At 41.7% G+C, this 267,625-nt stretch overlaps 3 protein-coding genes and 4 long non-coding RNA genes across 15 annotated transcripts; 2 read left to right on the top strand and 5 right to left on the bottom strand.

Moving 5' to 3' along the window:
• Positions 1-36,973: 36,973 nt before the first annotated feature.
• batf3 (basic leucine zipper transcription factor, ATF-like 3) lies at positions 36,974-61,469 on the bottom strand. Of its 2 annotated transcripts, XM_069931333.1 has the most exons (4): positions 60,646-61,469; positions 60,443-60,550; positions 48,586-48,684; positions 36,974-38,774 (listed from the first exon to the last, which is right to left on the bottom strand). In XM_069931333.1, the coding sequence occupies exons 1-4, from the start codon at positions 60,718-60,720 to the stop codon at positions 38,562-38,564; spliced, it is 495 nt and encodes a 164-aa protein (XP_069787434.1). In that variant the 5' UTR covers positions 60,721-61,469; the 3' UTR covers positions 36,974-38,561. The 2 variants fall into 2 exon arrangements, with proteins under 2 accessions (XP_069787434.1, XP_069787436.1); XM_069931335.1 differs by lacking the exon at positions 48,586-48,684.
• Positions 61,470-75,746: 14,277 nt separating this feature from the next.
• nsl1 (NSL1 component of MIS12 kinetochore complex) lies at positions 75,747-85,008 on the bottom strand. The gene is made up of 6 exons (XM_069931332.1): positions 84,584-85,008; positions 83,862-83,946; positions 81,213-81,343; positions 79,414-79,471; positions 77,651-77,718; positions 75,747-76,362 (listed from the first exon to the last, which is right to left on the bottom strand). The coding sequence occupies exons 1-6, from the start codon at positions 84,722-84,724 to the stop codon at positions 76,084-76,086; spliced, it is 762 nt and encodes a 253-aa protein (XP_069787433.1). The 5' UTR covers positions 84,725-85,008; the 3' UTR covers positions 75,747-76,083.
• LOC138760576 (putative deoxyribonuclease TATDN3) lies at positions 84,583-151,628 on the top strand. Of its 5 annotated transcripts, none has more exons than XM_069931329.1 (11): positions 84,583-85,018; positions 104,161-104,193; positions 104,417-104,490; positions 111,945-112,029; positions 125,963-126,025; positions 127,679-127,762; positions 134,243-134,352; positions 147,318-147,373; positions 147,831-147,943; positions 149,940-150,014; positions 151,367-151,628. In XM_069931329.1, the coding sequence occupies exons 1-11, from the start codon at positions 84,965-84,967 to the stop codon at positions 151,508-151,510; spliced, it is 891 nt and encodes a 296-aa protein (XP_069787430.1). In that variant the 5' UTR covers positions 84,583-84,964; the 3' UTR covers positions 151,511-151,628. The 5 variants fall into 5 exon arrangements, with proteins under 5 accessions (XP_069787430.1, XP_069787429.1, XP_069787428.1 ...); XM_069931328.1 differs by having other exon boundaries at positions 84,585-85,018; positions 149,937-150,014; XM_069931327.1 differs by having other exon boundaries at positions 84,586-85,018; positions 149,934-150,014.
• On the bottom strand, positions 107,564-198,420 carry LOC138760579 (uncharacterized). Of its 4 annotated transcripts, none has more exons than XR_011355718.1 (4): positions 197,910-198,420; positions 147,272-147,360; positions 109,969-110,133; positions 107,564-109,573 (listed from the first exon to the last, which is right to left on the bottom strand). It is a non-coding gene; the product is annotated as an uncharacterized lncRNA (long non-coding RNA). The 4 variants fall into 4 exon arrangements; XR_011355715.1 differs by lacking the exon at positions 197,910-198,420 and adding an exon at positions 195,712-196,176; XR_011355716.1 differs by lacking the exon at positions 197,910-198,420 and adding an exon at positions 189,122-189,276.
• On the bottom strand, positions 192,384-195,704 carry LOC138760578 (uncharacterized). Its single transcript, XR_011355714.1, has 2 exons — positions 195,616-195,704; positions 192,384-192,843 (listed from the first exon to the last, which is right to left on the bottom strand). It is a non-coding gene; the product is annotated as an uncharacterized lncRNA (long non-coding RNA).
• On the top strand, positions 195,987-210,892 carry LOC138760581 (uncharacterized). The gene is made up of 3 exons (XR_011355719.1): positions 195,987-196,110; positions 197,353-205,387; positions 210,188-210,892. It is a non-coding gene; the product is annotated as an uncharacterized lncRNA (long non-coding RNA).
• Positions 202,365-211,976, bottom strand: LOC138760582 (uncharacterized). Its single transcript, XR_011355720.1, has 4 exons — positions 211,790-211,976; positions 204,873-204,980; positions 203,466-203,661; positions 202,365-202,515 (listed from the first exon to the last, which is right to left on the bottom strand). It is a non-coding gene; the product is annotated as an uncharacterized lncRNA (long non-coding RNA).
• Between the last annotated feature and the right edge of the window lie 55,649 nt (positions 211,977-267,625).

The following is a 267,625-nucleotide window of genomic DNA, read 5'->3' as shown; positions in this document are numbered from 1 at the left end:
AAGTATCTCTTTCATTCTTTTTATTGATCATATTATAGGTAAATAATACATCACCTACGGCTCCTAGAACGCTTCCACCAGCGTTGTCTCCGCTCCATCCTCAACATTCATTGGAGCGCTTTCATCCCTAACGTCGAAGTACTCGAGATGGCAGAGTTCGACAGCATCGAGTCCACGCTGCTGAAGATCCAGCTGCGCTGGGTGGGTCACGTCTCCAGAATGGAGGACCATCGCCTTCCCAAGATCGTGTTATATGGCGAGCTCTCCACTGGCCACCGTGACAGAGGTGCACCAAAGAAAAGGTACAAGGACTGCCTAAAGAAATCTCTTGGTGCCTGCCACATTGACCACCGCCAGTGGGCTGATATCGCCTCAAACCGTGCATCTTGGTGCCTCACAGTTTGGCGGGCAGCAATCTCCTTTGAAGAAGGCCGCAGAGCCCACCTCACTGACAAAAGGCAAAGGAGGAAAAACCCAACACCCAACCCCAACCAACCAATTTTCCCCTGCAACCGCTGCAATCGTGTCTGCCTGTCCCGCATCGGACTTGTCAGCCACAAACGAGCCTGCAGCTGACGTGGACAGTTACCCCCTCCATAAATCTTCGTCCGCGAAGCCAAGCCAAAGAGAAGAGAATACATGAGAAAAGGAGTACATAAACAAAAAGGGGAAAAATTACAATATGACATCATATGACATAATGTATTACACCATGGTTAATGAATATGTTATCTCCTCAAACTGAAATCTTCAAAAAAAAAGGAAAGAATTTTATTATATAAAACCCCATCTAATCTCAAAAAAGAAAAAGACTGGGCAGTCTATCCTGAAAACTAATCAATCATCTGGTCTTCACCAACAAAGAGAAATAAAATATAGTCCAGAAAAGAAAATAATTATACTAATGCAAATAATTTATAAAAGGTTGCCAAGTTTCTTCAAATTTAACAGAAGTATCAAATATACGACTCCTAATTCTCTCTAAACTTAAACATGACATAATTTGAGACACCCACTGGGTCAAAGTAGGTGGATTAGAATCTTTCCATTTAAATAAAATAGCTCTTCTAGCCAACAATGTAGAAAAGGCTACAACCCGATATGTGGAAGTGGGAACTTGTCCCACTTCTGGAACTATAATTCAAAGAAGAGCTGTCAATGGGTTAGGTTGCAAACTGATGTCCAGTCGAGCTGACAACGTCTTAAAAATATCCATCCAATACCTCTCCAATATAGGACATGACCAAAACATATAAGTTAGAGAAGCGATTTCTAATTTACATCAATCACAAATAGGGCTAGCATTAGAAACATGAGCCTGATGTACCACTTTAAACTGAATCAAAGAATGATGAGCACATATGGATTTAAATTTAAATATCACAAAGTAACTCCTCATGATCTTACCAGAGTTTTTTTTTTCCTTTTTTTTTTACAATCAAAAAAAAGTCGGCCATTTTCATATTATCCAGGACAATGTTTAGATCTCCTTTTAAATTTTACTTTCAGATTTGGTTCACTGATAAACCAAGTGATTATAGTAACTTTAGAAATGATTTGGAGGATCCCATATTAAAGATTAAATCTCTGAAAAAATTGATTGGCTTCTTCGGAAATTGGTAGACATGGGGTGGTTTCATAAAAGGAATACAAAGTTGTTGAAGGTTGACTATATTCCAACAATAACAAATTGCACCCACATGCTTAAATACACAATGGTAGGAATAGATTAGGGATTCTTACTTTCCCAGAGGAGTAAACTAGTTGATGGCAAATGTTGAGTGTGGTGATTCTGCATGGTATTACTAAACAAGAGCTGGACAGACCTTAGCTGAACTAAAGATCAATGGATTAACGTTTATCCTTTGTTGTTTTTAATAAATGTTGCTGTTAATCTTAGAAATCAAATTTTGTCAATACATTGTGAGCTATTATGTTGTACATTCAGTTTTAATAACTAAGGACTAATTTAATTTAATTTTAATTTAGAAATACAGCATGGTAATAGACTCTTTCAACCCATGAGCCTGTGTCACCTAATTAACCTATAACCCCTCCCCTCATATATTTTTGAAGGGTGGGAGGAAGCCAGAGCACCTGGAGGAAACCCACACAGACACGGGGAGAATGTACAAACTCCTTACAGCCAGCGATTGATTTGAACCACTGTAATAATGTTGTGCTATGCTAAGTGTGCTGCCCAGAATTTCTACCCACAATCTTCTTACATGAAGTACCAGGTAATAAAGGAACAGTTTGAGTGAAACTCCTTGGCAATGGTATTCTTTTGCCCACAAAATTTTGTGTGATAGGAAAGATTCTTACCACCAAACTTCACCCAAGAACGTTTTCTCCACAAAATCCACATTTGGGGAGAATGGAGAATGTGGGTCAAATAATTGAGCATGTGAAGGGATTGGGGGAGATGGTCAAGAGAAAGGGTCAGCAGAGAAAAAAAAATCATGGTAGAGACAAACAGGTCTGTCCTGGGTAAACTTGTACCTCTCACTTTGTTCATTTTAGATTGGTCACAGTGTTTGAGCTACCGAAAGAAAACAGACACACACACCGAGAGCACTTCAGTTTATACAAGTCTTTATTCCTAAATCTAAAGCTGAATTCAAACTACAATATGCAAGCCCTTCCCAATTATACATCAACACCTGGACTGGTCCCAACTGCCAAAGCGAGGCAACGACTGCACACTTGTAGTAGGTTGTCTGGGCGTCGGTAGCAGCTTCTCCACCTCCCCCGACCGGGACGTTGGTTGGAATCTAGAAGTTCTTCTTCTTGCTGAGAGATGTTGCCACCTCTCGGAGAGTCTCAAACTTCAGCAGTGGAACCATGGCTTATATTACCCAAAAACTGCTTACCCAAGCACCTATTCCCAGCACAGCAAGAAAGATAAGCGAGCAAGCTAGGCAAGCTAGGCTTCTTTCGAACAATGTAATTTTCAGCTTATCACTTTGAATACAATGGTTCATTTTGCATCAAGGCTCGGCCTCTGACAGTCTGTGACCAAAACAGGCAAGAAGATTAAATGCTCTTGGTACACAGATGTCCTTTCTTCAGATAACAGCATCTCTGGCCCCGCGGTGGAATTTAGCTTATGTCTGCTGATTCTAAAAAACAAGCAGGTTCTCAGCCTTGTAGAAGCAAAGGCTGCAAAAGTAAAAAAAAACACGGTTAGAATCTTCCATTACAAGGTCTGAGCAGGTTGCTTGGTGTCATTCAAATTGTCATGGGACCTGGAATGGAACTGGGTTAGTATTGGAAGGGTGATTGGTTGATGGGAACCATTGATCTTTAGTGTCACTCAATCTGACCTCATTCTTCCAACTAAAATTGTGTTGCTGGCAAAGCCTTACCTGGGAGGTTGGAGACAGCTTCAGAGATATTTTGAGTCCCCAGTAACTTGAAGCTCATTGGGCCAACTATATCAGAGATTGATAGCTATCAGAATAGTCAGGATATCAAAGGTTATGGGATGAAAGCAGGAGAGTGGGGCTAATTTGGGGAATGGATCAGCTCATGATGGAATGGCAGAGTGGACTCAACAGGCCAAATGGTTTCCTGCTCCTATATCTTATGGTTTTATGATCTAATACCGTCATTGCTGCATATCCTGCATCATGTCTCCTCCTGACAGTTGTGATACCTTTCCATCAGCTGCAAGGCTGTAATGAGGCTTTATGGTAGAATGATACCATCCACGAGGAGGCAGCCCATTTGATTAGTGTTCTATTAACCACCCTAGAGTATACTGTATGTATCATGTACAAAATGCACTGCACTTACTCTCTATGCAAAAAAAAACTTGATGACCTCTCTCCTTTAAATTTTCATCTCTGCCATCTTAAATGCACATCCTCTAATATTTGACAGTTTTACCCTGGGAAAAGGACTCACTTTATCTATACTTCTCACAATTTTGTAAACTTCAGCCTCTGATGCTCCAGGGAAAACAACCCAAGTTTGTCCAACTTCTTCCCACAGCTCATAACCTCTAATCCAGGCAGCATCCTGCTAAATCTGTTATGAACCCTTTTTCAAAGCTTCCACATCCTTCATGCAGACAAAACTTCTCCCTCTGTGAAGAAATCAAGCTACTCACATTGCTTGGGTTAACCCATCACTGTTGTGACTTTTGAAATGAATGCTGATATGTGCCTTTTTTTCTGACAGTTAAAGCATTATGTCATTTTAATTAGCATGCATGTGGCAGATGATTGAAGTTAATCCAAGAAAGTCATTCATATTAGTCTCATTACCTGCTTTGGATTCTGCTTTGGAATGTCTTAGAGTCAGTTGGTGATCCTTTGGCCCTTGATCAAATTTAATTTCAAAGTAGATGTGCAGTACGGTAACAGGCCCTTCTGGGCCTCAAACCCCTGCCCCCCCCCCCATCAAATATACCAATAAAACTACAATCCCCATATGTTTTGGGAGAAATGGAGGAAACCCACGTAGACATGGGGAGAACGTACAGACATGTACATGCTTACAGACAGCACCGGATTCAAACCAAGGTGGCTGGCATTGTAATAGTGTTGTACGAACTGCTATGAGAACCATACCACATGTAATCTGTTGGGTGTTATCTTGGTTTGAGCAAATTGACAGAAAAGTGGACATGCATTTATCTGATGTCTTTCACTAACTTGGACATCTCAAAAAACATTAGAGTCAGTGATGTATTGAGAAAATATTCAGTATTGTTCATTTCCCAGTTGCATGTGATATGTAGTCACTGTTGTAAACTTAGAAACACCAACTTTATGCATGTCAAGCCCCCACAATCCACAGTGTGTTGAGGATCAGATGAGTTATGATGAATAAGGGATAAATTAGGAGTAATGCAATTTAATTACACAAATCTTCTTTGAAGCAGTACTATGCCAGGTTTTATGTTTTACTCTGAGTAGGCATTCAGATCTTCAGTTCAAAATCTGATCTGAAAGACAGCACCTCCGACATTGCAGTTCTGCACTGGAGTGTCTGCCTGAATTCTAGTGGCCTAATCTAAGGCGTGCATTTAGAACAAGCATATTATCAATTGGGTTGAATCAGTGCAAATTAATGCAAAGATTTGGAGTACATGAGAAACATTTTAAAAAATCTTCAGTTGCTTTAAACGACCATTCACTCACAGTTCAGACTTGAACATTTTTACTCAATATTATTCAAGGCCAAATTCATTGTATCAATTGTAGTTGATCTCATTTCTGCCTGTCATTTCCATTGAATTCAATGCTCATGCATGCATTTAGAATGAGCAACAGAATTTCTACTCTATGCAAATATTTCTTCTGAACTGTATGGTTTTATTTAACATAACATAACAATTACAGCACCGAAACAGGCCATTAGGCCCTTCTAGTCCGCACCGAACCAAACACCCCTCTCTAGTCCCACCTCCCTGCACAATGCCCATAACCCTCCATCTTCTTCTCATCCATATACCTGTCCAACCTTTTCTTAAATAATACAATTGACTCCGCCGCCACTATTTCTCCCGGAAGCTCATTCCACACGGCTACCACTCTCTGAGTAAAGAAGTTCCCCCTCATGTTACCTCTAAACCTCTGCCCCTTAATTCTTAACTCATGTCCTCTTGTTTTAATCTTTCCTCCTCTTAATGGAAATAGTCTATCTAAAAGAAAGCTTCATAGAACTGGTAGAAATGAACAACGTTGAATGTTTTATTGACCTCCTAGAAAGCCTATCACTGGTAAATATTGCTTCTGTTAAAGTGTCAATTATTGTAATCGTTCTGAAGAAAATTCAAAAGATGATTGGCAAAGTTACTATCAAGCTGTTTCTTGCTGGTTTGGGCAGTGAAACACAAATGATCAATATTGCTACTTTTAAAAATTGAGACTGACTGAATTTATCAAAGTCCTTGACTTTGTAATTTATTTTCAGAATAGGAAGTTTCTGTTTTGCTATTTTGGCGACGTTCTTCAAACATTGTGAAATTATTCTTTGATTTAAATAGCTTCAGTCGTCATTTGGTCCCTATTTCGTTAAATAAAGATCATGCTTCTGATTGGCTGGCAAGCCTTCAAAATTACAATATGAGAGCAAATAGGTGTCTTCTGGAGAAGAGTTTTAGGAGAAAATCAAATGTCCTACACAGGGTTGATCATCTTCTGCCTGAAGAAAGCAAAACTGTATGAAAATCTCTGCAGTCCGTGGAATGTTGAGCAGACAAAGAATTGCTAGATGAATTTAGCAGGTCAGACATTATCCATGGATCTGAAAACTAAGATTTAAAAAAAAAGGACAAATTACACATATAATGGGGGGAAAGAAGCTGGGGAGACTATATGAGTTTATTCCATAACCAAATATTTTCGGTGACCATGTAATGCCCTTCAATATGGATAACAGTAGTTGACCTGATCTGTGCAAGCTTTTCCTTTAATCAGTATCTTAAAAGAAAAAGTAACTAATCACTTAAATTAATTACATTTTTAACAATTATTCAGCTATATTTACTGTAATGTCAAATTTGGAGGAATCAAAGAATTTTAGTTAATTGAAGCATTTTGCACTCAACTGCCATATTTTTAAAAACACATTCCAGATGTGCATCAAAGACATTACCAATGCAATAAAACCCATGGAATCCAGAGTTTAAGCAATTGGAAGCCTTAAACAACTGGCAAAAAAAATTAGGAAAATAAATAAAATTGTTAAAATAAATAAATAATAAGATGAGAGGTTAAAAATATGTATATTTAAAATTGTAAATGTAAATGTTCTCTGAAGTAACACAAACTTTTGGTGAAGATGGGAGCAAATATTCAGCCAGAAGAGTGCCTTGGTCGTGTGTTGCTCACAGCAGCTGTTTGAATAAAGTTATGTTTCAATAAAATGGCATCACCCATGATGAAGAGCTGGTTGATGCTGCTCGCTGTTGGGTGATAAGGATAAAGCCTCCTATCTCTGCTTAGTAAGAGTTTCCCCGATCAGAGGTTTTATTTGTAAACTGGGGTGGGGAAGGGGAAACAGTTAATTATCTACAATGTTATGGAGGGGGAGGAACCTGCAGATGCACTGAAGGTTAAATGTTTTCAAAGAATGTGACTGGAAATAAAGTAAAATGCTTTCATGTTTATATATTCATGCAAGTTTGTTCAGTGTAAATACAGTATAGTATTCTTGTCTTTTGAATTTTAAAGTGTTTGTTCTTAATGCAGGTGTATTAATTAGGCATGGTAAGAGTAAGTCTCAAGCAACCGGAAAATACATTTATCTGATATCTACCAATCCCCATAGATGCTGAATACCAGGGGTTTTACTGTATTTATTGATCAAACCTTGTTGCCCTGAGATAGATAGACCATTTCAGAGTGTGGGATGGAGCTGTATATAGTCCAGACCAATTTGGAGCATAGATTTCCTTCGCTAAATGAATTGATGAACAGCCAAGAGTTTATGTCAATCTAACTGCTTTAAGTGTTCAGATAATAAGAAAGAAAGAAAATCTGGCCACCCAACATTGCATTAATTTTGTCATTTTGCTTTGTTTATTCCTTCTTAACCTTATTTACATTGTATTTGTAAAGTCATTTTAGAAATTGCTTTTTTTTAAATCATGTTTTTCTTTAAAATATTTTATTGAGTTTATCATATAAATCTTACATACAAAGTCTTCTAATAAAACAAATAACAGGTCATGTCATATACATATCACAAATTAATATAAAGGTAAATCAAAAACCTATCCATATTTGTTTATTTAACAATATTTCTTATAAATAATTCTGGATAAAAAATAAGTAAACTAAATTAAAGAATCCCTTGATATAAACAAAGGGTAAATTCTGTCTAATTTAATGATATGATCTATGACAACCATAATTAAACTCATATTTAACAAGTTAATCTAAAAAAACATGTTTAAAAGTGCTAAACTGTTTTTAGATATGGTGAAGAAATAGGAATATTTTTACATTCTACTTGGTCATGTTCTAAAATGAGAACCATCTGGGTGGATTTAGGAAAGTTTGTAGAACAGATTACTGGTATTGTATTTCCACAAAATCCAGATTCATTTTCATATTAGAAAAGATAAAATTAAAATAATCATTTTATTGAATGCAATTTATTAAAATAGCAGGTGTGGTGGCAAGGAAGTGTAGTGCAGTGACTTGGAAATCAGATGCACATTTAGGTTTGGAAAGATGGAACACGGAAATTCAAAGTTGTATATTTTTGGGGAAAATTACATATAATTTAAGAAATAAATGCTCTTTTTCTTTTACAAATTTGGAGCCCGTACATTAGGGATAAATATGTAAAAATGTATTTCTGGCTTCTTAAGACCAGTAATAATCTTCTTCCCTAAAGTCACTAAATAAATACTGTAAGATCCCAATGTGTAAACCGATCCTTTGTGCAATCGAGAATAATATTATCTTTTTCTTTTTCTTCTCTTTCCTTTAAATTTTTTCATATAACTATGTATTTTTATTATTATATGTTTTTTTTTTAGTTGGGGAGGATGTATCACTGTATCACTGTAATTTCAAATTTAATCAAATTTTGCTTATATAAAAGTATATAATTGCATGGATGGAAACATTTTAAATAAAAAATTCCATAGAAGTGCTAAACTAATCTAGTTTCTTAATATCACTAAAAGTAGAATTATTACCACTTTTTAAAAGTTTTCAATTTTGAATAACCTTTAAGAGGGTGTTAAAAACTTTATTTTGCCATCTTAGTCACTTGTGATATGTTTTTTAAAGATGTGCTGAGCATAACCCTGACGAATGATACAGTTTGAACTTCTTTATAAACCAGTAAAATAAGCAGATTAATGCAGCATTGGCCTAGGCTGTGGCTCGTTTTATAAAGGAGACCAAAAATGAGTAAATTAAACATATAGCTAGCACAAAATATTGCTGAAAATATGAATGGGTGGTTTTCAACAGCCCTCGCATTTAAAACTCCATCTGGTTTGGTTGTTTCTGTCTGGATTATGCCAAATGTAAACTTGATCTGAAAGAGACAGACAAACCAAATTCCTGTACTTGTGCAATGTTCTAAATTCTGATTTTTACAAGCTGGAGAGAATGATTGAAACCCAAATAGTATCAATGGCAACATTTGTCTAAGAGTTGACTTTTAAATTTAAGAAGTGGGATAGTCAAATTCCAGTAAATTCTGGCAAATTATTCTAATGGAATAAGAAGAAAGGAGTTTCAATCTTGAAATAAAGATGACATTGTGTAACTTTCCAAAAAATCCTGAGATCAATTATTTTCCCTTTTGAGGAATAAAAAAAGTTAAAGGCATATACAAAGAGTTAGTGGGGGAGGTGGGGGAAAGGATATCTCCTGTCTGATATGAATGTTTCCTACTTGCCTGTGCTTGATATTTTAATGAAGTGTAATCCTTCTGTGTTTAGTGTTCATTTACTGTGCATTTTAGTTCACTGAATACTTACCGAGATCTCAACAGAATTAAACACTTGAAGATTTGGTGAGAATTATCTAAGGCACAAAAGTCTCAAGTGAGAAGGTTATAAATGACCCAACAACATTTCAGGGAATAGTTGTAGGACACATAATGAAAGAATGCAATTATTTTGCAATAGTAATAACAAGTATGTTTAACATTTTATGGTACATTGTTCCACAAAATAATTCCCCTTAAATTGCATGAATGATAAAATGTGCTTTGATAAAATTAATTTTTGATGAATTTTTGATTGTTAGAACCCATCTTATGAAGATGATGTGACCATTTACAATTCATGCCAACTTATAGTCATTTTCAGGTAGGATTTGATCCTCTTTACAGGTTCCTGAAATTGGCTCAGACTCTGAAAACATTGCATCAATCACAATCCGCATTGAACCCATACATGTTGCTTCCATTTCAGACTTGGCACCCACTGTGTAGCCTGCTTTTTTTTTTACATTGTTATGGGTCCAAAGGACCCCAAAACCCAGCAGCAATATATATTCATCAAGATCAATTATTACTTAAACAAAAGTTGCTTTTAATAATCTTTAAACATGAAAATAGAAACAAACTTTAACTTATCTATTATTAACTTACTTAACCCCCTTCTAATTCTAAGCGCACGTGTGTGTACTGTGTGTAAGTTCAGAAATGTTCTTTGGTTCACAGTCCAATCTTACTTCTCATTTCTCCAAGTTCACTAGTTGCAGGCAATTCTTATACTGTGCACAGAATTTAACATTTATAAAGTTCACCAGGCTTTGGTGCTTGAAAGGTAAATGGTTACTGCTCAGGAGGGTTCTTGTTGATTTTCATAGAGAGATGTGTTGTTCCAGGACATCCACAACTGAGGTACTTCCCTCAGTCACCTCAGTGTCTTGCTGATTAAACTTGCCCCATCAGGATTCTCCAGATGATAATCTCTTTCCTTCATGTCACCACAGAGTTCCTTTCTGGTCCCTTATTCCAAGTGAATCATTAGACAGCCAGTCCTGTCCTCTTGCATGAACCACAAGGGCTGAGAATAGTAGGCCATCTTCCACACTGGAGTTTCTGTTTTAGTTCCAGTAACTTCTGCTGCTTGACACTGCTGTCTCTCTCTCAAACACACTCTGAGACTGAGACAGCCTGTTTGACTCTCTCTGCTTGCAAAACCACATGACCCTCTTACAACAACATGTCTTCTCTAAACAATAGGGCACCAGCCTGCTCTTTCATTTATTGCTTTTAGGTAAACAAGAACCCATTAGTGATCTCTCTCTGAGCACTATTCAATGCTCCTGCAAAAAGGTGTGAAAAGCCACTATGTCGCCAGTATTTCAAATAAGGTCTGTTTTAAAGTGTTTGCATGTGACCTACTCTAACTAACCTTTCCCAATTTACCTCCCAAAAACATTTCTATATACTCTGTCACAACCTGCTTGATGTGTGCAGTCATTATTATCTGTTTTGTTCAATGGTCTCAACAAGAGTATATTTACAGCGTAGGAACAGAGCCATCAGCCCATGTCGTGCTAACAACAAAAGTCAAAACAGATCATGGATAGATCAGGACCTGGCCAGAGGAAGCCATAGCAGTGCTGTAGGACCTCTTCAGAAACATGGAGCCAAGGAGGCAGCTGTCTATGATCACCACATCAACATCAATGAGTATTCAGGCTCAGTGACTAGCTACATATGCAGGTGCATTGAGTGTGTAACTGAGATCAAATGCTACACAGCCAGGGCAAATCCGAAACTATGGCTACACATGAAGGTTCGCGCAGTGCTCAGAACTCAGGACACTGCCTTCAGGTTGGGTGACAAGATGGTGTTAAGATCAACTGAACTCTCCCATGGTCTAAGGAAGCCAAAGCATGGATATGCACAGATACCTGTGTGACACCAGCAACAAGAGGTGCATGTGGCAGGGTATTCAAACAATAACTACTATGAGTCAACCCTATGAGTCAACAACAATGACACCTCCTATCCTGACAGGTTGAAAACCATCTATGCATGGTTTGATGAGAAAAACAATGCGACATTAAAGAAAACTTCATCTGCCCCAGAAGAACTGGCACCCTACATAGCTGCAGCTGAGGTGAGGAAGATCCTATCCAGGGTGAACCAACACAAAGCAGCAGGTCCAGGTAACATACATGGTCAGGTGTAAAGGACTGTGAAGCCCAGATGATGGAAGCCCTAACAAATATCTTCAACATCTCACTGCAGCAGTCCAGGATTCAAGACAGGCTCCATCATCCCCATGCCCAAAATAGTGGCAGTAACTGACTAAATGACAACCACCCAGTGGCACAGAACTCTACAATCATGAAGAACTTGGAGTAACAGGTAAGGGAAAGCATCAAAATGTACATTCCCATTCCACTTTGCACAGTGGATGCAATAGCTTTGACTCTCCACTCTGTCCTGACCCACTGAGAGAAATATGTCTTATACACCAGGCTGTTGTTCATTGACCAGCTTGGCATTCAGCATGATCATATATCAGAGACTGGTGAAGAAACTGTCTGCACTGGGACTCAGCACCTCCATCTGCAATGGATTCTGGACTTCTTAACCAAAAGAACACAGCTATTACAGGTTGGTAGCAAAATCTCAAGCCCCATCACACTGATCACTGGCTTACCTCAATGCTGTGTGCTTAGCCCATTACTGGTCATGGTGCTGACTCACAACCTCATTGCCAGATTCGGAATCATTAAGTTTATCAATGATATTACAGTAATTGGCCTCATCTATAACAATGATTAGTTGGCTTACAGAGTGGAGGTTGTGAGACTCATAAAATGGTGTGAGAACAACAACCCAAATCTGAAAATGGACAAGACAAAGGAAAAGATGAAGGTAGGTCAGTCTTCATTACACATCAAGGAAAGAGTGGGGAGCGTAACGTTCCTTGTTGTACATATAATGGACGACCTGTCATGGACCCACAACATCTCTTCATTAGTCAGGAAGGTGTAGCCGTACCTACAATTCCTAAGGAGATTGGGGAGGGCAAAGCTACTGGCTCCCATCCAGTGGCCGATTAACCATTAGGCTGAGTAGGCTTAAGACTAGGGGCCTGGAAGGTGGGGGGGGCCGAGAGCAAAAAAAAAATGGTTTGAATGTACATGAGTATTTTGAATGATATTTCAGTACTTTTACATTTGTTTTCATATCTGGAATATTACAAATGTTACAAATACTATTTTGTTTTCTAAATTAGGCTCCAAACATATAAACATTCAGAAGTAATGCTTTTAGAACTTCATACTGCAGCCGTGAGATTGTATTTACCATGACGATATTATTATGTCAAGAATTGGCATATACTGGTTAAAGACAGGGAGTGAAGCCTCTTGGAACATGAATGCCAGTAGTGTGAAATCTAAAAAGTTTGACGGTAAACAGAAACATTACTTTTGTAAGTCCATGTATTACTGCTGCTTTACAAATGGCAAGAAAATCAGGAGATATTACCTGTGCTATTCTCCAAGCACAGGTAAGACATTCTGTTTTAACTTTAAACTATTTTCAAGTGAAGACCATGCTTGATTACATAAGAACATAAGAAATTAAATCTACTCCCCTGAATCTTCAGGCTGTGTCCTCTAATTTTGGTCTCATCTACCAGTGAAAACAATTTTCCTGCCTCTATCTTGTCTATCCCTTTCATAATTTTATATGTTTCGAGTGTGTATAATCCTAGGTGATTTAGTCTCTCCTTGTAGGTCAACCCCCTCACCTCCAGGATCAACCTGGTGAACCTCCTCTGGACTGCCTCCAAGGCCAGTATATTCTTCCTCAATTATCGAGACCAGATTGCACACAGTAGTCCAGGTGTGGCCTCACCAATACCTTGTATAGTTGCAGCATGATCTCCCTGCTCTTGAATTCAAATCCTCTAGCGATGAAGGCCAACATTCCATTTGCCTTCTTCATAACTTGTTTTACCTGCAACCCAACTTTTTGTGATTCAGTCACAACCACTCCCAAGACCTTCTGCACTACAGCATGCTGCAGTCTTTCACCATTTAAATAATTATCTGCTCTTCTATTTTTCCCACCAAAGTGGATGACCTCAGATTTACTTACGTTGTACTCCATCTGCCAGATCTTTGCCCACTCACCTAACTTAACTAAATCCTTCTGCAGCCTCTCCACATCCTCTGTACAATTTGCTTTTCCACTTAATTTAGTATCATCCTCAAACTTGGCTACACTATACTCTGTCCCCTCTTCCAAATCATCAGTGTAAATGGTGAACACCTGCGGGTCCAACACCGACCCCTGTGGCCCCCACTTACCACTGTCTGTCAATCAGAAAAACACCCATTTATCCCAACTCTCTGCCTTCTATCAGTTAACCAATCCTCAATCCATGCCAATATACTTCCCCTGACTCCATTCATTTGTATCATATTGATAAGTCTCTTCTGCGGCACCTTATCAAATGCCTTCTGGAAATCCAAATATACAACATTAACCTGTTCCCCTCTATCTACTGTTCCCCTCTATCTACTGCACCCAATATATCCTCAAAGAACTCCAGAAAGTTTGTCAAACAAGACATTACTTGACTGAACCAGTCAGAACATGATTACATGAAAGCACTTCTGGAAAGGGTTGTTGCTACAATTACATTTCTTGCTTATACATGTAGTACATTATACATAGTACAATGATGTTATTTAACATAACGTCATTTTATTCTATTCAATGAAGAGTGGGGCAGGAGGACAAAGTCAGAGGGAACCTTAATACAGCTCATTCTAGGGGCCTGGGTGGTAGTGAATCTGCCATTGCTCCCAACTTGGCAACACCTTGCAGGAGCACATTTGGGAGTATCCTGTCTGGCTGCTTCATTGCATGGTGCTGCAAAGCATCAGACCGGAAACCAAATCAGAGGATCATCAAAATGAGCAAGAGGTTCACTGGGGTCTCCCTTTCTTCTATTGATGAGATTTATCAAGAGTGTTTCTTAAATAGGGCTCCATCCACCAGTGTCTTTGACCTACCATCAAGATGGAAGTACAGGAATATCAAAATCAAGACTTTCCAGCTTGGAAATAGCTTCTTCCTACAGACTATGAGATTGATATCCTGTAACCATGTAAAGCATCTGAAAATATTTATAAATATTTATTTTAAATTATATCTTTATGTATGTGGTTATTATATACTGTGTATTGAAAGTGCATGTGCGTGCACCAGGGTCTATGGGCAGCAGGGGTAGCCTCGTGGATGGCGCAACCAGATTTCAGTGCCAGCGTCCCAGGTTAGAATCTGGCGCTGTCTGTAGGAACTTTTACATTCTCTCCGTGTCTGCCTGGGTTTCCTCTGGGAGCTCTAGTTTCCACCCACCCTTCAAAAATGTGGAGGGTTGTAGATTAATTATGGGGGTAATTGGGTGGCACAGGTTTAAATGGCCAGAATTGGCTTCTACCATGTTATAAATAGAATTAAATTTAAATGCTGCTTCATTGAGTTATATATATATATATATATATATATATATATACAGTAAAATTATAATAAACATGAACATGAATGTTAAATTAAACTTATCTGATCTTTATCCCCTTGCACGTTCATATATTGTCTAACCACCTCCTAAGCATAAGTAATGCACCTGAAATGTCACAAAACACTTTTTTTCTAATATAAATTACTATTTTCATTTTAGTAGAATTAGGTCTCTGGCATTTTTACCTACAGCTTTGCAATTAGCGGTGACAAAAATTATATTTGCAAATAAATGTTTCTCTCCTCACCCCTATTCACAATCCTTATATATTTGTTATGTTCAACAGTGGCTTCGTCAACTTTGGAATGAGATTTTTCACTTAAGAAAGTAAGACATTGAGAATTATGGAAAATTGAGAAAGTAAAATTGCAAACAAGTTTCATATTTATTCCTGAAGCTGTGACAGATAACGTGATAAAAGTGACAGGGAGCGTAGATGGGGGCATTTGAGGTCAGGGTGGAAGTTGGCAGCATAGTCGATAAAGTCGATGATAGCTGCTCTTTTGACTTGGAGAAAATGGGATGAGCCAAAGGTTATTGAGGGTGTGAACAAGTTCTGCCAGACGAAGGAGGGTGGTGGAGGAGGGGAACTGGTTGGGTCTGTTGCAAAGAAAGAAACAAAGGGCTTTGGGACCTGTAACAATATTAATAAGATTTTTAGAGTAGGTGGCATACATACACACATTTTAAAACAGATCTTATTTGAAAGGCTGAAGAATTCAACATTGCAAGATCTCTGGAGAAATGTAAGCACCTTTCACAAGTAGGTGTAAATTGAACTGAAGTCATAAAATGCTTGACCATTGTCTTGCTGGAGTCAGTACCCTTTCTGCAAAGTGCTCACAGAATGCTCTTTTTGGAGTTTCAGTTGGAGTTGGAGACAAAGAGAGAGAGAGAGAGAGAGGATAAGCTCTCTCAGTCAGTGTGTGTGGGAAGAACAGTTCTCAAGAAGAACTGATGAAAAATGCCAAAAGGAGAGGATGACTGGAAGTGCCATCTGTCTGAAGTTTCTCTTGGAATAAGAAGAACAGAAGGCTCTCTGTTGTAACCTGAAAGAAAGAGGCTACCATCTGAAAAACCCTGATGGGGCAAGTTTCATCAGAGAGACATTGAGGTGACTAATTGAGTTGTGGAAGTCCTGGAGCAACAAATATCTGTCTCTGCAAACCCTACAAGAACCTTTCAAGCACCAAGCCTGGTGAACTTTATACATGTTAAATTCTGTGCACAGTATGGTGATGCCTGCAACCAAAGAACTTGGAAGAAGGAGAAGTGAAATTGAACTGTGAACCAAAAAACTTTTCTTGAATTTGCACATACATTACCTACACGTGCGCTTAGCATTAGAAGGGGGTAATTTGGGTTAGTATAGAGTATAGTATAAGAATAGAGTTAAGTTAAAGTTTGATTCTATTTTCATGTTTGAAGTTGATAAAAAATAACTTTTGTTTTGAAAGCCACTTGTCTTCGTGAATGTCTATTGCTGCTGGGTTTGGGGTCCTTTGGGCTCATAACAGACCTTTGGTGTGGTGGGGGGGGGGGGGGGGTGGAGGTGTATAGTGATTGAATGTCCATGGTAAAGATGAGGCAGTTGAGTTCAGGGAACTGGAAGTTCTTCAAGTGATGGCATGTGAAGTATTGTGGCTGTAAGTGCGGAGGGACTGGACTTGGGGACAGAGTCGAGGTAAGTGGAGACCAGTTTGGTGGGGCAAGAGCACAGGGACACAGTGCGTCTGTTGGAACATTGGGTTTGTGGATCTTAGGTGAAGTGATTAGTTTTGTCCTGCTGCTTACCACACAATATTAATAACATGCCTGTGAGGTATTTCAAAGAAGAGTGAGTCACTGCCATTTATGAATCAGAACTGATGCAACATCCCAGGAGGTTGGAATAATTAAAACCCTTTCAAGTGTTTTCAATTAAGTATAAGAAAAGTTACCACAGATATCTGTGCTTCTATGTCTCCTTATCTGATTGTGTTCAGACCTTTCAGAATGTAAAGTATCAAAAAGAGGTTTCTTGTGCACATTTCCCACAGTAATGTGTGGGAAGAACAACTTGAAAAAGGAAATCATATTGCACCTTATCATGGAATCTGGTTATTTTCTGAGTGTAAGGAAGTGTCTTGGTACTTGCTCCTCTGAAATGGTTAGGGTTGCCAGGTGTCATGCATATGCTGGACATGTCCTGTATTTAATGATTCTGTCCTGTATCCTGTATTGACTTTATCAGAATGCTTTAAATGTCCTGTTTTAAGATTTTTTTTTAAATCAATTGCTAAATTCAGCAGTTTATAGCTGTACAATTTGGAATTTTTAATAGTTTTATTTGTACCACTTGGATTTTACTTCATTTTAAAACGAAAACATTAAATAACTTCACTATCACGTTAAAGGAAGTTACACGAAGTCAGCATTTGCAACAAGTAATGAACTTGTTTGAAACCGCAGCCCATGTTTCACATGTGCATTTAACTGACCGCTGTGGCCAATGGCCGCAGTTATGCATTTACAGTTGTTAGTGATGGATCAGTGAAATAACCAGGCGTGGTGATGCACATGATTGCTTGTTACACGCAGGCAGCAGGGCAGCCGTGGCAAGGATGGCGTTGCGGGACCGTCTCTTCGGGTACAGACCGGAAGGGTACGTATGATGCGAGTGCCGAGGCGTAAGGGGCGGAATGGAGTCAGGCTTAAAGGCTGAGGCGGGAGATTCAAATTAAAACAATTGTGACCACCGATCCCTCAGCCTGTTGCCTCAGTCCTTCACTGTGCTGGCTCACAACATGCTACATTAGTGACCCCGACGAGTCTCCATATCCTGAAGACTTGACACAATGGAACTAGCAGCTGTAGGTGTCATTGCATTGAAGCTGCCAATATTCTGGACGAACGGGCCCCGCACTTGGATTAGCCAAGCGGAGACCCAGTTCCAGATCAAACAGATAACCTCCGATTCAACGAGATACTTCTACATCATCAACTGGCTCGACCAGGAAACCGCCTTGCGAGTCGGTGACCTCATCCAAGCACCGTCAGACAAAAGTAAATACATGGCTCTTAAAAACTTCCTCATCAGCACGTACGGCCTTTCACGGCACAAGAGGGCCGCCAGGCTCCTGCACTTGGATGGCCTAGACAATAGAACCCCCTCTGCCTTCATGGACGAGATGCTCGCATTGGCAATAGGGCACAAAATCTGCCTCATGTTCAAGCAGGTGTTCCTTGAGCAGATGCCTGAAGACAGCAGGCTCCTGCTGGCCAATGTGGATTTCAGTGACCCACGCAAAGTTGCAGTGCAAGCGACGTGCTCTACTGTTCCAAGCGTGAAGCTCCAGACACAGCATTACATGGCTGCCACCGAGGACAATGCCCAAATCTAGCCCACCACGTGAGCAGGCTCCACCCCACCAAAGAACAGATAGGGCCAATCCCAAAAGGTGTTTCTACCACCAACGATGGGACATGTCCGCACGCAGGTGTCGACAGCCATGCTTGTTTCTGAGAAACGATGGGGCCAGCTGCCGTTAGTGGCTGTGGCGGCTGGCTGGTTGAACAGCCTCCTCCACATTTGGGACAGCATCTCAGGCTGCATTCCTCATAGATATGGGGGGAGAGATAAGTGTCATACCTCCCCACCCCCCCCCCCCACTGCGCACGAGATGCACAAGAGACGTCATGGCCCATCCCTGCGTGCAGCCAATAACACTGCCATCAGCACCTTTGACAAAGAGGCAAATTCCTGTACGTTTCGGCGATACCATCTTCAAATAGTCATTCACGTTGGCCTCAGTGGACAAATCTCTGTTGGGCGCGGATTTCCTGTGGTCACACTCCCTACTCGTAGATCTTCAGGGTAGACAGGTAGTCCATGGGGAGACTTTCCACATTGTGCCCATTGGCATTCCCAATGAGCCGTCAACATAACTCGCCTCTCTGATAACTCAACACAGCCAGTACAACCAACTCCTCATGGATTTTCCCTTTGTTCTGCACCCCCAGTTCAAGGCCACCATGCCGAAGCATGTTTTCCAACATCACATCACTACCACTAGCCCACCATTTCAATCACAATGGCTCCAGTCAAACTCAAACTCGCCAAGGAAGAGATTAGGTGCATGGAGGAGTTTGGTATCATCCGCAACTCTGATAGCCCATGGGCCTCACCCCTCCATTTAGTGCCCAAGCCCAACAGCAACTGGAGGCCCTGTGGGGACTACAGGATCCTCAACAAGGCAACAATGCCAGACCGCTACCCAATTCCTCACATCCAGGATTTCACAGCAAACCCCCAAGGAACTAAGCTGTTCTCCAAAGTCTACCTGATCTGGGGGTACCACCAGATCCCAATGCACTTGGATGATGTCCAGAAGATGGCTATCATCACCCCATTCCTTCTTATGCTATTTGGTTTGAAAAACACAGTCCAGACATTCCAGCGCCTCATGGATGCAGTCGGCAGAGACTTGCCTTTCCTTTTCATCTACCTCAATGACATCCTGGTAGCCAGCAACATGCCCGAGGAGCTCATGACACACCTGCGCCAGCTTTTCAACCGCCTCTCACAGTTCGGCCTCACCATTAACCCAAAGAAGTGCCAGTTCAGACTGGCAGAAATTGACTTTATGGGCCATAGAACTACCCAACAAGGTGGATGATTTGCTAGACTAACTACGTTGAAAGGCCTGCAACAGATTCACCCAGCGGTAGCTGAAATTATGTGCCCTCATTTCACCCTGATGTCGGACTCAAAGAAGGACCTTGCATGGACAGACGAAGCACACAGTGCTTTTGAGGAGACCGAAGAGGCCCTGGTGCATGCGACAATGTTAGCCCTCTGCGAATGGACATACCGACGGCCCTCACAGTCGACGTGTCCAACACAGCAGTAGGCGCTGTCCTAGAACAGTTCGTGGATGAGTCATGGTGACCCCTCGCCTTCTTCAGTTGCCACCTGAGCCTGTCTGAACTGAAGTATAGTACATTTGACAGGGAGTTTCTCACCCTCTACCTGGCCATCTGCTATTTCTGCTACTTTCTAGAGGTGCATCTATTCACTGCCTATACCAATCACAAGCTGATCACTTTCACCTTCGCAAAATCCTCTGACCCCTGGACTGCCCAACAACAGAGGCACTTATCCTACGTCTCTGAGTTCACCACCATTATTCGACACCTGTCACGGAAACACAATATTGTCACTGATGCACTCTCGAGGCCAGCTGTCAACGCAATGTTGCAGGGCATCGACTACCATGATCTGACCTGCACACAGCAAAATGACCCCAAGACGCTCAGCTTTAGAATTACAATCATGGGATTGCAGCTCCAAGTCCTCCCACTTGACGCCAAAGGCACTATGCTCCTCTGCGACGTCCCCACAGGTCAACCCAGACTTGTGATCCCTCCCCAATGGAGGAGGATGGTTTTTGAATAGTCCACAGTCTGTCGCACCCCTCAACTTGCATATCAGTGCAATTGGTGTCAGCAAAATTCGCTTGGCATGGTCTGCATAAGCAGGTCACGGAATGGGCAAAGATCTGCGCAGACTGCCAGGCAGCCAAAGTCCAGCGATTCACTGAACACAAACTCCAGAACTTCGATGACCTGAACTGCAGGATCCAGCATGTCCACATTGACATTGTCAGGCCCTTGCCAGTCTTCTGAGGGTCACGCTACCTACTCACAGTGGTGGACAGATTCACCTGTTGGCCAGAGGCTATGCCCATCCTGGAAGCCTCTACCGAGACATGCGCAAGGGTTTTCCTCTCTGCCTGGGTCTCCCGTTTTGGTGTCCCAGCAGATGTTACAACAGACCAAGGGGCACAGTTCACCTCTGCCCTGTGGACCGAACTCCCCAAGCTCCTAGGCACCCAGCTACATCATACCACGGCCTGCCACCCACCAGCAAATGGCCTAGTCGAGAAGTTCCATTGCCACTTCAAGTCAGCGCTGATGGCAAGCCTTGAAAAGCACAACTGGGTGGATGAACTTCCCTGGGTGCTACTAGGAATATGCACAATGCCCAAGGATGACCTCAGTGCCTCCTCTGCTGAATTGCTCTATGGTGAGACCATTGCAGTCCCTGGCCAGTTCCTCCGGTCAGCAACCAAGCAGGACATCGACACCACAGTCCTCCTTGAGAGGTTGCAGGACAAACTGGGCTCCCTTGCACCACTGCCATCGCAACATGGTCAACTGCCTTGCAACTTCCTCTGGACTTGGCCTCTTGTGACTATGTTTTGCTGCGCAGGGGCGTGCACTGGATTCCCCTTCAGCGACCTTATGAGGGACCATACAAAGTGTTGCACAGGAACACATCCACGTTCACTCTTGACATTTGGGGCAAAGAGGAGTTATTCACACTGGACCTTTTGAAACTGGCCCATCTGGGCTTGTCCCAGCCAGTACAGGTCCCCCCACCAGTGCGCAGAGTTTGGTCACCAAAACAGCACATCTCACCCACGATGCATCGCAAGATTATCGGTGCCAGTTCTGAGCGGGGAGAGGGGTGGTTATGTGGCGATGCACCTGATTGCAGCAGTGAACCGATCCTGCTTGTTACGCATGGGCGGTGGGGCAGCTGTAGCAAGGATGGCGTCGTGAGTCTGTCTCTTCTGGTTCAGAGTTGGGCTTGAAGGCAGTGGTGTGAGTTTCAAATTAAAACAGTTGTGACCACTGAGCTCTCAGCCTGTTGCCTCAGACCTTCACTGTGCTCACTCACAACGTGCAACACAAGCTTGATTTTTTAAATTCTTGAGTTGGTAAGATAGCAAAATATTTTTCATTTGTGTTTTATAATTTAACCCCAATATGCCAAAATGAAAGTCTAAATTTCATGTTGAAATTCTCTGAAAGAAGGACATTTATTAAACAAAGTAAAAGTTGTTTTGAAGCTCGTTGTGAAATATGCAGTTGTTCATTCAATATAAAAAATGGAGGGAAGTCAGATATAAAGCAGCATATATAAACAACAAAGCACAAGAGATGTATGCTTTCCTCAACTACAAAAGAAATATAACTAACTGTTGTGAGTGAGAAAACATGCTTGGTAGGTCTCAAAGGCAAGGACATTGAAAACAGTTTTGGTAGGGAAGGATCTTATTTACAGAAGGCAAGTGTGGGAAATGGTAACTGATGCAGCGTGCACACACATACACACACACACATACACACACACACACACACACACACACACACACACATGCACAAAACACACACACGCATGCACAAAACACACACACACATGCACGCGCGGACAGTTCACAGGAGCTGTGGGAAAGAAATAGTGGACAATTAATAATGGTCGTGGGGAAAATAGTGTGGGGACAAAATACCTACAATGAACTGGTATATACAATGATCATGGAAAAATTTACTATGATGTCCCACCACCTTTTGACTCAGTGCAGGCATGGCTCTGGGCTACAATGGGCACTAATTAAAATGTTCTCAACCCTTTTAACAGTGCACATCTTACCAACAGTTTCTCCAGTGCCCTTCCACATTTTAGGCCTGGAGTGAAGCAGGGTGGTCCCAAGCTGGTAAAGAAAGAGAACAAAGAACACATGGCACCTTTATGGTGCTGGAGGGTTCAGCCCAGGTCGTTTACAGGGAAAATTGGCTTGGTAACAGGAGGATTCATCCAAATTACAACAGCCAATGGCCCAAGGCCAAGTACAGGCAAGATGGAGAGTGCAGTCCAGATAATTTACACAGATCCAACAGCAAGGCATGTACTAAATGGGTGGGATGGAACCAAACCTTGATTGGCAGCTGGTGTATCCTCTGACTAGGTAGGGGGCAGTGCTGTCACATGGCAGCCACAACTCTTCCCAATACAATAACAAATTTCTTGATTAAGAGAAATACAGAAGAAGATAAAAAATAATTAAAGGTAGGTAATTTAAATACTTATATTTCAATTGATTAAGAAATGAATATTTTGATAATCGGGTCTCGTCTGTGTAAAATTAATCTGATTAAAGTTTTAATTTAATCCAGATGACTTACCAATTTTTTTAGTACATAAGTTTTCCCCATGTAGTAATATTAATGCGCATATGTTAGAAGCACGACCAAGCGACATTTGAATCACAGGAATGTCGAGGAGCAAGGAGAAGTAACAGACAGGAGAGAGAGAGAGAGGTGAGTCAGAGGATGAGTTTTAAAAAGAGTTAGGATGGTAACTGAAAAGTTAAGCAGAGTGTGGGAATGAGTAATTGAGATAATTGGCAGGGATAAATAAAAGGAAGGGTAGCTAAAGAGGAGTGCCAGTGAGGAGCAGCCTAGTCTCAGTGAAGGCTTTGGCTTGAGAGGCTTCGGAGAGCAGAGGCTAAGGAAGAGCTTGTTCCCAGAGAGGTAAGGCTGGTAAGTTTCTTTAATACATTTAATTAATTTAGGAGTGGGGCAGTCCAGTGCTCCTAAAGTGGGAAGTCAGGGACAGTACGTTTGTACCTGATGACTACACCTGCAAGGGGTGCATCCAGCTGCAGCTCCTGACAAACAGAGTTAGGGACCTGGAGCTGGAGTTGGATGAAGATTGGGCAGAAAAGTGGCTGATGGATTTTAATAAGTGTGAGGTGATGCAATTTGGAAGGACAAATCAGAAGGCTGAATACAGGGTTAATTGTCAGTTACTTAAGAGGGTGGATAAATAGAGGGACCTTGGGGTGTAAATCCATACATCCCTCAAGGTCACCGCACAGGTTGATAGAATAATTAAGAAGGATTATGGGATGCTGGGATTCATTAATGGTGGGGGGGGGGGAAGAATTAATTCAGGAATAGAGAGGTCATGTTGAAACTCTACACACCTTTGGTAAGACCACACTTAGAGTATTGTGTTCAATTCTGGTCAACTCATTATAGGAAGGAGGTAAAAGCTATGGAGAGGGTGTAGAGGAGATTTACCAAGATGTTGTCTGGATTGGGGAAAAACGTCTTATGAGGCAAGGGTAGCAGCGTTGGGTCTTTTCTCTTTGGAGTATAGAAGTATGAGAGTAATAGATAGGGTGGACAGCCAGCACTTGTTTCCCAGGGCAGGATCAGCAAATACCAGCGGATGTATGTACAAAGTTAAGGGAGGGAAGTTTAGGGGAGACATCAGGGGTAAGTTTTTTGTATGCAGAGAATTGTGGTGCTTGGAATGCTTGCTGGGGATGGTGGTGCAGGCTAAAACATTGAGGGCATTTAAGAGAATTAGAGGGTTATGGGGTAGGGAAGGGTTAGAACTTTTTTAGGAAGGAATATATGGGTTGGCACAACATTGAGGGCTGAAATTAGAAATAATTTGAATTTAAAGTTGAACACGGGGTCCTGTATTTCTACTTGGAAAATCTGGTAACCCTAGAAATTCATTTTGAACAATTTATTTTCCTTTTAAAGTATTATCAAAATGTGAGTGATGAAGAGTGGGGTATACAAGAGATTTAAAAAGTGGAAGTAAATTTAGTCCAGAGATTATTATTGGTCATCTAAGCTCTTTTTTTTCTTTGGACATTACCTGTAGATATGAAAAGTTATTTACTCAAATTTAGGTCAGACATTCATCAATGAAAATGGATGTCAATGCATCTGCTTTACACACATTTTGCGAGATTTGCTTGCTACCCTATTAATGTCTGGAATGTGTTACCAAGCTTCACATTTCATTGGGAATGTAGGTGCACAATATGCAATGGAGGTGTCCATCCACTGCACTGTTGGTAGAGGTGGAAAGTGAGAGTGGTGCATGGCTGGCCGAGTGGAAATATTAAGCATTCAGTCAGAAACACATGTTATTTGCTGTAAAACACAGGATTCTGTTGACACCATGGTTAAGTGAAAAAACACACAAATGCTAGAGAAACTCAGCAGGTCAAACAGTGCCTTTATGTAGCAAAGGTAAGGATACATCATGCTCGTTTCGGGTGCTCAAGCCCTGCTGAGTTTCTCCAGCATTTGTGTGTTTTTTCATGTTATTTGCTGTTCTGTGTGGGGAAAATTGAATATTTTCAGAGTCTATTAATCATGTGCAGCTTGGTGTACAGCCTGTAAGGTTGGTATTCATGAATGTCACCGCATTTTCCTCGCTCTCCTCAGCTCACTTAACCTCTGAATATCGCTTAATGTTTTCTAGCACTTGGTGCTACCCCATATGCTGTCCCGATTAACACAAGCGAGATGTTTCTGTATTTCTGCTTATGGGACGGCTCTCTCTGGTCCTCCTTGCTGTTTGATCATAATTTGATTTTTTAAATTTTAAAGAAAGGCGATTCTTTCAGTAACAAGGCCAAATTGTAATCATGCAACAGGTGAAGCCTTTTATTGCTGGTCTAATTTATAGGGCTCTCTTTTGCTTCTCTTTCTCCTACTGTTAGGAGCACCAAGCAATGCTCATGCTGACTCTTTGTTTGTCTTACAGCAGATGAAGGTTAAAGTAGATCATGTATGTGATAGCACAGATTCTATCACCAATGTGTATATGTACATATGTACAGATGGAAGTGTAGGATGACTGTGATTGGCTGAGAGCATAGCCACACCTACTGGCAGGTCTTAAAGGATTGCTCCTAGCCAGACCAGGTCATTCTGAACTGGTCGACCTACTTGTGATATGCTCCATTCTTCTAGTTAATAAAAGCCTTGGTTTGGATCAACAAGTCTTTGGTTCATAAAGAAAGGCGATTCTTTCAGTAACAAGGCCAAATTGTAATCATGCAACAGGTGATCAGAGGCTGAAGCCTTTTATTGCTGGTGTAATTTATAGGGCTCTCTTTTGCTTCACTTTCTCCAACTGTTAGGGGCACCAAGCAATGCTCATGCTGACTCTTTGTTTGTCTTACAGCAGACGAAGGTTAAAGTATATCATGTACATTACATTTTAATATTATGTGACAAATAAAGAAACCTTTGAATACAAGGTTGAAGTTCCACCTCTATTATCAGGCTGGCATGTTCTTCATTCAAGCTCCCCATTCTCTCAATGACTCTTCATCACAAATTTTGGTCCATCTTGATTGTCGATATAGCAGGAAGCATCAGAATACAAGTTCTGTCTATGACTCATTGTCCCAGCAGAAGCAAAAGCAAATGAAGTTACCAAGCCAAAGTGTCCAAGAAGGGGTCTGGGTTTGACATAGCTGAAGCAGAAAAAAATCAGAAAACAGAATGTCTGGATAAATTCTAATCAGAGATGTCTCATGGCTGGTAACAGCTGGTATACAAGATAGTGCCAATAGGTTGGATGGAATGTATACCAAGGTATCTTTGCTTCTATCCTTCTGTCACCTTGGGCGACGCTTGGCAACCTGTGTGAGTGAATTGCTAGTTTTTAAAAATTGTTTGTAGCATGGTCTGCTCATTTTGGTTTTGAGAGGGTGCTGAAGGCTATAAAGGGCTCCTGAAGGGCCTGAGCATTGAAATTAGAGATTTGGACTTGGCAGCTAATGGACTGAACAGGAGTCTTGTGTGCAGCAGAAGCTGCAGGAACACTGGAGGCAAATCCATGGCCACTTGGTGTCTCTGAATGGACTTTTTTGCTTCTCTTTCCCTTATCATTTGAGACACTGGGCAATGCTCATTGCAACTCTTGGTTTGCCTTACGACAAACAAAAGTTGAAGTATATCATGTATATTACATTTTTATATATTATTATTATGTGACAATAAAAGGAACCTTGAGTGTATCTGTAACTTGGTTCATGTATGTATAATCAAATTCCTCCTGTAACTGAATGAAATCATTGGAGAGGAAAATTAAAGTTATTGCTGCTGTCTTACTTGGCTTCTTCCTGGAATCCATTGCATCATGTTTTTAAAAAGCTGAACAGATGTTTCTCAAAGGTTTATCCACTTATCCTTGCTTAACAGAAAGTTGACAGCAATGTCGGCATTTCCTAGTGTATGGATGAATTGACTCCGAGAACTTTCCTGTTATACTTTGACTGAATTTGCTGCAACTGGTTTTTCAATACTGGTGCAAACCACATGAGGAAATTTCATGTTTGAAATGAGTTCCAAATATCTAACCTATTCATTCATCAGGAATTGTTTATTATATTGAATCCCACTAAATTATAAAAGGAATTACTCATCTCTAAAAATGTTGAAGCTAACGCATGAAAATACCAAAGGTGTGACAAATGAATGGGAAATGTTTATTTAGAGGAAATGAATCACAGCATCAATTCCACCAATGCCCTGGGGTAAATAATATTCATACCACATGGATTGTAATTTGGATGCTGCAATAAACTGGACTGTTTCCTGCACTGATCTTCATTTTATGTAAATGTTCAATTGAGATTAATCAGGGGATAATTGTTTTGGTGATTTAATACATTGACACTCCCATATATTGTACATATGACTCGTTACATAATTAGCCCTCAGCCTAGAAATGTGAACTTGTTTTACACCACATGGAACAGCCACTCTTTCCATTGAGGTACCCTTTACTTGTGTCAGATATTAGCAGGTATCTTGATGCTCTTAAAGCCTATGATGGTTCTCACCAGATTATAATGCAGGAACTTATGAGTTAGGACAGGCTTTAGCTTTGTAATGATGCACCTGTCAAGAACATATTTTGGCAAAAGTCCTGGTCAAGGCTCAGAGATGGATAATGGAAGGGAATCTTCTTTTTTTTCTTTGGCTTGGCTTCGCGGACGAAGATTTATGGAGGGGGTAAAAAGTCCACGTCAGCTGCAGGCTCGTTTGTGGCTGACAAGTCCGATGCGGGACAGGCAGACACGATTGCAGCGGTTGCAAGGGAAAATTGGTTGGTTGGGGTTGGGTGTTGGGTTTTTCCTCCTTTGCCTTTTGTCAGTGAGGTGGGCTCTGCGATCTTCTTCAAAGGAGGTTGCTGCCCGCCAAACTGTGAGGCGCCAAGATGCACGGTTTGAGGCGATATCAGCCCACTGGCGGTGGTCAATGTGGCAGGCACCAAGAGATTTCTTTAGGCAGTCCTTGTACCTTTTCTTTGGTGCACCTCTGTCACGGTGGCCAGTGGAGAGCTCGCCATATAACACGATCTTGGGAAGGCGATGGTCCTCCATTCTGGAGACGTGACCCATCCAGCGCAGCTGGATCTTCAGCAGCGTGGACTCGATCCTGTCGACCTCTGCCATCTCGAGTACTTCGACGTTAGGGGTGTAAGCGCTCCAATGGATGTTGAGGATGGAGCGGAGACAACGCTGGTGGAAGCGTTCTAGGAGCCGTAGGTGGTGCTGGTAGAGGACCCATGATTCGGAGCCGAACAGGAGTGTGGGTATGACAACGGCTCTGTATACGCTTATCTTTGTGAGGTTTTTCAGTTGGTTGTTTTTCCAGACTCTTTTGTGTAGTCTTCCAAAAGCGCTATTTGCCTTGGCGAGTCTGTTGTCTATCCTTGCATCTGATGAAATGGTGCAGCCGAGATAGGTAAACTGGTTGACCATTTTGAGTTTTGTGTGCCCGATGGAGATGTGGGGGGGCTGGTGGTCATGGTGGGGAGCTGGCTGATGGAGGACCTCAGTTTTCTTCAGGCTGACTTCCAGGCCAAACATTTTGGCAGTTTCCGCAAAGCAGGACGTCAAGCGCTGAAGAGCTGGCTCTGAATGGGCAACTAAAGCGGCATCATCTGCAAAGAGTAGTTCACGGACAAGTTTCTCTTGTGTCTTGGTGTGAGCTTGCAGGCGCCTCAGATTGAAGAGACTGCCATCCGTGTGGTACCGGATGTAAACAGCGTCTTCATTGTTGGGGTCTTTCATGGCTTGGTTCAGCATCATGCTGAAGAAGATTGAAAAGAGGGTTGGTGCGAGAACACAGCCTTGCTTCACGCCATTGTTAATGGAGAAGGGTTCAGAGAGCTCATTGCTGTATCTGACCCGACCTTGTTGGTTTTCGTGCAGTTGGATAATCATGTTGAGGAACTTTGGGGGACATCCGATGCGCTCTAGTATTTGCCAAAGCCCTTTCCTGCTCACGGTGTCGAAGGCTTTGGTGAGGTCAACAAAGGTGATGTAGAGTCCTTTGTTTTGTTCTCTGCACTTTTCTTGGAGCTGTCTGAGGGCAAAGACCATGTCAGTGGTTCCTCTGTTTGCGCGAAAGCCGCACTGTGATTCTGGGAGAATATTCTCGGCGACACTAGGTATTATTCTATTTAGTAGAATCCTAGCGAAGATTTTGCCTGCAATGGAGAGCAATGAAGGCAACTGAAAAGTGGCAAAGCAGCAGGTATGGATGGAATCCCCCCAGAAGTCTGGAAGGCTGGCGGCAAAACTCTGCATGCCAAACTGCATGAGTTTTTCAAGCTTTGTTGGGACCAAGGTAAACTGCCTCAGGATCTTCGTGATGCCACCATCATCACCCTGTACAAAAACAAAGGCGAGAAATCAGACTGCTCAAACTACAGGGGAATCACGGAAGGGAATAGACAACCAGAAAACCGTTTGTCAGAAGTACAAATTCTCACACATGAGTCTCTTTAAAGTTGGTGACACGACAAGCTTTATTAACAAGTCTGCAGAGTTGGACTCAACTGGCTTCTCGCCAAGTCAAGCCCCGATACATACAGTGCATTGATTTTTATACCTTTTTTGCTTGTCCTTCCCCTCCTCTTTAACACTGTTTTAATTGGTTAGTTTGTGCAAAATCATTCTAAGTACACTTGCATTTGTAATTATCATGTTAGTTACGTACACTACGAACTCTGCACACACTAAATTCTGTTTTTCACTCTTTTATCAATCTTTGGCTCCTACATGTCTCTTTGTGACCATGAAAGATCTCTGTTTGTTATAACATTGTCCAGCTGAACTTTTATGGTAAGCTCCCTGTCTATTCTGGCTTCCCCTTTTATGATTAATCATCACATTTTAACTTAAGCCCTTTTTAACCTAAATTCTCTATCTTCAGAGTGGGTATTTTGGGAAAGTAGAAAAATCAAGTGGGAAGGTAAAGATAATCCACACCTCATTAAAGTGGAACAGTAATTTGGGCAATTAGAAAGGCACTGGAAAGTTACCACATGATGCCAGCAGTTGAACAAGAAATCCTCAGCTACACACATTGAAACCTATGAAAGCTAAGGAAACCAGAACGAAACATCACTGTTAAGGTAGGGTTTAAAGATATTTAAATTAATTTATCATCTGACAATTGGCCAGTGAAATCAACAGACCCAGGGTCAAGCAAGATCAATAAAAAAATTGTTGAACCAGACAGGCTTGCAGGTTGTAGACCTGAGAGACCTGATGTTGAGATTAATAGCCTTTAATCGCTATAAACTTATAGGCATGCTGGTGGCCCAATTCCAAGGCAGGACTGAGGGAGGGGATTGGGCGGTACTGCCTTTATTATGGATCCTGAGGGGGAGGAGTTACAGTATCGAGGTGGGCCAACCAATACAATGCATGTATTACAGTGTTCCATCACACAGGTCATTAAACACCATTTAAACAAACAAGTGATCCTGCCACTAGTACACAAGGCCAGTAAATATATTACCCAGAAGCATCAACGAGGCCTCTATTGTGCTCACAGCAGTAGACTCCAAGGAGTACTGAAACGCAAGGGTCTATGCATCATCCCCCACACATCTCCTGGCCTCCTTTCATCCAATGTACTGGCTGTGGAGAATAAAACTGAGGACGAAAAGGGAGGATTACTGTACCAGAGGGCCATGAAGGATTGCTTTGTTCTCTTTTTCACAGCTGCATTGCTTAGTCCCAATTCTCGGGATTCAGACCTTCATCATATGGACTGGACAGTGTCCTTGGGTAAAGGAAGAGGAGGTGGTATCAGCTTTGAGATGAGCTCTTTATGGTGCTTATTCTGTCCCAGGGCTGTTCTGCTCACCTGGACTATCTGGTGCTGAAGTGCCAACCTTTCTTCCTTCAAAGGAAATTCACCTCTGTTGTCCTGACATCAAGTTCATTATCATCTGACTACATATACAACCAGACAAAATTGTTTTTCTTCAATCCTTGGTGCACATACATAAACATACAATCTTTTCTTTTCTTTGGCTTGGCTTCGCGGACGAAAATTTATGGAGGGGTAATGTCCACGTCAGCTGCAGGCTTGTTTGTGGCTGACAAGTCCGATGCGGGACAGGCAATACACAGCATACAATACACAGCACATAATAATCACATATACATAAAACTATAATTTAAAATAAATATATACAGTATAAATATTTTGGAATAATTTACTTGGTTACAGGATTCTATTCATCAGTCTCACAGCCTTCAGTCCTGATTTTGATCCTCTCGTACATGGTAGTGGGTCAAAAATACTGGTGCTGGATAGAAAAGATTCTAAATAATTCTTTGAGCTCTATTTAAACAAAGTTAATGTCATCAGTAGAAGAAAGGGAGACCCCAGTGATCTTCTCAGCCTTTTTAATGATGCAGGGAGTCAGCCAGTATCTCTTTGCAGGCAGACATGAACCTAGCACTACAGGATTTACACAGTGGGTAGCATATTCTGATGCCTGTTCAGTCATCGCTGAGGACTTCTTCCAGGCAAGTTTAAAGATGGTGCTCCCAAACTGCCTCCAACATTTCTCCGGCTCCACCAGGGATCAAACACTCTCAATCACTGTTATAATACCATCAAGGATACATACTCTACCATCCCTCTGCACTTTGGAAAGTTGGGCCACCTGGCTGTTCTTCTCCTTCCTGCACGCAGGAAGAAACTGAAGAAGAGCAGTCCAATAGGGAAGACCAATCTGGGAGGCAGAAGAATGGCTTCAGAACTGTCTGGAGTCAGTAGACTGGACCATGCTAAAGGATTTGGTAGTGAACATGAATGAATGTACCACAGTGGTCACTGACATCATGAGGAAATGCAGGGATTAATGTGTGACTGCTAAGAACATTTGGGTGTACTTCTCCATGGATTGTCACCTTGTAAAGGTGGAGAAGCTTGTGTTGACCTGAGATCCCAAGAGCGATGCTGTCTGGAGCTATGCTCCTTGTAGGGCCATCCAAGGCGGTAAGGACGAGGGTGAGGTCCCTGACAACAATCCAACTAAGACATCAACAGTAGAACAGGCGGACGAAGTTGCTTCAAACTCAGTGACTGTGAAGACAGATGAAGGCTGCAATAAATAATTCATCAGCTCCAAATGTCGTGGTTTTCATGCCATTAGAATTAGTTGGTTGATTTGTGAAGTATCTTGGTATGCAACATTAAGTACACGTTAAGCAAATATACACACAGCTGTCTTCGCTCGGTTGGCCACTTTATGATTGTACTCATAAGCCAATTGAGAGCCCAAAGGAATGAAGACCATCATCCTCGCCACAACTCTAACCATGAGACCCGCATCTGTTGAAGACCAGAGCCACGCATGCCTCTTTTCAACTCAGTGATGAATATTTTCTACGTTCTGCTGCTTGCAGGTATGGATGTTTCACTTGCATATGGAATTGAACCTTGTGCAATTGTCATTAAATAGCATGTGTCCCCCCATCCTCTCCCCCTCTGAAAGAGGACAATGAAAATGACTGAGTCTAAAATACTACACAAAGGAAAATTTGCAGTCATGTCCTGTGGCTCAGATGACTGACCTTTAACAACCACATTAAACTTCCTCTGTATGAGGTATCTAACCATTGTAATGTTTTGCACTCAGGGGCTACTTCCCCAAGGCTTCTTGATACTTCCCTTGATGAAATGCTATCTTGACATCAAGGGTGGCTCTCTCACCTCACCTCACAATGTGATGTGGTCCAAAGCTGAATGGTTTTGGAGAAACAAAAACTGTGCATCAGGTGGCAGGTTTTTGGTTCAGCGCCATTTGATTGAAATGTGAATGACAGCTTCCATCCTTTTCCTGATGATTGTTGGGTAGAAATCAGCAGGTTTGGATTTGTCCTACTTCTCTGGACAGGAGATAACAGTGTGCAACAATTGTTTTCAAAAGGTTTGCATTGTGAAAAAAAATTGGGAATCATGATCGACAACTTCAAGCTGAATACAAAGATAATTTCAGATTTGCTGTATCATGTAGGAAGTTGGAGAAACAATAAATTAACTTTTATTGAAATTGGCATATTTAAATCACAATCATGTTGACACATTAGTGTCATTGACCTAAAAATGTTTACAGCTTTTTTATGTTTGTACTCAGCATCTGATGCCTCTCATGTCAGTGCCCAAGAATAGTCGACCAGCATTGGCCGATTCCACTTAGTCCTGATACTTCTTATCCATGGTCGCAATGTCCTGGAGAAACCTTTCACCATGCTCAATACTGACTGCACCAAGATCAGTAGGGAAGACGTCCAGGTGCGAACGCAGAAAATGAATTTTCAACGAAATACTGCACTTCATGGGTTTTTTTAAAATGCTTGAAGTAGACTTAAAATATGACAGGAATCACAAAAATAGGTTATATCTTTAAAAAAAAAACAGTACATTATAGGAACACTTTAATATGAATTTTGTGATCAGCAGCCCAACATCTATAAAATACACCCAAAACTGTTCAGGAAGAAAAATCTTCATAGTCCTGTGTAATTGGACAAATTTCACATTAATGCCAATGGCACTAAATGCTAATGTTGGCTCTGTACTGGAACAGCTTAGCTGAATGTGCAGTGTGTTCTAGAGCACAAGCCTCCACTACCACAACTGTATTAGTTCTCATGTGCTTTTTTTCTATAGTGACTCCATTCCATTGTCTCCATTTTTCTCCCTTTGTCTCATCTGCTATAATGATTTCACCATCCATATATGTACTTCTGATACAATTCCCCTTCTCTACCCAACAACTAAATCCATTCCATTTCTTGCATTTTTGTTCTTCCTGCCTCTCCTCTTCAGAACCTGGATAAGATTCCTGTGGTCCTCATCATTCATCACCAAGGTGATGTTTTCACTGCACACATCTCCCCTGCCCCCTGTACTGATAACAACCTTGTGCTCAATGTTAGCAAAACCAAGATGATTGTGGACTTCAGGAGGAAGTCAGGGAAACATGACCCAGTCCTCATCGAGGGCTCAGTAGTGGAAAGGGTCAAGAACTTCAAATTCCTGGGTGTCAACATCTCTGAGCATCTGTCCTGGAGCCTCAATGTTGATGCAATCACAAATATGTTTCGCCAGTAGCTACACTTTGTGAGGTGTCTGAGGAAATTGGTGTGTCTGATGAAATGTATCGTGGAGAGCATCCTGGCTGGTTGCATTACTGTCTGGTATGGAGGCGCCAACTCTCAGGACAAGAATAAACTCCAGAGGGTTGTTAACTTGGCCTGCGGCATCACAGGTGCCAGACTTCGCTCCATTGAGGACATCTACATGAAGCGGTGTCTTAAAAAAGCAGCCTCTATGATCAAAGACCCACACCACCTAGGCCATACCATCTTCACTCTGCTACCATCGGGGAAAAGGTACAGGAGCCTAAAGACAAGAGGTCAACAGCACAAGGACAGCTTCTTCCCAGCTGCCATCAGATTCCTGAATAATCAATGAACCAAAGGCACTGCCTTACTTTTTGTGCACTGCTATTTTCATTTTTTTTTAAATTTTAGTAAGATGGTTTATATGAATGTTTCCACTGTGACGCTACCACAAAACACCAAATTTCATGACTTGTTCATGACAATAAATTCTGATTCAGATTCCTTCAGTATTCAAAAGTGACTGTCTCTTCTGGGATGCTTGGGTCATTTTTTGACATCACATAATCACATGCTACACCTTCTCCAGAAAAATACAGCTGATGGGATTCCAATTTTTTCACATCCCTCTTTTACACTGTCCATTTTTTTTTCAGTTGCTTTCAGAAGAAATTATCACTGGTGATTGCAAATGAAACAGTCCATGCTTAAAAACAGGTGAAGCCCTATTCCTCACCTGCATTAATCCACAATTGTCACCTACAATGTGGTCTGCTCCACTGAATGAGATTAGATGACCATTGGCGGAGCAACTCTGTTCAATCCTCAAGCTTAACTCTGATCTCCAGTCCACAGTTACTTCAATTCCCCATCCCACTCCTCCTCTAACCTTTCTGTCCTTTTACCCTAGACAATTTCAATGAAGGTCAAGGCAAAATACCTCATCTTCCAACTCATTCCAGCCTTCCAAATTTAGAATTGTCCAACAATATCAGCATTTTCACTTAAGTATCCTTCTAGTAATTTCAAGGAATTGTTCCCCTTTTATTTCACTCTCTCAAAGTTTGCAGTGAATCTATAATTCTTAACCTTTCTAACCTAGTCTATTTTGCCTCCCTGCCTTTTTCTATTAATGGGGGTTAGATATGAACCAAAAGAGCCATGAATCTGCAAGTAGCTCCTTTGCCTTATAGTGATTAAGACCATTGCAACTGCCTCCATCTTAAAGTTTAAACGCTGTTCTCAGAATTTTCCAGCCAAGCCAACTAATCTAATCTAATCCAGGAATTGTACAAGCTCTGTACAATAAGAAAAATACAATAGTTCTAGTGAGCTATGCTTCTGTTTGGAATTCCTTGAAAACATGAGAATTATCATCATAATCTGAAGCTGTCAATTTTGGCAGATGTTTTAATTTAATTTTGAGATACTGCATGGTAACAGGTCCTTCCAGCTCATGAACCCACACCACCCTAATACATCCATGTGTACAATTAACCTACTAACCCTGTATGTCTTTGGAATGTGGGAGGAAACTGGAATAGCTGGCAGAAACCCTCGCAGGTCACAGGGAGAATGTACCAACTCCTTACAGATGGTGCTGGAATTGAATCCGAGCACCGTAATATTATTACACTAACCACAACACTAACCTTGCTATCCAATGCAACTTGAAATGCAACTGTTTAAATCCCACAATGAACTGATTATGTATAAATATTTACAGGCATGGGATCATAAATGAGTTTAAAGTCACCCAAACCTCAATAAACAACATTAATGACCTTATGTGATAAATGCAATAATAATTGCATCAGTCTGATACTGTTTAGAGTCGCTTGGCAGGATGGGTCCAGATTCTTGTGAAATTTTAAGAAACAGCTCTGTGAAATAATTCAGCTGCCCCGACAACCAGTTGAACTGCATCAGCTAAAACATATCAGGCACATGCATTAATATATATATTAAATACATAGATTACAGTTTTACATCAAACTGAAAAGATATAAATTAATATACTGTCCTATTTGTAACCAGTAAAGTACACTAGCTTTACATAGGTTTCAAAATGAACATTTACAAGATCTAACAGAATATATTGAAAACTATTGAAGTACTCAAAGAACTCACTCCACGTGATGATTAAAATAAATCTTGTATATTGAAGCTTCATGCCAGAATTAATGAAAATCTATCCATTTATTACAACTCTTACTTACAACTCTTGGATCAGTTTGTGAACACACTGAAGGCATCCTGAAGAAAGCACATTAGCGTCTCTACTTCCTCAGGAGTTTGCAGAGATTTGGTATGACACCAGAAACCCTGGCAAATTTCTACAGTTGTGTGGTGGTAAGTGTGCTGGCCACAAGAGTTGCTTCAAAAGGCTGTGTTCTCTTCAGCAGTCAGCGTGGTTCTCCCTTTGCAAAATCACAATGTCTTTGCAAAGGTATAGAATTCTGGAACAGACCGTGACAAACATTCCCTCAGTTCTTCCAACATATCGAATTATCGCTGAGCTGTGATTTGTTAACTATGACCATTCAGTCCCTCCTGTTTATACTATCCCTTACAGTGATAATCCCATTTTACTAAAATGGGAGCTCATAATACTAGTGAAATTGAACAAATTTCATATGAATGCCAATGGCACTCAATGCCTATGTTGTCTCTGTACTTCATTTTGTCCAGTGTTATTGTCAAACAATGAACTCTAGTTATAGAATATTCCACAAGATGAAACATTTTCTTCACTTCTCCTTCTGTTCTAGAATTCTTAAGCTTCATAGCTGACAGCAATTAAATAGCATAGAATCATGTCTGAAGACAAAGTCATGTTATAAATACATTTTATAGATAAAGTTGAAAAAGACAATAATAACCATTAAAACATATTTTATTGCAGGCATCACCACTCGCGTTGCAATTAGCGACTTTATCTCCAGGCAAAGATATGAAAAATGCTTACTTGCCATATTCAAAGTGAACTTTTACTGTGGATGCACCTACAACCAAAGTCAAAACAAATTGATTCCTTCCCCCAAAATTTCTGACTTTTCAACAAATGTCACAGAAGAAAATATATGCTTGCAAAAAAGCCATCTAATTTAACAATCAACCTTGTTTGGTGAAGCAAATTTCCACTGTGCTTAATTTGAAAGGATTCTGATGTTGTGAGTGGCTGTTTGCTCCTTTGGGAGATGGTAAAAGAGTAAGAATTCAACTTGTCAGTTCACTGCAACCAGTTGCATTTCTGGAAACCACTGAGACATGTTCATCTACTTTTTAATATAAAGAAAGTCAAACAATGTCAATATGCTAAACAAAGACATCAAAAAATCCACAGCAATTGATACAATCCAAAAAGGCCACAATAGAGAGTCATGCATATCAAAGATTTTCAAAAATTAAAATAATTAATTGAAATATAACAGTTTATATTGTTTGGTTCTGCTGATAACTTCAGTTGTAAAATACCATTGTATGAATATAAATTCAGTTGAATTTTCTTTTGTTTCTTTGAAATTGAAAGAATTAACCCATTTATGGTAAATAATAGAGGAAAGTTTTAAATGACTAATGGGTTGATTACAAAGGGTGTTGTGGCAAACGTCATAATTAGACATCTGAATTTATGGAACCCTGGTGGATCATCATGAGAGGTTGCTCAATCCGTGCAACCATGACATCAGGGCCACATATCTGCAGACTTTTGTGTTTTGCTTCCAGTAATGTTGGGTTTCAGCTGTAAAGCAACACTTAAATTAGAAGGGTCCTTCAAAGATAAGGAAACAATTTATTTTGTAGAAAGGTAGCATCACTTTCAGGAGATGTTGAATGCTCTTCCTCATTACCGTCACTGATGAGATATAAGATGAATTATTCTAGGCTATTTAGAGGCAATTCTGAGTCACTACCTCACTTCATTTAGTGCACGATCCTGATGGCTTGTTTCCTTCATGCTTTAGAGGAACTGGAACACCCATACAGCGAAAGGCTCGAAAGCTCATGATCACAAAGTTTATGACAACCATTTTTTGGTCACTTTGGATTACATATGCTTAAAATTAAGATTTCTGAGAGCCTGTGCCACAATGTATTCCATTTCAGATTCATAAGTCGTGAGAAATTTGAAAACATTCTATTTGATTTGTGACAAATATATCACTAAAATGTCAGAAAAAATGTTAAAAAGCTGTTCATTTTCAAAATACTTTCTTCCTGTTCAATAGATTAAGCTAAGCAGAATTTACACACTGGGCAATAAACTTGCAAAATCTGTATCCTTAGACATGCCATACAATGTCCAGACTACAGCAGCATCATATAGGTCACAATATGGCCCAAGCATAATGTTTTCAGGATTCTCTTGGTACCGTACAAGAATCAAAGTCGTTAAAAAATTTATATATCATAACTTTTCTTAAAAAAATACCAATTTTTAAAAAAATCAATGTTTAGACCATCTATGAGACTCCACTTTGTCCTTCACATGACAGACAACTGGCGATTATATTAGGGTGAGATCTGGGCGTTGTGGCAAAGTTCATGGTACAGCGTATCATTGGACATGCTCGTTCATGATCTTTTAAAGCATCTGATAAATGTTTCACTTCTTCACTAAGTTTCCTTATTTCCCTTTTTAGAGCTGTGTTTTCCTGTTCCAGCCCTTCATATTCCTGTGGAAACAAAAACAAGTCTTAAAGAAGAGGAACTCAAAATGGGTACGCTTAAAGAATATTTATCATTAAAATTAGCTTCAAAGTTGCCCGGGAATGCAATCTTACAGAGCCAAAGTTTAAAAAAAAAACAAAAGGAATTTGGGGTCAGAGCCTTCTGTGGGCTTGGATTCTTTCATGCCAATTTCAGAGTTGAGTTTCACAAGCAAATTGCTTGGATGTGTGCAATGGTTATTAGAAATAAAGAATGCACACAAATAGAAATCCCCACCCTCTAAGTAAGTAATAAGTTTTATCTAAGCAATTATAAGAAGCATGGTGAGAAATGATAGTGATCCAGGGGTCATTGACAGAGAAGGAGAATGAACTGCGAAAATGAAAGAGGAAGGGAATTTTCTAAAAAAAATAGAATAAGCAGTTTTCAATGAAGAAATCCGTACCAATTTTTGGATCAGATTTTTGCATAGACAATTAGCTTTTTCTGTGTCCAGCTTCTTTGTTTTGATTTTGGCATGAAACCTGATGTGAGTATATCAACAACTCTGAAAATTCTGGGGTGTGAAGATTCTGGGACCTGAGTCAGAAATGGTTCAACAGAAATTCCCAACTTCCCATGGTGGAATTAGATTAGGTTTGCCAAGCATAGACTTGATGGGACTTGTCAGATCACATGATACAAATACCAGTATGCAAGAATTCAAGAGGACGGTGGGATGTGGGCCATTTTGGGCAAAATAAATCACCTGAGAAGATATGGATTTTTTAAAAACAAGTGCATGGTTGTACGTTTTTCTTTCATGGATAATTTCTAGAAGGATGGGGCAGGCAAGTGCACAGGGATACTCCATGTTATTAAGGTGGCCTCTCAGTAATGCTCACATTCTGGCAGGATCTGCATTGGAGACCATCAGTGGGCATTATCGTGCTCTTAGTGGAAGGGCTGGTGGCATGGATTTTCAACCACTCATTGTCTATCTTTTCGTTTTAGAGATTAGATAATTATCCACTGCACCAAAGAAGGAAGGTAAATTCTTCAGATTGTTCTCTGTTTTTATTTTATATTTCCCCCATCATTTTTTTTTATTTTTCAGGTTTCACTTGTTGACAGAATATTACAGTTTACTCTCAGTTTCAAAAGTCCTGTCTTCCATTCTTCCTTTGGTTAAGAGAATACTTCATTCTCTGTTTACTGCCTGTGCTATTTTGATCAGCTAGGAAGAGATGCAGAAGAAGGATCCTATTTAACATATGCTATAGAAAATGCACATAACACTCTTAACACTGCTATCACTACAGAGATAGTACTAAGCAAACTAGTGCCTCTAAAGGCAGGTAGGTCCACTGGTCCCAATGAAATGCATCTCAGGATACTGAAAGAACTGGCAGAAGATATGGTAGAGCTGTTTGTGGCAATTTACCAAAATTCTCTGGACTCTGGCAGGAAAGCAAAACATTAGAAGACAGCAAATGCTACTGTTTAAAAAGGAAGTAGGCAGAAGGCAGGTAACTCTAGACCAGTTGGCAAATGTCAAGGAAGAAATGGCGAGATACCTGGATAGAACTTGACAAATTTACTGTAGTTAATTGAGGATCTAATGAACACAGTGGATAGAGGGGAACAGGTGGATGTTGTACTTTTGGATCTTCAGAAGCCATTGAAGAGGTGCCACATAAAAGACTTAACCATAAGAAAAGGATGCATAGAGTTGGGGTAATGTATTGGTATAGATAGAGCATTAGTTAACCAATAGAAGGCAGAGAGTTGAGAAAGTTGTGAATACTAGGCTAGTGCGGAATATTGGATCATTTAGGGATTAGTGTGAGCTGACCAATGCATACAAAATTGATGCGATGGTAGCAGAGAGAGGATGGTAGAGGAGGGTTGTATTCAGATTGGAGGCCTGTGACCAGTAGTGTGCCATAGGGGTTTGTGGTGTGTCCACTGCTGTTTGACATCCATATTAAAGACTTGGCTGACAATATAGTTAACATATTTAATAAATTTGTGGATGAGACCAATAGGTTGAATCAGGTCAGGTCTTACACTGTGGTAGGGCCCTGAAGCACATTGTAAAACAGAGAGGCCTAGGGGTACAGGGGCATAGATCCATGATCTAAATAGGAAGAGTGGTGAAGAAAGCATTTGTCATGCTTGTCTTCATCAGCCAAGGCTTTAAATAGAGGAGCTGGACATTGTGTACCAACTGTACAAGATGTTTGTAAGACTGCCCGGATTATTCTGCACAATTTGGTTGTCCAGCTATAGGAAAGAGGGGCATACCTAAGGTAAATAATCATGCTCTATTTCCCAGGAGAGGGAAGCTTAAAGATTTAAGGTGAGAGGGGAAAGATTTAAAAGCAACCTGAGGGGCACCTTTCTCACACAGAGGGTGGTAGATATTTGGAGCTGCCAGAGAAAGTGGTGGAGATGGGTACAGTAGCAGTATTTAAGAGGAGTTTAAACAGGAACATGGGTGGAAAATATTTTGGGGGATATGGGGCAAATGCATGCATTTGGAATTCTCTTAGGTGGACCATAAGATATAGGAGCAGTAGCCCATTTGGCCCTTCTAGTTTGCTCCACCATTCCATCATGAGCTGATCCATTCTCACACTCAGTCCCACTCCCCTGCTTTTTCACAATGACCTTTGATATCCTGATTATTCAGACATCTATTAATCTTTTCCTTAAATACACCCAACAACCTGGCCTCCACAGCTGCCCGTGGTAGAAAATTCCAGAGGTTCACCCCTCTCTGGCTAAAGAAATTTCTTCACATTTCTGTTTGAAATGGGCACCATTCAATCCTGAAGTTTTGCTCTCTTATCCTAGACTCCCCTACCATGGGAAACAACTTTGCCACATCTACTCTGTCCAGGCCTTTTAACATTCAAAATGCTTCTTGGAGATCTCCCCTCATTCTTCTGAACTCCAAGGAGTATAGTCCAAGAGCTGTCATATGCTAATCCCTTCTTTCCAGGAATCATTCTTAAATAAGGAGTCCAAAACTGTACCCCATACTCCAGATGAGGCCTCAACATCACATCCTTGTTCTTATCCTATTCCTCTAGGTATGAACTCCAGCATTGCATTCCCCTTCTTCACCACCGACTCAGCCTGGAGGCTAACCTTTAGGGTATCCTGCATGAAGACTCCCAAGTTCCTTTGAATTTTCTTTCCATCTAAGGAATGTCTACTCTTTTATTCCTTCTTTCAAAGTGCATGACCGTACACTTTCTAACATTGTATTTGTCAACTTAGTAGGCATGGACAAACTGAGCCAGAGAGCATATTCTCATGCTGTACAACTCCATAACATAATGACAAAACAGCACTCACATGTTACCACCATCCACAAAACCTAGGATAATAAAACTCCAAACAGTAGGTTTGTTTAATTCAAAACAAAGATGGGAACCAGATTTGGACACAATAACAGATCAACAAGACTGGCAAGTTATGACAAATACTATTAATGTACGATAAAGATAACTTGATTATAATTTTCACATCAATTGTATATTACTCCTCAGAAATTGAATAGACGGCATCAAGGAAAAAGGACAAACAAATGACATATAATCCAATGGAGATTAATGAGAACTTTAAGCAATTTTATAAACAATTATACCAAACTGAGAACAAGGAGAAAGATGATAAAATAGAGTTTTAGGCTAAAATTGAACTGCTGAAATTGCAAGAAGAGGACCAAAACAAACTGATAAAACCACAAGAAAAGACGAACAGCGGATAATGTCTGTAAACTTATTAATCTAATTCACGCAGTTCAAGGAAACAAGAAGCCAACAGTGGCTGTGGCTTTAGACGCAGAAAAAGCCTTTGACAGAGTAGAATGGAATTATTTATTCTAAGTATTACAGAGGTTCAATCTACCAGAAAAATATATTAATTGGATTAAAGCATTATATAATGGACCATTGACGAAGGTAACAGTAAATGGATATGTATCGAACCAATTTAAATAAAGTAGGTCAACTAGGCAGGGATGTCCACTATCTCCATCACTGTTCGCTTTAGCAATAGAACCATTGGCAGAACTGATAAGAACAGAAAATAAAAGGGATAAAAATAAAGGAGGAGCATAAAATCAGTTTATTTGCAGATGACATCATAGTATACTTAACAGAACCAGAAATATCAATAAAAGAACTACATAAGAAATAGAGGGAATAGGGAGAAATATCGAGGTACAAGATCAACGCAAATAAAAGTGAAGTGATGCCAATGAGTGATGCGGATTATACATAATTTAAAAAAAGAATCACCATTTAAATGGCAAACACAAGCAATCTGATACCTAGGTATTAGATTAGATAATAATTTAAGCCACTTGTACAAATTAAATTATCAACCACTAATAAAGAAATTGCAGGAAGACTTAGAACATTGGAAAGAATTACCGCTAACGTTGTAGGGAGGGTAAATTGCATTAATATGAATGTCTTCCCTAGGATATAATATTTATTTCAATTGTTACCAGTTCCCTTAACAGATAAATTCTTTAATGAACTAAAGAGAATATTAAGGAAATTTTTATGGAAAAGGGAGAAACCGAGGATAGCGTTAGATAAATTAACAGAATGGTACAACCAAGGTGGTTTGCAGTTACCAAACTTTAAAAATTATTATAGAGCAGCACAATTAAGGTATTTATCAGATTTTTATCAGACAAGGGAAAAATCAGATTGTATTAAGATAGAGCTAGATAAAATAGGGGAGAAGGTACTGGAACATATACTTTATAAGTAGGATGAAAAGCTGGTATATATAAAAGCTCACCAGTATTGCATCATTTACTTAATATATGGAAGAAGATTCACTTAGAAAGGAAAAAAACAAATTACCAAATACCAAAATTATTATTGATGCAAAATCAGCAAATCCCTTTTACAATAGATAACCTTTCCTTTAAAGCACACATGTCAAACTCAGGCCCGCGGGCCAAATTTGGTCCGTGATATAATTATATTTGGCCCGCAAGATCATATCAAATATGTATTAGAGCTGACCCGCTGGCCGCCGCGCCAGTATAGCACATGCACAGCTAATACTACAAATCCCAGAATGCTTTGCAAATGCGTTGGCGCCGGCCCGTCAGCCCGCTAATCGCCCCCACCTCCTCTCTTTACTTTCATTAGCATCTGCGACCTGTCGCCCAACTCACATGTAATAAACCCCTTACGAAAAATGGCCAAACGAAAGACAGAAAACAGGACCTTTCAAGACAGGTGGGAGACAAACTCTGACCCCAGAGTTTGATGAACTTGCATCTTAAGAAGAGATGCCAAGTATCTGGTTTAGACCCAGGTGCATCAGAGTAAATCACAGTGTAGCAAGCTAAGCTTGGATTAATATTTTCTTTGGTTAACTTTGGACTGTTCATAGTTGAAAGATTGGATTTTCATTAAAGCAAGTTGTTATTTTTTTTACTTGTTGGCTTGTGGAAAAAAAAATACATTTAAAAGGAGCTTAAAGGCTATAGAGAAATATTATTTATTGAATAATGTGGTGGCTGAAAGTTCATGGAGAGAAAAGAAGGGAAACACTTAAGTGAACAAATGAAGAAAGTAAGATGAAGTGTTGGGCTTGTGGTTTTTTTACGTATGGTGGGACGCTAGTATGGGGAGAAAAAAAATGATTTTGGACTTCGAACATTTGTTAATGCTTCTTCTGGAAAGAGTTTAACCAAAACTATTATTAAACATTTATTTTAATAAGAAAAAGTTTAACATTACATATGTTGAAAGAAGAGAAAACATACAGATGTTGTTGAAAATTTTCAATAAATATTTAGTTTGGCCCACGACTTAGTCCAAGTTTTTAATTTTGGCCCTCTGTGTATTTGAGTTTGACACCCCTGCTTTAGAGAATGGGAGAGAAAAGGAATTAAAAGAATAGAAATTTGTTTTTTTGGGAAATAATTTATTAACATTTGAACAAATGAAATACAAATATGAAATAACTCATGGTACAATGTTTGCATACCATCAACTGAAAGCCTACTTAAAGGATAAATTGGGAAATAGACTGAGATTACCAGAAGGAAGCAACTTTGAATATGTGATTACAGACACTATGGTAATAAAAAGATTTATAATGAACATGTACATCAAGCTGCAAGAGAAGGAAAATGATGAAATAAGCTATAAACCCAAACAAAAGTGGGAAAAAGATTTAAACATAAAGATAAAAAATGAAACATGGGAAAAGGCCCATTTGGCCCACATGCCCAAATGACCTACACCCTCGAACATTCTGCACCGTGGACCAGAGAGCGCTACTTTGTTGGGATGTACTGGTAGAATGGCTTGACTTTAATGAACTTGAACTTTGATAGAAGTGTGACATTTGAGGAAACAAATATGCACTCTGAAAAAAACTTCTAGATCGGGACTTACAGGAAATTTATTTCTTTGGGTCTCTGAAGTTTTATGAACTTTGTAACTGAGGAATCATTGGAAAGATCATTGAAGCTCATGGGAACAAACAATTGGAACAAGCTGTCAAGTTTGACAAAGCATGAAGCCAAGGAAGTAATCTGGGGAATGAGGGACAAGGAAATTGCAGAACATTTAAAAAAACCTCCCATGTAAAATCACTCAGGACTTCTTCAAAGATATTTTCAGCATCAAAATTTGTGCCTGTCGTGAACCCAAGGTATTGTATATACCTACCTTGAAGGCAATGAGACTACTGAACCTGGTCTGATACATGAAGGAAAAATTGAGATCAAAGAGTGCTCCATCATTGTTGATATCACTGGCACCAAGAATCCATTTGGTACAAAATGGATAATAAGGTTACATGTAAATCAACTTGATCCATACTATTACAGAAAATGTTCTTGAAAGACAGGTGAATTAAAATACTAAAAAAGATGGCAAATGAAAGCCTATGCAATTATTACAACGTCAATCTTTTGAAGATGCCAAAGAAACTGCAAAATTCAGGCTAAACATGAACAAAGGCAACAGATGAAAGAGCTTGATGGAATATAGATATGTTTTTGGGAGATAAATTGGGGCAGGGTTTGTTAGTGTAGGTCACATACAAACACTTTAAAACAGATCTTATATATAATATTGGAACTCTGCTAATGCTAATGTCGGGGCCTCAGAGCCTTTGCAAAAGCTTTGGAGAGTCCCCAAGAGACTTCACTAAAAAGGCAACAGATGAAAGAGCTTGTCAGAGCCACATTCTGTCTGGAAGGGAACTTGTTGTTCTAAGAGGATCATGTGGTTTTGCAAGCAGAGAGAGTAAAACAGGCTTTCTCCCTGTGTGAGATAGTGATACAGTCAGCAACAGCAGCTGGGACTGGAACAGGACAAGCTGGCAAGCTTGTGGAAACCCCATTTGGAAGATGGTTGTGAGTTCTAAGTTCACCCTGGTCAAAGCCCTTGTGGTTCATGCAGGAGGGGAGGACTAACTGTTTAATGTTTCACTTGAAATAAGAGAAACAAAAATGAACTCTGTGGTGACTTGAAAGAAAGAGGTTATCATCTGGAGAACTTTGAGGGGGAAAGTTTTGTCAGCAAGTCACTGAAGTGGCTGATGGAAGTAAATCAGTTGTGGATGTCCTGGAACAACAAATCCCTCTCTGAAAACTGACAAGAACCTTCCTGAGCAGTAACCATTTACCTTTCAAGCCAAAGCCTAGTGAACTTTATAAATGTTAAGTTCTGTGCACAGTATAAGAATTGCCTGCAACCAGTGGACTTGGAGGAATGAAAAGTGAGATTGGACTGTGAATCAAAGAACTTTTCTGAACTTACACACACATTACATACACGTGCACTTAGAATTAGAAGGGGGTTAAGTTAGGTTAGTTAAGTCAATAGTGATAAGTTAAAGTGTGATTCTGTTTTCAAGTTTAAAAATAATTAAAAGCAACTTTTGTTTAAGTAACCATTTGTCTTGGTGAATATCTGTTGCTGCTGGGTTTTGGGGTCCTCTGGGCTTGTAACAATTATTTTTGAAAAGCAAGTAACTAAGGGGCGAATCATTATTTCTAAAGCACAAGCATATCGTTATAGAACATAAATAAACAACAGAAGTGGGACCAGACAGGCCAAGATTCTGTGAATCCTCAGATCAATAATCAGTTCTCTTAGTTCACCAGCAAAGGAGGCTACTTGGTCCATCATGCCCGTGCTGGCCTCTACCAAAGCAACTCACTAATTCCACACCCAGCCCTTCCTACATGATCTTGGAAAATTTTTCATCATTATACATTTATCCAATTCTCTATTGAAGGACAGAATTGAACCTGCTTCCTCTATATCTGTAGGCAGGATATTATAGATTCCAATCACATGTGCATAACAAAGTTTGCCCTCTTGTCACTCTAAATTCTCTTCCACCTTATTTTGTATCTGTGAGCATTAGTTCTTAACCACTCCTCCAAATTAAACAACCTTCAACTATATAATCTGTCCAGAGGCTTCAGTTGATATACTTATCAAAGGAACCAGTAAAAGCATACATGCTGGGGGAACTCAGCCTTGTCTCATAGCTTCTATCGCAGGTAAAGATATATTACTGACATTTCTGGCCTAAGCCCTTCTTTAAGGAGTGATTAATTAGAAAGGGGACAAAAAAGATTCACAGGAATGCTACCTGGACTGTAGGGCTTGAATTATAAGGAGGGGCAGAGGGGTGACCTTTTAGAGGTTCTAAACTGTGAGGGCATGGATAAGGTATTTTTTCCCAGGAGAGGGGGTTTAAAAGTGGAAGGCATAGGCTTCAAGTGAAAGGGAAAATATTTAAAGGAGATTGAAGTTTGGTAAATTTATGGAATGAGTTGCCAGAGCAAGTAGCTGAGACAGGTACAATTACATTGTTCAAAAGGCTTTTTGGCAGGTTCGAGCAGTGGTTCTCAACCTTTTTCTTTCCAGTCACATACCACCTTAAGTAATCCCTTACTAACCACAGGGCCATAGGTCATGTCAGTGGAAATAAAAAGGTTGAAACCACTGGTTTGGAGGGATATGGGACAAGTGCAGGCAGGTGGGATTAGCAAAGATGGACATTTAGACAGCATGGACGAGTTGGGTCAAAGAGGCTCTTTCTCTGCTGTATAATGTGATGAATATCCATGAACTTAAACTTAAAAATTGTATTCTACATTCCGAGTCTATATCATTAATAAGGATTAATGCACCAATGGTTCTGACTTTGATCTCAGGGAAATGCTACTATTTAATTCACCTTCCCAGTTCAAAATACAACTAGTCATTACAAAACTTTGTTGTTCATTACTTGGCCAACTTCATTTTTACATTATGTATATTCCTTTGGTGCCATGTGTTTGAACTTTGCATATAACCCTATGATGTGGGACTTAACTATCAGGAAATTCTATCAAATTGTTTAACATGATTTGAGTACGGAGAGTATAGTATGAAAATAGGCCTACGCCCCACTGCCTGCACTGAGCATCAAACACCCACTTGCCCCTAACAAATCTGTGTTGCCTTGTCTTAATTAATCAATTTTCCTCCACTTGCCTATTAACTGTATCCTGTATTATAATTACTAAAAATGTTCCCATCCCCAAGTGTAATCCAATTGACCTCTAGCTGCTGGGCCTTTCCTTACTCTTTTTTTAAACAAAAGGAGCAATATTTGCTACTCTCCAGTACACTGGCACCACCCCTTATATCCAAACGGCACTGGAAGATTCAGATCAGTGTTACTGTGATTTCTTCCCATACTTCCCTAAAATTCTGGGATACATCCCATCCAGTCCTGCTGGATTACTCACTCTAAATACAAATAATTTCCTAATACCTCAGTGCACTCAGTGGTTAACGTAGGTATCTCCACTATTACTTTCGAAGCTTTGCTGTTCCTGGTGAAGACAGATGCAAAACTCGTGCCCTCAGAATCCTTGTGAAAGTTGGCAGATATACAAGGGAAACAGAAATAAGTTATTGGTCACACTTAAATACCAGTATGGAGGTCTGACAGAATATGAAGACTATGCAATTGTACATATAAATAACGTCCTTCCTTCTTCTAAAAAAAAAGGTTAGTGTGATGTCATGCAATTAACTTGCAGTAGATCATTCCAGTCTGCTGTACTTGGAGGATCCACTGTAATAAATAGTTGTGCCGGTTTGCAGCTCCTCGAAATTTATTCAGTATCCTTAACATGAGTCAGGAGTTGAACCCTGTTACCTTGTGCAAGATAACTGGCAGTATAATTAATCAACTTGTGCTTCCTTTTAGAAATTTCCAGTATTTGCATAATTTCTCTGAAAGGCTCCCATTTCCCCTGAGAAGGATGACAATGTCAGTAAAAGATGAATTTACAGTCCGATTCACTCTCTCTGCCTAAGAAGAATCTGGTTCATTGGCAGTACTACTGGAAAACCACAGGCAATAATGAGAATTCATGTGATTTCCTGGTGCAAACAAGCACTCTAAAAATTTCCCCCATGTGTCAAAGCTTATAAATCAGCCCTCCACCTTGAATTGTTTGCTACATCATTAATTCATGGTCTAAATTTTCATAGATTTCTCCTCCAACAACAAAATTCTGTGCTGTTAATTTGCATTGGTGAAAACGGACTTGAACCTGTCAACTCACTTTCTTCAGCAGTTAACATTAACAGCCTTAAAATAATCTTTTTCAATCTGGGTCAGATTTAAACATCGGTTCTGAACTCAATGTTCTTCTATCAGTTATTGCTCACTGATCTTATGCAGAGATTGCCTTTGACATTTGCAGTGTGCAGTGATGATTGCACCAACAGAGACAAATCTTGAACGGTAGCCTGAACCAGGAGGGCACAAAAAATAGCTTAGGTCACCATGCAGTTTTGTTAGTCCTGAACATTCGCTCCCCCAAACAAACTCTAAGCCTGCAAGACCAATTACTCCCTTTCAAACAACCAGATCCAACTTCACCAAGCACAACAAAATCACATGGCACAGCTAGTTAAAAGAGTGGGCAGTAATTCTTCACAATGCCATGATTTTACGATGTGAACCAAGTCACGAAAGCTGATCTAAACAGTAAACTGTTAAAAGTAAAATATGCAATAGCTCAATGTTTTACTGAAAAACACTCAGGTTTTTTTAAAAAAATTACCTCACAGATTATGCACCTGTGAGTTAAACCATATTACTTTGTGGTATACCAAAAGAAACCCACAGGGTCTGGTTAAGCATCTTCAATTAATCAAATTATAAGAGATAAAAGTGAAGGTGTACAGTACGAGAAAGTTGCTAAACAGGAAAGACTGCGGACATTATGATTGTTGTGCAACTCACTCAGCCGGTTACGTAGTGTCTATAGGAAACAAAGGAGAATCAATGTTTCAGGCCTCAGCCCTTTGTCAAAATAAGAGCAAAAAGCAGGCAGGTGCCTGAATAAAAAGGTGGGGTGGGGGGGAGGAGAGGAGATGATGGAAGAAAGGGCAAAGGAAGGAGGAAATTGATCATAAGAGGAAAAGACTTGGAGGGAAAAAAGAAAGCAGCAGGGATGGAGAAGGTGTCGCTCTCTGAATGGAGAGGGAAGGAGGCAGGGAGCTGGGGAAAGGAGACAAAGGGATAGGGAAAGAGAGAGAAAGATGGGGTAGGGGGTCTAACAGAAAATGGAGAAGTTGAGGTTAATGCCATCTGGTTGGAGAGGACTCAGACATAATATTAGGTGTTTTTTCTCCAAATTGCAGGTGGCAATGCATGAAGCCATGGACAGATGTCTCTGTGAGGGAATGGAGAGTGGAATTGAAATGGTCAACCGCTGGAAGTTTCCAATTATTGCGGCGGATAGAGATCAAAGAAATGATCTCCTAGTCTGCGTCCAATCTCCCTGATGTAGATGAGGCCACAATGAGAGCACTGGATGCAGTAGATGATTCCTGTAGATTCACAAGTGAACTGCGCTTCACTTGTTAGGAAAGTTTGGGGCCCTGAATAGTGATGAAAGACGAGGTGTTGGTGAAAGTGTAGCATTTCCTGTGGTCACAGGGGTAGGTAACAAGGGGGTGGTTAATGGGAAGGGATGAGTGAACAAGGGAGTCACAGAGGGATTGGTCCCTGCAGGAAATGGAGAGGGGATGTTATGTCTGGTGGTGGGATCACGTTTCACGTGGCAGAAAAATTGCAGAGGATAATATGTTGGATGTGGAGATACCAGAATTATCTTGACTACACCTATTCACACCCTATCCCTGTAAGGATTCTATTCCTTTCTGTCAAGTCTTCCGCTTCTGTCGTATCTGTTTCCAGGGTGAGGTCTTCCATTCAGAACATCTGAGACATCCTCCTTCTCAAAAGACATGGCTTCCCATATATTACCATCACCTCAGCCCTTATTGGGATCTCCTCTATTTCCCGCACATCTGCCCTCCTCCCCTAGATGCAACAAGATCAGGATTCCCCTTGTCTTCACCTAACAGCTTCCACATCTAACATATGATCCCCACAATTTCTACCACCTACTATGTGATCCCACCACTAGACACATTTTCCCCTCTCCTCCCCTTTCCACTTTCTGCAGGGACTGCTCCTTTTGGGACTCCCTCATTCACTCATCCCTTCCCATCAATCGCCCTCTCATTACCTCCCTCTGTGACTGCAAGAAATTCTACACTTGTGCCACACCACATCCCTCACCAGCATTCAGGGCCCAAAGCAGTTCTTTCAAGAGAATCAAAACTTCACTTGTGAATCTGCCAGTGTCAACTACTGCATCTGGTGCTCCCATTGTGGCCTCCTCTACACTGGAGAGACTGCACGCAGACTGGGAGATTATTTTAGTTAAGCTTCCTCACTCTGTCTGCTGCAATAACGGAGACCTTCCAGTGGCCAACCACTTTAATTCCACACCATATTCCCACACTGACGTGTCTGTTCATGGCTTAATGCACCACCAAACTGAGGCCATCCACAAATTAGAGGAACAACATTTAATATTCCCTCTGGGCACTCCCCCACCAGATGGCATTGACATGGCCTCCAGTTTCTGTTAGGCCTCTCCCTATCCCTGTCTTCCTACCCCTGACTCTTTTGCTCCAGCTCCCTACTCTCTTCCCTCTCCATTCAGAGAACTATCTCCTCCCCCTATCTCTTCCCAGCTGTTTTCTCTTCTGCCCTCCCATCCATATTCATATATGACCTGTTGGCCTGTGCTCCTCCTCCTGTCCTTTCTTTCCTCCTCTCCTCTTCTCCCCTCACCTTTTTATTCAGGTGCCTATCTGCTTTTTTCTTATACTTTGAAGGGTTATCCTATGCTTCATATAGATGCTGCATGACCTGCTGAGTCTCTCCAGTACTTTTGTATATTGCACTACAATAAAGGAAGGGTTGTGGGCTTCTGGTCCAATATACTGTTCCTGCTTATCCTCTCAATCATTTCAGTCTAAGGATATAACCCACAGATTGTGGTCTATGTGGAACTTGGTGGAATGCTGAGAAGAAATTAGTAAAACATTAAACAAATCCATCAACTTGTTCAATCTGGTCATTCAAACAAAGCCTACCTGGTTACAGGGCAATGATTAATGATTTCAGATTTAGGATGTTCAGACATCTTGGGATGTATGTGATATTTTCATGACTCCCACTTCATTGCTGTGGCCAGATCGTCGATGTCAGCCATAGATCATGCCACAATATTGGCAAGAGTTGTTTGATTTTCTTTTCTTAATATACTTTCACATAATCCTTTACACATCAACTGGAAAAACACTTTGATCGAAGTGATACAGCTAAATGGAAATACTGTACAAAAGATGAATACCATGCATTTCACAATTCCTTAATTGAAAGCCAAAGGAATGAAATGTTATAATCATATCATCAATCCTACAATTCTACATTTAGCTTCAATTTCAATTAGTCCAATAAAATTTGATGCATTTTTAAAAATGGGATAGTCATAAACTGCATTCGCTTTACTTCATTATTGAGTAAAAAGACTGTTCTATTATATGTTTTACTGGTACCAAACAGTATAGGTTACAGAAATTAACTGAAGCAGATTCTTATTGATGGATGGGAATTTAGTAGTAGTAACATTCTTGAAGAATTGAACTTCCTAAAAAGCACATGGTCTGCTCTTCCTTCAACTGATATACCGCAACTAACTCAGGAAAGATTGGATAACACGGGGCTTTTCTTCTTGTAAAGAGTAGGCTGAAGCCTACTTTAAAAATTTGAATTGCTTTAATATGGTAGGAGTAGAAAAGATGTTTCATTTGATGGGATGGGTTGGTAAATCCAATAAAGGATTTTGTCAAAACTGCTTTCTCCAGAGAGTGTTGAGAATATGACCACAGGGAGTATAAAAGAAAAATAGATTCGATGCATTTAAGTGAGAACTGAGTAAGCACACAGAGAGGCATGCTTGATGAGATGGGTTGAGGAGAGATGGCTGATTCCTCATACATGGACTAATTGGGATGAATAGCCTTTACTGGTTCTCTAGATTCAACATGACGGTAACGTGAATATTTCCTACTGGATGAATGAACAATGAACCCCAGACACTGCCTTACTTTGACTTTTTATTTTTCTTGCAGCATTTTTATAAGGTGGTTTATTTAAACGTTTGCACTGTGATGCTGCCACAAAACAACAAATTTCGTGCCATGTCCTGATTCTGATTCTAATTCTGATTCTGGATTACCAATTTAATAGTCATTATCATACGATTCAACCTATGAACAACTGGATAACATTGTCATCTGCTTCAAGTCGCACCCATAACTTCAATTTTACACAATCAAGAATTATTTTGCACCTTGATATGTAAAAATAAAATGGGTTGACGTTTCTCATATTTGCTCTTTATGCACAGCCAATCAAAACCTTTGCCATAGTTTCTCACTTCTATTAAACTTTATCTACATTGTTTTTATGAACAGAGAAATGACGAGAATCTACATTCATAATTTTCAATTTTCTTTTACACTTTAAATCTCTTAAAGATTGTTCTATCTGGAGAGGCTAGAATTGGGAGTTGTGTACTCAGGATAAAGAGCGAGATATTGGAGTAGAAATTGTTTTGCCAAGAGGTTGTAAATCTTTAATTTTCTCCATCCTAAAATATGCCTGAGAATATTTAAGAACATGGTCAATAATGTTTTCAGCATTAAAGGAATTAAGGGATTGGTGGTCTCGGGTTTTGATGTTGAACAGCAGAGCAAGGTACACCTACTCCCATTTCTTCTATTCTTATAGATTTAAAATTAAAGTATTAAAGTATTTCGGTCAATGTACATAATTGAGGCTGGTACATCGTTTACAGACATTAGAGCCATAAAAACCAAGGTATGGCTCAAGTTCAAGTTCATTGTTAACTGATTGCACGAGTACAACCCGATGAAACAGTGTTCTCTGGTCCACAGTGAAAACAGTGCAAAAACTCATGCAGACATACAGACAAACAATACAACAGTACATAGAAATATACCGTGTATTAAAATAAATATTATTTAATTAATAGTAGAGTCGCAGAAAGTTGTAGCTGTTCAACAGTCATTCAGCAGTCTCACTCCCTGAGGGAAGAACATGATCCTCAGCCTAAAGTAAAATACCAAAGACTGCAGACAATGTGGTCAAAGTAAAAACACAAAGCTGGAGAAACTCACCAGATCAAACAGTGTCCTGTATATAGCAAAGATAAAGATACATCTCCAATGTTTCGGGCCTGAGCCCTTCATCAAGGCATGGAAAAATGTTGGCAGGTGTCATTCAGTATCTCTTTCCCGAGGAGCTGGAAGATATTGTTTGCGGGTGGTAGGGGCCCTCCCTGATTTTGCAAGATCCCCTTAAACAATGATCCTGGTAAATCACATTGATGGAGAAGAGAGATCCTCCGTGATCCCCTCTTACACTTATATGATCCTGTGGATCGACTTCTTATCTGATGCTCTACAATGTGATGCAGCTGGCCAGGATGGTCATGAAAGAGCTTCTATGGAAAGATGACAGAATGGTAGCCTTGCCTGCATTAACCTTCAGAGGAAGTGTAATCACTGCTGTGCCTTCCTAACAAGTGAGGCAATGTTGTGTGTCTAGGATAGTCACTTCGTAAGTGGACTCCAAGGAACTTAGTGCTCCATTCTCTCCACTGCCAAGCTATTAATATTTAGTGAAGGGCGGTCATCCCTGGTTCTCTTGAAGTCCATGATCATCTCTTGTCCACGTTAAGACTCAGGTTGTTATTCTCACACCATTGCATAATATTTTCCATCTTTTCTCTGTAGTGCAACTCACTGTGGCTGATGAGGCCAACTTCTGTCATGTCATCTGCAAACTTGATAACCCTGTTCAAGGTGGATCTGGCGTTGCAGGCATGGGTCAGTAGCACGACGGTGAGTGGACTGACCACACAATCCTGAAGTGCACCAACCAGTGCTCAGCATGGTGGTGCTCAGCGTTCTGCTGCCATCCCGGACAGACTGGGGTGCCTCTGTAAGGAAGTCTAGAATCCAGTTACAGAGAGGGGTGTTGAGTCTCAGTGAGGACAACTTCTCCTCTAGCCTCTGAGGTATGATAGCATTGAATGCCAAGCTGGTCAATGAACAGCAGCCCAGCATATAAGGCGTTATACTCCAGGTGGGTCAGAATGGAGTGGAGGGACAAGGCTCTAGCATCATCAGTGGAGTGATTCCATCTGTAGGCTTATTGAAATGAGTCCAGTGTCTCTGGGAGGTGCGCTTCGATGTGTTTCAAAATCATTCATAATGATGGAAGTCAGTGCCACTGGGTGGTGGTCATTGAGGCATGTTACTATCACCCTCTTTGGTACTGGGATGATGGTGACTGTCTTGAAACCTATGGGAATGATGGACTGCTGCAATGACATGTTGAAAATCTCTGTAAGAATTTCTGTCAGTTGGTCTGCACAGTCCTTCAATACCTGACCAGGTACGTTGTCTAGTCCTGCTGCCTTGTGTGGGTTCACCCTGGATACGATTCTCCTCACTTCAGCGGGACATAGAGCTCTCTTAGGTGTCAGCCTGTTTTTCTTGTTGAACTGTGTGTAGATGCTCAGTCTGTCCTGAAGGGAGGCCTTGTCATTGACTCACAAGTCATGATCAGTTATTGTTTTGATACCTTGCCTCATGAACCTCATGTTGCCGGTGTCGCACAGCTCCTATGGATTCTCTGTGTGTACCCACATTTTGCCTTTTGCATTGCACTGGAGAGTTCAGCCAAGCTGGTCTTAGTGCCAACTTGTCTACTGTCCAGAAGGCAGCATCACGAGGTCTGAGAAGTGCACAGGCCTCTGCATCCAACCATGGTTTCTGGTTGTGTAGCATTTGATCTCCATGACATCCTCGATGCACTTACTAATGTAGCCAGTCACTGAGCTCATGTACTTACTGATGTTTACGTAGCCACTGTAGATTGCTGGCTCCCTGAAACAGCTCCAGTCCATGGTCTCAAAGCAGTCCTGTAGTGCTGCTGTGGCCCCTCCCTCCAGCCACGTCTGATATTATTGTGAACTGACCATTCGTTTTGCCAATGGTCTGTATACTGAGGTTTTCAGGACGGATAAGTGGTCTGAGTATCCAAGGTGGGGACGATGGGCCCCAGGGTCTGGTGTTCACTCAATCTAGGTTGTTCTCTCCTCTGGTAGCAAAGTTGACATGCTGTTGAAACCGTGATAGAACAGATTTCATGTTGGCATGGTTGAAGCCGCCAGCTACAATCATCCATTCATCAGGGTAGGATGCCTGAGCTTTACAGATGGCACCATAAAGCTCCTTCATTACTTCCTCATTTTCTTCAGGCGGAATGTAAATTGCGACAATCAGCAAGGCTGTTAATTCCTGGGGCAGATAGAACAGTCTGCATTTCGCCATCAGGTACTCTATCTCTGCTGAGTAGAAGGTCTTTACAAACACAGACAATATTTCTTGTCCATGTACTTGTATTAATGTCTTATGAACATTACAATTATCAACGCTTCTATCACTTCCTTTGGTAGCTTGTTCCATATACACTCCATCCTTTGTAAGATGTGGGTGCCCCTCAGGTCTCTTTTATATCTTTCCCCTTTCCCTTTTTATCTGTGCCCTCTAGTTTTAGAGTCCCCTATCCCGGATAAAAAGATTATGGCTATTTACCTTACCTGTTCTATTCATAATTTTATAAACCTCCCCAGCTCCCCCACTCAGCCTCCCACGTTCTAGTGAGAAAACACCCAGCCTCTCCAGCCTCATCTTATATTTCAAGCCTACGGGTCCTGGCAAAATTCTTGGAAATCTTTTCTGCACCCTTTCCGAGTTAATGAATCCTTCCGACAGCTGTGTGACTAAAGCTGTGCACTATGTTCTAAGTGCAGTCTCACCAATGCCATTCCTGCTCATGTACTCAGTGCCCTGACCAATGAGGGCAAATGTTACAGCTGGTTCCTTCACCATGCTGACTAGCTGTGTCTCCACTTTCATAGATCTATGCACCTGTACCACCAAATCTCTTTGTTCTACAAAATTGTCCAGGGCCCTAGCATTCACCTTGTAAGTTCTGCCCTGAGTTGATGTGACAAAGTGCAGCACCTTGCACTTGACCAACTTAAATTTCATCTGCCATTCCTTGGCCAACTTTCCCAGTTCATCTATTGCATCAAAACACCTGTTTTATCTAACACAGGAATTAGTGAATCCTATGTGTAACTTGGGAGTTGTTTAGCAATGTACAAATGAGCAGTTGTCATTTTTAAATATTTGTTTTTCAAGGCAAGGATTTTCAGCACTGGGAGATAGAATATATTTCATTTCAGAACCCCATAATTAGCATTCAGGTCAATGTCAAATTGGAATATACCCTTGTTCCTTCTTCGATGTACTGGACATGTTCCCCAGAACAAGAACTTTAAATGAATCAGTATTAATATAGATTATTACACAATTATATATCAAGATGTACTGTGCAAGGAACCTGGGTGAGTGATCACAATACCTCCACAAAATGTATTTGAAACACTGAATCAATTTATTAGGTGTGAGGACCAGAGAGATGTAATTGCTCAGCACTAAGATGTGAGTGCATTCATTGCTGGGAACCAGCAGGCTTCATGTATTGACAGATGGCCTGTGTGACACTCTCTCTTTGAGTTGGTTATGGTGGAAGCTGCGATCTCCCCCTCACCTTCTTTGCCTGTGCAGCTCTTCCCCCACCCCCACTCTGAAACTTTTTCTCTGTGATAACAAACTCAATGCAGCTTACATCACATCCAGTTAGTGGTGGTGAAAGATAATGGGAAACAGGTGATCTACCAACACATGGAGGTACTGTCACTCCCCAACAATGGCCACACTCACTGTGCCAATCAGCGTGCAGCCCCAAATCTCACCGCTGAGTTACTGCAATTCCTCTCATCCTGCTGCTTGCCATGTCAACTTTTTCACACAGAGGGTAGATAATATTTAGAACAAACTCCCAGGGGAAACTTTAGAAACAGGTACAATTACGATATTAGGGATTTAGGATTATACATCCTAAATCCAGGCAAAAGAGACTAGCTTAGTATACATCAGCATGGAAGAGTTGGGCTAAATGCTGTATGACTCTATGACCTCACAAACAGCCTCTCCACTCTGAGCAGTGGGCAATCCTTTATTGTGGGATGGCCAGTGGGGAGGGTGGAAATACACACCAAATTCCCAGCACAAGAGGGTGCAGACTGAGCACGTACTAGTGTAGCTTTGAACAACAATGCTCCTTTTATTCCAACCTAAAATCTATTGCATGGAGGAGACTATTTGGCCAGTCTGTCTGTGGCTATTTCACCAAATCTTTCCTTCCAGTCCTACAGGTCACAAATTTTCAAGAGCTGGGGCAGTATCGTATAAAAGTGAAAACTGTTTCTGCTACTACTACATTTCTGTTCTACTAAACAGTGCAGAGAAAACAGAGTTACAGTTTCAGGTTAATGACATTCGATTGAACTTAAATAAAAAATTCTGAGTAGATATTTCAAAGTCTAATTTTATGAATGATACATATATAGAGAGAGTGACCTTTCCTGCTCTTAGTTAATGTGAGGAATATTTTTCAGGCAAACAGGTTTAAATATAATCCATAGAGGAAAGTTTCAACTTTGATTAAAAGGCAGATTAAACACATCTTTGCATTGCATTTAACCTAAACTTTTCCATATTTGTAAGTGATTGATAATGACTACGAGATGCAAGCAAGGGGAAAAATTCCATCATAAATGTTACTTTCATACCAGAAAATTCTAAGAAATTGTGAATTGGTTCATCCTAATTAGTCATAAGAAAATGCCAGTGATTTAGATATGATTATACAGTATGTCAAATACAGGGCTTAGCTTTAAAGAGCCTTCAACTTTTTATTACCTATTTCAAGCACAAAAAATTAATCAGGAAATACAAATCCTGAATATAAGGAATGTATAAATGACCTTTATTAAATGAGCAGATACTGTGAACTTCCAATGCATGGTCATCTAATATCTTCAATATTATGAACTTTCAAACCCAAATATGGATTGAACAATAGAATAAAATCACACTCTCGCAACCTTCTTTTGACCTTCTGAGGTGGTGCTTCTCATACTGAGGTTATCTTCCATCCCTTTTCCTAGGTCCTGCAAAATTAGCTTAGTGATGGGAAGGATGACAGATATAACTCAAGAACAGATGATTTTGTTATTGGAAAACTAATTCCTATGGGGTTCCATCAGACTCCCCACTCAACAGCTTGCATTTTTTTGGTCCTATATATCGACGACTTAGACCAAATGCAAAAGGCGTGAGATGAAAGATGACAAAAAGATGTATTATATTTTGAGGAAAATTTTAGACACTTGCAAGATATAGATTAAACACATCTTTACTTTGCATTGCATTTAATCTAAACTTTCTCATAATTGTCAATGGGGAAGTAAAATGGCATATGGAATTTAATTCAGAGAAACCTGATTCAATAAATTTGGAGATGTAAGAAGGCAAAATAAAAAAGAATAAATATTGAGTGATGTGAATGAAAAGTGGGACTTGGAATATATGTCCACAAACCACTGGGGCGGGACAATAAGGTGATCATTGATGGGTCAAAAGTGGGAAAGGGTCCCTGGCCTAAAACATTAACTATTTATTCTTTTTTAGACGTACAGCGCAGTAACAGGCCGATTCGGCCCACGAGTCGGTACTGCCCAATTTACACTCCATTAACTTACACCCTTGGTGCATTTCAAACGGGTGGGAGGAAACCGGAGCCCCCCGGGGAAAGCCCGGGCAGACACGGGGAGCACGTACAACTGCCCAATTTACACCCCATTAACCTCCACCCCCCCGGTCCATTTCAAACGGGTGGGAGGAAACCGGAGCCCCCCGGGGAAAGCCCGGGCAGACACGTACGAACTCTTGACCAGCAGCGCGGGATTCGAACTCCGGTCCCGATCGCAGGCGCTGGAAATACAGTGCAGTCCCAGACAGGTCCGTCAGTATCAATAACCGCGATGAATTTAAATCGCAACTTCATTGGTTCGCGGATACGGGAAGACGTTAGTTTAATTCCTGCTATCTCAAAGGTCGATTTTACTCAAGGTTATGGGCCGCTGCTTTCGTTATTCAGTGTTGTAGTTTAGCTTAAACGCATTTCATTCTCCGCGAATTAAGTTATTATTTGGGCCATCTGTCTCTCAGCGCGATACCTCGTGTAGTTGATCTGCCTTCAGCGTCTGTTTCTTGCGACTTCTTTGCGCAGCAATTCTGTTTTTTTCCCTTCTTCGGAGTTTCTTGTTATCGCCTCCTCCGTAGTCCTAGAGTCCAAACAGCAGATCTTGCTTTACAACATGCAGGGACAAATGGCCGGTGCGGTGCATGACAGACGGCGCGACAGATACTTTCCACTGACCTGAGATGCTCGGTCCGCGCTGCTGCTGCTCGCCGGACTGTGTGCGGGATTCTCCGCAGACTCGAGCCCAGACATGGCATACGAACAACCAACCAGAAGAGACGCGCGGCAGAAAGCGAGTGCCAGAGAAGAGTTCAACGCCGCATGCTTTCAGGAGGCCGGATTTCCCATTGAGCTGGGCTGGAGTCAAGTCCTACTGAGGCAGATGTTTCGCACGCCGTTTGCCATCGATCTCGCAAACCCCCTTTGGATTGTAAAACCAAAAGCAGCCTTGAGGGTTTCACTTGGCCAATTCTTCTTGGAATGCGCTCGCCAAATTTCCGTCACGTGTCTTGGTTTATAATTTCGGGATCTCCAGACAGCCACACTGACTCTGGTCACGCAGGGTCTCCGCTCGGCTCTTCCTAAAAATAACAACCTGACGCTGCCGCACAACGGGGCCAATGGAAGCCTGCGGACAGAATGTATATCGGCGTATTCCGATCCAAACCCTCCTTCAGTCAATCCTTTGGAAGGTCGGGTTTGGCCGTACTTTCTGGGTTCATTGCACAAATAGCAGCTGTCAAGAAAGATTGGACATGCTCGCGTCTACACTGCACCTTGCTCAACAGAATAACTTATCAATGACTCTACTTTCGGGGTGTTGGGGGGGGGGGGGGGGGAGAAGGGGTGAACTGCTTGCGGGTTGTCAGCCGTGCGGCCCACACGCTCACGGTGCGCTGGTGCGACAGCTCAGCCTAGCCTTGCCAGGAGCGGATCCAGAGGCGCAAACCTATCAAACCTCCTGTCACCCCGCAGAACTTGGGGAGTTGCAAACTAACAGTTCGGTACCTGACAGCGGCAGCCTTGTTCGAACAAAACGAGGGGACATGAGGCCCCTCGCCCTCCGCTGTCCGATTTCGTTTGAAGGGGATAGATAATTACTGCAGGCATTTATTTTAGCAGCAGTTCCGCATTTTTGTCAACTTTAGGTGTCAAGACTTATTCTGCTGTTGCAATTGATCAGTACTTATCTAGATTTATAGACTACACTGATCCTATGGCTTATATTCTCTTTGCTGTAGAGTAGTGTACGAGTTAGGAAGGTTTTGCAGAGATTATAAAAGAGAGATTAGAATATATTTAAGTCAACTCATTGATTAAACAATAAGCTTGGGTGGTCTAGAACAGCCATTCTCAACCTTATTTGCTCTTGCTCCACCCTGCTCTAAGTTTATGGAAGAGTTTTGGTTTCTTCTATATTTCTTCTACCCCCTACATAAATATATATATAACTTATGCTATGTGAGGTGAAAATAAAATAAGGCTTTTATTTAAATATGCTGTGGCCCCAAGTGGGGAAGGGGTGTCCTAGGGCCCATGTTGAGAATGGCTGATCTCGAGATGACAATCCTGAAAGCTGAGGTTTTTTCCCCCTTGAGTATAATGGGCTTGAAACAGGCTGCCACGTATTTCAATGAGCATAGTCTTTTCAAGAGAGTGCTAAAGCTGAAGAGATCATATTGAACAAGTCAGAGCTATAGTTAGGGTGAGACTTCTGGACTGGTTTCAGTTCCCCATTGGGATCACAGATGAATTTTCCAGTATTGTATTTCTTCTGGGTTTTTTTTTGTATTCATTTTGATATTTCCCAGGAGATTAAATTGGTCATAGGAAGGGCATGCATATAATATGATAATGCAAAAAACAATACAGTTAAAGATAGTCTGAACAGTTTGAAAAGTCTCGATTACTAAGATTTTGGAATCCCCATAGGGAAAGGATATTAACCATGTATGATTAACCAAGATACTGTTATCTCTCCTCAAGAAAAAGCTTTTCGTCCCTTTCATACCATTGCTCACATCGCCAGAATTATCCCAGCAAAAGGAATGGGAGCAACTACAATGCCAAACCTGTTGAATACAGCTGAGTGGAACACTGGATAAAGAGTTAACAACTCGCTTAAATTACATATGGTGCAAAAGGCAGCGCCTGATCGGTTTGACAATGGAACTCAGCAGTGCAACATCCTTTTGAAATTGTGGAAAATATTCAGAATTTTTTTTAAAGTTCCTGATGAGAATACTTAGCATTTATTTATTGTGCATATCAAAAGAATCAAGCCATGGATCATCACATGAGATGCCATCCCGCATCAGGCACCTGGAGTATTGTCTTTGAGTTTGTTGTCCTTTCCTAAAATAATGATGTACCTATCATAGAGGGAATCAAGACTGGTTTCTGGGATTGTAGTTTGTTTAGAGGAGAACTTGTGTGAATTAGGTCTGAATTTTACAGAGATTTAGTAGTATGAACTAAGACCTCATTGAAATGTACAAAATTCCAACAGGATGGATGTAGAGAGTATACAATCCCAGACCTCACAGTTTCAGAAAAAAGGCTGAGATGAGAAGATATTTATTTCCTTATGTAGACAGTGGTGAATCTGGAACTCCTTACCATAGAGTACTGGAGTTCTCAGTCACTGGTCTTATTCACAACATATTAACCAAATCAAGGAGCAGAGGATCTGCCATGATTTTGACAGGATTTCAACCTCTCATTGTGGCAGTCAGAGGTTCCCACCAGGTTCAAAAGGGCATCAATTATCCTGGTACCCAAGAAGAGTAGCGTGGGCTGCCTCAAGGACCACTGCCCAGTAGCACTAACTCCTACTGTGATATAATGCTTCAAGAGGCTGGGCATGGTAAAAATTAATACATACTTAAGTAAAGATCTGGACCCACTGCAATTCGTCTATCGTCACAATCGCACCACAGCAGATGCAATATCACTGGCTCTTCACTCAGCTCTGGATCACCTCAAAAACAGCAATTCATACATAGAGCTGCTCTTCATTGACTACAGCTGCGCCTTCATTACCATTCTTCCCTCAGTGTTGGTCAAGAAGCTACAAACTCTAGGCTTCTGTACCCCACCTTCAACTGGATCCTTGACTTTCTCATTGGAAGAATGCAGTCAATACAAAATGGAAACAATGTCTCCACCTCACTGATCATCAACACAGGTGCACCCAAGGATGTGTGCTTAGCCCACTGCTATACTCATTATACACCCATAACTGTTGGCCAGGCACAATTCCAATGCTATATACAAGTTTGCTGATGACACCACAGTTGTCAGCAGATTCACAAATGGCATGAGGAACCACACAGGAAGGAGAGAGATCAGCTCATTGAATGATGTAATGACAACAACCCTGCACCCAATGTCAGCAAAACCAAGGAAATGATTGTGGACTTCAGGAGGAAGTCAGAGGAACATGACCCAGTCCTCATTGAGGGCCCAGTGGTGGAGAGGGTCAAGAACTTAAAATTCCTGGGTGTCAACATCTCTGAGGATCTGTCCTGGAGCCTCCACATTGATGAAATCATGAAGAAAGCTTGCCAGTGGAGTACTTTGTGAGGAAATTCAGTATGTCACTGAAGACTCTCATAAACCTCTACAGGTGTACCATGGAGAGCATTCTGGCTGGTTGCATCACTGCCTGGTATGGAGGTGCCAACTTTCAAGACAAGAATAAACTCAAGAGAGTTGTTAACTTGGCTTGTGACATCACAGGCACCAGACTTCACTCCATCAAGGACATCTACTTGAGGCAGTGCCTTAAAAAAGCAGCCTCGATCCTCAAAGACCCCCCCACCACCCAGGCCATGCCCTCTTCACTCTGCTACCATCAGCCTAAAGGTGAGCACTCAGTGGCACAAGGGCAGCTTCTTCCCTGTTGCCATCAGATTCCTGAATAATCAATGAACCAAAGACACGGCCTTAGTTTTCATGCCCTATTATTGTTATTATTTTATTTTTTATAGTAATGTCATAACATGGTTATAATAGAATGTTTGGACCATTCTGATGCTGCCACAAAACGTTGAATTTCATGACTTGTTCATGACAATAAATTCTGATTCTGAAGTGGTAAAGTGCAATCAAGGGGTCAAATAGCTTTCCAAGGATCCTACTTCTTATGCTCTAAATTAATAGTCTGTCCAGTTCAGGGAACAGACGATGAAATAATGTCAGACTAGGGATAGAATTAAGAAAATAGCCAAGCAGGAGATACTTAGTTAGTAAATACTAGCATTCACAAATATTTTGAGAAAACTTGGAATTTTTATATCAATTTTTGATAATTCAACATTGCCATTGAATGTCAGCCATTATGGATCATCCCTAATAACACTTGAGAAGGCCATGATGAGCTCTTGAATTACTGCCATCCTTCAGGGACATGGAGTCATCAAGATTTACAGAATAGAAACAGACCCTTCTGGTCAATCCTTGTACTCCATAGTGCTATTGGGCAGGAAGTTCTAGCAGTTAAATCTAATGACAATGAAAGATCAATGGTGTATTTCCAAGTTTGAATGATGTGGAACTGTGAGAGGAACCTGAGTGTTGATTATATGAACTTGTCATAGGTTTAGGAGGTGCTGGATTGATGGGAAAAGGAATAAATATTTAGGGTTTTTGAGGAGTGCCAATCAGATGGACTACTATGTCCTGAATGATGTCATATCTATGCATTCATTTGAGGAAATAAAGATCAGAATCAGATTTATTGCCATGAACATGTCACAAAATTTGTTGTTTTGTGGCAGATTTACAGTGCAAATATTGCTGTAAACTACATTTAAAAATTGTGCAAAAATAAGAGAAAGTGGGTGGTGTCTGTGGATCTTGTCCTTTCAGAAATCTTTGTTTTTTCCGACTTTTCTGGAGAGGGCTGGAGTTCACTGTTCGGCCACTACTCCATCACGTGACTCCTCTTCTTTCAGAAATCTGATGCGAGAGGAGAAGAAGCTGTCTTTGTGGCACTGGGTGTTCATCTTCAGGCTCTTGTACCTCCCTCCTAATGGTAGCAGTGTGAAGAGGGCATGGCCTGGGTGGTGAGGGTTCTTGAGGATAGAGGCTGCTTTTTTAAGATACCACCTCTTGTAGATGTCCTTGATGGAGCAAAGACTGATGCCCATAATGGCGCTGGATGAGTTCACAACCTCTAGTTTTTCATTGTTCTGTGCATTGGCAACCAGGCAGAATGCTCTCCAGGGTACATCAGCAAAAATTTGCAACAATCTTTGGTGACATATCAAATCTCCTCAAACTCCTCATGAAGTATAGCTACTGGTGAGCCTTCTTTGTGATAGCATTGACATGGAGGCCCTAAGACAGATCTTCAGAAATGTTGACATCCAGGAACATGAAGTTCTTAACCCTTTCCACTGCTGACCCCTCAATGTGGACTGGTTTGTGTTCTCCTGATTTCCTTCTCCTAAAGTCCACAATCATTGTGAACTCCTTGGTTTTGCTGACATTGAGTGCAAGGTTGTTCTTGTGACACCACTCAACTAACTGATCTATCTCTTTCATTTCCAACTGTGGTTCTGCTAATGGCTGGGGTGTTATTGGCAAATTTGCAGACAGCATTTGAATTGAGCCTAGCCACACAGTCATGGATATAGAGCAAGTAGAGCAGTGGACTTAGCACATTTCCTTGAGAGGCATCTGTGTTGTGTTACGAGCCCAAAGGACCCCAAAACCCAGCAGCAATAGATATTCACCACGACAAATGGTTACTTAAACAAAAGTTGTTTTTAATTATCTTTAAACATGAAAACAGCATCACTATTAACTAAGCTAACTTAACCCCCTTCTAATTCTAAGCACACGTGTTTGTAATGTGTGTGTAAATTTAAGAAAGTTATTTGGTTCACAGTCCAATCTCACTTCTCATTCTTCCAAGTTCTCTAGTTGCAGGCAATTCTTATACTGTGCACAGAATTTAACATTTATAAAATTCACCAGGCTCTGGTGCTCGAAAGGTAAATGGTTACTGCTCAGGAAGGTTCTTGTAGGTTTGCAGAGAGAGGTGTGTGGTTCCAGAATTTTCACCACTGAGGTATCACCATTATTCACCTCAATGTCTTGATGATGAAACTTGCCCCATCAGGGTTCTCCAGATGATAAACTCTTTCTTTCAGGCTACACAGAGTTTCTTTCTGTTCCTCATTCCAAGAGAAACATCAGACAGAGAGCACTTCCAGACACTCTATAGCTTCTGTTTCAGTTCCAACAAACGTCTCCTAGCTTGCTACAGCTTTCTGTGTCACACACAGTCAAAGACTCCCTTCTGTCTCTCTCCCTCTCTCTGTCTCTCTCTGTGACTCACACTGCCAGGCAGCATGTCCCACTCTCTCTCACTTGCAAAACCCCTGACCTTCTCCAGCAAACAATAGGAGTTCGTCTTTTAGTTAATCTGTTGTTTTAGGTAAACAATAACCTCTCAAAGACCTCTGAGCAATCTTGTCAATAGCCTTGCAAAAAGGTATCAGTAGGCAGCTTGTCTCTTGCTGTGGCTTTAAAAACAATAGTCCATTTGTTCACTTCAATTAACAGCCACTTGTGAAATCTCCATAGTTTATGTAAAGTCACTGAATATGAATTCTTTTAGTATTTCAAATAAGATCTACTTTAAAGTGTGTCCGTGTATGTCACCTACCCTACTTTTACCAATTTATCTCCCAAAAACATCTCCAAATATTCTGTTACAGTTGATTGTCAGTGAGGAGGAGACATTGTTTCCGATTCGTACTGACCATGGTCGTCTGATGAGAGGAAGTCAAGGATCCAGTTGCAGAGTATTCCATCCCACTCTAAGTTTGAGATTGTGAACAATGGAAAAGCTTTGAATGCCAGGAATTAGGCCACTTGTCCTACTGTGGTAGCCACAGTACTATGTGGCTGATTCAGTTGAGTTTTAGGCCATTTGTGACCTGATATTGATTATGTAAATTTGGCAATGGCAAAATCATTGAGTGGTAAGGATAAATGTTTAGGTTTTCTCTGCACTTTATATGAATTATTAAGTGCAGTTAAAGAGAGAGAATGAGAAAGAGAAACAAAGGGACATGGAGTCATCAAGATTTACACCATGGAAACAGGCCCTTCTGGTCAATCCTTGTCAAATTGTGTACATTTGCATGCCTTTGGTCCATATCTCTCAAAACCTTTCCTCTCTATGCATCTGTCTAAATGTCTTTTTTTTAAAATATTTTTATTGTTCCAATTCTTCTGGCAGCTTGTTCTTCACATCCTGGATCCTCAAAGTGAAAAAGGTTGACCTCAGATAATGTCTTAAATCCTTCTTCCCCCTTTTCAGTTTAATAACATCTTTCTTAAAGCTGGGCGACTAAAACTGCACACAATGCTCCAAGTGTGGTCTCACCAACATAGTGTTTGGTTTTAACAAGAATTTTGTCTTACTGTAATCAATGCCCAGATCAATAAAAGCAAGTGTGTGAAATGCCTTGTTCACCACCTTGCCTAATTGAGATGTCACTTTCATGGAAGTATGTACCTGTGGTTCTAGGCCTCCCTGTTCCAAAACACTCTTCAGAGGCCTACCATTTCAAATATTCAGAGGTCTGAAGTTGAGATTGGTGCTCATGGTGAACATATAATTCTACAAAGTTATTTGTCTGCACTCAAAATATTAGTTATATGGTGGTTATAATGATTGAAATTGTAGTTCATTTATGGTCATTTTAAACTATAAAATATCCCGTTTGAGGGTGTAGATTATGAAAGTATGAATATGTTTATTGTCATATACTTAAGTACAATGTACAAATGCACCAAACTTCTTACTTGCGGCAGCCACATAGATATGTACAATATATCAATAATACTATAAATTGAATTACAGTATGCCATGAGATAGAAAAATAGAAAATAAATATTCAAAGATAGTTAAATAAATTCACATTCTCAGTTCATGCAAAAAGAAGGTGATGTTTCAATAGTGCAGAGTCTAATACTGGTTGGGATAAAAACTATTCTTGAACCCAAATGTGCTGGACTTCTGCCTGAAGGTAGCAGCAAAAGATTGTGACCAGGTTGATGGGAATTCTTTATGAATGAGATTCTTCAGAAGACCTGAATGTGTTGAATAAAAACCTTTTGCATCTATTAGCTTCGGATTCCACTGGCTTAGTCAGTTATAAAAAGGTGTTTAAAGGCAAGATACCATAGTAACAGCTCAGTGAAAGTATGCCCCTCTAAGGATAAGAACCAAACATGGTAAGATTAGGGAGCCTTGGTTTATAAAGTCATTTAAAGTTTGATCAGAAATAAAAAGGCTGCACATGTTAGCTATATGCATTTGATTTTGAATGAGTCCTTTGATGTTTATGTGGCTGTAGAAGAGAACTTAATAAGTAAAAAGGACATGAAATGACTGGGAAGTAGGATAAGATGAAGCTCATTTTTTAAAATATACATTGGAAGCAAGAAGGAAGAGTAGGGACCAAAATGGTAATCTATGTTTGTCGTCAAGGATAGGAGTTGGATCTTAAATGAATACTTCTTGTTGGTATTCACCAGGAAGTGTGTAAGTTAAAGAGTAAGGGCAGGGATGCGTTTCTTTTCTGGAGTATGATTGTGGCAGGAAAGAGGATGCATTAAAGATATTGGCACATGTTAGGGTAGATAAATTCCCCAGGGCTTAACAAGAACCATGTTGTGAAACACAAATGTCTGCAGTCTGTGATTGTAGTGAAAACGTAGAAATGCTAGAGGGACTCAGCAGGTCTTGCAGCGTCCAAGGAGGTTAAAATACAGTATATAACCAATGTCTAAGTGCTTCTTCACGAGTAAAAAGCAGGCAGAAGCCTGAATTAAAAAGCTGGGGAAAAGCCTTTAACTCCTTCCTTCTTCACAAAGGATGCTAATAGGTGCTCTATGGGTAGTAAAGGATTACTTAAGGTGGTATGAGTGGAAAGAAAGAAGTTGAGAACCACTGTACTACAGGATGCGGTAAACGTTAGAAAGACGACAAAATAAATTCACCAGCAGGTTGTCTGGAATGGAGGGCTATAGCTATAAGATTGGAGAGGCTGGGTTTTTCCTCTGGAATGGGACCAAGGGGTCACTGTAATGAGGTTTATAAAATTAGGGTCACAGATGGGGAAGATGGCCTTTTTCTCGGTATGGAGGTGTGTAAGATGAGTGGGCATAGGTCCAAAGTGAAACATTTAAAGATGATCTGCAGGGGCAGGGTGTTCCCTCAGAAGGCAGAAGTTCCAGCACCCTTCATAATGTTTGGGTCAAATAATTTTTTTCCCTTTATTTTCCCCTGTGCTCCACAGTTTTACATTTGTAATCAAACAATTCACATGTAATTAAAGTGCACATTCCAGATTTTATTAAAGGGTATTTGTGTACATTTTGGTTTGACCACGTGGAAATTATAGCTCTTTTTATACATGGTCCTCTCATTTCAGGGCACCATAATATTTGGGACAGAGCAATATTTTAAAGTCCTCATGTTTAGTACATTGCTGTACATCTCTTGCATGCATTGACTGCTTGAAGTCTGTGATTCATAGACAACACCAGGTGCTGAGTAGCTTCTCTGGTGATGTTCTGCCAGGGCTCTGCTGCAGCCATCTTCAGCTCTTGCTTGTTTCAGGGGCTTGTCCCTTTAGGTTTTCTCCAGTATATGGAAGGCATACTGAATTGGATCTAGATCAGGTGGCTGACTTGGCCAAATTTTCCAATTTTTAGTTTTGAAAAACTCCTTTGTTGCTTTAGCAATATGTTTGGGATCATTGTCTTGCTGTAGGATGAAGTGTCATCCAATGAGTTTGGAAGCATTTGCTTGAACTTGAGCAGATAAGATGTTTCTATAAACCTCAGAATTCATATTCATCATCAATGAAGATAAGTGTGCCATACCTGCCCAGGCCATAACACACCCACCACCACACTTCACAGATGAGGCCGATCTTGAGCAGTTCCTTTATGCCTCAATACTTCGCTCTTGCCATCACTCTAATACAGGTTAATCCTGGTCTCATCTGTCCTCAAGATCTTTTTCCAGAATTCTGCAGGCTCTTTTAAATACTGTGCTAGTGAGGTTAGCAATAGGAAGATAATGCAGCTTAACATGTGGCTAAAGACATGGTGCAGGAGGGAAGGCTTCAGGTTTCTAGATCCTTGGGCTCTCTACCAGGGAAGGTGGGTCCTGTTCCAACAGGACAGTAGGCATTTGAGTTAGAGAGGGACTGTTCCAAGAGATTTAAATGAGATTTGCAGGGGGATGGGAACCAGAGTGCCAGAACAGCTCGTGGAGGAGGAAAAAGATGACGTGAAGACTACATGCAAAGTCAGAAATCAAAGGGATGTACACGGTGTAAATAATATTCTCAGGTACAGCTATTTCAATGCAAGGAGCATTGTAGGAAAGGCAGACAAGCTTAGATCATGGTTTGGCACGTAGAATTATGACATTGTGGCCATTAGTGAAAATTGGTTGCAGGAGGGGCAGGACTGGCAGTTCAATATTCTGGGTATCTGTTGTTAACGAGGAATCCAGGGTGGCTGTGGACTGTTGTGAGAGTGCTGTTGGGAGACTTGCTCCAGGCTGTGGATTGCTAGACTGGCTCAAAATTGGCTGAAGAGGTACCAGGCCTTGGGTGCTGAAGGGCTCCTGATGGTGTCAGAGGTTCGGATCTGCCAATGGTTTGTACTGAACTCTGTGGAAGCACAAGAGGCACTTCTATGGATATTCGGTGGTTCTGGGTGGGGGGTGAGAAAACTCTCTTTTGCTTCTTTTTCTCTGATTGTAAGAGGCGCTTCAGGCAATTTCTGTCAATGGCATATTTGTCTGCCTTACAGCAGGCAAAAGCAAATTCATGTAATATGACACTGTTTTATTACAATGACAATAAATGAATCTTGAAAAGAGCAGGAGGGATGAAAATATCACAGCTGTACTCAGGCAGGATAGACCAGAGAGCTAATCTACTGAGGCAATATGGGTGGAGCTGAGGAATGGGATAAGTATGACCAGATTAATGAGGTTGTATTTTAGGACGCCCCCCCAACCACCCCCCCCCCCCCCCCCCAGTAGTGAGAATTGGAGGAGCAAATTTGTAGAGAAATAGCAGGCATTTGCAGGAAACACAAGGTTGTGATAGAGATTTTAACTTCCCACATATTGACTGGGACTCCCATACAGTAAAAGCGCTGGATGGCTTGGAGTTTGTCAAATGTGTTCAGGAAAGATTTCTTAATCAGTAATATAGAGGTATCAACTAGAGCTATCTCCTATTAGGGAACAAAATAGGACAAGTGACAAAAGTACGTATCGGGCAACATTTTGGGTCCAGTGATCAGAATACCATTAGTTTCAAGTCAATTATGGATAAGGATAGATCTGGTCCTCGGATTGAGATTCTAAACTGGAGAAATTTTGAGGAAACGAGAAAGGATCTAGAAAATGTAGATTGAGACAAATTGTTTTCTGGAAGGAATTCAAAAATGAAATTTTAAGAGTTGAGTTTGTATGCTCCTGTCAAGATTAAAGGCAAAGTTAACAGGCATAGGGAACCTTGGTTTTCGAGGGATATTTGGAATCGAGTTAAGAAGAAAAACACATATTGGCAAAAAGGACCAAATAAGATACTTGTGTGGCGGCCCGCAATTCCGGAGGTCGGGCCGGCACATCGCGCGGCAGATGCGGACAGAGATCGCTAAAGTGACTCACGGAACAAATCGGCGGGGGGTAGAAGCTGGGGCAGCATCAGACCAACAGCCCTAAAATGGCATTGGTCAAGCTGCCCAGCTAACTCAGAAACGGCTGGGGAAGAAGGGCATTCATATGCATGGATGTTGCCACCCTCTATTGTTATTCATATGGCTGACTCAGTCAATCAGCAAAAACGGATGGAACATGAACAGTATAAAAGCAGCTTTTCCAGCCCTAATAGTGAGTGAGCTTAACCTGCTACACTGTGTGTTTCTTTGTATCGGTTGGCTACACTTGCAAGAAGAAAAACAAGGAAATCAGGAGGGCTAAAAGACATGAGGTTATTTTGGCAGTCAATATGAAGGGTTTGTACAGGCATATTAAAAACAAATAGGATAGTAAAAATGACCCCCTTGAAGATCAGAGTGGTCAACTATGTATGAAGCAAGAAGAGATGAGAAAGATCTTAAATTTTTTTTGCATCAGTATTTACTCAGCAAACTGGCACAGAGTAGGGAAGTAAGGAAAACAAGCAGTTAGGTCATGGAATCCATACATATGAAAGAGGAGGAGGTGCTTGCTGTCTTAAAGCAAATAAGGGTAGATAAATCACTAGGCCCTGACAAGATATTCCCTCAGGCCTTGAGGCAGGCTAGTGTAGAAATGCAGCGGCCCTGGCAGAAATATTAAAAATGTTCTTGTCAACAGGTGACGTGCTGGAGGATATCTCATGTTGTTCCGCTGAGTTAAATTAAAGCTCTGAAAGACAGGAAATCATAGACTGGTGAGCCTGAAATCAGTAATAGGTACATTTTTGAAAGGTGTCCTAAGAGATTGGATATACCAGTATTTAGGTAGCCAGGTACCGATTAAGGATAATCAAAATGATTTTGTGCTAGATGGTCATGTTTAACCTATCCTTTTCAAGGTTACCAGGAAAGTTGTTGAAGGCTGTGGATGTTGTCTACTTGGATTATTATAAAACCTCTGAAAAGGTTCCACATGGGAGGTTCAGAAGCTCAGTGTTCAGTGATGTAGTAAACTAGATTCAACACTATACGGGAGAAGTCTGAGTGGTAGAGGATGACTTGGAAGCCTGTGACTAGTGGTGTGCCTCAGCAATCAGTGCTGGGGCCATTGGGGTTTGTCATCTGTATCAATGATCTGGATAATAACATGGTAAATTAGATAGGCATATTTGCAGATGACACTAAGATTGGAGATGTTGTGGACAGCAAGAAAGGTTTTCAAAGCTTGCAAAGGGATCTGGACCAACTGGAAAAATGGACTGAAAAGTGTCAGATGGAATGTAATGCAATAATGCAACCAAGTATAGGGTGCTGCATTTTGGAAGGACAAACTGAGGCAGGTCATACTCAGTAAATCGTAGGGCACTGTGGCATGCAGTAGAACAGAGACCTGGGAATACAGATACATAATTCCCTGAAAGTGGTGTTGTAGGTGGATAGTATACCTGGGTAATCACAAACACCTGAGAAACCAAATGTCCCAAACATTATGATGCCCTGATGTGGGGGGGAAATGCTGTAATTTCTACATTGTCAAACCAAATGTATAACCTTTCAAAATCTGGAATGTGCACTTTCAACACATTAATTGTTTGATTACAAATTTAAAACTGTGCAGCACAGGGGCAAATAAAGGAAAAAAATTAGTCTTTGCCTAAACATTATGGAGGGCACTGTATATGGAACAAGTTGCCAGACACTGGTTGAGACACACAGCTTTTAAAAAACATGATAGGTACTTGGATAGGAAAGGTTCAGATTGATTACCTTAATGCAGGCAAATTACAGTAGGTTAGTGTAGATAGGCATCATGGGCAAATGGACCAAAGGACCTGGTTTCTGTGCTTTCTCCATTTAAAATAGCAAGACCATGGACAGGATGTAGAAGTGGGCTGACTGAGATTGGAATGTTGCAAGGCTCAGGGTTGTGCAGGGAAAATCTCAAATTGCATCACATAAGTCAGGATAGTATGTAATAGGGAGGGGAATATGCAGTATTCACTTTTTCTTCTAGCTAGAATTTCTGATGTTGGGAGGTGTTATTTTAGCAACTTTGGCAAGTTGTTGCTATGTATTTGTATACTGTATAGCATTCACAATAAACTCAGAATTAAGATGATAGCTGTGTGCATTGTTTGTTCTGTACACAAATTGTGGGGCACGAGTATCAGTGGAAAAGTAAAGCAAAAGACAAGAATGTGTTGAAAGAGCAGAAGTGTTGAAGCAATAGCAGTTTAATAAATTGCAATGATAAAGTTTTAAAAGATATTTCACATTTATTTAACATAGAGGTGACAATTATGCATTATTAGATTATGAAAGTGAAAATTTATACTTAAAAAGAGCCAATCAATGATCCGTAGTTAACCTGAATTATTTCCAACCATTAATGATGATTTGATTCCCAAAGGAAATACACGTAGGACTGGCTTGAATAGCAGAGGTCAGATCAAAATTAATGAACTGCTTCAGGTTCCATAATATTCAGAATATTAGTATAGGAATAAAATGGAATAATTTTTAAATAGTACAGTAAAATGTTCTTATTATAAAGAATTGTTCTCATTGTGAGTGAAAATGACAATTTAAAGATTTATTATAATCTATTTAAAATTATTTAACTGGGTGCCTGACTTAACAGTTTAAATTAAAATTTAGATATACAGCCTGGTAACAGGCCCTTTTGGCCCATGCTGCTCAATTACATCTGATTGACCTACAACCCCCTCCCCCCAATGTTTTGAAGGGTGGGAGAAAACCTGAGCACCTGGAGAAAATCCACACAAAGGGAGAATGTACAAACTCCTTACAGAAACCATGGGATTCAAACCCAGGGATTCAAACACAGGTCTCTGTAACAGTGCTGCCCTTATTGTCTAGTTATTTTATTCCATATTTCTTTATCTCTTCTTTGGCTTGGCTTCGCGGACGAAGATTTATGGAGGGGGTAAAAAGTCCACGTCAGCTGCAGGCTCGTTTGTGGCTGACAAGTCCGATGCGGGACAGGCAGACACGGTTGCAGCGGTTGCAGGGGAAAATTGGTTGGTTGGGGTTGGGTGTTGGGTTTTTCCTCCTTTGCCTTTTGTCAGTGAGGTGGGCTCTGCGGTCTTCTTCAAAGGAGGTTGCTGCCCGCCAAACTGTGAGGCGCCAAGATGCACGGTTTGAGGCGTTATCAGCCCACTGGCAGTGGTCAATGTGGCAGGCACCAAGAGATTTCTTTAGGCAGTCCTTGTACCTTTTCTTTGGTGCAACTCTGTCACGGTGGCCAGTGGAGAGCTCGCCATATAACACGATCTTGGGAAGGCGATGGTCCTCCATTCTGGAGACGTGACCCATCCAGCGCAGCTGGATCTTCAGCAGCGTGGACTCGATGCTGTCGACCTCTGCCATATTTATACAAGATTATTTAACATTCATTTTCTGAATAAAAATTTGTTTAGAGTAACAAAATATATTACAATTGAACAGAATGTTGGACAGACTTGGTTAAGAATTTAAAGTGCGGGGAAAAGCAAAACTTGAACAAAAACGAAACCATCTTTAACATTTTCAAAATTTTATCCATAGGATGTTGCAGCCTTACAAAAGAAATTAATTGCTCTAAAAGAGAATTCTTAAATACACAAAAACAAAGAGCAATTTAATTAAGATTCAAGACTACCAAATGCTGCCGAAGTAAAGCAAGATGACAAATTTGAGGTTATATGCATTTAGACAGCTCTTCACAGTCCTACCATTCTATTTACTTTCTCCCCCTCTTTCTGTGTTCTGCTCTATTACAATTAATATGAACAAACTGACATTTACCATTGCTGATATTCCTATAATCACTTGCAGTCTTGGGCATTAGTTGTCTAACATCACTCATGTCAGGGTTTATAGTCCAAGATGCAGTCTTCGTTTTGGATATTTGTGATTAACAGGAGAATTTCTTTTTCTATTTCGTGACCTACAATTCCCCAGCAATTTATTTTCATCTATCTCAATGGGAGTGATATCTGTTTTTCCAACTGGAAAAGCTTGTCCATGGTTATTGAACTCTATCTCTGTACACTTTGAGAAGACTGTCTTATTTGTTTGTGATTGTCTCATGACTGGAACAAGACTCAGAGTTTGGAGCAGTCCTTCTGCTTTCTTCTTAAAGGCTGGTAAATCCTTATGGAAAAATAAAAACAAATTATTGGTGCAATCCTTTTCAAATCAGATTTCCATTCAGCACATTAGCAATACCACATTTATTTTGTTTAAGTCAAATTCACAAAAGCCATGTGACTTTTCACATCTTTCTCTCGCAACTTAATTCCGCAAGTCAGGAAATTGCATAGCTTCAGAAAGCAAAGTAATTTAATTCTACTAAAGAACTTGTTTGGTTATCTCTAACATGAGTAAAATCTGGAATGGATGGGTTTCAAGATAATGGAATGAGGCCATTCAAAAAATTCTTGCAGCATATTGTCCCTAAACAAGGTCTTTCAAAGGAACTCTGAAATTAAATTAGTGCCAGCAGGAGATCCCTGTGTATCTCGATATTACCCATAATAGAGCAAGTGACCTGTGGCACACAAGCACAGTACCCATGATATGATACACATATGCCCACTAGTACTATCCCATTAGGATAGTACTCACACAATAAAGTGAGATGTCATCATCAGCAATGTATGTTATACAGTGAGAGATTTATGCCACCAAATATGGTACAGTAGCATCCAGACCAATACATACCCAGAACCAGACATGGGACCCAGAAATTCACACCAGGTACAACAATCCCATGTCCAGATCATCCAAAAATGAAGTTACTATCAGTAGCAAAGAGTTATAACAATCTTACATCGTCGTTTTACTATTCAATTCCAGGCCCTGGGTGGAGCTGTATATAGGTTGCAGTTTTAATTTTGGTCTCTTAATATTACCATCTCGTGGTCAAAACTAGATTATTCTTTGTGCAAATGTAACTGCTGGCTTACAACAATGTAATTGAAGGGACTGATTCTGAATCCAAACAAATTGTGAATCCAAGCTTAGACAACAAATTGCTTATTTTGGTACCTTGAATGGACAGATGCATCCATAACTATAATTATATTGATGTATGTGGACACAATATAAATAATTCCAGTCATCCATTTAAAAAAAACTTTATTTATAAAATTTCAATCATTCATTTTGTTTCTGGGAAATTTTCCACATCTCAATGAATATGGTTTTAATACTGCACCAGTTTAATTAGCCAAGAATATTATTTTGGAGGCAGAACTTGGGGAGAACTGAAAACAACATACAAACTAGGGTCAGGACTGAAAAAAAAAAGTACTATTAAATAATTCCTTAAATTTCTACTTGAAATCTTAAGAGTTTAAGAAAACTTAAGCCTCTGAAACTGCTAATCAAGTTTTTTTCCACATTACTTAAAATATAGAGATTAATAAAGTATTCTTACCTTTATTGCATCATTCATATCTTGAGCAGCACTTGATGTCATTTGCATTATTATTGTCTCCTTGGATGCTAAAGAAAAATATAGTGAATAGAATGAGCTCATGCAAAAGTACCAACAAGAGTTGACGTCAGTGGTTTAAGTCTTGAAGGAAATTGTTAGCAAACCCAAGTGCAAGTCCTTCCGCAGAATGTTTTGCTTGTAAGCTATTCTGAGCACTTCTTAGTTGTTCTGGACCATCATGTCTATAGTTACACAGATTTTTTTTTTAATTTTTAAATATTTATTATTCAGCAAATTATCTTTATGCAAAAATTAAAATAGCTTGAAGTTACAGAAATTAAAATACATTTCAAACCCTCTTCCAAATGTGAAATACTAACTATACAAGTGATAAAATTCAGGGACGATATTGAGTATGTCATGTACATGTCAAGCTAAGTTAAAATAAAAATTAAAACTGTTCTATTTTTCATAAAAAATTTCACACATTAAATGTTTGTCCAATATCTAAACATTGGGAACAATAAAGCCACTGTTTTCATACCTCTGCACAAATTCTGCTCTTTGGCCACCAGCTCTTACCTTATTCCTGGCTAATACCGGAGATTTCATTACACCATTCAGAATCTTGGAACTGTATTTTAGCAGAGATAGTATTCCTTAGAATTATCTCTTTCATCAATGCAATCTTCAACTTTCACTCTTTAATACTGTCTACCTACCATAAATTTACAGATTATTGAAACATTTATTTATTCTTATCTTTAATACAATAGTAGTTGGCTTCATTGACAAGCTTACAGAAAGGAGTTCAGGAGGCTCGTCAAAAGGTGCAAAAACAATAACAAGACTCAACATGGAGAAGATGAAGATGATGATTGTGGACTTCACAAGAACAAAGGTCGACCATTCTCCGTATTGTGTACAGCTCTCGTCACTCAGCTATTGGAAAGATAGAATTAAGCTGCAAAGAATGCAGAAAATATTAAGAATTTCACCAGAACTTGTGGGCTTGAATGGAGATGGCAATACAAGGTGGGAGCTTTCTCCCAAGAGCATAGGAAAGATCTTGGAGATATGTAAAATTGTGAGGGGGTTACAAAAGGTAAATGGTCATAGTCTTTTCCCCAGAGTAGGTGTAATCTAAAATTTAAGGCATAGAGAGATTCAAAAGGGACCAGAGGGGCAACCTTTTCACATAGATGGTGATGGGGACATGAAATGAACTGCTAAAGGAAGTGGCAGAAGCAAGTACACTGTAATGTTTAAAAGACATTTAAATAGGGATATAGATGGAAAAAGTTAAGGGGGGATATAGGCTGAACACAGACTTAGGTAGAGAATTTAATTGGCATGGAGAAGTTGGGCTGAAGGACTTGCTTCCATGCTGACTCTGCCAGTCAACTGATGGCTTGAACTTCAAACTACTTTGTGACTTTGTCCCCATCTCTAAACTCTGGCTCTACCATCCTTCAAGATAGCTTCTCCCCTTCAATGCTGATATCACCAGATACAAGAGTTTCTTCTCTTAACTAATGCAGGCTTAGGCCTTTGCCCAGTACTCTACATACATTTTTCCTTTTTCTTTAAAAAAATGTTCTACAAAATCTCACTTTGTTCAATCACTTGCCCTTATGTTGCCTTGTGGCCTGATGTCAATTGAAGTTTGAAAACATCTCTGAAAACTAGTCTTTTGATGTTTTACCACATTGAATGCATTACTTTTACTTCAGCTTTGTGGCAAAGTTGGTGCTGTTGATTACCTTGTTCTGGATAGGCCTCCATTTTCACTTGAAGATTTACTACTGGCTGATAAAGCTTCTGCACACAGGAAATATGTATTAAGTTTACTGCAGTAATAAAAATATCAGTTAACTCTTAACTATTCAAATAACACTAACTTGTGTTTTTACAGTTTACAGACATCATCAGAGGGAACCAATTCCACCCCCCCTAAAAATGAGCAAATAGACCAAAGTGTGATACTGATTGAAATACAGAGGGCATCACCAGTATTGCTGCACAACATTACCTCCACATCATGCCAGGGAGAAAATTATACAACTTCTAAACATCATTTAAAACCAGCTTGTACCAGAAAGCAGAAGCACATTGTGGCTAGACTGGGTTCTGGGAGTCACAAAGTGTAAACAGTGAAGACTATCAGAATGAGTGAAATCCTGCAGGGATACAGGATGCCCTGTATTGCTGTAGTGGTCAGCAACTCAAGACACATGACCAAGGAGTAGAAAATTAATTAATGCATCTTTCTGGCCAGTATAGCTGGTAAAACTGGGTTCCATCCTGACCTATGACGCTTGAATTTTTTCCACATTTTCTTTGTGACTGCTTGGGATTCTTTCAGATGTTTGGGTTCACTCACATATCCCAAATATATGCAAGTTGGTGGGTTAAAATTCCATTATAAATTGCCTCTAAAGTGGAGAGGTGAGTTGATGGGAATTTGGGGAGAATCTGTAAAAAAACAAAGAATTAATGTTGGATGAGGATAAATTGTGAGTTAGTGTGAGCCTGGTGGGCTAAAAGATCTTTTTGTGTGCCCATAAGATGCTAATTGATATATCTAGGCCAATGGTAGTGGTGTTTGAGGAATCGGATACAAAAAAGATGGGGCAGCATGGTTAGCACAGCTGTTAGTGCAATGCTGTTACAGCGCCAGCAATCAGGACCGTGGTCCCAATCTCATGCTGTCTGTAAGGGGTTTGTACATTTTTTCTGTCTGCATGGGTTTTTTCTGTCTGCATGTCTGATTTCCTCCCAACCTTCAAAATACACTGGGGGGTAGAGGTCAATTAGGTGTAATTGGATGACATGGACTCGTGGGCCAGAAAGGCCTATTACCATGCTGTATGCCCAAATTTAAAAAAATTAAATTAAATTTTTTTTTAAATGAAAGGCGAGATGTTTTATCCAGATGATGGCATTTTTGATATTGTTTCAAATTGTGTAAATACCAATATATTTTACTTATAAATAATGAACAACCAGAGTCAATATTATGCAAAATACTCTATCTTGAAGTAAACAAGGAGCCTGCAGATGCTTGAAAACTGGAGCAACACACAAAATGCTGGAGGAACTTACCATATCAGGCAGCATCTGTAGAAGGCTTTAATTACTCCAAAAGCAGCAAGAAAATATTCAGCTTTTTCCTTGCTGCAGTATGTGCATTGCTGATCAGATTTCCAGACAATGGCTTTGAATTCCTTACCTTTACCACTTGGGTGAATAAATTTCTGTTCTGCACAGCAAATATTATTTTGAGTTCGTGACCCTGAATTTGAGACATCCAAGGGAAGCATCACCTAGCTTGTCAAGAACTTGAAGAAATTTAAATGTTTCAATGAGACCACACCTCAGACTTCTGAACTATTGAGAATGTAGGCCCAGACTACTTAGTTTCTGATCAAAGACAGACTAGTCAAGAATTTCCTTTCATAAGGCCAGGAGTCATATATAAAGTATATAATGTAATATATTTATAACAAGATTATATGAAATGAACTGGAACACAAAAAGATGCACAACAGAAAAAACATACCAGCAATTCCCTTTCCGCTTTCATGGTTTTAGCAAGCTGTCCAACAATCTTTCTGGGAATCTGTTTACGTTTTGAGGCTGTCTCCTTAATACATTCATCCAAATCATCATCTAAATTCTGAATGCCATTTCCTGAAAATGAAACTATTATATTAAAACTAAGAATTTACTTTTTTGTCAGATAACATTAGGTTCAGAGATAAAAATTACGAAGTAACTGTGCTTTCAGAGGCATTAATTTAATTAAAATGTACTATTTCCTCCAAGTATGAAACAGCAAGATGAAAAATAATTAATACGATCCATTTTAATATTTTGACTTGAATATTTCAAATCAATACAGTTACAATCAGGTTAATAATTCAAGGTGAACAGATCCCTATATTTAAAATAAGAACAATGGAGTACAAAAAAAACTTAAGGCATACTTGAATTTGGAATAATGTGCCCAGTCTGTTCCTGGAAATTAAAGATTTACAAGATCTAGTGAGCAGGACAACACCAAGATACTGCATAAAGCCCAGTAAAGAGTAATAAATGGGTTCCCAAGAAGCAGGCCATTTTAAAGCATTGACAAATATCAAAGAATTAAGTGAATTCCTCTTGTTCTTACAATGGAGGATTTTGAACGGACTATTTAGGTTGTTTTATCCGAACTGAGAAACGCTTCCTCAGAAATTTCTGAAAAATTCTCTCTTTTCTAATGGATCATCAGATCAGATTTATCGTCATGAAAACGTGTCACGAAATTTATCACTTTGCGGCAGCACTATTGCGCAGAACAAGGTGCAAAATTACTATAAATTAGAATTCTGTAAAATCAAAATTTAAAAAAAGTTGGTGTCCATAGGATTTCTGATGGCAGAGGGGAAGAAGCTTACTCCTGTACCTCCTTTCTGATGGTAACAGTGAGAAAAGGATAGTGAGGGTTCTTAATGACAGAAGATGCTCTCTTGAGGCACTGCCTCTTAAAGGTCCTTAAATGGAGGGATGACTAATGCCTATGATGGCACTGGCTGAGTTTACAACCCTCTGTAGCCTCTTCCTGTTCATTGGCACCTCTAGACCAGATATTGATGCAACCAGTCAGATTCCTCTCCACTGTACCCCTGTAGAATTTTGAAAGTCTTTTGTGACATACCAAATCTCCTCAAACTCCTGACTGGAGGAAGGGGGTGGGGGGCGGGGGGGAAAGAGGGAAAGAAAAAAAAAATTGCCACTGGCATGCCTTCTTTGTGATTGCATCAACATGATGGCCCCAGGATAGGTCTTCAGAAATGTTGACAACCAGGAATCTGAAGTTTTTTTACCCTCCACTGTTGATACCTTGATGAGGATTGGAAGTCCACAATCAGTTCCTTAGTTTTGCTGACATTGAGGTTGTTGTTGTGACACCACTCAACTAGCTGATCATTTCACTCCTGTGTGTTTCTTCATTACCATCTGTAATTCTGCCGACAACCTTGATGTCATCAGTAAATTTGTAGATGGCATTTGAATTGTGTCTTGCCACACAGTTGAATGTAATGAAAGTAGAGCAGTGGACCAAGCACGCATCCTGAAGGTGAGCCTGCGTTGACTATCCACACCAACTGTGGTCTTTCAATGAGGAAGTCAAGGATCCAGTTGGAAGCATTGTTCAAGAATCAATTTTATATTGATTAGGAGTTCAGTTAAATGTCTTTTAATATTGAAGCAACAGTATAAATATGCTACTTGTACTAAATATATTCATTTGAAGACCAACTCATGTTGTACATGATCCTCCACATGTTTAAATGAGTAAGTGGACCACAATGGTAAGTGTCTCCAAAACAAACTATGCATTGTTACAGTCAATGAGATGATAGACACTCAAAGAATTTAAGAATTCTTTGATCACCTGAAAATTCATAATTTCTGAGATTTAAGAAAAATGCAAGATGAGCTTGACAACTACTAGCAGAATTCAAAGACAGGATCTCCTGTTAATTTATACTTGTATCTTATCACTTTAGTTTCCATCATTTATTTCTTTCTAATAACGATCCAGAGCAGTATTTCTCAACCTGCGGGACACAGATCACTAGTGATCTGTGACTTGGACATACAGCACAGTAACAGGCCATTTTGGTCTATGAGCCTGTGCTGCTCAATAACACCCAATGAACCTACAACATCTGATACATTTTTGAACGTTGGGAGGAATCTGGACCCTCAAACCCAAAAAAAACCCAATGCGGACATGGGGAGAACATACAAACAGCACGGGATTCAAACACCGGTCCTGATCGCTGGTGCTCTAACAGCGTTGCGCTAACCGCTATCCTAACCATGCTGCCCCCTTGCTTGGTTACAGGTAATCTACCACAACACAGTGGAGACAAATATTATAGATATAATAAAGTAATAAGCAAAATAAATTTCTAAATTTAGCAACAAAAATATATTCCCCAAAATTTCCCACCAAAACAAAACTTCACTTATGATCTGGGAACGGGCTTGAGATGGTCGGCAAGCCCCCTTCTCCCCTGGTAGTCTGTGGTTTGCTGGAGGCAGTATGTGACAAGATTTGGAATATTGAAGGATGGTCCATTGTGAAAAATGATTGAGGGCCACTTATCTAAAACAATTTTAAAAATATCTGGATGGAATCCAGGTTACTTCATACCATATTTCAGTTCTTCTTCCTCTGAGACTTCCTGCCATAACATTCCATTGATAAGGACATTATCCTGAACAGCAGCTTCAAATAGCTACAAGAAAATTTAGGGCACATATTTAAAAAACAAACACATTTATGTGGACATGTAATTTGGCAGTTCAAAAATTAGGTCATCTTTTGAGATACCAAGTTTCCCTCCTCTTCTGGTCTCACGTCCCCTGGCTTTATCTCCCCTCTGACCCACCTCTTCCCCCCTTCCCCCCTTCCCCCCTTCCCCCCTCCCCCCTTCCCCTCTTCCCCCTTCCCCTCTTCCCCTCTTCCCCCCTCCCCCTCCTCCTCCCCTCTCTCTTCCTCTCCCCCTCCCTCCCCTCCCCCTCCCCCCCTCCCCTCCCCTCCCCCCCTCCCCTCCCCTCCCCCCCTCCCCTCCCCTCCCCCCCCTCCCCTCCCCTCCTCCCGCCTCACTCCCCTCCCCCCTCCTCCCCCCTCCTCCCTCACTCCCCTCCTCCCCCCTCACTCCCCTCCTCCCCCCCACTCTCCTCCTCCCCCCACTCTCTTCCTCCCCCTCACTCTCTTCCTCCCCCTCACTCCCCCCTCACTCCCCCCCTCACTCTCCTCCTCCCCCTCACTCCCCTCCTCCCCCTCACTCCCCTCCTCACTCTCCTCTTCCCCCTCACTCTCTTCCCCCCCCTCACTCTCTTCCCCCCCCCCTCACTCCCCTCCGCACTCACCCGCCGCGCTTCCTCCAGCCGCTCCCCCTGAAGCCGCTCGCGCAGCGGCTCGAACACGCGCTCGATCGCCGCCCGCACCGCGCGCCGCGAACCGCAGCGCACGCGCCCGCCCTGCGAGGCCATTCTCCCGCCTGCTTCCATCGCCCAGACGGCCCGAGCGGATTTCACCGGCGGATTCCCGGTCACACGACCTCCCGCCCCCCTTGACAAGGCCGGGCCAAAACTAGTTCCGGTGCAAATGCAGGGCCCCAGTAAAACAATGATGGCTGCTCGTCCCTAAAATAAACCCAGTTTTCAATTTGGCCCAGTCCAAAGGTTCGGGCAGAAAGGGCGACAACCCCCGACTGAGCAAGGATCGGGGGCGGTGCTGGTCCGGGCAGCATGAGCGGCTTCGTCGATGTTCACTGTCACTTGGCGGCCCAAGATTTCCAAACAGTAAGAACTCGGCTTCCGGGCCCTTTTCCATTCACAGCCTCCCTGAAATGTTAGTGGTGACCGTGGAATTACTGTATGTCAGAAATAAAACTTCTCACACATGAGTCTCTTTAAAACTGATGACACGACAAGCTTTATTTACAAGTCTGCAGAGTTGGACTCAACTGGCTTCTCACCAGTTAAGCCCCGATACATACAGTGCATTGATTTTTATACCTTTATTATTTGCCCTCTTCCCCTTCTTATTAATACTGTTTTAATTGGTTAGTATTACAAAAACATTCTGAGTATAACTGCATTATTAATTATCACGTTCGTTACGTACGCTGTGAACTCTACATTCACTGAATTCTGTTTCTCACACTTCTTATCAATCCTTTGTCTCCTGCATGTCTCTCACTATGACCATGAAAAGATAGGTTTAAAAAAAACATATTCAGCAGCTCCTTCTGTCCTTGACTGCTAGTAAACTCTCTGTCCATTCTGGCTTCCCTGTTTATGATTAATCATCACATTTTAACTTAAGTCTTTTTAACCTAAATTCTCTATATCACACTGTAGGCCTGTCGACCGAGGGGACATGTCCCGATCTTGAAACAGCCGCGGGGACTGCTTGATAACATGATGTTTTTGTTGATGACATAATTTCGATATTTCTATTACTTGCAGCAATAAGCTCTTTATAATTTTCTTAGGAAGTCCTCGGACCTTCCCTCACATTCTCAGCTTGATCCAAAAGCTGGAAAATAAGCTCTGGTGCGTGAACTTCCACACACACACACGCAAATATACTTCATTCACTATTTGTCATTATTCTCATTCATCATATTAAGGCAACTCAATCCATTCAATTCCAGCGTCAAAATCTCCTCAGGTTTCAAATCCAAATACAATCAGTGGGGTGTGTGGGAAACTGGTGTGGTGATATGTAATTACACCACTAGGTCACCAGGGGGCATGCCGGTGACCTTGTCTATAAAGCAGTCCAGAGCTGCCTTCCAGGTTCGTCTTGCAGAGAGACCAGACCTCTTAGTGGACATATTAGTTTATTAAATTATACTCGCACTGCTGGTGTGGTCATTGCCAGCACAACTGTGACACAGAGTAACGTTAGTTTGCAGTCATTTATGGTGTTTACACACCTGCTGTGTTCACTCTTGACAATGTTCACTCTTACTTTCTGGTGGGGCCGTTTCACACAGGAATTTACATTAAATTCTTGAGTTGCGTTAATTTCGTAGGCTGGACGTTGACCGAGATGTAGACCCTGCCTGCAATGTGCAGTCGTCCTATACATTTAGCCCATTGTTGCGGACCGCCTCCAGTTCAGTTTAGACTGCGGGCAGTCTGCAAAATTGGCGATGGCTGCTGCAGGACAAATTTTGAAGCGGAATGAGGCACTCATTTCCATTCTGAACTTTTTGCACAGCCTGCTTGCAAAAATTCTGTGCAAGGCCAACAGACTTGAGGCATCTTTCATAAAGTAGATGCTCTCTCGCAGCAATCACTGCTTTCTCTAATCTGTTCCTTAGAATGACCCAATCTTTATGGGGCTGCTCAGGATGAATTTCAACAAACAGCAAGCAGCATATTCCTTTCTAGACCATCATCATAGAAAGGTAAATGACAGTTTCATTTGCACTGCAGCTACCCAAGGCCAGCTGTACATGAAGGATCTGATGGGAAAGATCATTCTCACTAGGAGTTAAACAAAGTCTTGGTGCTTGTTTGATATTTCTGGAGAAGAGGCATTCTATTTGACAGGTTCTATCATCAATTCCTCAAGGACATTTTTTTGGATCACTGGCTGATTGATTTATGATTTCCACAGAAACTTCATTGAGGGCCAGGTGGCATGGCATTGGTATGCATATGTATCATTTGATAGTACATGGGTAATGTCTGTGTGAGTGTTCGCAGCGTGTTGCTCCGAGGACCGGAGAATGCAGTTTTGTCTGGTTATACTTGTACAATTTGATGATAAACTTGAACATTGAACTTGATTATCTAGCTAAATGGAACATTCCATGGTAAGGAGGTAAGGTTCACCCTTTTTAATATGTACTGTCTAGGAAGAACCTCAGCATGTGGTGACATTTGTTGAGTCCTTGTGCACAGTTCGATAGAGCCACATACAAAGGTCGTTATAAGATGAGGGTTTTGTTTGCACATCCTTCCCTTGATCTCAAGAAAATTATACATTAAATCCCTAAATGAAATTCAAATTGGCTCAGGTGACCACCACAATGGAGGAACAAGTTTTGGGCCACATGTGTCATGAATCGAAACACTAAGAGCATTGTACACCCAATGGCCAGGTTTTTTCCTGCCATCATGAAGGAATGCATTCCCATCTTTGTTGCATCTTGACTTTTCATTCCAACCAATTCCTGCTGCATGCTCTGAACTACATTTCCAAAGCACTTTCCCATACAACTGGAGATGTAACATGTGGCCATTTATCCCTTCCCTTTACACCATGCTAGCTGAAACAGCAATTTCACTTGCACTTCTTCCAATCTAGTCTACTGCATTCTGTGTACACAACATGACTTTCCCCATATTGGAGAGACTATTGAATGATCAGTTTGTGGAATACCTGTGCTTAGTCCTGAGTTTCAATTTTAAATCACTAACCCTAAACACACCCCTCTGTTTGTGGTCTCCTGCAATGTTAGAATGAGGGCCAATCTGAGCTCAAGGAAAACACCTCAGGACTGATGCAAGGTCTTGACCCAAAATGTTGACAATTCTTTTCCCCCTGTTGAATTCCTTTGTACTTCAGATTCAAACATCTGCAATCGCTTGCATTTCCAACTTGATCTTTCCTCTCTTTGCCTCAGGATAGTGCATTTGTACAGCCTTTCCCTCTTTTTTTTCATTTGTACATTCTGGTCTGATCAACATATCCCAGTTGGCCAGGTTCGATAATATCACTCAGACTTCACAATATGAGGACCTTACCTGTCCATTCAATTTCATTTCACCCTCTTGCAAATATTTCTGCTGTTCCACCTTTTGTTGTCCCCATCTCCGTTAATTAGACTAGTTTGCTTTCTCACTTCTGTTTGTTCACAAGATGCTGCTTGAATGGTTGAGTTCTCCAAGCATTTCTCTTTTTGTTTCTGATGATCAATGCTAGGGTGATTACATTTGATGGTGAAGCAAATAATTGGTGAGACCTGTTGCTAAACAATGCAGCCTCAATTTTGCTCCAATTGACTCTGTAACCCAAGGCCAGTTCAGAACTGGTGGCAGATGGTAATTAATTTGTGGCCCAATAGTGCAACTGTACATTGGCCATGCACTGGAAGACTTTGATTTGACTTTTCTCACTGCCCAGGATTGCATGCCTATGCATACTCTACTCACACAGTCATAAACTATCCAACACTCTTCACTAATTTTCCTCCCCTTTGTCTCCCTCTGTGACTCTCATCTTCAGACCATACCTAGTCCATGATAATTTATACTTCCCTTATAAGTTTTAGATTTTTTACCTCCAAAGAAAATAAGTGAAACATTTTTGTGACTTTTAATTGCTAGTAATTATCTAGTTGTATCACTTAACAAGGTATGAAAGTACAAGATTGTATGCCCTAATTCTGTAGCATTTCAAGTCAAGTTTATTATCACCTCATTGCACAAGTACAACCTGATGAAATAGGTCATGGGAACCTCAGTGCAAAACATGCAGACACACAATCTGACATAACACACATACAGACAAACAATACATAAGCAGGACCAATATTCATATATAGAAATAAATAAATATTGCTTAGTAAATATGAGAGTCTTGGATAGTTAGTGTGAACGGTTCCTTTGGTAATTCAGCATTCTCACTGCCCGTGGGAAGAAGCTGTTCCTCAGTCTCCCATGGGATGCAATTCGACCCTGCCTACAAATTTGGTGTAGGCCTGCTTTTTCCAGCTTCATACCATTGTTGAAATAACACTGTACCTCTCACTTAAGGACCTCAACAGGGTTATTCATGGCCTTATCTTCTCATGTCTGGACTATGCTAACTCTCTATACACTGGGATTAGCTAGTTCTCCCTAATCGATCTCCAATTGGTTCAGAATGCTGCTGCTAGGGATCTGACAGGTGGCAAGAAGAGGGTCCATATCACCCCAATTCTGGCCACCCTTCAATAGCTGTCTTTACAGCTCAGAATTGACTTCAAGCTGCTACTATTTACATATAAGGACCTCAATGACACACCCCCCCCCCCCCCACCCCATATCTCCGATTTGCTTACTCCCTACTCCACTCCCAAGCAGCTCAGGTCAGCTACCGCAGGATGCCTGGCTGTTCCTTGCACTAAGTGCACAAATGGGAGACCAGGCCTTCGCAGTTGAGGCCCCCAAGCTGTGGAGCATCATTCCCCTGACCATTAAACTAGCACCCTCCCTCAACTGCTGCAAATTCAGGTTAAAAACGTACCATTAGCGTTCCTAACCTTGGACAGCACTGCACTATTCACTACAACTGTTGTCTATTTGTAACACCTTAATTGTAACACCTACGGCTCCTAGAACGCTTCCACCAGCGTTGTCTCCGCTCCATCCTTAACATCCATTGGAGCGCTTTCATCCCTAACGTCGAAGTACTCGAGATGGCAGAGGTCGACAGCATCGAGTCCACGCTGCTGAAGATCCAGCTGCGCTGGGTGGGTCACGTCTCCAGAATGGAGGACCATCGCCTTCCCAAGATCGTGTTATATGGCGAGCTCTCCACTGGCCACCGTGACAGAGGTGCACCAAAGAAAAGGTACAAGGACTGCCTAAAGAAATCTCTTGGTGCCTGCCACATTGACCACCCCCAGTGGGCTGATATCGCCTCAAACCGTACATCTTGGCGCCTCACAGTTCGGCAGGCAGCAACCTCCTTTGAAGAAGACCGCAGAACCCACCTCACTGACAAAAAACAAAGGAGGAAAACCCCAACACCCAACCCTAACCCACCAATTTTCCGCTGCAACCGTGTCTGCCTGTCCCGCATCAGACTTGTCAGCCACAAACGAGCCTGCAGCTGACGTGGACTTTTACCCCCTCCATAAATCTTCGTCCGCGAAGCCAAGCCAAAGAATCCGCTCCTCTGTAATTAATTGTACTAGTTTCATTCGTTTGCCTTGGTTTGTACAGCACTTTGGATGCAAGGTGAAAAAAAATAGGGCTATATAAATAAAGAACTTGGTTTCTAGCTCCCCTCTCTCTCTCTCTCTCTCTCTCTCTCTCTCTCTCTCTCTCTCTCTCTCTCTCTCTCTCTTCCCCCCCCCCTCCTGTCCTCTATCTTTGCATTCACAGAGCCAAACCTCCCACAATCAATTCTCAATTCTCACCTTTCCTCTCCCCTGCCTGCCTATCCATTACCAATTAACCCCTTTTATCTGTGGTCTGTAGGCCTTCCCCATGCCTTTTAATTTAGTCTGTCTACCTTTTACTCATACCTTCAAGAGGTACTCAGGCCTGAAATGTTGGTTATAAATCTTTACATCCCTATGGACACTACAAGACCTGCTGAGTTCCTCCAGAGTTTGTGTTTTTACTTCTATTACAGCTTCTGCAGACTTTTGTGTTTTAATGAAATTTATGGAACAAAACGTCCAAGTTCTCTAGTAATGTTCCAAAAGTAATGACATTATCTTGTGAGAAACTTATTTGGGAATTACAGTAAGGATGCAAGGGTAACTCATGTTTGGCCATTCCTGGTTGAATTCCTGCATTGAAATTACCTAGAAATAAATAGTGGAGTGAAATACGATAGGGTGTAGATGCTGTGATTGACGTAAACACACCAAAATGTTGGAGGAACTCAGCTGATCTTTTCAGCATCTGCAGGAGACAAAGATATATTGGAGATGTTTCAGGCCTGAGCCCTTCTTGAAGGAAAAAATCAGAAAAAGCAGAAGCCGGATGTATCAGAAAGTCTCAGAATTCAAACAATTAGGGAGGAATCCAGACCAACAAAAGGTTTAATTGGATATGATAAGGGACTAGGTGAGAATTTATCACGTCTGTGAGAAAGGAGAGATGGTGGGTGGGGGGGGGGGGGTTTAACGAAAGCTAGAGAAGTAGATGTTAATGCCTTTGGTTGGAGGGTGCTCAGTTGGAAGATGAGATGTTGTTCCTCCAATTTACTGGTGGTCTCAGTCTAGCAGTGCATGAGATCCTGGTCAGACATGTTGGCAAGGGAATGGGATGGAGAATTGCAATAGGTGGCCACTGGGAGATCCATGCTATTGGGGCGGACAGAGCAAAGATGCTCAACAAAGCGATCTCCCAGTCTGTGTCTGGTCTCTCTGATATAGAAGAGACCACAGTGGGAGATCTGCAATAGATAGCTTCTGCAAATTCACAAGTGAAATGTTGCTTTACTTGGAAGGACTGTTTGGTGCCCCGAATGGTGCTGAGCGAGGAGGTGTGGGTGCAAGTGAGTTTTTAATTCAAACTTTTATTTTTTCATGATGAGGGCACTAGAGGGCAGTATTGGCATATATTCTTGTGGAGGATCAACATGATTTGAATGACAAAGGGCTGTGAGTATTCATGTGTTCTGCTGATCCCAGTATTTATTTGCTAAAGGAAACTGGTTTGATCAATTTGCCTAGCAACCCATACACTCTGATTATAGAAAAATGTCCAAGTTCCTTGGACTGTACTTGGTGGTCCCTTAACACCATTTTCGTGGCCAAGAAAGCCAAGCGTTGCCTCTACTTCCTGCAAAGGCTGAGGAAAGTTCATCTCCCACCTCCATCCTCACTACATTCTACAGAGGATGTATTGAGAACATCATGTGCAACTGCATCACCACCTGATTTTGAAGCTGTACCTCCTCGGACCACAATACCCTGCAGAGGATAGTGAAATCAGCAGAAAAGATCATTGGGGGCTCTTTTCCTATCATGAAGGACATTTACAATACTCAATGCAGGCGAAAGGCAATAAACATTGTGAAGGACTCCACACATCCCTCACATAAACTGTTCTCCCTCCTACCATCTGGTAGGAGGACCTGTTGCACTCAGGTTGCTATGTCCAGATTGGACAACAGTCTTTTTCCCCCAAGCCATCAGGCTCCTGATGGATTGTATATGTCTTAATATTTTAATATTTCAATGTTTTACTTCTTTTCTAACTTGTATTTATGTAAATATGCTCTGTGGTCCTGAAAAAATGCTCTCATCTTTACCATACGAGCATGGTATGAATGATAAATAAAGGTAACTTGAGTTGATGTGTTGACATTAAGCTACCTCTACTGCTTCTTACTCTACAAACATGCATACCTGAAATAATTATTTCTACTTTATTCACCATGCATTTCTGAACAAGGTTTTACCAATTTTAAATCATTTTGATCATACTACTTTATTTTACCAAATATCGGTTAAAGATATTAAATGTTGCTTTTCTCTGCATGGTGCTCTCTGCTCTTGGGACATATGATGCATATGATTATTTTCAATGTAGACAGTGGATCATCCTTTTCTTTTTTGTTGCTGTCAATACAGGTAAACCCCGACTTACGACTGTAATGGGGACTGAAGAATAGGTTGTATCTCGGAAATGACGCAAGTCGGAATTGTGCCTGCGCACGTGGAGTACCAAAGACTTAAAGCAAACTTTTTAATTAATTTTTTTTTTCAACCTTGGCGAATCTGTTCACATTCTGGTCCATGCTTACCTGGTTAGTCGGTGTTTTGGGGTCCCGGGGTTGGACACGGCAATCTTGATTTCTGTGTGCATACGTGAGTCTTCGGTTTGAGCATGCATAAGCCTTTGGTGGGTTCGTGTATCGGAGTTTGCTTAGCGCAAGCATGAGTCTTTGCTGGGTTTGCGTATTGGAGTTGGGTTGGCACATGCACAAGAGTTAAGCACCCTGTCGATATTGAAATAGCATCCTTAACTCTCACGCATGCGCAACTCCAATTCGCGAACCTACCAAAGACTCATGCATTCTGTCAGGAATCAAGATGATCGCATCTAGCCCCAGAACCCCGACTAACAAGGTAAGTACGCACATTTTGGCTCTTGCATGCCCTGTATCCCTGTTATAGTTTGTGAAATACAACATAAACCATGTAAATTTTATATTTTTTTTTATTTAAAAAAAAAAATCCATCGTATCTGCGGATGGTCTTAAGTCATATAGGTCGTAAGTTGGGGGCTACCTGTATGCATTGATCTTAGTTACAAAAGAGTTCAAGTGTTAACCCTTCAAGGGATTACAGGATTAGACAGGCAATTTATTTTCCTCTGAAACCTGTTAACTATTTCTGTATGATTAATACAAAAGGAAAATATTATGCTTGCTGCAATCTGAAATAAAAATGGAAAATGTGGCAAATGTGAAATGTAGTCAATTTGTAAATGCCAAGTACAGTCACTTGGCTGTTTGAGTATTAGAATAATGCTTCAGTCCCAGAGGAACTCAATGCCTTCTACACTTGATTTGACCAGAGTAACCATGAAGAGCCATCCCTCTGCACCCTCATGTCCCCTGATGATCCCATCTTGTCCTTATCCGATGAGACGTGCATGCTGCCTTCAGGAGAGTGAATCCAAGGAAAGCATCTGGCCCGGATGGAGTACCTGGCTGTGTGTTAAAAATCTGTGCTGACCAACTTACCAATGAATTCATGGATATCTTCAATATCTTACTCTGGCAGGGTGTGGTACCCACCTGTTTCAAACAGGTGTCAATCATACAGGTGCCCAAGAAGAGTGGGGTAACTTGCCTAAATGACTATCGACCAGTAGCATTTACATCAACAGTGATGATGTGTTTTGAAAGGCTGGTGTTGAAGCATATCTGCTCCTGTCTGAGCTGCAACATGGATACATTCCAGTTCACCTATCATAGCAACGGGTCTACAGTGAATGCCATCTTACTGGCTCCACACAAAGCACTGGATCACTTGATCAGAAAAGATACATTTATCTGGGTGGTCTTTATCAACTACAATTCAGCATTTAATACATTCATCCCATCAAATCTGATCAACAAATTTCAAAATCTGGGACTCAACTGTCTAATTGGATCCTGGGTTTCCTCACCTCCAGATTGCAATCAGTGAGGATTGATAAGAACATCTCCACAATCTCCATCAGTACCAGAGTACAGGGGTGCGTTCTTAGTCTCCTGCTCTACTCACTTTACACCTATGACTGTGTGGTTCAGTGCATCAATAACACCATCTCCAAATTTGCCAACAATACCATGGTAGTGGGTTGCATAAGGAAAGGTGATTAGTCAGCATACAGGAGGGAGATTGAAAATTTGGCTTAATGGTGCACCAGCAACAACCTTGCACTCAATGTCACCAAAACTAAGGAGCTGATTGTTGACTTCAGGAAGGGAAAACTAGAGGTATATGATCCAGTGATCATTGGGGGATCAGAGGTGAAGAGGATGAGCAATTTTAAGTTCTTGGGAGTCACTATCTCACATTAATGGCATTGTGAAGAAAGCATGTCAGTGCCTCTACTTCTTCAGGAGTTTGCAGAGGGTTGGTATGACACTAGAAACCCTAACAAATTTCTATAGATGTTTAGTGGAAAGTGTGCTGACCAGCTGCATTGTGGTCTGGTAAGGGAACACCAATACCCCTGACCGTAAAGCCCTGCAAAAGGTAGTGGACACAGCCCAGGACATCACAGGCAAAACCCTCCCCTATATTGAGAACATCTACAGGGGACGGAAGCAGCAATAATCAAGGATCCACACTACCCAGCACATGCTCTGCTTTCACTAATGCCATCAGGAAAGAGGCATAGGTGCCACAAAATTCGCACCCCCAGGTTCAGGAACAGCTGCTACCCCTCCACCATCAAACTCCTCAACAACAAACTCAATCAGGGACTCATTAAAGGATTCTTGGCACTTTATAATAAATTTTTAAAATTATCTCTGCATTGTCTAGTCAAATTGTTTACATTCGTTATCTGCTTATAATTATTTATTTGTTTACATGTGTATGTTTTATACAGTTTTTTTTTGCACTACCAATAAGTGGTAATTTGGCCTGGCCAGCAGGAAAAAGAATCTCAGGGTTATATGTAATGTCGTGTATGTTCTCTGACAATAAATCTGAAATCTGAATTCTCCTTGGTTGCATTTATGTAACTTTTAATATCCAGAAATGTTCTCTTATTGTGTAATTTGTATATTATTAATGGAATATTAATGCATATATATATTTTAGCAATACATCTATAAAATTAAATTGTCATAGTTTGCTCGCATTCTCATTTCTGAATCTGGGGTTTATGAGCTCAAGTATCATGAGGTCACTGAGCATATTATCCTGACTAATAAATAACTGCAGTATTTTGGGAGTAGTATCTTTTTAAAGGCAAAAGCTTCAATCAAGAGGCATAAATAGTTGCATAGAGGAGAAGAACATAATTATTTTTGATATCATAGCATTCATTCAATTAATACTTCATAGTAAGTAGATTTATTGGCACGGAAATTACTGTATGTTAATTAATATAATGCTTTTATGTGCAAAGTGATTGAATATTATAACAAATGCAATTGGCAGAAATGTTGAGGTACCTTGTGTGCCAGAAATATATATCAGATTTCTAAATCAGGCCTTCTGAACATTGGAAGGGCACTTGAATGGAGACTGTAATGTAGTGATGTCAAATGAGATAAAAATGGGTTGAATGTACTTTGTCTAAAGATCCAAATCTCTGCTTCCTGGGAGTCTGAGGTGCCTTAACATTTTCCATTGCCAGTTGTTACCATCAAATTCACTGTGTTCCTCTCCTTGATTGCTCCCCTGCCAAACTCCCTGCTGATATCTACATATCTTTTGTCTTCCAAATTCCCTCATCGGCTACCCAATTTAAACCCCTCCTCCTCCAAAGACCATCAAATCTCTCTGAACCATTTCTCTTCAGACTCTTATCATCTTGATGAATGAATCCCCCAATGCCCAATTATCTCCTAGCCCACATTTCCCTCACTTGTTACTCTAACTAACCATTCCCCAAATCCCTCATTTATATTCCCAGAACATCTCTTTTCTTTTAAAAATTTTTTATTCATGTTTTACAATATTAATGATTGAACAGTTCTGTTATACAATGTGCCACAAGATTCAGAAAAATGAAAAAAATATGCAAATATTCTCGAAAGGAAATCCAGAGCACAATCATGATAATAAGATAAGATTTAACAGCAAAAAAAACCAAAAAAGAAAATAAAGGAAGAAAGAAAAAATTCATTTCAAAACCTCTTCCCCTAAGCAAGGTTGAAAGTTGACATGCATGAATCAAGTGGATAATAGTCCATAGATGGGCCCCATGTCTTTTGGAACTTAACATTTGAATCCTTGATAGCATATCTAATTTTTTCTAGAGTTAAACGAGCCATAATATTTCTTAGCCATTGTGTATGTGTAGATGGAGTATTATCTTTCCATTTAATCAAAATTGCATGTCTGGGTATCAAGATTCAATATATTATCATAGCAATAAAATAGTGTCATATTACATGAAATTTCTTTTTGCCTGCAACAAGGCAGACAGATTTGCCACTAGCAGAAATCGCCTAAGTGCCTCTTACAGTCAGAGAGAAAGAATCAAAAGAGAGGCCCCCCAGAGTCATCGAAGGTCCATAGATTCGCCTCCAGTGCTTCCATAGACCCTGCAGCTATACAGAGTCCAGTTCAAACCATTGGAAACCCAAGCTCCAGATCTGAACCTCTGACGCGGTCAGGAACCCTTCAGCACCCTTGCACCTCCTTCCATCCTGGTTCCGATACCTGATACCCCTCCAGCCAGTTTGAGCCAGTCTTCAACAGCTCACAGCATGGTGCGAGTCTCCCGACAGCAGTTTCCAGGAGTCCACAGCTTCCAGAGGTTCCTTGCCTCAAGTCACCAGCAGCCTGTTGCATGCAGTGGTCCCTCAGCTGCAGAGGTCCCACACTGGTCCGCTGCACTGCTTTTTTTTTAAAATTTTTTTATTTTTCACACCATCAATCACATTAGCCATGATATACACTATTTCTTTTTCACACATATACAGTGACTTTTTCTCCCCCCCCCCCCTTTCCTCCCAAACCACCCCCCACCCCCCCCTCTCATCCATTTTAGGTATACAATCTAGGTTGCATTAAGCCAGTCAGACAATGTTGTCATTCAACAAAATTACACCAGAAATTCTACTGAGTCCATTCTTTTCTTTCCTTCTCCTTCCATCAACTTAGGTAATGTTTGTCCCCGGTAGGTTTTCGCTATTGTATTTAATGTAAGGCTCCTATACTTGTTCGAATATTTCAATATTATTTCTTAACCTATATGTTATTTTTTCTAATGGAATACATTTATTCATTTAAATTTAGTAGTTTCTTCCTTTTAATTTGGTTATGTATTCCATTAATATTTAAAGACATATAGCTCTTCCGCTGCACTGCTTAATGTCCCCGTGGGTCATCTCCTCCACTTCTCTTTCTCAGACGGTGTGTGGTTGTCCCATCCTCTGGTGCCTTATTCCAGTCCTCTGTTTCCCTGGAATCTGCAGCCCCTCGTGGCTGTTTCCAATTAAAAGGTGCCGCAGACCCGTAGTTGCAGGATTTTAACTCAAAAACCACGATCGGCTCCCTCAATGGGCTGTTCAAAGCCAGTGTGGAGCTGACAGCAGTTGACGGGTGGCTGGACCCTACAGGGTGCTGCATCTCCACTCCCTCACTCCCCGCATGTCCACAAATTTGGCTTTGAATTGAAGTCAGTGGTGCATCAACATCTTGAAGTAATCCAAAAAGAGCAATTAAAGGGGAAGGTTCCAATTTTAACTTAAGAATTATATATTTCAAAAATTTTTCTAAGCTAGGGCAAGTCTAGAACATATGAACTAAAGAAGCGTTGCCTATTTTACATTTATCACAGAGGCTTTATGTCTGAATAAAAATGAGACAATTTAACGAAACATATATACTTTTAAACTGCAGCAAACAATGCTGTGCACAAAAGGAAGCAGTGTTAATCAAATTAACATGGAGTCCTCATCGGATAATGAAAAATTCAAATCCTGCTCCCAGGCATTCTTGATTTTAATGGGGGGGAGGGAGAGAATAGTCTTCAATCAGCCAAATTATCATAAACAAGAGATATTAAGCCTTTATGGGAAGATTTTGGATCAAAAAAGGTGTCAACAATAGTTGCCTTAGGGATTCTAGGAAAATCAGGGATCTGAGATTGAACAAAGTGTCTAATTTGTAAATGTCTAAAAAAAATTAGTTTGGATAAATTAAATTTTACTACGAATTGTTTGAAAGATGCAAAATTGTTGCCAATAAAAATTCTTTAAAACATTTAATAGCCAATCTATGCCAGTCATTGAAGGTGGTGTCATGTAAAGAAGGTAGAAAAAGGTGATTGGATATAATAGAGCTGGCAAGAGAAAAATTCTGAAATCCGAAAAACCTTCTAAATTGTACTCATATTCTCAAACTATGTTTAATTATTGGGTTATCAGTTTATATAAAGAAGATAAAGACGACCCTAGTATTGCCAACATGGAGGAATTCTTAACAAAATAAAGTTTCATTTCTACCCATGTGGGGTGGTCAACACAAATAGCAAAAGGATCAAGTAACGTATATTAACCACCCAGTAATAAAATCTAAAATTGGGAAACGCCAAACCACTGTTCTTTTAGCTCTTTGACGATAAATGTTATTTAAGCAGGGGCATTTTCCTTGCCGTATATAAAAAGATATATAAGCAAATCAAATGAATCGAAAAAAGCTTTAGGAATGAAAATTGGTATAGATTGGGAAAAAAATACACCAGAACATCTCCATGTTCTTTCTCAATCACATTCCCAACATTCCAATAATCTCCCTCACAACAACTTTCATCATCCAAAATGAACCATCACCATGATTGCTTCCTCCAAAACTGTTGTTATCTTTCAAACAATGCCCTCCTCCCATGATCAAATGTCTTCCCTTCTACACCAAAACAGGCTCCCAGTATGCCTTCTTCAAAATCTACACTTTCTACAAATGGAGATTGGAGAAGTATTTTTGTGCTTGATTAAGCATGTGTAACCAATTCTTTTGTGCCTTGGACTATAAGGCCATAAGATGTGAGAGCAGAAATAGGTTATTCAGCCCATTGAGACTGCCCTGTCCATTTAATTATGAGCTGAACCATTTTTCCACTTAGTCCCACTGCCCAGCCTTCTCCCCATAACCTTTGATGCCCTGGCTAATCAAGAACCTATCAATTTCTGCCTTAAATACACCCATGACCGAGCCTCCACAACTACCTGTGGCAACAATTTCCATATATTTATCACCCTCAGGCTGAAGAAATTTCTCTCTATCTCTGTTCCAAGTGGACAACCTTCAATACTGAAGTTGTGCTCTCTTGTCCTGGACTCTCCCACCATGGGAAACAATCTTTCTATATTGCACCTGAGGGTGCAATCTAAATGGTCTGGGATGCATCCACCGTTCAACCATTCTGTTTTCTGAGTATCTTCTCTCTTGAAATAATAACTGCACTCACTTCCCTGATACCCTTCAACATCTGGCGCACTGCTAATGTCTTCCACAGTGAAGACTGATGCAAAATGCTCATTTAATTTCTCTGCAATCTACCTGTCTCCCATTAATATTTCTAATGGTCTTATTTCTAATGGTCTTATTTCTACTCTCTTTTACTTTATATACTTGAAGTTTTTTGTATTCTTCTCGATATTATTTGCTAGTCTATTTCATACTTCATCTTTTCCCTCCTTATGAGCTTTTTTAGTTACCTTCTGCAAGTTTTAAAAAAAACTTCCCAATTCTCATTCTTCCCATTAATTTTTGCTTCTTTGTAAGCCCTTTCTTCTGGCTTTATGTAGGCTTTGATTTCCCTTGTCAGCCCTTGTGACATTTTTCCATTTGAATAATTCTTTTTTTTATATGTATTTATCCTGCACCTTCCTCATATCTTGCAGAGATTCCATCTGCAATGCCATCTTCCCTACAGGTGGCCCCTTCCAATCTACTTTGGCCAGTTCTTCTCTCATGTCACTACAATTCTTTTGCTCCACTGAAATACCGGCACATTTGATTCAAAAACACAAAATGCTGGAGAAGCTGAGCAGGTCAAACAGTGTTCTTTATGTAGCAAAGGCAAAGATACATAATTGATGTTTTGGACTTGAGTCCTTCATCAAAATATGATAAGGAGAACTTCTTCAGGGCAGACATCCCTCAAAGAGCTTTCAGAGTTGTTGAAGTAGTCAGAAGTAAATCACAAAATTCTGTAGACACTGTGGATGAACTAAAAACACAAAATGCAGGAGAAGCTGAGCAGGCCAAACAGTGTCTTTTATGTACCAAAGGCAAAGATACATAACTGATGTTTCGGGCTTGAGCCCTTCATTCTATTTGACTTAATTTCTCCTTGTTAAATCACAAATTGAACTCAAACATATCATGATCACTGCCCTGTGATAGTTCCTTTACTCTTAAGCCAGTGGTTCCCAAACATTTTCGGGCTGCTGCCCCCTTGGTCTCTAGGCCACATCTTGAGTGCCCCCCTCCATACAAAGGCGCTGGGAAGGGCGGGTTTAATGGCAGTGCTGAGCAGGCTGGGGGTTTACTGGTAGCGCTGTTGAGTGGGGTGGGGGGGGTTAGTGGCGGCACTAAGTGGGGCAGTAGTGGCGGCGATGAGCAGGGGGTAGTGGCGGCGCTGAGCAGAAGGGGGAGTTAGTGTCAGTGCTGAGCAGGGAAGTGGTGATGGCAGCGACGCTGAGGTGGGGTAGTGACGTCAGTGCAACATGGCAGCCACCGATACCAGCTCTCACGAGAATGCCTCGATGCCATTTATTTTGCTCCCTACTGCAACCCCAAGTATGGTCAAAAAATTACTGCACTGGTTTGTTCATTAAATTTTGCAGCAGACTGAATAAAAACAAGACTGAAAGTTTGGAACACCCCCCTTTTCCTTATTGCCCCCTTGGATTTTTCCACCTACTCTAAGGTCTCTGATCAATACTAGTGCATTACACAACACCCAATCCAGTATAGCCGATCCCCAACTGGGCACATTAACAAGCTGTTCTATAAAGTCATCTCATAGGCATTCTACAAATTCTCTCTTGAGATCCAGTCCCAACCTGGTTTTTTAGATCAACTTAGATATTAAAACCTGCTATGATTACCGTAACATTGCCCTACTGACACACCTTTTCTACTATTTGATGCTACTGTTTGGAGAGAGAGAGATAATACACACACACACACACACACACACACACACACACACACACACACACACACACACACACACACACACACACACACACACACACACACACACACACACACAAGCATATAAGTTGAGTCATGAAACCCTAAAAAATTTCTCAAAGGTGGGGATGGACTTATATGCTGGATATATTTTTGAGACTTTAAATTCACCAAAAAAAACCAGATGACATTGATTCGGCGTACAAGTCGATGCTGGAAGCACCTCCCCACTGCTGGAGCCACTGCTCCTCAACACCTCCCCACCATCTGGCACTGCCATGACCTCTCCGACCTGGGACCCTGAAGTCCCTGTCACCACTGCTGTCTGATAGGCCAAGGTTCCTGTACTCACTGGGAGCACAATGTCACTACTCTAGCTTTGTGGGCCATTGTTGCTGCTGCTTGGTAGGCCGAGGGTTTTTTTTTAAACTTAATTTTCAGCTTTGTTACTTGCATTTGGGGTATTTTAAAACGTTTTGGGTTGTTCCTGGAAGGGCTGGACTTTTACGCTGGTTATAAAATGAAACCACTAAAATGAGGCTAAGAAAGGGAGGTCAACCTATCTGCCAGTTGACTTATATGCTGAAATATACGGTAACTGCAAACAGTGCCTTTTTACCCTTGTCATTTCTTAACTCATGATTCTTAACAACAGAGCCACAACACTTCCTCTGCTTACCTGCCTGTCCTTGGACATTCAGCTTCCAATGACATCCATCCTTTAAACACAACTTGGTGATGGCCACAACATCCTACCTGCCAATGCGTATCTGTACTACAAAGTCATCCACTTTATTTATAATGCTGCGTGCATTTAGATACAAAACATTTAGCCCTTTATTTGTTACTTTATATTCTGTGTCCCTGTTGTATTGCAACTCACCCTACTGGCTGCACTTTTGGTCTATTTGCCTGTCCTTCCAAGTTCCCTAGCAGTAATTAATTGTCAATGTGTTGTCAAGGGAGGCACAGTTAGTGTAGTGGTTAGCACAATGCTGCCACAATGTCAGCCACCTGGATTTGAATCCAGTGTTGTCTGTAATGAGTTTGTATGTTCTCCCTGTGTCTATGTGGTTTTCCTCCGGATGCTCTGGTTTCTCCCACTCTTCAAAAAACAAACAGGGTCTGTACGTCGATTGGGTGTAATTGGATGGCATGAGTTCAGGGGCCGGAAGGACCCGTTACTGTGTTGCATATTTATTTTAAAGTGCTTTGAAGCATTTTGAGCAGTTAAAAATTTTCTTCAAGAGCAAGATTTTTCTTTAGTACGTTACTAGTATACTAAGCCAGCGATTTTTAGAATATTTATTGCAGGATTGTAAACGGCAAGATAAATCACTTGAATGGAAATGACAGTGAAGAATACAATGTATTTCATGTTGAGTGATTTTATTTCAGATAATCTGTTGCCTAACCAGACTGAAATCCTTATGGTTTGGCAAATGACTCAGCAGGTGATGTTTACACTTTCCACTCGGGTGAACCACTTCCTTTTGATAGGATTCCCAGACCACTTGCCTGAACCCTGATTTCTGCTGTTGCCTTAAACTCGTCTGGCTTTTATTGGCTGCTCTCCTTTAAAATGTACCTGGTTCTGTTTCCTGCACTCTCTTGAAACTTTTCAGGTTCACTAAAATGTTATTGATATTGTTATTGAAATAAATTCTGATTCTGTGTAACCTGTTAGATATGTGAATTAGAAGGGTGTGGAATATTAATACAATAAGCCTGAAACATCATTTGGTTGGGCACCACAGATTTCCTAAATATGTCAGATTAATGGGGTTTTACTTACAGGTATTTAGTATTGACCACCGCCAGTGGGCTGATCTCGCCTCCAACCGTGCATCTTGGCGCCTCACAGTTCGGCGGGCAGCAACCTCCTTTGAAGAAGACCGCAGAGCCCACCTCACTGACAAAAGACGAAGGAGGAAAAACCCAACACCCAACCCCAACCCACCAATTTTCCCTTGCAACCGCTGCAACCATGCCTGCCTGACCCGCATGGGACTTGTCAGTCACCAACAAGCCTGCAGCAGACGTGGACATTACCCCTCCATAAATCTTTGTCCGCAAAGCCAAGCCAAAGATTTAGTATTGATTGCTGACATTTCTTTTGCAAAATTTGTTCCTTAATATGGACCTCTTTGAAACTTTAAGTATGCATATAAAGGCCACCTGCAAGACATAACTTTTAAAATTCTAAATCTCTGTTAATTTGTCTAAAAAATCTGCATTCAGTGGAAGTAACATATATTTGGTAATTAACATATAAAAACTGCAATCATATTATTTTGTGTTGGATCAGGAATTTTGTTTAACTCTAGTTATTATTGTGTTGTTTCTGTCACACAGCCTAGTATATATAGGGGCATAATATCTCTTAGCTGATAGCCCTGCAAAAGGTAGTGGACTCAGTCCAGTACATCACAGGCAAAACTCTCCTGACCATTGAGAAAATCTACATGAAACGGTGCTATTGGAGAGCAGCAGCAATTACAAAGGATCCACACCACCCAGGACATGCTCAGTTCTCGCTGCTGCTATCAGGAAAGAGGTCTAGGTGCCACAAGACTTATATCACCAGGTACAGGAACAGTTGCTACCCTCCACCATCAGACTCCTAAATAACAAACTCAATCGATGACTCATTTAAGGATTCTTATCTTGCACATTATTTATTATTGAATATTTATTTTCTGTATTGCACAGTCTGCTTGTTTACATTTCTCTCTTTTGTATACATATCTTTTCTGGCATACAGATAATAGAAATTCTGCCTAGCCCACAGGAAAATGTAATGTCATATATGTACCCTGATAATAAATCTGAACTTTGATGCCTTTACTGATCTTGTTGCTTTCATTTTAGGATATTGATGAAGTGATAGAACAATCTAAGAAGGTAAGTGCTAATGTATTTAATCAATCAATTTTTAGATTAAATAAACTACAAAATAATTGGATGTGTGTAGATGAGTAGGACTGTAATTACGTTTCTCTGGGTATCGCGTGAGTTCCTTTCCTGTTGAATGTGTGTGCTTGAATTAGAAGTGGCCAATACTCTACTGCTTAATTTGACTGTTGCTGAAGCTATTTGTCATTGAGGCACCTTTCATTTCTCACAGGCTGGAATCCTAGCTCTTGTGGCTGTAGCAGAGAATGCTGGGGAATTTGAAAGACTAATAGAGCTTTCGGAAAAGTATGTCTGTCATATCTTTTACACATTTATTTGTAAAATCTCATCTTAAAATTCCTCTAATTTGGGAAGTTAAAGTGCTCTGTGATTTAGCATTGAATAACATAGATTATGTATGTTTTCATCTTTGGTCCGTGCTGGCACAGCTGATACCAACTCTGATTTAGCAGCAATGCAATGTCAGAACATAAGAAACAGAAGTAGATCATTTTGCCCTTGCATAAACTCTTCTGTTCAATAAGGTCAAGGTTGATCTCATTACAGAGGTCTAACCTTTTATCCGGGATCGTCGGGACTGGACACCTGCCATTGTTTGGAATCTTCTGGATTTTGGAATCATTTTAAAATGGCTGTTCTTTAAGCAAATGTGGTTTCAAGATCACGCAAAATCACACAAAACAGCAGGCACGGGTGTTAAATGAATTTAGATAAAGACCATAATATAACTAGTATCTTTTTTTTTATTTTAAGGTAAAACTTAAAAAGAAAACTGGCTCAAATTAGCTTCTGACTGGTAGCATTCACTAGAAGGGTGGGTGGTGATGATGCTCGGCAGGGAGGGGTTCTTATAAAGTAACGATTGCGCTAATCAGCGAGGCTGCCTGATGGAGTTGCTCTTATAAAGTGATAATCGCACTAATTAGTGACAGTGTACGCCATGAAAGGTGATGTAATCACAAATTATCGATGCAGAATGCAACAGGATACCTGGAGTTGAATGAGGGTCATAACGGGTCATCTTTAATGAGCAGATGTCATCTACCGAAAAAAGTACCAGTTTTTGAAGGTTGCCGGTGTTCAGCGTCCCAGATAAAAGGTTAGGCACCTGTACCACTTTCCTGGACAAATATCCATATTCCTCTATAACTATAATATTCCATAATATCCAAAAAATCTTATGATCTTTAATCTTGAGTATACTTAGCAACAGAGACTTAACACCATCATGGAAAGAGAATTCCAAGCCCCTGGGTGGAGAAAGTTCTTGTCCTGAATGGATAGCCTATTATTTTGAACCTGTGACTTCTAGTTGTAGACACCCCAGTCAGGGATATATGAAACCCACTTCTCACCTGACAGCATAGTGAGAATTTCAATTCATTATTTTAAGCTCTCAAGAATACAAGCCCAGGCCCTTCTCAGCATCTCAATTTAATGAACCTGTGTTGCACATCACCTCTCACAAGTTTATCTTTACATCTCTTTCTTCTTCTTTGGCTTGGCTTCACGGACGAAGATTTATGGAGGGGGTAAAAGTCCACGTCAGCTGCAGGCTCGTTTGTGGCTGACAAGTCCGATGCGGGACAGGCAGACACGGTTGCAGCGGCTGCAGGGGAAAATTGGTTGGTTGGGGTTGGGTGTTGGGTTTTTCCTCCTTTACATAGGGAGACTAGATATGTCTAATTCTAGGTGTGGTTTCATCAGGGTTCCATGTACATGCAATTGTTCTAGTATTCAAATCCTCTTGCTTCATATGCTAGCATATTATTTGCCTTCTTAATTGTGTGGTGTACGTCATGCATTTTAACTTCCATTGATTTATGTACAGGGACACTCACATTCTTCTAAAAATCAATACTTTAAAGTTTCTCACCACTTCAAAAAAGATGTTCTATTTTTTTCTGCCAATGTGGATGATCTCAGATTATTTCCACATTATGTTCTATTTGCCATATTTTAGCCTGTTGATATCACCCTGAAGACTGCATGCACCTCTCTATCAAATAGCTTTGCGTCACCAACAAACATGAATAAATTATGCTTGGACCTCTAAGCCAGACACTGTTTTTGACATCATTGTCACTTGACTTGTAAGTAAACAGCTAGAACACTGGACATAAAACCCAAAATGCTGGAAATGTTTAGCAGGTCACATAGTCTCTTTTGAAATAGAAACAGTTTGTTTTCAAATTGAAGATTCTTCATAAAAAAACTGGGAAGAAGAGAAAACAAATTACTTTTTAATTTCGGAGAAATAAACTGGACAGCAGGATGAGTGGGATGGCTCTGGGAAATGGCATACACTCAGATGGATAGGCAGCTGTCTTCTCTGTCATAAGAAAATATGACAGGTTCTTCCTTTGTCTATTCATTCCTCTGCAACCTAAATTAAATTGTTATTTGTCACTTGTACAATGATTTTGTAAAAGTCTTGTTTTGTGTGTTATTTAGGCAAATCACTCATACAGCAGGTAGTCCAATAATAAATAAATAAGGGATAAGGTAAATAGTGCAGGGCATAGTGCAACAAAAAAACAAATTGCAGGGTATAGAGAAGCAGTTCTGGGGCATCATCTTTTACTGGTGAAGGTTTTATTTTAAGAGTCTAATAACAGCAAGATGGAAGGGGAAGAAGAAAGTGTGACTAGAGTGGAATGGTGCTTCAACAATTTGACAAATTTCCCAAGACAGTTAATAGTTATTAAGGCTAATTTCTTTGGCACCAGGTAAAAGTAGACTTCTTAAAGCGGGTGGGAACTTCAGAGTTTAGCAGGGACTGGTGAAAGGTGTCCATGTATACTTCTGTCACCTGGTTCGCTTGGGTTCTCAGGACATATCAGTTTGTGATAGCATACTACCTTGCCACTATATTGTCACTATATTGGAAGATATTTCCTGCATCCAACACACCATTGGCATCATGAAGAAAGCACGTTAGCGCCTCTACTTCCTCAGGTGTTTGTGGAGGTTTGATATGACACCAGAAACCTGGCAAAATTCAACAGAGGTGTGGTGGGAAGTGTGTAGATTGGCTGCATCATGGTCTGGTTTGGGAATTCCAATACCCTTGAGCATAAAGCCCTCCAAAAGGTAGTGGACACAGCCCAGGAAATCACAGGCAAAACTCTCCCCACTATTTGAGTACATTTACAGGGAATGCTGCCATCAGAGAGCAGCAGCAATCATCAAAGACCCACACCACCCAGCATATGCTCTGTTCTCACTGTTACCGTTGTCGTGGTTTGCTGAGGTCCAAAAACAAGTCAGGCAACACGGAGAATTCTTCAGGAAGGTTTAACCTTTATTTGCAAGTAAAGGCTGAGACAACTCAAAGTCTAGACTCTGAAATGCCTGTTGCTATGAGACACTAACCTTTTTTTATATACAGAATTTTAGTTACTTATCAATGTTTGACTTTGATTGATGTTTTGTACCATCCTTGGTTAGTTTCTTGGTAATGGTGCTCTTAACACTTCTCCTTGCGCTACACTTACCTTCTTGTAACTGGTTTGTTTCAGAATAAATCACCTCCACTATAGTTCCCCCTATCTTGTCCTGTCTAACTTCTCCTATCCGATCTCCTGTTACTCCCCCTGATTTCATTCTGTTTTATAGTTTATTTTCCTGGTGCCTGTAACCACTATTATTTTCTTAAATTTAAATGTATGAACTTAGGGTTAATGACATTTTCTCTCTGGACTTGTGTTTTAACGTTAGCAGGCTTTGGAGTCAGCAAATTCTACACATACTATAAGCAGCCAACTTTTTTAATTACATTAATATTTTCCATAAACAGTTTAGTTGAAGAACATAGTAAATTGTTACATAGTAACGAATTAATTAATACATAATGAATAGTACATATATATATATTCCATACCATCAGGAAAGAGGTATAGGTGCTACACGACTCACTCCACCAGGTTCCGGAACAGTAGCTACCCCGCCACCATCATACTCCTTAATGACAAACTCAATCAGAGACTCATTTAAGGACTTTTACTTGTGCACTTAATTGATTTTCTTTTGTTCTCTCTGCATTGCACAATTTGTTTACATTTGTTATCTATTTACATTTCTTTTATTTGTTTACATGTTTATGCTGAGTATAGTTTATTTGTTGCACTATCAATAAATGGTAATTCTGCCGCACCTGCAAGAAAAAGGAATCTCAGGGTTGTATATGATGTCATGTATGTACTCTGACAATAAATCTGAAATCTGAAAAGAGTAGGAGAGAGGATTCTTGGAATTCTTGGTTAGATGCGCTTTTTTTAAAAAAAGATTGTTATCAATTTACTTCGAAAAAATTCTAATAAATTGTAAATCTTAAAACTATTAAAGTCAAGCTAATCGATCACCATAGTGGTTTAATAATAAATAAATCAATAGTAGTACAAGGCAAAAAATAATCTGTTGGTTAAAGAAAAGTTTCATTATCCAGTGGCCTCCCACTAAAATCAGTAAATTATCTAGCTATGAAGTGCCATTGTCTCGAGTGTCACAACGATCTCACTCTGTGTGGTAGTGAAGCAGATATTTAGGAATACGCTAACATAATCTCATCAATATTTATGAAAAGTTATTTAAACTGTCAGTAATTTTCATAATGAATATATTTTTGCCGAATTGTTAGTATCTTTCGTTGATGTTCTCTCCTTACTTTTGCATGCTATTCTTAAGGGTATATCTCCTCCAGTGTTGATAGCTCTTTGCATTAATTGAATGCAAGCACAGGTGTGCCTTGAGTTAATGGTAGCTAAATCACTGAACAATATGTTGGTAAGTGTCCAGATGGATGGTTATTTTTGTTGGGAAGTGTACCAGGGGGATTTTCTTCATTGCTACAAGGATGTCAGGGTTATTGGTGCTCAGCTAAAGATGAAGCAAGTTCCTGAGCATTACAAGTAGATTGTTGTCTAATCTCATAACCATTGCTTTCTGCCATTTCTTGATTTCACGTGCTGAATTGGCTGATTTGGCTTCTTTCCTGGCAGGGATTCAGGGAGAAGTTCATGAACTGCTTGGTTTTTCTGGCTTAAGATGTTTGTAAATGTTTTAGCCTATCTTGTGGCACTGATGAGCTGAGCTCTATTATCACTGGGGATAGGGATGCTCTTGGAAACTCTTTCTCCCATTAGCTGTTAATTATCTGCTGACACAACAAACAGTCGTCGAACACAATGATTGGACAGATAGCACCAGGGATGAGATGCCACCTCCCATAGGCAGCAGGAATAGCAGTTGAATAGGCCAATCACAGCCAGTAGATCGCAAGGGGTTCAATCCAGGCCTGCGCATCTGGGACAACTAATCAGCAGCCGGCCTCGTTCAAGCCACGTCCGATGATGACATGGCCGGGTGCCTATAAAAGACAGAGATGCCGCCCAATAAAGTCAGTGTCGATTACACTCCTTTGGTGTGTGTGTTTTCTTTCTACCTTGAGCTATAACCTGAGCTATAACTATAGCAACCCCACTACACCACCACTATTTAGACTAGTGATCTTTGATCTAATTTGTAGGTACTATAATGTGATCACACAGTATTTCTCTATTCCAGCCATTCTTAACCTTTTTTTAGCTATTCTCCACCCCCCCCCCCACCCCCCCAACCCTAACGCAGGACTCTGCTCAACATTATGGGACCCCTTCCTGTGAAGCAATCTAGTTTTTTTTCCATACTCTCTTACCAGCTACATTAAAAAAAAACTTTAAAAATATTTATGTTACATGTTTGAAAAGAAAACAATGTTTTTACTTAAACGTGCGGTGGCCCCCAGAGTGGCTGCAGCGTCCTGTTGAGAATGGCTGCTCTATTCCAACTTGCTTTTGCTGATTAGCATGTATGTAATCCTTGATTGCAACTTTATAATGATGGCAACTTATTTTCAGGGATGCCTGGTTCTGCACTTAGTCTGTCCTTCTGTAAATAAGATGAGAGTTATTCTCATATACACATGTACAATGTACAGAGGCTCCAAAATTCTTATTTGCAGCCAAACAGGTACATTCAATAGACAACTATATTCGTATAAAAATTACTACAATATGTGAAGAAAAAAATGAGGTAATAAATAGGAAAGGACAGACAAATAAATATTCACAGTTAATACAAAGAAAAAGTGAAATTTCACAGGTAGTGACAGATCATTTGGTGGTCCTGGAGTAGTTTATGGTTAGGCTGAGGATATTATGGGGAAGTTCAAGGGTTGGATAGTTGTTGGGGGAAAAAAAAGTACTTCTTAAACCTAGAGGTGCTGGATATCAGGCTTCTGTACCTTTTGCCTGAAGGTACCAGCAAGAAGTGATGGTGACCTGGGTGATGGGGATCCTTTATGACGTTAGCTGCCTTGAGGTAGTGTCCCACATGGATGAACTTGGCTAGATTTACCACTTTCTTCATCCTTCTTCATTCCTAGGCACTTGGATTTGCCAACCAGGAATGATACAATCAGTTTGTGCACTTTCCACAGTATACCCTTTGAAATTTGATAGTGTTTGTTGGTGTTGTGCCAAATTTCCTTAGAAACTGGAGTCATTTGTGTACCTACTTTATGGTTGCCTCTGTGCATGCCCCAAGAGAGGTCATCTGATATGTGGAATCCTGGGAATGTGTAGGTAACTACCCTCTCCACTGCTGTTCCTTTAATGCAGACAATTATGCAATTGCTCAACTTCCCATTAAAGTTTAATTTCCTATGGATGCTGTGTGACCTGCTGAGTTTCTCCAGCACTTTTGTCTATTGCTCTAATTGTCTCATCTAACATCACAATTGCATTTAAATCTTCTTTGATTATTAATTGGCCTCTTAGCTTCTGCTTTTTAATGTTGAATTTTTAAATTTATATTTAATCAGACAGTCCTCGATGGCGTTACCTCGAATCAAATACTTTAGTTGCAGATTCAAGCTCTCCTCTTTTGATGATGGTCATTTTTAACCAGAGTAAACAGGCTATATAGAGTGTGCCAGAACTTGAGCAAACTTCCCAGGGTAGAAGGGAGAATAATACATTATCATATAATGACTCTTAGTGGAATAATATGTAGACTTAAATATTAGCATAAGTCATAATATTGTAGTACGTTGAAATACATTCCATTTACCCAAGCTGAGTGGGGGATCGTGGCGGCACTGAGCAGAGGGGGATTGGCAATGCTCAGCAAGGGGGGGTAGTGACATCAAAACAACAAGGTTGCCACCAATACCATCTCTTGCGAGAATGCCTTGTCTACATTTATTTTGCTCTCTATTGTCATTCCAAGTCTGGTCAGAAAATTACTGCACTGGCTTCTTCGTTAAACTTTGCATCAGACTGAATAATAGCAAGACTGAAGGTTCGGAACACCCCCTTTTCCCTCACCACCCCCTTGGATCTTTCCACTGCCCACAGCGGGCGGGGGTGGGGGGGCGCGGTGGGTGGCAGCACCCACTTTGGAAATCACTAGTCAAAATGATAATTTCTATATAAAATGGCGAGAAAATTGGCATACAAAGTGAACAAATGGACTCTGAGGAATTTTGTAACCAGTGTTTGAGTATTGAAAAAATATGTTTAAGCAACACAGTTTCAATGGCATCACCAAAATGAATTAAAGTTTTGTCATTGGTCATACTTAATGAGTGAACACACCACTGGATAGGAATATTGGAATCTTTCCATGTCATGTTTTTGATATATTTAAGTACTTTTATACAACTTATTTTATAAATAATTTGCAATAATTACTTTCAGATATTCTGGGTTTGTGCTGCCATGTCTTGGTGTTCATCCAGTACAAGGAAATCCACCACAAGAACAACATGGTGCCAGTCTTGAGGTAACACAAAGCAAAGTTTTGATACTTTCATGATGACATAACAGGATTTTTAATAGTATTTTAACTAAAATAAGTTTGCCATATTTTTTGTATGCTTATGACCAGAAGGAGAAAATTTAGTCTATTGGATTGATGCATTCTCCTCACTAAACAATTTTATTAGTCCCATTGTCTCTTTCTTTGTTTCAAATTCAACTTTATAATCATCTGACTGTAAACATGCAACTCAGCAGAACAGCATTTCTCCAGACCATGATATACACACAAAATACATAGTACTATATATAATTAATTAATCAGATATATCTACATAAAGATATAACTTAAAAAAAAATAAATATACTGAATATTTTGGAATGATTTACTCAGTTAAAAGATATTGTTCATCAATTTCACAGCCTGTGGGAAGAAGCTATTTCCTTGTCTACAGTCCTGATCTTGATGTACCTGTACCTCCTTGATGGTAATGGGTCAAAGATATTGTGTGCTGGATGGAAAGGGTCTTTTATAATTATTTGAGCAATAATAAAGAATCCCACCCACCCTGCCCTGCATCTGTTTGACCTACTACCCTCTGGCAGACGCTACAGGTCAATCAAGACAAGAACAAACAGATTCAGAAACAGCTTTTTCCCCCAGGCTGTCACTACACTGAACACACATATCCACAAATTCCCCCTCTGTCCTCCACATCTATTATACATACAGCCGACACCCCCCCCTCTATTCACATAAAGGACATATACGGCACTGTAAATTATCTTTCTTTTTCAATCTTTTTATTATTATTATAATTTTTAAACACATACAGTTCAAAGAGATATTAAAAAAATACATAGTAAGTAATGAATTAATACAGAGATATTAAACAATAATATTACAGAATAAAAATATATCATAAAAAAAAATTTTTGATCAGTTTAGGGTGTGAACTATCTCTAAAAAAAAGATATAATTAATAACAATATATGAAAAAAGAGAAAAAAAAGCCCCAAAAAAGAAGAAAAAACAAATCTGAATTAAAAAAAAACTTTTAAAAAAACTTTAAAAAAAACCTACAGATATAGCTAAACCACGCCGATCACTCCGATCTCATCTCACAGCCCAATTATCATACATAATCATAGAAAGAAAACAGAGCCAGATCAACTCACCACAAATGAAAATATTGAATAAATGGTCGCCAGGTTAACTCAAACTTAGAAGGGGATTCATAGACAGAGTTTCTAATTTTCTCTAAATTTAAACATAGTATGGTTTGGGTAAACCATTGGAAAACAGTGGGAGGATTTACCTCTTTCCAATTTAATAGTATAGATCTTCAAGCCATTAGTGTAAGAAAAGCAATCATACGATCCGCAGGAAGAGATAAATAAGTCAAATCTATCATAGGTAATCCAAAAATTGCAGTAATGGGATGTGGTTGTAAATCAATATTCAAAACAGTAGATATAATGGAAAAAATTTCCTTCCAATAATTCTGTAAAGAGGGACAGGACCAAAACATATGTGTAAGGGAAGCTATTTCCAATTGACATTTATCACATATAGGATCGATATGAGAATAAAAGCGATGGAGTTTATCTTTAGACATATGAGCTCTATGAACAACTTTAAACTGTATTAGTGAATGTTTTGCACATAGAGAAGAAGAGTTTACCAGTCGCAGAATTTTATTCCAATTTTCATTAGAAATATGAAGGTTGAGTTCTCTTTCCCAATCATTTTTAAACTTTTCAAAAGTCCCAGAATTTATTTTTGTAATTATATTATATAATTTAGATATCACACCTTTTGGAGGGAATTTTGAATATAGTATATCCTCTAAAACAATCGTAGTCTCCCGATTGGGAAAAGAGGGTAAAGTCGAAACTAAGAAACTCCTAATCTGCAAATATCAAAAGAAATGAGATCGAGGTAAATCATATTTCATGGATAATTGTTCAAATGACATGAAAGAGTTATCCAAGAATAAATCCGAAAAGCATGTTATACCTTTAACTTTCCAGAGTAAATAAGCTTGATCAATTAGAGAGGGATGAAAAAGGAAATTTAGTACAATAGGAGTTTCCAAGATAAAATGACTTAGGCCAAAAAATCTCCGGAATTGAAACCATATACGTAGTGTATGTTTAGCCATTGGATTATCAATTTGTTTATATAATTTAGTAAGAGTAAAAGGGAGAGCAGCTCCCAAAATAGAACTAATTGAAAAATTTTGTATCGGTTTAATTTCTAAATTTACCCAATGGGGATTTAGAGATAATTCTGAATAATTCAACCAATACCTTAAGTAACTAATATTAATTGCCCAGTAATAAATTCTAAAGTTGGGTAATGCCAACCCTCCCTCTAGTTTAGATTTCTGTAAATATTTTTTCCCCAATCTAGGATTCTTGTTTTGCCAGATATACGAGGACAATTTAGAATCGACCTTATCAAAAAAAGATTTAGGAACAAAAATAGGTATAGCTTGGAATATATATAAAAATTTAGGTAAGATCATCATCTTAATAGCATTAATTCGGCCTATCATGGATAGGGATAATGGTGACCAATTGGTAGGTAAACTGCCGATCAGGTCCAATACAGGGAAAAAATTAGTCCTAAACAAATCTTTATGTTTTTTAGTAATCTTAATCCCTAAATATATAAAATGGTCTCTAGCTATTTTAAAAGGTAAACTATCATAAATAGGGACCCATCCATTAAAAGGGAATAATTCACTTTTATTTAAATTCAGTTTATATCCCGAAAAATTACTAAATTGGGCTAATAAAGATAAAACTGCAGGAATAGAATTTTCAGGATTGGAAATATATAACAATAAATCATCTGCATATAGTGATACTTTATAAATATCCCTGCAACGAATAATACCAGTAATATTGGGTGCTTCTCTGATAGCACGGCACTGTAAATTAAATTTTTTATTTAACTTCTGTGGTGCTGCCTGTGGTTGCGTCGCTGCATTGGTAACCTTGTCTTTTCTTTGGCTTGGCTTCGCGGACGAAGATTTATGGAGGGGGTAAAAGTCCACGTCAGCTGCAGGCTCGTTTGTGGCTGACAAGTCCGATGCGGGACAGGCAGACACGGTTGCAGCGGCTGCAGGGGAAAATTGGTTGGTTGGGGTTGGGTGTTGGGTTTTTCCTCCTTTGCCTTTTGTCAGTGAGGTGGGCTCTGCGGTCTTCTTCAAAGGAGGTTGCTGCCCGCCAAACTGTGAGGCGCCAGAAGCATGGTTTGAGGTGATATCAGCCCACTGGGGGTGGTCAATGTGGCAGGCACCAAGAGATTTCTTTAGGCAGTCCTTGTACCTTTTCTTTGGTGCACCTCTGTCACGGTGGCCAGTGGAGAGCTCGCCATATAACACGATCTTGGGAAGGCGATGGTCCTCCATTCTGGAGACGTGACCTACCCAGAGCAGCTGGATCTTCAGCAGCGTGGACTCAATGCTGTCGACCTCTGCCATCTCGAGTACTTCGACGTTAGGGATGAAAGCGCTCCAATGGATGTTGAGGATGGAGCGGAGACAACGCTGGTGGAAGCGTTCTAGGAGCGTAGGTGATGCCGGTAGAGGACCCATGATTCGGAGCCGAACAGGAGTGTGGGTATGACAACGGCTCTGTATACGCTTATCTTTGTGAGGTTTTTCAGTTGGTTGTTTTTCCAGACTCTTTTGTGTAGTCTTCCAAAGGCGCTATTTGCCTTGGCGAGTCTGTTGTCTATCTCATTGTCGATCCTTGCATCTGATGAAATGGTGCAGCCGAGATAGGTAAATTGGTTGACCGTTTTGAGTTTTGTGTGCCCGATGGAGATGTGGGGGTGCTGGTAGTCATGGTGGGGAGCTGGCTGATGGAGGACCTCAGTTTTCTTCAGTCTGACTTCCAGGCCAAACATTTTGGCAGTTTCCGCAAAGCAGGATGTCAAGCGCTGAAGAGCTGGCTCTGAATGGGCAACTAAAGCGGCATTGTCTGCAAAGAGTAGTTCACGGACAAGTTTCTCTTGTGTCTTGGTGTGAGCTTGCAGGCGCCTCAGTAACCTTGTACTGCTGTCATAAATCTCGTTGTATAACTTGTACAATGACAATAAAAAGCTATTTGTATTTGTATTTAATCAACACTTATGGTAAATGTCATCAATAGAGAATAGTGAGACCCCAGTAATCTTCATGGACATTTTGATAATCCGCTGTATTGACTTCCAATCTGATGCTTTGCAGTTACCATCCCACATAATGATACAGCCAGAGGAAATTCTCAATTGTGCTCCTCTAAAAGGTTGTCAAGATAGAGACCAGTAACCTTGCCTTCCTCAACCTCCTTAGGAAGTCTAGGTGCTGCTGCACTTTCCTGACTAATAAGAAAGTGTTGTGGGTCCAAGATAGGTCGTCCAGCATGTGCACACAAAGGAACTTTGTGCTCTCCACTCTCTCCAGGTCAGACCATTGATGTATAATAGAGAATGGTTGACCTTCATTTTCCTGAAGTTCCACAATCATCTCCTTTGTCTCATCTTTGTTAATACTCAGATTGTTGTTCTAACACCATTTTGCTCCTAACCTCCCAACTTGGTGATGAGGCTAATTACTCTTGTGTTACTTGCAAACTTGATTCTGTTTGAACTGAGTCTGGCAATGCAATTGAGAGTCAGCAGCACGAACAGTAGCAGGTCGAGTACACAGCCCTGATGTGCAGCAGTGCTCAGGGATGCTACCAACTCGGTCTGTGTCTTTCAGTCAAGAAATTCAGAATCTAGTTGCAGAGGGGTGTTGAATCTGAGCGAGGACAGTTTATCCACCAACCTCTGAGGTATGATTAGGTTGAACAATGAGCTAAAGTCATTGAACAACAACCTGGCATACAAGTCTTCATTCTCCAGGTGGGTCAGGATCGAATAGAGGATCAATTCCATTGACCGGTTTGGACAGAAGGAAAGTAGAATGGATCCAATGTTGCTGGAAGGTGCGATTTGATGTGTTCCATTACCAGTTGCTCAAAGCACTCTATGATCATAGAGGTCAGTCCCAATGGGTGGTAGTTATTTAGTCTGATTACCATCATTATCTTGGGCACCAGGATAATGGTGGCTGCATGGAATCCTGTAGGGAGAGTGGACTGTTGTATTAAGATATTGAAGATGTCCATTAGAACCTCCATCAACTGGGCTGCACAGTCCTTCAGCACCTGACCAGGTATGTTGTCTGATTCTGCTGCTTTACGTGGGTTCACCCTGAATGGGATCCTCCTTACCTCAGCCGCAGGGGTGACGAGACTTTCTTTTATGTCACATTGTTTTTCTCATCAAACCATGCATAGAATGTATTCAACCTGTCAAGAAGGGAGGTGCAGGTTGTAACTTGCAACCAATTCTCTATCACATATGGCCTTCAACTTCCTTTAATTCTTTTTGCAATATGGGGTTATTTACACATACTTTTTCACATACTGAAAACTTCACACAAAATATTTATAAATGAGCATTTAGATTAATTAGTCGAGGCAAAATGACTATCAGAAAGGTTCCTCTCAGAATCCATAAGTTTAAGACATTAACATAGTCCATAAAACACATAGATGTGTGGATTTTACACTATGAAACTGATAGAGAAGTTGTTTATTTTGTTTTCAATGTTTTCATGAGTTACATGAAATATATTCAATTTTACTGCAAAAGGGGCTGAGCAGAGTTTAGCTAAGGACAGGTAGGGGCTTTTTTTTTTCGGACAATACAACCAGGATTCCAGACAGGGCAGAGATATGCTTCTTCTGCAGGATGTGACATATCAGGATGATTTCCAGTGTCCCTGATGACTTTCTTTGGCTAGGCTTCGCGGACGAAGATTTATGGAGGGGTAAATGTCCATGTCAGCTGCAGGCTCGTTTGTGGCTGACAAGTCCGATGCGGGACAGGCAGACACGGTTGCAGCGGTTGCAGGGGAAAATTGGTTGGTTGGGGTTGGGTGTTGGGTTTTTCCTCCTTTGTCTTTTGTCAGTGAGGTGGGCTCTGCGGTCTTCTTCAAAGGAGGTTGCTGCCCGCCGAACTGTGAGGCGCCAAGATGCACGGTTTGAGGCGATATCAGCCCACTGGCGGTGATCAATGTGGCAGGCACCAAGAGATTTCTTTAGGCAGTCCTTGTACCTCTTCTTTGGTGCACCTCTGACACGATGGCCAGTGGAGAGCTCGCCATATAACATGATCTTGGGGAGGCGATGGTCCTCCATTCTGGAGACGTGACCTACCCAGCGCAGTTGGATCTTCAACAGCGTGGATTCGATGCTGTCAGCCTCTGCCATCTCGAGTACTTCGATGTTAGGGATGAAGTCGCTCCAATGAATGTTGAGGATGGAGCGGAGACAACGCTGGTGGAAGCGTTCTAGGAGCCGTAGGTGATGCCGGTAGAGGACTCATGATTCGGAACCGAACAGGAGTGTTGGTATGACAACGGCTCTGTATACGCTTATCTTTGTGAGGTTTTTCAGTTGGTTGTTTTTCCAGACTCTTTTGTGTAGTCTTCCAAAGGCGCTATTTGCCTTGGTGAGTCTGTTGTCTATCTCGTTGTCGATCCTTGCATCCGATGAAATGGTGCAGCCGAGATAGGTAAACTGGTTGACCGTTTTGAGTTTTGTGTGCCCGATGGAGATTTGGGGGGGCTGGTAGTCATGGTGGGGAGCTGGCTGATGGAGGACCTCAGTTTTCTTCAGGCTGACTTCCAGGCCAAACATTTTGGCAGTTTCCACAAAACAGCTGAAGAGCTGGCTCTGAATGGGCAACTAAAGCGGCATTGTCTGCAAAGAGTAGTTCACAGACAAGTTTCTCTTGTGTCTTGGTGTGAGCTTTCAGGCGCCTCAGATTGAAGAGACTGCCATCCGTGTGGTACCGGATGTAAACAGAGTCTTCATTGTTGAGGTCTTTCATGGCTTGGTTCAGCATCATGCTGAAGAAGATTGAAAAAAGGGTTGGTGCAAGAACGCAGCCTTGCTTCACGCCATTGTTAATGGAGAAGGGTTCAGAGAGCTCATTGCTGTATCTGACCCAACCTTGTTGGTTTTCGTGCAGTTGGATAACCATGTTGAGGAACTTTGGGGGGCATCCGAGGCGCTCTATTATTTGCCAAAGCCCTTTCCAGCTCACGGTGTCGAAGGCTTTGGTGAGGTCAACAAAGGTGATGTAGAGTCCTTTGTTTTGTTCTCTGCACTTTTCTTGGAGCTGTCTGAGGGCAAAGACCATGTCAGTAGTTCCTCTGTTTGCGCGAAAGCCACACTGTGATTCTGGGAGAACATTCTCAGCGACACTAGGTATTATTCTATTTAGGAGAATCCTAGCGAAGATTTTGCCTGCAATGGAGAGCAGCGTGATTCCCCTGTAGTTTGAGCAGTCTGATTTCTCGCCTTTGTTTTTGTACAGGGTGATGATGATGGCATCACGAAGGTCCTGAAGCAGTTTTTCTTGGTCCCAGCAAAGCTTGATAAACTCATGCAGTTTGGCATGCAGAGTTTTGCCGCCAGGCTTCCAGACCTCTGGGGGGATTCCATCCATACCTGCTGCTTTGCCACTTTTCAGTTGTTCAATTGCCTTATATGTCTCTTCCCGGGTGAGGACCTCATCCAGCTCTAGCCTTAAGGGCTGTTGAGGGAGCTGGAGCAGGGCGGAATCTTGGACTGAGCGGTTGGCACTGAAAAGAGATTGGATTGACTACATCTATGGGAATTGCATTCAGCTTCAGCTCCACACAGAACACGTCAAGGAATTGGAAATGAAGTTGGTGGATGAACTCAGGATCATTCGTGAGGCTGAGAGGGTCATAGGTGGCAGTTTTAGTGAAGTGGCCACACCTTGGTGCAGGCTGCAGTGAGTTGGGTGGCCACTAAGAAAAGTAAAGGGAGCAGGCAGACATTGCAGAGCCTCCCTATTATCATCCCCCTCATTAACAGAAAAAACATTTTGGATACTGTTGGGGAGATGGATCAGAAGCCTCTTTCAAACTGGTACCTTGTCCTAGTAATTGATGAGCAATCTACCAGTTAAGGGTCCAGTTTGAAAGCTCCTTAGTTGCCAAGCAGGTGTCAAATCACGTCTGGCATCAATTGACATCTGAGTTCCAATTAGCCCACTGTGAAAGGGATATAGACTATCCAGGACAAAGTAATGACACATTAGGTGCTTTTAAACTGCCACACCTGGGTACTCCTGGGACACATGTGCATTAAATGGGTCGATGTGCTCCCAGCACCTTTCAAGCTGGGGCAGGATAGACCAAGTAAATTGCCAACCCAGCGATTTAAGGGGGATCTCGCCATCACGATGATGCATTGAATGATGCGTCACGCAAACTATTGATAATTCTTCCCTGTCTCATCCCACCCCACCAGCTGTCAATCATTCCCCCCCGCCAGCACCCCCACGGCTTCCGACCTCTCTGCCCCTGCGGCATGTGACCCCCTCCGGCCCCGCAGAAGCTGATTGCAGCATTCCCCCCGGCCCGCCAATCGCGGCATCTGCCCCCACCCCAGCCTGCTGATCACCCCTCTGCTGGCAACCCCACTCTCCCCTTCTGCCGGGGATTCCCTGTGATACCAGCGCCATTTTTGCTTTCAAGCCACGGAGAACATGACCTGGGTGAGTATTAACGGATTCTCTGACTACCTCTGAGGTAGGGCAGGGTTGGTTTTGGAGGTCGCTAACCATGTCAGACCCTTTCACGCTGCTTTGTGAGTGGGGCGCTAACCGGCAAATTGCCCTGTTAACCCCATTTTACAAGGGCCTATTGTTGAAAGGGCCTATTGTTGTGAATGAGGAAACAGGTTTGGTAGGTCTCAAAGGCAAGGATTGATACAATGATCAAGGAAAAAAATCACTACGATGCCCCATAGCCCCTTGACTCAGTGAAGGCATAGCTATATGCTACAAGGGACACTAATTAAATATTCCCAACCCTTTTAACAGTGCACATCTTAACCAACAGTTTCTTCAGTGCCCTTCCACATTTATAGGCCTGAAGTGAAGTAGGGTAGTCCCAAGCTGGCATAGAGCAAAACAAAGAACACATGGCACCTTTATAATGCTGGAAGATACGGGCCTGGTTGTTAGCTGGCTCAAAGTCGGGAGGGTTAATCCAATTACAACAGCCAATGGCCCAATGCCAAGTACAGGCAGGCAAGAGAATTCAGCCCAGATAATTTACATGGATCCCAACGGCAAGGTGTGGACTACTGGGTGGGACGTGACCAAACCTTGATTGGCAGCTGGTGTGTCCTCCGACTAAGTGGGTGGTAGTGCTGTCACCTAACAGCCACAACCCTTTCCAATAAAATCCACCCCTTGGAGGACACATCAGTCACCAATCATGAGACAACCAATAACTGTTATAAATAACAGTTATAACTGTTACAAATAAAAACAAAAAGACACTTAAAAAAATACTGATCAAGTGCGTCAATATATACTCTAGTGCCTTCCGAATGCTGGACAAAGCACATAGTCCATTCAATGACCAGCTCTTCCCACCCCCCCCATCCCTGACCAAACAGTTGTTGTGGTACTGATGGGGCAGGGTGCTGTGGGAGCTGCTGCCCGCTATCGGAGAGGAGAGTAGAAAAAGGAATTAGTTTGGTCACCGACTCATATGTCTAGTTTCTCTGGCTTGGCTGGCAAACGTGAGCATCTTTAACACCAACGTCTGCAAGTAGGCAGTTCAAGGTCATCCATCAGGTGCCAAAGCCCTCTCTTGGCTTGCACATTCCGCACCTTGGCCTCATGCTTGGGCGCTCCCTACACACAGAGCCCAGAGGCCTGTCACCATGCTATCCTGTGTGAGGCTGGGGGCAGGCTGGCACCTATGCACCCATGGTGTGCCTGTGGTGCCGGTTTTTCTGGGCTGGCGTTTGACACCAGGATGCTATTCTCTTTCAACGGGTGCTCCAAGTGTCTGTGATAGATCCCTGTAACGATAGCCAGGAGGAGTCAGGACAAAAAATTAGCCAATTTAATGTTTTTAAATAAAGGCTCCCACAGCCCCCACCCCCCAAGGTGTTTTTCTGTTAATGGGAGTTTCTGGGGCGATGCTGTCATTGTGAGGCAAAATATATACAATGTTTCCTACCATGGTCTGATCAATGCCAGTCAAGTACAAACTGTAACTTTGCATCCACAGTCTGTGATTATGTATCTATAAATTGTATGTTCAGTTTCTATGAGTATGTTTAGAGACATTATGCATAGTAAATACAACAGCTAAGGATTCCATTAAAAAATCACTGATAAAGTTTCCAAAGCAACAGCTGTTCTCTTGCTGAAGCTTTTTTTATAATACATGACCTCCAGACTGCCCACAGCTGCTGCAGCTGTATTAGCCTGCAGGCAACTTCAGCCCCCTTACCTTGTGTTGGCTTGAATCTGGGCAGCTGGTACTGCCTCCTGCAGTGTATAAGCGCTGCCTGGAGCTCTTCTAACTCCCTGTCCTTCTGGCTGCATAAATGCTGAATCTGGATAATAATCCTGATCTGGCATCTCAGAAAGGACATAAACAGACAAAATTCACCCCTTTGACTCCCTTTGGCTTTGGGGAACCCCGGCTTCTTAGGAGGGAGACCACATGGTGCCCATATTTCTCACCATGTGGGTCCATCTGCTCAGACCAGTTTACCGTGGTCTGCCAGCATGCTGGCCAAGTGCTCAAATCCCTCCCTCTCGTCTATTCACCTGGGAATCCTATCCTGGCTTTTTTGCCCCTGGCTTTTTTTTGCCCCTACTCCAGAACATTTCCCCATGACTTTGTCCAGCCAAGACCCTTGAGACACTGCTCGCAGCGCCAATTGTGTATGAGGAAACAGGTTTGGTAGGTCTCAAAGGCAAGGATTCTGGACACAGTTTTGGTAAGGAAGGATTTTATTTACGGAAGGCAAGTGTGGGAAATGGTAACAGCACGCACATGCATACACACACACTTTACAGCAGGCATGGGAAAGTAAGTGGACAATGAATAACGAGCATGTAGAAAATAGCATGGGAAATAAATACATACACACACACACAATGAACTGGTACATACAATGATCAAGGAAAAATCACTATGATGCCCCACCACCCCTTGATTGTGCAGGCATGGTTCTATGCTACAAGGGACACTAATTAAGCACTCCCAACCCTTTTAACAGTGCACATCTTACCCACAGTTTCTCCAGCACCCTTCCACATTTCTAGGCCTGAAATGAAGCAGGGTGGTCCCAAGCTGGCAAAGAAGGAGAACAAAGAACACATAGCACCTTTATGGTGCGTTATATGTTTTATACCACTTTCCACGGTCTTTTATAAATGTCTATATAGATCGGCACAACAACAGGGGCTGAAGGGCTCATACTGTGCTGTACATAATGCTTATTATGTACAGCATAATAATTATGTTATAATTAGGTATAATTAATTTTGTTTAAATTCTGGATCATAATCCATTGATCAGGATTTAGGGTGGGACCACTTTCTCTCGATGTGTCACTCTGATGTCACTGGTGAAGGATAGAGTCCCATATCCCCGGGGATGCTTGGTGAAAAGACACAGAGAACCAGTTAACAGTGGTCCAATGCGAAAGGCAAAAATGCCTTCCTTAATCATTCACTGAATGGCCAATCTACTGATTAACCAGTGTGAAAAGGGCTAGAGGGTAGTAGCAGCAGCCAGGTCTGGCTCTGAGGCCAAGCAGGGAAGAGTGAAGTCAGTTAGAGTGGTAGTGTTAGGAGAACCCCTGTTCATGGGCACAGATAGACAGCTGATTCAGGATGGTATGTTGTTTTCTTGATGCAAGGCTCAAGGTGTTTCTGGGTGGATATAGGACATTCTAAGAGGGAAGGGTGAGCAGCCAGAGGTTGTGGTTCTGTGTTGGTACAATGATATAGGTAGGAAAGAAGATGTGGTCCTGTGGAATAATTTCCATAAAAACAGAACTTCAGTATTATTACTACTGTGCTAGAGAAACAAGAAATAGGTAGATAGTGGAGTTCAACATGTGGCTAAGGAGCTGATGCAGGAGGGAAGGCTTCAGATATCTGGATCATAGGGCTCTCTTCCACAACTGGGGAGACCAGTGCAAGAGGGATGGATTACACTGAAACTAGAGGAGAATCAATATCCTTGGAGGGAATGTCACTAGTTTTATTTAGGAAGTTTTCAACTAGAGGAGCAAAGGGATGGGAATCAAAGTAGTACGACAGCAAGTGGAAGGAATGCCATATGTTATAGCAAGTGAGTATGAAAGGTAGGGCAGATGGGACAGGTTAGTGAACAAAGGGAGACTGATGAGTTGGTGTTTGTTTATTTTAATGCAAGAAGCATTATCAGTAAGGAAGATGGATCAGTACTTGGAATTATGATATCGTGGCCATATAGAAAATTTGGCTGCAAGAGGAATAGGTCTGGCATCTCCCTATTCCTTTGTTTTGATGTTTTAGATGAGAGTGGAGGTAAGAGGTGGAGGGGTTGCATTACTAATCAGGAAGAGTGTCATAGCTGACTCAGAGAACATAATGGAGAGCTTGTCATGAGGCAATATGGATTGAGATCAAAAATAAGTAAGTTAAAATCACTCTGATGGGCCTCCCAATAGTCACTGAGGGATAGAGGAACAGATATGTTGGCAGATCTATTTGTTTTGTTCAGAAAATAAATAAGCATAAATATGAAGTCTTGTTCCTATAGCTTGTAAATTGTTCTAGGAGTATTTAGTGATAATTTTTTTTGAAAATTTTATTTTTTATTTGCATCAATACATACATATAATTCTTCATCAAATATCAATACAATGTAATAAAAACGATCCAAAATGATATATAATTTTTTCTTTTTATCCTCTCTCCCCCAAAATAAAAAGAAAAGAGAGAAAAAAGAAAAAAACACCTGATTTTATTTATCATTCACTATTTGTATATTCCTAACATATTATTCTATCCTGCACATATTAATTGGGAGGAGTGGGTGTTATGGACAAGGTGGATGGACTCTTACTGATGAAATCCATATATGGTTTCCAAATCATATAAAAATTCTCATGTTGATTCCTTAAATTATAAGTAATATTTTTCAATGATATACAATTCTGAATTTCCATATGCCATCTATATAACCTTATAAAATTTTCTGACTTCCATGTTACTACTGTACATTTCCATGCCACAGCTATTGCTACACTCAGAATTTTTGTTGATATTTGTCTAACTTCAATTTAGTATCAGTGTTATATAAATCATCAAGTAAATCACCAAGCAAAAATATTCTGGGATCTTTTGGTATCTGTCTCTTCATAGTTTGTCTCAATAATATATTCAAGTCTTCCCAAAATTTTCCCACTTTTTCACAAGACCAAACTGCATGTAATAAGGTTCCTGCTTCTTTGTTACATCTGAAACACTTATCAGAACAATTTGAATTAAGTTCATGTAATTTATACGGAATGTAGTATAATTAGTGTAAAACATTATATTGTACCATTAATTGTATTAGTTACATTCTCCTGGCACCATCTTGACCAGGCCTCATCATGAATTTGTATATTAATGACAAATTTAATTTGTTTTTGTATATCTCTTTTCTTGAGGCAATTTCCTTTATTTTAAATTAAATGTGAAATTAATGCATTTTTAATTTTACCTCTCTAGATTTTTGAATTCAGTATCTCATTTGTTAAAAAGGTACATTTTTGTTGCATATTAACCAGATCCAATTGTTCTCCAGTCTTAGTAATGCCATTATCAGTTTGTATTATCAGCACAGATTTTGGGCAATAAACGTTTAAAACTGCCTTTCAGGAGAATTTGCAAGATGCACTGCCTCACCAAAATTAACCCATTGTGTTTTTATCAATAGACATCTCATTGAACAAGATAGGTTGAGGTCCTTTCTTTATTTTGATTTTTTTTTAATTAAAGATGATTTTCTTTCTTCCAGGATTTGCAGGATGCACTTCCATTAATACAAAAATATAAAGAACGCTTATTGGGAATTGGAGAGGTAATGTAAAGTTCACCATTTCAAATATTCTATATACTCCCAGAATATAAATTTTGGTTATAAGGAAATCCCACAATCACATTGCATTGATTTGAAGTAAATTTACCAAACCAGATCTGGCAATATGATTAATGAACCCCATTTTGTTGCCATCTTCACAGTGATGTGCAGTTTTGCTTACAAAAGATAAATATGCACAGAGGATTATCTAAATCATCAAAATTTGATCTTTACATAACAACTTGAATTTACCGGTATGTTATGTATTTAAAGTTGTTATCTGAAATCAGCTTTTATATCACTATAAATCTAGTGTTTGGTTTCCTTCAGAAAATTACACTTGGAAGCAGAATATAAATGCAGCATGAGGCAGGATCTATGGAAAGTGTTGCATAATTGGACACAATATTGTTCTTCAGTATCTCCAGTTTTTTCATGTCATTCCCAGTTTGTTGTAAACCAATTAATCACTGTGACAGTTCCATTATCATTGAATGATGTGATTCTCCGAATTGTAGAAAGTTAATAAGATGGGCTTTTATTGTCCAGCTATTGTTGTGTTCCATTGACAGCTGGTCAATAGTAGAGTAACTGGTTGTTTCACTGTTTCTAATTGGTGAAAATTTATGTTTGTATATTTAACTTGCCTAAATTTGAATTTAATTCAACCTTTTACTGTATCCACCTTTTGTTTTGTTTCTGTCATTTCATTGGTTAAGGAGAAAGCCATTGGAAAAATTGTTAGTGGGGTTCCCTGTTCAACACTGGCATTGCAATGCAGGTAACAATAGTCTAAAATACTGCAATGCCAATCAATGAGGAACATGAAAGTTTGTTTTAACAGCATTTGATAGTAAACTAGCCATTGCTTCACCCATTAAATATCATTGTTAGCTCACCATCACCTTCTCAAGGACAGTCATTGAGGGGCATTTAAATGCTGGCTCAGTCAGTGAAACCATATTCCTTCAACAATTAAAAAATATCTAAGATAAGAAGCACATTTTCTGGCATAAGTTACACTGTATAAATCCTTAAATTGTCCCATGTTAGATTTTATGGAAATAATTAAATACAAAGAATGATCTGAAAATAATGCACATGCAAAAGTATGTATGGCACACCAATTCCCCAATATTCATATTGCAGGAATTACTGGATTACTTTTGCAAAAAACATTCAAAGGATCATACAGAATAGAAAAAGACTAGCTTTTGAAATGGCTTCTCAATTAATCTAATTTTCCCAATCTTTTCCATAATCTTGTGAACTTGTTCATGTATGAAAAATAATTTTGAGAGTATTTGTTTACTGTCCAGACAGTGCTTTCCATATCTCACCAACTATATTGTTCCCTCCTTCCACCATTTTTCCCATCCACCCAGCCCAAACTGCCCACCCAGCTCTGACAATTATCTATAAACTGTTTCCCGTGGTTAACATCCTCATTACAGTGGAGATCGATTTTCCTCCCATAAATTCAAAAAGAACCATTTTACTAGCTGATCATGCCTGGTATATTTTTTCATTATAACCTCATCATTCTGTTCAAATACTTGAACAAGTCACTGAAATAGCTGCAATACTAAAACAGCATCATAAACTAATTTATGAAGGTTTATTAGAACTTATTTGTATTTCTCTCCATACTAGTTTGTGAAAAAACTTGACCTGGTTGCCCTGTGCCTTTTAAACACATTTAGGAGTTTATCCTGCCATCTTCAAAGATTTATGCATGTGAGCACCTTTAAAATTGATTCTTTCAAATGCATCCTGTTGTTTTACTCAGGAGCAGAAAATAATATCCAATAATAAATGCTTATATGGTTATATAATGTTAATGTGTTCTAAAGCAATAAATTTAATTGTCCTTTTTCCATTAGTGCATTGAAATGATGTCATCATTGAACACAAAATACTTTATGTAACTGGCAATCAAAGCAAAGTCTTGTTGAATAAAGGTCATCAAAGTCTTCTGATACAGGTACTCCCTGACCTACGACCTATGCAACTTGCATCTATCCGCACATATGACCAAGAAAAAAAAGTAGATGCAAACGAGCAAGAAGGAAAACTCATCCCTTGCTGATAGATCCAGAGAGAAGCTGAGGAAGACACACGATTGGAAATGAATATGAAAGTAATCAACCAATAGGAAGAAGGAAAAAAGTTAATGTCCCATTTTAAGGTCTCCACAATTTTAAGATAGAAAGAAAAAATACGGGAGGCAGTGAAAGATTCCTCAAGTATGAAAAGCATGAGAGTAACAAAGCAACGGCAAGGACCCATCCACAAAATGGAAAAGTTGTTGATGCTGTAGGTTGAAGATCAAATTCAAAAACACATGCCACTGAAGTTACAGACAATTCAGTCGAAGGCTAGAAATCGTTTTGAGGCTTTGAAGGAGCGAGTGGGAGAGGATTACATGGAGAATTTCCAAGCAAGTAATGGTTGATTCGCTCGATTTAAAAGAAGGTATAGCTTTCACAACATTCAAGTCACAGGTGATCCTATGACTCCAAATGAATTTAGGCATGTTCTTCAAATGTCTCCCCATAATCCCTTGCCCCTCAACCCACAAAAATGAAGATGGTGATGACCCACAGCCAAGTACCAAGTGCACCTATGGGATCAAGTTCAGGTGATGAAAATTTTGATTAGAGAGCTTAATTTATGACCTATATTTCTCGCTGACAAAATTCGAGATACAATCGCTGGGTCAGAATGGAACCCAATCATAAGTTAAGGAGTACGTGCATTTAAATATCAGAGTTATTTGTCAACAATAAAAATCTATTAAATTTTGGATGTTTTCAAAAGTGTCGTGATGTATGTGAAGCATATCAGCTGCTATCTGAGTGGGAACATGGACTTTTTCTAATTTGCCTACCGCAGCAATAGGCTCTTCTAAAAAGGAACATCTATGTATGCAAAGATGCATACATCAGGATGCTCTTTATCCACTACACTTCAGCATTCAATGCCATCATCCCCTTAAAACTAATCAGCAAACTAGGCCTCAATACTTCACTGTGCAATTGGATCCTGGATTTGCTCACCCCCAGATCCCAGGTAAGTGTGGGTTGGCAAGAACATCTCCTCCACAATCTCTATCAGCAGCGGAGCACCACAGGGATGCAAAGTTAACCCCCTGCTCTACTAATTTTACACGAATGGCTTGGTTTGACAATACCATATGCAAGTTTGCTGATTGTACCACTATAGTGGGCTGTGTAGAAGAGGGCGACGAGTCAGCATACAGGAGGGGATTGAAAACTTGGCTGAGTGGTGTACTAAAAACAACCTCTCACTCATCGTCACCAAGGAGCTCATGGTAGAATTTAAGAAATGAAAACCAGAGGTGTGCAATCAGAGCTGGAGAGGGTGAACAACTTTAAATTCTTAAGGATCACTATCTCAGAGGACTTTTTCCAGGACCCCTCATGTTAAAGTCATTGTGAAGAAAGCATGTCAGCACTTCTACTTCCACGGAAGTTTGCGGAGGTTTGTTATGTTATCAGAAACCTTGGAAAACTTCTAGATGTAGTATGTATATCTACTTGCTGCTTCCTGTAATGAACCCTCATCTGAAAGCCTGGTCTCATTGAGTGCAGTGATGTCAATGCGATAATGGTGAAGTTAAGCCACTATGAGTGCTGTTCATCTTTCAGGCCTTGCCACTTTGTCTCTATTCAGTAAGATGCGGTCATTCCAGGCTCCAAAAATGTTTTTTTTAATTTATTTTTCTTGTATGTCGACCGCTAAAGAGATGGTTCACCAGCCACAGTTAGCCAGCCAGATGTTGTGTGGATCAGGCAATGTTTGAGGTACCTTTTGTAATCCTCTCCCTCATGCAAGGGTGGGCAGTGCTGACCTAAAAAGGACTGCCCAGTCATCCTGGATGCTACCGGACATCTCTTCTGCCCCGGGTACAGAGACGACTGGTCCAAAGGCTGCCAAAGTGCATGTTCGTGGCTACAACTGCCACCTGTTGCTTCGCCACTCCCCCATCACCACAGGTGTTGGATTTGGACTGAGATGAATTGCACAACAGAAACCTGTGCTTGATGGAGTTTTAAGTGGAACAGCCGTTGCACAGGCAGAGAATTTTCCCATTCTCTCGGCAGAAGAGATCTTGATCCAGTGGCATGAGCAACTGTTACGGCTGGAGACTTTTCCTGCTGCAGTGGATGACGAGGACGTCTAAGTGTCTTGTCATGCTCTTAGTGCTCCACAACCCCTGCTGGGCCTGCCTTCTTGACAGTTGTACCATTAATTGGTCTCTTCTGCTCAATCTACCAGGATCAGATGCCGGGATAGATAGATCTCCTACCTCACCGAGGGTCAAAGACCCGCCAGCTACCCTCACCTGACTTAGCCTGTCTGCCGAGATGGTTTGCTGGGGTGTGGCTGCTGGGCATGCTACAGCTACTTTGAGGCACAGGTGAGAGCTGAGGCTAGGTGGGGACCAAAGGTGGACTAGCTGCCCGAAATGGCATGGCAGGCCACCAGCATCCCCCCCCTCCCTCACACCAGAGGTTCCACCCCTCTCTAGACGCCCTATGCACTGTAAACAGGGAGGCTCTCTGGATCATCCTGAGATGTTATGGATGCCCAAGGAAATTTGTAAAGATGATTCAGCTGCTCCACGATGGAATGATAGGACAGATGGATTTGCCATTTCTAATGGGATGAAGCCAGGCCTGTGTACTAGCCTCAGTCTTGTTCAATTTGTTCTTCACTTGTATATTGTCACTTGCTGTCCAAGGTTTGGAGGAGGGAGTGTACATCAGGTACCAACTGGACAACTCTCTCTTTGACCTTTGCTGCTCGAACACATGGATGAAGTGCCTCTACACAGTTATTCAAGAAATCCTTTTTGGTGATGACTGTGTGCACTTGGCGCACAAAGACAGTGATCAACAGTTAATGCTGAACAAATTCTCAGACACTGCTCTGCCCTTTGGCCTGATCAATAACGTGAACAAGACTGAAGAACTCCATCAGTCTGTACCAAACACCAACACCATAGAACCAAAAATCCCTGTTGACGACACCCAGTTGACAAATGTAAATAGCTTCAAATGCTTGGGGAGCATCATCTCGAGAGATGGGTCTTTGGACAAAGAAATTTGCTCCACAAACAGCGAGGCCAGTCAGGCTCTGAGGAGGCTGTGTATCAGATTGCTCAACCAACACAATGTTCGCATCTCCACAAAGCTGAAAGTCTACAGAGTTGTGGTCATCCTTTCTCTCCTACATAGATTTTGAACCTGGACTCTGTACCAACGTTACATCAAACAACTGGAGAAATTTCATATGCGTGCCCTCCATTCCACCCTTGGCATCCATTGGGAAGATCATGTCTCCAACCTGGAGGTCTTGAGTCGCACTAAGTCCACCAGTATTGAGTCCCTGACCATCAGAGCCCAGATGTAGTGGGTGAAACAAGTCATCAGAATGGACGACAACTTTATGTCTCACCAGCTGCTCTATGATGAACTGAAGACTGGAAGAAACCTTAAGGTCGTCCACGCAAGCACTATAAAGACACTGTGAAGGAAACCCTACTCTACTGTGACGTCCAGCCAAGAGAGCTAGAAGCTGCGGTTGCTGACAACCCTCGGCAAGCCTTGTGCTATGAAGGCTACACCTTTTTTGAAGACAGGTGGTGCCAAAAACTGATAGAAAACTGTCAACAGCTTCACAAAATAGCAATCAACTTCCAGTGCCCCCATTTGTGTAAGACTCTGTGCTTCCAGATTGGGACTGCAGAGTCACCTTCATGTCCACAGATGAACTGCACACTAAATTTTCTTTGAACTGAAGGACTACCAATAATAATTCTAGGTTGCCAAGTTGTTTCTTAGCAACCATAAAAACTGATGAATCATTCTGAGCTATTAAAATAAACTGATTACATTCAGAAACAATTATCAGTGGTACTGAGAGTCATAAATGAAGCTGAGAGAGGGGACAAGCTGGGAGTGGGGTCAGGCATTCTGGCTAATCATTGCAGTATATCAGTCTTAGAGATTCAAAGAGGTTTTGAAAGTGCAGAGCAGCAAATTCCTTAACTGCAGTGGAATATCACAGTTTTTATTATAATAATGTGCTAAGAGTGAATGGAGCCAATTTAAATTATGTTAGATCAAGCATGTTTGGATGTAAATATTGTATATAAGTACCATTGTCAACATTTAGATAGCACTTATTTTGTCTATGCCTATTGCAGAATTGTTGGACCATGAATCCTCTCCAAATCAAAGTTGTACAAAATATCCATTTAATTAGAAAAACGGAGTGAGCTAAAAATATTGTGATAAAATTTTTGCTGTTATCATAATAAAATGATTCAAAGGAAATTTTCACCGTCAAACTTAAATCTCAATTACTTCATGTGTAACTGCCTTGCGGATTAAAAAAAGGGGCCAAATAAATTCAACTTGTTGGGTTTACATTGTTGATGCTATTATGTAGATAAACATGGGTAATGGTTGCTTAAAGAAAAAGATTTGTTGAAATGTATCATTTCAAAAAGACGGAGGGGAGTTTGAAATTATTGTCAAAAATGTCTTATTGGAACATTAATAATGTCTTCATAGAACATTATCATACAAAGCAAACCTTTTTATCCAAGAAAATAAATAGATCATCTATTTTGATTTCCCTATGTATGTTCTAAAATAATTTACAGATCAGAGCTACATAACTTTTTAAAAAATATTTTAGAATCTTTTTCTGTTGTCATAGCAATATTCATTAGATCAAATTGTGTTAATACATTCACAGATAATGCTGATCATGAGATAGACAATTTTAAATTTAAAACTAAAAAAAAAGAACTGCAATTAAAATATATATTAGTTGTGTTGTGCATGTATCAAAATACAATAGCTGGCAGTTTGGCTTCTATGATCAACAGCACTCAAACTTAAATACTTATCCATTGAATTGTCCACTTTTCACAGTAAATAAATCCCTTTGTTCTAATTTCACCATCAGACAATTAAATAATTCAGTGTGAGCACACAGGAAATTGTTTCTACATTACTACTTTAAAAACAGGATAAAAAGCCCTAATAAATCATATGTGCAATAATGTACTCTATTTTATTCCATGCTTTCAAAAGTAGGGATATGAATAATGCCATTTGATTTTTTTTCAGATATAATTTCAGAAAGAATATTCAACTGCAAAAAACTTTATAAAGAAGTTTCATTACAATACTAAAATACATTTGTAGAGTGACTTTAATGCAAGGAAACAATTGAACAAATTTGTATATTTGGGGTGGCACGTTTGCATAATGTTTAGTGCAACACTGTTACAGCGCCAGCGATCAGGACCAGGGTTTGAATCCCGTGCTATCTGTAAGGAGTTTGTATGTTCTCCCCGTGTCTGCGTGGGTTTCCTCCCACCATTCGAAATGTACCAGGGTTTGAAGGTTAATTGAGTGTAATTGAGCGGCATGAAATGGCCTGCTACCTTGCTGTGTGTCTAAATTAAAATAAAAATTTTTACATGTTCCACTTTTGATGCAGAGTCAAATCCAAAATAGTGGTGTATAAAACATATTCCCAGATTGTGTCATGTTACCTGCATAAAGAGCTAATGTATAAGTTTGCAATTTCCATTGTAAAATAGAAGTCTTGAATTGATATTGTTCTTTTCATATCTCAGAACAACACTTGACAGGAATATAATTTTGAAGTTTAGTTGGGATTAAAAAGCAGCAACTGATCTGTATTCACCAGTTTCCTTGAACAAATAATGTGAGAGTAAATAGTACACTAACTTTTTTTAAGATGTTGATATGAAGGTTGGTGTTATTGATGTAGATTGAGGTTAATCACTGTATTTCTTTGAAATGGTTCCTTTATGTCCATGGGAAAGACCAAATTATTCAATGTAAAAGAAATAAAACTTCAGATACTTGAATCTAAAACTAAACAAGATAATGGTGAAGAACTTAACCTAGTTCTCTTCAGGGAACTGAGGAAAACTGGATTTGCTGAAACAGTGCTTCAATCCACAGCTTCTAACTCAGAGGCAAGAGAATCATAAACTGACTAACAGTTGACACTTTGAGGACTTATTATTAGTAATGAACTAAAAATAATAATTTCATCATTTTGTATTCAAATTTTAGGTTGAGATATCACAAAATATTGCATCTCAAAAATCCTCTCATATTGGCTTTTACTGTATTACAGGTTGGCTTGGATTTCACCCCACGATTTGCCAGCACTGAGATACAGAAGAATGAACAAAAAAATGTCTTCATAAAACAAATTGAAATTGCAAAGCAGTTGGATTTACCTTTGTAAGCAAAATCTCTTCTTTGTAAAATGAGAATTTAAGGAAAATCTAAACCAAAAATGGAAAATGAGCAGCATGGTTAATGCAGCAGTTAGTGCAGTACTATTACAACACCAGCAACTTAGGTTTGAATCTGCCACTTTCTGTAAGGAGATCCCCCCAAGATTGTGTGTGTTTTTTCCGGGTGCTCTGGTTTACTGGCTTGTTCCAAAAAAACTTTGAGATTTGAAGGTTAATTGGTTAAAAATGTAATTGACTGGCACGTGCTCATAGGCCAGAAGGGCCTGTTACCCTACTATATCTCTGAATTAAAATAATCGTATATATTTATGTAATCATCAAGACCTTGTATTAGTCGATCTCCCTTTTTGGCTGAAAAATGGAGTGTTTTTATATGACCCATGAAAAGTCAATCCCCTATTTTTGGTCCCAGCCTTTGGAAAGCCCTGACAGCAGACCCTTGTTGTTAAAATGATCCTCTATAATGACTTTTGGACAATGCTACCATACCATACAATGATGAAGCCAGACAGGACATATTCAATTATGCTCCTGTAACATTTTGTCAAAATAAGGACTGGTAGCATTGCCCTCCTTAAGTGTTTTAATGGTTGCACAAACAAGGAATGCAATTCTGTAAGAATCAGAATTAGGTTTTATTATCATGACATGCCACAAAATTTGTATTGTGCATTTCAGGTGCCAAATTGCTATAAAATGCAATTCCATAACTACAAGATTTTTAAAAATGAATAATTAAAAAAGAGAAAAGATGAGTTAGTATCCATAGGTTTATTGTCCGTTCAGAAATCTGATGGTGGAGTGAAAGATGATGCTTTTGTAATGTTGAGTGTGTCTCTTCAGCCTCCTGTATCTCCTTCCTGATGGTAGCAGTGAGAAAAGGGCATGACCTGGGTGGTGAGTGTCCTTTATGGGTTTTTTTTATATTTTTAATTTTTTTTTCAATTTTATTTTTCACACTATCAACCATATTAACCAAAATATACACAAACATTCCCCTCTTGAATATACACAATGTCATTTTCTCCCCCTTTCCCCCCCTTCCTTCCCTCCCTCCTTCCCACCCCCCTTCAAACCCATTAAATGTTCAACATATACAATACAATAAAGCCATTAAACAATGTCATCACACAATGAAAATAAACAAGAAAATTGTGTCATCTACTTTTACACACTGGGTCAGTTCATTTCGTCTTCTTCTCATTCTATCATTTTAGGGGATGGAGGTCCATGGTAAGTCCTCTCTGTTGTGTTCCATGTACGGTTCCCAAATTTGTTCAAAAAATTTGACTTTATTTTTTAAATTATATGTTATTTTTTCCAATGGAATACATTTATTCATTTCTATGTACCTTTGCTGTACTCTCAGGCTCTCTTCTGATTTCCAAGTTGACATTATACATTTTTTTGCTACAGCTAAGACTATCATAATAAATCTTTTGTGTGCTTCATCCAGTTTGAGGCCTAGTTCTTTACTTATATTACTTAGAAGAAAGATCTCTGGATTTTTTGGTATGTTGCTTTTTGTGATTTTATTTAATACCTAATTTAGATCTTCCCAAAACTTTTTCACTTTCTCACATGCCCAAATTGCATGTACTGTTGTTCCCGTTTCCTTCTTACAGCGAAAACATCTATCTGATAATGTTGGATCCCATTTATTTAACTTTTGGGTCGTGATATATAGCCTGTGTAACCAATTATATTATATCATGCGTAACCTCGTGTTTATTATATTTCTTATAGTTCCGGAGCATAGCTTTTCCCATATATCATTTTTTATCTTTATGTTTAGATTTTGTTCCCACTTTTGTTTTGGTTTATAGCTTATTTCATCATTTTCTTTATCTTGCAGCTTTATGAACATGTTTGTTATAAATCTTTTAATTATTATTGTGTCTGTAATCACATATTCAAAGCTCCTTCCCAGTTTGTCTTTTAAGTAGGTTTTAAGTAGGTTTTCAATTGGTGGTATGCAAACATTGTACCGTGAGTTATTCCATTTGTTCAAATGATAATAAATTATTTCCCAAAAAACAATTTTCTATTCTTTTAATCCCTTTTCTCTCCCATTCTCTAAAGGAAAGGTTATCTATTGTGAAAGGGTTTAGTTGATTTTGCGTCAATAATAATTTTGGTAGTTGGTAATTTGTTTTTTTCCTTTCTACATGAATCTTCTTCCAAATGTTGAGCAGATGGTGCAGTACTGGTGAACTTCTATATTGCACCACTTTTTCATCCCATTTATAAAGTATATGTTCTGGTACCTTCTCCCCTATTTTATCTAGCTCTATCTTGGTCCAATCTGGTTTTTCCCTTGTTTGATAAAAATCTGAGATATCTTAATTGTGCTGCTCTATAATAATTTTTAAAGTTTAGTAGCTACAAACCACCTTGTTTGTACCATTCTGTTAATTTATCTAGCGCTATCCTCGGTTTCCCCCCTTTCCATAAGAATTTCCTTATTATTTTCTTTAGCTCATTGAAGAATTTCTCTGTTAAGGGAATTAGTAACGATTGAAATAGGTATTGTATCCTTAGGAAGATATTCATTTTAATGCAATTTACCCTTCCAATCAACGTTAGTGGTAAATCTTTCCAATGTTCTAAGTCATCTTGTAATTTCTTCATTAATGGCTGATCATTTAATTTGTATAGATGGCCTAGATTATTATCTAGTCTAATACCTAGGTATCGGATTGCTTGTGTTTGCCATTTAAATGGTTATTCTTTTTTAAACTTTGTGAAATCCACATTATTCATTGGCATCTCTTCACTTTTATTTGCGTTGATCTTGTACCCCGATATTTCTCCATATTCCTTCAATTTCTTATGTAATTCTTTTATTGATAATTCTGGTTCTGTTAAGTGTACTATGATGTCATCTGTAAATAGACTGATTTTATATTCCTTCTCTTTTATTTTTATCCCTTTTATTTTATTTTCTGTTCTTATCAGTTCTGCCAATGGTTCTACTGCAAAAGCGAACAGTGAGGGAGATAGTGGACATCCCTGCCCAGTTGACCTGCTTAATTTAAATTGGTTCGATATATATCCATTTAATGTCACCTTTGCCAATGGTCCCTTATATAATGCTTTAATCCAATTAATATATTTCTCTGGTAGGTTGAACCTCTGTAATACTTTGAATAAATAATTCCATTCTACCCTGTCAAAGGCTTTCTCTGGGTCTAAAGCAACAGCCACAGTTGGTAACTTATTTCCTTGTACTGCATGTATTAAGTTAATGAACTTACAGACATTGTCCTTTGTTTGTCTTTTCTTAATAAATCCAGTTTGATCTAGTTTTACTATTTTTACTACTTATAAAATTCTATTGGGAGTCCGTCCTCCCCAGGTGTTTTAATGTTCGGTAGATTTTTTAATATATCTTGTATTTCCTCTATTTCAAATGATTTTATCAATTTGTTTTGCTCCTCTTGCAATTTTGGTAGTTCAATTTTAGCTAGAAACTCACCTATTTTGTCTTCTTTCCGTTCTCAGTTTGGTATAATTGCTCGTAGAATTCCTTAATGTTTTAATTGATCTCTGTTGGGTTATATGTAATTTGTTTGTCCTTTTTCCTTGATACCAATACCGTTCTTTTAGCTTGATCTGTTTTAAGCTGCTAAGCCGGTATTTTGTGTGTTTTTTCTCCTAGCTCGTAATACTTCTGCTTTATTTTCATAATGTTCTTCTCCACCTTATACATTTGCAGTGTTTCATATTTTATTTTTTTGCCTGCCAATTCTCTTCTTTTTGTTGTATCTTCCCTTGTTGCTAATTCTTTTTCTGTACTTACTATTTCCCTTTCCAGCTGTTCTATTTCCCGATTGTAGTCCTTTTTCATCTTAGTTACATAACTTATTATCTTCCCTCTGATGAAGGCTTTCATTGCATCCCATAATATGAATTTGCCTTTCACTGATTCCGTATTTATTTCAAAGTACATTTTAATTCGGCGCTCAATAAATTGTCTAAAATCCTGTCTTTTAAGTAGCATGGAGTTTAATCTCCATCTATATGTTCTTGGTGGGATGTCCTCTAGTTCTATTGCTAATAGCAGGGGTGAGTGATTAGATAACAATCTAGCTTTATATTCCGTTTTCCTAATCATCCCTTGGATATAGGCTGACAACAGGAACAGGTCAATCCTTGAGTATGTTTTATGTCTACTCGAATAATATGAGTATTCCTTCTCCTTTGGGTGTTGTCTCCTCCATATATCCAAAAGTAGCATTTCCTGCATTGACTTAACCATAAATTTGGCTACTTTGTTCTTTCTGCTAGTCTTTTGTCCAGTTTTATCCATCTTTGAATCCAAATTAAGGATAAAGTCCCCTCCTATCAATATATTCCCCTGCGTATCTACAATCTTCAAAAAAAAATATCTTGCATAAACTTTTGATCCTCTTCATTAGGTGCATATATATTGACCAAATTTCAGAGTTCTGAATATATCTGACATTTTAACGTTACGTATCTCCCTGTTGGATCTATTATTTCCTCCTCTATTTTGATAGGTACATTTTTATTGATTAATATAGCTACACCTCTAGCTTTTGAGTTATATGATGCTGCCGTTATGTGCCCTACCCTGTCTCTCCTTAATTTATTGTGTTCCACTTCAGTTAGATGCATTTACTGCACGAATGCTATATCTATTTTTTTTTCAGTAAATTTAATAGCCTCTTCCTTTTGATTTGGTTATGTATTCCATTAACATTTATAGTCATATAGTTCAACATGGCCATCTCATACTTTGTTTACATCTCACTTCTGCTTCCTCACCACCACCTTTCCCCTTTTCCCCATTTCCATTTCTCAGTTTTCTTTTTTTGGATGCACTGTATGACAACACTTCTAAAACATAAAATATTTCAACCATTCCCACATCTAAAACTCCCTTAACCCCAAGTGTCTCCCCCCCCCATCTCTGAGTCGCCCCTTGTCCCTTGCCGGGCAACCACAACTCCCCTCTCCATTCAGGCTGTGAACCCATTCGCAAGTGTCAACTGATTTCGCAGTGACTGTTATTCTTTCCCACCCAACCCCCTCCAGAAAAGACTTTTATCTTCACATTACAACAAAGCTCCCCCTCTTTTCTTTTTCTTTTTTTTAACCCCTCCTCTTTTTTCACCCTTCTCCCTTACTTCCCTTTTCTTCCCTCCTTTAGTTCTTACTTATACATTATTTTTACTTTATATGTAGTTTGTCATCGTTCTTTGTTCTTGTTACATCTCTTCATCTCTCTTTCTGCCTTGCAGGCGTTCTGCAAATTCTCATGCTTTCTCCGTATCCGAGAACAGTCTGTTTTGCTGCCCCGGGATAACTATTTTAAGCACCGCTGATATCTTAACATAAATTTATAGCCTTTCTTCCATAGGATCGATTTTGCTGTGTTAAACTCCTTCCTCTTCTTTAGGAGCTCAAAACTTACGTCTGGGTATTCCAGTGGTTTTTTTGTCTTCTGTAATTTTATTCATTGCCTTCTCCAATATATTTTCTCTTGTCATGTATCTCAGAAATTTTACTAAAACAGATCTTTGTTTTTTTTGTGACTGTGGTTTCGGGGCTAATGTTCTGTGTGCCCTTTCTATTTGCATTCCTTCCTGCTTTTCTGGCATTCCCAGGACTTTTGGGATCCATTCTTCTATAAATTCTTTCATATCTTTGCCCTCTTCATCTTCCTTAAGGCCCACTATCTTTATATTGTTTCGCCTACTATAGTTTTCCATTATATCCATCTTCTGAGCTAACAATTCCTGTGTTTCTTTAACTTTTTTGTCACTTACTTCCAATTTTCTTTTTAAGTCGTTCACTTCCATTTCTACCGCCATTACGTTCTTCCACATTTTCTAATCCTTTCCCTACACCTGTTATGACCAGCTCTATTCGACTCACTTTTTCTTCTGTACTTTTCATTTTTCTTTTCATTTCGCTAAATTCTAGTGTCAACCATTCTTTTAATGCTTTCATTTGTTCTTGAAATGTTTTTTTTATCTATGTACTGGGGCATAACCCACTGTAGCCTTTTCCTATCCTGTCCATTCATTTTACCTCCTATTCTGTGCAGAGCTTGGTGTTCTACTTCTTCTTCTTCTTCTTCTTCTTCTTCTTCTTCTGTGTCTGCTCTTGGATTTGTGTCTTCTATTTTTCTTCCTTGTATCTGTGTCTCTTCTGACTTTCTTGTTGAGCTGCTTGTTTCAGTTTGTTGGGTATTTTTTTTCCATGGTTTCTTGATGTTGTTCCTCTTCTTTTTTATCCGGAAGAATCATTGACTAGTTTAGAAATAAAATTAGACCAATATGGTATAGTATCGGGATATAAAGTAAACTGGGACAAGAGCGAAGTGATGCCATTGACATTTGGAGATTATTCTGGATGCAAAAAAAAAACTAAAATTTAAATGGACTGATGAAGGAATCAAATATTTAGGGGTAAAAATTAATCTATGCTTAGATACTGTGTACAAGATCAATTATGGACCATTATTTAAAAAAAATTGAAGATGATCTAAAACGATGAATGGAATTACCTATTACTTTGATAGGCAGGGTGAATTGTATCAAAATGAACATTTTTCCTAGAATTCAATACATTTTTCAATCCCTCCCTATTATTATTCTTAAAAAATTTTTAAAGGACTTAAATAGAATCATCAGAATGTTTTTGTGGAAAGGTAAGATGTCCAGGATTTCCATTGAAAAGCTTACTTGGAGATATGAACTAGGTGGTTTGCAATGACCCAATTTTGAGTATTATTATACTGCTACGCAATTAAGATTTCTCTAATTTTTTTTAAAGAAGGAGGAAAAGCTACTTAGGTAAATGTCGAACTGTATAAAATACATGAACAAAATTCTTAAGAAATTTTATATAAATGGAATAAAGGCTTATTGATAGGGGAATCAGATACACTAACACCACGACATTTGGCATAAAGTTCATAAATTAATAGGAGTGAAAAGATATGGTTTAGTTAATATGCCTATAGTAAAAAACAGACTGATACCCTTTACAATGAATAATTAAAATTTTATAGAATGGCCAAAGAAAGATATAAGGGTTATTAAAGATTGTTTTCAGGATGGGCAATTAGTATCGTTTGACCAATTAAAAACTAGATATGGATTATCAAATAATACATTTTTGGATATTTTTAGTTGAAGGCTTTCTTATGAGATAATCTATCTATTCTATATTCTTTGCCTCTTAAAGATGAGAGTGAAAATGCAGTTACCATAACCGGTTATGTTCTGTTAATTTTAGAAGAAACTAATAAGAAAGATTTATTTAAATTTAAACATAGATAGGAAATTGATTTATACCAGACTAATGCTGATTTTTTTTTTAATGGACCCAGATATGTTTTGGTAGTATGCAAGGCATTATTAACGTTTGATATAGAAAGGTTCAGTATAATTTCCTGCACCAGTTATATTTAACCCCACAAAAACTTAATAAATTAAAATCTGAACTGTCTGATAGATGCTTCTGCAAGATGTTGGAATTTTTATACATTCAGCATGGTTTTGTCCCAAATTAAATTTCTTTTGGACAAATTTAATGGATTTTTTGCAACAAATAATAGGGATCCCACTTCCACAAAATCCAATGTTAGTTCTACTTGGTGATTTTGCAAGTATTGACCCGAGTGTTCGTCTGTCGTGGTTTCAGAGGGTCTGTAGTGGTTTCAGAGGGAATTGCACTAATAGTAGCTAAAAATTGTAATGCAACTTTGTGGAAGTTAGAAGCAAATTTAACTATGAATTGATGGTATACTGAAATGAGAAGCTGCAAACCTTTAGAGAAAGTTACTTACAATCTACGAAATAAATATAGTCACTTTTTGAAAATTTGTTTTCCTTATATCGGGTGATTACTTTATGAATTACTTATGAACTCTCTTTTTTAAAGATAGTTTGTCAATTCCTGACCTCACCTTCACCTTGTAGTATTATATATTGTTTTTAGTATTGTTAAAATTAACAATTTTTAATATATATTTAATAGGATTTTTTTTAACTAGAATCAGTAGTTTTATAATAGAATATATTTGTAGCATAATTTTAGCAATGTGAGTAACATTTAGGCAATGTGAGTAACATTTAGGCAATGTGAGTAACATTTAGGCAATGATGTGAGTAACATTTAGGCAATGTGAGTAACATTTAGGCAATGTGAGTAACATTTAGGCAATGTGAGTAACATTTAGGCAATGATGTGAGTAACATTTAGGCAATGTGAGTAATATTTAGGCAATGTGAGTAACATTTAGGCAATGATGTGAGTAACATTTAGGCAATGTGAGTAACATTTAGGCAATGTGAGTAACATTTAGGCAATGTGAGTAACATTTAGGCAATGATGTGAGTAACATTTAGGCAATGTGAGTAACATTTAGGCAATGTGAGTAACATTTAGGCAATGATGCGAGTAACATTTAGGCAATGTGAGTAACATTTAGGCAATGTGAGTAACATTTAGGCAATAATGTGAGTAACATTTAGGCAATGTGAGTAACATTTAGGCAATGTGAGTAACATTTAGGCAATAATGTGAGTAACATTTAGGCAATGTGAGTAACATTTAGGCAATGTGAGTAACATTTAGGCAATAATGTGAGTAACATTTAGGCAATGTGAGTAACATTTAGGCAATGTGAGTAACATTTAGGCAATGTGAGTAACATTTAGGCAATAATGTGAGTAACATTTAGGCAATGTGAGTAACATTTAGACAATGTGAGTAACATTTAGACAATGTGAGTAACATTTAGGCAATAATGTGAGTAACATTTAGGCAATGTGAGTAACATTTAGGCAATGTGAGTAACATTTAGGCAATAATGTGAGTAACATTTAGGCAATGTGAGTAACATTTAGGCAATAATGTGAGTAACATTTAGGCAATGTGAGTAACATTTAGGCAATAATGTGAGTAACATTTAGGCAATGTGAGTAACATTTAGGCAATGTGAGTAACATTTAGGCAATGTGAGTAACATTTAGGCAATAATGTGAGTAACATTTAGGCAATGTGAGTAACATTTAGGCAATGTGAGTAACATTTAGGCAATGTGAGTAACATTTAGGCAATAATGTGAGTAACATTTAGGCAATGTGAGTAACATTTAGGCAATAATGTGAGTAACATTTAGGCAATGTGAGTAACATTTAGGCAATGTGAGTAACATTTAGGCAATGTGAGTAACATTTAGGCAATAATGTGAGTAACATTTAGGCAATGTGAGTAACATTTAGGCAATAATGTGAGTAACATTTAGGCAATGTGAGTAACATTTAGGCAATGTGAGTAACATTTAGGCAATGTGAGTAACATTTAGGCAATAATGTGAGTAACATTTAGGCAATGTGAGTAACATTTAGGCAATAATGTGAGTAACATTTAGGCAATGTGAGTAACATTTAGGCAATAATGTGAGTAACATTTAGGCAATGTGAGTAACATTTAGGCAATAATGTGAGTAACATTTAGGCAATGTGAGTAACATTTAGGCAATGATGTGAGTAACATTTAGGCAATGTGAGTAACATTTAGGCAATGTGAGTAACATTTAGGCAATGTGAGTAACATTTAGGCAATGATGTGAGTAACATTTAGGCAATGTGAGTAACATTTAGGCAATGTGAGTAACATTTAGGCAATAATGTGAGTAACATTTAGGCAATGTGAGTAACATTTAGGCAATGTGAGTAACATTTGGGCAATGTGAGTAACATTTAGGCAATGTGAGTAACATTTAGGCAATAATGTGAGTAACATTTAGGCAATGTGAGTAACATTTAGGCAATAATGTGAGTAACATTTAGGCAATGTGAGTAACATTTAGGCAATGTGAGTAACATTTAGGCAATGTGAGTAACATTTAGGCAATAATGTGAGTAACATTTAGGCAATGTGAGTAACATTTAGGCAATGTGAGTAACATTTAGGCAATAATATGAGTAACATTTAGGCAATGTGTGTAACATTTAGGCAATGTGAGTAACATTTAGGCAATAATGTGAGTAACATTTAGGCAATGTGAGTAACATTTAGGCAATGTGAGTAACATTTAGGCAATGTGAGTAACATTTAGGCAATGTGAGTAACATTTAGGCAATGTGAGTAACATTTAGGCAATGTGAGTAACATTTAGGCAATGATGTGAGTAACATTTAGGCAATGTGAGTAACATTTAGGCAATGTGAGTAACATTTAGGCAATGTGAGTAACATTTAGGCAATGTGAGTAACATTTAGGCAATAATGTGAGTAACATTTAGGCAATGTCAGTAACATTTAGGCAATAATGTGAGTAACATTTAGGCTATGTGAGTAACATTTAGGCAATGTGAGTAACATTTAGGCAATGTGAGTAACATTTAGGCAATGTGAGTAACATTTAGGCAATAATGTGAGTAACATTTAGGCAATGTGAGTAACATTTAGGCAATGTGAGTAACATTTAGGCAATGTGAGTAACATTTAGGCAATAATGTGAGTAACATTTAGGCAATGTGAGTAACATTTAGGCAATAATGTGAGTAACATTTAGGCAATGTGAGTAACATTTAGGCAATAATGTGAGTAACATTTAGGCAATGTGAGTAACATTTAGGCAATAATGTGAGTAACATTTAGGCAATGTGAGTAACATTTAGGCAATAATGTGAGTAACATTTAGGCAATGTGAGTAACATTTAGGCAATGTGAGTAACATTTAGGCAATGTGAGTAACATTTAGGCAATAATGTGAGTAACATTTAGGCAATGTGAGTAACATTTAGGCAATAATGTGAGTAACATTTAGGCAATAATGTGAGTAACATTTAGGCAATAATGTGAGTAACATTTAGGCAATGTGAGTAACATTTAGGCAATGTGAGTAACATTTAGGCAATGTGAGTAACATTTAGGCAATAATGTGAGTAACATTTAGGCAATGTGAGTAACATTTAGGCAATAATGTGAGTAACATTTAGGCAATGTGAGTAACATTTAGGCAATAATGTGAGTAACATTTAGGCAATGTGAGTAACATTTAGGCAATGTGAGTAACATTTAGGCAATGTGAGTAACATTTAGGCAATAATGTGAGTAACATTTAGGCAATGTGAGTAACATTTAGGCAATAATGTGAGTAACATTTAGGCAATGTGAGTAACATTTAGGCAATAATGTGAGTAACATTTAGGCAATGTGAGTAACATTTAGGCAATAATGTGAGTAACATTTAGGCAATGTGAGTAACAGTTAGGCAATAATGTGAGTATCATTTAGGCAATGTGAGTAACATTTAGGCAATGTGAGTAACATTTAGGCAATAATGTGAGTAACATTTAGGCAATGTGAGTAACATTTAGGCAATAATGTGAGTAACATTTAGGCAATGTGAGTAACATTTAGGCTATGTGAGTAACATTTAGGCTATGTGAGTAACATTTAGGCAATAATGTGAGTAACATTTAGGCAATGTGAGTAACATTTAGGCAATGTGAGTAACATTTAGGCAATGTGAGTAACATTTAGGCAATGTGAGTAACATTTAGTATTCTATAGATCTATGAATTTTGTTTATATAAGAATAATTTTTAAAAAATTGTTGTTCATGTATTATCTACATTTTCTTAATCTTAAACTCTTCTTTTCTTTGGAGAGTTTCTATTTTCTGTGGAAGAGAATAAGATATCCCTCAATTTTTTTTTGGAATGTGTGTTGATAAATAAAAGTTTTTTAAAAAAGGCAACCAGACTCCATGTTGACAAAATATAACAGGAGCACATTACTGAATTGAAAATAAATATACTTACAATACCAAGCTATACAACACTAAAAATCCATTTCAATGTCTTTCTTTGGCTTGGCTTCGCGGACGAAGATTTATGGAGGGGGTAAATGTCCACGTCAGTTGCAGGCTCGTTTATGGCTGACAAGTCCGATGAGGGACAGGCTGACACGGTTGCAGCGGTTGCAGGGGAAAATTGGTTGGTTGGGGTTGGGTGTTGGGTTTTTCCTCCTTTGCCTTTTGTCAGTGAGGTGGGCTCTGCGGTCTTCTTCAAAGGAGGTTGCTGCCCGCCAAACTGTGAGGCGCCAAGATGCACGGTTTGAGGCGATATCAGCCCACTGGCGGTGGTCAATGTGGCAGGCACCAAGAGATTTCTTTAGGCAGTCCTTGTACCTTTTCTTTGGTGCACCTCTGTCACGGTGGCCAGTGGAGAGCTCGCCATATAACACGATCTTGGGAAGGCGATGGTCCTCCATTCTGGAGACGTGACCCACCCAGCGCAGCTGGATCTTCAGCAGCGTGGACTCGATGCTGTCGACCTCTGCCATCTCGAGTACTTCGACGTTAGGGATGAAAGCGCTCCAATGAATGTTGAGGATGGAGCGGAGACAACGAGATAGACAACAGACTCGCCAAGGCAAATAGCGCCTTTGGAAGACTACACAAAAGAGTCTGGAAAAACAACCAACTGAAAAACCTCACAAAGATAAGCGTATACAGAGCCGTTGTCATACCCACACTCCTGTTCGGCTTCGAATCATGGGTCCTCTACTGGCATCACCTACGGCTCCTAGAACGCTTCCACCAGCGTTGTCTCCGCTCCATTTCAATGTTGTTATGTAACAACTGATTTTTTTTTGAAAACTGAAGTTACAAATTAAATCATTAGCTGTATTTTAAACAGAAAATTGGAACACTCAACAGGTCAGTCAGCATCAATGGAGAGAAAAACAAATCACATTTCCTCATTTCTGCTGCTGATTGATTCCAGCCTTTTGTTATTTTGTTCCTCTGGATTTCCAGCATTTGTTTTTTTAAATACTGTTTGTTGTTCTATCCTAAAGCAGTTGGTTATCATTTAAAATCAAATCCAATAGTTATTTTAGTACCTTACTTGTACTTTTAGCGTTCATTGTTCCTTTTTTATCTTTGCAGAAATGTACATTCTCGCTCTGCAGGACGTCCAACCATTAACCTGCTGAAGGAACAAGGTTTAAAATTTATACTTTTGTTTTTTGCTTTATATGCAAGGAACTTTCATTTTTTCTTAACTTTATTTATTCCCCATATTTAATGTAACCTCATCTTTTCTCGCTGTATCCCATTCTTCCAAAATCCAGTATATTATTTAGCCTCCATGCTAAATATGCCACCTTTCAGTCTGAAATAATAATAATGAAATCTTGCATAGGAGGACCATTATAAAAAGTTACTGAGTGGAAGGATACAGGTTCCTTATAGAGCACTTAATGAAGTATTTCACTGTGTACCTTTGTCTTAAGAAATGTGGGATGCGCACATAAAGGGAAAAGTGTGTTCACTTTGGAATGTGTTTAGCGTCACCAAACATGATGTTAGGTTGTCTTATGTACAACATTTGTGGCTGACTTGAAAGAAAATAGATACTAAATATTACATTAATATGAAGAGAATTCTGCCTTTTTCTAGGGGCTCAGAAAGTATTGCTGCATGCTTTTGATGGAAAACCCTCTGTGGCTATGGAAGGGGTGAAAGCAGGATTTTTCTTTTCAATCCCGCCATCCATTATAAGAAGCGAGCAGGTGAGATCAAACAATAATATTCAATAAAAGGTGTGTTAAGTACATGGAAATTCTTTTGAGATGAGATTTTATTGTCATATGCACAAGTACAATGTACAGATTCACTGAATTTCTTAACTTGCCTCAGCCATACAGGTTAAAAAGATACACCAACTACAATTGCATGTTAAATTCCAATTCTATTGCCAATTCAGATACAGAGAAAATAAATATTTTAAAAATCACAATTACAATAAGTGCAAAGAAAGGTTATGCTTCAATAATGCTGACAGATCTTTTGATGGTCCCAGAGCAATTGGTGGATAAAGTTAAGGTAGTACAGGGAAATTCGAAACCCTGATAACTCTGGGGGGGGGGGGATTGTTTTTTTTTGTGCTGGACTTCAACCTTCTGTACTTTCTGCCTAATGGTAGCAGCAAGAAGCAATTGTGAACAGGGTGATGGAAATCCTTTAAGATGTTGTAGCATTTCATACAGCAGTGGTTCTCAACCTTTTTCTTTCCACTCACATACCACTTTAAGTATTCCCTATACCATCGGTGCTCTGTGATTAGTAAGGGGTTGCTTAAGTGGGTGGGAAGGGAAGGTTGAGAATCACTGCTCTAGACCCAATTGTTACTGAAATATTTTGCTTGAGAAAAATGATTATTGGCCCATTTCCTTTGGAATTCTGAAACTGTGCACAGAATGAGTCAATTAGGTACGATTAAAACAGTGGTTTTCAAACATTTTCTTCCCACCCACATACCACCTAATCACAGAGCATCTATGGCAGCCTTCTGCTTTCCTGTGCACTCAAGTTTTAAACCAGGCCTTGTTGCGACCAGTCAATATACTTTCCACATTACACCTGAAGAAGTTCAATATAGAGTGTTTGACAAAATGCTAAGTCTCCTCAGACTTGTTAGAAATTAATGTGTTGGCATGCCTTCGGGGTTGCCTTGAGGTGCTAACTCCTCTGATATGTGAACACCCAAAAATTTGAAGGTACTAAGCCTTTCCACCGCTGACCATCAATGGCGACAGGTGCATGGTCTCTCAGCTGGCCGTTCTTGAAATCAACAACAACCTCTTTTGTCTGCTAATGTTTCAATTAAAGTGATGAAAGCTCTTTTGAAGGCCCAATTTCTCTTTTCCATGAAGCCTGAGTGTATGATTCTATTTTAAAATACTATATTTTTGAAAAATAAAACACCAGCATAAGAACTTTATTTTTCAGTGTTGCTAAATCTGCCATATTGTTCTGATTGTATGCTTTGCTGTGCTTTGAATACTTTAAAGGTAGCCTCAGTTAGCGTAGCGGTTAGCACAGTGGTTCTCAACCTTTTTCTTTTAAGTAATCCCTATGCCATCGGTGCTCAGTGATTGGTAAGGAATTGCTTAAAGTGATATGTGAGAGGGAAGAAAAAGGCTGAGAAGCACTGGGTTAGCACAATGTAATTACAGTGCAGTGATTCCACATTTGAATCTGGCACTGTCTTTAAACAGTTTAGTCCATCCTCCTGGTGATCTATGTGGATTTCCTCCCACATTTCAAAAATACATGGAGATATAGGTTAAGTGGTCTATTTGGGCAGCACTGCCTTGTGTACCAAAAGGGCCTGTTACCATGTTGTATCTCTAAAATTAAAAGTAAATTTAAAACAATTAAACTCTTCCGAAGATCTTCAGTTCGGAAGCATAGTAGTATACATGGTTGCTACTTGTCAGCAGATTAATTTATTTGTTCATTCATTCTTTTGCTGCCACCTTTAATGCACTTGCCTAAAAAAAACTTTTTTTCTTGTGTTCTGATTACTTCCCTGGTATCATCCATGACTTTCCTGCCTTCAATCAAAGGATCAAAGATCTGCACATTTTTAAGTTCATTTGATTTTGCTAGCTGTTACACCTTTGGATGAATATTGTCAAATACTACCAAACTAACTTTTGTAAAAACACAAAATGCTGGAGAAGCACTCAAACTAATTTTTGTGTTCTTTTATCCAAGAAGCAGAAATTAGTGAAACAATTGCCACTGGAGTCCATTTGCCTGGAGACAGATTCTCCTGCATTAGGGCCAGTAAAACAGGTAAAGCATTTCTTGGGTCAATAAAAGATGGTAAGTGCTGATTTGACTTTGCAGTTATCTCATTCAAATCAGGAAGGAACTGAATCCTGGACTGGTTTCAATCTGAAATGTTTAATTTGGCTGAAGAAAAACAATGCCAGAGCCAAATGTCAGTGCTGGGAAAGGCAACTGCCAAGTGCTTAGAAAATAGGGAGATATTTTAATTCTCAATATTTAAGAATATTTAAACAAAACTTGAAACCTGCTTCTACCATTTTTTCTTCTAATTTTAAAGGCGGGGTTGATGCCCGTCAATCTGCTCATAAGAAGAATATCTATCACATAAATGCCCTGTCACAGAGTTAACCACCAGTTTATATATAATCCCATTTGTCTGGGTTTTCCATGACTAGGGATTCTTCTCTGGGAAGATGATATATGTATTTCCATTTATTTATTGGATCCAATTTATCGACTTTGACTCCACAACAGCAATTCTAGTCCTTCCAATAATATCTCCAAACTCTCAATTTATTCATCACTTCCAAGTTCACTCTTGTTTTTCTAATTTTCTCTCAACCGTTCTGACATCTATCACAAACATTTCCAATCTCTGATCACTGTTGATCATTGTGTTCCCCTACTCCCATGTTCTTCATGTCTGTACCAAAATGTTTCTCCAGCACTGACCCTTAAAATCTCCCTTTTCAGGCTCTTCTCTTTCATGACTCCTATGCATTGTCAAATCACTCCCTTCTTGCCATTCCCTGGCAGCAATGTAGTGCTGAAGGCTTTATAGCTAGTCAGAGAATGTTGCACTATGTGAGACAAATTAACATTAAAGAAGCCAAAGTAGGAGAGGAATAGGAGAAAATAAGGGAAGATCTGTGTAGTTGGATGGAAGGCAGAAGAAATTAAAATCTAAAACATTGACAACACATAGTGAAAGAAAATAGCAAATGTATTAATGGTAGGTATCGTGTGGAGGATGTGCCCTTTCACTTCGGGATATCCTGAAAGGGTGAAGAAAGTTGCTGTACAAAGACAAGTGTTTTTCTGTTGTAAATGTTGATATTCCTGAAATCAGACAACTTCACATTTCTCAAGGATCACTTCTGGCATCATCTTGATCTATACACTTAAGTTCCTTGCAAGGAATTACACTACTAGAATAATATATTTTGATCAAATTCAATATAACAACACTGCTAATTGAATTTAATTTTAAACTTTTGTGGCTTAGAAAAGATGTTAAGGTTTGAAGTATCTTTGTACGACAAGTACTAAGTTCCCTCAGTTGTTCATAGATTAATTGTTGTTTGGTTTGTTTCACTGCTGTGATTAAATTGATTGAAATTATTGTTGTTTTCCAGATAAGAAATGAGCCGAAGAATATTTCGATCTCTTGTCAATACATTGCACAAATTAAAGGGCTTTCAGTGGAGAATGTCATGGAAGTGACAACACAGAATGCAATCAAACTTTTTCCAAAACTTCAGAAATGTATTCGTTTATAAAATACAGTATATTATTTCTGTAATAAATAAATGACAAATGTTATTGCAAGTTTGTGGATACAATTAAACTTAAGGCAAAGTTGTGGATCAATAAATCCTACCTTAAACTTCAATAGAATAGTTGTGCCAACTTTATTGAGTTCTCAGAGTTTTATATAGCCCAGAAACAGCCCCTTTGGCCCAATTCGTCCATATTAATTAAGGTGGCTATCTCAGAGAATCCCACTCATCTGTGTTTTGCCTCTTCCCTATGAACCTTTTCTATTCTTGTATCTGCCTTAATGTTTTTTTTTAAATATTGAAAGTGTACTGACCTCTACCACATCCTTTGGCAGCTCATTCCATATACCTTTATTTACCGTATATGGGAAAAACTTGCCCATCATATCCCTTTAAATCTTTCCCCTCTCAACTGAAACTGTCACAAAGATTAGCGTATACAGAGCCGTTGTCATACCCACACTCCTGTTCGGCTCCGAATCATGGGTCCTCTACCGGCATCACCTACGGCTCCTAGAACGCTTCCACCAGCGTTGTCTCTGCTCCATCCTCAACATTTATTGGAGCGACTTCATCCCTAACATCGAAGTACTCAAGATGGCAGAGGCCGACAGCATCGAATCCACGCTGCTGAAGATCCAACTACGCTGGGTAGGTCACGTCTCCAGAATGGAGGACCATCGCCTTCCCAAGATCGTGTTATATGGCGAGCTCTCCACTGGCCACCGTGACAGAGGTGCACCAAAGAAGAGGTACAAGGACTGCCTAAAGAAATCTCTTGGTGCCTGCCACATTGACCACCGCCAGTGGGCTGATATCGCCTCAAACTGTGCATCTTGGCAGCTCACAGTTCAGCGGGCAGCAACCTCCTTTGAAGAAGACCGCAGAGCCCACCTCACTGACAAAAGACAAAGGAGGAAAAACCCAACACCCAACCCCAACCAACCAATTTTCCCTTGCAACCGCTGCAACCGTGTCTGCCTGTCCTGCATCGGACTTGTCAGCCACAAACGAGCCTGCAGCTGACGTGGTCATTACCCCTCCATAACTCTTCGTCTGCGAAGCCAAGCCAAGGAAAGAAAAAGGATATCTGATTAAAAACAAATCATACTGGAATTACTTAATAGGTTATGCAGCAATCACCATAATTGTTTGGATGGAAAATTTGAAATGCCAACTCAGTTTCTTCATAAAGCAAACAATGGAGGAACTTGTGGGTAGAAATGATCAGTCAAATAGAGTCTTGATAAGATCCTGATCTGAAATGTTGACTGGACCATTTCTACCCATTCAATAAGATAAAATCTGATCTGACTGTGGACTCAGCTTCTCCTTAAAGTCACCACTCACATTACCCACTGCTTCAATCTCCTGTTGTGTTCCCCTCCAACCCAATTGTGAGTCTCCACCCCTTTCTCCTGCAATGAGAGATCTTCCAACACAATCCTTTTCCCACAACTGCAACAAAATGCTTTTAGCATATGTGCAACACAAGCATGGAGAAGAACGACGTGCACACCAAAGCCTTGGAAAACTAGACTGATTTATTGCTCTGGCCATTGTGCTTATGTGGGCTCCTGGAACTGGCATCAGGGCCCTGTGTCATCAGAGCACCGAACTTGGATTGGCCAGCTATCTCACAGATTTCCCCATCTTCCCACCATGTGGCAGTCACCTGGGATGACGGCCAGTGTCACCCCCAGGTCTGTGTGGTCGCCGTGTTGGTCAGTCATTTTGCAGGCTTGCCCGTGTCTCCACGTGCAGGCTACTACAAGACCCCCCCTCCCAGAACCAGCAACCAGCACCTTGTCCATACATTTAGGTGGCCTGTCCCTGCCTCGCAGGGGAAGAGTAGACTTGTTAAAGTCAAAATAGGCAGTTTTAGGCAGTCAACTGTAAAAGTCTCCTCCTTACTGCTGATGTCGAGGACGAAGGTGGAACCATTGTCTCTAACGACCTTCTAGGGTATCTTATTGGGTCAATGTAAGGGTGGTCTGTGTGCACCCCTACTAATGAAAAGTATTTAGGTCCTTCGGGATGCTGTGCTTGGGCTGGCTGTACGGTAGGGGTAGCCACAGGATCAAGGACACAAGTTTTCACTGAAAGTTCTCAAGCATCACCATGGGGTCTTCTGGGTATTTATCGGTGGCCAGGAAATCCCCAGAAATGACCATCTCCGCCGCCGAGGCATTGAAGTCCTCCTTTGGCGTGGTGTGAATTCCCAACAGGTCCCAATGCAGTTCATCCACCCAGTTGGGATCCTTGAGCTTGGCTATCAAGGCTGCCTTGAGGTGCCTTTGGAAGTGCTCCACCAATCCATTGACCTGTGAATGATACACCGTGGTATGGTGGAACTGCGCCCCCAGATAGTTAGCCAGTGTTGCCCAAAGCCTGAAGGTGAATTGTGTCCCCCTGTCCGAGGTAAGTTGCTCCGGGACCCTGAATCAGGATATCCATGTGTCAATGTATGCCCTGGCACAGGTTTCTGTAGTGGTATCAACCAGTGGGACCACCTTTCACCAGCTCGTGAAGGGGTCATCCATGGCCAAGAAGATCTCGCTCCATGGGAAACCGGTAATGGCCTCACTATGTCAATGTTTAATGGCTGAACCTGCGCTGTGCCAGCTCAAAAGTCTATGTGGGTGTTCTGTGTGAACCTGCATTTTGGAGGACTGACAGTTCATGCAGGTTTTGAGAGGCTATGCCAGACAAATCTACTTGCCACCATTTTGACCGTGGTGCGAATGGCAGAGTGCATCAGGTTGTGGATAGCCTCCAAAACCTGGCACTTCCCCCATTCGGACAGTTTGATGGAGCAGGGGCTGCCGATAGAAACGTTGCACCTGTGGTAAAAGTTTATCATACCGGCAAATCCCTGCAGCCCTTTTACCGTGTGTAGCTTAGCGAAGTCTCAGACTGCCTCAACCTTCATGGGGACAGTGTAGCCCTGTTAATCCTGTGCCTCAGGAAATCGATGGTGTCCAGATCAAACTGGCACTTCACGGGGTTGATGGTCAGCCCAAACTCTCTCAGCTGGGTGCACAGCTGTCTCAGGTGGGTAGTGTGGTTCTTGCAGCTATGGCTGGCGATGAGGATATCGTCCAAATAGATAAATGCAAATAGAAGGTCCTGGGCTATCTGCGTTTATCAGCCACTGAACAGTTTGTGCCGTGTTCTTTAGAGTGAAGGGCATGCGGAGAAATTCAAACAAGCCAAAAGGGATATGATTGGAGTCTTGGGAACATCCTGGGGTGAACTGGAATCTGGTGGTACCCCCATATGAGGTCCACCTTGGAGAACATGCACGCCCTATCAGATTGGCGGCAAAGTCTTGCATATGGGAGTCAGGGTTTCTGTCGGGTGTGGTGGTCGCGTTGAGGTGGCGGTAGTCCCCACATGTTCTCCAACCCCGTGATGGTTTGGGCACCATGTGGAGGGGAGAGGCCCAGGGACTGTCAGAGTGCCACACAATCCCCAGCTCCTCCATTTTCTTAAACTCCTCCTTCGCCAGGCTGAGCTTTTTGGGAGGGAGTTGGTGTGCCCTGGTGAGGAGTGGGAGGTCCTCAGTCAGTATGTGGTGTCTTACCCTGTGCTTTGGCTCGGCTGTGGAGAACTGTGGCACCACTATCGAGGGAAATTCCTCCAGGATGCAGAAGAATTCGTTGTCTGAGAGTGTTACAGAGTCTAGATGGGCGGGGGGAGGTGGCAGGTATCTTGGCTTTCCCCAAAGGCAGAGCCTGAAAAGTTTTGGTGTGCACCAAGCGCTATCCTTTGAGGTTGACAAGCAAGCAGTTGGACTGAAGAAAGTTGGCTCCCAGGTGTGGTTGTGTCACTGCAGGAGGGTGAAGGTCCATGTAAAATGGATGTTGCCGAAACGAAGGGTGATGTTGCGGGTCCCAAAAGTTTGAATGTAGGACTTGTGAGCTGCCCTTAGTGCTGGATCCCGCTTGCCACTGAGGGTTTCAAGGCCTGAGGGGGACGCCCATGTCGATGAGGAAATGCCTGTTCAACTGTGAGTCCCAGATGTAGAGGAAGCTATCACTTGGGCCAATCCCCGCAGCCATCAATGACGGTTGGCCAGGGCATTTCCTGGAAACCTGCAGGGTGGGCAGCATCAACAGGCCTCTGCACTCCATCACTGGTGGTAGTAGCATAGCTGTCTTGGGGTATTCACTTGCCTCTCCACTGGCCTTGATCTCACAGATGGCTGTTTGTGGGGCCTGCTGATGTGGTCTACGACAGCGTTGGTATCCTTCTTCGCTCTCCAGAGAATGTCTACCCAGGTCGTGACCCTCCAAGCATCGTTGAAGTCCTCATCTGTGAGGAAGAGTCATATATCCTTGGGCAACTGCTCCAGGTAGATTTTCTCAAAGACTAGGCAAGGCTTGTGGCCCTTGGTTAGAGCAAGCATCTTGCTCATTAGGGCAGACAGGGCCCTGTCCCCCAATCCGTCCATATGCAACAATTGGGCAGCATGCTCATGCCGGGAAAGCCTGAAAGTGTGGGTTAGTAACTCTTTGAGAGCCACGTATTTGCCTTGCTCCAGAGGCTGCAGTAGGAAATTTATGACTTGTCGCTGTGTCTTGATTGAGGGCGCTCACGATGTAAAAGTAGCGGGTGTTGTTGGTGGTGATGTGGCAAAGCTGGAACTGAGCCTCGGCCTGCTTGAACAACAAGTGGCTGTGATGCCCAGAACATCGGATGCCTGAAATAGACCACGTGGATGGTCGTTGACTCTGCTTGATCCAACATCTTCGGATCCACCTGCTGGTTGGACCTTCGGGGTCACCAATGTAGCATACACGCTACACGAGCATGGAGAAGAATGACACGCACACCCAAGCCTTGGAAAATGAGACTGATTTATTGCTCTGGCCGTCGCGCTTATATGGGCCCCTCACCTTGACGTTGGGGCCCTTTGTCATCAGAGCATTGGCCTCATGTTGGCCGGCATTCCTGCCAGAGTTCCCCATCTTCCCGCCGTGTGGAGGTCACCTGGGACAACGGCCGGTGCCACCTCCAGGTCCTGCGTTCATCGGCCATTTTGTGGGCCAGTCCATGTCTCTGCGTGTGGGTCGCTACATGCTCATTAGAAGGTGATATTGTCCTTGGTAATTAGGCAAACATTCAAATATATTAAATAAATGTTTCATTATAATTTTTTAAAGTATACTTTATACCCAATCAAAATTAATAATGCATCCACCTATGATTTATGTGTTATGTCCTCGTGGTCTTTCATTATGTTTCTCCTTGAATGTTTCACTCATTCAAGGGCCTTGCTTGACAGAATGACATTTTGATCTGAAGTGAGATAAATTTCAGTAGAGCATTCTGATCATACATAGATTTTACAGGATGCATCATTACCTTTGAATTACAGTACATACACAAAATATTAGGCAGAGCAACTAAGAAACATCAAAGAGAAATAATAGATACAAGGACATAATTTTCCAAGTGAAATGCTGTGAATAATAAAATAATGTCATGGTGCCTTGATATTAAATGAAGGCAATGAAATTTGGCCATTAAAAAAACGGCCGTGCTGCCAGAGTTGCAATAACCATGGCACTGCTATTGGTGCAGACCCACGGAGAGGAGGCAGCAAAGTAGCAGTTCTCCTGAGTGGACCAACCGCCCAGTCTGACTGCCAATAGCTCTGTACAGGCTTTGAATGGCCTGTTAAAGAAGCCACCAGTAGTTTTATTTGAAATCCCGCAACCATGGGATCTGCGCCCAAAATGGTGATGCCTCTGATCTGCAGCAACCATGAGGGGTTGCAGACTCCAGGGAAGCAGAAGACTGGCTCAGGGCACCAGAAAATTAAGAGACCATCCCCCATCTGATAAGGAGAAGCAGAGGAGACGACCCACGGGACAGTGATCACGGCAGCGGAGCAGTGAGGGGTTCTGCAGCTGAAGGACACACACAAGGTTCAAACTGTTGGTGTCTCAAGACGAGGAACCTAAGGAGGCTGTGGACTGCAGGAGACTGCATTTAAGGGACTTGTACCAGGCTGCGGACTGCTGGAAATTGGGTTGAATCTTGCTGAAGGTGTACCATGCATCGGAACTGGGATGCGAGAGGTTGCCAAGGGTGCTGAATAGTTCCTAATCATATTGGAGGTTTGGATGTGGAGCTCGGGTTGCCAATGGTTTGGACTGGACTGTGTGTGGCTGCAGAGGCTGCGGAAGTGCTGGAGGTGAATTCACAGACACTCCTTGACTCTGGGGGGGGGGGGGGGAACTCTCTTTTGCTTCTCTTTCTCTGACTGTAAGAGGCGCTTCAGGCAATTTCTGTCTATGGCAAATCCGTCTGCCTTTACCAGAGACAAAGGGCAATTTTGTGTAATATTACACTTTTTATTACATGACAATAAATTGAATCTTGAATCTATTGCATCCATTTAGGAATAGAGTCTTTTATGAAAATCTATAAACAAATGGTCAAGTTAGAACCAGAACTGAGATCACTTAACAGTTGCCTGTGACCCAAAGTCTCCTGATGTCTTTATTTTATCATTATTGATGTCACTATTTTATACATAATATATATCCCTTGCTGTAATTTAATGATTAATTGTAATCGTCATATCTGAAATGAACAAAAGATGTTGGAGATACTGAGCAAGTCAATCTTATAAATATTAGAGAAATAGTTAACAGTTCAAATCAGTGACTTTTTAGGCAACTGTAACAAGTTATGAGATGAAATTAAATTTTACAATTCATTGAAAGGAGAGAATATAAGAAATAAAAAATAAGAAGTTATATGATGTGAAAGACAGAAATTACAGTATCATAATCACCTTGATATTGGAGAGATTGAATGCAGATTGGATGATGACTTCATGGGATGGATAATTCAATGATAAAATAACGAGGGATTCAGAATGATGACGAGATGATCTGTACTTATTCTTAACTCTTTTAACCATCTGTGCTACATTATGTGAGGCGCTGCTTCAAAAGTAGCAAATATTATAAAGAATCCCCATAACTCTAGACATGTTTTTTGCTCACTGTTATCTACAGCTAGAAGATACAGAAGCCTGGTGGCCAGTATTTCTGTTCCAGAACAGTTTCTTTCCCTTGACTCTCAGGTTCTTGAACCTCCCATTATTACGCTAAACATGGATTGGTCAAAAGACCACAAAAGAGCTCTCTGCACTATTGTATGCCACTTTGTTTTTCTTACACTACGGTAACGATGAATATTTATTATCTCTCATGTATTATCTCTTTCCAATTTAAATTTATGTACACTATTGTTCTTTTTCCTGTTAGGCTGAAGCAAATAAGAATTTCTGTCCATATGTACAATGTATATGACAATAAACTCATTAGATCAGTGGTTCTCAACCTTTTTCTTTCCACTCAAATACCACTTTTTTCTTTCCACTCACATACCACTAAGTATTCCCTATGCCATTGGTGCTCTGTGATTAGTAAGGGATTGCTTAAGGTGGTACGTGAGTGGGAAGGGAAGATTGAGAATCACTGCTCTAGACCCAATTGTTATTGAAATATTTTGCTTGAGAAAAATTGTTATTGGCCCATTTCCTTTGGAGTTCTAAAACTGGGCACATAACGAGTCAATTAGGTACGATTAGAACAGTGGTTTTCAACCTTTTTCTTTCCACCTACAGACCACCTTAACCAATCCCTTACTAATCACAGAGCACTCATAGCATAGGGAATATTTAAAGTGGTCTGTGAGTGGAAAGAAAAAGGTTGAAAACCACTGCATTAGATCAGTATAAGCTCTAGGAATAGCATCTCACTTTGTGAGCTGGCAAGAAAATATACACCAATTTGTGATTTCAATTTATTTTTCTATTCCTATTTTCATCTTCAAGATAATTGACCTTATTTTCTTCACTGATTCCAACACTTTGAAAAACTTGATCAATGAAAAGGTTACTTGAGATTATACTGGAGAAGACTCTGCCGTGCGGTGAAATCAATGATAGGAATTTTTCATTTTATATTTCCTCCTGCATGTAAATACTCCAGAGGTTTCTATTTTTTACAATGATGAGTGGTGATTACCTCACCGTTATAATAATTGGTGCCACTATACATCACTGCAAATTCCGGATAACTGTTGACTTGCTCTGGTATCTAATACTATCAGGCAAACTGCAGGTAGTAATTATGCTGTTCACATCGTCTGCTTGCTTAAAAATTAAATTTGTATCTTTGTAATAAATAAAGTCATTTAAAATAAGGAATAACAAAAGCCAATCATATTCTTCTCTTCTGGGAGAAACAGACAATGGTGACTCAAAGTTGCATTGCAAGGTTTTGTTCCCATTCTAATTCCCACCCATGGCCAATTAGCTCAGGCCTATAAGGGTCTCATATTGTACCCTTGAAACATGACATTTTAACAAGATTGATGGGATGCCATTTTTCACGTGTAAAAGTAGAAGTAACTTGAAATAGTGGACTCCATATTATTGAGACACAGCATAATGACCACAGCAGCAAACCAGCAAGGAGCTCAGTGTTTGATGGGCACACACAGTCTGAGGATGACTTTAGGTTGGGGTACCCATATTGGCTGTGGGCTGCTGGAGACTGTTTCATGGGAACCAGGTATCGGAGCTGGGATTTGAGAGGATGATGAGAGCAAGAAGGGCTCCCAAAGGGCCTCAGGCGCTGAAGGCTTCCTGATTGTGTCAGAGGTTTGGATCTGGATCTGGAGCTCAGGTTGTCGATGAATGGAACAGACGTCTATGTGGCTGTGGATGCTGCAGGAGCACAGGAGCAGTAAATCTGAATGGACTTTGCTTTGCTTTTTTTTCTCTTACTGTGAGGGTCACCGGGGGAACACTACTGGTGACTATTTGCCTTATTGCAGGCAGAAGCCAATTTAGTGTAATATTACATGTTCTGTACTATTACATGTCAATAACCAAATCTTGAATCTTTAATAAACTAGTCAGTTGGTCGACTCAGGTTTCCAGGTATTCTGTCCAGACCAGATGCTTCCCTTGGATTTACTTTCCTGAAGGCAGCCCACACATTTTCTTTGGATACAGACAGTAAAGGATCATCAGGGTCGTGGGACTGCAGAATAATTCCTCCTTGTTCTGTTGGTTAAATTGGGCATGGAAGGCATCAAGTTCATCTGGGAGTGAACCTTTCTTGTGTATTATTGCACCAGATTTTTTTGTGTAGCAGATGAAGTGAAGAGATATGATAGGGAGTTCATATAAGGATTAATGAGGAGGTAGGGTTGGATATATTAAAAAAGGATCAAGGTGGATAAATCTCCGGTTCCTGACAAAATATTCCCTCGGACCCTGAGGGAGGTTAGTGAACAAATAGTGGGAGCGTTGACAGAAATATTAAAAATGTCACTGGCCACAGGGGAAGTGGCGGAGGATTGGAGGGTGGCTCATGTTGTTCTGCTGTTCAAAAAAGGATCCAAAAGTAAACCTGGTAATTATAGGCCTGTAAGTCTGACATCAGTGGTGGGTAAATTAAGGGAAAGTGTTCTTAAAGATGGTATATACAATTATTTGGAAGGACAGGGATTGATTCAGCTAGTCAGCATGGTTTTGTATGGGGAAGATCATGTTTAACAAATCTTATAGAGTTTTTCGAGGAGGTTACTAAAAAGGTTGATGAGGGAAAGGCTGTGGATGTTGTCTATTTGCATTTTAGTAAGGCTCTTGATAAGGTTCCCCATAAGAGGTTAGTAAGGAAGGTGAAAGCATTAGGTATTAATGATGAAGTAGTGAAATGGATTCAACAATGGTTGGATGGGAGTAGTGATGGAAAATTGTCGAATTGGAGGCTGGTGTCGAGTGGAGTGCCTCAGGGATTGGTACTGGGTCCACTGCTGTTTGCCATATATATCAATGATCTAGATGATAGGGTGGCAAATTGGATTAGTACATGTGCAGATGAACCAAAGGTTGGCGGTCTTGTGGACAGTGAGGAAAATTACCAAAGTTTACAGGGTGATATAGGACAGTTAGAAGAGTTGGCTAGAAGATGGCAGATGGAGTTTAATACTGACAAATGTGAGGTGCTACATTTTGGTAAGACTAACCAAAACAGGCCATACACGTTAAATGGTAGACACTTGAGGAGTGCAGTGGGGCAAAGGGATTTAGGAGTCATGCTACATAATTCCCTGAAAGTTGAATGACATGCAGATAGAATGGCGAAGAAGGCATTTGATATGTTTGCTTTCATAAATCAGAGTATTGAATACAGGAGTTGGGATGTTATGTTGAAATTGTATAAGGCATTAGTGAGGCCAAATTTGGAATACTGTGTGCAGTTTTGGTCACTGGATTACAGGAAGGATATAAACAGTACAGAGAGAGTGCAAAGGATGTTTATGAGAATGTTGCTGGGGGTTTCAGGGTTTGAGTTACAGGAAAAGGTTGAACAGGCTGGGACTTTATTCTCTGGAGAGTAGAAGGTTGAGGGGTTATTTGATAGAGCTATTCAAAATTATAAGGGGGACAAATAGAGTCAATGTGCACAGGCTTTTTCCACTGAGAGTGGGGAGATTCAAACAAGAGGGCATGGATTGAGAGTAAAAGGGGAAAAGTTTAGGGGAAACATGAGGAGGAATTTCTTCATGCAGAGGGTGGTGGGGGTATGGAATGAACTTCCGGCAGTAGAAGTGAGATCGATGTTAATATTTAAGGAAAAGGTGAATAGGTATATGAATGGAAGAGGTATGGAGGATTATGGGCTGAATGCAGGCCAGTGGGACTAGGTGGGAGAAATTGTTCGGCACAGACTAGAAGTGCTGAACTGGCCTGTTTCTGTGCTGTAAATGGTTATATGGTTATTTAGGCCCTGCCACAACTGTCAGGTATCTTTGTCCATAATGGCCCGATCTAATCATTCAGATCCTCAGCTGAGTTCCTGAACACCACCCAATCCACTGACTCACAACAATCATTCTTCAGCCTTTGTCGACCACTGAACCTGATCTTTGGTCCCGCACTTTTTAGGCTCTGTCTGTATGCAGGTAGCAGAAGCATCTCCAAATGAACTAACGTGCCAGAATGCGATCTCAGTAAAAAATAATAGACATTCTTTATCTTGGTGCAGCAGTGATTGGGTGTGCTGGGACCTCTGGTACAGCAGGTTATATGCTGGTGGTAATTGGGCAGGGTTTTCTTAGGACAGGCCTGATTAAAGCCACTGAAAATGATTTGTAGTGCAATGGAATGAGCTGTTTCTTGTTTGGAATCTGCATCATACAAGTCTGCAAATGCTTGTTTGTAATTGGCATCGGGAGGGGTATAAACTCTGGTGATAATTACTCTTGGGGTAGATAGAAGAGTCTGCATTTAATTGATATTTACTCTAAATCAGTGGAACAGAAGGTTGACATGACCCCAATGCCCATGCACCAGCCAATTTTAACTAAATATCACATTCCACTGGCAAATTTAAGTTCTTGGGAGTCACTATCTCAGTGGATCTTTTCTGGACCCAACACACTAATGGCATCGTGAAGAAAGCATGTCCTGAGGAATTTGCAGAGGTTTGGTATGACACCATAAACCCTGTCAAATTTCTACAGATTTGTGGTAGAAAGTGGTGCTGACCGGCTGCATCATCACCAATACCCCTGAGAGTAAAGCCATCCAAAAGGTAGTGGAGACAGCCCAGGACATCACAGACAAAACCCTCCCTACTATCGAGAACATCAACAGGGAACACTGCCGTCGGAGAGCAGCAACAATCATCAAGGATCCACACCACCCAGCACCCACTCTGTTCTTGCTGCTACCATCAGGAAAGAGATATAGGTGCCACATGACTCCCACCCCCAGATTCAGGAACAGCTGTGACCCTGTCCACCATCAGATTCAACAACAAACTCAATCAGGGACTCATTTAAGAACTCTTACTTGTGCACTTTATTGAATTTTTTAATTCTCTCTGTATTACAGTCAGTTTGTTTACATTTATTATCTGTTTACAGTTCTTTATTCATTTACATCTATACACTGTGTACGGTTTTCTTTTGCACTAAGTAGCAATTCTGACAATAAATCTGAAATCTGAATCTGAAATCTTTCTGTCAAAATCTGACTTCCAGTCCACTCCGTGAATGGTGAAACACTGCTGAGATCACCGTGTCCCGACTGTTCTCTGCTAGCCAGATCTCAGTGCAGCAAGTGTCTGAGATTTGTCTCACCTGTCTTTGATTAAGCATCCATGCCATGCTTGATTCCAGAAAGAAGTTGGTCAGATTGGTGTAAGGACAGCACGACATCAATTTTAAATGCAAGATATGGACTGGTTCAGTAAAATACTTTATACCAATTATATTTTACCCCATAAAAGTCACACAGATCAAAAGCCAAACTTTCAGAGATGTGCTTCAGATGTGGGACTGAAACAGGAATTCTTCTACATGCCACGTGATCGTGAGTGAAAGTGAGGCCATTTTGGCAAGAAATCGCAGAAAAATTAACCATGTTAACAGGTGTGGCCTTCATGGGCGACCTGGAGTTATATCTGTGATAGTACAGATCTATCACCAATGTATATAGTGTATATATTTACAGTATCTAGACTGTGCTTACAGCGATTGGCTGAGAGCTAAGCCACGCCTACTGTCTGGGCCTTAAAGGGTTGTGTCCCTAGCCAGGTCAGATCATTCCGGACTGGTCGGCCACCTGTGAAGAGCTCCTGTCTTTTGCTAATAAAAGCCTTGGTTTGGATCAACAAGTCTTTGATTCTTTCGACGAGCTCTACAATATCTAATCAGTAATTTCATGGAAATAAGTGACAAATTGACCAAATGTCAAATCTCATTTATTAAAATAGCACTGGCGGTAATAAAAAATGTATCGCAATCACTTGGAAGTCTGATTCCCCTCTACTTATGGACTGCAGAAATCAACTGCTGTATACCTATGGGGAAAAAAAATCACATATAACTTAAAAAATAAATATGACACTTGTGTAAAGGTCTGGCAGCCATAGGTGGACCACAATGGGGTCCAGATACAGTAATAAAAAGGGTATAAAAGTAACTATAATATAAACAAAAATGTAGTTTCCCCAACTGTACTCTATATACTTAAAATATATGTCAGCTCTGACAGTGAACAGATCTGTATGTATGGAAGGGAAGGAGGGAGGGAGGGACTGTTTTTTGTTTGTTGTGTTTATGAGAAAAAATTTAATATATTGTATATTTAAAATGTTACTATGTATTTTTTTTTGAAAAAAAATTTTTTAAAGCAGCCGTTATTTTCCAGTGACTACATTTGCCAATAGTACGGTTGGTAAGAGAGATCTCAGTCCCCTGCGCTTCAGTCTGGTTTGGATTCTGACTCTCTCACCACGATTCCGACCTTGACCTTGGTGATAGTGCATCAGTTCTCACAGATAAAGCTAGTTTCGAGTTCAAATTTATTATCATCTACAACCAGGTGAAACAGTGTTTCTCTGCACCATGGTGCACACACGTTAACACATAATACACAGCACATAATAATCATATATATATAATATATATATATACATAAAAGTATAATATAAAATAAACATATATAAATGTTTCAGAATAATTTACCATTTCATTTATCAGAGATGCAAGGTTACAGGATTCTGTTCATCAATATCACAGCTTGCAGGAAGGAGCTATTTCCCTGCCTGGCGGTCCTGATTTTGATGCTGCTGTACCTCCTTCCTGATGTAGGTCTAAGATTCTGTGTGATGGATAGTAGGGATCCTCATTAATTCTTTGAGCCCTCTTTAAACAACGCCCTTGGTGAATGTCATCAACAGAGCAAAGGGAGGCCTCAGTGATCTTTTCGGCTATTTTATTTGGAGTTGACTGTTCCAAAAATCACTTTATCCAGCCTGAAGGCTGAATGTGAATACCCTCTATGACTTCTGTGACAGAACATTTGCTTTCTCTGAGCATTAAGATGATCGTGGCACCACCTGGGGACTCTATACTGTGTGCCAGAGCATGGCATTAGAATGCCAAGTGCCAATTCAGGTAGTCGGCCTCAACTGTTCCTTTGAATTTGATCATAATTTCAGAGACATCCTGCAGGATGGCAAAACTATTTGTGAATGAACAAATATCTACAAGGTCAATTAAGGCTTGCACCTAAGGAATACAAAAATCTTGGAAAAATATTTATCTATTTTTGGTAATTACAGAGATTTAATTAGTATGTCAGAACTGTTGCTTCCTTAATAGAACAATGAACAGGAAAGCAACTGACACCTGTGATGTCCTCCCAAACATGTCTTGATGAGACATAAAATGTTGTGATAGTCGTAATTGTGTCAGACGCAGGAAACAAAGAGTGGACGATTGTCTGTCCTTTTTGTCTCTCTGCATCAGGTGACACTTCTTAATGTCAGTGTATACTATTCAGTCTAAAACTGATGAAAAAGTTCTCATTTGAGCACAGAAAGCAGATTCTACCAGGAAAAATCTTTTAACAATATCATTCATTGTGAAATTCCTGACAGCATCTTCAAAAAGATTTCAAGGTTCCTTTTATTGTCACTTAATAATACATTAAAAATGTAACATACATGATATACCTTACTTTTGACGGCTGTAAGACGAAGAGTTTCCATTTGTATTGCCCTGTTCCTAACAGTAAGAGAGAAAGAAAACCAAAAGAAAGTCCCTTCAGAGTCACTGAGTGTCCATGGATTTGTCTCCAGAGATCCTGCAGCCCCTGCAGTCACAGAGACTCCTGTTTAATTCATTGGCAACATGAGCTGCCTTGAACTGGAATTCATAGAAACATAGAAGATAGGAGCAGGAGTAGGTCATTCGATCCTTCGAGCCTGCTCCGCCATTCAACGAGATCATGGCTGATCTTAAAGTTCAGTACCCCATCCCCACCTTCTCTCCGTAACCTTTAATACCCTTATACTGAAGAAATATATCTAATTCCCTCTTAAATATATTTCATGAACCTGCCTCTACTGCCCTCTGTGGCAATGAATTCCACAGATTCACCACCCTCTGGGTAAAGAAATTCCTCCTCATCTCGGAACTAAATGGTTTGCCTATTATCCTCGAACTATGGCCCCGGGTTCTGGATTTTCCCATCATTGGAAATATCCCATCTGCATCCATTCTGTCCAGTCCTGCCAGAATTTTATATGTCTCTATGAGATCCCCTCTCAATCTTCTAAACTCCAGTGAGCACAATCCCAATTTGCGCAATCTTTCCTCATAAGTCATTCCTGGCATTCCAGGTATCAGCCTGATGAATCGCCTCTGCACTCCCTCCATTGCAAGAACATCCTTCCTTAGATAAGGTGACCAAAACTGCACACAATACTCCAGGTGGGGTCTCACCAAGGCCCTGTACAACTGCAGTAAGGTATCCTTGTTCCTATACTCAAACCCTCTTGATATGAAGGCCAACATACCATTTGTCTTTTTAATCGCCTGCATGCTCGCCTTCAGAGACTGATGTACAAGTACCCCTAGGTCTCTCTGCACTTCCCCATCTCTTAATCTATTGCCATTCAAATAGTAATCTGCCCTCCAGTTTGTATTACCAAAGTGGATAACCTCACATTTATCCACATTGAAGTGCATTTGCCATGTATCTGCCCAGTCCCCCAATTTATCCAAATCACACTGGAGCTTCCTGACCCCCTCTTTCGTGCACACAACCCCTCCTAGCTTAGTGTCATCTGCAAATTTGGAGATATTACATCCAATCCCCTCATCCAGATCATTAATGTAAATTGTGAACAGCTGGGGTCCCAGTACAGATCCCTGTGATACCCCACTGGTCACCGCCTGCCACTCAGAAAATGAGCCATTTATCCCAACTCTCTGTCTTCTACCTGCCAGCCAGTTCTCAATCCACATCAATACTTTGCCCCCAATCCCATGAGCCTTGATTTTGGAAGCCAGTCGTTCATGCGGGACCTTATCGAAGGCCTTTTGGAAGTCCAGGTACACCACATCCACTGGCTCTCCCCATCTATTTTACCTGTCACCATCTCAAAGAATTCCAATAGATTTGTCAAGCACGATTTACCTTTTGTTAATCCATGTTGACTCTGTCCCATCCCTTCTCTGCTAGTCATATGCTCCGCTATTACATCCTTAATAATGGATTCCATCATTTTGCCCACTACTGATGTAAGGCTCACCGGCCGATAATTCCCCGCTTTTTCTCTACCCCCCTTTTTAAATAGTGGGGTAACATTAGCTACCCTCCAATCCATGGGTACTCCAATCCTGAGTCTATCGAGTTCTGGAAAATAATTCTTAAAGCATCTGCTATCTGAATGGCCACTTCCTTGAGTACCCTAGGATGTAGATTATCAGGCCCTTGGGATTTATCTGCCTTCAATCCCATCAATTTCCCCAAGACCATGTCCTTAGAGATACTGATTTCTTTCAGTTCCTCCCTTGCATTAGTCTCTATGTTTCCCAACATTCTTGGGAGGTTATTTGTATCCTCTCTTGTAAAAACAGAACTGTCTATGTATAGACAGCAGATCCCTCCTCTTGGCTCTGCCCCTGTTGGTCCTGATATAAACCTTGTTTTCCTGCTTTACCTGAAGACCATTGTAGATACCGGCCGTTAGATGTAAGCTAATAAAAGCGTTTGTACTCCTCATAAGACTCCGAGTACTATCGATCACATTACAATTTTATTAGCTTACTTTTGAAAATGGGATGGAAGCCCTGTTGAAGCCAGGCATGCTCCAGATTGCCCCTGTCCTCAGAGGCCCCGGAAGAGTTCGCCTACTGGTAGGCTTTCAGTCCTACATAGCGGCCACCCAAGAAGTCTTTCACTCCGATGGCCTCCAGAGATCAGCCTACCTCTCTCGAGTCAGCCCCAATGGATATGCAGTCATCAGGGACTGTGCAAAGTACGAGATGGCCATCAAAGGCCTGAAGGCCCACTACATGAGGCTCCAGAACAATGTGCTGGCGACACACCAACTCTCATAACGTCGGCAACAACCGGGTGAGTCACTGGATGACTATGTCCTGGAATTATGGATGCTGATGAGAAAGTGCCACTACGAAGCGGTCTCATCCTGGGTGAGGGAAGAAGAGCAAGTCCCGGATACACTCATGGCTGAAGTGAGTTCAAGGTACGTGAGGCAGCAACTACTAGAATTGTGGAAGAAGAACCTTGCCAGTACTCTCGATCTGGCAAAATCTCTCAAACAGACCAAAATAGGAGCAGACCACCTCGCTAACGAAAGCCAGGCCTGTGGAGCACAGCTGTCCTAGGTACCAACTATCTCGGCCACGCATGACCAGGAGTGCTACTTCTGTGGACAGGCCAAACACCCCCGTGGCAGATGCCCCGCGAAGGACTCTGTGTGATCAGGATGCGGTAAGAGGGGACACTGCACGAAAGTCTGTCGAGCAAAGGGGAACCCCGGGAAGGCTACCTCGTGTATGGCCCCTGAACTATCAGACACCCCGTGCCAAAGCCCAAAGGTGAGGACCCCCACCTCTCCATGCTGCTCTCCGCCACCATCTTGTTGCGCCTTGTGGCAAGAACCGCTATTGGAAGAGAAGCAATGGTGGGAACGGTGACCATCTTGCTACTCCACATGGTTAATGCCACCTCTCTGCCCTTCGGAACAAGATGATGCCGGCAGGGGGAGCGATGCAGCCTCTGGAGCACTGGCATCAGTCATCCTTGACCAAGTGAAACCCCACCAGCTGAGCAACTCGATGATGGAGGTGAGGGTAAATGGACATCAGATGGATTGTTTAATAGACACTGGCTCGATGGAGAACTTTATAAACTCTACGACCGCTTGGCGGTACAATGTAAAGGTTTACCCCACTGACTATCATATTTATCTAGTGTCGCAATCGTATTCACCAACTCCTTCCGATTATCGGCCGAAGCCCAGGTGGCTTTTAACTACGTCAGGAGCTATATCGCAAAAGCCACCATGCAAACGGTGGACAAAAATGCACCATTCTAGAGCGATGCCTCCAACATAGCTTGGCCACGACCCTGGGCAGGCCGGTAGCTTTCTTTTCCCACACCCTACAAGGCCATGAGCTCTGAAACCTGTCTGTGACGAAGGAGGCTCAAGCCATTGTGGAGGCCATTAAGCACTGGAGGCATTTCCTGGATGGCAGGAACACTGCTCACTGATCAGCAATCTGTAACGTTCATGTTCAATAATACAAACAGGGGCAAAATAAAGAATGATGAGTTTGCGAGGTGGAGGATCGAACTCTCCACCTATAACTATGAGATAGTGTATAGGCCACATCCACTCAATGAGCCTCCAGATGCTCTATCCCGAGGAAGCTGTGCTGCTGCACACACCAGCCAGTTGCAGTCACCACAACGAGCTCTACCACACCCAGGCATCACCCGCATGGCCCACTTCATCAAGGCACACAACCTGCCCTTCATGCCAGATCTGCACTTAGTGCAAACCACACTTCTACCACCCTGACAAAGCGCACCTGATAAAAGCTTCCCACCCCTTTGAACGACTCAGCGTCAATTTTAAGGGGCCCCTTCCTTCCACCAATAGAAACGTGTACCTTCTTAACTTTATTGATGAGTACTCACATTTTCCATTCGCTATCTCCTGCCCAGACACCTCCACCACCACAGTCATCAGAACTCTGCTCTCCATTTTCACTGTGTTCAGGTATCCCAGCTATATTCATAGTGACTGGGGCTCAACGTTTATGATCAAAGAGCTACACCAGTACCTGCTTGCAAGAGGCATCACCTCAAGCAGGATGACTAGTTACAATCCCTGGGGGAATGGACAAGTTGAAAAGAAGAACGCAATGGTCTGGAAGGCTATAAAACTGGCCCTCCAGTCTAAAGGCCTTCCAAATTCATGCTGGCAAGAGGTTCTGCCCACCACGCTCCACTCCATAAAATTGCTTCTCTGCACTGTGACCAATGTGACTCTTCACAACCCATTGTTTGCATTCCTGAGGAAATCCACATTGGGGACCACTCTTCCAGCATGGCTAATGACACCAGGCCCGGTCCTGCTGAAAAAGCACGTGAGGAGAAGCAAAATTGACCTGCTGGTTAGGAAAGTGTGCCTACTGCACGCAAACCCAATGAATGCCTATGTGGCATACCCGGATGGCAGGGAGATCAGAGATCTGGCACCTTCAGGAACTGAATGCCCACAATAGGCCTGAAACCTCCAAACTCCCCGCGCAGGGTTCCGGATGACACGGTTCCAATGGAGCTACCATCAGATCCAGGGCCCCGAGTCCCCCTTCAAATCCCCCTATCCAAGAACCACAGGTGGCACAGGAAGTTCTGGAAGAGCAAAGTCCACCAGTACTAAGGTGCTCGACCAGAATAACCAGGCACCAGACAGACTCAACTTGTAAATAATTGTAAAAAGTTTGTGTTGCTGAATGTGGTCTCTGTTTTCACCCGCAGATTCTCCTGAAGGAAGGGGTGAATGCAGTGAACTGGAATTCACTGTCTATGTATAGATTCGACAGCCGACCCCTCCTCTTGGCTCCACCCCTGTCGGTCCCGATATAAACCTGTTTACCCGCCTTACCTCCGATTTACCTGAAGACTATTGTAGATACTGGCTGTTAGTTGCCAAAACGGGGCTAATAAAAGCGTCTTTGTGCTCCACACAAGACTCCGAGTACTATCGATCATATTACATGAGCTCCAGATCCAAACCTGCAACATGATCAGGAAGCCTTCAGCTCCAGAGGCCTTTCGGAGCCCTTTGTGCCTTCAACACCCTCCCTAATCCTGGCTCTGATACCTGCTTCCCATGAGCCAGTCTCCAGCAGCCCTCAGCCTGTGCAGATCTCCCGACCATGTCACCCGCAGATTGCATCAGTCCCTCAGCCGCTGAGCCCCTCGCTGGTCTGCTGTAGTGGTCACCGTCGCGTATGGTCATCTCCTCTACTTCTCCTTCTCAAGTGTCACGGGTGGGGGTGTTCTTCCCCTTAATGGTGGTCTGCGCCAGACTGTTGCTCACCCGGAGTCTGCAATCACTTGTGGCCGCAGCCGAGCACAGGCACCGCCATTTTGGGCACAAACCTGCGGTGACAGGATTTTACTTACAGGCACAGTCGGCTCCCTTGATAGGCTCATTGTAAAATTTATCTTTATTCTTGGCCTACATCTTGGCTACAATAACAGAGATGCTCTCTTCCCACAGTATCTATATTCATATAATTTTCCCTCAAAAGGACATAATTTTTTTTGTCAGAAGCATAAGCTATAGCAACGTATACCCTACTGGAATAACAATATTCTATCAATGGATTTTGTCTACATTGTACACTGGATAAAATAACCAGCCATGCTTTTGCAGGATCCTAAGCATCTATCATAATTCTTCAATTTTAGAATTTCCCCTTTAATAAAAGGTTAATTTGAGTGAATGGGTGGTTAGTGCAGAACCTCTGGGAAAGCTGGGTGATGAGTCAAAGCAAACTTTCTGCACTTGGGAGTGCTCTGAGGTGGCGGAGGAAGACACCACTCCTCTTTCACTACAGGCGAGGCTAGGCATGGCCTCGCTCCACAATTTTCCTTAGCATTTTCACACCTAAACTACAACCTCAGATGAGTAGAGTCTGATGCTGCAGGTGCTTGAGACGAGTTGTTTTGCTTAAGCTTACCTTATATATGTAAATAATGAAACAATCAATCAGGTTCTAACTGGTTATCTTGCCTTGCCAAGATATGCGCAGTTAATAATAAATTAACCCAACTGACGTAACTTTTCTTTTTTAACTTTATTGCTGAAGAATAATAACTGCCTGCTAGAAAAACTCATGCAACATTTATGGAGAAAAAAATTCAGGTTCAAGAAAATGGAAGGTTAGAGAGAGGTGAGTGCTTAGGATGCTGAGAACATGAGGAGGCTAGATGAGGAAGCTGGTCAGAGTAATAAACATAAGGTAGTGATCATGGGAGATTTTAACTTCCCTCACATTGATTGGGATACCCATACAGTAAGAGGGCTGGATGGGCTAGAGTTTGTCAAATGTGTGCAAGATAGTTTTCTTAATCAATACGTAGAGGAACCAACTCGGGACGGTGTAATACTGGATCTCCTCTTAGGGAACGAGATAGGTCAGGTGTCTGAGGTTAATGTTGGAGAACCAATTGGGTCTAGTGATCACAACTCTATTAGTTTTAGGGTAGTTTTAGGGAAGAGCAAAGAAGGGCCTAAAGTTGAGGTTCTGGATTGGAGAAAAGCAAATTTTGAAGGAATGAGAATGGCTTTGGGGAGTATTGAGTGGGACATGATTTTTTTCAGGAAAGGATGTAAATGAAAAATGGAGAATATTCAAAGAAGAAATTTTGAGAGTACAGAGAAGATATGTCCCAGTGAGGATCAAAAGAAAGGCTAAAAGTCATAGGGAGCCTTGGTTTTCGAGGAATACTAGAAATTTGGTTAGGAAAAAGAGGTATAAACAGCAGGGTGATGAGAAATTGAAAGAGGACTTCAAGGAGCATCGAAAAAATCTTAAGAAAAAAATTAGAAAGGCCAAAAAGAGGCACGAAGAGGCTTTGGCAGGCAGAGTAAGAATAAATCCAAAGGGTTTCTATAGGTACATTAAAAGTAAAAGATTAGTGAGGGATAGAATTGGACCCCTTGTAGATAGGGAGGGTAGGCTATATGAAAAGTCAGAGGAGATGGGGGAAATTTTAAATGATTTCTTTTCCTCGGTATTCACTAGGGAAAAAAATATTGTACCAGTTGAAGTTAAGTAAAATAGTGGGGAGGTCATGAATCATATAAGGATAACCGAGGAGGTAGTGATGGCAGTGTTAAAAAAGATAAAAGTGGACAAATCTCTGAGTCCGGGCAATGTATTCCCAAGGACACTCAGGGAGACTAGTGTACAGATAATGGGGTCATTAACAGAGATATTTAGGATGTCACTGGTCATGGGGGTAGTGCCAGAGGATTGGAGGGTAGCTCATGTTGTTCTGCTGTTTAAGAAAGGGTCCAAATGTAAGCCTGGAAATTATAGACCCGTGAGTCTGACATCTGTAGTGGGTAAGTTGATGGAAAGTGTTCTGAGGGATGGCATTTACAAATATTTGGAAGAACAGGGATTGATAGGTAGTAGTCAGCATGATTTTGTCAGGGGTAGATCATGCTTAACAAACCTTATAGAGTTTTTCGAGGGGGTTACAAAAAAGATTGATGAAGGGAAGGCTGTGGATGTTATCTATTTAGACTTTAGTAAAGCTTTTGACAAAGTTCCCCACAGGAGGTTAGGGAAAAAGGTGGAGGCATTAGGTATAAATAAGGAGGTAGTGAAATGGATTCAGCAATGGTTGGATGGGAGGTGTCAGAGAGTAGTGGTAGAAAATTGTTTGTCAAATTGGAGGCCGGTGACTAGTGGAGTTCCTCAGGGATCGGTCCTGGGTCCACTATTGTTTGTTATATATATTAACGATCTGGAGGAAGGGGTGGTAAATTGGATAAGTAAGTTTGCAGATGATACAAAGATTGGTGGTATTGTGGACAGTGAGGAAGATTACCGTAGCTTAAAAAGAGATATAGGAAAGCTAGAGCAGTGGACTGAAAAATGGCTGATGGAATTTAATATGGATAAGTGTGAAGTGTTTCATTTTGGAAAGGCAAATCTAAGTAGGTTATATACATTGAATGGTAGACAATTGAGGAATGGAGAGCAACAAATGGATTTAGGAGTTATGGTAAATAGTACCCTCAAAGTTGATACTCAGGTAGATAGAGTGGTGAAGAAGGCATTTGGAATGTTGGCCTTCATAAATCGGAGTATTGAATTCAAGAGTTGGGATGTTATGATGAAATTGTACAAAGCATTGGTGAGGCCAAGTTTGGAATACTGTGTGCAGTTTTGGTCACCGAATTATAGGAAGGATATAAACAAAATAGAGAGAGTGCAGAGAAGGTTCACGAGAATGTTTGCAGGATGTCAGGGTTTGAGTTACAGAGAAAGGTTGAGCAGCCTGGGGATTTTTTCTCTGGAGCGTAGAAGATTGAAGGGGAATTTGATGGAGGTGTTCAAGATTTTAAAAGGGACAGAGAGAGTCAACGTGGATAGGCTTTTTCAATTAAGAGTGGGGGATATTCAAACCAGAGGCCATGGTTTGAGATTGCAGGGGGAAAATTATAAGGGGAACATGAGGGGAAATTTCTTCATGCAAAGGGTGGTTGGGATGTGGAATAAGCTTCCGGCAGAGGTGGTTGAAGCAAGGACGTTATTTAGATAATTACATGAAGAGGGGAAGATTGGAGTGGTATGGACCAGGTGCTGGTCAGTGGGACTAGGAGGGTGGAGATTTGTTCCGGCATGGACTAGTAGGGCTAAACTGGCCTGTTCTGTGCTGTATATGGTTATATGGTTATAGAACGTGGTTTAATTTAAATCTCAAAAATGAGAACCAGCGCCAAGCTAAAGGTACTAATGCAATAGGTGTATTGGAGGATTTAAACAAAGCTTTTTGTTTCAGCTTTAAACCATATTTTTTTGCTCCTGCCTGTAACCTGCTTGAGACTCAGCAGACATAAGCTAAATTCCACCATGGGGCCCAGAGAATCAGTTATCTGACAAAAAGACATCTGTGTACCAAGAACATTTAATCTTCCTGCTTGTTTTGGTCACAGTCTTTCAGGCAGACCTAACCTTGATGCAAAATAAACCATTGTATTCAAAGTGATAAGCTGAAAGTTGTGTTATTCGATAAAAGCCTAGCATACGGAGCTTGCTCGCTTATCTTTCTTTCTGTGCTGGGAATAGGTGCTTGGGTAAGCAGTTTTTGGGTAATATAAGCCATGGTCCCGCTGCTGACGTTTGAGACTCTCCGAGAAGTGGCAACATCTCTCAGCAAGAAGAACTTCTAGACTCCAGCCAACATCCCGGTTGGGGGAGGTGGAGAAGCTGCTACTGGCGCCCTGACAACCTACTACAAGTGTGCGGTCGTTGCCCCGTTTCGGCAGTTGGGACCATTCCAGGCATTGATAAGTATAATTGGGAAGGGCTTGCATATTGTAGTTTGATATCAGCTTTAGAATTTGTAATAAAGATTTGTATAAACTGAAGTGCTCTCGGCGTGTGTCTATTTTCTTTCGGTAGCTCAAACACTGTGACCAATCTAAAACGAACAAAGGGAGAGGTACAAGTTTACCCAGGAGAATAGGTAAAGAAGCAAATGATCAAGAGGACTGTAAATAGAAGCAGTAGAATCATGGCCTGATCTCGTTGAACTCATAGTCGAGTTCAGAATGCTGTAATGTGCAAGAGATAAAGTGTGCCTCAAGCTAGCTCAGTCTGGAAATAGGTTAGGAACAGAAAATTATCATCCTTGTAGACCAAATGGAGCTGTTCCATACAGTAATAACATTAGAATTTAAGTCACTGCAATGTGAAGTAGATTGACAAATACAAATGCATTGACGTGAAGGAAGAACACATAAAATGTTGATTAACATATAGAATAAGCAGATCACTGGATAATGGGAGGCGATGGTAAAAGATCAAATATTGCAGCTCCGGTTGCATGAGGTGGGGGGTGGGGGGGTAGCTGCACTTACTAACATGAAAGAACAAATCAGGATATCTGGCAGGGTGTGTTGGTAGTGATAGAGAAGTGAACCCAGAATGCAGAATAGTTCTTCGGAATGCTGTAAATGAAGATGAGGGTGTGCATATTTAGTGATGACATTGACACATTTAAGAGTCCTGTCAAGAATGCTAAGTGGGGATCCTTGGCCAAGACAAAAGAAGGATGCATGGAAGCATTGGCAGGGAAGGTTGCATCTTCAGAACATGAGAGTGATAAAAAAATTAATGAACGGAATAACCTGCAAAAAGCAAAGCATGACCATTTAATCTGAACTTGTTCCGAAACTCTATGTAACTTCTGACAGTTAACTGATAGCTAAGGTTTGGATTACTGCAGGTCAGAAGCCCTGGCTCTCAGCTTGGGAAGCAACACACGAACTCAGGTTGAAGGATGCTGATCATAATTATTGAATAAAGATCAACTGGAATATAGGTTTATTTCTAGTTTATGTCCGGAGACAGAGTAATTGAGGAAGGGATCCACCATATGAAGATGAGGAAGGAGAAGAAATCTTCGATGAAAGTTAGTAAAATTTTCCATCTTCAGACAAGAAAAAGAAAAGCCATTAATATCATAATCAAATTGCCGACACCAGATGTGAGGAAGTGCACCTAATTAGGACCAAAATATAGATGGCCTATATAACCACAAAGCATCAGTCACATTCAAATACCACACATACCCAGTAGTATCTGGCACCTCTGGGAATTGGTAGATCCCAGATTAAGTGAATTTCCCAGATGCTATAAGCTCTGGGTCGTATGAATGGAAAACTAACTAACGCAATTCTAAAATTCCGTATTTTTTACCTGTTTATTTTCCGCAATTTTTTTTGCTGGTTGCTTGAGGCTGCCAATTGTTTGAATTCTGAATAACATGGATGTCATTTCCAAGGACACACCAACCGAACAAATATTGCTTTTCTTCGACGATGGGTCTAAATCCCGAAAGAACTATGGGGATGACTAAACTATAAGGGTTTCAGCAATTCAAAATGGCAGTTCACTGCTGCTTCAAGGACTATTGGACAGTAGTGGAACTCAGCAGGTTGAGCAGCAACTGGAGGGGTGGGAGGAGGGGTGGGGGGGGGGGAATGAATTGGTTGATATTTTTAGTCAAGACCCTGCATCTGTATCATTAGAATTAAGACCGGAGAGGTGGAGGATTGAGATAGAGGCCTGTAGGCAGGAAGTGCCCCAAGGAAATGTAGAGGATGATGGACAAAAAGAGACAAGTGGGAAGAGGTATAGATTTGAGAGACAGAGGTAGATGGGTGATAGGTGGAAGCACATGAAGGGAAAAAAGGGCAGTTGGAGCAGGTGGGAGAGAGGAGGATGAAGGAGAAGGTGGTTCCTGAAGAATGATAAAGGCTACCAGTGGTGAGTCTGATAAGTAAGTCAATTGATAACGAGAGCCATTATTGGGGGAGATGAAGTCAGATAGAAGAGGGGATAGGGATTGATGGAACCAGGATCTGGAGGGTTTGAAAATGGGTGATGGTGATCTCAAGGGATGTATGGGAAAGGGGACAAGATTTGAAAGACTGGATATAGAATGGAAGGAGAGAGAGGGGGACATAGCAGGTCAAGTTTGTTGCCATTTGCCCACAGTCTAGCTAGACATCCCATGCATAGTATAGAAATACAGAGTTACAGGAAGAGATTAGTTGGTACAGAGCAAAGGCAATATCATTTTACCGATGTGACCTTCATTCAGGAGTCAGATAATGATGGGAAAAAACTGTCCTTGAATATAGTGGTGCATGATCTCATGCTCTTGAATATTCTTCCCAGCAGAAGGAGGGTGAAGAGATACTGGCTAGAAATGAGCTTTTTTGATATATATACTGGCAGCTTTTCCAAGTCAGCAGGAGATATAGATAGAGTGGATGCTGGGAAGGGGATATATGTAATGTACTGAGCTGCAATCACAACCCTCTGCAGTTTCATTCAGGCTTGGGTGGAAAAGTTCTATTGTGACTCTAATGGAATACTTTCAATGGTGCATCTGTAGATGTTGTTGAGAGGCGCAGGTAACCTGCCAAATTTTCTCAGGCTCCTAAGGAAGTAAGAGTGCTGGAGCACTTCCTTGACCATTGTGTTGTTGTGGGTGGATCAGGACAGGTGATAGGAGATGTTTACTCCAAGGATGTTGCAGCTTTCTACTCATTCTACCTCCACCATTGATATAGACAGCTCCACTCCTCTTTTGCACATCTATGACTCAGTTAAGGCTTTCCTGAAATTGGAACATTTGATATTCAAAGCACTGGTTTGAAGACCACATGGAATACATGCTATTCCTGTAGTTTGTGTTGGGTTGCACCTTGGCAGTAGAGAAGGCAGAAGATGGACATGTTATTGTGTAGATGAAAGGGAGGCGAAATGGCATGCAACTGGGAGTTTGGGGTGACCATTGCAGACAGAGTGGAGATACTCTGCAAATTGATTGCCCAGTCTGCATTTAGTCTTGCCAATGTAGAGGCTACATTGGGAGCTCCGTGTGCAGTACCTAAGATTGGAGAAATTGCATGTGAATCTACCTCACCTGCTTCAATTCCTGGATGGTGGTGACAAAAGAGGTGAATGAACAAGTTTTCCATGTCCTGCAGTTGCAGGGGTAGGTGTCAAGTGTCAGGGAGAGGTGGTTGGAAAGGGATGAGAAGACCAAGGATTCATGCAAAAGGTGGAAGGAGGAGTGCAGTGGAAGATGTGATGAGTGATGGTGTCCTCATGGGAACTGGTTTTTCCTGTTTCCACCCCCCCCCCCCCCCCCACCCCAGCTATTCTCTCTACCTTCCTCCTTCCCCACTGGCTTCCTCTGCCCAACATCCATCACCTCACCTAATTCCACCTCTTGGCCTCCATGCTGTGTCTCTTCTCTCCCTCTTGCCTTGTTATAAGGGCTACCTTCCTACCCTCCCTCTACACTCTCGGTCCTGATGCAGAGTCTCAACCTGAAACTTTACCATCTTTGCCTTTACTTTTACCTCTTGACCTCTGCTTCTTAACATGACCTTTTATTTCAACTTCCTCCAGTTCTGTTTGAACATTTCTTTGAATATTAATTCTGTTTCACTTTCCACACATGCTGCCTGCCACGCTGAATATTTTCAGCTATCTAACAATGCATTATTTGATTTTTCTGTTGACATGATACCTTTCTCCTGCAATAGAAGGATATCAGGCCTACAGAGTTATGTAGTATTAGCAGTTGATTTGTCAATATTTAATTTTTTTCAGGTACTGATGTGGTACAGTCAGCAAAGTTAGTGTAGTGGTTAGTAGAACACTATTAGAGAGCCAGCGAACTGAGTTTGAATTCAGTGCTGTCTTCAAGGAGTTTACACATTCTTCTCATGTCTGAATGGGTTTTCTCCAGATCCTCTGGTTTCTTCCCACATTCCAAAGACATTTGGGATTCATAGATTACTTGGTCACACGGGTGTATTTGGTGGTGTGGGCATGTGGGCCGGAAGGGCCTGTTACTATGCTATATCTCTAAATTAAAATTTTAAAATCAGTCCCTTCAAAGTAACTTCTTACAAGATCACAGCCTTGAGCTGTTTTCCACAGTAGACATCTCCTCTCTCACCTCCCTTTCGCCTCTAATACTCTTGAACACAATGCAATCCAAGTTGTTGTCAATCTGCACTGCAGTTCCATCTTGGAATGTTGACTCTCCAGAAGCACAGGACGCAGGGACATCGGAGCAGGACTCAATCAATTAGCCTCTCAAACCTCCCCCATCCTTTAATAGGATTAAGGCTATTGCCACCAGCATCAACTCTTCTTTTGTGATAGTTCCCTAAAGCACTCAATTTACTGATCTTCCAAAAGAATATTTACTTTATCTTTTCAATAATGTAGTCTCCACAACCCTCCAAGCAGAGAATCCCACCCTTTGCAAGAAAGTTCTGTACTTTCAGGCAGAAGCCTGAAGTCTGGCATCTCCAGATTCAATTAACAACCTTTTTCCATCAATTATCAGGCTTTTGTACCTTACCATACTACCCTAACCATAACACTACTCTTGGATTACTAAAAGATCTATCTCCACTTCTGACATTTCTTTGCACTGTTGGCTAACTGTGAATGTTTATTTATTAAATATATTTTTCCTTTTACTTTAATATTTCTCTTTTTTTTCTCTTTGTGATATTTTATATGTTAAATATATTTAATTGTTAGTGTGTTTTATATAGCTAGGAAGCTGCAGTAAGACTTTCATTGCATCTGTATGTATACATGATTATAGACATTTTACTCATTAAATACATTTCTACATGCTTCAGTTTTAAATGATTACTCCCCACCCCCCATCCCCCGCATCTTGTAACCAAGTCCCTTTGCTGGAGACTCTTCAACTGGCGGGAACATCTCAACATCTGTCCTGTCAAGCTCTCCTCATGTTTTATGTTTCAATAAGATCACTCCTCTTTCTGCTAAAGACCAATGTACACAAATGCAACTTCTTTAAATGATTGGACATCCCTCTCATCCCAGGAGTTAGCCCAGTGATTCCCCTCTGGAGTCCAATGTTAGTGTATTCTTTCTTAAACAAGAGACCGCAACTGTACACAGTATTCTGGGTGCGGCCTCTCTTAAGTTGTAACAATACTTTCCTGTCTCTGAACTCCAATCCCTTGAAGTAAAAGCCATTTATTTGCTTTTCTTACTACTTGCTTGCACCTGCCTCCTAACTTTATACAATTAATTCAAAGAATACTTAGATCCCTCTGCATTATAAACATTTTGCAATTTCCTTCCATTTGGATAATTCTGTCCTTTTGTTCCTCTTACCAATAAGTAGCCCCTCACACTTTCGCACTCTAATCTGCATTCATCAAGTTTTTGGCTACTCAATCTATCTATTTACCCTTCTTTCTTTTTTGGCTTGGCTTCGCGGACGAAGATTTATGGAGGGGTAAAGTCTACGTCAGCTGCAGGCTCGTTTGTGACTGACAAGTCCGATGCGGGACAGGCAGACACGGTTGCAGCGGCTGCAGGGGAAAATTGGTTGGTTGGGGTTGGGTGTTGGGTTTTTCCTCCTTTGCCTTTTGTCAGTGAGGTGGGCTCTGCGTCTTCTTCAAAGGAGGTTGCTGCCCGCCAAACTGTGAGGCGCCAAGATGCACGGTTTGAGGCGAGATCAGCCCACTGGCGGTGGTCAATGTGGCAGGCACCAAGAGATTTCTTTAGGCAGTCCTTGTACCTCTTCTTTGGTGCACCTCTGTCACGGTGGCCAGTGGAGAGCTCGCCATATAACACAATCTTGGGAAGGCGATGGTCCTCCATTCTGGAGACGTGACCCACCCAGCGCAGCTGGATCTTCAGCAGCGTGGACTCGATGCTGTCGACCTCTACCATCTCGAGTACTTCGACGTTAGGGATGAAAGCGCTCCAATGGATGTTGAGGATGGAGCGGAGACAACGCTGGTGGAAGCGTTCTAGGAGCCGTAGGTGATACTGGTAGAAGACCCATGATTCGGAGCCGAACAGGAGTGTGGGTATGACAACGGCTCTGTATACGCTTATTTTTGTGAGGTTTACCCTTATTGCAAAGACAAAATGCTTTCACCACAACATACTCTCTGCAGTGAACTGGAATTCACTGTCTATGTATTGTTCAGATGGCTGGCTCCACTCTCACCTATCCCAATGTAAACCCTGGTTTTCCTGCCTTACCTCAGATTCACCTGAGGACTATTGTGTCAACAGGCCATTGATTGTAAGCTATTAAAAGCCTGTTTGTGCTCCTCACTTGCCTCTGAGTGAGTTCAGTTGCATTACACTGTCCCAGTATCATTTTAGTGTTATCAGCAAGCTTGGGTATCTTATATTTTGCTTCCTCTTCGAATTCATTATATAAATAATCAAAGGTACTTAGTTCCATTCTTCTGATCTGAAAAAGAACCATTTCAACACTGTTGTAGTATCAAATATTATCCTTCTTCTTAGCCAAATTGTCAGCCAATTTGTTAAGTTTAATGTCTGTGGTCATTGAAATGGTCAACCATACATTAAAAACATCTTTATTGCCAAAAATATTTATATAATCAAAGCCTCAAAGTAATTTTTTTGCATAAGATTGACTCTTATGACCCTCAACAATCAACTCATGCTCTCTTAAAAGATCTCCAATGAAATACTAGGAAATAATAGATTTAATTCCCAGCTCCCACCACAAAATAGGCCCTGTCGAGCTGCTGTGTAAAATGGGGTTAACTGGGCAACTTGCCCAGTTAGCACCCCACTCGCAGTTGCTGAAAGGGACCATCCAACCCAATCAACGTGGTCCAAATCCAACTGGGTCCCTGACCCTCCTCAGATGTACTCAGGGAACCCAGTTAAACTTAGCTAGGACACGTCCTCCAGCGGTTTGAACAGCAAAATGGCCAACCCGGTTACTCCTGTGACATCAGTGCTTACGAGCTGGCGTCACAGGGAAACCCCTGGGTGAAGTGCTTGCCTTGATCGGGAGGGGAGAGAGGGGTTGCTGCTGCGGGGCCCGGGGTGGGTGGTGGGGGGAAGTTGCTACCATGAAGGGGAGAGAGGGGGCCACAATTGGTGCGAGTGAGATCGCTGCCATGGGGGGAGACGTCGATGTCTCTAGGGGTGGGGGGTTCCACGATCAGTTGGAGAGGGGTCACTGCCACGGGGGAGAGGAAAGGGGTTGTTGCTGCGGGGAGAGGAGAGGGGTCGCTGCCACAGGTGGGAGAGGGGTCACTGTCGCGGGTGGGAGGGAGGTTGCCGCCGTGGGTGGGAGGGAGGTTTCCACTGTGGCAGTGGGGGGGGGGGAGTGGGGGGTCTGCAAACTGCTGCTGCTGCTGTGAATGCCACTCCAGTTGTGACAGCTCAACATTCGCGGCAGGGGGACGTTGCTGAGGTGAAGGGGGGGGGGCCACGATTGACAGGGTGGGTGTTGATTGATGGTGGTGGTCGCGACTGACTGACTGGTGGTGGTGATTGATGATGGGTGGGGACTGACGGGGAAGGGGTGACAGTTGGTGGGGTGGCGGGGGAGACTTACGGATAGTTCCCCTGAGTGTGTGATGCGTCACTTACCATGTCATTGTGGGGGCGGGATCCCCCTTAAATCACCAGGTTGGTGATTTAATGGGTCAATCCCCATGCAGCTTAAAAGGTGCTGGAAGCACCTTTGCCCCACTAATCACACCTGGGTCCCAGGAGGGTTACCCAGGTGCTGCAGTTTAAAAGTGCCTACTGATACTATTCCCATGGATCTCAACCAGTGCTCCATTAATCTACCTCTTCCACCTCTTTCCATCCATCTCCACCACATATTGTATTTTATCAATTGGATCCCCTCCTCCTTTTGGTTCTGTTTGCTTTCATATTATCCTTCACCCCTCCTTCCTTGATGGTTCCAATTACCATCATTATTTCCTTCTTAACATATTTCATCACTGGGCTATATTTCAGTCTTTGTCCCCTTTATTACCTTCCACTGGCTGTCTCCACCTTCACCTTGCTACGTCATCTTTTGTTTCGACCCTTTTGTATCTTTTCTCTATTTAGCACCTATCAATCACCTGTCTCTGTCTTTCACCTCCATCCCTCACCCTCTCCATGTGGGAGCTTAAAGGAGGAGGCAGAGAACACAAGTGAACACTTCCCAGAATAGTTACACTGCACTTTCAGTCAGGTAAATGGGTGACTGTCAATTTTGTATCTATTTGGCTAGCTCACTCTGGATCCCATGTGATTATGCTTTCATTCAGGACATGTTGGCATTACCTTCCTCCTGCTCACATTAATACTCTGTTTTCTTTCCAAAAACTAGTCAAATTCATGAGACACGGTTTCCCACGCTGCCCAAGGCCAAGCTGACTACTCCTGATCAGTCTTCGTGCTTCCAAATGCAATCCTTGTTTTTGTTTTGGATTCTGATAAATTCTTTGAGATGCTGCATATAGTTGAGGAATATTTAAGAACACCCTTGAATTGTTTACTCTATCCATTTGGCAATCCCATGCACACCCTCTCCCCTCCTGCACTTTGCTCCCTATGTTGATAGTGAAGCTTTGAAGCATATTTGTCCAATGCGCTGATTCTACAATTAAATCTTTCTCTCTCCATTTAACACCTTCCATAAAATCTACTTTTTTTGGCTGATCTTTAGGACATATTCTTGATATTTCCTTTGTGGGCTTGGTGTCCACCTTTATAAATGTAATGTCTTGACACATTTTTCTATTTTTAAATAATATATGCATTTATATTTACCTTCTGATACAGGAAGGAATGTTATTAAGCTAGAAAGGATGCATAAAGCATAAAGACTTCATGAGGATATTTCTAGGCCTGGAGGGGTAAAGACTGGATAGGCTGGGACTGTTTTCACGGGAGCAAAAGAGGTTGAGGGATGATCTTGTCGAGCATATAAAATAATGACAGTCAGAGTTGGGTTCAATAGTCAGTCTTTCTCCCAGGGTAGGGCAGTCTAAAGCTATTTGAGCATAGGTTTAAGATGAGAGGGGGAAGATTTAAAAAGGACCTGAGGAGCAAATTTTTCACACAGAGAATGGTATGTATATGGAATGAGTTATCAGAAGAAGCATTATATCTAAAAGATATTGGACAGGTACATGGATAGAAAAGGTTTAAGGGAATCCAGACCAAGCATTGACAAATGAGGCTAGCTCAGGTAGGCAATTTGTTTGACATGGTCATGTTGGGCCAAAATATGCTGTATAGCTCTACGACTCCATGAGATATGACGGCATCTATTAAAAAGTAAACTTGCCCAAAATCTCAGTTATCACTGGGAGGTAGGAACATCAGGTGAGATTTTATTTTCAAATTCGCTGGCTTCAGATATAATGAAAGTGACAGGAGATATTCAAGCTGAAATTTGGTTGCTGGGTTTCCTGCTTTCTTCTGCCATCTTCACAAAACCTGCATTTTTACCCAAGGTAAAAACCCATGGGTTTCTTCCATGAGAGCTAATGTCCATTTTGACTCATCGAAGTATATTAGAATATTTTCCACATTGGATGATACATGGATATTGTGGTGCACTGTTAGACAGAATCAAACACACACAAGGTAAAGACTGAACAACAGGCTTTAATCCACAAAAACCTCCACAGAGCCAGGCTTGCTGTGGCTGCAGCAACTCAGTGTGAGGCCTTGGGAGGCCAGCACAGGCTTATATCCTGGAGGGTGATTGACACCCGACCGGGTGGGGCTTGATCCATTCAGGCTGACTGATTGGTAGCAGGCCAGGTGTTGTCCTGTTTCCTCACACTCCTGCAGGTACAGAGGTTGCCCCCTGCAGTAGGCTAGTGGTACACTACTGCAGTACAGAGGTTTCCCCCTGCAGTAGGCCAGTGGTACACTCCTGCAGGAACAGAGGTTGCCCCCTGCAGTAGGCTGGTGGTGGACCACCACAGATACGTGACAATGCAGCTGAATAGAGTATAAATAAATCATCGTCACACTGTTAATAAAATCTTGATGTGCGCAAATTGGTTGCCATGTTTATCAGCATTTCAACAGCAAGTAAGCTGCAAAATTAATTAAAAAAAACTAAGAATGCCTGAAGAGGGCGCACAAAATCAGTGAACCGGTGCGGACTCGAAAGGCCAACATGGCCTGTTTCCGCTCCGTTAATGGTTATATGGTTATATACTATCCTGTGAATGTGAAAGGTTCCCCTTTGTTTTGCACTTTTTCAATAAATAATTCCTGTGAATTTATTTCAAATTTAGCTCCACAATCTGACATCTTCAAAGATCGATGACATGCCATCCAAACAGCCACCAACTGCAATTAGCTTCCTGAAATTGACCAATCTGAAAATTGTTACACCAAGCTTGAAGGTATATAAACATTTTATTTAAAATGTTGTAAGGTACAAGCATATTGCTGGTGAACCCTTGTGGACTGCAGCAAGATCTATTTATTCCTGCATGATGTGCAAAGCAGACAACTTTCTATATGACATAACTGCACACAAAAATTTCAATTCAGTTTAGGTTCAAATCCAATTAGCCTTTTCAGATGGGATGTACCATTTCCATACTCAGGGGCTTGTACTCCCATATGCAATATATTGTGACACTGAGAATAGTAAGTCAAATAAACAGGGAATTCAGTGCTGATATGAAAGTTCATCGTGGTTTGCTTGAGTGCTAAAGAATGCAAAAGAAAAATTGGGAAGTGTTTGTCTGGAGAAAGAGACTCATGATTGCTGAGTTTTAGAAATACTTTTGTGTCAAGTTTCAGATGTAATAAATCAATTGCGCTATCTTCCTAATTATATAAAAATATGGCTCTACATTAACTTTCATTGGTAGTTCAAGGTTTTAGGAATGCTGAATTTGTACCTGTCGTTAGATACTATCAGGATAGGTTAGTTCAATGTGGACCCAGGAAGAGTGGGGAGCAGAAATGCTGTCTTCTGCCACTGCCCTGGCAGCCCTATAGATTTATTTATCTTTCCCTTTCTCCCCCTCTGGCTAGAATTGAAGCAATCTTTTCTTACTATTCTGATCCAGCCAAGTGACAAAATGTACTTTTATAACCTTAGAGGGAGCTTTCCACTGGAAATTCTACAGGAGGTAGTAATTCTGAGGTGACAAAGATTGAAATGTGAGTTAATGCTATCTTTCCATGTTCTTGTCTGTATACTTTGAGCTGCAGTGAATCTATCCTTCGTACATCTGAATCAGTTTGCATAACCTCAGTTCTCCAAAATCCAATGAAGCACTTTAGAATCACTATCACAGTGGAGCCAGCTTGCTCACATCAAGGTTCCAGGAACAATTAAATAATCCGTTCGGTTATGTTGGTTGAGAGATACGTTAAAACTAATTCAAATCTACTTTACTCTGAATAATGCTGTGTGTTATTTTCAATTCCTTCTCAGGAAGGATGCTTCTTGGTTTAATGAAAATGTTCAACTCTATAATACACTCTCATATTGTACTCAAGCCCACATTTTGTGGTCAGGCCAAATGACGTCCTGGGAGTTTCCATTTTTCTGAGTGTTTTTTGTCTCATGCTCCAATGATATTTCAGTAAAGAAAGATACAGAAAGAGAAAAGAGGAACAAAAATGAGAAACTGAAGCACCAACATAGTAGGTACAGTCTAAAGTCGCTTTTAGGTTCTGAAGAAGATTATGCACCTGCAGGCACGGCTAGTGGAGTTCACTTTTAGATGGCCACGGAATGGATGGCATTTTGGCACTTAAACATGCCAGCTGACTGCTAGCTGTCTAGCAGGGAAAGCCGGCTGCTCGGGACAGTGGCCTAGTCCCCCCCACACTGCCTTGATGTTATTTACAGCGCATCAAGGCATACCTGACAAACAACTCAGAAATGACTTGACATGTGCTGCCGGTCTCCTGTCCGCCCGACTCCCGCAGCTGGTCTCTCCCCCCACCCCCCCCCCCAGCTCACCCAACTCCTGCTGCCGGTCTCTCAGCCCCCCCCCCACCGCCCACCCGACTCCCGCTGCCGGTCTCTCCCCCTTGCTTGCCCGACTCACCATTTGAGCCAGGAGTCGATGGCTGACGACATCACTGTGACATCATCAGCCCACCCCCTGGCAGCAAGTTGGCTTTCAGCTGCAACAGACGATACTCAAAGCAGGATATTATACCTCCTGGAGAAGGGTTAGGTAAGTAGACCTCCTGGCCGGCTTTTTCGGTTTCAGATGGCCACCTGATACCTGCACAGGAGTATAATGTGCGGCTTTACAGTCGGGCTTTGTGGCCACCTGAAAGCGGCTTAAGAGAGACACTGCATTCTTCAAACCTACCATACCAATAGCAACCGATCCTAATCAATTTAGGTGCCTGCTTTAACAACATGCTCAATAAATTTGCAAAAAATTATGATACAGTAAAAGTCCCAAAATCCAAATTGCTTGGGGCCTGTTTGGCTTTTGTGGATTCTTGGGTAGTACTTTTTAAAATACAAATTTAAGGAGGAATAAAGAAAATATGAATTGATACATTTTGATAGTTTATTCATTAAATCAGCTGTTTTAAACAAAAATGAAGTCAGCACATTCTGTGGCTTTGCATCTGTGGTGCTTTACACATGCACACAAAAGCCCATTAAATTTAAAAGTTTGAGAATTTTTGAAAAGTCCAGATTCTCAGATGGTCCAGGTTTCTAGCATCTGGATTTTTGGACTTCTACCCTAACTTTTTATTATATCAATCCATATATTTCTGCAGTCTAGAAATGTTGGCAAGTCATATGTTGATTCAGATATGTATTGTTGTCTGCTCTAAGAGTGTGAACTCAGACAAGTCCATAGTTCAAATTAAATCACAGAGGATGCTCTAGTGGACAGAGATCAAAGCTGATTGCCACAGCTGTGAACTAACTGCTTTGAGAAAGGGAACATTCCTCATTGATGTAAAGAGAGGAAGAAAAGATTTTTAAAAAGTAGGAAATATGCACAGAAGGAGGTTAATCAGCCCAGGGTGTCCCTGCCAACTAAAAAGGACCTGCCAGCAGATTCCCAACTTCTGACAACAATGTTCATTGCCAATAAGCCATGGCTTCTCAAGCACACATCCATGTACTTACTTAATACCTAAAAGCAAAATATTCAAATGCTACAAAGGTTCTAACAGGTTTATTAGCATCCATAAAGACTGAAAGAGAACAAATGTTTCAGTTTCTTAGCCCTGTTTGGAAGAGATGACTTTGAACTGAAACATGGAAGTTTCCTTCTCTCGCCAATGCAATGAGGTTTCTGCCTTGCCAATTATTCTAGACGGTGAGCTCCACACCCTAACCATGCATTGGGTGAAAGCAATTTTCCTAATTTCTCTTCTAATTCCTTGATCTAACTATATTCCCACCACCCCACCCCACCCCCACCCCTCTACAACTTAAAAAATACCACTTTTCTCACTTTTCCAGTTCTGATGTAAGATCATCAATTTGAAATGTTTATCCCCTTCCTATTTCCACAATCCAGGTTTTTGGATCCCCCTGTTCAGATAAATAGGCATGTCCTATTTATTCCTCATCATTTTACGCACCTCATCTGAATCTTTCTTCAGCCTCCGTTGTTCCAAAGCATATCCTATATATAAAAATCCTGGTGATAACCTGTAAGCCTCTGGTAACAACCTTTCAGTCATAAAAACATCTGTCAACTATTACCCTTTGCTTCCTGAACCAATTTTTGATCCAATTTTCTGTTTACTCTTGGATTCCACAGGCTCTTATTTGTTTAGCCAGCCTATATTTTGGGACCTTATCAAAAAACCCCTGATAACAGGCGATTGCCTGGGACGAAATGTTCAAGCAAGTTTAAGGTTCAAGGAGCTAACTGCTGCGTCAATGGAAATCTGTGGTAGGCACCATTCTTGAATGAAGGAATTGACGACGATGTTATCTAACTTCCTGAGGAGAGGAGCTGTGTTCCTTGAGCCTGGCATTGTTAATTTAATAATACATATAAAGCTAGTCACTAAGTAGATTTTATGGTTAGTCCTAAAATGATGGCTTCATAAAACAGTATTAGATCAATGACTTCCACCTTTTCAAAGTTCTGGAAAATGAAACTGTGACCCCATCATTTGTTCCCAGGCTGACAGTTCAACAAGATGGAAATGATTACTGGATTGGAGTTTGGGACTTGACAGAATAAAGGGGTTTGGGGAATAGAATCTTGGTGGACCTTGGAGGTGACATTCCTTGCTTCATTGGAAATAGCAAGAATGAGAAAGATTTTCATAGCCGAGCTGTGCAGAATTAAAACGTAGCAATCGTGACAAATGTTGAATGAGGGGAAACAGACCAACCACAATATAAAAGCAAATAAGCGACAGGTGCTAGAAATATGAACTACAAACCGAAGCCACTGGAAATAGTCAGAAGGACAGCCACTGGTTTTAGAATTAGAAGGAGGATAAGCATTTCAAATTAATGATCTTACATCAGAACTGAAAAATGAGAAATGGTGTTTTAAGCTGTTGTGAGTGGGGAAACAGGTTTGGTAGGTCTCAAAGACAAGGCTCTGGAAACACAGTTTTGGTAGGAAAGGATTTTATTTACAGAAGACAAGTGTGGAAATTGGTAACAAATGCAACACACACACACACACAGAGTTTACAGCAGCTGTGGGAAAGTAATAGCAGACAATTAATAACAAACATAGGGAAAATAGCATGGGAACAAAATACACACATATACAATGAACTGGTACATACAATGATCAAGGAAAAATCACTTACGATGCCCCACCGCCCCTTGACTCAGTGCAGGCATGGCTCTATGCTACAAGGAACATTAATTAAATGTTCCCAACCCATTTAACAGTGCACATTTTACCAACAGTTTTTCCAGTCCCCTTCCAACTTTTCTAGGCCTGGAGTGAAGCAGGGTGGTCCCATGCTAACAAAGATAAAAATCAAAAAACACATGGCACCTTTATAGTGCTGGTGGGTCCAGTCCAGGTCATTAGCAAGAGCCAATGGCTCAATGCCAGGAGGGTTAATCCAATTACAATAGCCAATGGCCCAAGGCCAAGAACAGGCAAGCTAGAGAATTCAGTCCAGGTAATTTACCTAGATCCAACGGCAAGGTGTGCACTAATGGGTGAGGCGTGACCAAAACTTGATTGGCAGCTGGTGTATCCTCCGACTAGGTAGGTGGTAGTGCTGTCATGTAACAGCCACAACCCTTCCCAATATAATCCACCTCTTGGAGGTTACACCACTCACCAATCAAAAGACAATCAATAACTCTATGTACATACTATAAGTAAAAACAAAAAGACATGTTTTAAAAAACAATACTAATTAAGTGGGTCAATATATACACTAGTGCCTTCTAAATGCTCAACAAGGCACATAGTCAAATCCAATCACAACACCTCACCAGCTCCCACCCCCCCCCACCCCTGATGAAACAGGGTCGCAGTGTTACTGATGAGGCAGGGTGCTGTGGAGCTGCTGCCTGGTGTCAGAGGGGAGGGTAGAAAAAGGAATTAGTTTGGTCACCGACTTGTATGCCTGGATTCTCTGGCTTGGTTGGCAAATGTGAACACCCTTAATTAACACCAACATCTGAGAGCAGGCAGTTCAAGGTCATCCATCAGATGTACATCCTGCACCTTGGCCTCACGCTTTTGTGAGAGATGGGAAAATTGATCTAAAATTATGAACATGGAAGAAACTAAAATTCATCAGTTAATGGCTGTAACCAGTACAAACAGGATAAACTTGGGGGTTAGGATGCAGGAAAGCAGAGTCAGCACGATTAACATAAGAATCTTCTAGTCTTTGTGACAAGACCATAAGACTAAGAAAAGGAATGGTAAGGTACAATAGAATGTAGGAAGTTGAGGTAGTCTGGATCAGATAAAGGTCTCCTAGCCCTGGACAGAAGTACCAAGTCCTACATATCTAATTAGCTAACCATACACAGATTTATACATATGAAATTAGCCAACCCTAGATAGAATGAGTCAACTCCGCATACCAAGAGATTGTAGCCCCGAGAATCAGGAAGGTGTGAATAAGGACAATGACATGATGGGACACCCACAGGATACCCCCTGGTCCTCCAAGTGTACTGAAACTGCACGTAGGCAGGAAGGATTACCTATGCCAAACCCATCCAGGGGGCAGAAGAATGTAAGGGGGAGGGCACTCTGATACTGAAATTGACTGTATAAAAGTTGGGTGAGCCCCAGTATGTGTGTGTATTCCCAGGGTAAAGGGAAGCACCCAACTTTGCATTGTTGTTGTAATAAATGTTCTTTGTTCTCAATTTTTGTCTCGAGCAATTTCTTTAAAGGTACTTTAATTTCTAACACTTTGGGACTCCCTACACGCAGAACCCAGATGCCTGTCACCGTGCTATCACATGGTGAGGCAGGAGGCAGGCCGGCAGGTATACATCCAGGGTGTACCTGGGTCGCCCATTTTTCTGGGCTAACATTTGACACCAGGATGCTATTCCCGCTCGTGTTCTCTTTCAACAGGTGCACCAAGTGTCTGTGATGGATCCCTGTAACGATAGCCAGGAGGAGTCAGGACAGAAAGTTAGTCAATTTAGTGTTTTTAAATAAAGGCTCCCACAGCTCCCACCTCCTAGGGTGCTTTTCTGTTAATGGGAGTTCTGGGGCGATGCTGTAATTGTGAAACAAAATATGTACAATGTTTCGTACCATGGTCTGATCAATGCTGGTCAGCTTACAAACTGTAACTTTGTATCCACAGCCTGTGATTATGTATGTTCAGTTTCTCTGTGCTTAGAGACATTATGCATAGTAAATACAACAGCTAAGGGTTTTTCATTTAAAAAAATCCATTACAAAAGGTTGATAAGATAGGATCCAATGATAAAGTATCCATAGCAACAGCCGTTCTCTTGCTGGGGCTTTTTGCATAATACATGACAAACTGTCTTGTAGGTCAGTAGTCAATTCAGTATCTCTGGAAAGGTACTAGCAATATCATAATTGACCCCGAGGAAAGTGTTGGCTGATGACTCAGTATCAAATGAATTGTAGCAAGCGGCAGCTCCAGGCAGAGATTTTGTCCAGAAGCATAGCAGGACTCTGCACCCTAGGATCTTCCGCCAGAGGTTCCATTCGGCGGACCACCTCACTGGCCGAGATCTGTAATTTAAAAGGAACACCTGCCTGGTTGGGACGAGTGGCAGTGCTTGTTCAACAGCTTGCTTTGCTGCATCAAGAGCAGCCTTTTGTTCTGGTCCCCATAGGAATGTGGCTTTCTTACAGGAGACCCTGTAGGGCATTTTAAAGAGCATGGTAAGGTGGGGTATATGCTGCCACCAATAACATAGGAGGCTAACAAAGCTCTGGGTGTCTGTTTTACTTGAGGGGATGGCAACATTCATAGTTTCATTCTTGGCAGTTTCAGAAATATCTCTTCAGCCTGAGAACCATTGATACCATTGTATCCCCAGAAACAGGACATTCTGGCTGGGCACTGCACTTTTCAATATTAATGTCTAGCCCTGTTTTCTGAGGGAGGAGATTAGCATGTGAAGGGCCTCTAAAACAATGGTATAATGGACAATTGACACCTCTGAGAGAAGTTGAATAGGTTGGACATTGCAGCAGATTAAACTGTGGCAAATAGTAGGACTGTAGAATGTCTTATCTCTTGTCCCCAAGTAACTGGAAATTGCTCTTGTGAGTCGAAATAGATAGGAATGGAAAAGAAAGCATTCTTGCTTCAGGATCTGTATTATGGGCCTCAGACAATCTTTGAAGGAGGTGGGACAACAACTGGTTCCCCTTTGCCAGACCCATCCACAATCATAGCCGGTGCAACCCCAAATGTAAATTTGCCCCTGTTAGTATAAAGGCACTGTTCCTTTAAAATGTTAATCTCTAGAATGCATTCAGAGCTTTCAATAGGGCATCTAGGCACTATTAAGTTTGTAACAGGTATTTGTGGCCTCAGTTCCCCCAGGCAGAAATGGGAAATGGAACAAATGTATCAGGGCCCCTGGCCTTCATCTTATAGGAGGGGGTTGTTGGTCTGCTACCCCATAGGTGAGGGTTCCTGCTGGTGCAGATGGGGCAGTTCCTGTCTCAGCAGGTCTCTGAGCTCAGCCTTGAGGGCAGGAGAGATTATTTCAAGTGGAGGAGGAGCAGCCCTAGGCTTTATTCCAGGGTGATTGTAGGTTTTCCACTGAACAGATTTCCCCCTGCAAAGCTCATTTCACATGAGGCAGAGGTTGGGATCCCATTTACACTGGCACGGTCCACCACTGTGTGCAGCAGATCCAAGTACAACTGGCTGCATGTAAACCGAGGATGGAATGTGTTTCCAGCTCTTACTGCTGCCCTACAGACCCGAGTAGGTGACCTTCCAGCAGGGTGATGGCATCCCACATGGTCTTCCCATTAGCTGGTGCCATGAGGGGCAGGACCATTGACTTTAAATCAGGGCGTGCAGTGGTGACCAGGTTTCCTGCAAGGGCACTGGTCACCTGGGTATTTTCTAAAAAGTTATGGTCACAGGCACCCTGGTAGATGCTGTTGATAAGCACCTACTCTCTAATAAACCAGGTGCCCCCATTGACCATACCCCATTGCAGATCCCACTCCAGGAGGGTGGGGTACCAGACCTTAACTGCAGTCAATACCTGATCCCACAGGGTAGGGCCATCCCAGATCTCTGGCTGCGGTGCCTGAAGGGCATTGCTGATGCTTTGTTGGTCAGAGATGCTCCCTTGGGCACTCACCACTGGTGAGAGAGGCTCATTGGGGCCCCCTCATCCAACAGCCAGAGCAGTCATGCGGCCAGATGCTCACCCGGCCATTAATGATAGCAATCTGCCAGCTCAGTCAGCTCCTTTGGGGAGAAATCCCAGGTCTCTGTGGTCTCAGAGTGACCACAGCATGCCTCCTTGCAACTTGGTCATCAGCATCCTCCTCTCTGTGGTGGACCTGGGACACGGTGGTGATGGGTCGAGAATGCAGGAGTTCGGGTGATTAGGGGAAAGAGTGGTTGTGGGACCTAGGCTCCTCTGGCACCCCCTCCTCATCACTGTTTAACCATTTATCCCCATCCCCTAGTCATCCATCCAGCTTGTTACCGTGTTGGACATGGGCTCAGATTTTGTTGTGGATCTGGCTGCCAGCCAAATCTTGGAGCTGCCCACACCTGCTACAGCTGTATTAGCCTGCAGGCAACTTCAGTCCCCCTGTTTTTGAGATCGTTAGGTCGAGTCTCGGCATGTTGGACTGCCTCCTGCAGCATGCAGCAGCGATATTGGAGCTCTTCTAACTCCCTGTCCTTCTGGCTGCATAAATGCTATATCTGGTTAGTAATCCCGACCTGGCATCTCAGAAGGGATGCAAACAGACTCCGTTTGGCTTTGGGGAAACCCTAGCTTCTTAAGGAGGGAGATCACATGGTGCCCCAGTTTCTCACCATGTAGTTCCAACTGCTCAGCCCAGTTCACCGGTGTACCATGGTCTGCCAGCATGCTGGCCAAGTGCTCAAATCCCTCCCTCTCGTCTATCCACCTGGGAATCCTATCCTCGATGCTTGCATTGGCTTTTATGCCCCTATTCCAGAACATTTCCCCATGACTTTGTCCAGCCAAGACCCTTGAGACACTGCTCGCAGCGCCAATTGTGTATGAGGAAACAGGTTTGGTAGATCTCAAAGGCAAGGACTCTGGGCAGAGTTTTGAATGGGAAGGATTTTATTTACTGAAGGCAAGTGTGGGAAATGGTAACCAATACACCGCACGCACATGCACACTTTACAGCAGCCGTGGGAAAGAAATAGCAGTCAATTAATAACGAACATGGGGAAAATAGCATGGGAACAAAATACACACATATATATATATATATATAGACACACACACCAACACACACACACACACACACACCAACACACACCAACACATACACACAATGAACTGGTACATACAATGATCAACTATGATGCCTCACCACCCCTTGACTTAATCTATGCTTCAAGGGACTCTAATTAAATGCTCCCAACCCTTTTAACAGTGCACATCTTACCAACAGTTTCTCCAGCACCCTTCCATATTTCTAGGCCTGGAGTGAAGCAGCATAATCCCAATCTGGCAAAGAGAGAGAATAGAGAACACATGGCACCTTTATAGTGCTGGAGGGTCCAGTCCAAGTCATTAACAGAGGCGGGGCTTGGTGCCAGGAGTATTAATTGAATTACAATAGCCAATGGCCCAAGGCCAAGTACAAGCAGGCTGGAGATTCCAGTCCAGGTAATTTACATGGTACCAACAGCAAGATGTGGACTAATGGGTGGGGCGGAACCAAATGTTGATTGGCAGCTGGCGTGTCCTCTGACTAGGTTGGGGGCAGTGATGTCATGTGACAGTCACAATCCTTCCCAATACAGTTGGGGCTGGGAGTATGATAAGATCAAATGGGAAAATATCATTGATTGGGTGGAAGCCAAGAGATTACAAATGCTGTGAATGCCATCTAACACAAGGAAGTGAAGGCTTGTAAATCATGTCTTATCAGTTTGAAGTAGGTGTAAGTAGAGGGAGATGAATGAAGGTAGAGAAATAACAAGCAATAGGCACTTTCAGGTAGCCAACAATTGTAAAGCCGCATATTTTGGCAATATGCGGCTGTTGGGAGGCCACATGAATGTGCAGGAGGCGCTTGCAAGGTGAACTTTGTAACCCTCCTCCGAGAGGGATAATCGCCGCAGCACAGTGGCCTCCCCAGCCATCTGAATGCAGCTGCCTAAAAGCGGCTGCATTTGGGATGACAGTCAGCTGGCGAGTGCCTGACAGCTCCTCTCCCAACTGCCCCTTCCCCGCCGCAGGACGTTGGGGCAGGGGCAGCTGGCTGGGCTGTCAGCGTGGGAACTGCAGGGCTAGAGAGGCCAGTGGGGGAGAAGGGGGCTGGAGCGGCTGGCGGGGGAGAAGGGGGCTGGCCGAAACAATGCCGGTACCCGACTCGAGCGCCATACTCACCCGCCGGCCGCCCCAGCCCCCTTCTCCCCCGCCGGCTGCCCCAGTCCCCCCTCCCCCGCCGGCTGCTCCAGTCCCCCTCTCCCCCACCGGTCCTCCAGCCCCCGTATTCACCCGCCGGTGCTCCAGCCCCCGTATTCACCCGCCGGTGCTCCAGCCTCCCCCCCCACCAGCCGCTCCAGCCCCATGAGTGGGGAGAGAGTGGGGCAGCGGGATCATTGTGGGGAAGTCCCACACGGGATGTCCCTGCGCTGACAGCCCGCACCAGCCACCCCACAGTGTAGGGACTGAATTTATGAGTGGGGAGAGAGTGGGGCAATGGGATCAATGTGGGAACATCTGGCGCGGGACGTCCCCGCGCTGATAGCCCGCGTTGGCCGTCCCAGCTGACAGCCAGCCATCCTGAATTGACAGCCCTAGGGACAGGAGTCAGAATGTGCTCAGATGTGCTTTCAACTCTGCCACTTGAACTCCAATTTAAAGGGCCGCTTCTGCTTCTTCAGGCACATTCTTAGCGGAGAATGCACCTGAAAAAGCCTACTGTGGAATTGTGATATGCGGAACAGTGCAATTACTGGAAAATTAAAATGAGAATATTTGATATATTCAGATCAGGTGAAATCTGTGGAGTTGAAAAGATTGAGTAAATGTTAAACAACAAATTGGACACAAAGAATGGCAGTTTTGATAAATAAAAGAGGAAAACCCTTACTGCTGGATTGTGTCTGAGTTTCTCAGAGTCCTCTTAACTAGTGACCTATCCTGGACACAACATCTCTTCATTTGATAGGATGGCGCAACAGTAACTGCACTTCCTGAGAAGACTGAAGCGGCCAAGGCTACTGACTACCATTATGAGAGGTATCGGAAGCGAGATGTGATGGGTGCTGGTGGCACCGAAGGGTTCTTGACTGTGTCGGGGGTTTAGATCCAGAGTTCAGCTTGCTAATGGTTTGGACTGGATTCTGTGTGGTTGCGGGGACTGCAGAAGCGCTGGAAGCGAATCTACGGGCACTTGTGACTCTGGGGGGACTCTCTTTTGCTTCTCTCTCTCTCTGACTATAAGTCTGACTGTAAGAGGCACTTAGGCAATTCCTGCCAGAGGCGAATCTGTCTGCAGACCTTGGCGTCCTGACACACAAGGTGGTGTCCGAATGCGTGATTCTGCAAGAGCCACACCGACTAAATCAGCTTTCTTCACGAGATTCTGGCTGCACAGCGGGAAAAAACGAGAAATGGTGGGAATGCTGGCCTATCCATGGCCGGCAAGCTGATGGCGACATTTTCGCTGGAAGTGGCGTAACCACCAGGCGAACCGTCAATAAAGTTAGTATCGACTGTACTTACCTCGTGTCAGTATCTTGCTTTTATGTTCTGCTGTAGCACGCGCTACATTGGTGACCCCGACTGGTCCAAACGGCTCTTTGGACCCGACAATGGAGAAACAAGTAAAACTCCACACAGCTTCATTGTAACTGCCGAGGTTCTGGACTTCACAGCCGCTGGTATGGTTCGAGCAGGCCGAGGCTCAGTTCCAGATTCGACAGATCTCAGCCGACGCCATGAGGTATTACTCCATGGTGAGCTCCCTTGACCAGGACACAGCCACCAGAGTCATTGATTTCCTCCTGCAGCCTCTGGAGCAGGGCAAATATGTGGCTGTCAAAGAGCTATTAACCTGAACTTTTTTGGCTCTCGAAACATGAGCGCGCAGCCCGACTGCTGCACATTGACGGTTTGGGGGACAGGGCCCCTTCCACTCTCATGAATGATTATGTTAGCGTTAACTAATGGCCACAAGCCTTGCCTGCTCTTCAAGCAGATCTTCCTGGAGCAACTATCAGAGGATATCTGACTGTTGCTCACTGAGGAGGACTTCAGAGACCTCTGGAAGGATGCGGATCAAGCGGACATCCTCTGGGGAGTAAAGAGAGACTCCAGCATCTAGATCGCCACAGGCGAACAGCAGGCCATTGGCCCCCTCCCCCCCACGGGTGAGCAGTACTCTTTCTAACATCGATGGTAGGGTTCGGAGGCCTGTCGATGCTGCCCTCCCTGTACGTTTCAGGGAAACACTCGGCCAACCGTCGCTAGTGGCTGTGGTGGCTGGCCAATGAGACAGCCTTCTCCACATGTGGGACTCCCTTTAAGGGTGATTGTTCCTAGTCAACACTGGGGCTGAGATCAGCATCCTGCCACCTCAGCTCGCGACTCCCACAATGGACAACCATGCCCAGCTCTCAGGGCCACAAACAATTCCAACATCTGAACCTTTGGCCCCCGCACCATCCCACTTTGCCGGTTCGTGTGGACGTTCACCCTGGCAGCCGTGCAGCAACCACTACTGGGGGCAGACTTTCTCAGGGCTCATAGGTTGTTGGTAGACCTAAAAGGGCGGCAGTTAGTACGTGCCAAGACTTTCCAGACCTTCCCCCTAGCAGAGACTAAGCTACCTCCCCCCACCCCCACCTACGTTTCATCACTGCCAACGATAATGAGTTTGCACGTATCCTGGCAGAATTCCCCTCCATGGTGGTACCAAAGTTTACATCAACAGAAGCAAAACACAGGGTACAGCACCACATCCTCACTAACGTCCCCCCCCCCCCCCCTCACCGACCCTCACATGCTAAGGCACGCCACCTCTCCACCCGAGAAACTCAACCTCACTAAGGAGGAGAGCTGGGGATAGTACGGCGGTCTGACTGTCCCTGGGCATCCCCCTGCACATGGTACCTTAGGCAGCAGGAGAATGGAGACTGTTCAGGGATTATCGCCGCCTCATTGAGGCCACCACGCCAGACAGGTATCCGGTGCCACACATACAAGACTTCACTGTGAATTTACAGGGGGCACAGATATTCTCCAAGGTCAACCTCATCAGGGACTATGACCAGATCCCAGTTCACCCTGAGGAGATTGATAAACTGCCATCATCACATTCTTTGGTTTGTTTGTTTGTTTTATGCCTTTTGGGCTTAAAAACAAAGCTCAGACATTCCAGAGGCTGATGGATGTGGTGGACCGGGATCATTTACTTGGACAACATTCTGATAGCCAGCCATAACCACCAACACACCAAGAACCCGCGGCCCACTTAAAACAGTTATGCACCTGGCTCAGTGAATTTAGCCTGGCCATCAACCCAGCCAAATGCCAGTTCGGGCAAGAGACAATAGACTCCTTGGGTCACAGAATCAATAGTCACAGGGCAACACCTCTGCCAGAAAAGACAGAGGCCATCACGTGTTTCTCAAGCCACATATGGTGAAAGGCCTCCAGGAGTTGGCCAGAATGATTAATTTCTATCACCGCTTCACTCCGCAGCAGCCCACATCATGTGTCCATTACTCTTGCTCATGGTGGGAAAGCAAAACGAAGTCGAGTGGAACGAGAAAGCTTCGGAAGCCTTTTAGAATGCTAATGACACCCTGGCCAATGCAATGGTTCTGGTGCATCCGAGGACAGACACTCCAACCATCCTCACAGTGGATGCATCCAACACATCGGTTGGGGATGTACTTGAGCAATACGTCATAGGGCAATGGCAACCTCTGGCTTTCTTCAGTAGGCACTTTGCCACCCCCCCCCACCCTATATGCCCCCACCGAGCATGAGTACAATGCTTTCAACTATGAGCTCCTGGGATTGTACTTAGAGGTCCAATATTTTAGATATTTCCGGAGGGGAGGCGATTCAAGGTCTTTCTTCACAGATCACAAGCTGTTGACCTTCACCTTCAATAAGGTGTCGGACCCTTGGTCAGCCAGGCAGCAGAGGCACCTGTCCTACATATCTGAGTTTACCACGGATATAGAGCATGTCGTCAGGAAGACCAAAATGGTGGCAGACGCACTGCCCCAACCAACTGTCCAGGTAATACAGACTCTATCCCAAGGAATTGATTAGTCAGCACAACAGATGGACCCTGATATCTCAGCATACAGAATGGCAGTGACAGGACTCAATCTGGAGGATGTCTGCATCAGTCCTGGTGATCATACCCTCCTTTGCGGCATTTCAACCGGCAAGCCTCGCCCTATCGTCCCAGCAGCATGGAGATGATTGGCGTTCGATGCAGGTCACAACCTGGCACACCCAGCCATCAGGACCACTGTCAAGATGGTGGCCAGCAGGTTCGTCTGGGACAGCCTCCAAAGCAGGTCAGCCAATGGGCCAGAACTTACATGCACTGCCAGACATCAAAGGCACAAACACATGTTAAGGTCCCCCCACCCCCCCCCACCACCACCATTCGAACTGGCATGATGGCGATTCAGCCATGTGCACAGAGACATTGTGGGACTCCTGCCAGGGGCACGGTACCTGTTGACGATGGTGGACCATCTCACAAGGTGGCTGGAAGCAGTCCCGTTGGCAGAAACCTCAATAGAGGCCTGTGCCAGAGCCCTAATAAACACATATGTGGCCCGACTCAGAGACGCAGAGCACCTGACCTCAGACAAGGGTGCAAAATTCACCTCAGGGCCCTGGGCGGCCTTAGCCAGCCTCCTGGAAACCCAAATCCACCACACCACAGCAAACCATCCCCAGGCAAATGGGTTGGTGGAAAGGTTCTACAGGCACCTCAAAGCGACACTAATGGCCTGACTCAAAGCTCCGAACTGGGTCAACGAATTGCCATGGGCCCTCTTGGGAATCCACACTGCACTTAAGGAGGACTTCAATGCCTCGGCAGCTGAAATGGTGTATAGAGCACCCCGATCACCCCTGGGGAATTCCTGCCACCACCAGTGAAACAAATGAAACACCAGAGGCAGTCCTCGAGGGACTGAGAGGACGATTTGGCACACTGGCCCGACACAGCCCTCAGCACACAGCCAGCCCAAGACGGTCATCCCCAGGGACCTGAGCAGCTGTGCATACGTTTTCGTGTGGCGAAGGGCACACCGGTGGCCGCTAAAGCGACTGTAAGAGGGGCTACACCAGTTGGTTAGGCATTATGGGGCTACGTGTGTGCTGGACATTGGCAGCAAGGAGGAAACATTTACCATTGAGGCCTCAAACCAGCACATTTGGACACCATCCGGCTGATCAACCCACCAGTCCCACGCCGCAGAGACAGGCCACTCAAAACCAAGGACAGCGCTCAGATCGCTGCTTCTTGGGGGTGGGGGGGGGGTGGCGTGGGGTTTGTGTGGCGGCCCGCCGTGTCCTGATACGCAAGATGGCATCTGAACACAGTGATCCTGCAAGAGCCACACCGACTAAATTGGCTTTCTTCATGAGCTGCTGGCCGCATGGTGGGAACCAGTGAGCAGCGGTGGGAACGCCGGCCAATCCTCAGCCGGCATGCCAGTAATGTCATTTCCACCAGAAGCAGCATAATCAACATCAACTGTATTCACCTCGTGTCAGTGTCTTCCTTTCTTGCCTCGCCGTACCATGCGCTACTCTGTTATATTACTATAATAATGCATTCTTGAATCTTCTATTGGAGCTTTATTAGGAAAGTGCTGGCCGGCTGTGTCACAGTGTGGTTTGGTTGCTGCAGAGCATTGGATTGGAGGTGAATCCACAGGACCATAAAAGTGACAGAGAAGATCATTGGGGTCTCCCTCCCTCCATTGACATGATCTACTGGGATAATTGTTTGAAGAGGGTGCGCAGAATCATTGAGGACCCCTTCCACCCCATACATAGCACTTTTAAGCTACTCCCATCGGGAAAGAGATACAGGGACATCAGAGCCAGAAACGCAAGGCTGAGAAACAGCTTCTTTCCAAGGGCAGAGAGACTCCTGAATGACTGAATGAACAGCTCATGCTAACCTTCCGAGTCTCTACTATTTATTAAATGGTATTTATTTATTTTTATATATGCTCTGCATCTGTATCATCTGTCTGTATGTGATATGTCTGCTTGTGCTGAGGACCAGAGAACAGTGTTTCATCGGGTTATACTTGTACAATCAGATGACGATAATCTTGAACTAGAAGAAGGAGAGAACAAATAGGTAAGATAGTGTGTAACCTCAGATGGAAATAAATTGCTGAACTTTTCATACTTGGAATTTAAACTGGGAAGGAGAGGATGGGGCAGAGAAGGGAGGTGGAAAGAAATTTAGGTCAGAGGAAATGCTTCTTCAAATGAGGACTTAGATTGTCTTACAATCCAATCTGATTCTAGAACTGTATTTGATTATGGCTGTATAACACATACCTGTTTAACTAAATCTGATAAAGATCCAAAAGTCAACTGTTTCAAATGCACTATAATTTTACTCTTCCAGCTTTCTAGCAATAGAGCTTTAAGCCTCTATTCGAAGGAGCATGCTTTTGGAAATCACGGTTAGTTATCTAATTTTACAGAAAATAGCTTAGAATATAGCAAATGCTGGAAATCATTAGCAAATGGCAAGAGCTTAGAATTGTTTATAACATGGATCAAGCAACCAACCCATGCCAATGTTTATGTTCGATCTGTAGTGAACAAAGATTGGACAGAATTGCAAGGGTAATGATGTAATCCAACTTTGGATAAGGTGCTGAAGTTCCTTTCTGTCATCGTGCCCCATAATCTAGAGCCTTCTTTATCTAGTTTCATAATAATTCTTGAGTGTTGTAACCTGTTGATTAAGGATAATCAAACAAGTGCTTTTTCATTTAGCCCATGCCCTTAAATAGTTAGTGTAGTGGATAGCACAATGCTATTACAGTGCCACCAACCTGGGTTCAAATCTGGTGTTGTCAGTAAGGAGTTTGTTCATCTTTCCTGTGCCTCCAAGGGTTTTCCCTGGGTGCTCCTGTTTCCTCCCACCTTTCGAAAGGGACGCATTTATAGGTTAATTTGGGTGTATTTGAATGGCATGGATTTAAATGGCTGGAATTGACTTCTACCATGCTGTAAATAAAAAAAAATTAAAAATTAACAGAATCTTACCTTTGGTTTTTCTGAAATTGAATTACAATCACTCATTCTTAATCTTCCATTTTCGCCTGCTTTTCTTTGAGTCACATTCCAACTCAACGATGACTGGAGTGGATTAATTCCATTTTCCAAATCCATGATAACGTGAAACTTTCTATTTTGTTCCATCTTTGTCCAACCCCCATGGTAGATGATCTGGATTGGAAATCTAAAAGCCCATCCTGAAGATTATTTCTTTTTCTCCACAAACTGGATTACTTCATGACAGAAAAGTCAAAAATATCTGGAGATGCAGGAAATCTGAAATAAAACTCAGCAAACACTGACATAGAGCGTCTGTGGAATGAGAAACAGTTTAACTACAAAAGAGAGAAAAATAAGAGTGTTTTCTTTGACCTGAAACATTAAATTCTGTTGGCTGCCTTTTACTTCCTGTATGACCTGCTGGGTATTTCCAGCCCTTTTGTGCACTGCTACTTCTAACCTTCTCTGTGTGATGAAGGTAATTTAACTCTCATTCCAGCTCATTGGATCCAAGCCATTGTGTTTCATGTCAGAGACATATCCCACATATTTTGCCTAAAAGTTCAAACACTTTCCCTATGCCATCATTATCGAGGATATTTGTATTCACTGCTGTATTGTTCTTTAAGGCAAATTCATCAACTTCTCCATGAGCACCTTCCACTAACTTGAAATGGTGCTACATTTCATGCAACGTGGAAAAATGTACTTTCATACTGTGTATGCAATTTCATTCAAATTGAGATGTAGGTGAACTAGAAAGAATTCCTCAGTCATTGTAGAACAAAGTTGTGGCATGTAGCATAATATTATATATCGGATTGTTCGCTCCCTGAAAATCGCTTTGAAGTCTTTACTTTTAAGCCCTCAGCAACATCTGGAAATACGTAAGAGATTGGGTGGCTTCTGACTATCCACTGCATGTTTTCTTAAGCCTTGAGCTGAACAATGAAGCACAAGTAAACAAGATAATTTGCCAAGATAATAACTGAGAAATTATGGCAGGATCAAAATGTACTTAGATCCCGTAAACATATTTCACACATCCTGGAATACGTTTCTATTGAGATTTGAAGAATTGTGGAAATGTCGTAGAGTTTTGTTTTACAAAGAAGCCTTTTCATTAAAACTTCAAAGGGCAAAGTTTTCCTCAAGAGGAAACACATTTGTGAGGAGTCACGTGATGGAGTAGTGGCTGGTTGGGAAAACCAGCCCTCTCCAGGAAAATAGAAAAAAATGTTAGGAAAAAGCAAAGCATAACAGAAATAGAGTTCAAGAAATAGAAGATAAAGATACAGAGAAGAGAAAGAAGATGGCTTCCAAGAAGGAGAAAGTAAGAACAGCTGGAAAAAAAGAAGTAAAAAAGTCACCGGAGAAGAAGGAAGAAGGCCTTACCTGCAGGAAGGAACAGGACGCTGTGGTGATGAGGAGCACCCGACCCTCGAGGTCAGTACCTGCCCTGCAGAGTCGCGTCCCACCAGCTGGTACACTACAAAAATGGCTCTTGGAGCCAAACAAAAGTGCACAATCAGAGGAGAAAGAGGACACCGGGGACTCAGCAGAGGAGTGGGCTGTCACAGACCGAGCAGCTGAGGGACACCCAACACCAGGGTTCTCAGCTGGAGGATAAGGAAGACAGCAGAAGAGGATGCAATGAAACAGATGTGGAAGACAGACGGAGGGAAGATCGACAGGAAGACCAATGTCAAGAAGCACAACAGATGAGTAGCCCAAGAGGGGAGGAACAGCAACAAAAGGCTCAGCAAGAAGAGGCCCAACAAAGAGATACAAGCAGCTCATCAGGAAAAACAGAAGGGACACAGACCCAAAGAAGAGAAGAAGACACAAACACAGATACAGACACAGAAGAAGAGGAAGAAAAGACTAAGATCTTCACAGAGAAATAGAAGGTAAAACTGATGGACAATATTCAAAGAAGAAATTTTGAGAGTACAGAGTAGATATGTCCCAGTGAGGATAAAAGGAAAGGCTGGAAGTCATAGGGAGCCTTGGTTTTCGAGGAATATTAGAAATTTGGTTAGGAGAAAGAGGGAGGTATACAAGAGGTATAAACAGCAGGGTGATGAGAAATTAAAAGAGGACTGCAAGGAGTGTATTAAAAATTTTAAGAAAGAAATTAGAAAGGCCAAAAAGAGGCACGAAGAGGCTTTGGCAGGCAGAGTAAGAATAAATCCAAAGGGTTTCTATAGGTACATTAAAAGTAAAAGATTAGTGAGGGATAGAATTGGACCCCTTGTAGATAGGGAGGGTAGGCTATATGAAAAGTCAGAGGAGATGGGGGGAATTTTAAATGATTTCTTTTCCTCAGTATTCACTAGGGAAAAAAATATTGTACCAGTTGAAGTTAAGAAAAATAGTGGGGAGGTCATGAATCATATAAGGATAATTGAGGAGGTAATGATGGCAGTGTTAAAAAAGATAAAGGTGGACAAATCTCCGGGTCCGGACAATGTATTCCCAAGGACACTCAGGGAGACTAGTGAGGCCATTAACAGAGAAATAGAAGGTAAAACTGATGGACAATATTCAAAGAAGAATGGTCACGGGGGTAGTGCCAGAGGATTGGAGGGTGGCTCATGTTGTTCTGCTATTTAAGAAAGGGCTCAAATGTAAGCCTGGAAATTATAGACCTGTGTGTCTGACATCTGTGGTGGGTAAGTTGATGGAAAGTGTTCTGAGGGATGGCATTTACAAATATTTGGAAGAACAGGGATTGATAGGTAGTAGTCAGCATGGTTTTGTCAGGGGTAGATCATGCTTAACAAACCTTATAGAGTTTTTCGAGGGGGCTACAAAAAAGATTGATGAAGGGAAGGCTGTGGATGTTGTCTATTTAGACTTTAGTAAAGCTTTTGACAAAGTTCCCCACAGGAGGTTAGGCGAAAAGGTGGAGGCATTAGGTATAAATAAGGAGGTAGTGAAATGGATTCAGCAATGGTTGGATGGGAGGTGTCAGAGAGTAGTGGTAGAAAATTGTTTGTCAAATTGGAGGCCGGTGACTAGTGGAGTTCCTCAGGGATCGGTCCTGGGTCCACTATTATTTGTTATATATATTAATGATCAGGAGGAAGGGGTGGTAAATTGGATAAGTAAGATTGGTGGTATTGTGGACAGTGAGGAAGATTACCGTAGCTTAAAAAGAGATATAGGAAAGCTAGAGCAGTGGACTGAAAAATGGCTGATGGAATTTAATATGGATAAGTGTGAAGTGTTGCATTTTGGAAAGGCAAATCTAAATAGGTTATATACATTGAATGGTAGACAATTGAGGAATGGAGAGCAACAAAGGGATTTAGGAGTTATGGTAAATAGTACCCTCAAAGTTGATACTCAGGTAGATAGAGTGGCGAAGAAGGCATTTGGAATGTTGGCCTTCATAAATCGGAGTATTGAATTCAAGAGTTGGGATGTTATGATGAAATTGTACAAAGCATTGGTGAGGCCAAGTTTGGAATACTGTGTGCAGTTTTGGTCACCGAATTATAGGAAGGATATAAACAAAATAGAGAGAGTGCAGAGAAGGTTCACGAGAATGTTTGCAGGATGTCAGGGTTTGAGTTACAGAGAAAGGTTGAGCAGCCTGGGGATTTTTTCTCTGGAGCGTAGAAGATTGAAGGGGAATTTGATGGAGGTGTTCAAGATTTTAAAAGGGACAGAGAGAGTCAACGTGGATAGGCTTTTTCAATTAAGAGTGGGGGATATTCAAACCAGAGGCCATGGTTTGAGATTTCAGGGGGAAAATTATAAGGGGAACATGAGCGGAAATTTCTTCACGCAAAGGGTGGTTGGGATGTGGAATAAGCTTCCGGAAGAGGTGGTTGGAGCAAGGACGTTATTTACATTTAAGGAAAGACTGGATAATTACATGGAGGGGAGAGGATTGGACGGGTATGGACCAGGTGCTGGTCAGTGGGACTAGGAGGGTGGGGAATTGTTCTGGCATGGACCAGTAGAGCCAAACTGGCCTGTTATGTGCTGTTTATGGTTATATGGTTAAATGGTTATAAAAGGTTAAACTGATGGTCAAAGAGAAATAAAAGGTAAAATTGATGAACAGAATATTGATAAAGTCTTTTTTGAAGAATAAATTAGATCTCTAAAAGAATGGTTATCATTAGATTTTAATGCAATTAAAAGGAAAATGAAAAGAACAGAAGATAAAATGCAAAGGTTAGAACTGGTAATGACAGAAATAGGGAAAAGAGTTGAGAATGTGGAAGAGTGGGAAACGGATGTAGAAATGGAAGTAAATGACAAGAGAAAAATTGGAAGAAAGTGACAAAAAAATTAAAGAGACACAAGAGTTGTTATCTCAGAAAATTGATATGTTGGAAAATTATAGTAGGTGAAACAACATAAAAATAGTGGGCCTGAAGGAGGGTGAAGAAGGCACAGACATGAAGGAATTTATAAGAGGATGGATCCCGAAGGTCCTGGGAATGACAGAAATGCAGGAAGAAATGGAAATAGAAAGGGCACACAGAGCATTATTTCCGAAACCACAGGAACATCAAAAACCAAGATCCATCTTAGTAAAATTTTTGAGATATACGACAAGAGAAAATATACTGCAACGGGCAAGGAATAAAATTAGAGAAGATAATAAACCATTGGAGTACAAGGGTCAAAAATTTTTTTTTTACCCAGACATAAGTTTTGAACTCTTAAAGAGGAGGAAGGAATTTAATACAGCGAAATCAACTTTACGGAAACAAGGTTACAAATTCATATTAAAAAATCCAGCAGTGCTTAAAATATTTATATCTGGTGAGCAAAACAGACTGTTCTCAGATCCAGAGAAAGCGTAAGAATTTGCAGAACGTTTGCAGGACAGGAGAAGAGATGAAGAGATGTAACAAGATGAAGAATGGTGATAAAGTATATATAAAGATGTAAAAACAATGTATATATAAAGAACTAAAGAGGGAAAAGAGAAGGGAAGGAAAGGAGTAAGGGATAAAAAAAAAGAGAGAGAGAGAGTTTGTTATATGTGTTTTTAAAAAAAGTGTTTTCTGGAGAGGGCTGGGTGGAGGGGGAATAACTGTCACTGCAAAATCAGTTGACGCTGTGAACAAGATCGCAACCAAAATGAAAAAGGGAGCTGTGGTTGCCCAGCAAGGGATATGGGGCAACCTAGAGATGGGGGGAGTTTTGGGGTTAAGGTATTAACGGATGTGGGAACTGCGAGGGTACTTTATGTCTTAAATGTGTTGTCGTATACTAAGTGTAAAGAGAAAACTAAGAGTTGAAAATGGGGAAAATGGGGATGGAGGTGGCAAAGAAGTGGAAAAGAGATGTATGCAAGATATAAGGTGACCATATTGAACTATATGTCTATAAACATTAATGGAATACATAATCAAATTAAAAGGATACCAAATTTATTGAAGAAGGAAAAAATAGATATAGCATTTGAGCAGGAAACGCATCTAACTGAACCGGAACATAAGAAACTAAAGAGAGACTGGGTAGGGCACATAACGGCAGCATCCTATAATTCAAAAGCTAGAGGTGTAGCCATACCAGTTAACAAAAATGTACCAATCAAAATAGAGGAGGAAATAAAAGATCCGGTAAGGTGGTATGCAATGATAAAGTGTCAGATATACTCAGAATTTTGGAATTTGCTCAATATCTACGCACCTAACAAGGAGGATCAAAAGTTTATGCAGGATACTTTTTTGAAGATTGCAGACACACAAGGAAATATATTGATAGGAGGAGATTTTAACCTTAATTTGGACCCAATGTTAGATAAATCTGCAAACTTATTAATCTAATTCATGCAGTTCAAGGAAATAAGAAACCAACAGTGGCTGTTGCTCTAGACGCAGAAAAAGCCTTTGACAGAGTAGAGTGGAATTACTTATTCAAAGTATTACAGAAATTCAATCTACCAGAAAAAGATATAAATTGGATTAAAGCATTGTATAATCGACCGTTGGCGAAGGTAACAGTAAATGGATTTGTATCGAGTCACTTTAAATTAAGTAGGTCATCTAGACAGGGATGTCCACAACCTTGATAACCATTCTTTTAGAGATCTAATTTATTCTTCAAAAAAGACTTTATCAATATTCTGTTCATCAATTTTACCTTTTAATGTTCACCTTAGCAATAGAACCTTTGGCAGAACTGATAAGAATAGAAAATAAAATAAAAGGGATAAAAATAAATGAGAAGGAGTATAAAATCAGCTTATTTACAGATGACATCATAGTATACCAAACAGAACCAGAGGTATCAGTAAAAGAATTACATAAGAAATTGAAGGAATATGGAGAAATATTGGGGTACAAGATCAATGCAAATAAAAGTGAAGTGATGCCAATGAGGTCAATTGGGTGTAATTGTGCAGCACGGCCTTGTGGGCCAGAAGGATCTGTTACTGTGCTGTATATCTAAATTTAAAATTAAAATTTAAAATTTTGCTCAAATGCTTTAAATGCTTTGTCATTCCTCTGTCTGAAGGTTCCATCAACCACAGACACTTTGGTCATTAGCATAAAGTTCCTGTTCATATTAGGAAAATGTTAAAAGTGCCAACATCTTTCCAAAAAAGCCATGAGCAAGCACAGATATTAGACTAAACAAATTTTCAGTTTGAAATTATAGAAGTGCACTTAATAAGAGTCCAAAATTTTTTTTTAAATGATCATGTTTCTTGACAATTTCTATTTCTATTTTAGATTTCCAGCATCTGCAATCTTTTGATTTTCAATCTCTATGCCCGGGGTGGCCAAACTGTGGCTCATGAGCCACTCGCAGCTCTTTGACATGTAATGTGCGGCTCACGGAAATACATTGTCTGAGACAGGAATCGTACAGTGGTAGTTTTAATGAGGGTGGCTTGTGATTGAAAATATTTGGTATGAATACAATACAGTATATATGTACGTAATAGTTGACTCCCTAAATTTTATCCTAAAAATTGGTCCACAAAATTCGACTATTACATGCGTATGTATGGTGTATGTACATTTTGATTGTTGAAACTTGTGGTGATACACCACTAGCCTTCTGTGTACCTGCAGAAGAGCACTGGAAGACAAGGCAACACCTGGCCGGCTGTCAATCAGCCAACCTGAATGGACCAAGCCCCACCCGGTCAGCTGCCAATTACCCTCCGGGATGTAAGCTGAATCCGGCCCCTCGAGGTCAGTCTGAGAGCCAGCACAGCCACACACAGCTAGCTCTGTGGAAGTTTATGTGGAACAAAGCCTGTTGAACAGACTTTATGCTTTGTGTCTGCTTTTCTGCTTGATAGCGCATCACAAAACTAATACAAATTTGCAGTTTAAAAACTACATACATGAATAAATATTATTATATACATGTATTTCTTAATATTTATATGAAATTTTTGAAATAAAATGTGCATTTAAGAGTAAAAACGTGCATGTAATATTTTTACATGTCTTGCGGCATGAAGTTTATTGGATGTGGCTCTTATGTTAAGCAAGTTTGGCCTCCCCAGTTTATCAAACTCTTTGAAATGGCAAGTAAGGACGATATAGAATGATATCAAGCTGCTGGTAAGTTGGGCAGAGTAAGGCAGATGGAATTTTATCTTGACAAGTGTACATTTTGGGAGGGCTAATAAAGAGAGGACAGACTGAGGGGCAGAGGGACCATGGTATACAAGTCTGTGGATCCTCAGGCACAAATGAAGAAGGGCTGCAGGATGCTGGCCTTCAGAGGCCAGGGCACAGAATATGCACTTGGTGATCATGGATATAACTTCATAAAACTTTAGTTATTTGGTTAGGCCATGGCTAGAGTATCATGTGAAGATCTGGTTGCAGGAAGGATGTGAATAAGAATAAGTGGGTACAGAGGAGCTTATGCAGGATTTGCCTGAGATGAACCATTTTAGTTATAAAAAGAGAGACTGGAATTGACTGGCTTGTTATCCTTGGAGTGGAGCAGGCTGAGCGGAAATACAATTATGAGGGCCACAGACAGAGTTGATAGTGAGAAATTTCATCCCATAATAGAGATGTTTAAAACTAAGGTGTAAAAAGAAACAAAAAAACCCAGAGGCTCAAGGTTTAGGCGAGGTTGTGTCCCGAGCCCCCTCTTCTACTTGCTCTACACCTATGACTGTGTGGCTGGGTACTACAACAAAACTATGTACACATTTGTTGATGAATCCACTGTATCAACACTGTTAAAACAATGGTTAAAACACTGACAGATATTAAGTTATCCCAATGGTTGGAAAGTGTGTAGACTGTCATGCTTATCAAATTTATGGTACGTGAATGTGTTTGAATTGAGCTCAGCCTTACCTTGCCTTTTTCCTGTGGGAACAGAGGGAAGCACAGTTCTAGTCCACATTGATCTGTCTCAAATTAAGAGGTGGATATTTGCTTCTCAACTTCCGAAAACTGTAACTTTACCATAAAATGTCATTCCAAATTAACCTAACATGTGGTTCTCTGAAGTAATACCAATTTATTCCAATGACATTTTTCAATGATGTTCCCACGGCTGCCTTCCTGCTTGTGAAAACATTTCCTTCCAGGCTGTTTGCCCAATGATTTGACCTTCCTTTCATCTGGAGTTTGTGGTAATTTAAACATAGGTTCTCTGATCATTTTTTTTTACTTAGCATTCCAATGCACTACCTATATTTTATGATTATTAATTTTTTTAACCGTACTTACACAGTCAAAAAACACTACAGGACGGAGATTGAGAATCTGGTTTGGTGATGCCAGAACAACGATCTTCCTCTCACTGTTAACAAGACCAAGGAGCTCACTGTGAATTTTAGGAAGGGGAGGCCAAGGGATCACATATCTCTCTGCATTTATGGGATGGAGATGGAAAGTATCTTCAAGTTCCTGGGAATCCATTTATTGCAGGACCTGACCAGCACATTGAGGCAACTATGAAGAAGGCACACAAACACCTTTACTTTCTGAGGAGATTTGACATGCTGTTGAATACACTAATAAAGGTCTGCAAGCACACTGTGGAAATTATATTGACTATTTGATCACAGTCTGGTTTGGTGATTTGAGTGTCTCGGAACACAAAAGGCTACAGAAAGTAGCAAACAAAGCCAAGTCCATCACAGGTTCTGACCTCCCATCCATTGAAGTCAACTATCTGAGGTTCAGTCTCAAGAAGGTAGCCAAGACCATAAAGAACCCCCAGTCTTTGGTCACAATCTCTCCTCACTGCTATGTTCGGGCTGTAGGTACAGAGCCTGAAAACCATCACCTAGCTTAAAGTTGTCTTTTCAATAGTTGTCATACTCATGAACATCCCCTTGATATGTTAATCATAGACTGCTCTGACGACAACAAAGGAAGAGTCTTCAATATTGCAAGTCACTTTTTGCAGTTGGATTACTGTGAATATTTATTATATATCTATTTATCGTGTTTTTATATTCCCTTTTTATTTAATTCAGTTAATTTACTATTACAGTTTTCATTTACTGATATTTGCTTAGCTGCAGCAAGTAAGAGTTTTGCTGCATATTTACATTGTACAATGTGTATGACAATAAACTCATTATCATTATCTTTTTGCTCTCTCTGCTGGTTTCCAATAAAGTGGGCACAGAAAGTTCCCAGCCAACATGTCACCAACTACAGTTGCTTTCCAGACGTGTCTCATGAGGTTTCTGGAAGCCACTGCTATTGATCATATCAAATACTTGGATATGAATGGGATTAACTAGGCAAAATTATCTGAATGGCAAGCCTCTGGGAAAATAGTACAATATAAATATGAAGCAAAATTTTTGCTCCAGTAACTTTATATCTTCTCCAGTGTTGTCCTTCAATAAAGGAGTCCTTATTTTCCTCCATCCTAGATGGTAATGATTGCATCTCTCCTGCCAGTTTAGAACTTTGAAAAACCATCCAATGTTTCAAATCAACAAGCATCAGTTGGTTGATTTAAAACTCAGTGCTTCAAGTTGATGAGTTTTCATTGGAACAGGAATTAACATATTTGATTATTTCCACTACGTAATCCAAAATAAAGTTAAAATGAAAAAGAGAGAAAAAAACAAATGATCAACTGATGGCTTTTTAAATATTCTTTAAAAAGGACATTCTTGATGATTAAGAGAGCTGAAGCATCTTATTGTTTTGTATAGAGACAGATTTGGAATTGTAGCTGGTTCTTCAGTTGTTCTGATTTAGTTCATCACCTAGGTTATGTTACTAAGAAGTACATTAGAATTAACAATTGATGGGATGAGGTAGAGATGGATTTAATGAGTGCCATGTTTGAATATCATCCTTGCTGGAAATATGAGAAACCCTGACTTTGTTTGTCCTCACAGGGTAGTTCTGGTATAATCAAGGAAAGCATTTTGTCTGAAAATGTTCGATTTGATATTGAACCCTGACGGCTATAAAGTGTGCAGACATAAGCTGATGTGCCTCTAGCTTACATTGGAGTTTCCAAACGCATAAAAGGCCATAGATGAATAAAGTGTAGAATTAGGATGATTATTTATGTCTGTAATATCAACTCAATTTTCCTGTCTCCATAGATACTACATAAATATTCTCCTCATGGTGACAGGCTTGAGCATTTTACACTTTAATACCGCTCAGTTTTCTTTCTTTCAATCTCTCTAAAACTGTCCTCATTAATCTCAAGGTTAAAGGTTCCTTTTATGATCAGGTAATAATAGATTAACTATGTAATATACATAGTTTCCGAAAGAGTTGTCACGAGCATTGCCTAGCACCCCTAACAATGGGAGAAAGAAAGCATGAAAGAGTCCCTTCAGTGTCACTGCATGACCATGGATTTTCCTCCAGCTCTCCTGCCGCCTCTGCATCCACACACAGTCCAGTTCAAACCATCAGAAACTCAAGCTCTTGATCCATACCTGTGATATGATTAGGAAGCATTCAGCTCCCGAGGCCCTTTGGGAGCTTCTTGCCTCAGTCCCCTCTTGACTCTCAATTCCGATACCTGGTTCTCATTAGCCAATCTCCAGCGGATGGCACCTTGTGTGGGTCTTTTAACTGCAAGTTGTCAGCAGCCAACAGCTTGTGTGAGTCCTTTGAACTGCAAGTTGCCAACAGTTCCAAGCCTATGTGGGTCCTTCAACCGTTGAGTCTCTTGCTGGTCTGCTGCTGTGGTTACCATCATGTAGGGACATCTCCTATGCTTCTTATTCAACAGGTGGGGGGGGGGGGGTGTTCCCCCTGTTTCTGGTCTGCTGCTCCCTTGGAGTTTGATCCATCGTGGCAACTGTTGAGCATAGGTGCCGCTATCTTGGGCACTGACTCATGACTGCAGGATTAAGAAACCCACAGTTGGCTCCTTTAGCAGGCTGTTTAAAACTCATATGGAGCCGTCAGTATTAGCACTGGACAGTAGGACCTGCAGGACAGCACTTGTCTCCACTTTGCACTTCTCTGCAAATGCTGCCGCTGTGTTTTCAGCAGTTTCTGAACCAACAGAGTTACTAGCTTTATTGTAAAATTAAAGTTACTTGGAATGTTTTTACAAAAGATGGGAAAAAACATGCACAATTTAATAAGACATATGCATGCAATGTATAAAAGACCATGGGAAAATCTACTGCAGTAGGCTTCAGACTGTTCAAACTTGGGAATTGAGAAGACAGTGGGCTGAGTACTAATGCTAGTTCTGTGATCATACTAGGTAAAGAAGAACAACCTTTCCTGGAACCATCCAGATAATTTATAACATCTCATTGGCCTTCTTGGCCAGTCTGCAGGCTAACAGCAGGACTCCAGAACTTTGGTATTTCCACTTATTTTAGCTGAATCCTACAGTGCAGCCATTGTTATGGTCCTCTATTAGTTACTGCAACCATGTAGTGAACATGTATTTTTTTGTTGTCATTATTCCCTAAACAATAGAGTATAACAACTCTTTTTTTCTTTGGCTTGGCTTCGCGGACGAAGATTTATGGAGGGGGTAAAAAAGTCCACGTCAGCTGCAGGCTCGTTTGTGGCTGACCAGTCCGATGCGGGACAGGCAGACACGATTGCAGCGGTTGCAAGGGAAAATTGGTTGGTTGGGGTTGGGTGTTGGGTTTTTCCTCCTTTGCCTTTTGTCAGTGAGGTGGGCTCTGCGGTCTTCTTCAAAGGAGGCTGCTGCCCGCCAAACTGTGAGGCGCCAAGATGCACGGTTTGAGGCGTTATCAGCCCACTGGCGGTGGTCAATGTGGCAGGCACCAAGAGATTTCTTTAGGCAGTCCTTGTACCTTTTCTTTGGTGCACCTCTGTCACGGTGGCCAGTGGAGAGCTCGCCATATAATACGATCTTGGGAAGGCGATGGTCCTCCATTCTGGAGACGTGACCCATCCAGCGCAGCTGGATCTTCAGCAGCGTGGACTCGATGCTGTCGACCTCTGCCATCTCGAGTACCTCGACGTTAGGGGTGTGAGCGCTCCAATGGATGTTGAGGATGGAGCGGAGACAACGCTGGTGGAAGCGTTCTAGGAGCCGTAGGTGGTGCCGGTAGAGGACCCATGATTCGGAGCCGAACAGGAGTGTGGGTATGACAACGGCTCTGTATACGCTTATCATAGCATTTACATTTTATTAGGTATTAGGTAATCTTAAGATGATTTAAAGCACAGGTATGCTCTGACAGCTCTATCAGCCACCCTGTAACAGCTCTGTTGGCCACTCTGTGACAATTCCACCATCTGTGTGCTGACAGCCCTGTCGGTCACCCTGTGAAATAGAACTGCACTGATATTAAAACTATCAAAGCCAAGTCCATCACAGGCTCTGACCTCACATCCATTGAAGACAACCATCTGAGGTTCAGTCTCAAGAAGGTAGCCAACATCATAAAGAACCCCCAGTCTATGGTCACAATCTCTCCCCACTGCTATGTTCGGGCTGTAGGTACAGAGCCTGAAAACCATCACCAGACTGACTCACACACACAGGCACTAATGTCACTAATAGTACCTGGGTTGAGCGGGTTGCCCATTCACATTGCAGTCGAGTCAACTTGATCAGGCTCTGATACAAACCCCTACCAAGTATCAGAGCCCGGTTGATTCCACCCCTGCCCACTCCCTGGTTGGGAGTGTTCACACTGGCAGGTGACCACTAAATTTCTCAGCTATCCCATGTTAAATGACAGTATGTAAAGAGCTTATGATGACCTCTGGTTAAATTGTGGACTTTAACAGTTTTCTCTTGCCATAAATAAGAAGACTGAAATTTAACTTTCAAGCCATTTGCACCCTAATTATTGAATATTTATTCAAAAAATTATTATTGATTATCATTGCACCTAAACTTTGTAATGTGAAGAATAGAAAATGTTTTGCTTAAACAATTTAAAATGCCAAAAAGTAGATTTTTCATTTATAACATAAGATGAAGATGAGAGAACTTTCCAAATAAATCATATTAAAGGATGAGAACACATTTCTTGTTAAACCAAATGAAATGAGTTTTAAAGGGATTAGGTGCCTGATTACGGATCATCTGACCATGTAATTCAACTATGACACATTATACACTTGGCAAACAGATAGGAATGTTCACGTCTGGCAGACCTTTTAAGCCATTGCTGTTGACATTGCACAGTTTATTTTTTATAGCTTCAGTTTGGAGAGGAGGAATGCAGTCACCAGTGAAATTATGGATAATCAAAAGAAAAAAAAATGATCTGATTACTTTAAAAATATTTAGTTACAAAGTAAATAAACTTACCCTTATTTTAAATTTAAAGCATAGACCACTGTCTATAATGAAGATAATATAATAATCTTTTTGAAAATGTATTTTATTTCAAGGATAATTTAATTAACCAGTATTAGGAATTCACTGTGAGAGTGTGCTCCAAAGTAGCTTTACATGTCCTTCTCAATATTTCTCCTTGACCCTATACCAAATTGTAATAAATTTATAGTCACAAATGATTTCCATTGGGACTGCATTATGTATTTATTTGCTGATCCTCAAAGCAATACTGGATAGAACAGCACAGTACAGGCCCTTCAATCCACCGTGTTTATACTGCAGCTGTGTAAAACTTTTATATCGAGGTCACATTTGGAGTTTTGTCTGCTATTCTGGTCATCACTCTGTGGGAGGGATATAGAGGGTCAATGAGGATACAAAAGAGGTTCACCAGGATTTAGCCTGGATTGGACAAACTCAGATATTTTTTTTCTGGAGCATCAGAGGCTGATGGGTAACTTGTTGGAAATATCTAAAATGATTAATAGTTTTTTTATGAAGGTTAAAATGGTGCATACAACAGGACATAGGTTTAAGCTGAGCAGAGGAAAGTTTAAAGTAGATTTCCAAGGCAAGTTTTTTTTAACAGAGAGATAGGTACTTGGAATGTGCTGCCAATGGGAGCACATTTGCATTCTAGGACACAGGAATGACCTGAATTCTGGCTGCTCATTTGCATTTTACAAGACAATACACAGTAATTACATCATAAATTAACTTTCCAAAATAACTCTAAAACTTAAAATCAGAACTTTGACAATACATAATATCTTTTAAGCTTTGGGAAATACATTTTTGTTAAGAAAAGCAATGCTTAAGATGATTTCCTGTTGTGACTGTCAACTGAGTCACTTGAAGACTAAAGCTGGTCGATATAAAAGGTTTTTCTTTATTCATCACGACAAGCAGACATTCTCTTGAAGACCCTTTCAATAGAATCTCCAACCTCAAAGTGCATCAAGTTTTATTCTTCTTTTAAATACAAAGACATCAAGAAATGATTAACTATAATTACAATGAATGTAATGACCAATTTAAATTTTTAAATGTAGACTGGTAATTTTCAGAATTAAGATTAAGTTTAAGATTGCTTTATTGTCAAATTTTGTTAACTCTTGATTGCCATTAAGGTACACAAAGAGGTGCCATGAACCTGATGTCCACACCAATAAAGAGTAAGAGACACTGATTGTCTGTGGATTCGGCTCCAGAGGTGAACTGAATTCCTGGTTCCGAATCTCCAATACAATTGGGAAGCTGTTTCGAGGAAGTTAGATTGTGATTGCTGCTTTAGTTGCACATTCAGAGCCAGCTCTCCAGCGCATGACGTCCTGTTTTGCGGAAACTGCCAAAATGTTTGGCCTGGAAGTCAGCCTGAAGAAAACTGAGGTCCTCCATCAGCTAGCTCCCCACCATGACCACCAGACCCCCACATCTCCATCGGGCACACAAAACTCAAAACGGTCAACCAGTTTACCTACCTCGGCTGCACCATTTCATCTGATGCAAGGATCGACAAAGAGATGGACAACAGACTCGCCAAGGCAAATAGCGCCTTTGGAAGACTACACAAAAGAGTCTGGAAAAACAACCACCTGAAGAAACACACAAAGATCAACGTGTACAGAGCCGTTGTCATACCCACGCTCCTGTTCGGCTCCGAATCATGGGTCCTCTACCGGCATCACCTACGGCTCCTAGAATGCTTCCATTAGCGCTGTCTCCGCTCCATCCTCAACATTCATTGGAATGACTTCATCACCAACATCGAAGTACTCAAGATGGCAGAGGCTGCAAGCATCGAATCCATGCTGCTGAAGACCCAACTACGCTGGGTGGGTCACGTCTCCAGAATGGAGGACCAGCGCCTTCCCAAGATCGTGTTCTATGGCAAGCTCTCCACTGGCCACCGAGACAGAGGTGCACCAAAGAAGAGGTACAAGGACTGCTTAAAGAAATCTCTTGGTGCCTGCCACATTGACCACCGCCAGTGATATCGCCTCCAACCGTGCATCTTGGCGCCTCACAGTTCGGCGGGCAGCAACCCCCTTTGAAGAAGACCGCAGAGCCCACCTCATTGACAAAAGACAAAGGAGGAAAAGCCCAACACCTAACCCCAACCAACCAATTTTCCCTTGCAACCACTGCAACCGTGCCTGCCTGTCCCGCATCGGACTTGTCAGTCACCAACGAGCCTGCAGCAGACGTGGACATTTACCCCCTCCATAAATCTTCATCCACGAAGCCAAGCCAAAGAAAAAAAAAGATTGTGAGTGAATCGTATTTTTTTTCAATCCTGGTTTTCGTTTGAATCAATGCTATCCACATAATTCCATAACACCTGAATAATCATTAACCCTCTTCTATTGTTCCAAAGTATCTCACAAAATACCAATTTCAAATTCTCTATTTGAACATTACCAATTTTGCAAAATGCCAATTTCTCTCTAAAATGTGAGAATCTCATATCCAGAATATTTTAACGTGGATTTCACATTGTTAACGTACCAAGGTGAGTGCCACTTTGTTATAAAAAATAATTAAAGTATATTCAGACCTATATATTTTAAATATGGTTCCCATATTTTAGTCAAAGAAGAATAATTATTGTGTAAATTATATGTTATTTTTCTAAATAAATAAATGATTTCAACTCATTATGCCATCTTTGAATATTTATCTCTACATCATCCTTCCATGTTACCGCAATACATTTTCTATCCACAGCTAGAACCAAGTGAATGAATGCAATATGAAACTTATCCAATTTTATCCAGTAACTGAATGTTGTACAAATGTTCTAAAAACTCCCTAATCTTTGTCCAAAAACTTTGCACTTTTTCACAAGACCAAACCAAATGTAAAAATGTCCCTTCTTGTATTCCACACCAAAAACATAAATCTGAATCCATAAAACCATATTGTTTTAATTTCTCTGGTGTCAAATATAACTTATGTAAAAAATTATAGTTAACTAAACTATATCACTTTAAAACTTAGTTACAGCTTCTTCACACATCTTTACCCAATCTTCTTCCAAAATAAAAATTTGTAATTCCTTCTCCCATTTATCTTTTATTTTAAAAACACCAGGTTTGTTCATCTTCTCTTGCAGTCTCTTTGGCTTGGCTTCGCGGACGAAGATTTATGGAGGGGGTAAAAGTCCACGTCAGCTGCAGGCTCGTTTGTGGCTGACAAGTCCGATGCGGGACATTTCTGATATAAAAGCTTTTTTTAAATTTTCTGTAATCAACTTCTCAAAGCTAGTCAAACTTGGAAGCTTAAATTCCTGTCCAAAATTTTCCTTTATCAAAGCTTGCATTTGATAGTAAGCAAATAGTGAGTTCTCTGATATCCCAAATTTATCTTGAAGTTGAGCAAAAGAAAGAAAAACACCCTTCTCAAAACAATCTCCCACTGTTCTAATACCCTTCAATTCCCAATCTTTTAAATATTGACTATCCATAGAAAATCCTATTCTGATAGATAGGAGTCTGAGCAGTAATTTTACCTTTAGTTCCAATTATCTGATCTCTCTTATACCAAATTTCCAATAAAGTACAGGTACATTATAAGTTTTTAAAAAATATGGTTTCCATTTATATATATAAAGTATTTAACATTACTCTCTGATATCTGTGACGATTCAATGTTAGCCCATACTGGAAATTGCTCAGTATATGACATTCGGTTGATAAATTTCAATTGTGTTGCTTCATAATAATTCTGAAAATTTGGTAACTACAAACCTCCTAAAGCCTATTTCCAGGTCAATTTTTGCAAAGGGACTCTAGATAATTTACTTCTTTATAAAAACAAACGAACTGAAGCATTTAATTCCTTAAAAAAGGCCTTTGGTAAGGAACAAGGAATAGATTGAAAAAGATATTGTATACGGGAAAATATATTCATTTTACAGGTACACAATCCTTTATCCAGACATGTAAAATCCAGAAATCTCCAGAATCTGGCAAATGGGGGAGAGAGATGGCAGCATGAGTCGGGGGGGGTGGGGGCGAGGGGGAGAGGCCGGCAGCGCGTGTTGGGCGGTTGCGGGGAGGGGGAGACTGGCAGCATGAGTCAGGCGGGCAAGAGACTGGCAGCGCGAGTCGGGCGGTCAAGAAACCGGCAGCGTGAGTCGAGTAGTTGAGGGGGGGGAACCGACAGTGCATATCGGGTGGTCGAAGGGGGGGGTGACCAGCAACGTGAGTTGGGTGGGCGAGAGACTGGCAGCGCGAGTCAGGCGGGCGAGGGGGGGAGACTGGCTGCGCGAGTCGGGGGGGTGAGAGACTGGCAGCGCAAGTTGGGTGGCTGAGGGGGAGAGACTGACAGTGCGTGTCGGGCGGTCAGGGGGGGAGACCGGCAACGCGAGTCAGGCGGGCGAGAAACCGGCAGCGCAAGTCAGGCGGGTGAAGGGGGGAGACCAGCAGCGATGGTCGGGCGGGCGAGGGGGGAAGACCGGCAGCGCGAGCCAGGCAGGCAAGGGGGGAAGACTGGCAGCGGGAGTCAGGCGAGCGGGGGGGGGGGGCGAGATGGCAGTGTGATTGGAAGGGGGTGGATACGGTAGCACAATTCAGGTGAGCTTCAATCTGGCTTTCCGAAATCCGGAAAAATCCGAAATTTGGAACACACTGACCCCTAAGGCTTCCGGGTAAAAGACTGTGTACCTATAATACAATTTACCTGTCCCATTAAAGTCAAAGGTAGGCCCTTCCACTTAATCAAATTTGCCTTAATTTTTTTCAATAAAGGTATATAATTCAATTGATACAACTGTTGAAACTCCACATTTACTATCACCCCCCCCTCAAATATTTTATCTTATCAGACCAATGAAATTAAGTAATCTGTTTACAATCTGAATAGTCTTTGCTTGAGATTGGTAATAATTCACTCTTATCCCAATTAACTTTATAACCAGACATTTCTCCATATTCTTTCAAACATTTCTGAAGATGTATAAAAGATTCTTTAGGATTTGTTAAATATATTAACACGTCATCCACAAATAAATTAATTTTATACTCTTCCTCTCCCACTCTCATGCCTTTAATGTTAATGTTCTGTCTAATAAATTGAACCAATGATTCAATAACCAATCAAACTAGACATATTAATAACTACAATCCGGGCACGTCACACCAAAAATACACTATTAAAATAAAAGCTCCTGAAAAAAATAGAAAGAAAATAAACTCCTTTATATAAAAAAAAAGAAATCTAAAAAATAAACTAAAGCAAAAATACCCCCCCCTCCAAAAAAATCTGCTAAATCAGTACCCCCTCTATTAACCGGGCGTGGTAAATACCACCAGTAGCTGATGACTTCGGAAAAGCTGGGTCATCCTCCTCCCCCCAACCAGACTTCACAGTAATTAAATATATAGTCCATTCATGATTCAGATGAAACTTGAGGATCCTCCTCCAAATCCATCAATTGTCCAGTTTCCAGCTTTTTATTCCACTTTCTATTCCCAGTCTTATTTATTCTCAACAAAGGTTGTGTAGACAAATCTTGAGTCAGCTTGTAATCTGGCAGAGAATTAGAAAAAGTTCAAGCATCCTGCGCCTTTTGAAAAAATTGTGACTGATATTGCCCATGAAATACCTTCAATATCGCTGGATATCTGTAGAGCTCGTCGAAAGAACCAAAGACTTGTTGATCCAAACCAAGGCTTTTATTAGCAAAAGACAGGAGCTCTTCACAGGTGGCCGACCAGTCCGGAATGATCCGACCTGGCTAGGGACACAACCCTTTAAGGCCCAGACAATAGGCGTGGCTTAGCTCTCAGCCAATCGCTGTAAGCACAGTCTAGATACTGTAACTATATACACTATATACATTGGTGATAGATCTGTACTATCACAATATCAAAAGGCAAATTTGTACCCCTTCTTCCACAAAACTGCCTTAGCTGGGTTAAATTCCTTACATCTCTGAATAACCTCTTGATTTAAATCTGCATAGAAAAAAAACCCTGTTACCCTGAACTATCAATGGGCTCTGAGTCATACGAGCCTGTTGAATTGCCAAACATAAAATCATTTCCCAATCTTGATAACTAAGACATCTAATCAATACTGCTCTCGGAGGTTGACCCGGAAAAGGTTTCTTTCTTAGGGCATGGTGCGCTATGTCTAATTCCAAACCTTCTGGAAAATAATCAGCCCCTATCATATCTGGAATCCAATCCTTGAAAAATTTTGTAGGGTTCGCTCCTTCAATACCCTCTGGAAGACCCATATTTTAATATTACTTCGATGACCCTGGTTCTCCAATGAATCAATTTTCTGGAAAAAGTCTCTCTTCTCAACTTCCCATCCAGTAAACAATTCTTCAAATTGATCAACTCTGTCTTCAACATCCTTAACAGCTGTCAGGCACTTGTTAACATCCATTTTCATTGAAGCAATTTCTCCTGACATATCAGTTATTTTTACTTTAATGTCAGCAAACTGTTCATCGATACTATGAAAACTGTTTGACATATATTCCATCATATTGTCATTTTGTTTTGTCAATTCTTCAAACATTGTCACTATATCAGGTCCTGGTGATGGACTCATTAAAACTGGTGAAGGACCTGATTTATAAGGTGAAGGCGTCTTTAATGTTCTGAGCCAACCTTCAATCGCATTAGCAGCAGCTATTAATAATTCCTGATCTTCTTCATTCAGCAATTCCAGTTGTTCTTCTTTCTCTTCTTCAGGTACTAAGATCTCCTCCCTGGTGGCCTGGTTGCAGGTCTGGACCCCTCTCTATGCTGGGCCGACCACATCGTCGTGGCGCAGAGCAGGCCACCCCCACTGCCCCGACCCGGTCGAGGACCTCGCGCACGCAAGTATTCATGTGCATGCCCATAGCACTGACAGCACGATAGCGGGCCTCCGTTGATGGTGTGTCACTGTGGGCCAGCGCGCCACAAGACATGCTGATGCGCTTGCATCCCATGGGCCCCCCGCACTCCTCAATGTCACTAGCTGTGCACATTGCGGCATCCCTGCTTATGTCCTGGACTAATGCCAGCGAGGTTGCGCTGGCGCCATCTTGTGCCACTCCGCGCACAGAGGCCGCTGACGCCTCCCCCATCCTAGCTGGAGATGTATGTTGCATCTTCGGCTCCATTTAAAATTGATCCTGAGGCTTCTTCTGTCCGGTAGGCCAAACTTCTTCAGTTTTTTGGATTGTTCTGGTTTTCCTTTCTTCACTTCTTTCATCTTCAGAAATGAAAAATCTTTCCCCAATTATTCATGCTCTTGTTCAGTCCAATAAATTTGGGTTTTATACAGTCTAGTTAGGGAGAGATGTTTTCCCACGTCTTTGTCCTACACCATCTTTTCACGCCCCCATGATGAGTACTACTTCGATGGTGGCAGGCAATCCAGCAGAAACCTGGATCAGAGGTATCAATGAGGCCTTCGTGTCCATGGAAGTCAACGACAAGATGGCTGAGATGAAAGTCAATACTGGGGCCAAGTGCAATGTAATGTCACTGAGAACATTCAACCAGCTGAGAGAGATGGAACAAGTCAAACCATGCAACAAGGCTACGAGCCTAGTGGCTTATGGAGGCAGCAGAATCCAGACCAGTGGCATGACACAGCTGCGGTTTTTCATACAAGGACGGCTCCACAAGCTAACCTTCTTCATGGTCTATGAGGATGTCTCGCCTCTGCTAGGCCTCAGTGTATGCATGGACATGGAGCTGTGTCATTCAGCACAAAGGTCCATCAGATAAGCTTATCCAAGGACGATTTCTCACATAAGATCTTTTCTGAGTATGGTGAACTTTTCAAAGATGAGATGGGAAGGCTGCCAGTATAGTATTCCATGTAGCTTGACCCGGAGGTAAAGCACATAGTCAGGCCGGCACACCACATTCCAGTAGCAAAGAAGGATGAAGTCAAAGACGAGCTGGACAGAATGCAGGACTTGGGTGTCATCACTCCAGTCTCAGAACCAACCGAATAGGTGTCTTCCATGGGGGCCGCCAAGAAAAAAGATGGACAGAAAATCCACGGGACCTCAATGCAGCCCTGAAAAGACCACAGCACCCTATGTGCACCCTAGAGGAAGTTGCCACACAGTTGGCTGGCACTCGACATTAATGTCGAGGCACACCAGGACTACCCTAACAGTGGCAAGGAGACTTCTGGAGCCCCATCAAAAGGACCGCAAGATGTCAAGGCCCAGGTGCTAAACAGAAGGTTGGCATAAGTGAAAAGTTACGATAAAGCCAGCCAGCTGCTTGTCACATCAACCGAAGGGCAAGTCGTAAGGATGCTGACTCCACAAAGTTATGACTGCCCGGGTATAGTGGAAAAAATCTGCCAGGAACCCAGGTCATACCTGGTTCGTTCAAAGGGGAAAATATACAGGAGGAACAGATGACACATCCTTCCAGTAAGAAAGTCACCCCATCTCAAAATCACCCAGACAAATCGGCACTTTTGGATTTGGAAGGTGATCCCGGGATTGACGTGAGCCTCCCAGTAACCACAGGAAAGGTGATGAATGATGTCCCTGAGACTATGGACAGTAGAGACAATCAGGACAAGGTGCCCCAAGCTTCCACATCAGCAGAGGGCTATTACAAAATGTGTGCTGGGCGTGTTTGCAAGCTGATCCTAAAATACTGGGACTGAACTGGGTTGGATGTATACAGTTGAAATATATATATATATATATATATATATATATATAACTTTTTTTCACTGAGTCATGTGGTGGGTAGCTCAAAAAAGGGGATGCAGACTGCCGTCACCATCAGCTGCTCTGCACCCGCTGCAATTGCATTGCAACTACTGTACTCACAGCAGCACTCCGCGCATGCAAGAGCACCACGAGGACATGCTAATTGGATCAAGTATTGGCAGGGAGCAGACACCATGCTGTGTGCTCTCTCTCCCTACCCTGTTTATCGTGTTTGATTGTGTTCAGTAAAGTCTTTTATTTGGTTTACCTCACTCGCCGACTCGACTCGTTATTTAAGCACACAATAACGAACAACACATAGTAAATTTCTAGGTTTGTGGACTGTTAACTGTCTCTTACTGTACAACTGCCTGCTCCATTGCCCAGGCCCACTAAACATAACCACATTTAGCCACTGTTTCTACCAAAGTTTGCAGATTTATATTTTTCCCTAGAATTTCATCACCTTTGCTAAAGCTGGTCATAAATATTGGGATAGTTTAATGGAAGCCAGCGGTAGTTTGACATTTTATTTAAGTATGCACTCATTATAAAATCATTAGACCAAAAAACATAGGATAAGAAAAAGGCTGTTCGGTCCATTGAGGTACCCCTGCCATTTAATCATGAACTGATCCATTTTCCCAGTTGGCACCACTGCCTGGCCTCCCCAGCACCATAACCTGGCTAATTAATTTTTGCCTTAAATCCACCCAATGACCTGGCTTCACAACCATGAGGCAACAAGTTCCACAGGTTTACCACCCTCTGGCGGAAGAAATTCCTACGCCTCTCTGTTCTAAGCGAACGCCTGTGAATCCTGCTCTCTTATCCTAGACTCTCCCACAGTGGAAAGCAACTTTTCTACATTTACTCTGTCCATGCCTTTTAGTATTCAAAATATTTCAATGAGATCCACCCTCATTCTTCTAAATTCCAACAAGTACAGGCCAAGAGCTGTCAAACATTCCTCAGATGATAACCCTTTCGTTCCTGGAATCATCCTTGTGAACCCTCTCTGAACCCTTTCCAATGACAGCACATCCTTTCTTAAATGAGGGCCCCAAAACTGCTCACAATACTCCAAATGAAGAAATCTCACTTGTGCTTATAAAGCCTCAACATTACACCCTGCTCTTGTATTCTACACCTCTTGAAAGAATTCAAGCATTGCATTTTCTTTGTTCACCACTGACTCAACATAAAAGTTTACCTTCAGGCTATACTGCACAAGCACTTCTAGGTCTCTTTGGATCTGGGTATTTTCAATTTTTTTCCTGAATTGGGAAGGGTTGTGGCTGTCATGTGACCTAGTCGAAGGACACACCAGCTACAAATCAAGGCTTGGTTCTGCCTCACCCATTAGTGCACGCCTTCTTGTTGGCACAATGTAAATTACCTTCACTGAACTTTCCAGCCTGTCTGTGCTTGGCCTTGGGCCATTGGCTGTTGTAATTGGATTAACCCTCTTGGTATTTATTGAGCCATTGATCTTTGCTAACAACTTGAGCTGGATCCAGCACCATAAAGGTGTTCTCCCTCTGAAGTGCCAGTTAATGAAGTAGACAAAGACAATGTGGTCAAACAATAATTATGGCTTTTATTAGCAGAAACTCATGGTACAATAATGAAAGACAATAGATGCATATACAGTTATATTCAAGGGGAATGTCCTTAACAGAAGAGATAATGCACAGCCAATGTTAGTACAGCAAGGCTCACCAGAGGGGGGGGCAGAGACAGGTAGCTTGGCAGACATTCACCACAGTCTCCCCCCAGCGGAAGAAGGGTTAAAATCAAAAGGACAGCTGCTAGTAAAGACTGAAGCAAGCGATACATGGATACCATGTTTGGCCTTAAGATACTCTAACAGCCAAAATATGCCAGAATCTAGCAAATAATCAAAATATAATGATTATGAATATGTTAGCCTAACAGGTTGTTTACAAATTCTGGTTGTTCATCTCAAAACAGGTGGCTCCTTTGCAACCTTGGGAACTGGTACAGGTCTTGGACCTAGTGTGGGGAGGACTGGCTTCTGGACCCGCTCCAGAATCACCAGCGTGAGGCAATGGAGCCTCAGCATGGTCATCTGATAGCTTAATAGGGGTCACAGGCTGGGGGGAGTGGGGGGTGAGTCCAACCGCTCAGGCTCCTTCTGAGTAGGGGTGCGAGGAAGGGGCAAACTAGGCGAGGCCAGATCTCTTAGGGGTACAGTGTCAGTACTCCCATCTGGGAATTTAACATGAGCATAGTTGGGGTTGGTATGCAGCAGCTGAACTGGTTGGACTAGGGGGTCTGTTTTAAGTACCCAAGTGTGGTTCTTCAGCAGCATGGGTCCAGGCTCAGATAAACAGGCTGGCCAGTCCATCACAGTTCCTGATTTCCTAGGAAAGGCAAACATACGTTCATGAGGTGTTTGATTTGTTGTAGTACACAATAATGACCGAATAGAATGTAATGCCTCAAGCAGCACCTCCTGCCACCGGGTAACAGGGTAATCATGTGTTTTTAAAGCAAGATTAAGTCTTCCAGACTGTAGCATTAGCCCTTTCAACCTGCCCATTGCCCTGCGGGTTGTAGCTCATGGTACGGCTGGTGGCAATCCCCTTTCGTAACGGGGCTCGCCGCAGTTCAGCGCTCATGAATGCTGAGCCTCTATCGGTATGAATGTAATTGGAAAAACCAAAAATGCTGAAAATTCTGTCAAGTGACTTAATGACAGACGCTGACGAGACGACAGGGCAGGGTTTCACAAAGGGAAACCTGGAATATTTGTCAATTAAAGAAAAGGAAATGTACATTTTTGTTGTTGGAAGGTAATGGCCCTTTAAAATCTAAGCTAATCCTCTCAAAAGGTTGGGTTGCCTTGAAGAGAGTGGCCTCTAGAGCTTTGAAGTATTGTGGTTTGTATTCTGCACAAACAGGACAGCTTTTAGTCAATTTCCTGACTTCTTCCAGAGAGTAAGGAAGGTTGTTAGCCTTTATGTAGTGGAAGAATCTCGTGACTCTTGGGTGGCACAGTCTGTTATGGATCTCTTTTAGCCTCTCCAGCTGAGCACCAGCAGCAGATCGTGACAATGTGTCAGAGGGATCATTTAACCTGCCCGGTCTGTACTGGATCTCATAATTATAAGTTGAGAGTTCTATTCGCCAGCGTGCCATCTTATTGTTCTTGATTTTACTTTTGTGTTTAGTACTGAACATGTAGGCTACAGATTTCTGATCAGTGACAAGAGTAAATTTTCTGCCGGCTAGAAAGTGTCTCCAGTAGCGAACAGCTTCAATAATAGCCTGGGCTTCTTTTTCAATGGCAGGATTTGGTGGTAAGCTGCTTTGAGGTCGATAGTGGAGTACACTTTGTATTGCGCTATCTGATTAATCATTTCATTGATGCGTGGCAGGGGATAGGCATCCAGGTTAGTGTAACGGTTGATTGTCTAGCTGTAGTCAATAGCCATTCGTTTCTTAGTGTGATTTTTCACAACTACCACCTGGGCTTGCCACGAACTCTTACTGGGTTCAATTACTCCCTCCTTAAGCAATCTCTGGGTCTCAGCTTTGATACTCACGATCCTCTTTGCTGTAAGAACGGCTCTTAGTGGCCATGAGTTATCATTGTACCATGAGTTTCTGCTAATAAAATTGAAGTGCCAATGGATGAAGTAGACAAAGATGATGTGGTCAAACAATAATCATGGCTTTTATTAGCAGAAACTCATGGTACAATAATGAAAGACAATAGGTGCATATACAGTTATACCCAAGGGGAGTGTCCTTAACAGTAGAGATAATGCACAGCCAATGTTAGTACAGTAAGGCTCGCCAGAGGGGAGACAGGCAGCTTGGCAGACATTCGCCACACCCTCTTTGCCAGCTTGGGACCAACCCTGCTTCACTCCAGGTCTAGAAATGTGGAAGGTCACTGGAGAAACTGTTGCTTAAGATGCGCACTGTTAAAAGCATTGGGGATGTTTAATTAGTGTCCCTTGTAGCATAGAGCCATGCCTTCACTGAGTCAAGGGGTGATTTTTTTCATTGATCATTGTATGTACCAGTTCAGAGAGAGAGAGAAATAAAATCAAATCCTTCCCTATCCTTGCCTTTGAGACCTACCAAACTTGTTTCTCCACTTTCAAATCTCCCCATTTAAAAAAGTTTTCCTGTTTATTTTTCCAATCATAGTGCATTACTGTATACTTTCCAACATATTTCATCTGCCATTTCTCTGCTTATTCTCCTAATCTGTCTGTCCTGCAGCCTCCCTGTTTCCTCAACATTACCTGCTTCTCCTCCTGCCTTCGTATTATCTGTAAACTTGCCCACAAAGTCATTCATTCCATAATTCAGATCATTAATATACAACATAAAAAGAAGCGACCCAAACATCAACCCCTGTGGAACACCACTAGCAACTGGCAGCCCCGTATTCCAACTCTCTGCTTTCTGCCAATCTACCCATGCTGTTCGGTTTCCTGTTACACCATGGGCTTTTGTCGTGTTAAGTAGCCTCATAAGCAGCATCTTGTCAAAAGCTTCTGAAAATTCAAATACACAACATCCACTACATCTCTCTCATCCAGCCTGCTTGTCATTTCTTCAAAGAATTCAATAGGATTGTCAGGTAAGATTTTCTCTTGAGGAAAACATGCTCGCTTTGGCTTATCTTGTCATGTGCCTTCAAGTACTCTGGAATCTTATCCTTGACAATTGACTCCAACATCTTCCCAACCACTGATGGCAGGCTAACCAGTCTCTTAATTCCTGTCTATTGCCTCCCACCCTTCTTGAATATTTATGATTTTCCAAACAAGAATCTATTTATTCCTGTAAGATGATTACTAATGGCTCCACAATCTCTACCGCAACTTCTTTCAGAACTCAAAGGAGCAATCCATCTGATCTGGGAAAGTTATCCACCTTTAGACCATTCAGAGCATCTTCTCCCTTGAAATAGTAACTGCACTCTCTTCCCTTCCCTGCTACCCTTCAACATCAACCACACTGCTAATGTCTTCCACAGTGAAGATCAATGCAAAATACTCATTTAGTTCCTCTGCAATCTCCTTGCCTCCCATTACAATTTCTCCAGTGTCATTTTCTAATGGTCCTCTATCAACTCCCACCTCTCTTTTTATATACTTGAAGAAGCATTTTGTATCCTCTTCGATATTATTTGCTAGCCTATTTTCATACTTCATATTTTCCCACCTTATGAGATTGTTAGTTAGCTTCTAAAATTTTAAAACACTTTTGAATCCTCTAACTTCCCACTAATTTTCACTTCCTTGTATGCCCTCTCTTTTGCTTTGACTTCCCTTGTCAGCCACAGTTGTGACATTTTTCCTTTCGAATATCTCCTCTTCTTTGGTGTGTATTTATCCTGCACCTTCCTCACTTCTTCCAGAAACTCCATCCATTTCTCCTATGTGAAAACAAATAATGGGATAAATAATAATCAAAGTGCCTAATTGATGAGATCAATTCTGGAACTGTTTTATCACCTACTTGTTTCCTCTTCATAGCAATCTACAGCACAGTACAGCCCCTTCGACCCACATTGTTGTCCTGACCTAATAGCTTCCTACTGCATTGCCCTCCATTTTTCTCAGTTCCATGTACCAATCAAATAGTCTTTTAATAGATCCTATTTGACCAGCCTCCAGCACAATTGATGGCAGCACATTCCATGCAGCTACCGCTCTTTGTGAGAAAAAAAACATATTTATTACATTACCCCCTACACTTACTCCCAAGCACATAAAACTCATGTTATCCATGTTATCCCTGGGAAAAAAGCCTCTGGCCATCCACATGATCAATGCCTCTCATCATCTTGTACACCTCTATCAGGTCAACCCCACACATCCTCTGTCACGGTAAGGAGAAAAGACCAAGTTCACTCAGCCTAAGGCACACTCTCCAATCCAGGCAACATTCTTGTAAATTTCCTTTCCACCCTCTCTATTGCATCCACATCTTTCCTGCAATGAGGTCACCAGAAATTAACACGATATTCCAAGTGGGGCCTAATCAAGGCCTTATATAGCAGCATCATAAATTCACCCTGCATCCAATAGGCCTTCTTAATAATCTTATCAACCTATGTGGCAATCTTGAGAGATGTATGGATTTGGACCCAAGGCCCCTCTTTTCTTCCAAATTGTTAAGTATCATCCATTAACCCTGTACTCAGCCTTCAGGTTTGACCTTCCAAATGCATCCCCTCACTCTTATCCAAATTGAACTCCATCTGCCACTTTTCTGCCCAATTCTGTTTCCTCTCTACATCCTTTTGTAAACTACGACAACCTTCAATACTATCCACAATTCCGCCAACCTTCGTTTCATCTGCAAACTTACTGACCCATTCTTTTGCTTCTTCATCTAGGTAATTTATAAAAATCTTGAAGAGCAGGTGACCTAGAGCAGATCCCTGCAGTACTCCACTTGTCAATGTCCTCCAGACAAACTACGTTGTGTCCACTACTCCTGTCTCCTTTCTATAGGCAAGCTAATTCTGATTCCACACAGCAAATGTTCCATGGATCCCATACTTCATGACATTTTGAATGAGTCTCTCATGGAGGACCTTGTCGAATATCTTACTAAAATCCATGTACATCAGATTCATGCCCTACCTTCATCAATTTATTTTGTTTTCTCCTCAAACAACTTAATTAGCCTTGAGAGGCATGAGCTTCCCTTCATAAAGCCATGCTGACAATTTCTGAGAATACTGTACTTCTCCAAATGCTCAAAAATTGTGTCCTTAAGAATCCTCTCCAATAGTTTGCACTCCAAGACTCACTGGCATATAATTCCCAGGATTATTCCTATTAACTTTTTTAAACAAGGGTACCACATTTGTCATTCTCCAATCCTCTGGCACCTCCCCTGTGGCCAAGGAGGATGCAAAGATCATTGCCAATGCCAGAGATATCTCTTACCTCCCTTCCCACAGCAACCTGGGGTATATCTCGACTGGCCCTAGGGACTTATCATCTTAATGTTTTTAAGAAGATATATCACTACCTCTTTCTTAATCTTGACACTTGCTTATTCTATTCTGACATCACCTTGACCAAGGTCCTTTTCTCTGGTGAATACTGAAGTATTCATTTAAGACCTCCCCAACCTCCTCCACATCCAGGCACACGTTGCCTCCTTTAACCTTTATCGTTAAGCGGCCCTAGCTTCACTCTCATCATCCTTCTGTTCTTCATGCATGCATAGAATGCCTTGTAACTCTCCTAAATACTATTTGCAAAGGCCTTCTCAAGCCCCCATTGAGCTCTCCTAAGTTCTTGCTGACTACTTACTTTTAATGCCGACTAAATCAAGATTTCACTTCCTGCAACAACTGTGAGGTTTTATCTATGGAGTTAAGATAGAAGTGCACTAAATCTTTAATTGGGACATGACCAAAAGTAAATGTTTAAAATATCAGAAAGTGTGAAATGAGAACATTTCATGCATATGTCCATGACGGCAGTGAAGCAAGGAAGTGGTCCATCGTAAAATGTAAATGATGCTTTATGAGGCTATGTCTTTACAAAGGGAGAAACAAAAACATGCATTATGCCAGAGGACCACAACTAATTGCACTATGGTCTAATGCTGTGCAGAGGCAATTGGAATAATATTTGGTGTAATTCTTGATCCATGCTAATTTTAACGAGAGTGGCAACGGACAACCACAATTAGCTTCAGATCAAAAAGCAGAAAAAAAATTATTCCTGAACAACTTTGCAACAACTCATAAGGAAAACTGTGTGGTCAAGATTCATGCAAGGTCATTTATCACATCATTATTCAACTTCAACATTTGCAAGTTAGTGATAACATTTAACTGGAAAGCGTGTGTAAAGTTCCTTTGGACCTTACTTGCCGAAAAAAGAGCAAATTATAAAAAAAAAAGTATTTGAGCTCATCCACTTTTACTTTACAAATAAATGGATGAAATCAGTTAAATTTTATTTTGTCCCCCTCCCCATTTCTGGATTGGTTATGTAGAATCAACGCAAATTGCATTTTAAAAAATCTTGATTTCTGTTTATCTCGAACAAGATTCATTCCAATCTTCTCATAAATTCATCCAAATCCTTCATTTTAGGTACATTTCTCTCACACGAAACAAAAATAGGGAAAACTGGAAACACCCAGAAGGTCAAGCAGCATTCATTGGGAGATAAATAGAGTTGACATTTCAAGTCAAGGATCAGTTAGTTCAGATGCTGCTTGATATTCAGAGTGCTTTCAGCAGCTTTTAGATTTCCAGTTTTTGCACATCTTCTTACCATGTTGGTGCGTCTCTGACTCAAGTTATAGCTCAACTGAGCAGGAGATACTCAAGGCATGGACATTCTACTTATAAGTGGAGGAAAACTCTGATTTATCTGAAGCATTTTCTTCAGAGCCCTTAAATAATGATAAAGTGTATGCAATGTTTTGGGGAACAGCGGAAATCACTGGTGATTTGTTTGCTTTTCATTCATGCTTTCAGAATCCCAGTCTCCTGTTCCCTTCTGATAACCCCAATTATAAAATACTAAGGGAAAATCAATGGATCATATGGGCTTAATTTCTTTAAAAATAATTTCTATGTCACATGAATCTTCCTATACAATCCTTTGAGTCCTTTTATCAACCTCTCTGGAATATACTTTATAATTTTAAAAATACATTTTATTTACAGCACAGTAGAAATCAATTCTGGCCATTTAAATTTGCGCTGCCCAAAAACCCCATACACTTTGGAAGGTGGGAGGAAACCGGAGCCCCCAGGGAAAACCCATGCAGACACGAGGAGAACGTACAAACTTCTAACAGACCATGCTGGATTCGAACCCAGGTTGCTGGCACTGTAATAGCATCGTGTTAACTGCCAGCTGTGATGCAAGATGAAGAGACACACTTTTAAGGAAAAATGATCTTTGGAGACCAAGAGAGGGATAACCTAATTTACGAGCACTCTTGAAGAGAGCTATATTTACTGGCAGGTAGCTGACATGGTTGGCAAGTCCAGAATTTGTTGTTTGTTCCTAATTGTTCTCAAGAAGGTGATGGTAAGCTGTCTTTCTAACCTTTGTAACCTTTCAGGTGACAGTACCACCTAAATGGTTGTAGGGCAGGGAGCTACAGGACTTAGACCTGTCAATGAGGAAAGAATGTTTCCAAGTTAGAATGATACATACTATAAATGGGAGGGAAACTTGCAGGGAACTGGTACCTTTCTTCTTATTGATGATAAACTTTGGAGATTTAAGATGTTTTGATGGAATAAGAGCACTTTTTGTAGTGGCATGTGATGTGCTATCAATAACTCCAAAGACTAGAAGTTACCTGACTGATAGGGTTTTATTACCATAAACAGAAGGCTCATCTCATGTTGCTGACCTGAGACCTGAGCTTGTTCTGGAGGAGGGGTTATGGCGTTGCCACCTTTATTAGGGGAATCAAGGATGAGGAGCCAGAGGTACAATCAGCAAGGGGCGGGCCAGCCATGCACATTGTGATAGTACAGACCTACCACCAATGTATATAGCTACAGTATCTAGAGTATGTAATGACTGTGCTTACAGTGATTGGCTGAGAGCTTAGCCACACCTACTGTCTGGGCCTTAAAGGGTTGTGTCCCTAGCCAGGTCGGATCATTCCAGACTGGTCGGCCACCTGTGAAGAGCTCCTGTCTTTTGCTAATAAAAGCCTTGGTTTGGATCAACAAGTCTTTGGTTCTTTTGATGAGCTCTACACACATACAAGCAGTATTAACTGTGGTTCCACCACAGCATGCAATACCGCCATATTGAACTGGTGATGGAGGGAGTGAATGTTTAGGGTGACAATCAAACAAAGCTGATTTATCTTGGATAATGTCAAGGTTTATTGAGTGTGATTAGAACTGCTTATTGTTATGTATATACACCTGCATACGTATGATGCCATGATGCCTGGTGTGATGACATCATCACTCATATTGTAATGCTGCCATATTAGATTTGTATTAAACAAGGAATGAAGCATCACGTCTCCGTGTGCAGTGAATTCCTAAACCTAGAATACATAACACATATCTCAACTAAAGGAGGAGTCTTCCATTATGCTTCACAATTGTGCCTTTTGGAAGGTGGATGGGTTTTCTGGAGCAGGTAAAAGTCACTTACTATCTTATACCTAGCATTGAACTTGCTCTTGTAGCTATAGAATCTACAAATCTAATTAATTTGATATTCCGGCCAATTGATCATCATCAAGATGCTGTGGTTGTTGGTGTGAGACTCAAAAATGGTACAATTGGATAAAAAGAATATGTGATGAGAAGTGGTCATTGTGAAGTAGTTAAAGTACCTGCCTCTTCATGCCTGAAGGTTGTCTCGGTTTTAATGCAGACAGGTAAGCACTGGTTCATTATTCGAGAAGCTGCAAATGGAATTCACTTTTGATCTAATGATGGAAGGCAGGCCACTATTGAAGCAGCTCCAAGTGGCTGCAGTAGGATACTGCCCGATGAACTCCTGTAATGATGTCCTTGGGCAGGAATAATTGACCTCCAACAACCACAACCATCTCCCTTTGGGTAAGCTATGACCAACCATTGGAGTGGTTTCCTCTTGTTGCCCATTTACTTCTACTTTTCAAGCATTCTTTGATGCAGCGTTTGGTCAAATGTTTCCTTAATGTCAAGGACAGTTATTTTTACTTCACTTCTGCAATTCTGGTCTTGATTCAGGTTAGTGCCAAAGCTGCAGATCTGGACCTGAATTCTGAGCAGATTAGTTGTACAGATTGATGCTTGATTGGACTACTGATGATACCTTCCACCTTGCTGCTGATCAATTCGAGTGGACTGAGGGGGCGATTACTTGGTGAATTGGATTTGGTTTTTTTTGGATGGGGCACATCTGGACAATTTTTCACATTTGCGAGCAGCTGGCAATGTTGGAAAAACTTGGCTAGAGGCAGGTCTTGTTCTGGAGCACAGTTTCAATCTCAGCACAATCTTTCAGCTTGAATGAGTGAGACTGTCTTAAGAAGATGCCTCTGGTTTCCTCTGATTTCCTTAGTAAAACCAGTTGCGGATCTTCTATCTGTCTCCTTGCTTGCTGTTGCTTTATCATACCTTGGAAGGGAATCCTGAGCTGAAAAACTGGAACATCAGGCACTTAAAGGTTAAGACTTTTTCAAGAATACGTCAATGCAGCATACACTTATAGTTTGCATATTATTTAAGTAAATTTAATAGTAAGCTGTTCAAATGATTATGTATCTTTCCATGTGTTCATTTTATTTAATAATGTCTTCAGGGAACTGAGAGCTGACAGTCTACAGTTTCGTTCACCTTAACTCCTGTGCCAGTGATGCCTCTTCTTCAGTGGTCACTGGTCTAATGATCTAAGGAGCACCCTCAGGTTTTTTTTTTACCCTGGTGTTTGGTTCTCTCTTTTGCAAGGGGGAAAACTAAAGATAATAAAGTAAGGGTAAAGGCATGTGTTCATCTGTGGGGTAGACAAGAGAGAGTGACAACAAGTGGGAGATATAAAACTGCATAAAAATTAAAATGAGTGACAAGATGCTAATAAGTGGAATATGAGAAAAAGAATATGAAAAGAGTGGACGTGATGGCTGATGTAATGATTGAGAAGGCAGCGCAAGAGGATACAGTGATGAGCACGTCAGAACATGGCACAATGTATAACAAATCGAAGAGCAGAGACCTCCTAATGACATCAGATACTCCCCTCCCTTTGACTGGGAAGGATATTCTCCACTGGCACCTCACAGCACACTGCACCTTGAGACAGGAAACATACTTTGTCTGTCCTCACCACACAGCATCATTTCAGGAACTTATTTCCTCCACTTTGCAAAGTGGCTGTTGAGATTGCGCTTTGTGAGTCCACACCACATCCAAAAGGAAAGAAAATATGGAATTTAAAAGAAAGCAAGTCATGTTTCCCAAACTTATGGCTGACCCTTAGAAAAGAATCACAGAACAGCACGGAGATACTGTATTCCCATTAATGAGACAATGATTCCTATCTACACTAATATTACCTGTCTGTATTCGGTCTGTTCTCACTAATTTATTTTCTATCTAAGCACCTGTCCAAATGCCTTTTGAACTTTATTAGTACCTGCCCTCACCACCGGTTCTGGTGCTTGTTCACCTTCCACTATGTGAAAAACCTACCTCCAAGATCTCCTTTGTTTCTCCCCTCTCATCTTAAATCTGGCTATTTGTGCTCCCCATAACATCCCATCATTAACAGGAAAAAGTTATATATTTAAAAGAAGTTTTAATTAAATAATTTGGTGCAAGTGTATTTCAATGCAATTAAGGTTGGGAATACACTGGAACACATATATTCAATTACTACTTCAATATGTCAACCATCTCAATAATTGTCGTCACTTCAGTGGGAACCTTGCCCCTGATGCTGGCTACAGATTTTTTTGATTCGAGGGATTAATTTTGTTAGTTTCAACCTTAAATCTCCACATTTTGTAATTTCCAGTCGGTTTTTCTTAGCTTGTAGCAAATCATGAACAGCACTGAAGCCACATTCTACTAAATAAGATGATGCAAAATGTATCAAGAGTTCTCTTGCTAAAGTAGTCGAGTTTGTGTTTTTCTTTTCGATCTCATTAAATAGCCACATCATGGTTCCTTTCACTTTGAACAAAGTTTTCACAGATCACTCATGATCCAACTCAAATAACTCCTCTTGATATTGCACTGGAACTTTGGTTCAGTCCACCAGCAATGGCTGAGTTAACCAAGAGGGGAAATCCATTGCCTTTAAATCACAAAATCTATCATTGAAGTTGGTAACCAACATTTTCAAATGGTCAAAAATGATGTTTGTAGCAGCATTAGTTACCTCACACTTATTCAACCCATAGAATTGACTGAAGTTTCTTGCAAAAATATTCCTTTGTCATAATTCTAGAACTGTTTTGAGAAACAATGATTTTACAAATTTAATCAGCTACCCGCAATCATATGATTTTTCCCATGTTTTGCTATCAGCAGAGAAATTTCATAGCGAGCTTTGAGGGTACGATTCAGGGCTGCAATTTGCGCAGCGAATAATAGTGATTTTTTGATTTATTTTCAAATTCTCTTTCAGTGATTTAAAATATTCTAATTTTGAATGGACTTGTTTAGGATGTTTTACCCTCAAATGAGCTTCAAGACAGCCTGCTTTCATTGGTTCATTTGTCAAAGTCTGTTGGCATAATAAGCAAAAAGGTTCATCGTGTACAGCAGGTATAAATCCAAACTTCAAGAACTCCACTGAATATTGACAAACCTTTTGCTTGCTTGGTCTGCTCATTTTGAATATACACCATGAGCTCCCTGAAATAGATTAATACAACACCGTGAGCTCCCTGAAACTGATTAATCAATAGTTTATTATGTCTTAGAATTGAAAAATGTAATAAAATAATGATCGAATCAAAGGAAGAAAACTGACCCTAAAAAAACATGAAAAAAATCACTAGTGCAGTTTCTGACATTTTATCTCACACAGAGTGCATCAAAACTGCGCTAGCCTCGTGCTTTACTTTCTGGGGTCCTTATTTTTATCCGATTTTGGTGTCCCCCTCAGGACGGATCCCCCCCCACCCTTCCCCCATCAATATGCTAGTACTCAAAGATACATACAGATACAAGTCTCACTAACTACTGAACTGAAAAAAGTAAAGGGGTAGGGACAGAGACATAATTGTTGAGATAATTTGGAATCCTCGTTGCCAATGAGATAATTTGGAATGGATGGTAATAAGAACGGTCAGTAAAAAAAAAATTATAATGTTAACCAAGGATAACAGCAGTTAAAATAAGAGAAACAACACAGAAATATTGGAAGACCAAAAACACGTTATGAAAATAAAAAGAACAAAGTGATTTTACTTGGAAGTTATAACAATTGTGTTGTACTGAGAGTATTGCCAAGTCAAATCTTTTACACCAACATAACGAGTTGATTTTTTCAAACCAACTTTTTAATTATTTCCCAAAATATTCCTACACCCCACTAAAATATTCTTAAGCCCCGTGCCCCACCAAAATATTCCCACGCCCCAATGGTGGGGCATACATCCCACCTTGAAAATCTATGGTCTAGCGCATCAGACAAGATTTTCTCTGAACAAATTCATGCTTCCAGTTCCTGATTAAGTCTCTTTAAATATATGATTTATGCTGTCACTCAGAATTGTTTTTTCATTACCATTCCGTCACTGATGCCATGTTAACCGGTTTGTAGATTTGTCGTCCATTGCCTGCTGTTTTTGAAACGAACATTAGCCATCTTTCAGTTCTATGAATATACCAAATCCAAAGAGGATTGGTAAAAACACAGAAATGCTGGAGGACCTCAGCCGCTCTTGCATCATCCATAGGAGGTTAAGATATACACAATAACTGATGTTTCATGCTTGTGCCCTTCCTCAAAGAACCTTTTCTGAATCAGAATCAAAATCGATTTATTGCGATGAGCATGTCATGAAATATGTTGCTTTGTGGTAGCATTACTATAAATACATAATTACTATAAACACCCAACCCCAACCAACCAATTTTCCCTTGCAACCGCTGCAACCGTGTCTGCCTGTCCCACATCGGACGTCAGCCACAAACAAGCCTGCAGCTGACGTGGACTTTACCCCTCCATAAATCTTCATCCACAAAGCCAAGCCAAAGAAAGAAAAAAAAAACTATAAATTATAAACTACAAATATTGCTATAAATTTCTTATAAAAATAAATAAATTAGTGCAAAAGAAGAGGAAAAATGAGATAGTGTCAGTGGTTCATTGTCCATTCAGAAATCTAATGACTGAGGGGAAGAAGCCGATTTTGTGCCACTGGGTGTTTGTCTTCAGGCTCCAGAACCTCCTTCCTGATGGTAGCAGTGTGAAGAGGGCATGGCCTGGGTGGTGGGGGTTCTTGAAGATAGAGGAAAACCACAAAAGTCTGCAGCCATCATGGAAAAACACAATGCTGAAGAAACTCAGCAAACTTACATTTCAAGTCTGAAACGTTGGTTATGTATCCTTATCTTTGTGCTATAAAGTACATTGTTTGACCTGTTGAGTTTCTCCAGCATTGTGTTTTTACTTTTTACTTGAAGAAAGAGGCTGTTCTCTTCAAGCCTGGCCTCTTGTAGATGTCCTCGATGGAGAGAAGAGTGATGCTCATGATGGCGGAGGCCGAGTTCATGATTCTCTGTAGTCTTTTCCCATCCTGTGCATTTTCCCCTCCATACCAGACAGTGATGCAACCAGTCTGAATGCTCTCCAGAGTACACCTGTTGAAATTTGGTGACTGTTTTCACAACAATCACAGCAGCTGCACACTTTCGTTTTTCACTCCAAAGAGGATTGGTGTATGATTTCCCCTGGAACAACTATCTGTGGTGATCTGCGTGGTTTGATTCCATGTGTGACTGCAATGGCTGAAGTCACCTCGGGTTAAATTCCCTCATGGCTGCTGATTCAGCCTATTTGGCTTCCCTTCTGGGTGCTGTCATTGGCAATGCTTGAAATTTGATGCCGCTTTAGTTGCCCATTCAGAGCCAGCTCTTCAGCGCTTGACGGCCTGTTTTGCGGAAATTGCCAAAATGTTTGGCCTGGAAGTCAGCCTGAAGAAAACTGAGGTCCTCCATCAGCCAGCTCCCCATCATGACTACCAGCCCCCCCCACATCTCCATCGGGCACACAAAACTCAAAACGGTCAACCAGTTTACCTATCTCGGCTGCACCATTTCATCAGATGCAAGGATCAATAACGAGATAGACAACAGACTCACCAAGGCAAATAGCGCCTTTGGAAGACTACACAAAAGAGTCTGGAAAAACAACCAACTGAAAAACCTCACAAAGATAAGCATATACAGAGCCATTGTCATACCCACACTCCTGTTCGGCTCCGAATCATGGGTCCTCTACCGGCATCACCTACGGCTACTAGAACGCTTCCACCAGCGTTGTCTCCGCTCCATCCTCAACATTCATTGGAGCGACTTCATCCCTAACATCGAAGTACTCGAGATGGCAGAGGCCGACAGCATCGAATCCATGCTGCTGAAGATCCAGCTGCGCTGGATGGGTCACGTCTCCAGAATGGAGGACCATCGCCTTCCCAAGATCGTGTTATATGGCGAGCTCTCCACTGGCCACTGTGACAGAGGTGCACCAAAGAAGAGGTACAAGGACTGCCTAAAGAAATCTCTTGGTGCCTTCCACATTGACCACCGCCAGTGGGCTGATATCGCCTCAAACCGTGCATCTTGGCGCCTCAAAGTTCGGCAGGCAGCAACCTTCTTGGAATAAGACCGCAGAGCCCACCTCACTGACAAAAGACAAAGGAGGAAAAACCCAACACCCAACCCCAACCAACCAATATTCCCTTGCAAATGCAGCAACCGTGTCTGCCTGTCCCGCATCGGACGTGTCAGCCACAAACGAGCCTGCAGCTGACGTGGACATTTACCCCTCCATAAATCTTCGTCCGCGAAGCCAAGCCAAAGAGTATATGCAGTAGTTGCAGCCAGTGCCTTTGACTGAATCTGCTTGTCTCAATTGATTCCTGGCATCTGAATCCTTATTCTTATTCATTCCTATTCCCTCACACCTTCTTCTTCCCACCTCCACCTACTAGGACTGCTGTCCTTGACAATAATTTCAATGTTTTCAAGGGCAGCTGATTATCTGTTTCCAATAAGCAGAGATCAGGAAAATGTAGTTCACAACAGACTCTTGTTTTTCATTAGACTTAATGGTTGTTTTTATAAACACTCCAAGGGCAATCTGACCCATTGGCATTTTTCTTCCAGACAATGGCCCCCATTGTGCACCATTCACAAAAAGAATCACACAGCATTTAATTCATTCTAATTTCCGATTGGCCAGTGTAGTGAACTGGGATTCACTAGAAGTGTCCTGTGCTGGTCTCGCCTCCCAGCCCCTCCCCTGGTGGCCTGTATATAACCCTGGTTTCCCGCCTAAACCCAGAACCCCTCTGAAGCCTGTTCATGAACCCTACCTGTGTTGTAAGCTAATAAAATCATTTCTTCTCCCTCCAGGCTGAGGAATTCGCATATTGGCTAGACTGCTTCCAGGCCTATCTGAACGTAACCAGGGACGTCTTCTGTACTGACGAGCTCTGGAGGTTAGCACTCATCTCAAGGGTAGGGATGAAGGGGTATGCAGTCGTCCAAGACTGCCTGACTTACGAGGCTGCCATTGAGGCGCTGAAGGTCCACTACATGAAGGCCCCAAACGAGGTCCTAGCGAGGCACTGGCTTGCCCTATGCCGCCAACGGCCTGCTGGATCTGCAGACGCTGGCTAAGAAATGCAGGTATGAGGCTGCTTCGGACCGCGTCCAGGAAGACAAACAGATCCAGGACACCGACTGAGGGTCCGCTCGAGGTACAGGAGGCAGCAACTGCTTGAGTCAGGATGGAAGGACCTTGCTAGCCACGTCAAGCTGGCCAAATCACTGGAACAGGCCAGTCTCGAGAATGATGACCTTGAGCCTGCAAACTCGCGCTCTCAGGTGAGCACCTCCAAGGACTGGCGCCCCCGCTCTAACAGCTGCCGCTTCCCGAGCCCGGGAGTCCTTTTTCTGTGGCAAGGGACAGCACCCCTGATCCCACTGCCTGGCCAAAGACTCGGTGTGCTCCAGCTGTGGGAAGAAGGGACAGGAATCAATGGTGACAGTGAAGGTAAATGGACATTTGGCCAAGTGCCTGATTGACACAAGCTTCACGAAAAGTTTCATAGACTCACGGACTGTGCAAAAATATAACTTAAAAATGTACCTGTCTAATTACCAAATCTTCCTAGCGTCCCAGTCCCATTTGGCGTGTGTACAGAAACATTGTATAGTTCATCTGTCATTTGAAGGGTGCAATTTTGTAACATTTGCATGTACATTTTGGATGAATTGTGTGCTCCAGTATTGTTGGGTCTGGACTTCTTGTGTCACCTTAAAAATGTGACCTTTGAGTTTTCTGGTCCCCTTCCCCCGGTAAAGGTTCGGAATGGAGGGCCCTCAACACCAGAACCCACTTGTAGCCTCTCCACGCTGAACATCGACCCCCCACCTCTGTTCCCAAACCTGTCTGCCAACTGTAAGCACATTTGCCACCAAGAGCAGGAGGTACAGTGCAGCAGGCAGGGAGTTTATAAAGATAGAGACCCAGCACCTGCTGGAGGAGGGGATTATCGAACCCAGCACCAGCCCATAGAGAGCGCAACTGGTGGTAGGAAAGGGGGAAAATAAGTCCAGGTTAGTGATTGTCTATAGCCAAACAATTAACAGATAGACACTCCTGGATGCATACCCCCTGCCTCGCATTTTGGATATGATGAACAATATCGCACAGAATCGAGTCTATTCAATCATCGACCTGAAAGTTGCCTATCACCAGCTTCCAATCTGTTCTGAGGACCACCCGTACACAGGATTTGAGGCTAACAGTTGACTCTAGAGGGTCCTTTTGGTATTACCAATGGGGTGTCTATTTTCCAGTAGAAGATGGACAGGATAGTGGGTGAGTACAGGTTGAAGGCTACCTTGTCGACAATGTCACTATCTGTGGCCACACCGTGGAAGACCATGATGTCAATCTCCAGGGCTGTCTCCACTCGGTGAGAGCCCTGAATCTCACCTACAATTCTGACAAGTGTGTATTCAGGACTATACGACTAGCTATCCTTGGCTACTTGATGGAGAACGGTGTCATTGGCCCTGATCCTGATAGGATATGCCCCATGTTAGAGCTTCCCCTCCACACAACCAGAAAGGCTTTGAGGAGATGCCTGGGGTTTTTCTCATATTAAGGCAAGTGGGTCCCTCAATATGCCGACAAGGTTCGTCCCTTCTTAAAGGCCAAAGGCTTTTAATTACCTCCAAAGTTACATTGTGAAAGTTGCCATGCACATGGTAGATGAAAATGCACCTTTTCAAATGGAAAGTGACGTTTCAGACATAGCTCTGGCCGCTACTCTCAATCAGGTGGGTAGGCCGGTTGCCTTTTTCTCATGGATGCTTCAAGGCCACAAGCTCCAGAACCTGTCTATAGAAAAGGAAGCTCACGCCATTATAGAAGCCATAAGGCACTGGAGGCACTACCTGGCTGGTAGAAGATTCACACTCCTAATGGACCAGCGCTCTGTTGCATTCATGTTCAGCAACACTAAAGGAGGAAAAATGAAGAATGTCAAAATTGCTAGGTGGGGGACATAATCCGCGTCGAAAGAACCAAAGACTTGTTGATCCAAACCAAGGCTATTATTAACTAAAAGACTGGAGCATATCACAAGTAGGTCGACCAGTCCAGAATGACCTGGTCTGGCTAGGAGCAATCCTTTAAGACCTGCCAGTAGGTGTGGCTACACTCTCAGCCAATCACAGTCATCCTACACTACCATCTGTACATATGTACATATAAACATTGGTGATAGAATCTGTACTATCACATTCACCCCTCCTTTGAGAACTGACCCCGGGGTGGATGGAGGTTAGGGGCTGTACCGGTCAGGGGGCCTGACCATCTGGCGCGACCGCCGTGGTGCCGGGATTGGGGTCGCCAGAGTCGTGTCATTGGCAGGCCTGTAGGGTGCGGCCACTGCTTCGCTCAATTCCCCAATGGCGTTGTCGACAGTCTGGCCTGAGCTGGTGGGGTGGTGCTGGTCCCTCTATTCAAGCACATGACCTGGGGGAGAAGGAATGGGGGAGGTTGGGTGAAAGGCACTGCTGTGCCTGATCAGGCTTGGGCTAAGTCCCTTACCGAGACTATGTCCTCCCGTCTCTCCGGGTACTCAACGTAGGCATAATGCGGGTTCGCATGGAGCAGAGTCACTTGGTCAGCCAAGGGGTCATTCTTAGAGTACCGGACGTGGCATTGTAAATGGACTGGTCCGGGAACCGTGAGCCATGCCGGTATGGTCGTACCTGACTCAGATTTCTTCGGGAAAGAGAACATCCTTACATGAGGGGTGGCATTGGTCACGGTGCATAGGAGGGAGCGGATGGAATGTAGGGCACTATTGAGCACATCCTGCCAGCGAGAGGTGGGGAGACCTTTGGACCAAAGGGGAAGCGTAACCGGTTTCCAGACGGTGGCATTCTCTCTTTCGACTTGCCCATTACTGCGTGGGTTATAGCTGGTGGTCCTGCTTTTTTTTTTTATTTTTCACACCATAAATCACATTAGCCATGATATACACTATTTTTTTTTCACACATATACAGTGACTTTTTCTCCCCCCCCTTTCCTCCCAAACTGGTGGTCCTGCTTGAAGCAATATCATGCTCCAGAAGATATTGCCGCAGCTCTGCGCTCATAAACGAGGACCCCCCCTCCCCCTGTCACTGTGGATGTAACTGGGGTACCCGAAGATAGCAAAGATGCTGTGCAGGGCCTCTATAACTGAGGAGGCAGTCATGTCCGAGCAGGGCACAGCGAACGGGAAGTGGGAGTACTCGTCGATGGCTGTAAGGATGTAGGTGTTATGGTTGGTCAACGGTAGGGGCCCCTTGAAGTCTACGCTGAGATGCTCAAAGGGGCGGGTGGCTTTGATGATGTGGGTGTTCTCTGGATGGAAGAAGTGGGGCTTGCACTCAGTGCACACTGGGCAGGCTTGGGTCATGGAGCGAATCTCCTCGACCATGTAGGGCAGGTTGCAAGCTTTGACAAAGTACGCGAACCTAGTGACCCCTGGATGACAGAGCTCCTCGTGGAGTTTCTGCAGCCTGTCCAGTTGCATGTTGGTGCAAGTCCCCCTGGATAGCGCATCTGGCGGGTTGTTGAGTTTACCTGGCTGATACAGTATGTCATAATTAAAGGTGGAGAGCTCGATTCTGCACCTGGTGATTTTGTCATTCTTGATCTTACCTCGCTGAGTATAGCTAAACATGAAGGAGACCGCGCGTTGGTCAGTCAGCAGTGTAAAGCGCCTGCCAGTGAGGTAGAGTCTCCAACGACGTACTACCTCGACTATGGCCTGGGCCTCCTTCTCGACAGAAGAGTGTCGGCTCTCAGGACCCTGGAGGGTTCTGGAGAAGAAGGCTACCAGCCGGCCGGCCTGGTTCAAAGTGGCTGCCAATGCAAAGTTAGACACATTGCTTTTGACTTGGAACGGAATGGACTCATCGATGGCGTGCAGCGTTGCAGCAGCAATGTCTGATTTGATGCGGTTGAAGGCCGCTCTGGCTTCAGTTGACAGGGGAAAGGAGGTGGTCTTGATGAGTGGCCGTGCCTTGTCGGAATCGTGTGGAACCCATTGGGCATCGTAAGAGAAAAAACCCAGGCAGCGTTTGAGTGCCTTCTGGGTGTGGGGAGGGGGGGGGGGTCCATGAGGGTCCAGCGTGACCACTCCGTTCTCCACCACACAACCCAGAATTGTGAGCCGAGTGGTCCGGAAGACACACTTGTCGAAATTGTAGGTCAAGTTCAGCCAAATTCCAGTCTGAAAAAAATTCTCAAGGTTAGCATCATGATCCTCCGTGTCATGGGCGCAGATGGTGACATTGTCCAGATACGGGAAAGTAGCAGTCAGCCTGTTCTGGTCCACCATCCGGTCCATTTCCCGCTGGAAGACTGCGACGCCATTCGTGACCCCAAAGGGTACCCTGAGGAATTTATACAGCTGCCCATTTCCTTCGAAGGCCATGAAAAGTCGGTCTTCTCGGCGGATTGGGAGCTGATGATAGGCCGAATGTAAGTCAATGGTGGAAAATACATGGTGTTGGGCGATCTGATTCACCACATCCGTGATCCGTGGAAGGGGGTACGCATCCAGGAGCAAGAAGCGGTTGATTGTCTGGCTGTAGTCAACCACCATCCGCGGCTTCTCCCCATTTTTAACAACCACCACCTGGCCCCTCCATGGACTCGAGCTAGCTTCGATAATGCCCTCATCCAGCAGTCTACGCACTCGTTTGTGATAAATTTCCTGTGTTCAGAACTATATTGCCGGCTTTTGGTGGCCACAGGCTTCCAGCCGGGGTGAGATTTGCGAAAAGTGCTGGCGGAGCAACTCGGAGGGTGGAGAGACTACAGATGAGGCCCCGGAGCGCGGGGGTGGGAGGCTCAGGCTGCCGCTGGCCGGAGGTTCCCGGGGTGGAGTGGTTACAGACAGAGAGCGGAGCATGAGACCCCAAAAGTGCAAGGAAATGGTTTGAAACTGGCACTGAAAATCCAGTCCCAGCAGAGCAGGGGCGCACAATTGGGGAAGGACTAATAGTTTGAAGTCCGTTAACGTGATGTCCTGGACTTTCAGGGTCGCCACACAGTACCCCTTTACCCCAGTCGAGAGCGATCTGGTCGCAAATGAAAGTAGTGGGGAGAATAGCTAGTCCGCAACAGTGGGCCAGGTCCGGGCGGTTGACCCCGAGTCAAATAAGCAAGTGGTATAGAGTCCATGCACTTTAATCAGTTCCATTGCTTTTGTGACGGGTTGGGGGAAGTCCTGGTCAAGGGTTATTAAGGCAGAGATTTGTAATGAAGACATTGGAGACCTGCGTGATGACGTCACGCAAACAGTGGGGTCTGAAAAAACAGTGTCAGGGAGGTGGTGTTGCTGCCTGCAGCCAAAGATAAGTGTTGGGGGTTGCTGTTTGCCGGCGGCGGCGGCGTGGTCAGCAGGGGCAGGGTCAGGGTGGCAGGTTCCCAGACGGCAGTGTCGGGTGCCCGGTCGGCAGTGTCAGCGGGTACTGGGTCAGCAGCGTCGGCATGTCCCCGGTTGGCAGCGGATCCCTGGTCGGCAGCGGCGGGTCCCTGGTCAGCAGTGGCAGGTCCCCGGTCGGCAGCGAGTCCCTGGTCGGTGGCAACGGTGGTTGTGGAGGTCGGGGCTGGGGCCTGGTCGGACGTTAGGGTGAACGTCATTGTGGCGAGGGTGGGTTGTACCTTCCGCGCTCGGCGTCTGCCCCGTGACGTCAGGTGCTGCCGCGCGATGGAGTCCTTGCTCTCATTAGACAAGAGCTCTGAGGAAGAAGTGTTTGAAATGGAGAATGGCGATTTGGCTTCACACGAGGCACTTGTTTGATGGCGGCCATTTTGGAGCAACAGACTACAGCAAAGTGGCTGTTTTTAAGGCACTTCTGGCACCTGACTTTTCTCGCCAGGCACTGGGACCTGCTGTGCTTGTTCCTCCCACAGAAATAACACTTTGGGGTTGCATCAGGCAGTGTAGCGGCAGTAGTAGGGTAGAGGGAGGGCATGCTACTCACATCAGAGTGTGGGGTCCAGCCCCGAGAGTACATGTCCATACTTAAGACCGCAGCCTCCATCGTCTCTGCGATCTGGATCATGTCCTCTAGGTTTTCTCCCCCGTGCTCTAGCAGGCGCTGCCTCATCTCATTCGATTAAACCCCGGCCACATAGGCATCCCGAATGAGATCGTCTGTGGTCTCCGCAGCAGTTCTGTCTGTGCAGGCACAGTCCCTGCCCATTGCCCTTAGTGCCTGAAAATAAGCTTGACATGACTCACCAGGCTGATGCCTCCTTGTAGCAAGTTTGTATCGAGCATAGACCCTGTTCACTGGTCACTCGTAGAGCCCTTTCAGCACCTTCATGGCTGTGGCATAAGTGGTTGCGTCCTGGACACTATGGTAGACTTCGGGGATACCATAGTCATCAATATTAGTACTCGACGACTGTTCTCTATCGCGGCAGGATCAGAGAGCTGTAAGTATGTTTCAAAGCATCTCACCCAGAGCTTAAAGTCATTCGAGGCTGTAGCTGACTGTGGGTCGATGTCGAGGCGTTCCAGCCGTAGCATACGCTCCATCCCTTCAAAATTTTTTTAATTAATAAAATTGTAATGCGCGTCGAAAGAACCAAAGACTTGTTGATCCAAACCAAGGCTTTTATTAACTAAATATCACAAGTAGGTTGACCAGTTTAGAATGACCTGGCCGACCTATCCTAGTAGGTGTGGCTACACTTTCAGCCAATCACAGTCATCCTACACTACCATCTGTACATATACACATTGGAGATAGAATCTGTACTAACACAGAGGATCAAACTCTCCATCTATGGTTTTGACATCGCCTACCGGCCAGGGGCCCTTAATTACCCTCTAGATGCCTTGTCCAGGGTATGTAGTGCCTCCGCACACACCGGTCAACTGCGGACCATACACAATGAGCTCTGCCATCGCATGGTTCATTTTGTCAAGTCCCGCAATTTGCCTTACTCAATAGAAGACATCAGGGAAATGTCCAGGTCATGCTAGGTCTGTGCTGAGTGTAAGCCGCACATTTTTTGCCCTGTGAAAGTGCACTTGATTAAATCATCCAGACCATTCGAATGGCTCAGCTTTGAATTTATGGGACTTCTCCCCTCCACAAATGGGAACTTCTACTTTCTCTCGGTCATCGACGAGTACTCCCGCTTCCCGTTCGCCAACCCGTGCCCAGACATGTATGCCCTGTCCATTATGAAGGCCCTCGACTCTATTTTCACCCTGTTCGGGTATCCTGGCTATAATCATAGTGACCAGGACTCAGCCTTCAAGAGTGATGAGCTGCGTCAGTACCTGCTGGTGAGGGGCATCGCATCTAGCAAGACTACCATTTACAACTCCCGGGGGAACAGGCAGGTTGAAAAAGAGAACGACTCAATCTAGAAGGCTGTCAAACTTGCCCTGAAACAAAAAGGCCTTCCAGACTCGCGCTGGCAGGATGTCCTCCCCATCGCACTCCACTCAATTCGGTCACTACTCTGCACTGTGACTAATGCTACTCCTCATGAGCTCATGTTTACATTCGACAGAAGGTCGGCATCAGGGACTACACTCCCAGCCTGGCTCACTAGTCCTCGTCCTGTCCTTCTCAAGAAGCACGTGAAGAGAAGCAAGACCGACCCCGTGGTGGAAAGGGTGAAATTGCTCCATGCCAACCCCATGTACTCCTATGTGGAGTACCCGGATGGCAGGGAGGACACCATCTCCATCAGGGACCTGCCTCACGCCAGAACAGGGGATCCATTGCCTCAGGTGCCCAACAAGCTACAAAGCTTTTTCTCCCCAACCCCGCTCAGAGCCTCAGGGGGGGACCTGGTTCAGGAGGAGAGTAAAACCCCCTTCTATCGTCAAAGTGGAGCCCAGGCAACTACCCTTCTATCACAGGTGGACCAGGAGACTCAAGGAGCCCAAGGTCCCCTGGTGCTAAGGATCTACAGACCCCCGGACCACTTGAATCTGTAAATAGTATTTTAAATATTTCTCTTTGGGGTCTATTACCAGCTCTGATCCTTGTTCTCTTCATCCAATGTGGTAAACTATGATTCACTAGAGGTGTCCTGTACTGACGACAGGTCCTGCCTCCCGGCCCCTCCCCTGGGGTACCGAATATAACCCTGGTTTCCTGCCTAAACCCAGAACCCCTCTGGAGCCTGTTCATGAACCACGTGCGGAGTGTGGAGGTTCCAGATCCTGTAAAACCGTGTGCGGGCCCTGGGGGCCGCCATCTTGGATGCCCCCACCTTCTACTGCAGCGATGTGCAGTGACTCGACCCTAGCCTTCATCACCCTCAACCAGAGCAGTCTGCACCAACTCACCAGCTCAATGATGGACATCAAGGTAAATGGCCATGTAACGAGTTGTTTGTTTGATAGCGGGAGCACGGAGAGTTTTATACATCCGGACACAGTGCAGCGCCCCTCCCTCACAGTACTGCCGGTGAACTAGAAGGTCTCCCTGGCATCCAAGTCATTTACAGTGGACGTTTGGGGTTTCTGTATTGTGACTTTAATGGCGTGGGGTACTGTATGTGACAACTTTAGAATGATGGTAATGTCGGAGTTCTGCGCTACTGTACTCCAGGGGCTTGATTTTCAATGTCATCTTAAAGACGTGATGATGGCATTTGATGTGCACAATCCACCCCTTGCCATTCATAATCAGCAAGTCGATAGCCATCCCCCTGCTGTACACAACCACCAATCTAACTATTCACCATGTACGACTTGTGGGCTCTCCACATTTAAAGTCCCCCTGTCGCAATTTGCCAACTCACCCCCTGATTGCAAACCATCACCACTAAAAGCAGATGGTACAGTGCCGAGGACAGGGCCTTCATCTGGGTGTAGGTACAGCGCTTACTTAAGGAAAGGTTCAATGAAGCCAGCAATAGCCCTTGGAGAGCGTAGGTAGTGGTAGTGCAGAATGGGGGAAAAGAATGGAATGGTCATCGAGTACAGTCAGACCATCAAATTGGACACATACCCCTTTCTGCGAAATGCCGACATGGTCAACCAAATTGTTCAGTATCAGTCTTTTCGACCATCGACCTAAAATCGGCACATCACCAGCTACCAATCTACCCAGCCAACTAACAGTATACAGTGTTCATGGCGGATGGCCGCCTCTATCACTTCCATGCCCTTTAGCGTCACGAATGGCATCTCAGTCTTCCTTTTTTTTTGAAGACTTTATTTAAAATTTTATAACATGAATACAATAGAGAATTACATTTAAAGAAAAAAAATTAAAATGGTATGATTACAATATTACATCAGAAAACTACACAAAATAACCCATTAATTGTAACACAATATTAGTAATCTAACTTAAAATTAGTCCAGCCCTCCCCCCCCAAAATGAAGAGTGAAGAGTTAATAAAATTAACAATATTATATATGGAAAAAAAATACCCACTTACAAAAAAAGAGATAAAACTTAACCTAAAAAAAATTCTAACAAACAAAATTTTTTTTTATCAATACTAAAATATCATGCTTAAACATATATTTAAATCAAACTTAAATGCATATTATTAGCAAACGGAGTCCACTTTAACTTATAAAAAGACATCTTATCCTGAATTGAAAAAGATATCCTTTCCATAGTCAAACAAAATTTCATCTCCAGATACCACTTATCTAAAGTTAATATATTTTTATCTTTCCAAGTAAGTGCTATACATTTCTTAGCCACGACTAAAGCTAAATAGATAAAGGAAATCTGATAATCCTCTAAACCTAAATCAATTAATGATTGCATGTTCCCTAATAAAAATATATCGGGATCTAATACAAGATGGATATTATATAAACTGTTAAAAATAGATTGAATACCTTTCCAAAACTGTTGGCATCTTAGTCTTCCAACGTGAGATGGACCTTATGGTGGATCACTACGAGTTGTGGGCTACTTTCCCATATCTCGACATCACCATCTGCGGCCACAACCTTCAGGCCCATGATGCCAATCTCCAGAGATTTCTCGAGATAGCTATGCTCTTTAATCTGACATTCAACAAGGGCAAATGCGTGTCCCGCACAACTCGCCTAGTCATCCTTGGCTGTGTTGTGGAGAATGGCGTCATTGGCCCAAACCTAGACCACATGCGACTGCTCCTGGAGCTTCCACTCCCACACAGCCTCAAGGCCCTGAAGAGGTGCCTTGGGTTTTTCTCCTATTATGCTCAGTGGGTCCCCAATTTTGTGGACAAGGCCTGCCCCCTTATCAAAGCTACGTCCCGCCACTGATAGAGGAGGCTCATGCAGCCTTCGACCACATCAAGTCTGACATTGCCAAGGCCACAATACATGCTGTGGATGAATCCACCACTTTTCAAGTGGAAAGTGTTGTGTCAGACTTTGCCCTGGCAGCCACCCTTAATCAGGCTGGCAGGCCCATCACATTTTTTTCACCAACCCTGCAGAGCCCCGAGATTCAATATTCCTCAGTTGAAAAAGAGGCCCAAGCCATAATCGAGGCAGTGTGGCACTGCCGCCATTACCTGGCTGGTAAGAGATTCACCTGCAGACTGATCCAAGCGCTGCCACATTTATGTTCAACAATCAACTGTGGGGCAAAATCAAAAACGATAAAATACTGTGGTGGAAAATAGAATTATCCACCTATAACTATGATATCTTGTACTAGCCGGGAAAACTTAACAAGCCAGCAGACGCCCAGATCGACCAACTGCAAAACCTCCATAATGATCTGTCACCCCGGAGTCACCAGGTTCTTTCACTTTGTTAAAGCACACAACCTGCAGTACTCCATTGATGAGATCAGGACCATGACAAAGAACTGCCAGGTCAGCACTGAGTGCAAGCCGCACTTCTACCAGCCAGACAGGTCACAACTTATTAAAGCAATTCGCCCCTTCAAGTGACTCAGTGTCGATTTTAAAGGACCCCTGCCCTCCACCAACTGTAACATCATCGACGAATACTTCCGTTTTTCATTTGCCACCCCCTGCTCGGACATGACCACTGCCACAGTCTTCAAGGCCCTGCACAGCCTCTTCACTCTCCTTGGCTTCCGCAATTATATCCACAGTGACCGGAGGCCTTCCTTTATGAGTGATGAGCTGTGCCAGTACCTGTTGGCTAGAGGAAATGCCACGAGCAGGGCCACCAGTTACAATCCCCTGGGTAACGGGCAAATGGAGAGGGAGAATCCTATGGTCGAGGAGACAGTCCTCCTGGCCTTGCGGTCAAAGGGCCTCCCAGTCTTCCGCTGCAGGAGGTTCTCCCAGAGGCCCTCGACTCTACCAGGTTCTTGGTGTGCACCACCAGTGTCGCTACACCACACGAATGTATGTTTTCCTTTCCCAGGAAATCTGTGACAAGGACCACACTACCGGTATAGCTGACATCCCCAGAGCCTGTCCTGCTCCGGAGGCATGTGAGGAACCAAAAGTCTGGCCCATTGGTCAAAAGGGTCTACCTCCTCCATGCCAACCCCAATATGCCTACATGACATATGCAGATGAATACGAGGACACAATTTCCATTAGGATCCTGGCTCTCTCAGGGGCCTTGGAGTCTGATGCTAATCTTCCCACACCCTCCTTACTGTTGAATGCACACAATTCACCCAACCTCTGGTTTCCTGCCTTCGCCCCCAAGGGAGGGTACAAAAGGCACAGTGCCCACCCACCACCACAATACTGATGGATACAAACAGGTGCCTGAGACTGTCCAGGACCTGCTGCTGCACCACATCTGCAACCGGTTCTACCTGATAGGCTGAACTTTTGACTTTTAAAATGAAAATGTGTAACTTTGTAAGTTCTACTTTACCCCGCAGGGAGAATGTAGTAAACCACTGTAATGTATAATTATCTGGTCAAACATGCATATTGGTCAGTTGTGCCTGTGGCCCCTCCCCACAGGGTCCTGTATAAAGGTGGCTGTTCTACATCCCCCTCCAACTCAGTGCAGGTCAACTGAACAGTAAGGATATGCTATGTTCTCAAGTGAAATAAAGCCTATTGGTTTCTCCACAATAGTCTCCTGAGTGATTGATGGTGCATCAGTCAGCACATCTTTTGTTAAATGAGGAACCAAAAACTGCTTACAGTACTCCACATGTGGTCTCACCAATGCCTTAGAAAGCCTCAACATCACATTCCTGCTCATATATTCTCTTCCTCTTGAAATGAATGCCAGCATTGCATTTGCTTTCTTCACCACCAACTCAGCGCACAAGTTTACCTTTAGCCTATCCTACACAAGGACTCCCAGGCCCCTTTGCATCTGGATATTTTTAATTTTGTCCCCATTTAGAAAATAGTCTCCCTGTTTATTTCTTCTACCATAATGCATGACCCTACACCTTTTGACATTATATTTTATTTGCACTTCTCTGCCCATTCTCATCTGTCCAGTCCTTCTGCAGTCTCCCTACTTCCTCATCACTACCTGCTCCCCCAGCCTCCATTTCCTCAACACGACCTGCTCCTCCACCTACCTTCACATCAAGCAGGCATCGGTGATGGATTGGCAGTTAACATCAATGTTTTGCATACAGTACCTGCCAGTCTCAGTTTTAAATGGTCACGATTATTCTTCTGCGATGCAGACTGTCCTGTCAATGTTGGCAGCCTTTTTTATTTTGGGTTCTGTGTTGTGATCACTTGCCTCTTTATTAGCACCCTACACAGATCACAACATGCAGCATTGGACTTGAACAGGCCAGACCACGGTGCAAGGAGTGCCCAGACACACTGGAAAATGCAGTGTCACTCAACACTTACATTTCCTCTAATTTCCCTGTCATCTTTTCATACGTCCCTCAAACAAAGGAGGCAGGAGAAACTACAAGGGGCAATTTGGAGGCAATGGTGCTACATACAAGTTAGAGAATGAGTGTAACTTTGTACAGTACTGGAATATATAAATATGACACCAAGGATGTGATAAAATTATGCACTGTTTTCTCTTGTAAATATTTTTATTGTGAATTCAGTTTACTTTCGGGAAAAAAAGCCATTTTTATGGGTGCTATTGAGAACATATCTGAAGCACAGACTTGTTTCTCAGTTATCACTGTGGTATCAACGTAGCTGATACAACTCCCCGTGCATTTCTTGACAGGAACTGCGCATATGCTATCAGTGTCTGAATCCATATGTCAGGCACCATAGCCCTGCTTTTAATAGATATTTACCCAATTTCATAGATTTGAGGTGCTAAAGGCAATACACTTAGCACACTGGATCAAAATTAACCCCAACTTCTAAACATGGAGATATAGAAAATAGGAGCATAAATTGACCATTTTGGGACTGCTTCGTCATTCACACACTCATGCCTGATCAGCTCCTTTGTTGTTCCTGTCTTCTCTCCTTAGCACTTGAAACCTTCAGAATTAAAAAAAAATCTGCTCCAGAGTTTAAAGTACTGTATTTTGGAAGATGACCTCAATCCAATGTGTCCAATATTTTCAGGGCCACCTTTTTCTTCTTTGGGATGTAGATTTTCAAACTCTGAGAATTCTACAGCCTTCAGGTCCATTAAGATCCCAAGCATAATTTTTTTTAAACCAATATTAATTTCCTTCAGTTCCTGCCTCTTTCTGTGCTTTTATTCCCTAACATATCAAGTTAAGTTTATTGTCTTCTGATTGCACAAGTACAACCTGTCCTCAGTGCAAAACATGCAGACACACAAGCAGACATAACACACATACAGACAAAAAAATACATATGAATCTGAATCAGGATTTATTGTCACGAACAACTCATGAAATTCAATGTTCTGCGGCAGCGTCATAGTGCAAATATATATTATAAACATCTTTCGATCTCACTAAAATAAAATAGTAATAACTATAATAGGGCATGAATAGTCAGGCAGTTTCTTTGGTTAATTTATTATTCAGGAATCTGATGGCAGTGGGGAAGAAGCTGTCCTTGTGCCGCTGAGTGCTTCTCTTTAGGCTCCTGTACCTTTATCCCAATGGTAGCAGAGTGAAAAAGGTATGGTCTGGATGTGGGGGTCTTTGAGGATAGAGGCTTTTTTAAGACACGGCCTCATGTTGATGTTCTCGATGGAGTGAAGTCTGGTGCCTGTGATGTCGCAGGCCAAGTTAACAACCCTCTGGAGTTTATTCTTGTCCTGAGAGTTAGCATCCCCATACCATGCAATGATGCAACCAGCCAGAATACGCTCCATGGTACACCTGAATAAGTTTATGAGATTCTTTGGTGAACCTCCTCAGACACCTCACAAAGTATAACTGCTGGCGAGCCTTCTTTGTGATTGCATCAACATGGAAGCTCCACAGATCCTCGGAGATGTGGACACCCAGGAATGTGAAGTTCTTGACCCTCTCTACTACTGAGCCCTCGATGAGGACTGGGTTGTGTTCCCATAACTTCCTCCTCGGTTTTACTGATGTTGAGTGCATCAGCTGATCAATCTCCCTCCTGTATGATTCCTCATTGCCATTTGTGAATCTGCTGACAACTGTGGTGTCATCAGCAAACTTATAGATGGCATTGGAATTTTGCCTGGCCACACAGTCATGGGTGTATAACGAGTAGAGCAGTGGGCTAAGCATGCATCCTTGGGGTGCACCTGTGTTAATGATCAGTGAGGAAGAGATGTTGTTTCCAATTTGTACTGACAGTGGTCTTCCAATGAGAAAGTCAAGGATCCAGTTGCAGAGTGGGGTACAGAGGCCTAAAGTTGGTAGCTTCTTAACCAATACTGAGGGAATATTGGTATTGAAGGTCGAGCTGTAATCTATGAAGAGCAGTCGTATGTAGGACAAGTATTAATATAAACAGATAAATAAATATTGTTTCATAAATGTGAGAGTCTTGGATGGTTAGTATGATCAGTTCCTTTGGTCATTCAGAATTCCGACTTATTTATTTGTGCTTATGAAGCACAGAACCAAAACAAGACTCAAATTATTTTGCCATTTCTTTGATCCCAAATTATAATTACCATTTACTTTGGCATGTAAGTTGACCCAGTGTATAAGTTGACCCTCATTTTTCAGGCTGTCCGGGCCTCCCAGGAACAACCCAAAATTTTTTAAAACACCCCAATCACAAGTACCCAAACTGTAAATTAAGTTAAAAAAAAATTGGCCTACCAGACAGCAACGATGACAGTCCATGGAGCTGGAGTGGCCACATCGTGCTCCAGGAGGGAGCAGAAACATCAGCCTACCATGCAACAATTGTAAATGGCCCATGGAGCTGGAGTGGTGACATTGTGCACCCAGCGGGAGCTGGAACCTCAGCCTACCAGGCAGGAGGGGCGACAGTGACCTCGGGATCCCGGGTAGGTAAGTTATGGCAGTGCCCAGTGGTGGGGAGATGTTGGGGAATGGCTGCGCCAGTGGTGGGGAGGTGCTTCCAGCATCGACTTATACACTGAATTGATGTCAATATTTTTTTGGTGAATTTAAGGTCTCAAAAGTATATCCAGCATAAAAGTCAACCCTCCCCTTTTGAGAAATTTTTTGGTGTTTCACGACTCGACTTATATGCTGAAGTATATGGTAATATAATTGTTAATTGCAGGTGACATTTATCTTCACTAACTTTTTTCTCTCCTCGTGTAAAGGCTTTTACAGATAGTTTTTTTTAAATGTACCCTGCAATCTTATTCTCATACTCCATTTTAATCAAGTTTTTGTCCTTTCCAAATTGCTCCCAATTCTGAGGCCAAGCAACATGCCTCCTCTTTGCAGTCGCAAATTTGTTTTCCTTTGTTTGTTTAATCAAAATTGGTGGAATTTCAAAAGGCACACTGAAAGCTTGGCCACCTTAATCTCAGTCGGTTTACTCTTGGGGCTGAGGTGTTATGTCAATGAACACGCTGATAACAGTGTTATCGGAGCCATTCATTTATGAAGAGTTTCACAGTGAAATCCCTTTTTAGCAACATTGTATTCAATCGCCACCTATATTTGCTTTCCTGTTTCTCTGATATTAGTGGCAAATGATCTGACTCCAGCCTGGATAAGTATTCTGTTTTTACTACTCTGTCCTTCAAACTCGACGATAATAAAAAACAAGTCTATTCTAGTATGTGAATCATATTTTTTTAAAATAAAATGAGTAAACTCTTTCCTTTGGATTAGACTGCCTCCGCACATCCATCAAATTTAAGTCTTTCATATATGAAAGAGTTAACTTAGCCACCTTAGCTCTTATTACTGCTTTTGTCTATTTATCGAAAATTGGATTGAAACAAAAATTAAAGTCTCCACCAATCAATATATTTTGCCTTCCTTCTGCTGCTTTTAGAAACACATCCTTCATAAAGGCCTTCATAATTTGGGTCGTAGATATTCATCTATGTTCAAGATTCTAAATAAAGTTTGCCATTTACCATTACATATCTACCCCCTTGGTCCACAGAAATATTTTCTACAATAATCAGAACATTTTTATTAATTAAGATTGCCACTCCTGCTGCTTTTGAATTAAATGATGAAGAAAAGACCTGCCTTCCCCATAACCGCCTCAGTTTATCGTGTTCTGCTTTAATAAGCTGTGTTTATTGGAGAAACACCACATTAGCTTTTATCTTTTTAAAATTATGTAAGTATTCTTTTCCTTTTGACATCCCCATTCAAGCAATTAACATTAAAACTTATAAACTTCAATGTCTTATCCATAGCAGCATATTATAAATTCTGTGCAAATAACTAAATATGTAAACAGTTTCATGATCTGTACCCTCACCCTAAAAATTATGCAACCTCTGCTCCAACGGTGACGTAGACAGAAAGTTCCTGAGACCCACAAAAAAAAGCCTGTGAAAGCCTCCAGGGTGAGGAAGAAGAACCCCAGCCTAAAGTGCCATCTTGAAAACTAAACTCCCCTACTGATGCCATTACCCTCCTTAAATCAGAGTTGCACTGTATTGTTACCTTCAGTACCTTCTTTGTACTCTCCGAGCTCCCCAAAAAGCGGAAATAGGATAAAACTTTGACATTTCTTAATAAAATTAAGACGACCTTCACAAAAAATAAAACTTTACTATGTCCATAAAATATCTTATTTACACCAGTCTTTTCACAGCCAACCTTTCTCATGTCTATCTTCCTTTACTTGCTCCTCTTTATAGTTGTCGAATAAACTGTTCCGCCTCCTTTTGATTTGAAGTATCTTCTCTTGCCTTTAGAGATTTCCACCCTCAACATCGCTGGGTACAACATTGCGTACTTAAGGTTCTTTTCACAGAGCTGCCTCTTGACCATGTCGATCTCTCTTCTTTTCTGAATTACAGCATTGGTGAAGTCCTGAGAAAACTTGATCTCTGCATAGTCCCACTTTATTGGGGAAACAGAATTCCATGTATTTTCATAAATAACTTTCAGGATCATCTCTCTATACTTGAAGTTCAGCAATCTCACTAAAACGGGTTGAGGGTGGGCTTTACCCATTCTCCTTGGTCTAAGTGTTCGGTGACCATGTTCAGTATGGACTCATTCGCCAAGTTATTTGGAGCAAAGGATTTGAGGAATCCAAGTCTCAAAGAATTTCACAGCATCTCTGCCTTCTGCAACTTCTCTCAGGCCAACTATACTCACATTGTTCCTCTGACTGAAGTTCTCCATGTGATCCAATTTGTCCAGAAGAAGTTGCTTATCTGTCACCCATTTGTTGGCTTGCTTTTTCAATTCTTCAATTTGTTTGTCATGTTTGCCGAAATCTCTCTTTTTTCAGTTAAATCGCCAATGGCTTCTCCCACCTCTTTCACTGAAGTGGTAAGCTCTTTAATAGCGATTTCCACATTTGTGAAACTTTGTCCCAGGCCTCCGAATTCTTGAAGCAGAATTTCCAGATCTAGTGTTCATTGGGAAGAGGAAGCAGCTCCACCCAGGCTATCCATTGAAATGGCTGGTGAAGCCAGAGCTTTTTCCATCATTGATTTTGATTTTTCTCCATGCAATCTTCCAGTCATCCTTCAACAGTTTTCTTCAGAAGATATATCCACACTTTTTTAAGTCAAAAAAATTCTATTAAACCCACTTTTTGGCCATCTTTTAGTAACTTTTCTCAGAGAACTTGGAGAAGCATGTCTGTTCAACCACCCAGCATGGCTACACCTCCAAAATCAGAAAAACATCTTGAGTAAAAAGATGGTAGAGGAAATTTGGAATTTTAATGCAAAAAGTTGGTCAGCATGGGACACTTCAAAACAAAATGGAAGTTATGGAACAAAGCTGATTTGAGGCACACGACAGCTATTATATAACTGACTTGAGCAACAGGATTGAGGGGCTGAATGGCTTACTCAGAAATAATTAACAAAATTTCATTTGCTGCTTTATTTACAACACAGTAGAAGTGAATTCTGGACATTGACTCTCATGCCACCCAATTACACATAATTAACCTACAACCCCTTATGTTTTGGAGGGTGGGATGAAACCAGAGAACTTGGGGAAAACCCACATAAGGTCCCAGGGAGAATGTAAAAAATTGTTAGACAGCACTCTATTCAAACCTGAGTTGCTGATGCTAACCATCATGTTTGCCGTCCCTAAGCCCAACCGATGGACAATGAACAACAACGTACTGTAGACTTAGCTTCATTAAATGGTGTAGCTCAGTGGTTCTCAACCTTTTTTCTTTCCACTGACATACCACTTTAAGTAATCCCTCTGTCATCAGTGCTCTGACGGATTATGTTATATTTTAGATTATATATAGATATGTTTTATTCTCGGCGACACTAGGTATTATTCTATTTAGGAGAATCCTAGCGAAGATTTTGCCCGCAATGGAGAGCAGCAGTGATTCCCCTGTAGTTTGAGCAGTCTGATTTCTCGCCTTTGTTCTTGTACAGGGTGATGATGGTGGCATCACGAAGGTCCTGAGGCAGTTTTCCTTGGTCCCAACAAAGCTTGAAAAACTCATGCAGTTTGACATGCAGAGTTTTGCCGCCAGCCTTCCAGACCTCTGGGGGGATTCCATCCATACCTGCTGCTTTGCCACTTTTCAGTTGTTCGATTGCCTTATATGTCTCATCCTGGGTGAGGACCTCATCCAGCTCTAGCCTTAGGGGCTGTTGAGGGAGCTGGAGCAGGGCAGAATCTTGGACTGAGCGGTTGGCACTGAAAAGAGATTGGAAATGTTCTGACCATCGGTTGAGGATGGAGATCTTGTCGCTGAGGAGGACTTTGTCGTCTGAGCTGCGCAGCGGGCTTTGGACTTGGGGTGAGGGGCCGTACACAGCCTTTAGAGCCTCGTAGAAACCCCTGAAGTCGCCAATGTCCGCGCTGAGCTGGGTTCACTTGGCGAAGCTAGTCCACCACTCATTTTGGATCTCCCGGAGTTTGCGCTGAAGATGGCTGCATGCGCGACAGAAGGCTTGTTTCTTCTCTGGACAGGACGGCTTTGTAAGGTGAGCCTGGTGGGCAGCTTGCTTCTTTGCCAGCAGCTCCTGGATTTCTTGGCTGTTTTCGTCAAACCAGTCCTTGTTTTTCCTGGAGGAGAAGCCCAGTACCTCTTCAGTGGATTGCAGTATGGTAGTCTTCAGCTGATCCCAGAGGGTTTGAGGGGATGGGTCCATGAGGCGGATTGCATTGTCGAGCTTTGCTTTGAGGTTTGCCTGGAAGTTTCCTCTCACTTCGTCTGACTGCAGGTTTCACAAGAGAAACTTGTCCGTGAACTACTCTTTGCAGACGATGCCGCTTTAGTTGCCCATTCAGAGCCAGCTCTTTAGCGCTTGACGGCCTGTTTTGCGGAAACTGCCAAAATGTTTGGCCTGGAAGTCGGCCTGAAGAAAACTGAGGTCCTCCGTCAGCCAGCTCCCCACCATGACTACCAGCCCCCCCACATCTCCATCGGGCACACAAAACTCAAAACGGTCAACCAGTTTACCTATCTCGGCTGCACCATTTCATCAGATGCAAGGATCGACAACGAGATAGACAACAGACTCGCCAAGGCAAATAGCGCCTTTGGAAGACTACACAAAAGAGCCTGGAAAAACAACCAACTGAAAAACCTCACAAAGATAAGCATATACAGAACCGTTGTCATACCCACACTCCTGTTCAGCTCCGAATCATGGGTCCTCTACCGGCATCACCTACGGCTCCTAGAACGCTTCCACCAGCGTTGTCTCCGCTCCATCCTCAACATTCATTGGAGTGCTTTCATCCCTAACGTCGAAGTACTCGAGATGGCAGAGGTCGACAGCATCGAGTCCACGCTGCTGAAGATCCAGCTGCGCTGGGTGGGTCACATCTCCAGAATGGAGGACCATCGCCTTCCCAAGATCGTGTTATATGGCGAGCTCTCCACTGGTCACCGTGACAGAGGTGCACCAAAGAAAAGGTACAAGGACTGCCTAAAGTAATCTCTTGGTGCCTGCCACATTTACCACCGCCAGTGGGCTGATATCGCCTCAAACCGTGCATCTTGGTGCCTCACAGTTTGGCGGGCAGCAACCTCCTTTGAAGAAGACCGCAGAGCCCACCTCATTGACAAAAGACAAAGGAGGAAAAGCCCAACACCCAACCCCAACCAACCAATTTTCCCCTGCAACCGCTGCAACCGTGACTGCCTGTCCCGCATCGGACTTGTCAGCCACAAACGAGCCTGCAGCTGACGTGGACATTTACCCCCTCCATAAATCTTCGTCCGCGAAGCCAAGCCAAAGAAGAGAGATATGTTTTAAAGGAGATAAATTGTGGGGTGGGGGGGGGGTCACAAACAAACACTAACACTTCACAATATAGATCTCATTTAAAATGCCAGAACTCTGCTCAAGCCAGAGAGTCCAGGCTCCCAGTGCCTTTGTAAAGACAATGGAAACTGCTTTGCTGAAGGACTTCACAAGTTAATTGGACATGCTGTGGAGTAATGGATTACTGTTTTGGAAAGCAACAGATGAGCGAACTCAGAAGATTGGGTCCGGTACTGCAATATGTCTGAATGTAGTTTTCTGTTCTAAGAAGGTCATGTGTTTTTGCCAGCAGAGAGAGAGAGAGAGGGGGGGGGGGGTGGAGAGAACTGGTTTCTGCAACGTGGCAAGCTTGCAGCTTGTTTGAAACCCCATTTTGAAGACAGGTTGTGAATTCTGAGTTCAGCCTGTTCAAAGCCCTTGTGGTCCATACAAGAGGAGATGGCTGACTGTATAATGTTTTGCCTGAGATAAGGGGAACAGAAAAGGAACTCCGTGGTGACCTGAAAGAAAGAGGTTATCATCTGGAACACCCTGATGAGTGGCAAGATTCTTCGGCAAGTTACTGAAGTGACTGATTGGAAGGAATCAGTTTGTGTGTGCCCAACGAGCAACAAATCTCTCTGAAAACTAACGAGAATCTTTCTAAGCACTTACCGTTTAACTTTCAAGCATCAAAGCCTGGTGAAATTCATAAATAATAAATTCTGTGCACAGTATAAGAATTGCCTGATACCGGAGAACTTGGAGGAGTGAGAAGTGAGATTGGACTGTGAATCAAAGAACTTACATGCCCATTACATACAAGTGCGCTTAGAACTCCCTCTCTTCATAGGGAGTTTTGTGAGTTTCTCTCACTCCTCCCTATTTGCACTCCCTGTTGCTCTCAAGTTCTAATACTATGTAGTCACCCAGACTCACTTCTACAGCCACATGTCCTTCCTGCCTACTTGTCTCCACCTCCAAATGGTACCAAGCTTCCCAGTTTGGTCCCCACCAGGATCCCAGGTACCTGCACTGCATTTATTCTTGCTCTCTTCACTTCTCTTGCCATGTCCTTCGCACCATCTTCACCTTGATGCACAGATACCAGTGGAGCCTTGCGCTCTCACTACCACAGTTACGTATGTCAATCGCCATGACCTGCCATGGACCTCTCCTATACTTCATTCTTCACTGGATCCACATATTCAACTCCCGGTTCTGTGCTTATCTGATGACCATCATGGACCGAATCTCACTACGCTGGAGACTGGTATCTCTGTGACCTTCCACGCAGGTCTCCATCCTTGCCTACAGGACACCAAATCTTGCCTTTTTGTCACATTAAATTATCATGACCATATTGACTATCTACTTATTCTAGTCCAGCTCCTTTGTAACCTTTTGCTTTTATCTGTAATAAATGTGACAATGATGCCATGATAAGTCTTTGAAAAATGACTAATAATACATATTGTATAATTTATGGTGTATTTTGGGAATAAGGCAGGATATTTATTTTGTTCAGGGTAGTGAAAAAAATAAACATGAAGTTAATTAAATTAGTACAGGTCATTCATCCAAAAAAATGTCATCGTTGCACAGACGCTTAAAAAAATGTGCTTATTTCATATTATAATTTTTCAACTCTATAGTTTTAATTATATAAATTTCACAGAGCTCTGCAAATGCAAGTTTGTATTTCAAGTTTTATTCTTTCTGTTCAGTTGCAAACAAATAATCTAGTATATATTTTTTTTAAAAATCATGAGCGCGTCATTTTGGCACTTTGGGTCACAGAATACAATCGCATTTGATGGAGAATCTACAAGATTATGAGAGGCATAGATGTGGTGGCCAGCTAGCATTTTTTTTCCTGGGGAAAGACTAGCAAGAACTAGAGGACATCTGTAGAAAGTGAAGGGAGGAAAGCTTAGGAGAGATGTCAGGGGTAGTCTTTTACATAGAGAATGGTGGATGCCTGGAATGCATTGGCAGTGGCATAGGTGGAGGCCAATACAAATGGGGACATTTAAAAGACTCTTAGACAGGCAATGATGGAAGGAAATTAGAGGGCTATGGGTGTGAGATAGTTTGTTGAATATAGATTTGTATACATTGGCACAAAAAATTGGCACCACCATCGAGTTGCTGTAATGGCTCCACTGCAGCTGGTGCAGACCTGGGAGAGCATAGAGTGGAGACATAATGTACTCCAAAGGGTTCAACTCCTAGTCCTGATTCCAGCAGCTTTGTACGGGCTTTAAACGGTATGTTAAAGGAGCCAATGGTGTTTGTAAGGAAAATCCTGCAACTGCAGCGGTCTGTGCCAAGATAGTGGCACCTGTGCTTGGCAGTGGCAACAAAAGGCTGAGGTAGCAGTGGTCTGGTGCAGGGCACCAGAAATAGGAAGTACATCCTCAATTAAGGAGAAACAGATGAGTCAACCCTACAAGAGTTGACCACAACAGTGAACTAGCAAGGGGCTTATCAGCTGAAAGATCCATGCATTCAGGACACCTGCTCAGGTTGTAGGCTGTTGGAGACTGGCTCATAGGAACCTGGTATCATTGCCGAGTTTTGAAAGCGTGCTGAGGGCAAGAAGGACTCCAGAAAGGCTTCGGGTGCTGAAGGCGTCCTGAACTTTGGCTCTGCAGTTGGGTTGTCAATTAACTGAACAAGAGTATATGCAGCTGCAGAGGCTGTGGGAGCACTGGAGATGATTCCATGGATACTCTGACTCGGAAGGGACTCTATTTTGGTTCCCTTTCTTACTATAATTGACGCTGTCCAACACTAATGTTTTTTGTAAGCAGCATTGGCTGACAGACATTTTGTCTGCCTTATGGCAGGCAGAAGGCAATTTTATGTAACATGACAGCTTCTGTACTATTGTCATCATGTCAATAAAGGAATATACCTTGAACATCATGGGCTGAACATCTGCATTGTGCTGTAATGTTCTTTGACGCATTATCCTAAAAACCATTTTAAAAACACAAGTGCACTTACACAAGCTCTATAAGTATTTAATTTGACATGATTTTGAAAGCTATCAGTAAAATTCTACACAAGATTGCACAGTTTATGAAATGCTGATCATTTCACTGGACATTGAAGATTTTGCTTCCTGAAGACTTTGGGGTGTACTTTATGGATTTTGGGTTTTTGATCACTAAAATTCCTTTAAAATTTTCCTATCACATAATATTTTTTTGGATATAACCTATTTTGTGACTTCCTGCCATGTTTTAAGCCTACTTCAAGCCTAGAAAATCATGAAGTGCAGCGTGTCATTTGAAAATCATTTTCTGCTTTCACACTTGGACGTCTTCCCTGCTGATCTTGGTCCAGTTAGTGACCAACAGGGTGAAAGGTTTCTCCAGGACGCTGCAACCATGGAAAAGCGGTATCATCTTGGCCGTCTAGTGTAGGAAACCGACACGAGATGCTGTGGACAAACGAAAATCAGCGGCAAAACATTTTCTGGTCAGTGTCGGCATCATCATGTGATTAAACATGCTAATTAAAAAAAAAGTTAACTGAATGTTTCTCCAAAATCCTCCATGAGACAGCAAATCTGAAATTATCTTTGTGATCAACTTGATCATAATCCTCGTTTTTTTTCTTCTTCAGGAAGCAAAACTTTTGTTGCCCAGTGTGTCCAGCAAAGTGTGACATGAACACTTCTTAATCTCACCAGAGGAGGATGTCATATGTTCCGTTTCTGCAATGGGCTCACTCAAAGCCTAAAGCGGTAGTTTAGGTCTTGAAACTGAATTAGCATC

Source organism: Narcine bancroftii, chromosome 4 (assembly GCF_036971445.1).
Source record: "Narcine bancroftii isolate sNarBan1 chromosome 4, sNarBan1.hap1, whole genome shotgun sequence".
Taxonomy (NCBI): domain Eukaryota; kingdom Metazoa; phylum Chordata; class Chondrichthyes; order Torpediniformes; family Narcinidae; genus Narcine; species Narcine bancroftii.
This window is presented reverse-complemented; position numbering and strand designations above follow the sequence as displayed.

Bases quoted from the DNA above. Each gene is read 5' to 3' on its own strand.
- batf3 (XM_069931333.1), bottom strand. From the start codon at position 60,720: ATGTCTGGGCTCGAGTCTGCGGAGAATCCCGCACACAGTCCGGCGAGC. The intron at 48,685-60,442 runs GTATCGCGCTGA...AACTTTCACAAG, and splicing joins AGGCAGATCAACTACACGAG to GATTCTGAGGGCACGAGTTT. The intron at 38,775-48,585 runs GTATTAGGAAAT...TTGTTTCCACAG, and splicing joins TAACCACTGAGTGCACTGAG to GAATATGAAGGGCTGGAACA.
- LOC138760576 (XM_069931327.1), top strand. From the start codon at position 84,965: ATGAGCGGCTTCGTCGATGTTCACTGTCACTTGGCGGCCCAAGATTTC. The intron at 85,019-104,160 runs GTAAGAACTCGG...CTTTCATTTTAG, and splicing joins CGGCCCAAGATTTCCAAACA to GATATTGATGAAGTGATAGA. The intron at 112,030-125,962 runs GTAACACAAAGC...TCTTTCTTCCAG, and splicing joins AACATGGTGCCAGTCTTGAG to GATTTGCAGGATGCACTTCC.
- nsl1 (XM_069931332.1), bottom strand. From the start codon at position 84,724: ATGGAAGCAGGCGGGAGAATGGCCTCGCAGGGCGGGCGCGTGCGCTGC. The intron at 81,344-83,861 runs GTATGAAGTAAC...TTTCATTTTCAG, and splicing joins GGAAGAAGAACTGAAATATG to GAAATGGCATTCAGAATTTA. The intron at 77,719-79,413 runs GTAATCAACAGC...ATTTTTCTTTAG, and splicing joins GGAGGCCTATCCAGAACAAG to CATCCAAGGAGACAATAATA.